This window comes from Eretmochelys imbricata, chromosome 1, assembly GCF_965152235.1.
Source record: "Eretmochelys imbricata isolate rEreImb1 chromosome 1, rEreImb1.hap1, whole genome shotgun sequence".
Taxonomy (NCBI): domain Eukaryota; kingdom Metazoa; phylum Chordata; order Testudines; family Cheloniidae; genus Eretmochelys; species Eretmochelys imbricata.
This window is the reverse complement of record NC_135572.1, coordinates 342,440,865-342,729,222: the sequence shown is the minus strand read 5'-3', so window position 1 is coordinate 342,729,222 and position 288,358 is coordinate 342,440,865. Positions and strand designations below refer to the sequence as shown.

At 42.4% G+C, this 288,358-nt stretch overlaps 1 protein-coding gene across 7 annotated transcripts; it reads left to right on the top strand.

Annotated features, from left to right (window-relative positions):
- Nucleotides 1-69,350: 69,350 nt before the first annotated feature.
- SEMA3D (semaphorin 3D) lies at nucleotides 69,351-252,542 on the top strand. Of its 7 annotated transcripts, none has more exons than XM_077836164.1 (19): nucleotides 69,351-69,866; nucleotides 86,768-86,897; nucleotides 135,860-136,048; nucleotides 157,441-157,601; nucleotides 172,210-172,272; nucleotides 175,041-175,160; nucleotides 184,241-184,334; nucleotides 188,319-188,447; nucleotides 195,947-196,089; nucleotides 210,042-210,156; nucleotides 210,552-210,621; nucleotides 212,968-213,112; nucleotides 227,092-227,314; nucleotides 230,232-230,320; nucleotides 232,179-232,220; nucleotides 233,764-233,921; nucleotides 237,814-237,878; nucleotides 240,002-240,141; nucleotides 250,811-252,542. In XM_077836164.1, the coding sequence occupies exons 3-19, from the start codon at nucleotides 135,898-135,900 to the stop codon at nucleotides 251,237-251,239; spliced, it is 2,337 nt and encodes a 778-aa protein (XP_077692290.1). In that variant the 5' UTR covers nucleotides 69,351-69,866; nucleotides 86,768-86,897; nucleotides 135,860-135,897; the 3' UTR covers nucleotides 251,240-252,542. The 7 variants fall into 7 exon arrangements, with proteins under 7 accessions (XP_077692290.1, XP_077692281.1, XP_077692265.1 ...); XM_077836155.1 differs by having other exon boundaries at nucleotides 86,763-86,897; XM_077836139.1 differs by lacking the exon at nucleotides 86,768-86,897.
- Nucleotides 252,543-288,358: the final 35,816 nt, after the last annotated feature.

Below are 288,358 nucleotides of genomic sequence, written 5' to 3'. Positions count from 1 at the left end.
GCTCTTCTGCCTCACATTTATGAATCTAGCTCTTTTTCTTTTCTAACCTCTTTTTAAATAAAAGCAATGCCCCCAAATTGAAATGAAACCTATTTCATTTGACCTGATTTGCTGAAAAAATGCAGGTTTGGTTTGACCCATCTTGAATCTTTTAAAATGTCTTGGAATTGCCAGCACACCAAAAAATCAGTTATGGGTCCGGCTCTGTTCCTCACTATTTATCTGGCAGTAGTGTCTAAGGCCCCAGCTTACATCCCCATTGTGCTAGGCACTGCACAGGTACATAACAATATGTGTTCCTGTCCCCAAGAGCTTAGAATCTAAGTATAAGATGAGAGACAACAAGCAAAATGCAAAAAACAGAAGGGGGAAGGACATTGTAGCACTACTAGTAACATCACGATAGGCAGTGGTCATAGCAAATCAGCTGCCTGACCATTGTCGATATGTTTTGTAGGCATCACCGCAGATGAGAGTTCTAAGGTGAGATTTAAAGGAGGAGAATGAGATGGCTTTCTGCAAGTTCTTCCTGTGCATAGGAGATGGCATGGGAGAAACAGCAAAGACGTTTGTTTGTAAATGTAACAAATAGGCAATCAAATCTGGCATCACAGATTTAAAACTAGAGTGAGCAAAACCACTAACAGACATACTATAGGACCATTCTGTGCTGTGTAAATGGAAAGAAGTGATGACTTAATAGGTTTTTACTATTCGCCTTTACTTGTGTTGATCCCTTGGTGACTATAAATGGACCTATAGAGGAAGAAGCTTTCCAAATGACTCTGCTCATGTACCTCACATCATGAAAGTGGAGCTGAAAATGAGCTACAAAAATCAACCCTTACAGGATATTGGCACAGGCTAGCTAGGAGTTGGCACCAGAGTGGATTGTTCTGTAGCCTATAATGCTCCGTACTAGCAGCAAGAGACCAGCTGACTTTTGTACTTGGCTCCCTGCTCCACAGCCCAAAACACTGAGTGTGCTCAATCCCAGAGAGTGTTATATGGCCGCATAATGACTCTGCTGCTTGATCAGGCAGCTGTGTTGATGAGTTCCAAATGGAGATCTGTCCAGGCCACCTGATGTGTGAGGCAGGTCCTGGTCTCTTTGGAACTAGTAGCAGGTGTGAGAGTCCTCATGGCAACAAACTGATCAGTGAGCAGTTCTCCTAACAGAACATCTGGTGCTCCCAGCACTTTTATTTGTCTGACACCTTTTTCATTCATGTTGGTATGTCTCTTCAGCTGAAGAACTGGTAACGTTATACTCACACACCCAGTGGAGTCTTTAGAGGTAACTGCTTGCCTCTTGGCCAAATTCTGCTCTCAGTTATACCAGTGCAAACCGCCCAGTGAAGCCAATGAGGTTTGCAAAGTGGTAACAGAAGAGGATTTGCCCATCAGCGTCTTATTTGACAGCTGCACTAGATGCTTATTAAGGGCAGGATTCTTTTTTTTCTTCCCCTCCAGAAAAGCTCAGCTTTCATACCACAAGGCCATACAAGCCCTGGAAAAACTGACTGAATTTGGCCAAGAGTTTGGTCTCGCTGCTCAGTTTGTTGTACCTATGTAGCCAGGCTGGTATTTGAGCAGCACAGATGTGGTGTGTTTGCTTTCTGCCTCGCACTTGGTTTTGTGGCGATCTGTTGCTTTTGTTTGATCTGAATTGGTGGAGTACATCTTTCTCTCTGCATTTTCACGGTGGTGAACCCTCTTGTTCTCTACATGCACGCTCTTAATATTCACTGTCTCACAATATAGCTATATCTCCTTTTGAGCATTTTAATCCTCCCCTCATGACCTTTAAATATACAAATTCTAGGAGAATGCAAAGAAATAGCTAGATGTGAAATTTTAGAACTCAGCAAGAGCCAGATCCTTAGCTGGTGAATAGCTCCATTGCACTCAGATTGACACCAATTTATACCAACTGAGGATCTGGCTAAGTGTCTTAGCTTCCATAAATACAATATTTATTTAGGCATTTATAATACTGCATTGTCCATTTTGGGGTGCAAGTTTCATAGGTAGGGCTGCCATTTCTGTTTGCAGCCATACATTCATGTCTCCAATTGCTGTTTTGTATTCTGCATTCTTTAGTCAATGGTTAATGACTTACCTAACCTGTCAAGGTAAAAATGGGGAGGAGGGAAAATAAAACCCTCCCAGCTGGAAAATCACTGTTCACTGTCACTGAATATATTTTAAAATGTCCCAACCAAGTCATAAAAACTTGCTTCTGTTAAGTGTTCAGCTGCTACATAGTAGCATAAGACCAGAAACAGGCAACATCCCCTATATATTTGTAATATTCTACCTTCTCTATCCTATTATTGCGGCAATACTTGAGTATTAACCTCTTTCAGTGTTTATAATAGTTATAACATTTAAAAAAAGAAGCTAAACTGAGGCCAACCGCAGAAATGGAAGCTGCCTCCTTCCACCTATTAATGATTCTACCCCATCCAAAATATTAGGTAATGGACTGTAGAGGAGAATTCTGTACTGGCAAAAAGAGGCACTAGACCAAATAGACCTCTTCCACTCCCAGTATCTGTGATTCACTGAGCATAAGTTTGGTCTTACAGGTGTTCTGAAATTTAGATGACAATGTATTTTAGTTGAGCTCTAGTAAGCTTTTTAACTGTTAAACACACAGTTTTGCCAACCTTTAATTAAAAAAAGAAATTGCGCTAGAGGAGAAGTCCACTGGTAAAGAGTCAAACCTGGAAGCGTCCATGCTCTCTTGGTACAGTGTGTACCATTTTCTATTTCTGTCTGGATTCTTTTTACATGTGACTGCTATATTTTTGCAAGTGTGGGGAAACATTTTTCGGTTTATTAAATACAGATTTTAGTGGCGTACTCTATTACCGGCATCTCCCTTTCAGGCAAATACTGCTTGTGCTTCGGGATGCAATGAGGTGTACCAGAAGCTAGCACGTATGGATGCATTCATTTAGGCACTTTAAAGTATCTTCAAAGTACCAGTGCATGCATTCAAACAGTAACTAGGAAAATGATCTTTGTGATACAAACACCAGCCAGAGCCTGACTGTAGTGGTGCAGACAGGACAACTGTGCCACTGCAATGTATCTGAGAAATTGGAGAAGTAAACAAAACAGTCAGATTTTTACAAAAGATGCTTTTAAAATTGCCTCCACTGGGCTGGATTGGAACCCTATATTCAAGCCTGATAAAGGGCAGCACAGAGCTGTGTTGTTCCAGAAGGAGGGCAGGAATTAGATTGATTCCCCCAGGCTCCAGGGGTGGCATCAATTTATTTCCCCCTCTGTGCTGGCTCCAATATATCATGGGCCACAAACCTTTGCCCACAGGCTCCCCACCCATCTGTTCAGGAGAGGGAGTGGTGACCCAGTGACAACTGCAATTCCCCCATTGAAAAGGGTGCTGCAATGCAGGTACCCCTCACAGAGGCATAAGGGACTCTCATACTGTCTCACTTCCCTGCATGAGTATGCAGAAGAGATCATGTTCTCTCTCTCTCTGTCTGTGTCTAAGGCTCTAATCCTGTAAAGACAATCACATGAATAGTCCCACTGGAGATGCTCACATGTTTGTTACTACATGAGTAAGTCTCTGGAGGAGCAGAGCCCATATTTGCATGAAAAGCTACAGCCTAGACTGAAACTCACTGTGGTTCTTGTCCCAGCTCTGCCAGTGGCCTGCTGGGTGATCTTAAGCTATCCATTTTAGCCTCTATGTGCCTCAGTTTCCTAATCTATAAAATAAGGACAATCATTCTTATTGCCTAAGTAAAATGTTTTGAGAGCTACAGATGAAAAGTACTATATAAACAATATATTATAATTATTTATTTTATTTTATTTCTTTTCTAGCCTGTCTCCAACTGTTGGAGATTCTGATTTTTCTGAAATTCTTGCCAGCATAAACTCCTGGTTAATACATCAGATCTGTCACGAATTACCAAGGGGGTTAGTTTGAATGTGGCTTGACACAACAAGACATGAGTAATATAACAAAAGCTCAAACAAATCCCAGAAACTTAGATCTACCCAGGACAGTTGTGCTGTCTGTGACTATTTATTTTAGTGGTCTACTACAATATTTGTCTAATTAAAGAACATTACATTATGTTTATAATGTGCATGTGCCAAGATTAAACCTACAGACCCACATCATAACCTATAATTACTTTCTGGAAGGGATCTGCAAAATTTTAAAATGTGATGAACTTAATTAATCCTTCCAAAGAATTCAAAGACACGGTGCCTCAGGAAATAGTTTCAGTAATATTTTCTGCTGTCTTTCTGTATCAAACCAGATTGTGTCTCAGCCCTACCAAATTATAAATGAATTAAGGCATAACTTCATCCAGCTTCCAATTGCCATTGCTGGATCCAAACCCATTTCAGACATTGAAATTTTTGCCCAGTGGCAAAAGTAATATCTTCACACACAATAAATCCTCCCCCCCCCCCCGACCAGAAACTAAAGAGCAAAGAGAAACAGTAGCCATAATTTTTATGGGACCACCCAAAAACCTATGCATAAGCAATTTTATGCTTGATTTGCATGTAGCATTGTCCTACAAAGAAACCCCTCAGAGTTGTGTTGACATCCATTCTGTCCTGAATCTGTTGTCTCTCTTTTCACAAGAGCCCAGGAGAATGCTGCTAAAATACCATTTCAGGACCCAGCCCTAAGAACCTTTACTCGCCTGAGTAGCCCCCGTGAAGCCAATGGACTACATCGGAGGGTAATCTGGAGCTTGTATTGTGTGGTCTTACAAAGTATGTCACAAGGTGCTTGTCCAATTCACATATTCGAAATGGAGATGAAGAGCAAAGAGATATTAGAAATACCATCTCCTTACTATTTACCTTAAAGAGATTAACAAATGTGTTTGGAAGTATCTTACAAAAGATCTTTCATTTAGTTTCCTACCCTTGGCATTATTAACATAGTTTTTCCTCTCCAGATTGTGAATTCGCTGAGAGTAGCCACTTGATTCTTCTTTTATCTGCCCTATTGTTCCCTTCGGAACTGCTATCGTTTCATCTGGTGTAGAGCAGGAATAACTCAATTGAAGTCAATGGAGCTTTTTATTTATTTAGATTTAAGTAATGAAGAAAACTTCTACTCCAGGCTTTAGATGCCCTAACACAAGATTATTTTAATGCTTCTGGGATTTTGTTGTTTTACAGATCATTGAAACACAAACTCAGCTACCTGCAGAAAGTCTTCTCCACCCAGTCATTATTCTGGGAATCATACAATCAGCCCTCTCTAGAAACACAACAGAACGGAGTTATTTGGTGTAACACTGATGTAAGTGTGAGGAGAATCAGACCCTCAGCTTTCTCTTTCAAGCTCTGTTAACCCTTCTTTGAGCAATGTGCTCGTCACTATTAATATTTAAAAATAAATGTGTATTGGTATTTGTATTTTTGCTCTCCATTTGGATGATGAAAATAGACTGGTCAGAATCATTGTTTCTAGCCAATACATTAATTTTGCCTTCAGTTTACATAGCCAGGGTTCCCTTCTGGTCCTATCTACTCCAGGGTGATATCTACGCTATCACAGGCAATCCTGTTATATAAGCCTTTTCATAAATTTGTCAAGCTCCATCTTAAAACTAGTTACGTTATTTGCCTCCCACTGCTCCTGTTGGAAGGCTGTTCCAGAACTTCTCTCTTCTAGCGATTACAAACATAATTTCCAGCCTAAATTTATTCATGGCAAGTTTAGACCCATTTGTTCATGTCCCCATATTGTCCATCTGCTTAAATAGCATTTCTCCCTCCCTGATGTTTACCTCCCTGATGTATTTATAGAAAGCAATGGTATCCCCTCTCAGCCTTTGTTCTGGTAGGCTCAGCAAACCAAGTTCTTTTAGTTTCCTTTTGTAAACCAGGCTCTCCATTTCCCTGGTCATCCTAGTAGCCTTGCTCTATACCTGTTCCAGTTTGGACTCCTTTTTCTTCAACCTGCATAACCAGTTTCTCATTCACAAACACAATGTTACAATACCTGGCTTGTAAGCATTGCAGGGGAATATTGGCTTTCTAAAAAAACATTTGCAGTGAAACTTCTAAACAATCGTGGAAACATTTGTTTGGCTAAGAAAAAGTTTTATTTGGCACTTGTAGGCCTCGGTGGAAGAAAACTCTTAAGCAATCCCTCTGACTTTGATGAGACCTGGGGCTTCTCTACACCAGCAATTTTCAGCACTGCAACTTTCTAGCTCAGGGGTGTGAAAAAACACACCCCCCCCCCCCGAGTGCAGCAAGTTTCAGTGCTGGGAGCTACACCCCTCGTGGAGGTGGTTTTTCTAGAGCGCTAGGAGAGCTCTTGCCACGACCACACACACCACGTTAAACCACTGCCACAGCAGCGCTACCAGTGTAGACTAGCCCTGAAATACATGCTTAAGAATTACCTGAATCGGGGCCTTAAATGTTAGGCCATATTTGACCTGGTGATTGCTCTTGAGATACCACTCTCAGAAGCCTTTTTTTCTTATTACAGCTCATGTACTGATTTCACTCTGTGCAGGAGTAAAAGAGGATGTTTAGCTTCATTGTGTTTAACTTAAATTCTGTTAACTTGGGGGCTAAAAGTGACCTCAGTTCTCCTCATGCTACTTTCTCCCATACTCTCTCTTTATCCAAACCTACAAATAGATATTTGTATGCAACTAGTTTCACTGACTTCAAAGGAACTATTCCTGTAAGTAAGCATAACTGAATGTAAGGACTGATATCTGATATTCAAGAAGGATGTTAAATTGGAGAGGGTTCAGAGAAGAGCCATAAGTATGATTGAAGGTTTAGAAAACATGCCTTATACTGATAGCCTCAAGGAGCTCCATCTATTTAGCTTAAAAAACAACATTATGGGGTGACTTTATTACAGCATCAAATATCTACATGGGAACAAATATTTGATGGGCTCTTCAATCTACCAAATAAAAGAGTAACACAATCCAGTGTCTGGAGGCTGAAGCTAGACAAATTCAGCCTGAAAATAAGGCCTACATTTTTAACCGTGAAGGTAATTAACTATTGGAACAATTTAACAGTCAAGGTGGATTCTCCATCACTGACCATTTGAAATCAAGATTGGATTTTTTTTCTAAAATATACACTCTAGGAATTATTTTGGGGAAGTTCTCTGACCTGTGTTATACAGATGGTCAGACTAGATGATCACAATGATCCCTTCTGCCTTTGCAATCTATTAATCTATAACTGCAGGATCTGTCATTAAATCATGATGCTGACATTTCAGATATCAGGCCTGATGTGGAACATGCATTTGTTTTTAATTTAAAGTCTTTGTTCCAATCTAAAAACACAATCCCTTTGTGCCTTCAGCAGCACTTTAACAATACCATTTTCTTTCAGGGAAAAACATTAATTGTATTACAATATTACAAACCACTACATCTACAGTGCATCATCAAAAGTGAAACTACGCTGAATACAGTTTCAGAGTAACAGCCATGTTAGTCTGTATTCGCAAAAAGAAAAGGAGTACTTTGTGGCACCTTAGAGACTAACCAATTTATTTGAGCATAAGCTTTCGTGAGCTTCACGAAAGCTTATGCTCAAATAAATTGGTTAGTCTCTAAGGTGCCACAAGTACTCCTTTTCTTTATGCTAAATACAAATCTACTCTTTGGTTCGGTCAGTGCGAAGATGTACAGTTACTAGGTTTTATCTAGTTTCTTGAGATCCTCCCCTGTGGAAAAGAACCTTGTTCAGATTTACTATCTGATGGGACAACATGATTTTGGCAATTAATTGATCATTAAATATTCATGGTAAATAGGCCAAGTGGCCTGTGATGAGATGTTAGATGGGGTGGGATCAGAGTTACTACAGAGAATTCTTTCCTGGGTATCTGGCTGGTGAATCTTACCCACATGCTCAGGGTTCAGCTGATCACCATATTTGGGGTCGGGAAGGAATTTTCCTCCAGGACAGATTGTAAGAAGCCCTGGGGGGTTTTCGCCTTCCTCTGTAGCATGGGATACGGGTCACTTGCTGGAGGATTCTCTGCACCTTGAAGTCTTTAAACCATGATTTGAGGACTTCGATAGCTCAGACACAGGTGAGAGGTTTAATGCAGGAGTGGGTGGGTGAGATTCGGTGGCCTGCATTGTTCAGGAGGTTGGACTAGATGATCATAATGGTCCCTTCTGACCTTAATATCTATGAGTCTTTTGGCATATTTTAAGTGCAAACACATTTGAATAATCTGTAAAATTAGTAGGATTCTTCAATTTGTTTGCATAGCAGCAGAGAATCTTAAATCTAGGGAAGAAATTGTGGTAAAGGTGTTGCAGGCAAATGTAACTGTTATTACACAAAAAGACACACCAATCTGTGTGTACTGGTACTAGAGAAATCTCTGAAGATACTGAGAGGGGGATTCAGGGCAGAATATCTCTCTTATGAGATCTTTAACTTCCACTTGAACAAGCACTAAAGGAAGAGAGATGGAAACTTGGATTAACTTCTTATCCAAGTGACACTTCTTGCAATGTTTTTGACCCTGCTTTAAAGCTGTCACTGAGTGCCTCAATTTATTGAAACACAATCCTTTTAAATACACCTCTCATCTCTGCAGACAGTTTCCTTGTTTGCTTTGTTTTCTTTAAGAGCATACATAGTATTCTTTGACAGAGGCTGTGTGGACAGCCACACTTTTTTGATTGTGTTAAGAAAGAAAAATTTTGTTCTGTTATAATGCAGGAGATGGTGCAGGCATGTTGTGGGCATTTCACCCCTAAATCAATCTCTCTTTAAGAATAAAACCCTGGACAAAATTCACTAAAATCTGAGTGCTGTGTGGTTTTGATGCCAAACTATAAATCAAGCCAGATTTGCTTCAAAGGTTAGAAGCATCCAGTTATATTATAATTGTATTCCCATAGCCCATGGGAGCCTCAGTTATGGAGCAGCCCCCTCTCCCCCCGGCTAAGAGTTGCATAAGCACAGAACAAAAAGATGGTCCCTGCCCCAAAGACCTTACAAAGTAAGAACAACATGTTTCAGGGTAGCAGCTGTGTTAGTCTGTATCTGCAAAAAGAACAGGAGGACTTGTGGCACCTTAGAGACTAACCAATTTATTTGAGCATAAGCTTTCATGGGCTACAGCCCACTTCATCAGATGCATAGAATGGAACATATAGTAAGAAATTTATACATACAGAGAACATGAAACAATGGGTGGTACCATACATGCTATAACGAGAGTGATCAGTTAAGGTGAGCTATTACTAGCAGGAGAGGAAAAAAAACCTTTTGTAGTGATAATCAAGATGGGACATTTCCAGCAGTTGACAAGAAGTGTGAGGAACAGTGTGTTGGGGGGGGGGGGAATAAACATGGGGAAATAGCTTTACTTTGTGTAATGACAGAACAACAGCGGATTCCAGACAGATTGACTGACTGAAGCAATGAGACCACTGCAATGAGCGATGAGACCATCCAGACAGGAATGTCTTGGTATATCAGCAGCCTAGCCATTGACAACTTTTTTGTAGGCATCATGACAGTTTTTAATGGAGGGATCTGAAGGCGGATAATGGGGTAGCTTTGTGGATGTTTTCAGGGAGCTCCTCCCAAGCATGAGGGGCAGCGTAGACAAAAGAACTTGGGTGCTTGTTTGACCTTGTTTGAACATTTAGATGAGCAATGGAGTCTGGAATCATGGACTGATCAGAAGCAGGAGTCAGCCTCTCCGAAAGAGAGATGATGGCTAGAGTGGGGATAGATCATCAAGAGTCTTGAAAATGAAGAGAAGTAGCTTATGTCTGATGTGACAGGAGATCCAGTGGAAGGATGAAGAAAGGATTGATGTGGTCAAAGAAACAGATCCAGGTTTGATCAGTAAACTCCTAGCCTATGTACCACCTAGTCCATTATCCTACCTGACTGTGGTTGGTGCAAGATGCTTCAGATGAAGGTATAAAACCTCTAAAATGGACAAATATATAATAATCTGAGCATGGAGAAGATTCCTAACTCCACTGTTCATTGTTTGCAAGTGCTTATTCTCAGCTCTAAGTGCTTTTACCTGGAAATCAAAATGGACACACAAACACAATCCGAATACACAGTATAAATTAGTGACATGTGTCCCAAAGCATGAAGCAATTCACACACCTTTTGAGAAATCCGGACTAAGTTTCATTTTTAAAAAGTCACTATCTGAAGTAGAAAACCACTTGAAAGTGCCATTGTCTACATCAGGAAATATCATTTATTCATTTTCTAAAAGATAAGTGTAATAAGACCTGGATCCCCTGCTGGTTCCTCCCAAATGAAAATTTACCTCAATTTTGCTAACACTGCAGGCTAAAGGCATGAGCCCCCAAGGTGCTGTGTCCTCAACTGCTACAGACCTTGTAGAATCGGGCTCAAAGGTCAAACCAGTTGTGCTCCTGTGATATTCCCTAGAGTACAATCTGGACTGTTGAAGAGCAGTGTCCCATTAACTCTCTAACCACAGGTGCCATTTACACTGCTTTACTGTCAGAACAGTCAATTCTGGCCTGCTCATGCAGGCTTCAGCATGCAAATTCACTCTCAGCTAAATACCTGAGCAAATTCCTAGTCCCAGATTTTCCCCCAGAAATGTGGGTCTTGTACTGTCCAGCACGCTACTAAACAATGCAATCTTATAGAAAGCCCATCATTTCATCAAAGGGAAATGATATATCAGCCTTGTTATGCCAAATAAAGTTTCACACACACACTACTACAAAAACACTGGTTAAAATAAAACAATAAGATACGTTTATTAACTACAGAAATATAGATTTTAAGTGATTACAAGTAATGATGCATAAAAGTCAGGATTGGTTACATAAATTCAAGAGTAATACATACGCTAATACCTAACTTAACAAGCTAGGTGAACTTAAAAGCAAAGGTTTTGTCTCACCATATGCTGTTGTAAATTTCACAAGCTGGGTCTCTTTTCAGCCTGAGACCACTCCCCCTTAGTTCAGTCCTTTGAGAGTCATTAATGTCATGAGCAGAGAGATGGGGGGAGGAGAAGAGGTAAAATCAAGTTTTTCCACCCCTCTATAATTCAGTTTCCTGTGCTAGAAACATCCTTGTTGAGTCCGGGTGACACGCAGTCTGTTGTGGACATAAGGTTTGCATTGTCCCTGTGATTAAATGTAAATTTCTTGTTTACACCTTCCCATTGCTGGGGGATGTCTACTTAAGCCAGTGATATCTCTTTTACACCTGGATGGGGAGCTAATGTATCTTTTTGTCTCTGGAAAACCGGTTTGGGCCTGCTTGTCTTAACCTTGGAGCATGTTGTAAGAATGATACATAGTAGAATCTTATAACTCCACATACATTGTTGATACACACATTTTACCTGGACAATAATACTCAGCAGATTATGACTTTTCAAATGATACCTGACAAGGTATACTTGAACAAAATGCATCATAGTCTTGTAAAATTAGTGAGCATAATAGTATAAACCATCACAGCTCTCCTACACAATCCTTCCAAGAAGGAAAAGAATGATATAATGGACATTTTTAGCTCCTTCCAGTAACTTTTGTGGTGCAGGACAAAAATGCAGTTTTATTCTCCATCACGGATGTACATGTAAAGTGTATGATGAGTGCTGAGTCTTTAGATGTAAAAGTGTAAACACAATTTTCAGATGCTACAAAGATATACTATATGCCCCGCACTGCTATTTACACTGTGGGTCTTAAGAATGTACCAGGGTTGCTGTTATAACAAGCAGCCAGCTTTACTCGATATATTATCTCCTGCTTTTTAAATGATTTAAAATATGTAGTGTTGAATTCTTTCCCCCAAAGTCAATTATCACTTTGTTCTGGGAGAAAAGTAATTATTTTCATCTTGTAACCCAAATCCTTAGACTTTGATCATGTACTTGGGCATGGAGACTCTGCAATGCTTTTAACCATCCCTTAGGGTGGGTTTAGACCACTGATTTACTAAGAGTGGATTAGCAGTAGTCACAGTATATTCCTAAAGAAAGTAACCACAGCACCATTGCGATTAGGTACTGGATTACTTCAGGCAGAGTCAGGGCTTTAACTGGATGCCTTTGTCCAAATGTCTTACTCAGGTTCTTATAGGCCACGAAGCTCACTAGGTTTTCTTCAGCCAGACCCCTGCAACAGCCTGTGAACGTTAAGAAAAATCTGCCTTATGTCAAGATTCCTTATTGTCCTGGAATCTCTTAGCTCTGCCATTGCAACCACTTTACAGTTCAGCGGCCTGATTGTGGGAAGTACTGCAGCAAAAAAACCAAACAAACCCCAAACAGACAGTATATTAACATCACACGAGTCATTGTCATTTGAGCACTTTCTGATCATCATGATGATCTAGCTCTAATCTGTATTTGTCATCTTTGGTGTGGGTAAGGTGTGCCCCTTCCTAATGGAAAGACCATATTTAAACAGATCTCTCATAGACATTTTGGCTGTCTTCATTACAGAATTCCTATGACTCTAGCTAGTATAATGATGCTCCTTAGTACTAGTGAAATATTGGCCAAATTTCTAATTAAAATAGTCTGTTGTTTGGAGAGGGGGGAAATGCCGGTGTCATATTAAAACGAGAAAGGGATTTGAGTTATAGGACTACATGAAGGTGTCACAAATGATAAACATTTTGTATATCATACTTGCAGAGTGCAGCCCTGGAGTCATCTGGATACCTCTCTGAAGCCTATTTTTTCCAGCTGTAACAGACAAGGAAACTGCACCCCATTATCAGAGAAACAGTGTGGTGGCCAGCATTCCTTTGGCACCTCTGAGTTAGCCGCCTACCGAGGACTATTTTCTCTGCTCCTGTAATCTCTTATGTTCTTCTTTCTCCTGTGTCACTCTTCATGCATGGGAGATCTATACAAATCAGCACAGCCTCTACAGTAATGCTATCCTTCTTAAAATCTCCCCTTGAATAAGCCTTCACCACAATGCTTACAAAACACTTGATAATGGCTAGCCAGCTGGCATATTGTGACCCCCCTATGTATGACCAGAACTGTAATTGTTTCACTTTTACCTCTTTGTATCCACCTGTTGTGTCTTGTCATATACCTAAATTGCAAGCTTTCTCGGGTGGGCATCACTTTTTGATATTGCGTACAGTCCTAGTGTAACCCACACTCCTTCTGGGTGTGGGGTTCTGTTCCATCTAGTGGCACTGAGACCACTTAGAGAGCGAGAGAGAGACTGAGTCTGGTTTACAGCCTTAGCTAACAGCCGGTTGGCTTTTAGCTCATGTGGTAGAGGCTCATGCACTAAGCTCCAGAGGTCCCCGGTTCAATCTACGAGCACAACAGAGATCCCTGGGTGAAGCCCTCTAGTTACTACAGCAGTGGAAATAACAGGGTTTACCAGGAAAGCAAGAAATGGGTCATACCCGGGAGAGGGCCAGTCACAGATGGACAAAAAGGGCCCCATTGACTTGGGCAGGGCATTATGGTTTATTCCCCTATTCTTAGATATGGTCTCCTATTATCACTGTCAGGACTCTCCTCTGCTATGTCTCCTCTGAAGGAGAGCATCTCCCCCAGCACAGTGCTCCCTAGCACCATTCTTGGACAGACATCCAGAACTCAGAGGGAAGATTAGCACCTACTCTATCAGAACTGCATCTTGACAACAGCGAGGGGCTCAAAGCCAAAGTACTAGCACTGCTGACTTGGGAGAGATAATGGCACCACATCCCTAAGCAATATAACTGCAGGTCAAGTCACCAAAAAGAATAATCGTCCCTGGTGGGGCCCATACACACGGCCCAGAGATCACAAAGTGCAGAGTGAAAAGAACAGGAGGACTTGTGGCATCTTAGAGACTAGCCAATTTATTTGAGCATAAGCTTTCATGAGCTACAGCTCACTTCATCGGATGCATGCAGGGGAAAATACAGTGGGGAGATTTTATATACACAGAGAACATGAAACAATGGGTGTTACCATACACACTGTAACCAGAGTGATCAGATAAGGTGAGCTATTACCAGCAGGAGAGCGGCGGGGGGTGGGAGGGAACCTTTTGTAGTGATAATCAAGGTGGGTCATTTCCAGCAGTTGACAAGAACGTGTGAGGAACAGTAGAGTGGTGGGGGAGGAAATAAACATGGGGAAATAGTTTTACTTTGTGTAATGACCCATCCACTCCCAGTCTTTATTCAAGTCTATGTTAATTGTATCCAGTTTGCAAATTAAATCCAATTCAGCAGTCTCTCCTTGGAGTCTGTTTTTGAAGTTTTTTTTTGTTGAAGAATTGCCACTTTTAGGTCCGTAATGGAGTGACCAAAGAGATTGAAGTGTTCTCCAACTGGTTTTTGAATGTTATAATTCTTGATGTCTGATTTGTGTCCATTTACTCTTTTACGTAGAGACTGTCCAGTTTGGCCAATGTAGGTGGCAGAGGGGCATTGCTGGCACATAATGGCATATATCACATTGGTAGATGTGCAGGTGAATAAGCCTCTGATAGTGTGGCTGATGTGATTAAGCCCTATGATGGTGTCCCCTGAATAGATATGTGGACACAGTTGTCAACGGGCTTTGTTGCAAGGATAGGTTCCTGGGTTAGTGTTTTTGTTGTGTGGTGTGTGGTTGCTGGTGAGTATTTGCTTCAGGTTGGGGGGCTGTCTGTAAGCAAGGACTAGCCTGTCTCCCAAGATCTGTGAGAGTGATGGGTCGTCCTTCAGGATAGATTATAGATCCTTGATGATGCGTTGGAGAGGTTTTAGTTGGAGGCTGAAGGTGATGGCTAGTGGTGTTCTGTTATTTTCTTTGTTGGCCCAAAGAAACACATCATCAAGGATCTACATGTTCTCTGTGTATATAAATCTCCCCACTGTATTTTCCACTGAATACATCCGATGAAGTGAGCTGTAGCTCACGAAAGCTTATGCTCAAATACATTTGTTAGTCTCTAAGATGCCACAAGTACTCCTTTTCTTTTTGCGGATACAGACTAACATGGCTGCTATTCTGAAAAAAGTGCAGAGTGCATTCGTCAGGCTAGTGTGTTGCAGGTTAGATCATTCTCTGAGATAAAAACCTCCAGGTCTCCAATGAGAGCTGGCAAAGTGATGTCTCTTTGAAGAGCCTTAGGTGCAAAGAACCTGAAGAAAGTTCTTGTAACACTTTTTCCAATTCCTTCTTTATGAAGAAAGAAGGCCCTAGGCATTTCAGAGCTAGCAAAGTGCTTGTGGGGCTATGGAGCTAAATTATGACTGTGAATAATTTCTGCGGTCGTGCTGTGGTTTTATTGTGTTTGGCATTGAATGGCTGAGTTGCCATGGGAATTTCTGCTCATGCCACATGCAAAGGGAAAAAAACAAATCATTGTTTAATTTTTTAGGGGACAGGGACACAAATGTGGAGAAGCCTCAGCAAAGAGAAGGACCGATTTCTGTCAAACCTGCTTTAACCCTGGGCAGTAGCAAGACCTTATTGCCGTTACACTGGATAAAATTCTGCTCTGGCTCACTGAGGCAGCTCCATTAAAATCAGTGGGTTTCTATAGTATGATTGAGGAAGAAATTGGGTGGCTGTGTTTAAACTGAGCTACATCAGCAATCAAAGTAATTAACAATCCTGTTTCACAGAAGCTGCTGGTAACTCTGATTAGGAATCACTGAAAAAAAAAAAATGATCTTTGCCAGGAACCTTCCCTGAGAAACACAAGTTGGGGAGCATGTTTGTGTAGAGGGCTTAGATACACAGGCTTGGAGAATTAGTCAAGTGGAACCAGTGTCTGTGGAGCCTGATGTGAAAAAATAAAGGATCCCACCCCTGGCTGCTGTTGATGTTGTGAGTATTTGCTTCTTTCCAGTCTCGTCTCAGAGGAGGACCTTACCCAGCATCCAGGCATTTTTCCCTAAGTTTCTAGGATACTTTTAACATTGAGTGACAGCAAATTTGCATTAATAAGAACTGAAATTACTTTGGGGTTGGTTTGGTTTAGTGTGTGTATTCTCTCTTTCAGATGCCTGTATGCCCATGGCAACTTACTCTTCAGGATGTCCACTGTGTCATGTTGTTCTTGGATGGCTGGAATGGAGAATGCTTTTATAGCTATTTGCTTCACTTGAGTGAAGATGAAATGGTTCCAGTTGTGTAAATAGCTCCGGGTGCTCTTCCAGCTTGCCTACTCCCTATCCCATGGAGATGCATTTGCTTAAGCAGGGCATATTGTGAGAAGGCATACTGTTGGATTCACAGCCCTTCCATCACATCTCAGTTCTGAACTGCCATGTTCCCTGTCATTCCAGCCCTTGACCTTTTCTTCAGAAGAGAGCTAGTGCTGGGTCATAGTCTTGTGTAATTGACAATCCGGGTCTAAGAGGAGTCACTAAAATCTCATGTGATTCAAACCAGGACTTCGTCTCCTAAGACAAATGATTAATGCACTAGCCAATCTCATATTTGCCTGTTCTTATAAGAGCCCCTTGAGGTACAGCAAATAATGGTACAGCAAGTAATAATATCCAATTAACACATGGGGTTGGATTTTGCTCTAGCCTGGAATGTCTCGACTAAAGTAGAACTTGCGTCTTGGCAGGATTTATGAGGATTACATGAAGTGCTTTTTCCCATACCCATATTGAGTATGAGTTTCACCCATAAATGCGCTTGCTTAAGCCTTGTGAAAGAAGGGTTATGCACACCCATGAAACCTTAATTCCAGTGAAAAGCACAATAGAAAGGTGTACAGAAATTAATATATAGCATGTGTGGTGTCCTTATACATAATTGCATTCCTTAGTTTTTAGAAGTTACAGGGAGGCTAAGAAATAGCCGTTATTTTGTATAAACTAATGCCCTTGTGTGTTTGATAACTGGAAACCATGGAGATTATGAACAATGCTCCGAGTCTACTACAAGTCTGAGTAATAGTACTTGACACTTATTATTTATCTCAGAGGCTTTCCCCCCCTCAAAATGCACAGAGGTAATCAGAGCCCGGATTAGTACTTGGGAGTTCCTGTTTCCCAGTCCCGTGTTCAGACGACTAGATGCTGACTCTTGAATGCTGTGGACCAGGTTCGGAGCGGCTGTGAGCTGGTGTGGTTCCACTGTCAACAGAGTGCTGCTGATTCACACCCGCTGAGGACCTGGCATGCTTCCTGATTTAGTAAGGAAAGGGGTCTATAGCTTGGTGTTTCTGTGCAGTGGATGAATCATAGTCTCAGTGACCCTTCTGGTACATGCATATGCAACACTGTGGAGTGGTGAACATGAGAACCCAGTAGATATGGGGAATGAGAGTGTTGAAGGGGGGAGAAAGAAGACACTCCGGGGTTCAGAGCAGATGGGGAATAGACATCCCCCATGGTATCCTTCCCCTAAATGTCAACATTAACTTTCCCTTGTCCCCCTCTGTACTGTGAAATCTTCCTTTCTCCTATGAGAGAAGATTACAGAGGAAGTAGAATTCACAGCAGGGAAGGGCCTGGCAGAGTGGCTTTTTCAGAAACTAAATTCTCAAGGAGTCATAGTCTCAAGAATAATCTGTAGACTCCATGCAGATGTCCCTGACCACTAGGTCCCTTGGAATCTGTGCAGATCTGAAGGGATCTTTTAGTGTTGCTGACTGAGTCACTTGCATCTTCCATGGAGGAGCAAACCATGTCACCAGATGAACTCCTGAGAAAAGAATAGGAGTACTTGTGGCACCTTAGAGACTAACCAATTTATTTGAGCATAAGCTTTCGTGAGCTACAGCTCACTTCATCGGATGAGAAAAGAATACAAAGGAAATGCAAGGAGCTTCCTGACCCCTCTGTGAGAATACTCTGTCATGGTGAAGTGGGAGGAAGATAGGCTCCAAAGACAGGGACCTAGACTGGAAAGTGACTAGTGACTTTGTGTGTGCATCTTTAGACACCTTAAACAGGACCTAATTGTGAGAGAGTGCTCAGCACCCTCCCTCTGAAAATTGGGTCCTTTTGAGGTTTCTCAAATTGGACACAAAGTTCATTAATCACCTTTGGAAAACTTAGCTTAGGGAATGGTAATTCTGTGACTGACATGCAGCTAGAAAGGGTCCTGAGGATTCACTTCAGTCCAGCATATGCTGGAATACACACTGGCAGGGATGTTTTTCTTATGTCATGGCTGGTAAACAAAGCACAATAAAACAGAGTTTATTTTGTGCTGAAAATGTTCATATTAAGTGTCCTTGTGCCTCATTCAATCCAGCTGTAAAACCGGGCTGACAGGGAGTTCATGCTGAGCTCTTCAGTCAACTTTTATTTGCTTCTGAGTCTCAGAATTTTATGTAGAAAAATGTCTTGCAAAATAAAATGGATCTTTGCAGCTGAAAGGAGACTGGGGCTTACGTAGAATCATGCCTCGTTAAAATAAATTTGCTCAATATTAAAGCATTTTCAATCCAAACACTGAAACTAATGTTTGAGAGCAATTACCCTTGTCCTCTATTCTCCCCCTACACCTGTCCTTCTTCACTTGTTTCATCATGCCTTAAATTAGACTCCAGTTCTCAAAGATTAATGCACACGCTCAAGTTTAAGTATGTGCAAAGTCACATTAAAGTTAATGGGACTATATGTGCACTCAAGGTTAAACACATGCATAGATTTATTGCAGGATTGGGATTTCAGATAGTAAGATCTTTGGGGCATGTCCTTCATTGTGTTGATAGGATATAGCACTGTAATGCAAACAATTTAAAAAAAAACTCTGAAAGTGAAATTGACTAGCCTATTTCCAATGTCTAAACTGGGAGAAATGTAAAAAAGTAAGGGGCATAGTGAAATGAGTGATGCAGACAAGAGGGCGAATAGGGCCCCTAGCCTGCAAACTCATGCAGCTAAATGAGATTCTTTACATGTATAAGGTTACTTATGTATATGTTGTGGGATCGGGGCCTAGATTTAAAAAGGCTAAGTTTCAAGAGTCTAATGCATTATTTGACAGAGATGAGGATTCAGGTTGTTTTTTTTTCCTCCTTTTTCTTTTCTCTTTTAATTTAAATCTTTCATCTTAATACTGCAAATATCTTTGAGTCATATGCCCAGCAGAGCTCCATTAAAGTTGCCAATTTATGCTAGTTGAGACTCTGATCCCATATTTAAATAAAATAAGGATTTTTGTGTGTGTGTGACTGCAGGGTGCAATCCAAACCAGTCAGGGCCTATGTCCCCCTATCCTGCAACCTTGGGTGCCTCACAATGCTTTACTGCTGTAGCTCCCACCTGGGCCACTCACAAACAGACAAACAGCATGTAGGTCACACCCTAAGTGTCTTTGTAAAGCCACAGCTCTGGTCCAGCAGCTTTGACCCCAGATGCCTATCAGCAACACACCAGACACACGCTGGTTTCCACCAGCCTGGGTTACTATTTGGAGGGTGACCCCAACACACTCCCTGTCCCAGATTTCCACCCCCAAATGAATGTTATGTACTGTCCGACTCTCTCCTGGACAGTCCAGAGATATTAGGTCACTCTAAGGGAAAAATACACAACAACTTGACACCTGAAATGGAGTTACCTGGACAATTTAACTTAGACATACTGGATTGAATTAAACAATAAAACAAGTTTATTAACAAAAGAAGAGAAAAATTTAAGTGAGTACAAGCAATGAGACATAAAAGTCAGAAATGGTTAAAAGAAAAATAAAGATAAAATGCTTCCTATTGCTTAGCTTAACTTAAACTATACTTGAATTAAGGTATAGTCCTTACCACATCCTTCCAACATAATGCAGGAGTGAAATCAGGAAGGCCAAATCACACTTGGAGTTGCAGCTAGCAAGGGATGTTAAGAGTAACAAAAAGAGTTTTTATAGGTATGTTAGCAAAAAGAAGGTCAAGGAAAGTGTGGGCCCCTTACTGTATTGGGAAGGCTACCTAGTGACGGAGGATGTGGAAAAAGCTAATGCACTCAATGCTTTTTTTGCTTCTGTCTTCATGAACAAGGTCAGCTCCAAGACTGCTGCACTGGGCAGCTCTATGGAGGAGGGGGTGGCTCAGGACTATTTAGAAAAGCTGGATGAGCACAAGTCCATGGGGCTGGATGCACTGCATCCGAGGGTGCTAACGGAGTTGGCGGATGTGATTGCAGAGCCATTGACCATTATCTTTGAAAACTCATGGCGATCGGTGCAGGTCCTGGATGATTGGAAAAAGGCTACTGTAGTGCCCATCTTTAAAAAAGGGAAGGAGGATCTGGGGAACTACAGGCCAGTCAGCCTCACCTCAGTCCCCGGAAAAATCATGGAGCAGGTCCTCAAGGAATCAATTTTGAAGCACTTCAAGGAAAGGAAAGTGATCAGGAACAGTCAGCATGGATTCACCAAGGGCAACTCATGCCTGACTAGCCTAATTGCCTTCTATGACAAGATAACTGGCTCTATGGATGAGGGGAAAGCAGTGGACGTGTTGTTCCTTGACTTTAGCAAAGCTTTTGATACGGTCTCCCACAGTATTCTTGCTAGCAAGTTAAAGAAGTATGGGCTGGATGAATGGACTATAAGGTGGATAGAAAACTGGTTAGATCATCACGCTCAATGGATAGTGATCAATGGCTCCATGTCTAGTTGGCAGCCGGTATCAAGTGGAGTGCCCCAAGGGTCGGTCCTAGGGCCGGTTTTGTTCAATATCTTCATTAATGTTCTGGAGGATGGCAGGGATTGCCCTCTCAGCAAGTTTTCAGATGACACTAAACTGGGAGGAATGGTAGATACGCTGGAGGGTAGAGATAGGATACAGAGGGACTTAGACAAATTAGAGGATTGGGCCAAAAGAAATCTGATGAGGTTCAACAAGGACAAGTGCAGAGTCCTGCACTTAGGATGGAAGAATCCCAGGCACCGCTACAGACTAGGGACCGAATGGCTCGGCAGCAGTTCTGCAGAAAAGGACCGAGGGATTACAGTATATGAGAAGCTGGATGTGAGTCAACAGTGTGCTCTTGTTGCCAAGAAGGCCAATGGCATTTTGGGATGTATAAGTAGGGGCATTGCCAGCAGATCGAGGGACGTGATCGTCCCCCTCTATTCGGTATTGGTGAGGCCTCATCTGGAGTACTGTGTCCAGTTTTGGGCCCCACACTACAAGCAGGATGTGGAAAAATTGGAAAATATCCAGCGGAGGGCAACAAAAATTATTAGGGGGGTTGGAGCACATGATTTATGAGGAGAGGCTGAGGGAACTGGGATTATTTAGTCTGGAGAAGAGAAGAATGAGGGGGGATTTGATAGCTGCTTTCAACTACCTGAAAGGGGGTTCCAAGGAAGATGGATCTAGACTGTTCTCAGTGGTTCCAGCTGATAGAACAAGGAGTAATGGTCTCAAATTGCAGTGGGGGAGGTTTAGGTTGGATATTAGGAAAAGTTTTTTCACTAGGAGGGTGGTGAAGCATTGGAATGGGTTACCTAGGGAGGAGGTAGAATCTCCTTCCTTAGAAGTTTTTAAAGTCAGGCTTGACGAAGCCCTGGCTGGGATGATTTAGTTGGCGATTGGTCCTGCTTTGAGCAGGGGGTTGGACTAGATGACCTCCTGAGGTCCCTTCCAACCCTGATATTTTATGATTCTATGATCATTATTGACCAAAATCTTCAAGTCAGGACCACCTCCTCCAAAGTCCAAGGGTGTTTCTTTTTTTGTCTTAAGTGCAAAGAGGGAAATGGACAGGGCGAGAGAACACTTGTGGTGTTTGCCCCTCACTTTTATAGTTTAGTCCTCCTCATAAAGTTCTTTTCAGTTGAGAGCAAGGAGACAATGAGTCCATGATTCATGCTGGGTTTTTTTCACCTGTGTATGCTGAGATACAGATTTTCTTTGTCTCATTTCTTTTCTCTGTGTGTGTGTCTGAGGAATCTGTTTTCAGCTTCTATGCAAATTGAGGTAATCACACATCCCTTTGTTTAAGACCTGCTTGCCCAGTTGTGCCTAATTGGGGTCACGTGCCTTTAACTTTATACATGGGAAGAAAAGGAGTACTTGTGGCACCTTAGAGACTAACCAATTTATTTGAGCATAAGCTTTTGTGAGCTACAGCTCACTTCATTGGATGCATACTGTGGAAAGTGTAGAAGATCTTTTTATACACACAAAGCATGAAAAAATACCTCCCCCCACCCCACTCTCCTGCTGGTAATAGCTTATCTAAAGTGATCGCTCTCCTTACAATGTGTATGATAATCAAGCTGGGCCATTTCCAGCTTTATACATGGGGAATTTCATAACTTTACATACAGTGTTTCTACATACATTTTACCAGGATATTATTGACCAGTGAGTTATGAGTTTTCAAATGACACTCACAAGTCATATTTATTACAAAGATTAGTACAACAGTGTGTGGCATGTGAACACAGGGTGCATTCAGTCAGTACAAATTGAATTAACAGGTCTTTTGTGCAATAAAGCTGTTTAGTTTTGCAGTGGAATCAAAATGAATTAAAATAAATAAATAAATAAATAAATAAATAAATAAATAATAATAATAATAATAATAATTATTGCCAGGAAGGAGACAGGAAGGTTTAGCAAACAATTCAGTCTTATACCATGTAAAGATACAGAAAATTAATGCTCCATCTGGAAACAGTATACTGGAGGTCGAGGCTCTGATTCCATGACTGGTTTTTAGCCTAGGTTTCTGACATGTTCTGCTCTCACCAGATAATCTTTCTTTCATTTAAAATGTAACAGACGCAAACTGCATTGCCAAATCTGGGATGCAGATAACACTAATGGGATAATGTTATTTATGTGTGTTTGTGTATGTGTGCATTTTGTATTCATCTAAAAAAAACCATAAAGGCAAGGAAGTTTATAATAAAGGGTTGACTATCTGAGCTAAATTCATACTGCTGTAAACTCTCCCCGACATACAAACAAAAAACTGCTAAGGCTGGTGTCAGCCTTGATGATTAACCCTGACTCAGAATTGACACCTTTTTTTAGATTAAAGTGTTTTTTTTTTCCCCATATTGAACTTGTTGGGTTAGATCTTACTCTGGTGACATGCAGTTGAAGTAGCAGCTAAAACTAGACAACTGAGCATGTTTTTTTGGATGTGAACCTAAGAACCTATTCAGAAAGACTCACTCAGAGTAAATACAGATAAGAGGCCAAGGCCACCTGTATGCAAAAATGGTCTTTTATGTCAATTTCCTGCAGAATAGTCCAAACCTGTCAGCATCTCCATTTGTTAGTAATTAGAATGTTTGAATTCACAGCAGTCTGGTTTTTGTACTGACATTGGCATCATGCATTGCTAATTTTTTAAGCTTGTATTTTATAGACAAATTTAATCCAATAAAGGTTGTTTTAGGGTCAATGAGTGACACTAACAGAAGAATTCTACATACAAAGTACATTAATGCCACTCCCAAGGGTTTTTAAAAATAAATCAAGAGTCAAGCTTCAGACTCACCAGATTGGCTTAAAAATCATAACCTTAAAAAAAGAAGAGTTTGGGTTTGTGTTTTTTAAATCTGTCTTTTAAGTTTTTAGGGTTCATGTTTTCAGGCTTTTTAGCCTTAAGGGATAGTAACTTTTTTTTTTTTAATGGAAGCTGAGTTTCTCATGTAATCCAAACTTTTGGAGTCAAGTGCTCTAAGGAAAATACCACATATTATTAGACTCATGATAAAAGGGGAGAGCAGGCAACACTGAGTAGGTACAGAATCCACTAGCCCACTTCTTACCTTCCTTTATGCTGTAAGGATAATGTTTATTGCACAGATGAGTGCAAAAATCAGCGAGACTGCATGAAATAATTGTTACAAGTTAAAGGGCTTTGAAGTGTGGCGTGTTGTGTGGGGATCTCACCTCTTTTGGGTGTAGTTCAGCATGGGGCTATGCACCCTCCACTCCGATTGGATGCACCAAGACCTCTTAAAACTTCCCTTGCAACTTCATGACTGCCCAAGTAGGGGAATCTTGCTCAGCAGCAGCACTACCTGTGTCAATCGGCTGCCTGAGCATCGGGGGATAGAGCGTTGCTTGAAAGCCTGCCTTTCTGACTAGCAGCCATTTTGATGGCTCCATGAGGGAGAGGAGGATGCATTCATCCCCCACCAGCTCTAAGAGCTGGCTGGTGAATAACTTGCTTCTTCCTCTCCTGCTCTATCCATGATCCTCTCAGGGCAGAAGGGTATCATTCTGTTAACTGCAGGCAGTAGCCCTAGGGAAAGAATAGGAGCTGTGGTCTTCAACAGCCATAGGTACTAGAGGCTTTGCAGTGAGGGGAAAGTGATCACTTGCTGCAGTTGCCCCTCTTCTTTCATGAGGGGCTGAGCAAACAGAATGAGCTGAGGTGATAGAGGAGGGGAAACAATATTTCCCTGTCAATCCCCCCTGAAGTGTCTTGTTTTCCCCAGATCTCCAAAAGTGTGAATCCTCCCTCTCTACGGCACTTACATGACCCTCTGAGCACCTCTCACTGGTATTTATCCTTGCAACACCACTGTCAGATGGGGAACTGAGGCGCAGACACACTAGGTGACTCCAGCCGGGCGAAATTTTTCTGCTGAAACTTTTTTGGCTGAAAAATGCACGTTGGGATCAACCAAGACATCCGGCGATTCCGGGTCTAATTTTCTGAGTTGTTTCGGCTGGGAAAAAAATGCCAAATCAAAACATTTTCTTTTGCCATTAATGAAATGTTTTAATTTTTTTTGGACTCAAGATGACTTGTTGTTTCACATGGTACTTCCATTACATTTTTTTTTTTAAAAAGTAAAGACCCCTGGAAATGAAATAAAAAGATTTATTTTTCAATTTTTATGGGTTCAGCCTCCGAAGTGAACAACTGATTATTAACACAGCTGAATAAGTGACTTGTCCAGACTCCCAGAGGGAACTGAACCTGGGTCTTCTGAGTCCCAAACTACTTATTGCTCTAACCACAGGACCATAGATGACTGGTACCTCCCTATACAGAAGGGGCACAATCTAAAGGGGAGAAGACATGAGCTCCCCATGTGTCTCCCCTGCCCAGTGACCCACCCACCCTGCACCCAGCTTGAGACCACAGTGGTCTCCCCGCCCCACGTGACCTGTGTGTGTGGTGGGGAGGAACTCTCTGTCCTTCTCTCTCTGCACCTCCCCTCTGCACCCTTGGCCACTCTCGCTGGCAGCTGGCCGGGTAGCAGGCCATTGCTGCCTCCCAGCCAGGCTCTCTCAGGCAGAAGCGGTCCCATCCCATTTCCTGCCTGGCTGTCAGGGACAGCAGTCAAAGGTGCTGGGGGGAGGAACAGGGAGAGATGGACAGAGTCCCTCTCCCTTCCCGCCTCTGACAGGTCAATCTGGGAGGGGCGCTTGACCCACCCCCACCCTACATTACCTCTGCACAGGACCACGTTTCCCCTCTCACGCTGAGGAGCTCACAATATTTTTCTGCACCCTTTAGATTCCTCCGCACCCTCGAAAGAACACGAAGGTCTCTTCATGCATTTCTTCTGCCCCTTATTTCTGTCATGAAGAGAATCTGCCTTTTCAAATTGACCTGCTGTGATTTGTAAGTTAGAGACAAACACCAAATGAATTTATTAAAACCAATTGCTCTACTACTGTAGATCTCACTTAGCTTTGTTAAAACACCCCCGTTTGACAGTTTGCTTTATATACATAAGATACAGTTTGTTTTATCCCTTAAAAACAGCTTGCTGGGAAAGAGCCTTAAATCTGACTATTTTACAGCGCTGCCTTCAACATTTTTTTGTAATAAGAGTTTTTACAACATGTATATGTTTCTTGGATTAGTCTGTCTAAGGGTTGTAAAGAGTAGAGGGCTCTGACTGCCTTTTCTAATCTGCAATGGGTTTTTTACACTAGTTTATTAGACACTGGGCTGCTCGATGCCAGATAACTAAGGCTTACGAATAATGTCACTTAATTTCAAAGTTCACAGGCAGGTTATAGAAACACTGCTGGTGTGGGCAGCATTTCTCTTCTTCCCTACTCTGGAAAACCTACTTCTTACTACCCCTTAACTTAAACTGGGGACCCGGGCCAAACGCAGGAGAGAACCTCGCCCTCATAAAAGAAAATTCCTGTATTTCCACTTCTCTATGCCTGGAATAACAGAACAGGCCTGTTCAGTAGGCCTGACACAGGTCTATGGCAGTACCTGAAAGGGATCTGTCTCCTGTGTGCAGCCTACAGTTTCCAAAGTGACTAGTGATTCTATTGCTTCCATTGTTGGCTCCCTATGCTGAGATACCTTAAAGGGGCTGATTATCAGAAGGTGGGTGCTCAACACTTTCTGAATACCAAGCCCCTTTTTGAAGTGTCTTGCCCTGGGCTCAGGCACCCCAAGTCACTAATCACTTTGGAAAACTGAAAAGTGGTGGTGTGTTTTCAGTGATCACACAGGAGAGACCTCTAGAAGCTGTCTGTGAACTCCTCAGTGAGCAGTAACGTTGGTTATGTAGAGTTCAGTAATACAGGTTAGTGGCATATAATGGTCTAAGCTAACATTTAGGCTGACTAGGGAATTGTATGGTTTGGTATAAAGGAGAATATAAGAAACAGCTGTATGTTAAAATGCTGGCTCATTAGTTTTCCCCAGACACTTGGGTTTTCTTTTACCACCTCAATTGCAACATCAAAGACTAAATTGGATGTCTCCCTGGCTTCTACTTTGGCTTCCTTGTTTAAACCAGGGGCTGGAGTTTGCATAGGCTGAGCAGACAGTGTTCTGGCTATAGTAAATTAAAATTCCTCACCTTCTTCTCTTCATGAACCAGATTATTTGGGCTGGAGAAGCCACATCCCTCCTAGTAACTAAGATTGGTAAGAAGGAACCCAAATCTTTCTGGCTGTTGGAGGGTTGGGAAGGAAGGAGGCTGGGGGAGTGAGGCGAATGCTCAGACTTTTAAAACTAAACTAGGATGCCTTTCCCATGGGCTGAGCGTGACACTGGATACAGGTGTTGAGACAGACATTGCAACCCTAGGCAGTATCTTTGGGGAACACTAGATTACATTTCAAAATGGTTTATGTATGATTGTGTTCTGCTCCATGGGGGGAGAGTTACCACAGCCCCTCCGGGAGCTAAAAAACAGTGTGAGGTGATTCAGGTGAGTCACTGAGAGTAAATAACAACAGAGAAGTTCCACCACCAGGAGTGCCTTCTATAGACTAGTTCAGGATGGGTTTTCCATGGACCAGGCAACAAAGAAAGGGCTTTTGGCATCAAAGGATGAGCCTGGACGGACTCCGCCATTCTTTCTGAGCAAAAGACAGGACGTTCTGTTCAAGGGGGACCCCCCAATCCTTGCGTAAGGGTTGGGAAATCTTTGGTTTACTAGGGCCCTGATGTGTGATCTTTGGTAAGTGTTTAGCATGTGTATAGGAACTTTTATTGCCTTCTATGTTTTCTCTGTAAATCTTTTACCTCAACAATAATTGTGCTTGCTTAGAAAAAGCTGTGTGTATCTTGTAACTGCTGGCAATATGCTGTTCATGACCTTCAGTGAGACAGCAAAGTACAGGTAGTGGGCTTTATGATGTCCCCAGCAACCAGTCTGCCTAGTGTAAAGCAAGTTGCTGTGCAGACTCAAAATCCACTGGTCGGAAAGGAGTGGGACAAGGGTCCCTGCCCAGAGGCAGGTGATGGCTGGAGACCTGAAACCTGACTGGGCACTGGGGAGGTGGGTGCAGTTACCCTGAAACTGTGACAGGTGTACTGAGGGTTCACATAGGTGCAGGAAGAAGAGTTTGCGAAGGTTGGATGGGAGTGTGAGGTTGGGGGAGGGAAGGGAAGGAGGGTGTCAGCTAATGTAGCAAGGCCATAAGAATAAAGTTGTTGTTTTTTTTGAGTGGCCAGATTATCCCAGACATATAAATGGAGAACCCACAGGAAAACAATAAGGGAGTCACAAAGAAGCTACATAGTAGCTTGTACAGCAAATCACATCTGGAAATAATTGAGAGCAGCACAAAGTTCTCTTTGCGCCCTTCTGACAATACTGAACATTATTTTGCTCCATGCAGTAGCTTCAAATAAACACACATGATGACAGGATTATCAAAATCTCACAGTACCATTGCACCTGCTCTTACCTGCTGTTCACCAGCAGAGCAGTATGAGAGGTACCCTGATCCAGAGAGAAAAAGGGGGCACAGCAACCCACAATCCAGGATTATTGTGGACTCTTGTGGAATATTGTGGACTCTTGTGTGTCATAAATAAAGACAGAGCTAAAATCACAGCAGCCATGCCAAGGGAGAAACACAGCACAAAATGGACAAAACAAGTGTTTTACTAACCTGAATAAATAAGCTTCACATTTAAATGAATTCCAAATTATAGTATTGCTTTGCCATTTTATTGGTATAGTGGGAGTCACCAGATGGCGCCGTTCCATACTCTTACAAATTATTTTTCTTTGCATGCAAGTAGTGTACAGTCTTTGAGGAAGTGCTGTATGTTAAGCTTTCTGTGATGTCCATTCTTTTGGAGAAACTGTGGCAAGCAGCAAAAGTTTGTCTGACTTAGTCTCCAGCTAGAGTCAATTCTTGGGGCTGCATAGCTTCCTGAGACGACAGCACTAGTGTACGTGTTTGAGCTGAGAGTTCTGAAGGAAGCATTTGTGTGTGTGCTAATTGTGACCCCCTGTGTTCTGGACTGGTGTTTTAGAGTGTAAACAAAACAAGTTACACTAAGAATATACCCAGACTCAGGTAAGTTTCACAGTGATACTGCAAGGCCCTCAGTTCTGCTAGTGCTGGCCAGAGGGATGATATTATAAAAGGTTGGACTAACTGATTTGTTCTGAAACAAGAACTGATACAACAAACCTACATCCAAAGCTTGACGTAAACCAAACCCTTGCTGAGACAAAGTTAACTTTTATTTTATTTATCATGTTAGTGAATCTCTTGCATTTCCTGTCTTCATCTGGAATCATTAGTACCTAGATAATGTGCTTTCAGCTTCACTAAAACAAAAAAAATTGCATAGTTTGTGAGCATGAACTTGAAAGATTTCCAGGGTTAGGAAATTGGAACTGGTTTACACAGTTGTAACTCCATGGGCTCTAGGTCAGCCAGAATAATGACGCAAATGGCGATATGGATTAAATTTGTGTTTTCATGACTGTGCAAAATGAACATAATGCTACAGGTCAAGGATTCTGAAGAAGAAGAAATCGTAGTAAGAAAAATATCTAATATGAAGCTAGGGCCTGTTTCTGATCTTGCTCAGCTTGGTTTTAACACTGGTGAGGCTCCATTGACTTAATTGGACTTACTCTTGTTGAGCTGATTAAAGATTTTCCAAAAAGGTAGGGTTTCATCAAACCAAAATCCTCATGGGAAAATGTCACTTTTGATAATTTTTCCTTGGAAAATTAAAAGTGAAACAAATGTTTTGCTTCATATTGTGACTTTTTTGCTTTCAGGGGCACGTGTAAGGAGGGCAGGGATGGGTGTAGTCCCCCGCAAAATAATCTCTGCCACCATCCACAGCTTCTGCCCCGGCCCCCGCCCTGGGATTCCCTCCCCCGAACTCCTTCTCCCCCCTTTCTGCCAGGGTGGGAGTCAGGCTGAGTGTGGCTGAAGAGACGTGCCTGGGAAAGGCACTACAGCTCATGCTCCGACCGAGCCCCATTAGATGGTGTCCAGATCAGGGAAGCTGAGCTGACAGCAGAGTTCTGCAAGAAGGGGCCCAGGAATCCTGCTGAGCCCCATCCATTCCTCCTCAAAAGCCTCTAGTAAGTGTTTGGAGCCCGGGACAATGGGGGGAGACAGCGGGGTGCTGGAGGGATGGGTGGGGAGCCCCGAGAGTCAGTGGGAGCCAACGGGGTGGGGAAGGCAGCAGGACCCGGGGGCTTTGGCTGGGGGGCTGGTGTGTAAAGTGCCCCTCCCCCAAAGTAGTCACATTTACATCCCTGCGCGTGCCCCTGTTTGCTTTGATGTTTGGGTGGGTGCTCCTCCTATTTCTCTCCCTTTTATACCCCGCCCCAGTTTTTCACATGTCAGAAGAGTGTTTGTGTGTGTGTGCGGGGGGAATAGAATGACAAGGTACAAGAAGAAATATTGTGTCTGTATGTGCACTTTCTCTCCCCTTTCTAATCCTCCTGCCTTTGTCCCCTTCCAGTAGAATAGATGTTAGCAAATATTTTTAAAAGGACAGAAGAATAAGTGGGTCTACACCCCCTGGTACAACCTGGATTGTGGGACGCTGTGCCCCCTTTTTCTCTCTGGATCAGGGTACCTCTCATACTGCTCTGCTAGTGAAAAGCCTTCCCTTCAGGCTTCTCTCACAACACAGCCATTAGCATGTGAAGGCACACCCAACGTTACATGCAGGGTCTCACTGCCTTTCATGAACTACACACAGGGAGACACCAGCAAATCCCCCCCCAGCCTTGCAGCCCAGAAATGTACCATCTTACACTACTCAAGACCCTCTTGAACAATGCAAGCTCATTAATTAGTTTGCCACTTCATCAAAAGATAGTGGACATGCACCAGCCTTTGTAATCTGAGCAGGTTCCCGAAGCACTTAGGACAAACTCACTGGTTAAGATTAAATATTAAAATAAGTTTATTAATTACAGAAAGGTAGATTTTACATGATTATAAGTGGGAGCCATAAAGATCAGAGATGATTACACAAGAAATGAAAAGTAAACACGCATTCTAAATCCTAAACTTTATCAGATTAAACAAAAGCTGATTCAAGCAGTTTTTCTCACCCTGTTAGGCATTGTAAGCAGTTCACAGTTCTTCATAGACAGGCTAAATTCCCTGCTCAGCCTGGGACCAATGTCCCCAGTTCAAATTCTTTTTCTTCCAAACGTTCTTGGGGCCTTCAGAGTACATGGGGGAGAAGAGAGCGGTGATTTCATGATGCCACTGTCCCTTATTTTATACCCGCAGATCAAGTGCCTGGAAAAATACTGGCTCAAACATGGAGGTGAGTATCACATCTCCTGATATCTTGCTGAGTCACAGAGTTAGCCCCATTGTATGGAGCTTGAGCAACCGTCCCTTATTGAATTGTATATCTCTTGTTTACAATTCCCCTGCTAATCACTGGCTGTGATGGTCACTTAAGACCTGTCTGAGTGTGAGTCACCTCTTTGTTGCCACTGGAGACCTAGCTGTGGGCATCTCCCAGACTCACAACATATTTCAATAACAACCATATAGCAAAATCTCATAACTCAACATACAATGATGATATACGTATTTTGACAGAACAGTGAGTTTCAGCCAATCATGACTTGCCATATGATACCTTACAAGGCATTCTTTGTACAAAATATATCATAATCATATAACAGAAGTGAATATGTCGGTACAGGGTATATTTTGAGGTACAGTGCATCACAGAGGGGATTCCAGAAATCCAAAACCTAAAACTCAAAAATTTTTAGTATTCAAAAAACAAAATTATAATGGGAAACAAAACACATTTATTTTTTCAATTTCCTGGTGAAAATTGAAAATATTCAACATAAATATTCAGCTTGAAAACTTGCACAGGAAAAGACGTGGATTTTGGGTTTATTTTACCAGTTCTACTCTTGATCAGAATCTGACCAACTGTTTAAGAGGAGGAACCTGTTTTCCTACATCAGCCTTGCAAAATGTCACCTGCCTGCAGAGAGTAAAATAGCAGAAGGGTTTTTTTCTTATACGAAGGATGCATGAGTAGCTTTTATACCTCTGATGGCAAATTTCTATCTGTTATGGAAGGTGTCTGCTTTTGTGATTGTACCCATCTTCAGCCTCCCTGAAAAGGTCAGAGCTAGTTACCATCCTTCTTCCATGTATGTACTGGAAATCAGAGTCAGAATTTATACCACCATTTGTGTCATTGTTGTAGTTGGCCTAAGAGGTTCATGTAGACTTCATCTGGTTGCTTAATGCAATGGGATCTCTGAACCTCTTGAAGTTCACCCATAGGTACTGGCCAGTGGTCATCCCACAAGCTTGTTTGAATGACCAGATAAGATTAATCAGACACGCCATGGTAGCAGCTCCCTCAGCTACCATCACAGAAACCCCTGCATGCCCAGTGAACTGTTTCTCCTACTGCTGGTTCTCTTGATACCTTGTGGAGAGAGAACAGTGGGTCCTGTTGTACTGGGAGCTGAGTGCTGCATGGAGTTCTGCTGGCTGGTCTGTTCAAATCCTGACTGAGTCACTTGGCTTCTGTTTTGTCAAGGTTGGTGTTTGCTTCTGGGATCTCCCTCTTCTACCAGGAGACAATTGAAGGACTTGCTGTAAAATCCTGCCCTACCCGGTGTGTCAAGTGGAGGGACTGGAGGGCACAGAGCCCTTGCTGCTACAGGAGCATATCCACAAAATTAGATGCAGATGTGAGATGATCCAGGCAGTATCCATCCATAGTAACATTCCAGGTGAGAGGCACAAAGCTGGTACAAGCAGATCTGCAAGGTAAATGCTCCAGTGAGACTATCCAGTGAAAAGAATGGTAATGAGAAAACACCTGGGGTAAACAGTTGATCAGTGTATCTGAATCAATGAGCAGTGCAGAATGTGTGGTGGCCTTCCTGGAGTTGGGATACAGTAGTAAAACCTATCAGGAGTATACATTTCATGAAAAGACATTAGGTGGTATTTTCAAAAAGTACCCAAGGGAGTGAGGCACCTAATCCTGTTCCTCCACTAAAAGGTCTTACAACCACAAAGCCAGCTCCCTACCTGGTATAAATCGGCATCGTTCATTGACTTCAATGTAGCTATGCCAATTTAAACAAGCTGATACTGTGACCCACGGAATTACTTTGGTTCTTTCTCCTCGTCTCCCCATCCTATTAGCACAACTTACTTTTCCAAGCAATTAGACCTGTGGAAACTTCCACTTGTGTGGTTTCTGTCTCAAAAATAAGAGGTTGTTTTGGGCAGAAATTTTTGGTTTTCATGTTTCTTTTTCCACTCTGACTGTACCTCTCCTTGGTCAAGCGAGCATCTCTCTCCCTTCTTGTGAATAGTTTAGACAGTCGCTGTATTGGTCTCACATGCCTGTTTTTTTCCCACCAGCAAATACCATTTCTAAATGGCTTTGAGCTGGATGCTGCCATCACTTGTTCATGTGAGTGGTTCCATTGACTTCAGTAAAATTACTCTATCTTCAAAGGAGTTTTCATGGAATCAGTCCTTTGTCACTAGTGAAAAATGCCTTCAGGGGCCAGTATAACCCCTGCCATTAGACTCAATTTTCCAGATGACTCTCCTGGAAATCCAATGTAAGCTCCAAGATTTCTACATTTAGCTTGGTAATTTTAACAACATTTCATACAACGAATTCTGGAAAACAGGCTTGTGAATTCAAATGCTCTTAGACCACCAGTGTAGATATGTTTTTTTTCACTGTCTAGTCCCTATTCAAGAAAAAAAATCTAACTCAAGATTTCTAATTTCTTTAGTAATTCCCACCCCCATATGTTTTTGGTTTTTATATCAGACTGTGCCATTAGAAATACTGTGGTGGAGGGGTGTGTGTAAAGCAATCAGAGGTGATGAAAAACTTAACTATAATGTAGCCAATGAATTTCTATGACTCTGTCAAGAATGCCCAGACGAATGCAGAATTTTAACATGAATACTGTGTGCTTAACTAAATAATTCTTTATTTTCACTATGACCTAAACCCCTTCTATGTTTACCTTAGATTTACATAGTCATCAAATACTGAGGGACCTCTTAAAATCATGTATTATGAGCTGCAATATATAATTATCAGCATTTTACATACAATCGCCTAATATATAACTGAAAACGGGGAGTGTTGGCTCCCCAGTGGTTGAGGTTAGTAAGAAACCTGTCAAATATAGCACATGGTATTAAAGCTGACAAGTAATGCTTTGTTTGAACATAAAATCTCCAGATGTGTTTTTAGAGTGGCTTGCTTTAATCATCCCTAGCACACGAGGTCTTTGAATGCTTAATGTGATTTTCATTTGTCGTAGTACAATAACAATTCTCTGTGCTGCATTGTCACTTTTGGGAACTGAAAAGTTAAATATATTACTGAGTTTATTGGATGTGCTGCAGATGCACCTGGGAGGATCTCAGCATCATGAGCTGTCATTCTGTGGGACCGAACAGCTAAGACTATTTTAAGCCTATCTTAGAGCAGGGTGACCTCTAAAAGGTTTGTAGGAGTTTGATTTGGGTTTGGAATTGGCATTGGACCCACCTAAAAGGCAAAAGCCCATAGGTAGAAACATTGCTTTAAATTTTACGTATGTCAATTTTATTCGTATTATAACGTCTCACAGTGAACATCCCAGTGACACAAACTCCACACATCTGTCATGTCCCTCATAGGCATGCATCAGTTGTCCTTGTGGGGCTCTCATTTTCCCCCCTTTCCGGTAGACCACAGGATAAGTGCAGTGCCACAGCTATATATCAGATATATTAATTTACACTGTAAAGAAGATTAAACCAGTCTCTGAATTTTTTCAGGTGCTAGGACATGCGAAAGAACCGCACCCGAATCTGCCATGGAGCATGCCACAAATGCACTGCCTTCAGTAACAGAAACCATGGAACCTCAGCCGCCTCAGACACAGAATTCGGCTTTCCCCTGGGGAGGGCAGTCGGACTTCAGCTTTCCAGAGTACATGGGCAGTTCAGGTACAAACAACATTTCAGACAAGCATGCATATCCTGTTTGTCTACTCATGTTGCTGTCTTGGTGTTTCAAGACAATGTACTCAATGCTTTTTTTGCCTCTGTCTTCACGAACAAGGTCAGCTCCCAGACTGCTGCACTGGGCAGCAGAGCATGGGGAGGAGGTGACCAGCCCTCTGTGGAGAAAGAAGTGCTTTGGGACTATTTAGAAAAGCTGGACAAGCACAAATCCATGGGGCTGGATGCGCTGCATCCAAGAGTGCTAAAGGAGTTGGCGGCTGTGATTGCAGAGCCATTGGCCATTATCTTTGAAAACTCATGGCAATCGGGGGAGGTCCCGGACGACTGGAAGAAGGCTAATGTAGTGCCCATCTTTAAAAAAGGAAAGAAGGAGGATCTGGGGAACTACAGGCCAGTCAGCCTCACCTCAGTCCCTGGAAAAATCATGGAGCAGGTCCTAAAGGAATCAATTCTGAAGCTCTTAGAAGAGAGGAAAGTGATCAGGAACAATCAGCATAGATTCACCAAGGGAAGGTCATGCCTAACTAGCCCAATTGCCTTCTATGACAAAATAACTGGCTCTGTGGATGAGGGGAAAGCAGTGGATGTGTTGTTCCTTGACTTTAGCAAAGCTTTTGACAGTCTCCCACAGTATTCTTGCCAGCAAGTTAAAGAAGTATGGGCTGGATGAATGGACTATAAGGTAGATAGAAAGCTGGCTAGATTGTCGGGCTCAACGGGTAGTGATCAATGGCTCCATGTCTAGTTGGCAGCCGGTATCAAATGGAGTGCCCCAAGGGTTGGTCCTCGGGCTGGTTTTGTTCAATATCTTCATAAATAATTTGGAGGATGGTATGGATTGCACCCTTAGCAAGTTTGCAGATGACACTAAACTGGAAGGAGAGGTAGATTCGCTGGAGGGTAGGGATAGGATACAGCGGCCCCTAGACAAATTAGAGGATTGGGCCAAAAGAAATCTGATGAGGTTCAATAAGGACAAGTGCAGAGTCCTGCACTTAGGACGGAAGAATCCCATGCACTGCTACAGACTAGGGACCGAATGGCTAGGCAGCAGTTCTGCAGAAAAGGACCCAGGGGTTACAGTGGACAAGAAGCTGGATATGAGTCAACAGTGTGCCCTTGATGCCAAGAAGGCCAATGGCATTTTGGGCTGTATAAGTAGGGGCATTGCCAGCAGATCGAGGGACGTGATTGTTCCCCTCTATTCGACATTGGTGAGGCCTCATCTGGAGTACTGTGTCCAGTTTTGGGCCCCACACTACAAGAAGGATGTGGAAAAATTGGAAGAGTCCAGCAGAGGGCAACAAAAATGATTAGGGGACTGGAACACATGACTTACGAGGAGAGGCTGAGGGAACTGGGATTGTTTAGTATGCGGAAGAGAAGACTGAGGGGGGATTTGATAGCTGCTTTCAACTACCTGAAAGGGGGTTCCAAAGGGGATGGATCAAGACTGTTCTCAGTGGTAGCAGATGACAGAACGAGGAGTAATGGTCTCAAGTTGCAGTGGGGGAGGTTTAGGTTGGATATTAGGAAAAACTTTTTCACTAGGAAGGTGGTGAAGCACTGGAATGCGTTACCTAGGGAGGTGGTAGAATCTCCTTCCTTAGAAGATTTTAAGGTCAGGCTTGACAAAGCCCTGGCTGGGATGATTTAGTTGGTGATTGGTCCTGCTTTGAGCAGAGGGTTAGACTAGATGACCTCCTGAGGTCCCTTCTAACCCTGATATTCTATGATTCTATGATACAGACCTAGTCTGAGAGTGGGCCAAATTCATCTTTGATACAATGGGAAATCAAGAGAATAAGCACCAGGAATAAAATTGGCCCAATATTTTTATCAACCTCATTTCTGTGGTAATTTTCTCACTTGTGGCTTTCCTCTATTTAGGTTTGTCTCTTCAGTGTGGACCATATTCTTCAGGCCAAGCAGCTCCTCAGAGGATACAACCCCCATGGCCCTTCCAAGGACCAAGGAGGAAAATCTTTGGCTTCAGAAGTGGCTGGCATGGTGCATCAGCATGTTCATGTGCCTTGTACCCCATTGCAGGACTTTGCAATTCTCCCTATGCATCTTCCTGAAGCAACAGACTTTTCTGATCCTGCAACAGTGGTTTCACTCATAATCTTCAGCCCTACATCCCATTAGATTATTGAGAAACTCCTTTCTTGGTCAGGCAATCCATTCCCTGTGCAGCTGCCCCAAACTCCTGCAGTTTCTGTGGTTGCTCCTTTCCAAGAGTATCCCCTGACTTCCCCATTGAAGACATCTCCTCCAATTCCTAATGTAAGGCACAAATCTTTACCTTCAGACTTGAGTGACAACACTGGGCTAAAAGGTGAAGATGGCTGGGAGTTTGGATCACTTAATGGCAGGTGAGAAGGACCCTCCAGGAATACAGCACCCAATCTCCCAAATCACTGACAGATTTGCAGCCTCTTCCTTCTCTAGAGTTACATTTGCAGAGTTCCAGAGCCCCAGTAGCAACTTTTGTACAACACCAGCCCTTCGACGGGTGGATGTGCTGGATCTTGTGGATGTGGAGAAACAGAAAGGAGGAAAGTCATAAAACCAATCAGAGGATGTTGTCCTTGATGTGCGCAATAAAAGAGAGGCAGAAGGGTGTGTAGACAGAGCAACAAGCACTTCTCGTGGTTCTCCAGAATATCCATAAAGAGTCAGCTATCATTGGTCAGTCCATCCACAAATACCTACCCCAGTTTGGTGAGTATTTCAAACATTTTCCTTTGACCAATAAGATGTCACACTGCCAGCACGTGAGGCCTTTCCTAGGAATGGGAGGGCATTTCCTGAGATACTTGGTAGCTCTGAGCAGCATGTCACAAAGGGTTTACCACCAGTTTCCCTTGCCATGTCCTTCCCAGATGGATCTTGCTCCCCTTCTCGTTCTCAGCGCAGAGGACCATAAACGAGGGGGATATCTCTAGAGTCTCAAAGTGAACATCAGAATTTGGTAATGTCTCTGCCCTTCCTTAGCTGTGCTTGTCTCATAGATTATCTGCAATGTAGCGTGTCTGCCCTCTGCTAGGATTACATCTGTGCTGTCTTCCATACAGTGTATTTTGGAATGTGCGTGAGAGAGTATCCTATTTATCGGGAAGTTGTTCAATGGATCCCTGCTAATTTGAACGCTTCCTGTTCTCTTCCCACATCCAAGCCCTTTTTTAATCCCTCAGACAAGGCATTTTGGCATTGGCATATGTTTATAGAGAAGCAGAACACCACATTGTGTAGAACTGAAAAAATGCCAATTTGGCAGGGGGAAGTGTTTACAAAATCATCTGGGTGAAGGGCTCTCTAAACCAGCCATCTGCACTACAGTATTAATCTATTAGGAATGCATCCTTTCCCCATGACACAACATTCAGTATTAATAGGCTCTATGCTGATCATCCTTGGTCCTGTTGGTGTTGGTCCTGCTTTGAGCAGGGGATTGGACTAGATGACCTCCTGAGGTCTCTTCCAACCCTAATATTCTATGATTCTATGATCCTGGTACAAACATGTTTATACTGAGCCCTTTACACAATGGGAGGTGTGGATCAGGCTCCTCATTTATGTGCCTAAGTATGAGTTAGGTGCTGTCTTTAGGAACCCGAATTTGAAGATTTTGGGCAAAGTAACTTGGTATCTGAGAGCGAAAATGAACACACCAATGAATGTATATTGGTTGTGGATTGTTGCATGTTCTCACACAAGCCAAATATTTTAATGGCCATGAAACCTTATGAGCTATAACAAGGGAAGCTGGGCTGGGTGAGGCAGAATGGGTCGGGAGAAAAAAAGCATACGGTCTTGGCTTGTGTGCAGAAAGGCAGGAAAGATAATGGACTAGGTCTGATGACATGCATTTCACCCCATCCGTTTAGTACTTTGGTTGCCATCCAAAAATAAGTGGGTACCTACCTCATGGGATGTTGTGTCTTAGTAATCCTTAAAGCATGTTGAGAGCATTGAAGAGAAAACACTATGTGGGGGAAGTGGAAAATGTTTAGCTATTTCCCTTTTGGCAAGATGTGTGCAACAATGCTGCTAACTCTTCTCTGATTACATCTCAATTTACATGCCTCAAAAGTTCATTTGGATAAAGTGTTAGTGTCCTGCTTTGAGCAGGGGGTTCTCATATTCTGTTCATAAAATGTCCAGTTTCTCCTGTGGGGGTGGTAAATATTTGTCACTACTTGCGATATTTGAAAGGTTGGACTAATACAGGGTGGTGTTTTGGGGGCGTCACAAACAGGTTTCAGGCAGTCACAGCCAACATCACTTTCTTCATGGTGAGATGGGAGTAGAGAGTCCTGAAAGTACTTTAATATAAAAGGGGTCATTATATGGAAAAGAAAGTCACTGGTCTAATATCCCTTCACTTAGGATCTCTTCTAAAGGTGGCTCAGGTATAGGAAGTATAAGGATGCTTAGGCTGAAATTGTCCATTAAGAAGCAATGCTGAGGGTGTCCATTAAAAATAGATAAATGGTCTCCCATTGCTTAACTCCTTCTAAGTCAGAATTGCCTCTGTGCTTGAGACTAAAGATGCTCTTTTGGAGACATTTGCCCCAGTACTGATGTGGAGCAATGTTAGTGTAAATCCATATTTAGAACATGGCATCTAGTGGATACAGATTCTCACATTGTGTCTAAACCTGTCTCATGCAGATGTGTTCTGAATTCCGTCACATATATCTGATGGGGGAGATGGTTCAGAAAAACAAAATAATTAATTGCTGCCTAACATGATTAATAGACTCCTGTTCTGACATGACAAAAATTGTAATTCTCTTACAGCTGAGGCTAAAGCAGAACTGAAATGGAGACTTGTTTACAGGTAAACATAGATATGAAAATGTATGGTAAGCAAAGCTTTTAGTAGGAAGCACTAGAGAAATGAAGATATTTGCTTCCCCCCGAGTACTATATATTCCACCTGAAAAGTGAAGCATGTGTTTTCTAATAAGGGTATTTAAACAATGTCCACATAAAGAATATTCACCTTTTCTCAAACTGGGTTCTAAGCTTCCAGTCCTACCCAGTTTATTTTCAGAAACACAGATATACCTTGGTAGTGAGAAAACACATAAGCCCTGGCCAAAATTCTGTAGAGCTGGCCAAAATTCAGAACTTCTGGTTTGTGGGAAATGGACATTTTTAAATTTTCTGTGAACTGGAAACATTACAGGGTGTTTTCAAACCCAAGTGTTCTCCCCAGAACCCCAGCAGCTGCTGACTGAAATGGACATGACTTTGATCAGTTTCAGGGTTGCTCACCATTGAACAGTAGCAATTAAACTGGCAAGACTACAGGTACAAGTCAGCAGCCATCAGAGCTTTCAAGATCAGTAGTTGCCCGAGGACTAGAGGAGCCCTGGGCTTCCAAACTCCATGGCCTGCTAGCTCCCCAGGCTGCTGGCATCCCACATGGGCAAAATCTAAGATAAATTATTTGTAGAGAAGTCAATCAAAGGAAAACTTTCCCACCTTACTTTTTTTTTTCTTTCAAATCCATACACTGTGATGTGTCAATTTATATCCATCTTGGTTTTTTCCTTTCTTTTTTCGAGTTACACAAAGCTGGATACATAACACACAGAGTAAGCATTCATTTGACTCATCATTGACATTGCATAGCCCATTGACTTCAGCAGAGTTTGAATTAGGCCCTGAGACGGTCCTCACTTAGGGTGATTGGGAGGGGAGCATTGCCTAGTGGTCAGAGCTTAGGCCCATCATGTACAGGGGGGTTGTTGATAGGGAAGCCAGGGACCTCCCACTCCACCAGCCTCTGACCCACCACCCTCTGAAGGTGGTCAGTAATCTGATAGCTGGGGGTGCTTAAGGCTTCTCTCCCTGGCCCGCTTCCTATCCCCACCTGCGATTGTCTCAACATCATCATCTGGGTTAAGGAGGTGTAAGGGGTGTCTGCTCACTGCAAGGCACCTTCTGGGAGCTGTGTATAATGAAGTCACCCTCTTTTTCTCTCGGGCAGCAACTGCCTCCTCCTGCAGTATGGCCCAGCCTCCTGGGCTAGCTCTGTCCCAGGGCTTTTCCGTGCTGCGGTAGTCCAAACAAAATAAAGGGGTTTCACCAAGTCTGGAGTTCGTATAAGAGAGAGAAGGGAATGCTTCCCTCTCAGGCTGTTTCCGCAGCAGACTCTCCCTTCCCTCAGGGAGGGACTGTTGGGCAGTTGTTTAGGGAGAGATTCTGCCTTCCCTCAGCTCTTCACACTTGGAGCTACAGGTCTGCCCTCTTCCCTGGTCTGCCACCAAATGAGCTGCTCCCCTGCCTTTTAACTTCTCCTCCAGTTGGTGCATTTGCTACAGGTGTGGTGGGGCAGTGCTGGCTGAGCCCAGAGAAGTTCCTTAACCTCTTGTTGCCCAGTGTGGCGTTTGTATAACCCATCACAGGCCTTAGATAACTAACACGTTCCAAAGCTAATATATCTCTAAAATAAGGCAGTAAAGAGGCTTCACGTGTTTAAAATGTGCCTCTGATTTGGGTCAACTTTGCTTTAGTTGTTGAACAATAATTTAATTGTGTCAGCTCCTTGAACAATCTCCTCCATGTGGCTGACTAGGCATGTTTTGACCTGCCTGAATTCAGCCGTAAGGGTCACGTTTAAGATCTTCTTAAGGACCCACTTCTGTTGTGCTGCCTGCAGTGAATCTAGGTGACTTGTACAAAAGCTGAATTGGTGTTTGATTCCCTTCTGCAACCTATGCTTTTCTATCCCTAGTCTGTGAGCTCTTCTAGGCGGGACTGTCTGTTCCTGAGTGTCTGGAAAATGCCTAGCATATTGTAGATGCTACCATAAACAAATAATGGAAGGTAAAGCATAGTTTCAATCCCATGTTTCACCTTTTCCACTGAAGATCCAGCATCGTCCAAGAGCAAATGTGCCAACCTTGAGATAATTCTCATCCACTTACTTATTTTAAACATTTATGAGCCAAATTTCTGTTAAGACTTCTGAGTTTAGAGATGGCCTGGGAGGTGCTAAGCCAGCTAGAGATCATCCCATTCAATTGAGACAGGAGGAATCTAATGTGGGCAGTAAAAAAAAGTCAACAGTGGTCTCCATTTATGCTTGTACTTCCAGGAGCCACAGAATGCTCTATGATAGCTTAACCTAAACTATGAGTTTAGCAAAACAAAGCCAGCCTGGACGTGGAGTGTTTGGGTAGAACAGACGTATTTGGGAACCAGTTTGAACGGATTGAATTGCTTTGCTCTGGTTCCAATGGAGGAAGTAGGCTATTTGGAGAAGTCTCTTCCAGCCCTCCTTCCCAAACTTGCTACCACTGTGTTTTGATTCCAAGAGGAGCGGGGCCATTTGAACAGTCCAATTTTGGCATTCCTACCAAACAGCCTACTCTAACCACTTAACTACAATATCTTATGTTGCTCTTTCGGCTCTGGGTTGCAACATGAACCTCCCACTCTGGTGCTTTAATCTGAATGTTGCGGCAGTCTAGTTGTCTCAAAGGACAAGTACAAAGAAAGCATGTTGGTAATGTGGAGCAAAGTAATAACCCTATGCAACATTCCTGGAGTTGAATACATTTGTTTCAAAGTGATTTTTTAAAAAAGAAATTGTATTCTTGTACAGATGGAATTCCCTTGCCTTTCAAGTTAACTGTAACTATCCCAAGCTTGACCTTAGCAGACTGCACAGTGTTTCATTCATAAAGTCTGAAGTGGAATGCTGTTTAAACAGAACAAGTGAAACTTTATTTAACCCTATGGACTGCTCTGTCCATATGGCTGAGTAGCAACCAGCCTACCTCCCCACATTCCCTGTTCCACTCTCCCATCAATAACAGTACTTCCAGGAAACATTTTCCCTCTGACTCCAGGTCCACTGATCATGATACATAGGGTAAGTTTCCTATGATCAGAGCTCATAAAATTAGTATTATAAAAAGGAAAAGCGGTGGCAAAGGTGCAATATGGAGTGCATTTTAGAAATCAATTAAAAGAAAGTGTAATGCCCTATTTTTAACCATCTATATGAAACAGCTATTAATAATACTGTTTCTCCAGTAAATCTTCACTGAAATTTTAATAGTGCATCCTTTGATTATCAGTGCTAGTCATATAATGAATTCAGTGTCCAGTCTGAAACTTTAGGTGCTGAAAATACTTGCGTGGGTGTAAATAAAAGGAGAATTTGCCCCACTGTATATTCAAGTCCACAGAAGCACTCCATGTTTTAACAAAGATGTAGATGTGCATACTTTTCTGTCAGCTGCAGGACTTTGTTACTAGAGACATCTCCCTGGAACACAGATAGTCCTAATCGGCAAAGTGAGTTTAAAAAGTGCTCATTGTCCTGTCTGGCCCCAAATCTATTAATCTTTTCAACAAATCAGAGCCAGAGCAGGACCTGAGACACCATATGCCAGTCTGCGGCTGAACTCCCACAAAGACTGGGGTGTTTGGGTTCGGGGGGAGGCACAAGAGGAGGTTAATCTCTGTATAGAACTATAAGGAAAGTTTTCTTGTGGCTCAACTATCTCAAAACTTCTGTTTTTGCTTTGATATCTCCAGTTGCCCTACCTAAGCCACATTACACCCTCTGGGCTTAATACTTGTCACCCTCACCCACTGTCTGGTCACCTCCCCTCAATTCTTCTCCTCCTCCTCGTCATTCCTCCCATCCCTTCCCCAGCCCCCCACTTTTCCCCACTTTAGGTGGGATGTTGCATATTTGTTTTTCTCATATTTATGTCATCAGGGGCATGGACAGGAATTTAAATGTCAATGCTTTTGGAGGGGCTGTCCGCTCCCACTGCGGCCCTGTGGCCTGGAAAGCCCTAAGGCCAGAGGAGCTCACTCTCCCCACTCGAACCCTGGGGCTGGAGGAGTTCTGTGCCTCCCCTGTCGATTATTGGGGAGCTGCCCCTACTTGACCCTCCCCCCTTTGTGCATGTCATCATACTATGAGTGCTTCCCTCATAGCCAGCTGCCAAATGCATGAGGGCAGACCAAAGAAGACAGCACCAACCCGATCAGCACTCCCTGTTCTAATATACTGAAACTGTCCCTTTTTCCTTCCTGATGTACTTTAGGGAGAGCAAGAAACTGGCTCGGAAGGCAATGCAAGTGTGGGAGGTCCCATCTGATCTACAGAATCAGAAGGACCAATTTGGCAGTAGAACACATATGGGCATTAGGGACTGGACCTTGAAATGGCATTCAGGATGGCTCCATTCAGTTCAAGTTCCCGGATGAGCCATCCTCATTAAGTGATACCTACTGTATTGCTATTTCTGTCATTTAACGTGCTGCTAAGACATAACTGACTCTCAGAGAACAGACAAATACCTTAACCATAAGGGTAAAGCTCATCCTTACAATGTGTACAATGTGTATGATAATCAAATGGCCCAACTTGATTATCATACACATTGTAAGGAGAGTGATCACTTTAGATAAGCTATTACCAGCAGTAGAGTGGGGTGGGGAGAGGTATTTTTTCATGCTTTGTGTGTATGAAAAGATCTTCTACACCTTCCACAGTATGCATCCGATGAAGTGAGCTGTAGCTCACGAAAGCTTATGCTCAAATAAATTGGTTAGTCTCTAAGGTGCCATAAGTACTCCTTTTCTTTTTTCATCTTCACAATGATTCACCCCACATCACTTCACAATGATTCACCTTTACTTGAATGGAATGTTCTCATCAATGTATGTTTGAGGGCAAAATCTTGACAAATCCCTCCAGAGAGGGTTGAATTATGGTTGAAATACGTGGCTTAATAGGCATACATCTAAATTCTTCAAGGCTCCTCTTTCTAGCAGGCTAATATGTGAACTACAGAATCATTTTTACTCTTTTGAGGTATGCAGTAAACTTATCTCTTATTAATAGCGAGCCAAAACATTGTCTTGTTCCCACTGTTCTGACACTTAATGATTTTTTAGAGTTTTCAATTCTAATCTTAATGGGAAAAGGCAGAAAATTAGTCAACTGAATAAGAGACTGGGTATGGGTCACTTAAAGGATAAAACAACCTTAAAATTTGTGAGGCACTGGAGAAGTCTTTAAAACTTTTGAAAAATTACATTTTAAGATAGTGAGGAAAATGAACTAATCTCTTGATATCAAGGCAAGCTCTCCCACTGGTTGAAAAATGGCGAACTCCCCCAATATAGTGCAACTTAGTTTATGAAATCTTACCTCTTACTTTATTTGGAATGAAAGGGAAAAGTTTGCTGGGCCCCTTACCAAGTCTGCCCTTTTAAAATTTATTTTTTAAAGTTACATTTTGTAACCTACAGAAGGATAAGTGTTTAGTAGTTTTGTTTTAACTTTATATAGGAACTGATGGAAGATTTTAAAAGCATGAAATGCAACTAGAATTTAGCTTGTTTTGTAGTTGACAAGCTTAGTTCCCAGCTTTACATCTATATATAACTCCAAAATAAAGTTCTAGGGCTAAAATCTACACTGTTCAACCTCATCTGGCACAAGTCAATGGAGTCATACTGATGTAACTGACAGTGTTTGAATCTACTTTTCAAAGATATTACTTTCATAATGTAACATACTCAGAGTTTTTTCCCTCTAATGTCAGATCTGCTGGAGGACCACGACCTACTACTGCTACCAGCTAATGAAGGAACTCCTCAAGTAGTAGAGGTCTGTTGAGGTCCTGCATTCAAACCCTGTTGGAGGTTTGTTCCATGAACAGGAAAAACTGAGTGATCGCCATTATAAACTAAAGGATTGTATTTAAATGTGTCTTATTTGGAATGATTTCTACCTTTTTATTTATTTGTTTCTATATGCTATGTGTTAGCTATGATGTTGATTATGTAAGAGTCAACAAACCATCCAGACGAGAAATATTTCCTCAGTGATGCACATTGAGCTTTATTCTGCCTCCTTGGAATATCTAATACTCCCATGATATATAATGGGATTTTTGAGTATGATAGACTAGTAGGTTTAGGCCCATAATGTCCTGAAATGACAACATGCAAAATTAAGAGTGAACTTTGTCCTACTGATTTGTTTCAGAAAGGGAAGCAAAATACAAACATGGTATAACCAAACTGCCATACAAGTATAAGTTGTTATGGATGTAGGCACTGAAGAAATGTCTTTACATTAAAAAGTAATAAACTCATTGCAAACACAGCTAATCAATCATTCTCTTGGCACGAATAAGGTTTGAGGAGAAGGAAGATCGTTCAAATTGCAATTCAATAATGATGCTATAAAGCCAAAGGCTAAAATAATTTAATGTAAGTTAAAACCAAGGTAAACACTCTTCTGAAGTTCATGTTACTTTTAGATCCATTGTTCTGAAAAAAAAGTTAATCCCTCGGAAGAATGTTAGTGCTTGTAAAACATTTTATTGCATTCACTTGATTGTGGTATTTTGAGCATGCATGTGGCCAGTACATATTAACCATGTTGTATTGAAATCTTCCTCTCCAAACACATGCAAGTTGCACAGAAGTGCAAAATATTCTAAATACTGGAATACTTAGGAAGCAACCTTCATCCACAATGGAAAATGACTAATTTATAGTCTTTTTGGTTAACATTTGATATTTGGAAAAAATACAGCATATCACTTGGCATAACTGGTGGCAGAATATCCTATAATACATAACAGAGATGTCTTCAATCCAATTGCCAGGTTATGCGACAGCTGAATTGAGGTCAATGGGAGCTACAGTGAATTACAGCATCTGAGGATTAGGCCCATACTGTTTTGAGTTGAGCTGTGAATTTTGTGTGTGTAATACACAGAGAAAAGTATCCTACAAAGATGGAGGACTAACTAAGGACCTCAGGATATGTTCCATAGTTAACAATTTTCTAATCTCACATTCACTGAAGTCTTAACGTTAATTGACTTCAATGAGTGCAGGATGCAGTCAGCACATTGTTCTGGACAGTTTTTGTCCATGACTCCCTGTGATGAAATAGTGATTCATGAACCTGTAGCTCAGTTGGTTTCTGTAAGGGACAACGTTACATAAATACAATATAGAAAAGGAACATTCAGCAAAGCTACCTGAAAAGTGCAGCTAAAATACTCATCTATATTATTTAGTCAGGATTTTCACTCCTGGATTTTAGCTCCTTAATGCAAGGGGATAATCCTAGATTTCTCCCGTATCTCCTTTTGCCCCCACCCCCTACTCCATCTATGGTGAGAAGACGGTATCTTTTTGTCAGCAGAAGGAGTTGTCATCAGAAATCAAAGCTGGAAATAAGGTACCAATGTTTTCTCTTTGTGTTTTCCTTAATGAACTCTAAGCACTCAGGGTAACATAACTAAATCCATCTTTTGACCATAGAAATGGCACTACCATACTAGGGAAGGGATTAATCTGTTCAGCAACCTGACTCCAACAGTGGCTAGAATTAGGTGCTTCAGAGTGCAAGAAACCTTCTAAATGGACAATTATAGAATAACCTGACACAAAGGAAGATGCTTGTGCATTCAGAACTCCCATTAAGGCCTGGGACTCTATTCCCATTGCCACATGGGGAAAGATGGTAGGATTGGACCTTAATTTACTTTATTGCATGCCTCTTCCAAAACACTTATCAAACTGCCAATGAAAAATGGTAATGCTGATGTGTTGTTTAAGTTAAGGAAAATGTGACAGATTCTTATATTACATCTTGCTTTACATATTGGTGAGGTTATGTACTCCAGAATAGTATCTTTTCTGTAATTTAGAACATATATAATCTAACTGTTGTAAATGTAATTGCATCTTTCTTCTTGAGTGTTTGTGGAAAGGATAATGTGCTTACAGGAACAGTGACAGACTGAAAATAAGGGGTCAGTGGATTTGACTGGGGGATAAATCAAAGTTGAATTTTTTATATTTAATTCTGTATATCTGTGTGACGTACCAGGGTACAATCCAGACTAATGAGCAGCTGTGTCATCCCTGCCCTGCAACCTAGGGTACCTTACAGTGCCTTGCTGAAGTACTTCCCACCTGGGCCGCTCGCAAACAGCCTTCCAGCATGCAAGCCACACCCTGAGTGTCGATGTATAGCTGCAGCCTACCAACCACACTTGAGTTACACTCTGGCTCTCTCCTACCTTAGTTATACTGCATGGTGACCCCAACACACCCCCTGTTGTAGATTTCCCCCCAGAAATGTACATCCTGGGGGGGGGGGAATACATTCAGCTCTCTCCTAGACAGTATAAATTATATTAAGTCTGTTATTCCTTTAAGAGAACAATATGCACAGAATTTGTCACCCCAAATGGAGTTTTTCAGACACTTCAGTTTAAACACACTGGATTAGCTAAAACAATAAAATAAGTTTATTAACTACAAAGAGAGAGATTTTCAGTGAGTACAAGTAATGAGGCATGAAAGTCAGAAATGGTTACAAGAAAAAATAAAGATAAGAAGTTCACTGTTACCTAATTTAACAAACTATATCAGACTCAAGCAAAGTTTCTCACCACATGCTTTCAGCAGTCTTACTGACCAAACTCTGTAGGCCAGGATCCCTACTCCCGGAGTTCAACAGATGCTTCCTTTGTTGCTTCAGTACAGTGAATACAATGGGCAGGAAGAGAAGAGGTCCTTGGAGAGTTTGTTCCTCCTTTTATAGTGTCAGTGCCTCTTTTGAAAAATATTTCTCCTGGGCATCAGGAGGCAAAGAGTCAACATGGAAGGACATTCCCTGCTGCTTCCTTTGTTTCTCTTCCTGCTCGATGGTTCTGTTTACTGCTTAAATACAAATTAAGCAAAACACACATCCCTTGGTTTAGGACAGACCTGTTTGCCAACCTCAGTTTGGGGCAGGGCTTTTGGGTTTGGAACATGTGTTAATAACACCATACAGTGGAATCTTATAACTTCACATGCAATGTTGCCACACATATTTTGTCTGGACAATACTACCCAGCAAATTATGAGTTATCAAATGATACTTACAAAGCATACTTTGTACAAAGATTATTACAACAGTGTGTCAGGTATGAATACAAGGGTATATTCTGTCTCAATGTGGTGTCTTGAATTATTATTACGGGCTAGATCCTGAAAGGTGCTAAGCATCTGCAATTCCTATTGACTTGGAGATGTGACTTATCAAGACTTCTTAGAATCTGTCCCTAAAAGTGGAAAAATTCCAACAAATTTACTTTCTACCTTGAAAACATGTTCATTATAATTAGTTGCAAATAACGTTTCATTAAATTTCAATTGACTGAGCTATATCTAATATGCCATTGTCTTAGGTGATGTCTAGACAGTTTCTATCTAGATCTTATACACTACCACCATGCTGCAGTGGTTAGATTTCAAATGCTGAATGTGAATGCTTAAGAATCATTTAAGTCTTTAAATCAAGACTGGATGTCTAATAGATATGCAATAGCTCAAACAGGAGTTATGGGCTAGATGCAGGAATTACAGGTTTTATGGCCTGTGTTATGTAGAAGGTCAGGCTAGATCAGTGGTTCTCAATCAGCGGCCGTGGGCCACTTGCAGACCAATCAGCACACAGCTGTGGCCCACGTGACATCCTCAGGGCTATACAGGTAGTAGATATGTGTAACCCCTTGGGGTTTAGAAAGCATGGCCCCTTTAAATCTTTTTCCTAAGGGGGGAGGAGGGAGCAGTGAGAGAAAGGAGGGAAACTCCAGGTGGGGCTCTGGAGCCAGGGAGAGAGAAAGAAGGGCGGCAGCCCACAGGCCCTCGCAAAGTGAAGCAGCAGAGAACCTGCCTGAAGCCTGGGAAGGACAGGGCGGCCGAGCGGGGACACCCCAGGACAGGAACCAGGAGGAGCACTGTGCCAGGGAGGAAGGAGCTGGAGCTGGACCCAGTTTCACTGCTGCCCAGAGCTGCATGGGACTGTGAGTACCAGGGCTTGAGACTCTGCATTGGGAATAAGGAGAGAGGCTGGTAGCTAGTTAAGTGGGGCGGTTGTCGCTCTGTGTGGCTTTGCAGAGAGGGGCAGAAGAGGGCACTGAAGGGCTTTGTTGGGGAAAGTTCACTGGCGCTGAAGACGACCAGGGGCACACAAGACTCAGCATTGAACTGGAACTTTGCTCAGGCCTCCTGACCTCTGTGTGCAGACACATTGCTCAGTGCCTGCCCTTGCTATCACTGGGCCCGTGGGGCCTTGGTTTGGATGTGACCCTGTTCTACTGCTCCCCCTATATTTCCCCTTGTTGTTTTTCTCCTCTCATCCCTCTGTAAATAAATATCTCCCTTTGTTATATCCATTGTACTTTTCCCGTGGGTGGGTGTGTTCACTCTGGGGGGTTTGGAACAGGTGCCCCTGGGGTGGAAGGGATTTTTCCTGCTGCATTCCTGTGCACGCCGTCTCTTGGCCAAAGCTGCCTGCAGAGCAGACTCCATATTGACCACGCGCTAAAGTTACATATATATTGTATGGATGTGGCCCACACAACACACAGAGAGCTACATATGTGGCCCACATGGTAATTAGGTTGAGAACCACTGGGCTAGATGATCATGGTGGTCTCTTTTGGCCTTAAAATCTATCAATCTCAGTCCACAGTTATTTATTTTAATTTAAAAATGTAATATTTCCAATACTAGTGTGACACTACGCCCATATTCTTCATAGAGATATTATTAGGATATGATTAGGGCATAACTATGCAAAAACTATGTATTTTATGCAAGATAGGTCATGTGAGATATCATTGAAAAGGTTATGATTTACTGAATATGATTCTCCTATTTGTATGCATGTTTCATTTTGGTATCTGAAGTTAGGAATATTACCTATGCATCTACTAATGTGTTTACACTTGGGAAACGCCCACTAGGCAGAATGCAATCAGTTTAGATGGCTGTCTGGGAAGGGCCAATAGAAAGAAAACTAGGTCTTAGAAGAAGCCAATCTCCCACCCAGGAGCCTTCCTGGGGGCACTATAAACAGCCTCTGACTCATGGCTGCTATGACACTATGGGGTCATGTGACCAAGTCACCTGGTATTGGACTCCATCTTGGAATACCAGTGTTTTTCCACTGACCAAGCGTGGGAACCAAACTGGGAGTCAAAGGGTTCCTGCCATATGTAAAAGCTATTTAAGGCAGAGGAGTCACATCATTGTGGTTCTTCACTGACTCCCCGCCCAAGAAGACTGCTGGAAACACTTGAAGAATAAGGACTGGACTAGGGGAGAAGGGCTGAATCCAGGCTAGAGGGATTTCTAGCCTGTGAAAGAAATACCTGGGGGTTTAAGCTGCAAGCAGGTGCAGCTTGCCCTCAAGAATCTCTGCAAACTGCCTAAATCAACAATAAGGGTGAGAATTTGTCAGGGTTACTTCCCCACTCTGAACTCTAGGGTACAGATGTGGGGACCTGCATGAAAGACCCCCTAAACTTGTTCTTACCAGCTTAGGTTAAAAACTCCCCCAAGGTACAAACTTCGCCTTGTCCTTGAACAGTATGTTGCCGCCACCACCAAGCATTTTAAACAAAGAGCAGGGGAAGAGACAACTTGGAGATGTCTGCCCCCCAAAATATCCCCCCAAGCCCTACACAGCCCCTTTCCTGGGAAGGCTTGAGAATAATATCCTAACCAATTGGTTACAAAATCATCAAAGACCCAAACCCCTGGATCTTGGAACAATGGAAAGATCACTCAGGTTCTTAAAAGAAGGATTTTATTAAAAAAAAAAAGAAGAAGAAAGGTAAAAATCATCTCTGTCAAATCAGGATGGAAAATACTTTACAGGGTATTCAGATTCAAAACACAGAGGATCCCCCTCTGGGCAAAACCTTAAAGTTACAGAAAACAGGAATAAACCTCCCTCTTAACACAGGGAAAATTCACATAAAACAAAAGATAAACTAATCCACCTTGCCTGGCTTACCTATACTGGTTGCAATATTGGAGACTTGGATTAGGATGGGTTGGAGAAGATGGATTTCTGTCTGGCCTCTCTCAGTCCCAAGAGAGAACAACCACGTAAACAAAGAGCACAAACAAAAGCCTCCCCTCCCAAGATTTGAAAGTATCTTGTCCCCTTATTGGTCCTTTGGGTCAGGTGCCAGCCAGGTTAACTGAGCTTCTTAACCCTTTACAGGTAACAGGGTGTTGCCTCTGGCCAGGAGGGATTTTATAGCACTGTATACAGAAAGGTGGTTACCCTTCCCTTTATATTTATGACAATTTACTACTCATATCCAATCTCTTCAGTATATTAAGCTTAGATTTTGTTTTTGATTATTTGCTAAGTAATCTGCTTTGATCTGTTTGCTATCCCTTATAATCACTTAAAATCTATCTTCTGTAGTTAATAAACCAGTGTGTGAAAGTCATAACTTGGGGCAGAAAGCTGTGTATAATCTTCTCCACATTGAGGGAACGGGTGAATTTCATGAGCTTATGCTGTACAGATCTCTGTGCAGCACAAGACGGTATACACTCCAGAGGTGGGTGCATGCCTTAGGAACTGGGAAGTGTCTTAGCTGAGCCTTCCCATGCAGAGCTGATCTCAGCATCTGTGTGTAGCTGCAGCTGGGTGAGTCCCTACCTGTCTGTGTGCTGGAGGGGGCTTGAGGGCCTGTCACAGCAGTACAGTGTAAAGGGAGCCCAGGCTGGGTCACACAGGCTCAGTGGTACCCCAGTTCCAGTTGGCACCCTGCGGGGGACCCATCACAACAAGGTTTTATGAAACCTTTCTCCCTTCCACCCTCCAAATGATCCTTCCACACCTTGCTTGAGTTCTGATTGGTGCATGGGATTTTATTCTCATTGCCACATGGGAAAGGAGTGGAATCAAACCTGCCTCCATAAATTTAGGCTGAAACTTACTGGTCATTGCCTCTTTTAAAAAAAAACCCGACACAAAACAAAACAAAGAGTAATGTGATGCATGGTTTGGGTTTGTGAATTCTTAATTGTGAAGCATCACAAAATCAGACTTAGATTTTCCAGTGTTCTCTAGGTTTGCTGGTCTGGAAAATGAAGAACAGGCCCCTGTGCACGTGTCCAGTGATATTCCATAGACAGAAACCACAAACACTAAACCCATTTCTACCATAAATGCCACAAAACCTGGAAGTAAGTTGCTTAGATCCCTCCAGAAACCACCCAGATGCCTGCCAAGTCTTCTTTCCTTTATAGTTTCATTCTAAACTCAAGAAACAAAAAAGAGAGGGTCATCAAGTGACTGGGGCTATGTAATTTACAATTTGAATATGTGACTGGATGTAGTTATATCTTTCTTTGGGTTGAAGTTAAAGAACCGCAAGTTTTGACAACTTGCACCTGCAATATAAGCTTGCTGGGGTTTGAAACTTAAAATGCTGTATTATGTGTACCCAAAAGCTAGCTGCTCTAAACTAGAGCCCCATTTTGAACCCTAGCTCAAAGTTGCCAAAAGAAACAGCTTTTGAGCTTCACAAACAGCCAGTGTTGCATAAAACCAAGCTGACGAATGACGTTGTATAGGGTCTGAATAAAAGCAGCAAGGAGCTGAAACTCCAACCAGGCTCTGTGGGCCAAGAAAACTGCATTAAAAATGGCTGTTTAAAAAATAAGGGAAATAAAATGCCAAGAACCTAAGTGCTCTCGTGCTGCCAAACTTGAAGATTTCCAAGTGATCGTGAATGAGGGTATCCCTCATTTGCAAACAGACTGGTCACAATTTAAAGTCTGTTGTTACACTGCATTGATTATTAGCAGAAAAGCGATGAATCTACAATTCTGTAAAAGCTTTGTTAGGTGGCTTTATTGTTATCTGAGAGTTGGGCCAAATTAATAGTCATAGGGTTCAATTCTGACTCTGTTGAAGTCAATGGGAGTTTTGCCATTGACTTCATTGGGGCCAGGATTTCTCCAGAGATTTTAAGGCTAGAAGGTACTAGGATTCACAACTTTTTTAGGCTCAGGCCCCATTTGTACACCTTGATGGCCTATTGTGACCCAAAGAACTATCCTATCCAGAAAAAATGCTCCTAGCCCCATGCCACCCCTACCCTCAGCAATGGTCCATTGGGGGGAGGCTCTGGGCTAAAATTCTAGACGCTGCAGACAGATGTGAACAGCTGGGGAACCCCTCCAACCAGCAACTGGGGAGAAGGGCAGCAAGAAAAGATATCTCCCCAAAACATACAGCCCCCTCCATGGCACACAGATGGCAGAGGTCAAGGGTGGAGGGATTTGGGGTTCTGGAGCTGAAGTGAGGGGGATTAACGTGCCTGGGGGTGTAATGAGGAAGGACTGGGCTGGATAAGGAATTGAGGGTCAGAGGGGTATAGGGGAGGGGCAGTAAGCTGATACCTCCCGCAAAACACACACAGGTCCCACACATGGCCCATGAGGGCAGAGAATAAAAGGGTGGGGGGGATTTGGAATCCTGAGGGTAAAGTGGTGAGGCTGAGGGAAAGAGTAGAAGGCAGAAGGGGTTGGAGGTGCAGGGGGATAGATCTGGGGCCAGGAGGGGTGGTATGTCAGAGTGGGATTCACCCAGCTATGGGGAGGAGTACATCAGGTGATTGGTACTTACCAGAGAATGTGACGTCAGCTACTTTCTCCCAGCTCCTGTGCCACAGAGTTGGCTGGGCTCAGCTCATTGGCCTGGGTGGTGCCACCATGAGGGATGCAAGTGCTGCTCAGGTTTTGCCTGGCCCCTCTGTTATGGGGGCTGGTGAGGCCAAACTTGTGTGAGTGACTTTACTCCCTGGTGCATGGGATCACAGCACGCCTCACTCAAATGTGGCTCAGCTGGATGCCCATCACCATGACATTGGCGTGGCTGGGCAAGACCTGAGTGGCACTGAAATCCACATACCCAGTCGCAAAGCCCAGAGCGGGGAGCTGAGCCCAGTCAGCCCTATCACCCTTTGACACCTTCTGGCAACCCAATTTTGGGTCACAACTCCTGAGTTGAGAAACCTTGATCTAGTCTGACCTCCTGTATAACACAGGCCATAGAATTTTACTCATTAATTCTTGTGTTGAACCCACAATTTTTGCTTGAGCTAGGACATAATAATTCAGTTAAACCCATGCAACTCCTGTGAGGACAATGGACTTATGCTGGTATAAAATTGGCACAGGAGAAAGAATCAGGGCCAGTGTTACTGAAGAAAGCTATGTACTAATCTTAAATGCATAAAGGTTCACAAAAGTCATAGCTGCAAAGTGGATCCCAACTCAATCTGTCCTCTTTAATATTTGCATTTATTGTTTCTATTGTTATAGCACCCCAAGACCCCACTGAGATTCATTTTATCATTTTACATAGAATTGCAGTTGCCAAATTATTTTTATACAAAAATCCTAGTGATCTAAATCCACAGTGTGTCCCCCTGTAGCCCTATGCCAACTGCTAAAAACTGTTCAAGTAGCCTCCTAGTGCCTGTTAGAGCTAATCACTAGCCTTGTATTTGTATAGTAGTTCTGAACCGTTACGGAGACCTACACGAACGACACACCGTGATTAGTCAGTTTTAAAATAAATAAATCAGAATTAAATTATGTCCACTGTGGTTTTAATACATTTTTGCCATTTTAAAAAATTCCATAAAGTTTTTTTTTACTCTTTTTAAGAAAGTATACAGTTTTAAGCAAACATCAGCATTACTCCCTTTGTTCCCTGTATATGTATATCAATGAAGTTGCAGCTCAAAATAGCCCTTTTTTTTTAACCAAATGCCCAGTTATCCAAAAGTTTTGGCTGTCCCCCAGGCCATTCAGCTAAACAGGTTTGTACTGTACAGGAAAAATTATAATGCAATTTGAATCTGGAATAAATGAACAAAAGTAACAAACAATCGAAAGGAGGAGGACTGTAGCAGTAATAAGATCACGTGGTTACCCAGGCTATGCCAAGCTAAACTGGGAAGAATCTGTGAGTCTCGATCTGTTGTTTGGGAGTAAGATGAGAAATTTGCCTTTACAGAGCATCTTTTACAAGAAGCAGGGTGCCAACCATCCAACTTCTAATTAAAAAATTAAAAAGAAATTAGGTTGGAAGATCAAGCGGGGAACACATTCCATCAGGTCTGAAATAGGTATGGAACAAACTGTGCACTGAATATAGCAGACAGATTGTGTAACAAATAGTGCTATTAAGAAAGATTTGCATAGAGCCTTGTATGTTCTGTACACAGTATTTTATGCAACAAGCAAAGATACAATCTGGTTCCTGAATCCTGAGGACCTCGGGCCAGATCATCAGCTGGTATAAATTAGTGCTGTTCCATTGACTTCAACAGAGCTATGCCTATTTTCACCAGCTGAGGAATCGACCCTTTATTTATTTAGCTTGCGAAGTGTTCTACAGAAGCCAAGATGTGATGACAAAGTTTAAATCCCACAGAGGTAACTGCTCTAAGGGTATGGGGCAGCAGAAAGGAAGGTGTGAACTGGAGTGTAGGGGAAGGAGGGATAACTGGGAGCATAGGTGCCGACTCTGTGGGTGCTCCAGGGCTTCAGCACCCATGGGGAAAAAAGTAGTGGGTGCTTATCACCCACCAGCAGCCAGTTCTTCCCTCCCAGCACCTCCTGTCTGCAGCGATCAGCTGTTCCGCGGCATGCGGGGGGGAGGGATAGCTCAGTGGTTTGAGCGTTGGCCTGCTAAACCCAGGGTTGTGAGTTCAATCCTTGAGGGGGCCATTTAGGGATCTGGGGCAAAAATTGGGGATTGGTCCTGCTTTGAGCAGGGGGTTGGACTAGATGACCTCCTGAGGTCCCTTCCAACCCTGAGATTCTATGATTCTATGAGAGGGAGGAGCGGGGATATGGCGCAGTTTGGGGAGGGGTGGACCTGGGTGGGAAGGGGGGGAGCAGGGGCAGGAAGAGGTGGGGCAGCAGTGGAGGTTTGGGGGAAGGGGAAGTTTTTAAGCATCTCCAGCACTGGCTTTCTTTTTGCACATATGTCTTTGTGTACTTACAAAGCTCTAACGCCTACATGCAGTGTCGAAAGAGTCAACATGTTTCTGCACAGACGATAGGGTCTTTTAATCTGAATGCTCCTTTAAAAATATTCACCATATTTGCTCTTAGGTCCAGATTCCACTTCTGTCAATTGCAGAAGTTGCACTGACTTTACTGGGAGCTGAATCAGCCCCAAAAAGAGAATATAAAGGCTAACTAACCAAAACACGTATGATATATATCACTTCATAATTGCAGTTTGATAGGATAAGATTGGACCTACCCAACCCACAATATCAAGTTCCATATCCAGAGATATTTTTTTATATAAAGCAACATTCCAGATTGTCCAGATCTGAGGTCAAGTTACTGCAGTCACATTTGATACAGCCACTGAATAATTGGCCACTTTGATGTAGATGCACATGGTTTCAATGATGCTAAATTTATGAATTTGTCATTTTTAAAAAAAAAAAACATAGGCCAAAAGACTGAAAGGCAGCCAGACATAGCCACATCAAGAAATGTTGCTGATGTAAACTGAATTAAGTTTAGTGTAAAACTTCACAAACTATTTGTATTGGAAAAAGCAATAAACAAAATTAGAAATATATTTGTTTAGTTTGAATCAAGTATGATTGTTTTAGATGTCGAAGGCAAATTTTTGCAGTCAAAAATGGGTGAAGAAAGGCTGTTGGGAAGGAGACAGCTGACACAGAGCATGCTACAAGCCAGTGCTAGTGAGAGCAAATCCCCCCACATTACAAAAAGTGAGTGCAAATTTGGCGGGGGGGGGGGAATTATTGATACCCCTCCAAGATCAGTCCACAAAATAAACCCTATCAGTCTAAGATGCAGTTCACAGTGGATTGTGCAGATACTCAAAATATGATGTGTTCTATGTAGCCTCTGCTGGCCTCCCTGGATTTCCCTTCCACTCACAGGGGCTTAGATTAGGTTCTCTAGAGAAACCTGTAGAGAAAGCCAGGCGTTGAATTAATCCAGGAGACCCCTATGCTCAGTGGTTTGAGCATTGGCCTGCTAAACCCTTGAGGGGGCCATTTAGGGATTTGGGGCAAAAATTGGGGATTGGTCCTGCTTTGAGCAGGGGGTTGGACTAGATGACCTCCTGAGGTCCCTTCCAATCCTGATATTCTATGATACTTCTACTTCCGCTGACTTTAATGCATCTGGAAGTAGATTGCAAGCCAATGCAGTTAATATTCATGATAGTCTGAGGGCATTTGATTATCTGGTACCTAACAAACAGGCAAAAACTCTGCATGAGACTCAGTTTGTCTACATTCGAAGAGATTACTTGTCCTTGTCATTCAACAGGTTTCAGAGCAGCAGCCGTGTTAGTCTGTAGCAGCAAAAAGAAAAGGAGGACTTGTGGCACCTTAGACACTAACAAATTTATTAGAGCATAAGCTTTCGTGAGCTACAGCTCACTTCATCGGATGCATGCAGTGGAAAATACAGGGGGGAGATTTTATATACACAGAGAACATGAAACAATGAGTGTTTCCATACACGCTGTAAGGAGAGTGATCAGGTAAGGTGAGCTATTACCAGCAGGAGAGAAAAAAAAAAACCTTTTGTGGGGGGGAGGGGGAGGATAAACATGGGGAAATAGTTTTACTTTGTGTAATGACACATCCACTCCCAGTCTTTATTTGGAATTAATTTGCAAACTGGACACCATTAATTTAGGTTTGAATAAAGACAGGGAGTGGATATGTCATTACAAAAATTAAAACTATTTCCCCATGTTTATTCCCTCCCCGTCCCTCAAACATTCTTGTCAACTGCTGGAAATGGCCCACCTTGATTATCACTACAAAAGTTTTTTTTTTTTTTTCGTGAGCCTGTAGCTCACGAAAGCTTATGCTCAAATAAATTTGTTAGTCTCTAAGGTGCCACAAGGACTTTTTTTCTTGTCATTCAAGGGAGTCCTTCAAATCTGATGCTCAGACTACTGCACCATCTCCTTCTGGTTGGGTTTGTTAAATGAATTTGTTTTTTCAAATGTAAGCATGCACTGTAAACTCAGTTTCAACATCTGCACTCTGTGTGTAAATCTAGCCCTTACAGAATCATAGAATCATAGAATATCAGGGTTGGAAGAGACCTCAGGAGTCATCTAGTCCAACCCCCTGCTCAAAGCAGGACCAATCCCCAATTAAATCATCCCAGCCAGGGCTTTGTCAAGCCTGACCTTAAAAACTTCTAAGGAAGGAGATTCTACCACCTCCCTAGGTAACGCATTCCAATGTTTCACCACCCTCCTAGTAAAAAAGGTTTTCCTAATATCCAACCTAAACCTCCCCCACTGCAACTTGAGACCATTACTCCTTGTCCTGTCCTCTTCTACCACTGAGAATAGTCTAGAACCATCCTCTCTGGAACCACCTCTCAGGTAGTTGAAAGCAGCTATCAAATCCCCCCTCAGTCTTCTCTTCTGCAGACTAAACAATCCCAGTTCCCTCAGCCTCTCCTCAGAAGTCATGTGTTCCAGATCCCTAATCATTTTTGTTGCCCTTCGCTGGACTCTCTCCAATTTATCACATCCTTCTTGTAGTGTGGGGCCCAAAACTGGACACAGTACTCCAGATGATGCCTCACCAATGTCGAATAGAGGGGAACGATCACGTCCCTCGATCTGCTCGTTATGCCCCTACTTATACATCCCAAAATGCCATTGGCCTTCTTGGCAACAAGGGCACACTGCTGACTTATATCCAGCTTCTCGTCCACTGTCACCCCTAGGTCCTTTTCCGCAGAAAATCCCCATTTTTTGCCCCAGAACCCTAAATGGCCCCCTCAAGGACTGAACTCACAACCCTGGGTTTAGCAGGCCAATGCTCAAACCACTGAGCTATCCCTCCCCCAGCTACAGAGTGGAGTGGATTTGAACAAAATACTAAAGAGAAGGAAATAGATGGAATAAAGGCAATTTGTAAAATTACACCACAAAAAGACTCAGGTTTTCCCCTTCCGAACCAGTGTGAGGATGACCCACAGCTTTCAAATTGCCTTTGGCCCAGTTGGTCCTGGAGAAAACGGGCTCAAGGAATTTTAAACAATATGTTCTTGTAAAGAAGCTGTAACTAATTTAACATTTGTTAGCAAAGGACAAAATCTTATAATGCACTCAAAGTTGGAATTTACCAGCGACAACATTTTAGCCAAAGCTCTAAGTCCACCCAATGCACCGTATAAATCACTCAGACGTGATTTCTTTTAACAGGTATTTTTCTTGAAAAGTGATCGCTCATAGTGAGTCTTGCTCTGAATCAGGTGGAAAACAAAAAATAAATAGGGGGCACTTTAAGCAAAAACTATATCTTGAAGCCACAAAGATCTTTTTATGTCTATAGTATCTTTGCTTGAATGTTTTTCTTCAATTAACCACACATATGTATTTTGGGTATTAAAAGTGACATTCAGGGGAACACAAAGCCTTGTTCATGCTAAAGATAAATAGAACTGTAGAGCCTGTGTTTGGAGATAAGAAACTAGGTGAAATCATTTCTAGCTATAACACTCATTTTCATGGGAAACACAAGGGGATGATTTAATGTGGGTTCAGCTCCCTTTGAATGGGAGTTGTACCCATCTAAAAATGAGCTGAATTTATCCCTATGTTACAGTCCTGGCCTTATTTAAGCACTTGATGCTGCTCCCAATGAAGTCAATGGGTCAATTTTTGACATTGACTGGCTTCAGCAAGTGCAGGCTCTGACATTAAGGCTATGTCTATACAGCAAGGGGGTAAGGCCCCAGAGCCTGGGCTCCAGCCTGAGCCTAACTATCTACCCCATAGTTTTACAGCCTGCAGACCAAGCCCCATGAGCCTGAGTCAGCTGAGTCGGGCCAAACACAGGTGTTTAATTGCTGTGGAGACATACCCTTTATCCAGGAGAGTTCTGCCACTGACTCCAGTGAAGACAGAAATCAGCTGTAGGTCACACATCTTGAAAATAAAGTTGACAGTATGGTCTGCATAATCTGGAAGACAGAATTTTAGTGAATTTTTATGCAAATGAATTTCTGATCTATGTTACCATACACATGGCACTGCATGTTTTTACCTTTTTCTAGTTAGGACCGACAGAGACATTTAACAGGCCTTTGTGTAAGTATTTACTTTATATACATTAATATTTGGGTTTGGATTCTGCCTTTGATCATTGCACAAAATTCCTGCTCCTGTGGCCATGGTTCTAAGGCGGTTTGGGGCCAGATTCCAAAATGTGCTGAGCACCGTTAGCTCTCACTGAAGGCAATGGAAATTGCAAGTACTTACCTCATAAGGGCACAACCCTGAATGGAATTGGGCCCAATTGAAGGTAGGAATGCACATAGGTACTGGTCAAACGTTCAGTGTGGCTTAACTTAATTGGGGCCCAGTCCTGTGAGATGCTGAGCACCATCAAATACCATTGATTTCTGTAGAATTTGAATGGATTCCGTTTCAGGATCAGCTCTACTATGACTAAAAATTGGTACCTTGCCATATATTAGGCAGCAAAGCATTACGCTTCCATTTTTACCTTACTGATACATGAAGCCTTCCGTTCCCATTTAGGGTAAATCCACACTGGATTGGCAGGTATAATTTCCAGCCCGAACAGACATACTCATGCTAGCTCTGATTGAGGTAGTGTGCTAAATATAGAAGTGTAGCCATGTTGGCAGGAGGGGCTGGCTGCCACGAGTATGGATCCCGTCCAAACCCCTAAATACATATTTGGGGCAGCTGGCCCCTCTTACCACTCATGCTACTGTGGCTGCACTTCTATTTTTAGTGCCCTAGCTAGATCAGCACAATTATGTCTCCGCATGCTAGAAATGATACCTTCCAGTTTCAGAGTAGATGTACCCTAAATGTCAGCCTTGACTTCTCTTTCTACATACACCTGTTGCACCTTGTTCCTTTTATAGAAAGTGAAGTCAGTGGGTCAGGGACTATGTTCTATTTGACATCCATATATTACCTAGCACTCAGTTTGGAGCTCTAAGTGCTAATATAATAAATAGTGAGTGTAAAGCATACAGCTTCATAAGTTCTAATATTCAATCAGATTTTCCCCCTAGTGTTACAACCAGCAATTTACTCCTGAATTCTTTAATAATTTGTTTCAGAGTAGCAGCCGTGTTAGTCTGTATTCGCAAAAAGAAAAGTGGCACCTTAGAGACTAACCAATTTATTTGAGCATAAGCTTTCGTGAGCTACAGCTCACTTCATCGGATGCATTGAGCTGTAGCTCACGAAAGCTTATGCTCAAATAAATTGGTTAGGCTCTAGTCTCTAAGGTGCCACTCGTACTCCTTTTCTTTTTAATAATTTGGTATGCCTAGAGGAATCTTATCTACCATCTCCCAGCTCTGCAGCTACTTGTTGATCATATTTTTTTGTACCAGGTAAAACCTGAAATACAGGATTAAGGAGCAAAGAGAGGTGAAAAAATAAAAATAAAAAACTTTCCAAAACAGAATATATTTGTAAGTTCTCTCCTCTGTGGGTCTTTCCCAAATAGGTCTGTACCCTGATGGATAGGAGAATGGATTTCAGTTGTCCATGTCACTGCACTTACCTGTTTAATCCAAATTAAAAACAAATAAATGTATTTAAAATCACCAAGAAATCCATTAATGATATCAAGCTCTTCTGACAGCCACTGCCTTAAAGCAAGCGTGGAGGTTTTGCTCAAGCTATATTATAGGGAAAACAAAGGACCAGATCATGATCAGAGGCATCATTTCAGAAAAATTCTGGAGAGGGGGCAAAGTTGTGTCAGCATATAGAACATTATGTGTGATTATATTATATCCTGCAAAGTTGGAGGGGGTGGTGGGGAGTGTTGTATATAGATCTATGAAAGTCGGGGGTGGGGACAAGTTCTAGGAGGGCAACGGCCCCCCTTGCCCCATGGCAAATGACACTCCTGATCATGATGCTGGCTGTGAACCTGTGCAGGGGAGTAAATAGCCCCTGCACTCTGTTGCATGCGTGCCTGTATCGTGATTAATAGCACTGGGGGTAAACCAGTCTCTGCACAGCTGCCAGTCCCCATCCTGCATGTGGGTGAGAGTGGGCAGAGTCTTCTTTCTGCCCCTCAACTCTCTAGCCAGCACAGCTGAGATGGAGAAATAAGCTGAGGGAGAAATAAGCTGTGCCCAGAAAAGGGCTCTGTTAGTTTCCTTCCCCACGGCTCAAAGAAACCGGGACTGAACTGTGACTCTCAGAGCAGTAAGCTGCCCTTACTCTGGGAGGGACTGAAAGATGGCAATCTAATTTAATACTAGCATTACTGCCCTTCCTTCAAATCCCTCTTTAAAACCCATGACTTTCATGAGGTCTTTTTATGCTGACTCCTTCATTAGGTATGACTCCACACCCTGTATCTTCCTCCACAGTCCAACTTAACTGGCTGTAGGCCACTCTGCTCTATGTTGTACATGACCCTAGTGGGCCAAATCCAGTACCGACTGTAGTAAATGGACTCTCATTGACTTCAATGGGTGTTGGATCAGACCCTTAGATTGCAAGATATTCAGGCCAAAGAATTTCTCTGGATCTTTTGACCCATTGCACAGTGCTGCATATGTTTACAGCAGTGTTTCCCAACCTTGGGACGCCACTTGTTCAGGGAAAGCCCCTGGCAGTCTGGGCCGGTTTGTTTACCTGCCACGTCCGCCGGTTCCCACTGGTTGTGGTTCACTGTGCCCGGCCAATGGGGGCTGCGGGAAGTGGTGGCCAGTACGTCCTTTGGCCCGCGCCACTTCCCGCAGCCCCCATTGGCTGCGGTTGGCCAAACCTGTGGACCCGGCAGGTAAACAAACCAGCCCGGCCCGCCAGGGGCTTTCCCTGAACAAGTGGCGTCCCAAGTTTGGGAAACACTGGTTTACAGTATAGAAGAAAGAGTAGTACTGTAAAGGAGCTCTGCATAACCATAAATGCTAATAGCATAGTGGCACCCAACAGTCATGCTGTAGATGAATATTTCCATTGTAACCACTGTCATTGTCATTGTCATGACCAAATAAATAATGGCTTATCTTCTACGCTATTTTTGACTTTTTTTAAAGACCTTTTTGATCACCTAACTCACTCTTCCTTCTGCTTGAACCCTTGTTTCCTGAGAGAAGAAAAAGAAAATGGTAAAAATGATCCAATGTCCGACTTTTGCTCAAACACAGCACTGTCTTGTATGAAGTTGGATGGGTTGTCCGGGTGTATCAGACTGAGGAATTCGGACAAAGGGTCTCAAAGAAACTAGTACACATTTTTCCTCGTGTGTGCAGGAACCTGTGAAGCTTATCTTTCCCCCACTAGTTTTCCTTCAGAGAACACCCTCCCCACTGCAAATTTCCAGCTATGAAATCTTTTGCAGTGCATTTGGGGAAATTTGCAGTGCGTTTGGGGAAATCTGCCATAACAGATAAGGACATTTGTAGGCCCGCAGTGAGATTTTTGTGAACATTAATGGCTTAAAATACCATGTTGACTAAGGCTGAACATTTTGTACTATCTGATCCTAAAAAAGATACACTGTGTGGACAATGAATGTATCTTTTCATTCTGCTCTTAAGGTATGACCTTATGTAACCTGACCAGTGGTTTTACAGCCATGCCTAACTTATAAAATAAAAAGGCATGTTCGCTCTATAAAGAAAAGACAGTTATTATTAGATATTCACAGCTTTTACACATTGTCAAATAGCCACAAGAGGGCATATTGGCTTCATCAGCTTCAATAAATATATGGACTAATTATTTTATCACATATTTTAGCATAATATTTTTTGGAAACATTGAACATATTGATTCTATTGGATTTCAGAAATCTTATTGTAATGAACCACAAGAGGAAAAGTGGACATTGAAAGAAAACCACTTCCAAATGGTTTTATTTTATGGTGTACAGAGAATGCAGGCTGTGTTTAGAAATGAGAAAGGAGACTCTTTCATGATACCTTATTTTTTTTTGGTCTCTTATCCAAAATAGTTCCAATATTTGAGACAGATCCTCGGAAATTCTGAGTGCCCTCCATTTCCACTGATTATAACATATGTGGAGGGTGCCCGGCATCACTCAGGGGTACTTGACCCCTTGTAGGACCAGACATTTTTAGAGCAACCTAGAGTCCAGTTCTGTAGTTCTGATGAAGGCAAATCACTCATGAAAATAAGTGGGAATTTCGCCTTTGTCAGTCCTGTAGGATCTCTATTTCTTTTTCACTGACTGTTGTCTGTTGGAAAAGGGCAGTTACTTGTAATTTACCTGGCATTTATCTAGAATCTGGTTGGGAGGACAAGAGTTAATCTGATTGGGAGGATTTGGAAGGACAACAGTTAATCTCCATAGATTAAGAATACTTCTGATTTGCATTGTATAAACCATTATCATATTCTGACTTGCAAGGTGTAAGGCCCCACAGGTCTAGAGTGCAGGTGTGTAGCAATACCAGGCAACTGACAGCTCTAGACTACCCAGTAGCAGCTGCAACCAACTTGTGCTCCATTTGCCATTACCTGCTGTGGCCACAGTTCATGGGAAGTTCCACGTCAAGGGGCTGACAGACAGCATCCCCATGGCACCTGATTGGCTCCCTGCCCTATATAAACCAAAGTGCACTCCAGGAAGTGTCCAGGCAACAGTCTGGCTCTTCTGTAGCTGCCATGGCCATTTGTGCTCCTTGCCCTTGAATTCCTGGCTTGATTTTGACTTTGCCTCCTGACTTGAACACTGAAACCTGATTCAGACTCTGGCCCCTGGTATCGACACTAGCCTGGACATAACTATGAACTCCTCTACAGCTCCCAGCTGCAGGTTTGCCCCTACTCTGACCCTAGGCCTGGACTGCTCTCGCTGGGACCCTGACACCAGGGGCTGGCAAGTGGCAAAAGCAAGGCTGATCGGCGTGAACACTGTTTTTGTGATGAGATCATCTGTATTTTCTAGACCATTTAAAGGAGGAAACAAGGTATGAAATCCATTTTTGCGGCCCTTTAAAGCAGCAAAAAAAAAAAAAAAGAAAAAGTCAACGTTGCCCCTTATTGCTTGGCATTCTTTATGCTCCCTTGTTCACTGAACAACTACCCTGCCTTCCTTCAAATCATTCCTTAAAACATGCTACTTTTGCGAAGAATTTAACACCAGCTCTATGAAGCAGGGGCTGTTTTTCTCTGTGTAAAGGCCAAGTGTCCAGCCAGTCAGCTCTCTCTAAATGCTAATATAATTTATTTATTTATATTGTGGTAGCAGCTCGGTGATCCAGCCATGGACCAGGAGGTCACTGTGCTGACTGCTGTATGCACACACAATGAAAATATTCCTCTTGTCCCAAAGAGCTTACAATAATATTACCATCATATCAGATATCATGATGAGAAACTTGGTATTAAAACCAAGATAGATAAGTATCAAGGTGCCTTTCAGCAATAAAGGCACCATTTAAACTGCAGATATAGGTCCAATTTCTGCCCTCTTTTCCACCCATACAGCCCAAATTACTGAAGTGGCACTGGTGTAACTGAGGGTAGAATTTTGTTGGGGAGGGTGGCCTGAGTGAAAATTTCCTGTATATTGCATTGAACTTCTTTAACTGGTTCCTTGTTTTTTACTGGAGGATACATTGGTTCGTTTCAGAAACCAGTTGCCAACTGGAAATATTCAATGTGAATTTCCATGAGGGTGAATAAAGCCAATTTGGGGGAAGGATCCTACTGTGTGCCGCCAGGGAAATGTTTTGATACTATCCATGAAGTCTATACAGCTGTTCTCAACCTGTGGTCTGTGAGGCTCTTCCTTGGCAGCCACAGAATGACATATTTTGAGAGCCAAGTGTTGGGAAGACAGTTTGGGGTGGGAGGGTGGTTCCATGAGGGGAGTTCTCTCTGAGGACGTGGCCTGCAGAATGAAAAGGTTGGAGAACCACTGATGTAGTACATTCCAAGGACCAAAACCAACAACAAAAACAAGAGTGTGTGGAAAAAGGGGTAAACAGTGAGGTGAAATAATTTGCAGATGATACAAAACTACACAAGATAGTTAAGTTCCAGAGAGACTGTGAAGAGCTACAAAAGGATGTCTCAAAACTCGGTGACTGGGCAACAAAATGGCAGATGAAATTCAATGTGGATAAATACAAAGTAATGCACATTGGAAAATATAATCCCAGATATACATATAAAATGATGGGATCTAAATTAGCTGTTACCACTCAAGAAAGAGATCTTGAAGTCATTGTGGATAGTTCTCTGCAAACATCCACTTTAATGTGCAGTGGCAGTCAAAAAAGCAAACAGAATATTGGAATCATTAAGAAAGGGATAGATAACACAGAAAATATCATATTGCCTCTACATAAATCCATGGTATGCCCACATATTGAATACTGCATGCAGATGTGGTTGCCCCATCTCAAAAAAAGATATATTGGAAAAGGTTCAGAAAAGGGCAACAAAAATGATTAGGAGTATGGAACAGTTTCCATATGAGGAGAGATTAATAAGACTGGGACTTTTCAGCTTGGAAAAGAGACACCAAACAGAGCATATGATTGAGATCTATAAAATCATGACTGGTGCGGAGAAAGTAAATAAGGAAGTGTTATTTACTCCTTCTCATAACACAAGAACTTGGGGTCACCAAATGAAATTAATAGGCAACAGGTTTAAAACAAACAAAAGGAAGTATTTCTTCACACAACACATAGTCAACCTGTGGAATTCTTTGCCAGAGGATGTTGTGAAGGCCAAGACTATAACAGGGTTCAGAAAAGAACTAGATAAATTCATGGAGGGTAGGTCCATCAATGTGTATTAGCCAGGATGGGCAGGGATGGTGTCCATAGGCTCTGTTTACCAGAAGCTGAGAATGGGCAACAGGGGCTGGAACACTTGATGATTAGCTGTTCTGTTCATTACCTCTGGGGCACCTGACATTGGCCACTGCCCAAAGACAGGATACTGGGCTAGATGGACCTTTGGTCTGACCCAGTATGGCTGTTCTTTTGTTTTTGTGTGGGAGGGGTGGGGCTGTCTACTACTGTTTAGCTGAAATCAGCTACCCTATCTGAGCAACTCTAGTTATAAGCAACTGCCCATCCCCTTTAACTGAATCAGACAGCATGGACATCTTGCCTTCTTATTTTGTTTCCATTCACTAGCTGCAGGGTCCACCACCAAACGAGTGCAGGCCCTGGGCCCACATCACTGGGAATGGCTCGTGTCTGGTGTGTAATGCTCCTTAGTGAACCTGTGGCTGCCTGATTCACAGTCTTGCTGGAAGGGCATAATAAAAGGGGGCCCGCAGGGATTAGTTCTGGGTCCGGTTCTGTTCAATATCTTCATCAATGATTTAGATAATGGCATACAGAGTACACTTATAAAGTTTGCAGACGATACCAAGCTGGGAGGGGTTGCAAGTCCTTTGGAGAATAGGATTAAAGTTCAAAATGATCTGGATAAACTGGAGAAATGGTCTGAAGTAAATAGGATGAAATTCAATAAGGACAAATGCAAAGTACTCCACTTAGGAAAGAACAATCAGTTGCACACATACAAAATGGGAAACGACTGCCTAGGAAGGAGTACTATGGAAAGGGATCTGGGGGTCATAGTGGATCACAAGCTAAATATGGGTCAACAGTGTAATGCTGTTGTAAAAAAAAGCAAACATCATTCTGGGATGTATAACCAGGAGTGTTGTAAGCAAGACCCGAGAAGTAATTCTTCCACTCTACTCTGCGCTGATTAGGCCTCAACTGGAGTACTGTACAGAGATTGAAAAATTGGGTTTGTTTAGTTTGGAGAAGAGAAGACTGAGAGAGGACACAATAGTGGTTTTGAAGTGCATAAAAGGTTGTTACAAGGAGGGAGGAAAATTGTTCTTCTTAACCTCTGAGGATAGGACAGAAAGCAATGGGCTTAAATTGCAGCAAGGGTGGTTTAGGTGGGACATTAGGAAAAACTTCCTAACTGTCAGAGTGGTTAAGTACTGGAATAAATTGCCTAGGGAGATGGTGGCATCTCCATCACTGGGGATTTTTAAGAGCAGGTTGGACAAACACCCATCAGGTATGGTCTAGATAATACTTAGTCCTGCCTTGAGTGCAGGGGAATGGACCAGACGACCTCTCGAGGTCCCTTCCAGTTCTATGATTCCAAGATACGCTGTGGGTCAGGGTACATCTATGGTTCAGCAGCACAGCTATGGAGCTGCAGCTGTGCCGCTGTAAGGCTGCTCCCTGCATTGCCGGAAGGGGGTTTCCCACAGATGTAGAGAATCCCTCTTTCCGAGAGAGGGTAGGGAGCTTGAGGGAAGAATCCTTCTGTTGCTCTAACCCTTCGACACCAGGGGTCAGGTCCGCCTGACTACAGTGCTGAAGTTGTTTACCGCCCTGAGCAAGGCCGCTAGGTTCCACCGAAGTTTCAGTGGCCACTGCCCCTGCCCGAGATGGTTCTGGCATTGTGTGCAATGTCTAGCTCTGAGTCCCAGGCTGGGACCTGGCCTACGGCCATGCGAGTGTAACCCACGCACCTCTTGGGTGGGGTGTTCTGTCCCCTTTAGTGGCATCCAGACTGAGAGCTGAATGAGTCCGCCGCAGCCTTCGCTCAGGGCCAGCGTTCAGCCCACGCAGTAGAGGCGCAGGCATTTAGCTCCAGCGGTCCCGGGCGGGATCCTTGCCCGCCTACCACTGGGGGCTGCGGGTATGACATGAGCACAGCGCTGTCCAGTGCAGCAGGGAGCCTGCCTGTTGGGCCGCAGCTCTCGGGTCAGGCTGCGCGGCACCTGCCAAGGGCTGCCGCGCACAGGGCGCGTTCGCGATGCCCTTTCACTTCCCGCTGCTGGCCAGCGGGGCGGACCCCCCCCCCCCGCCTCCCGGGGCCCGCCGCGGCGCCCGTGTGCGCTCGCGGGCCCGTGGGGGGAGGCGTGTGCGGGAACTCCCGCCAACGTGCCCGAGGGGGTGTGTGTGTGAGACAGAGAGACAGAGGGCGGCAGGGAGGGGATGGAAGGAGGAAACTCCCTCGCCCCGAACGGCCCGAGAAGAGCCGCGGCAGCCGCTCGCCCCAGAGCCCCCAGCCGCAGCGGGACACCGGAGTCGCGTCACGCCCAAGCGGCGCAACCTCTGCCTGGCGGGGAGCGGCCGGCAGCGCCCTCTGCTCCCTGGCTGCGGAGAGGAGCCGCCGCTCGCTCCCGGTGCGTGCAACAGTGAAGGGCCAGCGGCTCTTATCGGAGCAACAGCGTCTCCCTCCCGGGACCGGCTTCCTTCCCCTGCGGCGGCGACACCCGGCAGGTACCGTGCGGCTCCGCCCGCCCCTTTGGCAGGGCAGGTCCCCAGGGCTGGCTCCAGAGGGGGCGAGTCTCCCGGGGGTCGGACGGGCTCAGACACGGTCCCACAGACGCGCTGGGCACGAGCGGCGGGGCCGGTCAGCGGGCGTCCAGACGGGAGCCGATGCGACCCTTTCCCTAAGGTGTGCTGCGGCTTGGCCCGGCAGAGGGCTGGGTGGGACGGAAGAGGGGCTGCTTTGGAAGGGCTGGTTCAGGGAGCCGGCTGCCCGGGATGCTGCTGTCTGGGCTCCCCCCCCCTCCCAGCCCGGGGTAGCGGGGGGCAGGCTGTGATTTTGGGGGGGAGGGTGAGCAAGGGAAGTGAGTCTCCCCTGGCTGCTCACCGGGGCAGCTGGGAGACTAATCGAAGCAAAGCAGCGCGGCGGATTCACGTGTAAAATCCACCCCTAGGTTTCCCCCCTTCCAGCGGGGTTTGCGATGTTCATTCAATCGCTCATCAGCGGGCAGTTCCCCATGGGGGAAATGACCCGAGGTGCATCCAGAGTTGGGGGCTGGGGGGTTGTCTACGACAAGAAAAGTTAAATGGAGACGCTCATTGACAGCCGTTTTTCAATAGACGGATTGATCTCCAGGCAGCTCTGCGTTTCAGGCAGGAGAGCGGGTGACTAACCCGCTGGCAAGCTACACGCAGCAACCATTGCGTGAGTTGATCTGAAGTTTATCCCTGGACACAAATCATTGCATGAGCGGATCTGGCACTGGGTTGCAGCAGGAGAGTGGGGTTGGGGTCAATTCCCCACTCTTTCTCAGGCAGCCTCCCTCGGGCTGTCTCGCCCGGCCAAACCTCTCACGCTTTGCGAGGCTCTCTGCAAATCTGTGGCGAATTCCCAGCAGAGGGTGGCTGGCGTGTGGTTAAGTAGGGAGCGTTTGCAGAGGTGCGCTGGTGGGCGCCTGCTCTCTGGCTCCCCGCAGATGCTCGCTCCATGCAGCGCCGGTGCAGGTACCAGACACCTGGCCGCACCTCCTGGGGCATCATCGAGCTAGCACAGCTGGGTCTGCAGCTGCCCGACCGCCTGCAGTGTGGGACACCCCTGGGGGCTCGGTGGATACCCAAGCACTCTCCGGGCCCTGTTCAGGCCGTTGCTATCATCAGCTCAGGTGTTTTGGCTTTGCACTTAATTAATACACTGCACATAATTCATGCACAAATAGGGGAGTAATTAATATGAACCACCGAGGTGGGTAATATACATTTATAATGTTTAGAGTTGGAGATTGGGAGTCAGGCTCTGCCCCTGACTTGCTGTGTGACCTTGAGCAGGTCCCTCCAGCTCACTGTGCCTCAACATACCCTTCTGTAGAATGAGGGTAGTTATATTTACCCACCCTTTAACACTTTGAGATCACTTGGTGGAAAGTGTTATATCCCTGCTCAGTATAATTTGTGAGCTGAACTTTGCTCAGCTCTTTTCATTTGATTGGATTTCTGGAGGGCGAGACACTGTAGGGGGGTATCCTCCCAGAGCTGCAGAAAGAGAGAGTAATATGCCCAACTGTGAGTCCTCCAGGACAGTCGATAGGTTTGAACCACAGCACTACACCAGGTTATCATTACATTGCCATCCCTTCCCCAGGAGTGGGAAACGCACTGCTTTGGATCAGAATTAAACAGACACAGGAAGTGTTCCAGAGTTTAGGTATTCAGACTATGGGGAAGGAGGCCATACAGGTCGGCAGATCAGTTCCTCCATGTACCTGTATGGAATTCCTTAGTGCTTTTTGAACCAGTTATTGTTGAAATGTTTCCTTAGACAATGAAGGAGAAGGAATGACACAGGTGGGTGGCCATATGCAATCCTACTGTATGTGCATACAACTCAATCGAACTCTGGAGTTGCAACTGCTGAGAGCAATGCTGCATGTTTCTTTCTCAAGCTCAGCTACTAACTACAGTGCGGAGCTTGATCTAGCTGTTTATTTTCTTCAGATGTATCCAGCTGTGGTGTAGTATGTCAGTGCCAGTTTGTCCTGTGGTGTTCACTGGAATGATATTGCTAACGTCCTCAAATTTGCAACAAGCTGTATATTGCTTTGTTCAGGCAAATGGATAGATGGTGCCCAGGTGTAGCTGCCAAAGCTCATTGTTTCATTACAAATATTGAAAATGGCTTTTGTTGTTTCTAGAGCAGAAACATTCCACAGTGTGTGATGTGATTGGTCTTTGTTGGGTAATGAAGAATTACAAAGCAGCCACTTAGATTTCCATGAAACAGAACAAGACAAAATAAATCAAACAAAAAAATTGTCCAAGAACAATAGGGATGATTTAGGAGCAGTCAGACCAAACAGCTCATTCTTGTCTGCTCAGAAAGCAGCTCCCAAGCTGCTCATCTGCATAGCTCTGTCTTTACACAGATGCAGATTATAACATTAGTTGCAATAATATACTCAATCACCTTTTACTATTCTTTTGCATTTCTAGTAAGTAGGATGGAATACCTGGATTCCATTTTAATCTTTAGTGAATGGATTAACACACTGCAAAGTAGTTATCCAATATTCCTCTAACTTGAATGATTACATGTATGAAATATAATTCATTTTATCTTTGTCTTTTAGTAGTTTACTCAGCTGAAGATGAGAGAATGATGATGTACCTTTTTGTTTACAGTGGGTTTTCAAAGGGAGATATGCCCCTAAAGATACCATGGTGAGGATTAGTGGTTTGATCTGCATCCATTAAAGTCAATTGGAATTTTGCAATTGACTTGAGTGGGGTAAGGCTCAAGGAGAGATTTGTGTGTATGTGTGTGTGTGTGTGTGTGTTTCAAAAACCATGTTAGAAAATTAAATATAAATAATTTATTTTATAAAGTGTCCCCACCCAAAATCATTGGGATGCTATGCATTAAATATGCCATAATTATAATAACAGGTTTCAGAGTAACAGCCGTGTTAGTCTGTATTCGCAAAAAGAAAAGGAGTAAGCTGTAGCTCATGAAAGCTTATGCTCAAATAAATTGGTTAGTCTCTAAGGTGCCACAAGTACTCCTTTTCTTTTTGCAATTATAATAACAATTAATTAAAAACACAAAACTACTATATGACTGCCAAAGCATTATAAAGCAAACAAAGAATAAACTAATTACAAAAAAATCCTCAACTCCAAGTTATAAAATAGACTCCAAACAAACCACGTGCACCATCCATAGTATATCACAAGTGGGAATAAGTAACAAAATCATAAGAACTCAGGTAAATTAGAGCATCTGTAGTTTAACTGCTCAAAATGCCATAATCATTTAATGAGATGCTATATGTACAGACTTTCTCACTCTAATACTCAAAGCTATTTAGGCACCTAATTTCCATTGATTACAATGTAAGTTAGAAGCCTAAATACATCTGAGGATCTGGACCTTTGTGTTTAGTGTTCAGCATTATGGAATGAATCTACTTTCTTTTTGCATCCAAAACCCTGCTGAAGTCAGGGGGAGTTTGGGTGTGAAAGGAATATAGCCCTGAGCTCTCAAAACTTTTATCTTTGCAAAGTCTTTTTGCTCCAGTGAATTTGTCTTTTAGGCCTGGAAGTCTCCTTTCACCCAAGTGCTGTCCAACTGACAGCCAATTAGCTGGAAGCACCAGAGAGGGAGGGAGGTCAAAGGAATAACTTCCCACTGAGGACTAGATATGTAAAGGTGTAAGGGTACCTAAAAGCAAGTAAAGATACAGATAAGATTCCTATTGGAATTTTCACAAGTACTTTGGTACCCAACTCCCATTGGTTTCAGTAAAAGTTAGGCTTTATTTCAGTGGTAGTTAGGCTATATTTGCATCTTAGGTGCCTACAATACCTTTACAAATCTGGTCATAAGTGCATCGCCTGCTCTCTTCTATCTAAAAAGCTGCCATATTCTTACAAAGAAAAAAAAAGTTTACAAAAGAAATTCAGGTTTCAGAGTGGTAGCCGTGTTAGTCTGTATCAGCAAAAACAACAAATAGTCCTTGTGGCACCTTAGAGACTAACAAATTTATTTGGGCATAAGCTTTTGTGGACTAGAACCCACTTCATAAGATGCATGGAGTGGAAAATACAGTAGCAGGTATAAATTCACAGCACATGAAAGGATGGGAGTTGCCTTACCAAGTGGGAGGTCGGCCTAATGAGACAATTCAATTAACAGTAGGATACCAAGGGAGGAAAAATCACTTTTGTAGTGGTAATGAGTGGCCCATTTCAAACAGTTGACAAGAAGGTGTGAGTAACAATAGGGGAAAATTAGTATGGGGGAAATTAGGTTTAGGTTTTGTAATGACCCAACCACTCCCACTTTTTTTTCAGGCCTAATTTGATGGTGTCCAGTGTGAAAATTAATTCCAGTTCTGCAGTTTCACGTTGGAGTCTGTTTTTAAAGGTTTTTTTGTTGAAGAATTGCCACTTTTAGGTCTGTTATTGAGTGACCAGAGAGATTGAAGTGTTCTCCTACTGGTTTTTGAATGTTATCATTCCTGATGTCAGATTTGTGTCCATTTATTCTTTTGCATAGAGACTGTCTGCTTTGGCCAATGTACACCTCTACCCCGATATAACGCGACCTGATATGACACCGGTTTGCATACAACGTGGTAAAGCAGCACTCCGGCGGATCAGCGCGTCAGTTCCCAGCTGCAGCGCTCCGCTTCCTGCCGCCGGTGAGTGAGGGGAGGTTGGGGAAAGGATGCCCCCGTACTCACCTGCGGCGGGAAGCAGAGCGCCGTGGCTGGCAGCTGGCAGAGTGGAGCGGGCTGGGGCTGGGCTGCTCCGCTTCCCACTGCCAGTGAGTGCAGGACCTTTCCCCAAACCCTGCCCCCCCCTCCCCCAGCGAGATGGTTGGGGCTGAGGCCGGGGAAAAGAAAGCGGAGCGGGCTGTGGTCACGATTGGTTGGTTTCTCCAACCTCCCCGCACTCACCGGCAGCAGCAGAAGCGGAGCAGCCCGGCCCCAGCCCATTCCACTCCTCCAGCTCCCAGCCACGGCACTCCACTTCCCGCTGCAGGTGAGTACAGGGGGCATCCTTTCCCCAACCTCCCCGCACTCACCAGCGGCAGGAAGCGGGGCGCCGCGGCTGGAAGCTGGCAGAGTGGAGTGGGCTGGGGCTGGTCTGCTCCGCTTCCTGCCGCTGCCGGTGAGTGCCTGTCAGGGGGCGGGGTGTGTGGATAGTCATCGGAGCGGTGAGGGGACAAGGAGCAGGGTGGCCAAAGCAAGTTCAATGTAACGCGGTCTCACCTATAACGCGGTACAATTTTTTGGCTCCCGACAACCGCATTATATCGGGGTAGAGATGTACATGGCAGAAGGGCATTGCTGGACACCATCAAATTAGGCCTGAATAAAGACTGGGAGTGGCTGGGTGTTTACAAAACCTAAACCTAATTTCCCCCTACTGTTTCACCTTCTTATCAACTGTTTGAAATGGGCCACTCATTACCATTACAAAAGTGATTTTTTCCTCCCTTGGTATCCTACTGTTAATTGAATTGTCTCGTTAGACTGACCTCCCACTTGGTAAGGCAACTCCCATCCTTTCATGTGCTGTGAATTTATACCTGCTACTGTATTTTCCACTCCATGCATCTGATGAAGTGGGTTCTAGCCCACAAATGAAATTCACTTTAACTTTCTATAAAATATTACACCCAATGCCTCAGACTTGATGGCTGTCTATTACTGAAAATAAAATCTATTTCCTTATCTTGTTCCTATGACCATAGTATTTGTGCACCTTATCAGTATTAATGAGTTTAACCTCACCACTCTACTGTGAGATAAGGAGTTATTATTTACTCCCATTTACAGATGCGGAATTAGGGCTAAGAGAGATTAAAGCCAAAATGTTCGCATGACCAGTAATTTTGTGTGCTTACCTAGAGACAGCTTGTGTTTAAATTCTTTATCTTCCCTCATTCCAGGGCTGGCTGGGGATCAGGGTGGTCTTCAGTATATATTAGAGCAGCCTGAAAGCTCCTGTAATTTACACCCAGCTCCACATAGGCTGATTGATCAGCCAGGCATCAACTGGATTTCCCGTCTTTGTCCACATTTCCTTGGCCACAGTCTCTACACTGCACTTGATGACTGAGTCACTACGCCAGCCTGTAGTTGGCTGACGCTCAGCCTGGACTTAGCTGTAGCTTCTTTGAATTTCTTGCGTCTGGATCCCCTACAGGAGCACCCACTCCTGGACAATCTCATTGAGCCCAGTGAGAGTTCAGCTCACTCCCAGGGTCCTTTCTGAGTCCAGTTACAGTTCACTTGCCTCTAATCCCAGGCGGCTCTCCCCAGGTTCCACGATGCGAGGGAACTCCCGCTGCATTTGTGTGGCCAGTCTCATCCTTTTAAGCGCCACTTTTCCGGGTGAAACATGTTCTGCAGGTGGGCCTGAGTGCAGGAATGCTCAGTAGCCTTTCTATCAGTGGATCATCACATACCTGCCCCCCTTCCCGCCCTCAACACGAGCAGAGTTTCTTGCTCAAGCATTTCTCCAGTCCCAATCTCCCTGGGGAAAAAATATCTGCATTTGTATGCTCTTTCCCTGTGTGGTGCTGTACCCAGAAGCCATAGGGCTGGAGCGCTAGATACCAGCTCATAATCCAGAGGGTTGAGTCCTTTGTGTAGTGTAGCCTCCACAAGGGCATGTGGTCTGTGATTTGGGAAAAGGGACTACCCAGCATATAATAGCTGAGGGAGTCCACAATCCACTAGATATCCAGAGCTTCCTTCTCACTAATTGAATTAAATCTCTCCCTGAGCAACAACTTTCTCCTTAAATAGACAATTGGGTGCTCTTGTCCCTTAGACATATGATGTATTGGATCATTCTGAGCATATTTTCATCTTGCTCATCCCAACCTCCTTGCAACATATCCAAGATTCCGTGGGTCTGGCATTCACAGAGCAGTTTGAATGGTGAGAACCCTGGGTTACCTCTCATGGCAAAGAGAAACAGCAGGAGGAATTGGTCCCAGTGCCTAGGCTAGGTCCAAATTATCTGCTTCAACATGTCCTTCCGTGTCTTGTTAAATCTTTCCATGAGGCTGTCTGTCTGCGGATGGTACACTGATGTTTTCAAGGCTTTGATTTTAAAGAGGGAGCATAGCTCACACATCACCTGAATGGTGAAGTTGGAGCCCTTCAGAATCTGGGAATGGATGACATGGGATGGATCGCTTGATGAATATCTGTTCATTCCCTCTGAAGCATCTGGAATTGGCCACTGTCAGAAGACAGGGTACTGGGCTAGATGGACCAATGGTCTGACCCATTATGGCAGTTCTTATGTATGTTCTTATGATCAGTGAAACCTACACAGGCAATGAGTCTCATCAGCTTGGGAGTGATTGCTGTTGCCTTAGCTGAACTGAAGGGGATGGCTTTCAGGTAGCAAGAGGTATAGTCCACTACTACCTGTATATACTGGTTTACCACAGAGCTCTTTTCTAAAGGCCCAGCCATGTCCTCCCTATTCTTTCAAATGGGGTTTCCACTAATGGCTTTGGGACCAAGGGAGCCTTTGGAACATTTTTAGCTGCCAAATACTGACACTCAGGACAGGAAGAGCAATATTCCCTAACCTTGTGCTGTACCCCCTATCCCCCAGAAAAAGTAGGGCAGTACCATTGCAAGTTCTTACTTGCCCTAGATGCCCCACACAGAGAATATGATGAGGTAGCTGCATTATGTCTTGGCAATGCTTACATGGTACCAGTAGCTAAGTTCTCGTTAATCCTGAGTGAAGGTTCCGTGCCACTCGATTTCACCACTCTTTCTCCAGAACACTCACTGGCTGGAGGAACCTGGGTCCGTCTCAAGGCTCTTTATCGGGCATAGACCTTCATGCCCTCATTCTCCACCAATTGTAGTTGGACGACCCTCAGCCTGGACTTACTTGTAGTCTCTTACCCCAGGTCACCTCCTGGAGTACCTACTGCTGGGCAACCTCACTGTTCCCGGTGAGAGTTCAGGTCACTCCTGGAGGGCATTTCTGAGTACAATTACAGCTCACTTGCCTCTACTCCCTGGAGGCGCTCGCTCCCTTGTTGCTGGATTCGAGGAGCCCTCCAGGGCTCCTTGTCCATATCAGTCTCACAGTGTCAGTTCTGCTGCAAACAAGGGAGGGGAAGTGAAAGGACTCGCAACTGCCTCAGACTGAGCTCCCCTTGCTAGCTGAGTTTGCTAGTCGTCCCTGGCACCCTTCCTGCTCCTAGAAAACTCCCCCTCCCGCTGTTTGTGTGGCCAGTCTCTCCCTTTTAAGATTCACTTCTCCAGATGGAGCATGTTCTGCAGGTGCACCTAGTTGGCACCGAGTGCAGGAATGGGGGATGAGGGCACGTCTCATCACACAGACCTACACCATTGGGTTTTTCCTACATGGGGCAATCAGGAAGTTTTGTGTTGTCAAAGCAGCCCATTCCAGCCAGAGCTAGATTTTGGCCCATTGTCTTTTTAATCCTGGTAAAGCAATTAAGGTACACAATAGCTGTGAAATCTAAATACCTAAATAAATATAGTAAATGTGTTACATATTTGCTTTCCTTGCTTGGTGGGATTTTTTCTGCTACCAGTAAGCAACAGAAAAGCTCAGAAGAAAGGTTCCCTCAAGGCATCTGAAACATGAAGAGCAGCGACTCCTTTTAATTCATGTGCAAACTAACCTTTTATTTGATGTGTGAGCTATTTTAATCTTTTTATAGTGCTGAACCTCAGTCATGCTGCTTAAAAAAAACCCTAACAACTTTGTCTGGGTTTCATGTATAACAAACTTAGTAATGGCAATGAGTCAATGTTTAAATTAGCCCCATATACATCCTTAATGCTTTTCTTTCTCCGCGCCATCCTACTGTATTTAATCTAAAAGCACCTACCCTCTATTTTTACTTTTCACATACCCAGCGGCATACGGCATAATCACTCACATGTTATCTGACTGCGAGTGATAAAACCCCGTAAAATTCTTTTCTCGCTTGGATAGAGGGATCCAGCATAAAATGGAATGGATCCATAATGAGTCAGCTCTTTGAAAGCGAGGCACCCCTCCAAAAGTCCCTTTGGTGTTGTGGCCAGGATAATGTGGATTTTTACAGAAAATGCCAAATAATTTATGGAGGCCACCTGACCTAATGGTCAGAAGAAATAAGGGAAAGCCAAGAGGAACCTGGGTTCCCATCTGGGTTGAATCACTAACTCGATTCAACTCTTTTGGTGATGGGTGTGGTATTAAAATCTAGACAGTTATATGTGACCTTAGCGAAGTCACTGCACCACCCAGTAACCCTGCCAACACAACTGGAAAATCCGATTAAAATATAGAACCCTGCTGATACTGTTACATAGTAAAGTAAACATTCTACAGTTCTGACTGGACTTTCTTTGCCTTATGCTTATTGGCTGTTTGCTCCAACTCTCTTCCTCTCTCTCCCTCAGACTCTTCACATCAGCTTTACTCTACATCTGCCCCCCCTTCTTCCTTGCCCTGCCCTCCTGAACCTCCTTCCCTTTAGTGTTCCCTTTCCCTTCACTTTTCTTTCCATTTAGCTTATCCCCTCCTAACTACACCAACTTCAAAAAGTGTCGCGGGAACTAACATGACATTTGCCACCATCACATTTGGTCACTCTGTGATGTGTTCTCCCTCTTCCCCCACCCTGGTTCTGTCTTATCTATTTAGATTGTAAGCTCTTTGGGGGCAGTGGCTATCTAATACTATGTGTTGGTACAGGGACTAGCACAATGGGGCCCCATTCTTGGTTGGTGCTTGGGTACTACCATAATAGTAATAATAAATAATAATAATAAATTAATTAATTCATACGTTAGTGGACTTTCCTAGTCAAACCATTTCTCAGGAGTAGCATAGTACATTAGTACTAGTTAAGGTGCAAAGACTCCACAGTCTTGTCTCCCACGTGGAATCTTGCTGGCTCAGACATTAGCTGAGTGCAGCTGTGATGCACATTTAAGGTCACCCAGTGGATCTTAAATGTGCATCACAGCTTAAATGATGAGGACCCTCTGCACGGAGGGTGAATTTCACTCATAGGGTGCTGCATATATTACTCTGCTCTTCAGTAATATCTGTCCCCTGGCCCTTACACAAGACAGCACTTTTTAGCATTCTAACCTTGTTCATGTGTGTGTACACAGAGGGGAGAGCTGTGTGCATTCTCTCTCTTGATGTGGTCACTTTTAAAAAGAGAAAACCCAGAATTTAAATAGTTGACAATTGGTCAGTGAATCGGATTCCTGCAGGAAGCAGATGTTGTGCAGAAGAAAAAAAGTCTTTAAAAATGTAATGATTCAATCTAGCGGAATGGTGGGTGGGTGGGGTTTTTTTTTTGTTTTGTTTTTTTGGAGAGAGGGGGAGGAAATTACCCATCTTCCTGGAATATCCAGTTCTAAAAATGTAAATATTGCAGACTTGATCTTGATCTCAGCGTATACCAGTGAGACTGTCATAGGACATTTGCACACATTTAAAGTTAAGTCTGTGTTTAAGTGCTGCCCTTAATGAGGATGCTTTCCTGAATCAGTGCCTCAAAGTAATGTAAGATCAGGTTCTTCAAATGTTAAGCATGATTTTGATACCAGATGTGTCCAAATTCTCCAACCTGATGTTTGGCTAGGAGTTTAACATTCTGTACAACTATATCTAATGGTATGTGCATTATGCATACCTACTTTATATTATCCCCCTGGAAGTTGTCAGTGACTCACTCTGTAAAATTGTGGTTGTTCCTCATCATTTTTGTGGTGTAATGAAAAGAGAGAAAATGCAAAGAATTATTTCACTGCCCAAAAACGTTGCTTTCTCCCCTCCTGACCCCCGAAAGAATACTGTTGTGATGAGAAGTGCTGGTGACTTCATGATCACAAAGCTCTTTGAGATTGGGTGTGAACTGCATGAACACACTCTTAGTTAACATAGTCAGGATAAGTTAATGACAAGCCCCCCTGCCCACCTAAGACTAAGGGGTGCGTGAACCTGCCCAGGACTTTTGGACTGAAGGGGTGGAGAATTTTGTGTGTGTGTGTGTGTGTGTGTGTATATGAGGGAGAGTGGAACACTCAGAATCTGAGAGAGACTCAGAGGCAGGAAGAAAGCCAGGCAGAAGCCTATAAGCATAGTGTGACCCTGGAGAAACATATAGAAAGGTTCTGGTGCTAGCTAAAGAGGCTTAGTCTATAAGCAAAGAAGCTATCTCCTGTTTGGTTCCTTCTGCGTTCAGAGAAGCAGGACTCTGTCTATTCCTTGTAAATAAACAAGACTGCATCAAAGAAAATACCAAACTCCATCAATTTTTTCTCCTACCTGGAGCAACCCACTAGACCCTGATTTTTTGACTAGCTGCTTACATCAAAAGGCATGTATCTTACTCTCAAATTAAATGCCAAAGTATCTGCTAAAAATATAAAGAGGAAGAAGTATATTTTAATGTTCATGTAGATATTTATCTTTGGGATGTTACAATCTTTGTAACTTTTTATCGGTTCTGGTAACACATTATAATGTATGAAAGCTTTGTATAGAATAATATGTTTTGATCCCAAAGTCGCCACACCTAAAAAAGACAAATAATAAAGTGTGCTGGGAATGACAGGTAGTGGTGTGTTATTGCAAATATGCTTCTTCTCCAGGCATAACAGAGCATGGCCACTTGGGCTCTAAGAGTATGTCTACACTACAGTAAACACCTGCAGGTGGCCTGAGTCAGCTGATCGGACTCACAGGGCTCAGGCTGCAGGGCTGTAAAGTTGCAGTGTAGACATTTGGGCTCAGGCCCAAGCTCTGGGACCCTGTGTAGGGGAATGTTCTCAGATCCTGGGCTCCAGCCTGATCCCAAATGTCTACATTGCAATTTTATAGCCCTACATCCCAAGCTCTGCGAGTCAGAGTCAGCTGACATGGGCGAGCCGTGAGTGTTTAAATGCAGTGTAGACATACCCTAAGGGTTTTCCAATTTGAACCTCTCTTTCTTGACTACTGATACATCTGCTGTCTCTTTTGCTGCAGCATTTCAATATCTGAAATTTCCCAGTCTTTCACACAAAATTGATCCTTTAATCAGTTTCGTGACCTTTCATGTTTCTGTAACAAGTGCCTGGAAACCTTTATTAAGAACATAAATATTCCTTTAAAGCTACTCCAAGGCTTTGTATCTACAGGGTAATTTTATGCTTCTTGATTAAAGATCCCTTGATGTGTCATGGAAAATGTTGGAGAAAAGATTTAGATGCTGATCTGTTTGTATACATTTTCTATATTTCTTAAGTCACCTTCTTAGTACTAGGGATGCTTGTGCAATATATAAATTTCGTAATTTCTGTTTGTAAATTCATTTAGTTGCTAAGAAGGGGACACTTTCTAATCAAAATGATTATTGTTATTAATGTATTTGTATTGCAGTAGCATCTGGAGGCCACAGTCAGGGATCAATTGTACTAAGCACAGTGCATTAATCTAATAGAGAGTTTACAATCTTAGCATATGAGAAAAGAAAATACGTGAGGAAGGATGATCCAGTGGTTAGTGCCCTCGCCTAGGACTTGAGAGACCTGGGTGCAGTTCCCTGTTTCACTACAGACTTCTTGAGGGGCCTTGGGCAAGTCACTTAGTCTCTCTGTGCTTCAGTTCCCCATCTGCAAAATAGGGATAATAGCACTGCCTGACCTCACAGGGGTGTTGTAAGGATAAATACATTAACAATTGTGTCTTGCTTTGATACTATGACTATGGTATAAGTACCTTAGATGGTCTGAACAGGTTGGGAAGACCAAGAAACAGGTGTGGTAGAAGACAGGGTAATAATGAAAAGACTGGTTAGTATGACAAACAATCATCTTGGCACACCGACTGTCTATCTCTTGTGTTGTGTTGGCAGAGGTGAGTCTTAAGGAGGGATTTGAAGCAGGATAACACATGGGTTTTTACAGGGACCTCCTTCTAAGAGGCAACATGGTAGAAAGCATGAAGATGTTTGGGGAAATAATTGGAGTATTGATGAAGGCTAGCCTCACTGGCAGAGAGGAGGTGGGCACTGATGTCTTGGTAGTAGTGGAGTGGAACACAAAAGTGGATCATTCCATAATTGCCTTGCTCTGTATACTCCTCCGGAAGCTCAGGTATGAGCCATTGTCAGAGACAGGATACTGGGCAAAATGGACCATGGCAGCTCTTACGTTCTCATGTAATAGGTAGGTAAGGTAGAGTTAACCCATGAAAGACCTTAAAGGCAAAAAACAGTTTGTATTTGATATGGTAGTGAAGGGATACAAAAAATAGGAGTGATGTAGCCTTTAGAGTAATGAGCCTGGAAGATGTTCAGCAGATGTTTTGAATGACTTGGAGCATGGCTAGAGTGACCATATAGTCCATTTTGGCCGGGACAGTCCCCTTTTTAAGCTCTGTTCATCACAACTTTTTTGGAAAAACTGGGCATTTGTCCCATTCACTCTTGCCAACTGATCATCAGCTGGGTGTCCTGGTTTCAGTTTAGGAAAATATGGTCACCCTAGGCATGGTGGGAGAGCAAGGTTGCATTTGTCTGTGTCAAAGACAGAGGAGGATATTGCAGTAGTTAAGATGCATGTTGAACACTTAGCAACTAGAATTAAAAACAAAGTCAAATGAGAGCTAATATCTAAAATAAATGATACTAAATTAGTCTGCTTGTGCCTGGAGCCTCTGAGGGCTACCAGATGAACTTTGTGGGCTATGCAGCTTCAGACGCTACATCTTATCATGAGGAGGTTTATTGCAGGGAGACTGGGAACTGATATAGAGACACAGGGTCTCTATGTGGATGATCCTGGGATCCACAGAGAAACACATGAATCTTAGGTCGTATTTTGATTTGGAGGATTTAACCCCTGCCACTTCCACTGGGGCCAAACCCTAAAGAAAAGCTATCAAATTCCATGAACACAAACTTGTGGTGTTTCCTGTGTAGGGAAAAACGTGTGTTTCCATTCCTCAGTTCTTCATCTAAAAATGGGCGTAAGAATATTTACTATATCTGTCTCCAAGGGCGTACGAGGATGAGTTCATTAATATTGCTAAAGATTTGAGTTATCTTCAGTTGGAAGGAGCTATTTCGGCACAAAGCATCATTCGGGAAGAAAAAAGCAGAAGATGATCAATAGGTCAGGAACAAACCTTCAAATGCAAAAATCTTCAGTGATAAAACAAAATCACTGAAGAATTCCCCCCTAGCTCCTCACCCACACACACCTCTGAAAATAATGTATAATAGGAATTAATTGTAAAATGAGTATTTCTCAAAGTTTCCCAATAGGTGTCAGCAGCTCTTGAAATTCTGCAGTTTATCTCAGTTATATCTTAACAAAAGAAACCTGTGTGGCACTCCATTAAAGTGGTGAGAGGTATTTTGATAATGATCAAGGTAATAACTAGAAAACAAATCCCAACAACACACACTTGTGTGGGAAGTCCAGTTTTGTAAGAGCTGAGGTGTATAAATGTGATTCATGTTAGGAAAACAAAATCCCCTTTTGAGGACATGCCAGAGCTTGTAGATAGGGAATATGATTGTGACAATCTTACCTAGAGTAATCTCATGGCCATGTTCACAAAGAATTCAGGACTTCACAAGCTGGATCCTCAGTTGGTATAAATCAGAGTAGTGTCATTGAAGTAAGTGGAGTTCCATTGATTTATACCAGTGTCTGGCCCTATATCTGGAGAAGTGTCCAGAACACCAATTACTTTAATTAAAGGGTTCCTGAGGAATTTCAGATTTTCAGTTTCAGTGTGTAGTGTGAAGACACTTTGGGTAAAAGATTTTGAAATAGGCTTGGTGCCATTGAAAGAATCAGCATGGGCTATTTTGTCCATGGTCTTAGATTATACATGGGTATAAGATATGAAGGATGTTCAATCCTGATAAAATTATAGCTGTTTTAAACTTTAGGTATTATTATTTTTTTCCAATACAAACACAAAGTATTAAAGGGTCTCCAGGGCAGAACTGATTGTGGGAAGCGTTTGGAATTTCAGTCCCAAACCACTGGGGGGAAGGGGGAATTACAGCACCTGTTCTTTTAAATCAGACACTATCATTGTCTGGGTTTAAGGGACTTTTGATTCTTCTTTTCTAGATGCCTTGTCATTGTAAAAAGACCTGTAATTATGACCGCTCAGTTTTGTCTGCCTCTTGAGTGTCCTGTATACTGTTTATGCTACACTGATTTATGCTGGAGTTATGGCCATGGTTACTGTCCTGTAGTTACACCTACAAAAAAGGAGATGTATACCTCATAAAGCTGTCCCGGTGAGAAAAAAAATAAAATCCACATTAAAGAAAATTAGGACCCAATATAATAGCCAGAACATGATTTCTCACTCAAGTTCTACATTGTGGAAGGATTGCATCACTAGGCCAGAGCCCATAATAGGCAATTCATAGTTAGGAGACTGCTTAAACCTGCAAAATTAAGGATATGCAGGAAAAAGATGAACCTCCATTCTAAAATCATCCCACTTTGAAGTCTCCCAATGTTTTCTTGTACGCATGTGTCTAAAGATAGATAGGAATACAACACCACAACGGTTTACATTTGAAAGGCTGAGTCTGCAGACCCACTGCTCTGTGTCTTTGCTACAGCTCGTAGCATTCCTAAGCAGCAGCAGAACAGCAGAATTAAATTGACAGGACACTGGTCAATTTTCTCGGTGCTATTCAGAATTCTGTGGGCATCAGGGAAACTGGCAAGGATGATGGGAGTGTCATTTGGCTGATGCTTGGGAAAGTTCTGAGCAGTATCCTACGCATTAGAACCTTGACCCTGGAATATGCTGGTGGCCTTTCCCTATCTTTCATGACCCTGTGGCTGGTAGGCTTAGTTTCCTGGATAGTAGGTGTCTGGAAAATGTCTCAAGCCCTACTCTGTTCAGTAGCTCCACTATAACGATCACTTGTAATAAATGCTTTGTTGAGTGAGGAAATAAAGCTTGTTCACTATTATTACAAAATGTACCATAAATGGTATTCACGCAACTGACTGAAAAATGGTACTAATCAAAATTGTCTTAATTTGCTTGGACACCACTGGTAAACTTGCATTTGGCATACAATCTCTTCTGTCCTCCACTCCCTGATTCATTGTCTCGGGCTATTCCACACATACTAGCTACTGTGGCACAAGGACTTTTTCTTCTGCTTTGCCTGGAACAGCCCACCCACACCTCTTTGCTGCACCAGTTCCCCAGCTTGTTTCAAGCCACAGTGTAAAACAGATCTTTCCCCCTTGCAACCCCTTCTCAGTTTCCCTCTCCCACTGTTTTTACGATTTAGCTCTCCTTTGTGGTTATAAGTAAATCAGCAGCCACAGTTTTGCTGTACCCAGCTAACTCCAAATAATGGTCCAGATGAAAACTGAAAACACCAGCTGCATCCCTAAGGGTGCGTCCAAATTAGTCCCCATATTTCAACACTCTTGCAACATGAGTGCTAAGCTGCTAGCATTGAGAGCGCTCAGGCGCAGACAAGTCTCAGCTCTAGGCAGACTTTCGAGACGGGGTAAAAGCCCCTGAGTCCTGTCTGTCTGCATTAGCACTTACACCGTAGCTGTCACTGCTGCAGATGCACTCACTGCTGCTGATCACTGATGAAATATTGGGAGTAATTCTTCTAGCGCAGACATGTCCTAGGAGGCTAAATTGTTGTCTTTATCCAAGTGTATCATACTCTCTTTTTTACTGTTAAGAAGAAAAGCTGCAGTACATGTAATGAAAACAGATTTTTTTTAAAGTAAAAGCATTAAGATAAATCCTACTAAAGAGATTTTAAAAGAGCATTTTGGACCCGTTTTGGAAATGAAGCTCAGTTCATTGTAATTGTTTGTCTCCTAGTCTAGAATTCACACGATACAAAGGAGACAAGATAAATGCCTCAATCTCCATGTAAAGGAGTGTATTCCTCTTCATTGAATGGCACAGAGAACCAGCATGTGAAGCCAGCATAACTGGGGCACAGTGACACTAAGTGTGAGTAGGACTGTCATCCTCACTATAAATGCCTGCAGGGAGTACTATGGCCTTTTGTAATATCTAGTGAGGGATTCCACAAGGTCTTGTAGTGGGCACTGTATTATACCCATTGTCTATTATGTTAATTGGCACATCTGAAGCATGGAAAAAAATCCTTTTGACCTATGCTATCTCTCTCTTTATATTCATCCTTCATGCTGTGTATGTGTGTCTAAATGAGAGACGGCTTGTTCATGAGGAGGCAGAGGGGACTGGAAAAGAGCATTAATGGATAGAGGATTTAATGTATGTCAGCTGCAGGGACAGTTTATATATAGACATTTGGGCCATGATCCTGCAGTGAGCCCTAGGTCCACATTAATACCTTATTCTGATACTGAATCAGATGGACCATTGGTCTGATCTACTAGGTCAGCTCCTGTGTTCTTTGCATTGCTTTGGACAAGTGCTGTTTTCTGGCTGTGAACACTGCTTATTCAGCAAAACTCATTTTTTGCTATAGGTTTTTTCCCCTCATTCAAAAAAAATGGTGGAAGGCAATGCAAGCCAGTGGATAGGTCACTGGACGGGGACTTGGGAAACATTAATCCACTGCATGTCCCTGGACAAGTCACTTTTTCCAAGGAAGATGGTGGATTCTCCATCTCTTGATGTTTTGAAACCAAGGGTGGGTGCCTTTCTGGAAAATATGCTTTACCCAGCACAAGTTATTTGGCTCTATACAGGGATAACTGGGTAAAATTGAAATTCTATGGTCTATTTTACACAGGAGGTCAGACCAGATGATCTGTTGGGCCCTTGAAACTATGAATTTAAAATGTGCAAAACCTTTTACAGTCATTTAAAAAACACCTTGCTTACAAATGCATAAAAAACCAACCTTCCACACAAACTTCCTCGTGGCTGGATTTTACTAAAACTAGACAAGCCATTTACAACGCACACTTTGCTTCTCCACAAAAGAAAAAGGACACTAAACTTTCTAAACTACTACATGCTACAAGGGGCCACAGCAATGGTTCCCTCAACCCACCTAGCAATATTGTTAACCTATCCAACTATACTCTCAGCCCAGCAGAAGCAGCTGTTCTATCTCGGGGCCTCTCCTTCTGCCACTCCACCCCCACGAACATGATACAGTTCTGTGGTGACCTAGAATCCTATTTTCGACGTCTCCGACTCAAGGAATATTTCCAAAATTCCTCTGAACAACATACTAATCCACAGAGGTCTCCCTACCAACACTACAGAAAGAAGGATTCTAGGTGGACTCCTCCTGAAGGTCGAAACAGCACTGGACTTCTACATAGAGTGCTTCCGCCGACGTGCACGGGCTGAAATTGTGGAAAAGCAGTATCACTTGCCCCATAACCTCAGCCATGCGGAACGCAATGCCATCCACAGCCTCAGAAACAACTCTGACATCATAATCAAAAAGGCTGACAAAGGAGGTGCTGTTGTCATCATGAATAGGTCGGAATATGAACAAGAGGCTGCTCGGCAGCTCTCCAACACCACTTTCTACAAGGCATTACCCTCTTATCCCACTGAGAGTTACCAAAAGCAACTACAGCATTTGCTCAAGAAACTTCCTGAAAAAGCACAAGATCAAATCCGCACAGACACACCCCTGGAACCCCGACCTGGGATATTCTATCTACTACCCAAGATCCATAAACCTGGAAATCCTGGGTGCCCCATCATTTCAGGCATTGGCACCCTGACAGCAGGATTGTCTGGCTATGTAGACTCCCTCCTCAGGCCCTATGCTACCAGCACTCCCAGCTACCTTCAAGACACCACTGACTTCCTGAGGAAACTTCAATCCGTCGGTGATCTTCCTGATAACACCATCCTGGCCACTATGGATGTAGAAGCCCTCTACACCAACATTCCACACAAAGATGGACTACAAGCCGTCAGGAACACTATCCCCAATAATGTCACGGCTAACCTGGTGGCTGAACTTTGTGACTTTGTCCTTACCCATAACTATTTCACATTTGGGGACAATGTATACCTTCAGATCAGCGGCACTGCTATGGGTACCCGCATGGCCCCACAGTATGCCAACATTTTTATGGCTGATTTAGAACAACGCTTCCTCAGCTCTCGTCCCCTAAAGCCCCTACTCTACTTGCGCTATATTGATGACATCTTCATCATCTGGACCCATGGAAAAGAAGCCCTTGAGGAATTCCACCATGATTTCAACAATTTCCATCCCACCACCAACCTCAGCCTGGTCCAGTCCACACAAGAGATCCACTTCCTGGACACTACAGTGCTAATAAACAATGGTCACAAACACCACCCTATACCGGAAACCTACCGACCGCTATTCCTACCTGCATGCCTCCAGCTTTCACCCTGACCACACCACACGATCCATCGTCTACAGCCAAGCTCTGCGATACAACCGCATTTGCTCCAACCCCTCAGACAGAGACAAACACCTACAAGATCTCTGTCAAGCTTTCTTACAACTACAATACCCACCTGCAGAAGTAAAGAAACAGATTGATAGAGCCAGAAGAGTTCCCAGAAGTTACCTACTACAGGACAGGCCTAACAAAGAAAATAACAGAACGCGACTAGCCGTCACCTTCAGCCCCCAACTAAAACCCCTCCAACGCATTATTAAGGATCTACAACCTATCCTAAAGGATGACCCAACACTCTCACAAATCTTGGGAGACAGGCCAGTCCTTGCCTACAGACAGCCCCGCAACCTGAAGCAAATACTCACCAACAACCACATACCACACAACAGAACCACTAACCCAGGAACTTATCCTTGCAACAAAGCCCGTTGCCAATTGTGCCCACATATCTATTCAGGGGACACCATCACGGGGCCTAATAACATCAGCCACACTATCAGAGGCTCGTTCACCTGCACATCCACCAATGTGATATATGCCATCATGTGCCAGCAATGCCCCTCTGCCATGTACATTGGTCAAACTGGACAGTCTCTACGTAAAAGAATAAATGGACACAAATCAGATGTCAAGAATTATAACATTCATAAACCAGTCGGAGAACACTTCAATCTCTCTGGTCACGCAATCACAGACATGAAGGTCGCTATCTTAAACCAAAAAAACTTCAAATCCAGACTCCAGCGAGAAACTGCTGAATTGGAATTCATTTGCAAATTGGATACTATTAATTTAGGCTTAAATAGAGACTGGGAGTGGCTAAGTCATTATGCAAGGTAGCCTATTTCCTCTTGTTTTTTCCTCCCCCCCCCCCCAGATGTTCTGTTTTAACTTGGATTTAAACTTGGAGAGTGGTCAGTTTGGATGAGCTGTTACCAGCAGGAGAGTGAGTTTGTGTGTGTATGGGGGTGGGTTTTTGGAGGGGGGGTGAGGGAGTGAGAGAACCTGGATTTGTGCAGGAAATGGCCCAACTTGATTATCATGCACATTGTGTAAAGAGTTGTCACTTTGGATGGGCTATCAACAGCATGAGAGTGAATTTGTGTGGGGGGGTGGAGGGTGAGAAAACCTGGATTTGTGCTGGAAATGGCCTAACCTGATGATCACTTTAGATAAGCTATTACCAGCAGGACAGTGGGGTGGGAGGAGGTATTGTTTCATATTCTCTGTGTATATATAAAGTCTGCTGCGGTTTCCACGGTATGCATCCGATGAAGTGAGCTGTAGCTCACGAAAGCTCATGCTCAAATAAATTGGTTAGTCTCTAAGGTGCCACAAGTACTCCTTTTCTTTTTGCGAATACAGACTAACACGGCTGTTACTCTGAAACCTTTAATCCAACTGAATATTAAAAAAAAAATGGAACAGTGCATGTAGTTTTTGAAAAAAAATATAGATTGGCTTTGGTGATCTTCTAGGAAGGGATGGAATTGTTTTTGGTTAAGATCAAGGTTTCTGGCTCAGTAAAGGAAAATAGCAAATGTGTAGTGCAAAAGATACAATGTTGCTTCATATTTCTCACAGAGCTTGATAGTGCAGGCCTGTCATTGTTTCACACGGGTGATAATTTTGTCTCAAGGACAGCTCAGTTCTTTGCTTTTCCTGCTGCACCGTATGTAAAGTGTGCAGGCTGCAGCCCAGTAACAGGATTTGAACTGGGACTAATGCAGCCTAATTTATAAAATGTTTCCAGCTTATCTGTCATTACTTGCATCGAATTCTGCCCTTGGATGCTCATGTATGGCTCCTACTGAAGTCACTGGGAGCCTTGGGGGCACACATCCGAGGGCACTCCACGATTACTCTAAGAAGTAGGAAAACTGCTGATATGGAAGCCTGCTGTGAACCAATAGGTCTATGGCTTTATATATAATGTGTTTGTATGATATATATATATACAGTCCACTCATACATTGTGGTATAAAATGTTTAAGAAAGTTACGTTATGGGTCTGATACAGCGCTCACTGAAGTAAAGAGAATATTTCTATTGACTTTAATGGGTATTGGATCAGTCCCTATTTTTAATTTGTATTACAAAAGTATCTAAAAGCTCCCACTGAGACCAGGGTTTCATTGTATTAGGACGATATTTTGGGGCATCTTAGTCCCAGAAGATAAAACCTGCCCTTCTCGTGGAGCGAGTTGCCTAAATCTGGGCTGTGCAATCCACAACCGGGAATCCCTCTTCTGGAGTCAGGTGCCTCAGCCGTTTTTGCGAGATTGGCTTAGGCATCTGTCAAGCTCCAAGTACAGAACAGCAGGGGAGAAGGACAAGAACACTCCCTTGTGACCTTTTGTCCCCCTCTGCCTGATGGGAAAGGATTTGAACAGTTGTTACCCACCCACCTTTCAGAGGAGTGCACTCACCACTGTACTATAGATCCATCGTTACGTTCGCTGGCCCAATTATTTAATACAAAATGGAACAGCTTCAATGTAAGATATTGAGAGTGACCTATATCAGAAGAGTCCAAAGGTCAGGACACTCAGCTGCAAGGGGGATCAGGGCTGGGGCAGGGGGTTGGGGCGTGGGAGGAGGTCAGGCTCCAGGTTACAGTTACCTCAAGCAGCTCCTGGAAGCAGTGGCATGTCCCCCCCTCCCAGGCTCCTACACAGAGGCGTGGCCAGGCAGCTCCCATTGGCCGCAATTCCCAGCCAATGGGAGCTGCAGAGGTGGTGCTTTGGGTGGGGCCAACATGCGGAGCCCACTGGCTGCCCCTACATGTAGGATCCGGCAGGGGGACATGCTGCTGCTTCCGGGAGCCGCAAGGAGCCACAGCATGGAACGGGGTAAGCCCTGGACCCTGCTACCCAGCAAAGCTTGAGGGCCAGATTAAAACGTCTGAAGGGCAGAATGCAGCCCCCGGGCCATAGCTTGCCCACCCCTGCTATAGGCAGACACTTAGGAGCCTAAGGAATTTTTGCAGTGAAACCTTAGGTGCCTAAGCTCACTTGGCACCTATCGGATTAGGTGGCAGCTGAGCAGGGTTTTTGTGGATCGCAGTAGCACCTGAATCCCATTGGGTATCCTGCCTTTGCCTCTCTGTGCCTCAGTTTCCCATCTGTAAAATGGACATAATTGCACTTAACTTACCATACATGGGTATTGTGAGGATAAATACTATGGAAGATTGTGAGGTTCCCAAATACTATGGTAATGGGAGTGTAGTAGTGTGAGACTCACCCCTGCGTCACCTCCTGCTGGTCATCCAGGGAATTAGCACTTCCAGCCTCCAGAGCTCCCTCTGCAGGCCAGTGTCCCGCTTGCCACTGGGCGCTGAGTCCCTCCTGGACCCCAGTACCCCCTTTTACACTGGGGTGCTGCCACCTGCAGTACCCCACACAGATCTGGGTCTCTCCTCCCCAGGGAACCCCCAACCCTCTACCCCAACCTCAGTCTATGGCCATTGGCAGTCATCACCTGGTCCCTGTTCCCTGGGGCCAACTGCAGTGTAAGCTCCACTCATCATAGGCAAGGGGGGGTTGGACCTGCTGCCTCTGCCTGCCCCTTGTATCCCCAGTACCCTTTTTGGCCTTCCCCCAGCCCTGCTTCACCTTACATACACTCCCCAGCAGCCAGGTCCCTCTCATGTGTGTGTCCAGCTCCTGGCATCACTGGCTTTTATAGGGCCAACTGGGTCTGTTTGGGGTGTGGTCACAGCTGAGGCTGCCTCCCAATCAGCCCAGCTTTTCCCCTGCCCCAGCCCTCTCCCAGGGCTGTTTTAAGCCCTTTCAGGCAGGAGCGGGTGACCCCACCACTATAGAGAGACATATAATTATCTTAAACAGATAAAAGGCAGAGTAACTAAGAATAGTGGGATGAAATTAAGAAAGGGATGATTTAGACTGAATATATGACAAAATCTGCCTGACAGATTTGTTCTCCTGTGGAATAGTCTCCCACGGGAAGTGGTGGAAACGTCATCACCTGGTGTTTTTGAAACTAAACTGGCCAAGAACAGCAGTTATTTTATTAGGGAACATCTTGAACTGGCAGGAAAGTTTAATTAGATGATAGGTCATTTCCATTGCTAGCTTCTCTAATACAGTCATTATATACCTATATACTGTAAGAATTTTTTTGTGTGGGAAGAAAGTAGAAGAAACAACTATTGTAGCCATTAAGGTCCAGATCCTCATAGGTATTTAGGCACCTTAGTCCCTCTGATTTTAGTGAAAGTTAGGAGCCTAAATACCTTTGAGGATTGGGGCCTACGTGTTTAAATGGGAACTGAGGTCTTCTGAATATTTGGCCCTAATGGCTTTGATAAGATTGGTAATTGCTCTATAAAATTATCTGATGGTCAAATTGGAAACCAATACTTGCCCATAGGTGGCAGCTCCCTACATGGCAATTGGTAGGCCTCAACTGAAACATTCTACTCAGTTATGGGCAACATGCATTAAAAAAAAAGACAAGGGAAAAAACTGAACTGTTCAGAGGAGAGCTTTGAAAATGCTTGGAGCTCCCAACGTGGCTGCTGGGAGGTCCATGTGCAGAGCAGCGGTAGGATGGGGCCCTTTGAAGCAAGGTTTAGCAATTACGATACAGGAGACAGAGTGGAATAACCCACCAGAGGCCCTTCTACTCCACATGAGTGCAGGATTCTACATTTCAAAGGCAGATGGGTTTTATTGGCCCATCCAGCTAAAGACATAGGTGTGACTCAGTCACTAATTTCTCACTTGTTATACTCTACACTGATGGACAACACCCTCTCTTCCTCTCCCATTTACTGTTCTGGTCTGTAGCCTTTGAAGTAATGGCCTGCTTTAATGTTTTGTCTCTAGTATCATGGTAGCTACCACCCTTACCTCTATGGAGCTTATCCCCACACAGCTGGCTCTGCATCCCTCCCAGCTCTTTGAGCTCACTCACTTCACTGGCTCTGCACACGTAGAGGGAATCCCTTCACTGCTCAGTCCCCCGTCCCCCTTTTCCTTCAACTGGCTGTGCTCCTAGCCAAGAGGCAGGGGAGAACCAGGACTCCATCGATATAGAGACACAGGGATTTAATTTCTGAGTTCAGAGAAATGGTGGAAACACCTTTTTGAAAAATGTTTAGGTTTGTTTTTTTTTTAAGGAGAGATCACATTCCTCATCTCTCTATACAAAGTGCCATGGCACTAAGTCACCATCATGCAACCCTTATTCATCTTATCCATACAGCACAGCAGACCAGCGACAGCAATCATAGATGTGGGGTAACTCTCAGCATTACTGTCAAGGGGAAGAGGGATCCACACTTATACACACAGTAGTATAGGGAGGCTATCCTTGAGTTGAGATGTCCTGTTGGTACCATCCATTTAGACAATTCCTAAATGGGGCTTGATATCAGTGAGCTAAATGGATGACACACATTTGGTGTTTTACAAAATATTTCTGTGGACTATGATTTTTCCGTGGTTTGGTTGCCACTGCTGCAGGAAGACATTTTTTAGTCCCTCCTCTTGACTGTAAGGCAAGTGATAGCTCATGAAAATGAGAGAGTTTTTTCCCATCCATTAGCATTCTTCTCCTCCCACTGCCTTATCTCACCAGTTTTGCTCCCTTCCTTCTAGGGGATGTCCAAGCTGGTGTACAAGTTTCAGGCAGGGTTAACCATGCCCAGCTAACGCATTTTTAAACCCTTTATTGTCTTTGTCCACCCCAGGTGCTAAGTGATGTTTAAAAACCTGTTAATTAAAATCTGTCAGTGCACTCAGTTTGAAGGTTATCTTCACAACCATGAAGGCTGGGAACATAATTTTTTTTTTTTTATTAAAGCTGAAGCACCAGTCCCAGAAATTGCTCCACTCTGGATTATCCCTGCAACTCTCACGGAGCCCCATTGATCTCAGTGGCGCCCTGTGCTGGCTTAGTGGCACTGCTTGCATGGCACAGGTTGCAGAATCAGTGTCTTCGTTTCTGCAAAAATGACTGATGCCAGCCACATAAATATGTCAAGTGGGCTGGATCTGGAGTGGGGTGTCTGATATCGCAGTTGTAAAGCAACTTTAGTATGTCCTAGTGCATTGCAGAAAACATCAAAAACCACAGTGTACACCCCAACATTCTGTGAATATTTGTACAATGTGTTTTTAATGCTGTATAATTCCAAAGTATTGTGCTGTTGTTATTAACTGTTACTGAGAGATATTAAACATGTGCCATCAGATTAGTTTTAAGCTGTGAAGTGTCAGAATACAAAGATGCTGTACTGCATTGAATTCAGATGTGGAAAATATGTTTTTAAGAGACCTGGTTAGGAAGAGAGTCATAAATAACATACCCCAAGTGGTCTCGTAAAAGTAATTTGGATACTGCTTTATTATTTGTAGTGTCCTGAAGCCCAAACTAGGATCAGGCCCCCATTGTGCTTGGAGCTGTATAAACATAGAAGGCAGTCCTACCTCTGAGAGTTTACAACCCAAGGGCCAGTTATGCAAACACAGTGAGGTCCAGGTTTCCTAGGCACTACGGTAACACAAATAATGAATAATAAGTCAATGCAAAGCTACTCATGTATCTGTGTTTTCAGGATCAGGCTCTGTCCAGGGACAGAACATGACAGGTGGAGAGGGCAAAGGGAAGACAAGGATTATAGTAATAGGAACACAAAATTGAATATACTGTATATAGCTAGACAGCTGGTGTGCTGTGTCTGCAGCTTATTACACTATTCATAACACCATTCATAACCATCTCACCTTTGCTCCACCGACTGTTTTTATCCACCTGGAGTCTTTTCTCATATTTTTAAATTGTAATCTCTTAGGGGCACCGACTGTCTTGTTACACCTGTGTACAGGGCCTAGCACAATGGGGCCCTGATCCTTGTTTGGGGCCTCAAGGCACTGCCCCAATACAAATCATATATGACCAGTGTAACATCCATATAGTTCTTGAGGCCCACGCTCTGTTTTAACAGTAAACTATACTGTTGTCAGATGTCTGGTTCATGCAATTGCCAGCTCTTAGAGATAGAAACCTAAGACAACGTAAGAATTCTGTGTGTGTGAGCAATCTGTATTTACTGCACAGGTGAGTGACAAGTGTGGGCAGAATGTGTCTTACGTGATGATGACCAGGCTTTGTCGGGTTTGTTTTGGAGGTTTTTCCAAGAGCAAAAAGTTCATAAATATATAAAATGAAGTAATACCTCTGAACAACTGAAAAGCATTTGTCATGTCTGTGCAACTATTACACTGGAGTTTGCAGCAGCTTCCTTTCTATCTACACAGCATTGATTGTTCATGCAGCTCCAGTATGCTCAGATTAAATAATACAATTTATCTCTGTGACACGCACACACATTCTGAGGCGTGGAGGGGCAGTGCACAACAGAAAAGATGATGCTGATGATGATCATTTGTGTTACAATAGTGCCTAGAGACCCCATCCAACATCAAGGCCCCGTTGCACAGACACAGAGTATACAGAGTGAGAGACAGAATCTTCTCTGAAAAGTTTTCATTCTAAATAGACAACAAGCCTAGGTGGGAGAAGGAAGCATTATTATCCGCATGTTACAGATAGGGAACCAAGGCACAGAGATTAGGTGACTTGCCCACTTATAGGTCTTTCCTTTTTGTAGATAATTGCTTATATTTTAGCAGATGCACATGATTTGATGAAATGCCGACAGTATTTTGCATTAGCACTGAGTGAAGTACTCTTGGCAAATTCACAGTTTTGTGGACATTCTTAGTTTAGCAGCAACATTCTTGTACCTCTTTAAACTTAGAGCTTTTGCAGAGCTGGAGCCTCATGTGTCACTTGTGTGTCTTTAATTCTTTTCGCCTCTATTTCTCCAAGGTGCGAGCTATTGGGACTCTTCCAGTTGAATTCCAGAAGGTGAATGGAAAGCAGTGGCTTGGACATCCTCCCACATACAGACTAAGTCCAATACCTTTGACTGGTCTCTCACAGCTGCCACTGTTACAAGTCAGTGAATTTAGGAGAATCTCTTAACTGGCAGTGCATTAACTTCCATGCTTGCCAAGAAGACCATTCAGTCAAACAGCTTTACCATGGTTATAGGTTATCTGCAGCATATTTCTCTTTCTCTCCATAATCTATATAGAAACATTGCACACATTGCCAGTTATAGATCAGGTAAAAGCACAGTTTGCTCCTAAAGAGGAGACCTAAGCTTGGGAGTGACTTTTGTACTGTAGATTGTACACACAAACTGTTGGGTTGTGGAGATGATATTCCCAGCTATTCTACAGGGAGTGCTACTGAACAGTGATTTTATAGTGCTCTAATTTAAGAACGGCAAGTTGTTGTCTCTAGTAGAGTTTTTATCTACAGCACACAATGTAGATTTCAGCTTGCACTAGTCATGGCCAAGGCTATCTAGACTCCAGGGAGCTGCTGCTGAAATGAAATGTAATAGCCTCCGGGGTGCTTTTTATTTCACATCACAAATTACATTCATAAAAAAGAGTTCTTGAACATAAGCAGAGTCTTTCCGTTGACTTCAGCGGGAGCTGGATCATGTCTGTTAGGTTAGAATGAGGTCTTCAAACACAAAGCATGCATCCAAGAAACAAAAATCTCATATTGCGGCTGCATACTGCTGCACCTGTGTGATCCTGTGGAGTCCAACACCAGCTGGGCCCATAGCAGCTGTTTCAGGAAGTGTCTAAATTGGGGGTGAGTGATCTCTTTTCATATGGGCTGGGATGGAGAGAGGAAAGCTTTTCTGAGCTCGTGTAACTCTCCTCCTGCCTTGGCTCTGGCTTGTACATGGCCATGGCCTGGATAGTTTTTTTTCAAAAAAACAAACCTAAGGTTTAATATGTAAGAAGAAGATACTAGTCTCCTCCCTGGATGTCAGTTGTGCTCCATTGTCTTAACTCTGTTGTTGTCCTAGGGGTTGATTTTCAGAGATACTGAACCCCAGGAGCGCCAATTGACTTCAGCTGGAGTTGTAGCTGCTTAGGCCTGCTAAATTCATGCCCCATGTTTTGCCTTGGATTCCCTGGTTTCAAAATCCCGCGTAAGCAGGAAGCTGGACAAATGGCCTCAGTTATGCAATAGGCCAAAGAGCTTGTGTGGTAGGGTCCTCGGTGGGCTGGGTGTCCTAGTGGTTAGTGTTCACTCAGCTGGTGGAGGGTAGTAGGGGAGCCTCAGCTCACCCACTCTATCGGGCTCCAACCCAGGACCCTAGGAGGGTCAGCAGCACAGAAGCCTGAGGAGGGTTGTGGACCCTCTGTGTTACTGTCCCTGGGTTGCTTCTTAACTCTGCTCTCTCCGCTTCCAGTCCAGGTAAGGAGAAAGAAAATAGAAAAGGGAAACCAAACTGTCAGTCCCAACCGGGCTCAGCACACAGTCCTTTGAGTCTCTGGGAGGCGTTTCTGACTCCTTTTGCAGCCTCCTGCAAAAGGTAGGTCTGCACTCCTCCCCAGTCTCCCTGTTCTGAGCTGGGTCGCTCCCTTTTCAACTCTGTCTCCATTTGGACCATGCCCTGCAGAGTTGGAGGGGCAGGGCTAGCTGGGCCCAGTATAGTCTTTTAACCCCTTCCATCCCAGTGTGGGGTTTGTATATCCTATCACAGCTTGTAGCTGGACCTAAGAAAACAGAGACCTCGGTTTCCCCAGAGACAAAAAACGTCCTTTATAGTAAGGGAAAGAAAAAGATGTTCCTTTCTTTGTTCTGAGGAAGAACTGGAAGAATAGAATAATCCAGCAAGGGCAGAATGAAGTAGGCAATAGTGATTATCCTCCATTCATATCATAGAGTCATAGAATCAGAGAATATTAGGGTTGGAAGGGACCTCAGGAGGTCATCTAGTCCAACCCCCTGCCCAAAGCAGGACCAATCCCCAACTAGTCATCCCAGCCAGGGCTTTGTCAAGCCTAACCTTAAAAACCTCTAAGGAAGGGTCACTCTCACACACACCAGGAAAAAGGTTTCCCAAAGCAGGAGTGAAACCATGAAATTAAACAGAAACATCCGCAGGGGCTTTGGAGTAGGGGAGAAAAATGAAGCTACAGAAGCTCCACTCTCATGGTTAGTTAAAACAAAACAAACATACAGATGGCAAAAAGCCTGTTCTCTGACATAAAAAATTCCATGAGACCCTTGTCTTCACGAGCCATGGCAAATTACAAAAAATAAAAAATAAAATACTGCTATCCCAGGGTTAGCTTAATAAAAGAATTAGACCACCCTGTCTCAGGCATCATGTGTCACTTTGGACCTGAAACAGGAGGACTGAGGGTAGCTTTGCCATTAAATAAGTGGGAGCAGGATTGGGTCATAAGCTTGAGGATGTGGCTGGAGCGGCCATGGAGCGATACAGCCTATAAGAATGTTGTCTCCTCTAGTCTGACACATGGAGCTTTTTAGAAACGGGGCCCACGTCAAATAGTGGAATGAGGACTCAGAACGAGTATACAGAAGTAGGTAGAACTCTGGTTTAGAAACACATTGTTTGATTAAGGGTCTGCAGAACGGTATTTGTTTTCATTGTGGCACCTGACAGCTTTGCTTTGTTTAAAGATTTGTCAACAGATCCTTGAAAATAAATGAATTATATGGCAGTAAGAATCAGATGGGGTTTTAGCCTAAGAATCACTTTTTCTAAAACCAGTTTGAGGAAGGACTTGTCTACATGAACAATTAGTTTGCAGCAAGCTGGGGTGTGAATCTAGCCCACACTTGCATGCCCTGTCTTTCTTTTCCAGTTTTCACTTTCACTTTCCTGTGGGCCTGACTCCTCCAACCGTCTGCGTGCTGAAGAGTAACTTCTTCATCAGCAGTTCCACTGTTTACATTGCAGCTACTCTGTGAGAGGCAGTGTGTTTCATTAGATACGGCACTAGACTGGGCCTCAAGAGACTTCATTTCTGTTCCTGAGTCTACCAGTGGCCCGTGCACATCACTTTGTGTTTCTGTTGTCTCTCCCACCCTTTGTTTAGGCTGTAAGCTTTTGGGGGCAGGGACTGACTCTTATTATCTGTTTGTACAATACCTGGCACAGTAGGGCCTTAATCCTAGTAACACTGAGTGTGAATAAAGGTGTCTAAATCTGGTCCTTATTATTTGTGAGGAACTTGGTGTGTGCTCTTATTGTAATTCTACCACTGGGAAGAAACTAAGGGCATTTTTTTAAACAACACAGAATAATAATTTTGAAACAACCTTAAGAACTTAACTTCAGGACTAGTTATCTTTTTATTTTGTAGCCTTATGTCAGACCCTTAAGATTACAAATATTTCATTTCTTCTTTGGATTGAATATTAAAGGGAACTGGAGAACGTGATTTATGAGGAGAGGCTGAGGGAACTGGGATTATTGAGTCTGGAGAAGAGAAGAGTGAGAGGGGATTTGATAGCTGCTTTCAACTACCTGAAACGGGGTTCCAAAGAGGATGGATCTAGACTGTTCTCAGTGGTTTTCAGTGGTGGCAGATGACAGAACAAGGAGTAATGGTCTCAAGTTGCAGTGGGGGAGGTTTAGGTTGGATATTAGGAAAAACTTTTTTACTAGGATGGTGGTGAAGCACTTGAATGGGTTAACTAGGGAGGTGGTGGAATCTCCTTCCTTAGAGGTTTTTAAAGTCAGGCTTGACAAAGCCCTGGCTGGGATGATTTAGTTGGTCCTTGGGGATTGGTCCTGCTTTGAGCGGAGATTTGGATTAGATGACCTCCTGAGGTCCTTTCCAACCCCGATATTCTCTGATATTCTAACATTTAAGAGACAAAAATTCCACATAAATTAGCCTAGTCTGATCCAGAATTGCCCGTTTTTCTTGATTTTAAACACTTTGCTAGTTGGAGCAGAATATGCCTGCCCGTGTCACTTTCCATTCCTTTTTGGACTATGCCCATAAGGAGGTCTCAGAAATAGTGATTTGCACCTATGCTGTGGGGGTACTTGCTGAAACTTTTTAGTTTAGCAAGTGCATGTTTGTTTTTGTGTGCATTTCCTCCACCTCCAGTAAAGTCTGAACAATCGCTGGGTAAATAACTGTGGCTGGTAACAAATAGAGCTCTATGATGAGAATGAGAAGCGGTGAATCATAACTTCTTCGGGTCTTACCTGGTGAGACTTGAACTCTGCTAAATGGGCCTTATCTGGCAAGGTCAGGATTGTGACAAAGTGTTTATCTGAAAGGGGAATCTGTGACTGAGTCTGATGCTATAATCCACTGAGTGACAATCTGTTGACAGAATTGCGCACTGCTGTTCAGAGTGCTTTCTCTTGTGGCAGAAGTATGCCTCTGATCCTCTTGTGTGATAGCTTCAGTCAGCCTCTTTTGAAAGCTTAGTCTTACTTGACACTGAGCCTCAAATAAGAGGATCCTTGTTGGATAAACTTAACAGTACCGTGAATTTTGGGCCAAAGTTAAAGCAGTTAAATTGATGTGTGTTATAAGGATTCTATATAGTTTTCCCCAAAAGTCATTCATAAATAATAATCACAAACAGATGTAAGCCCAATTCATTATTATGATTATTTTATTTATTTTGTTTACTTTAACATTTTTCTAATGCCTTTCTGTTAGATCATTGTGTATATCTTAAGTTTAGAGAACTAGTTCATGGAGGATGAAAGCATGAAGTTCTGATTTGAAAAGAATGATAAAACAATAACAATGATATCAAGTTCAGTGTTTCACTAGCGTTTAACAATTTGGGAACATTATTCAATGTGCTCATGGAGACTCTCTCGCAATGTCTATTCTGATTTGTTTCCTTTCTGTGGGCTTAGTTAGTGGAAGCTACATGCAGAGCTCCATAGGGAGCGAATGCTCTGAATAATGAGAGTAAGGTATGGAACATTCGGCTGGATATCAGGAAAAATATAACTGCTCCCTATAGATGTTTACTGATCCGAGGTCTTCTCAAAAACCAGTGGCTAAGGTTCGTTTTTATCTGGAACCCAAAGGGCTGTGAGGGGACTTTGAATAACTGCGACCTTAGGAAAAATTAGTAATAGGCTTTCAGCTCTAAAGTGGGGTTTTGCTTTGGTTACCTTTTCAAGGGTATCTTTGCAAAGGAAATGGTTAGAAACTTATTTTTTAGAAAGAAAAGAAAGAAAGAAAGAAAGAAAGAAAGTGGAGAGTCTCCCTTACATTTCTAGTCCTAGCTATTGAGCCTAGTCCCCTTGAAGAAAGCCTTCAGAGATGTATGCTGCTTGCCAGCTCTGACTTCTTGATTTCAGCCCACTTTTCTCTCTAGAATAAAAATCCCTGTACAGTATTTACAGATGATCCTCCTGGATCTGGTCTGCACAGTTCTAGCCATCTAATCCTATGTCCTGTCACTGGCAGTGGCTTCAGAAGAAGAGGCACGAAACATCACAGTAGGCAGTTGTGTTGTAACATTTGAGAAGACATGGTTCTATTTAGATCCTTCTGTAACACCTAGCACACAAAAAGAGAATGTGCTTAGCTAAGAGGAAGAATTAAGTACAGTTGGGCATTTGACTGGTTTCCAATAGGCTTAGCCTTAGATACTTATGCCTAATTACAAAAAAGACAAGTTACTTAACTGAGTTATTTTAATTAGCAATGGTAGGTTGGCATTCAAATATGAATGTCATTTAATACTGAACAGTTACAAAAGAAAAGAAAAACAGTAACATTTTTACATGCACTTATGTTACGTAGGCAGCAGGCTAACTCTTCAATCTGTTCAATGGTTGTGCATCTTTTCTCTTTGTGTTGTGGGAGGAGGTTTAATGACTACAAGCCCCCCTTTCCTGTCCCCACTCCCTTCTGAATTAATTTCTGTATGTTTGCCTTGTAAGCTCTTCAGGGCAAGGACCATGCCTTTTAACTTGTTAATGTGCCTTGTAAACTGCCATGCACACTGATGGTCTGGAAAACAAATACATATATACCACATACATACATTGTTCTAGAATATTCCAGCCAATCAAGATGCTCAGTTTTAGAAAAGTTCTTCTTTTCCCCAACAGGTGGCATTGGCATATATTAAAGTGAGTGATCAAGACATTTAAATAGACCTGGTAACAGGTGGAATCAAAATGGTACACCACAGCCTACATCAGGGCATTCATAGTGGAATATTTGACCATGCTCAAATAATTGGTCAGCAGGTGACCTCTGAGGAGGGGAGTTACATACGCAATGGTTATATTTTTGTTTCTTCAGGTCCAGATTGTGGCAATTTGATCTGTTTTTGTATCTGGCTGTCCTTGGAAGTGTTTGCCTGGGGAGAGAGTGTAGTCAGATCAGATAACACGTTAGCAAATAGAAGCCTTCAGATTCATTTATTACTGTAAAAAGGAATTCTGCTTCCATTCAACTGGATTGGATCAACATGGCCATGAATTATTATTTCTGTCCAAAATGAGGTAGCCAGCCATATTAAGATAACTCAGAATTACAGGCAAGGAAAGTAATTCTGCATTTGTGATATTTGTGTTCTTAAATACACTAATTCTCTAGGACCAGACCCTCTCCTGGCTTCAGTTGGTATAACTCCATTGAAATCAATGGATCTAACATGATTTATACCAGTTGAGGTTCTGGTCCACATAGTTTATTCAGTTACAACAGGGGTTCTCAAACTGTGGGCATGGACCCCCAAATGGGTGACAATCCCACTATCTGGGGTAGAAGCTGAAACCCAAGGGCTTCAGACCTGGGTGGGGAGGCTCAGGTTACAGGCCACCTACCTGGGGCTGAAGCTCTTGGTTTTTGGCCCTTCCCCTCCCGCCCGGGGTGGCGGGGCTCAAGCTTTGGTTTTGGCCCTTCCACCCTTGGTGACAGGGCTTGGGCGGGCTCAGGCCTCAGTCCCCCGTCCTGGGGTTGTGTAGTTATTTTTGTTGTCAGAAGAATTTTTGTTGTGCGATGACATTTGAGAACCCCTGAGTTAGAACAACAACAACAACAAAAAAGACTTTCTGAACCATAGTGGTAACAGTCTTGCAATACACTGATATTGGTCCATGTTGAAGACAGTCATAAATCTCTGTTATTTTGGGTAGAAAGGTGGGGAAAAATCACTATGATACAGAGAAACTATCCACTGGAGAAAGAATGAAGGGAGAAAATCAGAATTAATATAGAAAGGAATGTATTACAGTGGGGTGGAAAGAGTGACTAATCTATCTGACTGTACGCATTTCTAAAGCATAGATCAGCCCGTTTCAGACAAAGTAATTGAACTCCCATGGTAGCATACCCAGAAAATTCATGCTATAAGATGGTTGTGGGGAATTCAGCAATGTATTATCACCATTCACATGTAATGCCATTCTGATGGTTTGTGAATTATAACTAAGTATGGGGTCATCCTGAAAAAGGATGTAACAGTCAGTTTTACAGTATTGGCGTATCGGTTTAATTCCAGGTCAGAGCCATTGGAGCACATTTTAGGTCGGCAAGCCCCACTGCACCCCATGAGAAATGAGTTAAGAACCTCTGTATTGTGAACAACTAATGTGCCTCTGAAGCGGCCTGATTGACTTCAATGGGAGCAAAATCGGGCCCTAGGTATGCAGCAGTTTAAAACACATTCCACGTCTCACCCATGCTGTGGGTAAGACACAAGATTATGCATGGGCTTAGTGGCTCACAGATCAACATAGAAGTATTGTATTACACAGGCCTCTTACTTGTATTCATACAGATGGGGCTGCGCCCTGCTGACATTGTCAGCGGCAAACCTGTCATTGACTTCACTGATGCATGATTGGTCTCCAAGGTACAGTGTTGTTAAGCAGTCTCACTCTAGCATGTGGTGGCTGATACTTCTTTTAGCCTTTTTTTTTTTTTTATTAAACAAGCACATTTTCCTGTCAGGTATTTGTTTTGTGCAACAGCTTTGGTGTTTATTCATATGGTGAATAGGCTAATTAATGCACCATCTGAGACAGAATGGCGTTTTCAGGAGAACGTTTTATATAGTTATTTTTAACCCTATTATTATTGCTTGTATTATCATTGTGCCCATCATGGCCCAGTACCCCAGAACAAAAAGATAGTTCCTGCCACAAGGACTTATAGCCAAAGACAAGAGACAACAGATGGATACAGAAAGGCTGACAGGGGAACACAAGGAAACAATGAGACAATATTGGCCAGAATGATAGGCAAGGGTCTCAGCATACCAGCTCCCCTACCTGCCAAGTTTTTTGTAGGCATAAAGGCAAAGGAGAGTTTTAAGGAGGAATTTGAAAGAGGATATTGTGTTAGTTTTGTGAATATTTAAGGCACGCTCCTCCGAAGCATGAAGGACTGCATGGGAGAAAGCATGAAGGTACTTATTTTAAATTTCAGTTATTGGATAAAAGGATGTTTTCTTTTAACCTGCCAAGATCACTGCTACAAAAATTGGGTATATGTCCTCTCTTGTAAGGGGAATTGAGTTAATTGAAATCTCCACTGCAGAAGAGATTATAATACCATTATGTACTCTAGCACTTACATAACGCTTGTATGTCATGGTGTTGTACAGTACATACTAAAGGTTCAGCCTTGCAAACACACACAACTGAGATCGTAGAGACTACTCGTGGGTAAAGTTACTCCTGTGTGTGTGTTTGCAGGATTGGGACCTATGATTATATTATACATATTATTTAGGACAAAATTCTCTGTCTGTGTAACTGATCACAGTTCCACTGCCTTCAGCTGAGTTGTGCTCATTTACACCAGGAAAGAATTTACCCTATATAACAAAAACATACATTATGATTTTATTGGCTTAGTATGTTGCATACATACCACATGTAAATACCCCAGACTATGACTGTCTTGTTTTACAATAAGAAAAGGAGTACTTGTGGCACCTTAGAGACTAACCAATTTATTTGAGCATGAGCTTTCGTGAGCTACAGCTCACTTCATCGGATGCATACTGTGGAAACTGCAGAAGACATTATATACACAGAGACCATGAAACAATACCTCCTCCCACCCCACTCTCCTGCTGGTAATAGCTTATCTAAAGTGATCATCAAGTTGGGCCATTTCCAGCACAAATCCAGGTTTGTGCTGGAAATGGCCCAACTTGATGATCACTTTAGATAAGCTATTACCTGCAGGAGAGTGGGGTGGGGGGAGGTATTTTTTCATGCTTTGTGTGTATAAAAAGATCTTCTACACTTTCCACAGTATGCATCCGATGAAGTGAGCTGTAGCTCACGAAAGCTCATGCTCAAATAAATTGGTTAGTCTCTAAGGTGCCACAAGTACTCCTTTTCTTTTTGCGAATACAGACTAACACGGCTGTTACTCTGAAACTTGTTTTACAATGATCGTTTTCATTATACTGCTTTAATCTTTGGAGATTCCCTGTTCTGGCTTTCCAAGCAAAAAAAGGCAATGTGATAGATGTGTTTCACCTCAGATGAATGTAATCAATTAGCAGATTTCCTCAAATTACTGCCATCATAGAATCTTTAAAAAAAAAATAAAAAGTTACATGTTTATTTGAAGGAATTCTGCCAGTTTTTGGAAACAGTGCAGATGCAACTGTAATTTGTATTAATAATTTCCAAGGTATTACTATTTTATTTATTGCCTTATTGTTTGTGTTATGCTGAGTTGTTGTCCTGAGGTTACTATATTTGACACAACAGATAAATATGTGGCTGCCATCCCCTAAAGCCCTCTTGAAAACATGTTACATGGTTGCCAGAGTTTGTACCTCCAAATTGGCTCTGTTGTAGCTTATGTATCAATTTAGCATGCCTTTTGGTTTTGAGGACAGTATTCTGTAGTAAGTGCACACAGTGTGATGGATTTGTGTTTAGACACCTCTTCCATCTCTAACTAATCTAAACCATCTTTGAAGTAATCATCCCCATTTCTGCCACGTTCTTAAGCTTTTTTTCACTGAGTTGCTCCACAAAGCCCCCTGACATCTTACGAAATCCAAACCAGCTGTACTGTTCTGAGTTGTCAGCAGACTGATAAATCAAGACTCTCTTAGCTTGGTTAACTGAGTGGAATGTTTCTCTTCATGAGGCACTGTCAACTTAACTAGCAGATACATTCGGTGAGATCTGGGCCAGTCTGATGACTTCGGTAGGAAGTGTGTTCAAGCGGAAGGGAAGGAATGTGTCATCTCTTCTGGTTGGTTTTCGTCTACTTTCAGTTCCAGTGGTTTTGGATGTTCTTAGGGAGTTGTAACCAACCACCTGTGTCCTTCATGGCTGGTTAAAGTAAGCATAGATATTTTGGGATCATTGTGACTGAGTTGCCCCTTCACTTGAATAGGGCAAGCTGCCAGCAACACGTAAGCAAGCTCTACTTAAACTCAAACTATTTGGATGGCAATATCTCATCATTTGCTTTATGGCCTTGAATCTCCCTTTTTGAAGAAAAGTTATTGAGAAGGTGGAATTGCAGCAGTGCCACCTACACTGAGATTCCATTGATTTCCTTGGTCCTTCTCAGTCTGGTTTGAACTGTTAGTGACAAAATTTGACTAAGAAGGATATGATGGTTATTAGGTACGGGAAGCACTTAGAGGCATGGGTGGAGGAGATACCTACACTGTATACTGAGGATATATGCCCTGCAAAATAATTCTCAGTCTTCTAATCCACTGTGATCCATTGCTGTTCTTCAATTTTGCAGTAATAAGGGTGTCAATAAAAAAGCCAGAATTTGCCAGCATCTCCTTGCAATGATATCTGAAATATCTGCTTTTTCACATACTTAAGATGGGAAATTGACTATTTGTAATGGTGAGGTCTACAGCAGCCATGGTCTTCAGGGCCTTTCACCAGGAGGCTGTGGTCCTTTTTCCCTAATGTGAACCTCACACCAATCAGGCCTTTGTCACCAGCCTCCAGTACTCGAATGTGCTTTACTCACAGGTATCCTTGAAGTCTAAGTTTAAGCTTTAGCTAGTGCAGACCATAGTCATCAACCTGCTGAACAAGGCATGCTGCTGTGAGTCCATACACTTATAGAATAGTAGAAATTTAGGGCTGGAAGGGACATTGAGAGGTCTTCGAGTCCAACCCCCCTAGGCTGAGGCAAGAGCAAGTATACCTAGACCATCCCTGATAAGTGTTTGTCCAACCTGTTCTTAAAAATGACAGGAATTCCACAACCTCCCTTGGAACCCTATTCCAGTGCTTAACTATCCTTATAATATGAAAGTTTTCATAATATCTAACATAAATCTTCCTGGCTGCAAATTAAGACAATTATTTCTTGTCCTATCTTTAGTGGACATAGAGAACAATTTATCACCATCCTTTTTATAATAGCCCTTCACATATATGAAGACTTATCATGTCGTCCCTCAGTCTTTTTTCCTCAAAACTAAACATGGCCAGCTTTTTTAACATTTCTTCATACCTTAAGTTTTCTAAACCTTTTATAATTTTTGTTGCTCTCCTCTGGACTCTCTCCAGTTTGTTCACATCTTTCTTAAAGCACAGAACTGAACACAGTACTCCAGCTGAGGCCTGACCAGTGCTGTGTAGAGCAGGACAATAACCCTGTGTCTTACATATGATATTCCTGTTAATACACAGAATGATATTGGACTTTTTGCAACTACATCACATTGTTGGCTCATATTCAGTTTGTGATTCACGGTAATCCCAGATTGTTAACAACAGTGCTACTGCCCATTTTATAGTTGTGCATTTGAATTTTCCTTCCTAAACATAGTGCTTTGTACTTGTCTTTATTTAATTTCATATTGTTGATTTCAGACTAGTTATCCTATTTATCAAGGTTGTTTTGAATTCTAATTCTGTCCTCCAAGGGCTAAAAACCCCTCTGAGTGTGGTGTCATCCACAAATTTTATAAGCATTCTCTTCACTTTATTATCTGAGTTTTTAATTAAAATATTGAATAATACTGGACCCAGGACTGACACCTTCAGGATTTCAGTAGGTACACCCTCACAGTATGACAGTGAACCACTGATAACTATTTTTGAGTACAGATTTTCAACCAGTTGTGCACCCATCTTATAGTAATTTCTTCTAAACCATATTTCCTAGTTTGCTTATGAGAATGTCATATGGGACTGTGTCAAAAGTCTTTTAAAAGCCAAGATATATCAGATATACAGGTTCTCCATTATCCTCTAGGCCACTAATCCTGTCAAAGCAGGAAATTAGATTGGTTTGGCATGATTTGTTCTTGACAAATCCATGCCAGCTATTCCCTATAAATCTATTATCCTTCAGATTCTTACCAACTGATTGTTTAATAATTTGTTCCAGTATCTTTCCAGGTATCGAAATTAGGCTGATTGGTCTATAATTCCCTGCATCCTCTTTGTTTTGCTTTGTAAAAATGGGTACTATGTTTGCCCTTTTCCAATCTTCTAGAACCTCACCATTCCTCCATGAGTTCTCAAAAGATAATTGCTAATGGTTCTGAGTTTGCTTCAACTATTTCCTTAAGCATGCTATGGTGAATTTCATAAGAACATAAGAATGGCCATACTGGGTCAGACCATTGATCCAACTAGCCCAATATCTTGTCTCCTGATAGTGTCCATTGCCAGGTGTTTCAGAGGGAATGAACAGAACAGGGCAATTATTAAGTGATCCATCCCCTGTTGTCCAGTCTGAGCTTCTGAAAATCAGAGACCTAAAGACATCCAGAGCACGGGGTTGTGTTTCTGACTATCTTGGCAAATAGCCATTGATGGACCTATCCTCATTGAACTTAGCTAATTCTTTTTTAAACCCGGTTATACTTTGGTTTTCCTATGGCAACAAGTCCCACAGGTTGATTATGCATTGTGTGAAGAACTACTTTCTTATGTTTGTTTTAAACTTGCCACCTATTAATTTCATTGGGTGACCTTGGTTCTTGATTTTATACACTTTTGTCATATCCCTCTTTCTGAAGCTCAGCACTCCCAGTCTGTTTAATCTCTTCTCATATGGAAGCTGTTTCATCCCCTAATCATTTTTGTTGCTCCTCTCTGTACTTTTTCCAATTCTAATATATCTTTTTTTGAGATGGGATGACCAAAACTGTGTGCAGTATTCAAGGTTTGGGTGTACCATGGATGTATATAGTATGTATCCCTTTTTTAACTGTTCCAAAAAATTCTGTTAGCTTTTTTGATTGCTGATGGACATTGAGCAGATGTTTTCAAGAAACTATCCACACTAATGCCAAGAACTTTCTTGAGTGGCAATAGCTCACTCTGTTTGTATAGTTGGGATTGTGTTTTCCAGTGTGCTCTACTTTGCATTTCATCTGCCATTTTGTTACGCAGTCACTCTGTTTTGTGAGATCCCTTTGTAACTCTCTGCAGTCCGCTTTGGACTTAACTATCATGAGTAATTTAACGTTGTCTGCAAGCTTTGCCACCTCACTGTTTACCCCTTTTTCCAGATCATTTATGAATATATGGAACAGATCTGATTGCAGTGCAGACCCTTGGGGGACCCTGCTATTTACCTCTCTCCACTGTGAAAACTGACCATTTATTCCTACCCTTTGCTTCCTATTTTTTAACCAGTTACTGATCCAAGAAACGACCTTCCCTCTTATCCTGCTTACTTTGCTTAGTAGATTTTGGTGAGGGACCTTGTCAAAGGCTTTCTGAAAAACCAAGTACACTCTGTCCACTGCATCACCTTTTCCATATGTTTGACTCCCACAAAGAATTCTAATAGATTGGTGAGACATGATTTTCTTTTACAAAAGCCATGTTGACTCTGCCCCAACACATTGTTTTCATTTATGTGTCTGGTAATTCTGTTCTTTACTATAGTTTCAACCAGTTGTCCTGGTACTGAAGTTAGGCTTTCAGACCTGTAATTGCCAGGATCACCTCTGGAGCCTTTTTTGAAAATTGCATTATATTAACTATTAGCCAGTCATCTGGTACAGAGTCTATTTTAAGTGATAGGTTACATGCCACAGTTAGTAGTTCTGCAATTTCATATTTGAGTTCCTTCAGAAATCTTGGGTGAATATCATCTGCTCCTGGTGACTTATTACTATTTAATTTATCAAGAGTTCCAAAACCTCCTCTGTCAACCCCTGAATCTGGGACAGTTCCTCAGATTTGCCACCTGAAAAGAATGGCTTACTTTTACCAGCTTAGGTTAAAACTTCCCCAAGGTACAAACTATTTTACCTTTTGCCCTTGGACTTTTGCTGCCACCACCAAACGTCTAACTGGTATATTACTAGGAAAGAGTCCGTTTGGAAACGTCTTTCCCCCCAAAATCCTCCCAAACATTACACCCCCTTTCCTGGGAAAGGTTTGATAAAAATCCTCACCAATTTGCATAGGTGACCACAGACCCAAACCCTTGGATCTTAAGAACAATGAAAAAGCATTCAATTTCATAAGGAAGAATTTTAATAGAAGAAAAAGTAAAAAGAATCACCTCTGTAAAATCAGGATGGTAAATACCTTATAGGGTAATTAGATTAAAAACATAGAGAATCACTCTAGGCAAAACCTAAAGTTACAAAAAGGCACAAAAACAGGAATATCCATTCCATTCAGCACAGCTTATTTTCTCAGCCATTTAAAGGAATCAGAATCTAACGCATATCTAGCTAGATTACTTACTAAGTTCTAAGACTCCATTCCTGTTCTGTCCCCGGCAAAAGCATCACACAGACAGACAGAGAGTCTTTGTTTCGCCCTCCCCCCAGCTTTTGAAAGTATCTTGTCTCCTCATTGGTCATTTTGGTCAGGTGCCAGCGAGGTTATCCTAGCTTCGTAACCCTTTACAGGTGAAAGGGTTTTTCCTCTGGCCAGGAGGGATTTTGAAGGTGTTTACCCTTCCCTTTATATTTATGACAGCCTTTCTCATTATGCTCAAGTCAGACATTGGCTTCCTGTTTGCTTCCTTGTGCCATTTAAGGGTCTGTGATTAAATGAAAGTGTTGAATGGTCAGGGTTTCTGAGACCTCTCACTGTATTTCCCACTGCGACAGTTAAGATTGCTGTCATCCCTTGGGTTGAACTCTCTGTGACAGTGTCATGGATTTCTCAATCAAGACATCCTTTGGAGATATGGCAGCGCCCAAGACTAATGACAGGGTGCAATTCAAAACACATGTTTATGTGCTCAATTTTTGTTGTTGTTGTTGTTGCAATATAATTTTTTACATTTATTTTTTATTCCAAACAAGATAATTGTGATTAATATTTCTGTAAGGAAGAACGATGCTTCTTTAGTGCTGTCATTATGGGTAGCTTTGTAAGTGATGTTTTCAGATTTGTCACTATCCATTTAAGTTCCAATAGTAATAGACATTCTTTAGATCATTATTATTATCATGATAATCATGAAGTTTAAGAGATTAAATTAAACAAATAGGGCCACTGGGTTTCCAAAACAATACAGCATTATAGTTCTGAGCCATCTCATTTTGAATTTTTTTTTAGCCACACAAATAAGAAGGTTTCAGAGTAGCAGCGTGTTAGTCTGTATTCGCAAAAAGAAAAGGAGTCCTTGTGGCACCTTAGAGACTAACAAAATTATTTGAGCATAAGCTTTCGTGAGCTACAGCTTATGCTCAAATAAATTTGTTAGTCTCTAAGGTGCCACAAGTACTCCTTTTCTTTTTACAAATAAGAAGGTGTCTTGTTGAAATAGTTGTAGTTCTGAAATGTAATATCAATACTTTTTGATTGTTCATTTGTTATAATGCTAATGGATTTTAAAATTAAACCTCTTAAAATAAAATTTCTCAGTATGAATATTTAACAATTAAAGTGCAAGAACACCTGTTAAGGGGCATACAAGACATTCATGACCCCTGCTGGAGCACTGTGATCCTACCACACCCCACCCCAGGAAATGAGCAGCGAAGGTGGGTCCTCCAGGCCTGCCTAGAGAGGCTGCATGGAAGCAGCCAATCAGAGTCCAGCAGGCTCTGATAAAAGGAGCTACAGCAGGCTCTGATAAAAGGGCCTTAGCAGCTCAGTTACTGGCTGAGAGTAGAGTGTCATGGAAGGGGATCCTGTCTGGCTAAACACGCTTGAGGGATAACCAGAGTTTGGTTCTGACTGCATTTCCCTTAAAGTGGGAGAGATAGGACTGGAGAAATTTAACCCTGAGGTAAGGGGTGAAGATAAAGGGGCCAGGTGGGAATAGGCCTGGGGAAGTAGCAGCAATGAATTGAAGGGAGCTGTATGTGTCTGGTGTTTGTAAGTCCATGGGTTGGAACATGCAGTGGGTGAGCCTGGGTTCTCTCACCAGCCACTAGTGAAGTGGTGTAAACCCTGAGAAGAGAGCAAGGTTTGTTTGGAAGCTCAAGCAAATGGCTGAATTTAAAGGGCTCAGAGCTGGGGCTGAAGACCTTGGTGAGGGCAGATAGTGTTTTTGAACTCTCTGCTACCCAGTGTGAAGTAGGTGAAGGACTGATCTGAAGAAGACCTGCCAAGCAAGGCTGATACTTAGTTGGATAGTCGGGCAGGACTGCAGGAACAAGGTTCCTGTGCTTTTGACCTCACACACACTGCATGTATGAGATTATGTTGGTTGCCATTTTATACAGAAACATGCTGGGGGGGATCCTGCCTGTGGGTTGGGGTCACACTGGGGTGGGTGATAGGGGCAGAATACCTGCACTTGCAAAAGCAGGGCTACATGTCTGTTGATAACCTACAGGGGGTGCTAGGAGCAGGGAAAGGCTTACTGTATTGCTTGCAGCAGCAGGAGGTGCCCAAGAGATGTGTCCCCCATTACACCACCACATATATTATCATGTCTACAGCTGACAATTTCATATTTTCTTCGATCCCAAAGAGAACAGCCAGTTTCAATAATCTTTTCTTGATGTTTTTCTTAATATTCCAGTGCCTAGAAGTAAATTGCCTGTATTCAAGCTATTCAGTGGCCAGAACTAGCATGGCAATACAGTACTTGATTCTGAATTCATCGGCTCTCTCAGTTGGTTTTATTTTGGTCTGTTTTCAAATTAACAATCTAAGAGGCAATAACATTCACAAAGAGTACAAAACACATAATTCAGTAGGTATAACACTTGCAAATTATCACTTAGCATTAAAAGAATTAATTTGTGTGTTTCCCATTGGACTGTCTTTTTTTTCTTGCCTCACAGAGGTTTATCTTCCTGTGGGAATGTAAGTGATACCAAAGGCAGCAGGTTTTGAAAGCAGCTGCAGATAATAGTGGTGGAGAAGTATTTGAAGGAATTTTGATATTTCAGCTCTGCTTTGACACCAAAAATGTCTCGAGAAATCTGGTATTCTGCCAATGAAAATACAGGTGACCATTGATTGGTGATTGTTACTTGAAAGCACTGTCTATGTGTCCATGTTCTAATAGTTTATAGTAAGTTGTATGAACATAATTAGCTGGAACGCAGCTGTTGTAAATCACCATAGCTCAATCTAGCCCAAGTAGACTATTGTGGATCAAAATCCATACGTGACCTCTTTAACAGTTGTAAAACACCATATCTAGTGTCAGCCACATTGTTATGGGGAAGGGAATGAGACGGACAGAAAAGGAGATTGCTCTGAGATTCAAGGATACACTCATCTCATACAATACCATGTAATTAGCAGCACAATTTATTATTTCCACACTTTAAAGCTACTGTAAAAGGATTGCAATTCTGCTCCTACTGGAGTCAATGGCAAAACTCCCTTTCTCATCAGTGGATATGAGAAGTATACAAGCTTTTCTATGTGTATGTTAAAAAACATGTACTAGAATAAAAATGTATTAAAGTGCAGTAGTTGTAGAGCCTCAGAGCTCGGACACCTCATTGTGAGACTGACTCAGCAAGGTGCTGAGCAACTATTTTAATGCACCAACTGCCTTCTGCTTTCACAGATTTCATTAGGAGTTGATGGCAGACAGCAGCACATTGATAGGGCCGTTAAGTGTCTACAGCAGCAATAACAATGTGCTATATAAAAAATGAAATACAAGCGTGGGTGTTCCCTGAAAAGTGACTGACGATGGCCTTCTGAGTTTTCATTTTCATTGTAACTCATTGATTTCCATACGGAATTTATTTGGTTTAGAAATCTAATAGGTGCTTGCTCTAACACCCAATCCCATAGGCGCACCCTGGATTCTTGCAGTGAAGGTGGGTTCTTTTCACACAATGAAAATTCTGCAGGTCCGATTACTTTTTTTTTTTTTTGCAACCTCACTGTGTTCAGATTATGACCTGAGTGATACCTTTGCAAACTCCTAGTGTAGGGGTTACATGAGCTAGATTTCAGTCTCAAGTTACTACAAAACGTCATTGTACCAATCTCATCTTGATACATGAGGCAGGGGAATGGGAAAAGCTTCGGCTGCTTTGGATTGTTTGATGTTGTGTATCTCCTATGTAATTGTGATTGTAAGTAGCATGATGTGCCCTTTGGAGGAATTTCTTTAGGACCAAAACCAAGTGTTTACATTTTTAAATTTTTCCTCTGGGATTTGAGAATATTTGCTAAAATATTAGTTTACCTAAGTAAGACTTAAAACTGTCATTATGCCAATGTTTGATACTTTTAACAAACACACAGGTGGTTGTAGTAATTCTGTTTATTAAAGCATTAGACACCCAGGAAACAATACAACTGAAATGGTTGTTGCAAAGCCTGGTCAGTTTTGCAAATGCAGTGGATGGCACAGATTCAGATCCCATTTTGTAAGAAACTTCTAAGTTTGAGAAGCTTTTGATAAATGGTTCCAGTTTTGACCGGTACTTGTTATCAAATGGAAGGTGTTCCAAATCCCAGTATGTCTGCCTAATTTAATAGGGATATTTAGAAATCAAAGTTACATTATTGGCATGTAAAAAGCATATGCACGCTGAATAAAATATGAAGATGATCCCTTATGTTAAGTATTAACTTTGCTTGTGGGAAGTCTCTGCAAGTCCTTAATTTGCTGTCTACTTTAATGCAAAACGTATATGTATAAAAATCTGAGACATGAAGATCATAGCTGAAGTATTTGAAGTGGTGTAGGGTTATGTAACTACATTTGCAATATCTTTAGTATGAAAAATGATTTAAAAGCAGTTGAAAAGCTGCTTTGTGGAATCCTTTGGGAAATGGGAATCAAATCAAATGCCAAATGTGGCTCATGGCAATTTTTATCTTGGGCAATGATCATAATAAATGGCTCTCAAACAAAGATACTTGCAATTGGCAGAGGGCAACAATCAGTGGTGCCCTCTATCTCAACTCCCTTTCATCATCCCTGAATTCCAAGCCAATATGAGTTAAGCCAGTAAAAACAAGCAAACTGTGGTGGATGGTGCATAATTGATCATGTGGCAGAGTATGCTGATAACTATGGCGATTTGCAGACCTAAACCATACATCACCATATCCAGAGCCCCATGGGATATACTTTTCAGATCTTAGAATGGTGTCATTGGTGCTTGAGTTGCACACTCTCACTTTACATATCATCACTTTATATTATTGGATAGATGCCTTCCAATTGAGATATGGATGCGTGTCTCAGAACAAGCCATGGGTGGGGCTGGAGAAAACACCCCTTCAGGAAAGGAACATAAATTATTAGTAATTAATTTGGAATTGAGACCGCACCCATGGCTAACATCTGCCTGGAGTAAGGTAAGGGAAAAGACACTTTCCTCCCCTCCTCCCACCCCCCATAATGAGGGCAGTGAGCTACAACAATAGGAATATGCTCAATCCTTTAAACTAATTTTAAAAGAAGCCCTTTAAGGAGGGTATTCAAACCCCACCCTGGGCAATAGGAGATTAATGAGCTAATGTGTGCTGAAGTGGCCCCATGCCATCACACCAGTGGGAAATGTCAGAATTAGAGGGGAAAAAGGGAGAAACCCAGCTCAGTTGATGACAGACCAGGGAGGAGAGCAGACCTTAAATCCTCAGCTCCAGGAGAGAGGGCTGGCTGAAGGCAGGATCTCCTTGGATGATTGCTATCTGATGGCCCCTCCCTGAAGGAAAGGAGGGCCTGATGCTGACTCACCTGAAGAAGGGACTATGCCTTTGTTTACTTGTGAACTCTTTTTCAGGGCCACATCCTGACCAGTGCCCTCTGAAGGAGGATTTTTAATGCAGCTGTGGAACCACTCCTTTGTGTTAATTCCCATTTGTTTCTGTTTACTGACCCTCGGGAAGGGGCTCGGCCAAAGGGCTGCGCCTCTTGAGACAGGAGTGCATGCTGAGATACCCAGACGCTGCCAAGCATGGACCCGGGTGAGAGCTGGGGCCTGGCCGAGGGGTCACCCTGGCATAGAATCCAGGTGACAAGCCCACCTTTTCTTACTGTTCCAACTACTTGAACGTAGGTTGTCAGTGTTTTCCCTTTCACTTTATATTAATGTTGTTGGGCTGACTTTTGCGATTTTTTCCTAACAATTCCTTCTAGCATCACTCTGAAAGAGCAATGACTGATCCAGATGGAAATCTGCTTTTGAGAGGCACCTTGTAAAGTTGTATCCGGTGTTAAGGAAATGGTGTGGATTATGCTGCAGCATTTATAGGCTACTGACCAGCAGAAGCAAATCACCTACAACTATTATTTTGACCAAACATATACAATTTACATTGTTTTGAGATGGGCAATCAGTAACAGAAGTCAAAGGGACACAGATCAATTTATAGTTTGTGAGTCAGTTGGATGACTCACAATGTAATTTTTAATATAATTTTTTTAGGAGGCACATAAGGTTTTTATTATTTTAAACTTGTTTTTTTCTGTTTTTTCTTTTATCCTTTGGCTATTCCTTACATTGTGGATTTTTATATTTAATTTCATACATGTAAATATTTATATAAGCACTTCTAAAACAAGGCAGATATTTGGGTGCCTACATATAGATATAGGTGCCTAAATTTAAATATGCTCATTTAAGTGACTTGCCCTAGGTCTGACAACTCCCAGGGCTGTGCTGTAACCCCCAGAGCTTCTTTTTTCATATGTGGCTAAACATTACTAGAGGGCGTCCACCCTCCTATAATCCCTAAAGATCACATTAGACTCTCTGGATCAACCTGGATCCTACTGAAAACTGTTCACACTGTAGGTGTCACTATTATTATTTATACTCACTTCCAGAATCTCTTGGTTGAAATGGGATGGTACAAAAATCTGTTACTGTGTTCATCTTTGTGTACGTTAATATCTTGGCAGTCAATTTTGGACTCAAATTTCTTTATCAGCAATATGGCAGCCCTTGAGCTTTCAAATATGGCAATTCTGTTATGAGTCATCTTATCAGTTGTCATTGCTGAGAGGAAGTATGTCCAAGGGTTAGGGTGTTTGTTTGGGACCGGAAGTTCAATTACCTGCACTGCACAGACTTTCTGCATGACCTTGGGCAAGTCCATCTCTATGGGTCTTGGTGCTCCAACTGTAAAATACTGCCTAGTGTAGTGGGATATTGTGAGGCTCAATACATTAAAGGACTGCAAGGTGCTCAAATACTATTGTGTATGTGTGTGGGTGGTGCAGGGGGACAACTGGGCCAGATGAAGTGATGGTGATTCATTTCTGTTACGCTTCTCAGGGCACCCAGGTCTCCAATCGCCTTTTTGCCACCTACCCAGGGAGTCTAGTCTATGCCAGCTGGGTGTTACTCCCTAACCCGACTGGCTGTTGGCCATTCAAGCACTCTTCTCTGGCCTATACCGCCTCTGCTAGTTGACAATAGCTGCACCCCCGCGCAAGTCCCTTCAAAGTGTCCTGCTATCCAGCCTGTGATCACCAGATACCACCAGGAGTCCCACATCTGTTCCCAAAGGAACAGCATAGCCCAGTTTTACCTTAGCCCACTGCTCCTGTGTCACACACACCACTTAAATTTCCTTTAAAAAAATGATGATCAAATTCATTGAAGAAAGAAGAGCGATTCAAATAGAAACAAGAGAGTGAGGGAAACAAATGGTAACATACAAAACCAAACCAGGGCCTACACTAATAATCGCCTTTCCTATCCAACAAAGTAGATTCTCACCCCAAAGTTCAGTCTTTTGCAGCGCTTCCTAACTGGAAGGAGCCAGGGCCCATTCTTTCACCTACTGCTCCTCTGTGAATGGATGCAGGGTGTCTTTCTCCACCATGTGATGTGCAGAATCAGACTTTTGCCTTTATTTGCAGACAGGGCCATCCCCTTATGGTCTTATAGTTCTTTATCCCTTCCGAGTGGCTTCAGTGATCATAGTTTTGTCTTTGAGGGTTTTCCATGGGCTTTTCTGGTTTGTTGCAATGGTAGACAATTGAGCAATACATTACATAATTAGGCAGGGAAGAGTGACAACTCTCTGCCACTTGATTGGGCCATCACTGAGACACATTCCTTGGTGATTCACTTTCACTACAAGATCATAAGGGCATAAATTTCAGTATAGTTACATTAATCCTTAACTAGTACCCATACACACAACTCACAATGATTTTTGTCAAGTTGCAAGCTTTCATTAGAGACCTCACATGCTACCCTTTATGGATAAATACCATGAAAGTGGTGTATTAGATGTATTGAGCATGTCAGGTCTGAGACAGGAGTTGCTTGTAATAAACAGTGTTGAACCCTTGGCCAGTTGGCACCGGTGGGCCTCTGTACAATGCCAGCTGCAGATCTAACTCGTTGTAGCATGTTGGTGACAGTTCTTGGCCTATGTTGTTAAATTCATCTTAACTTTCTCTGGATGACATTTGTCTTTCTGTGATGAACTGTATATCTGAACCTGTAGGGAGGTCTTCAGTTAAAACACAATTTTGAAGTGCCCATCTCAGTGTCACTTTCATGGCCCTGTTTTATATTGTCCTTGAAATGGTATTGTGTGGCCCAACTTGTGCTATGTAAGGGCAACTTATGACTTCAGTCTTCTTTAGCCATCATTCTTTTGGCTTCAGCAGGTTTTTCTTGTGTTAGTAGTTTGTTTGATGTTAAAGATGAAGGAATTTGGGCTTGGGCTCAGGAAGCCAAGCAGGATGGCAAGTGTCTCTTTCAAGGTGCTCAGTGAGTGCCTTCGCCATACATTGGGTGCTCTCCTTGGGTTGGGCTTTTGGGCACCTGGGGCAGCTTAGGTGGGGGGTTGGAAGAAAGCAAATTTGGCACGGTAGCAAGTGCTTCCTGAAAGGTGCCAAGTGTCCTCAAGTCTCTCAAAAATCTATATATTTTGGTTACATATGGCTGCCAAGATGCTGCGGTACTCTGGGCTTCTGGCATGTAGGGATATCCTGGCCACGGCCTTTTTCCTGGAAAGGGGGCCAAGAAGGGGAGGCTGTATGTTACATTGACTCTATGCCACCCCAGAATTCCAAACACAAGGAGTATTCTCAAGTGGCCCTTCTAGTCAGCGGGAATGGTACTACGCAGCCGTAGCAGGGTCCGATGAAGTGAGCTGTAGCTCACAAAAGCTTATGCTCAAATTTGCTAGTCTCTAAGGTGCCACAAGTCCTCCTTTTCCTTTTGTCGTAGCAGGGTCGAAGATCTAGACCAGTAAGAATTGAGGCTAGTCAGCACCTCAGAGGAAATGTTCACTAGTTTGGATAATTGGGTCCTTAGGATGCCTTTTCCCTTAGGCCAGGTCTATATTACATAAACCTGAGCGATGCCGTTATACTGCCCTAGCCCCTTCTCCCGCTGACATAGTCCACCTCTGCGAGAGACGGTAGCTAACTGCCGACAGGAGACTCTCTCTCCCGTCAGCGGAGTAGTGTCTTCACTGAACCGCTACAGCTGCATCGTTGCAGCATTCTGAGTGTAGACCTGCCCTCAGACAATCACTGGTCCCATTAAAATCAATGGCCTAACTCCCACTGACCTCAGGAGGGCCAGGGTTTGGCCCTTAGAGCAAACATCTTACTCCCATTCATTGACATTAGTACAAATTCTGCACTCCAGGTGCAGGGATAACAGAGCCACTGGAAAGGTAGACTGTAGAGATTTAAAATATTCATTTCTAGTTTGCTCTTGATAACGCATAGCATCCAGGCTTGATAAATTGGGAAAGCTGCTCTAAAGATTTCTTGCCTTTGCAACTAGGTTTCTATTTGCTTGAATGTCTTGGACTCTGTTTAGTTGCAATTTTTTTTTTCAGCGGATACCTAATACCTTTTCCATTCTGATGCATAACTTCTTTCATCAGGGAGACTTTTCTTCGTGGCTGGAACATGGCATTTGTAATCACAAATTCTGAGATCTATTTCCATCTCTGCTCCTTATCAAGCCTCTTAACCACGCTATGCCTCAGCATTCCCAAATGTAAAATCAAGATAATTACCTTTAGTGCCCTGAGGGATGGCTCAAGGATGCATACATTATTTATTCTAAATGCTGAGTTGATGAAAGGCACTATATAAGTACAAAATATTGTTATTATTGATCTGATTTGTTCATTGTGTATGTATATATATTTGTTCCTTCTGGTTCCTTGTACAAAATTGTCCTTCTCAAGGTCAGTCCCTGTAAGGCTGTTGTATAATAAATATATATTTAGTTGGTGGTTGTATTTATAAGATCCAGCTGTATCTGTCACCCTTTTTAAATGCCTCACTGAAGGATTTTTTTTTTTTAAATTCTGTCTGGCTTTATTTTTGGATGTCTCTCAATTCCTCTCAAAGTTGAGCTGCAGCTGTGAAGAGAGAACTCTTTAATCCAGAGGGTTGGGAGTTAAAAGCACTAAAGCAGTGTAGAATCTCATATAGGCTAGTTAATCACGAAGATCCCAAAGTGTCTTGTAGTCAGAGGGTCCTCATGGCTGAGAGGATGTCAGAAGTCTTGTGAGGAGGTTTACCTGTGTTGTACAGCCTCGATTGCCCAAAGGTGCTGGGGACACAAACAGCTCTTACTATAATCAGAGGTACCAGTTGTGCAAAATACTAAACCTACGGGCTGGATGCTGCAAGCTTTTACTCACACGAGTAGTCCTTATTCTCACGAACATTCCCAATCAAGGTGGCACAACTACTTGTGTAAGAAGAGTTACTCATATGAGTAAAGGCTTGCAAGATTAGCAGTTCAGCCACTTTTATGCTTTGCTTTTTTAAAAAAAAAAAAAACCATCTACTCTCAAGTCCTGGTACTCTTCCAAAGACCACACAGCTCTATAAGAGTCTTTCCATTGGCCTTGGACTGGTGACTTGTTGCTTTTTGATATATCGTATTGTTCTGGCACCTCCATCTCTAACTTTGTTTCTTAGACTAAAAGAATGGGCCTACACCAGGTTCATGGCACTTAAAGTTCTGGCTCCTGGAGTCCCGTGACTAAATGAGAATCTCAACCTCTTCTTTTTAAAGTAAGCTGCAGCCCATGTATCTGTAGATAAAAATGTGAAAAATAAACTTAGCAATCTAAACCCAGAAGGCAAATCATAAGATTCCAAATATATTTATTAAATCTCATTATTTTTAAGCCAATCCCATAACTTTTTTTGTTCCCATCTCATGATTTTTGAATGTGTAGGGTTGAAAATACTACCTTTTTAGTTAATCCTTTATACAAAGGAATCGTGTAGTTTGTATGTCATGTCCTTAACCTGTTTATTTGCCCCCTTTATGCCTAATAGTACAGTGCAGATTCACCCTCTTGCAGGCTTCCAGCTTCTGATATACTTACAAAGGTTTTAAGAAGTGTGTGCATGTGTATTTTCCTTGCTCTCCAAGTTACACAGTCAGATGAGTCAGTATTTGGCTTAATATGATTGAGTTTTGTTCTCCGCTACATCATCAATTGAAATTGGCAGTCATTTCAGTAGGCTGTACATGGGAGAAGCAGGTATCTGTTTAGGTACCGATTTTTGGATTCCCCGGATACCTGACTCCAATGAAGGGAGGTTCTGATACGTATTTCATCATGCCCAAATTCTTGGATGAGAGGTCCTTGAAGGGCAACCCCCACTCAAGATGGAAACTACTGTGCATGTAATTTCTTATTTTTAAAAGATCCATAATTCTGGAAGATGTAGGCTCATTCAGTGTGATGGCTGTACAACAAAGCTGAAAACAAGGCACTCATCTACCCAGTAACTAAGAGGTTAAAAGTCTGAAAAGCCCTGTTATGTCCTGTGCAGAACTGATTCATCTTTGCACTTATGTTGCTCTCACTTTGTACTCAAAAAAAACAAAAACCCAAGCCTCTATTGTGGTTTAAACCAAACCGGAAAATAATTCTATGTTTAATGGCGGTGTTGATCCCTCCCCCCGCAGAATAGTTCTGCTAGACCCAGAGGACATTGACACTGCATCCTTCTCAAAACAGCTTTTGCTTTTTATGTGTGTTGTGCTAAAGATAAGCTGAGTCCTGGCGTAACACAGGCAGAAAGCTCTGTTAGGTCAGAGCAGCAGCAATTCCAAACCCCTTGGAAATGGTACAGTTAGTGAATATTAACATATTAAATAATAATCTGATATCCTTACTCACCCCAAGCAGTCTGTTACTCCACAAGGAGTCTCAGTGATTCCATTTTAAATATTTATGAAGAATAAAACAGTGATCACTTAATACTCTGAAGTTTGCCCACAGGCAAAGAATAAAGCATTAGGAAAAGTTCCATCTTTTATTTAGTTTAAATTCAGTGAAATGTGAGTCCTCAGTCTCCAGCCACAAGACTTACTGCAAACAATGCATGGTATAAGGAATGAGTAGGATGAAGAGAGGAGGGATGGTTTTGTGACCCCAGGAAGTGAATGGGCATTCAAGGGATGTGAGTTCTGATTCAGGCTCTGCTACAGACTTCTTGTGTGACCTTGCACAAGTCCTTTCTTCTTTCCATGCCTCCATTTTCTAGTAACAACACTAGAATAACAATGCTTACCTGGCTCATAATGGAGTTGTGAAGATAAATGCATTAACGTCTGTGAATTGCTCAATACTATGGTGACAAGCACTCTAGAAGAGCCTATAAAAGGTCTATAATGTTTGGCTAAGATTTAAAAGGATTTAATTACTCTGTAAGATTGTAAACTTACACATTATAATGCTTCTGCTTGTTCTCTCAATCTCTCCTTAAAATCTGATCCAACCATTAAAAAAATAAATTAAAACATCCATCCCAGCAGGGCCATAACTTGGTTGATTACTCCATTGCAATATATCCTTTCTTAAACCTCCTTGAATATCATTTTACACATGGATTGCACAAAATGTTGATCCAAAATTTAGTTGGACAAGTGACATAAAGAACTCCTCCAAAAGTAATCAAATATATGATTAAAAGAAACCAAAATCTGTTGGAATTGTAAACTAAAAAAATCCTTCCCCCCACATCTCTCAATTCTGTACCTTACATGCTAAAGCCAAGCAAGCTATACTTCATAGAGTTCATGGGCTGTGCATCAAATAATGAGGCCGTACACTGGTGATAGGAATCAAAAGTAATAAGTTAGTATAGAACAAACATTTGATCAGTCTTCTTCTAGTATGAAACCTACATTTCTGTAGCCGACAGACACCAAATCACAATAGCTTGAAGTTAAATCTGGTCTATGCTAAAAAATTAGATTGACCTAGCCTACGTCACTCAGGGCTGTGAAAAATTTTGCACCTGTGTGACTTAATCAGGTTGAACTAACCTCCACTGTAAGTACAGCATGGTCAATGGAATAATTCTTCCATCGACCTCGCTACCACCTCTTGGAGAGGTGTATTAACTGCATAGATGGGGGGGAAAAACCCCTTCCATCAGTGGAGAAAGTGTCTATACTGGAGTGCTACAACAGCACGGCTGAAGTGTTGTAGCTTAGATGTCATAGTGTAGACATGACTTTAGAGACGATAAACAAGCTGAACTTATTAACAAACCTTTCAAAACAGGAAACACGGGCTGATAATGAATTGCTGGTAATTGGTGGTTGGCGGAATTTTGTATCCGTAGTACAGTGGTGGTACTTAAAAAAAATAATTAATTGCCTTAGGTTTCTCATTTAAAGTCTGCAGTTAGCTAACCTCAATATTTGCAGAACTCACGGTATTTCTCATAGGGAGACACAAGAGGAACCAGATATAGAAGTAACCTTTTCTGTTTAACTTAAATAAAACTGGCACATCTATTAGCACCACAATTGTACCAAACAGTTACATACATTTCCCACCATAGCAAGAAACTTGCTAGTGCAATATTACAGAAAAGCAAATCTGATTAAACATCTGTTATCAGATCAATAAACTGGAAAAGTGCTTGCTATGAGTTGCAGTAAATGAAATCCCCTGCTCAATTGTTTGTATCCTCCACCTTTTAATGTCCTGTGTTCTAGATGGAAAGTTCTGTGGGGCAGGGACTGTCACTTACTACATGACTCTGTAGTCCCTACCAGAAGGGGCCCTGTCCAAGATGAGACCTTATATGCTACCCCAATGTAAATGTTTAGTAATATTAAAATTTGAACATGTTGTACTCATTATGTTCAAGCAGCAGTCTCCCAAATGCTGGATACCAGTTGGTGGAAGATGGAGAAATGGGTGACAACAGATGGCATGTAAGAGAACAATTGGGAAAGATGTTGCTGTCATGGAAACAGACTGCAACAGAGCAAGAAACATGTCATTAGACAGACTGAGGTGGAAACACTATGTTGCCATATGTGTCATGAGGCATGGGAGCATCTAATAATAAACAAATTCCCCAGTGCAAGCTTCTTAATGCAACTTGCAAGTATTGATAACAACAATATTATGGATTGCCAGCTGGTGACAAACTTCCGTCACAGATTGTTGCCACGATGAACCAGTTCCTACACATTCAGAAACATAAGCCTCCTCCATTTGAGGTACTCCTCTAGCTCCTGGTAGGAGTTGTAGAGTCTTATCCTGTTTGAGCCCATTGGTGAAGGGGTTCATAACACACTTAGCCGTGTGTTATGAACCCCTCCCAGTCAAGGGAGTTTTATCCCAAGCATGTGAGGTGCATGGAAGGACAAGTCCCAGTTTGTAAAAACCCATCACTACTGGTCATCAGCAGGGATAGGCCCTGAATCCCGAAAGCTCAAACCTCCATTATTGGAGGTCTCTGGTTCCATTCATGCTGATGATCTGGTGTGGGGTTGCAAAAAGTAAACTAAGTAGAGAGGTACTCACAGCTTCCTCAGCAAACTGTCAGCACAGACCTGGGGGTGGGGTGTGTGTGTGTGTGCAGGGGGGGAAGACTCTAGTTCTTCAAACAGGCTACAGCAGGTGTGTGTCTCCGTGTGTAGGGCAATAGTAGCTGCAGGGTCAGTTGATTAACAGTTTGTGATTTCTGCCTGGAGTTATTCAGACATTAGCCTTTGCCAATAAAACCAGGGAACATTTAATTGGTTAGGCAGGTAGCGCCAAGATACGGCTCCTGAAGTTTCTCTTGCTGTCATCGTGACACTTTTTTTCGTTTTTGATGGTGGGGAGGGTTCTTATTTTCTCAATAGCAGGCAAAGGGGCTTCCTTAGGCAGGCTTCCTGCCTATTCTCTGTGCCCACTTATTTAATAGCTGTGTGAAACCATCCAACTTTCTGCAGGGAAGCTCTGCATCTTCTGGGAAATGTTATGCTGCCAGCGGCAGCTCTCAGAATCTGTTTATTGGGTGTCAACTTCACACTTCCTTGTAGTGCCTCTAGAGATTTTCTATCTACTGCCTTCTTGCCTTAGATGCCAAGGTAATGATACCTAGAACATATTTAATATAGACACATAATTCGTTCAGTTCGCTCTGATCAGGGCATATGCTGTAATGAAAATAATATTATGGTGAGGTTTGTCCTATGAGTTCTGTTTGAGTATTTTTTAAACTATTAAACTGTTTCACTCTCTCATCTCATTTTCCTTTTCAAATGAGTAAAGTTACAGTCGGGTTTTTTAGGTGATTTAAATGCGCTGTTCCTGAGGACATGTTCCTAGTATTAAAGCAGGGGTGCCTGAATGGTTTCAGAGCTCACAAAAATGGGTAGCTAAGGCATAATTTTTTTCAAAAATGTGTACAATTTTAATATCCTTTGTACATGCATTCAACACAATAGTGTACACTTACTGAGATCTGTGGGTACAAATCACCATCTGGACAGCTGGCTGCTGGGATGCTGTCAAATATGTGATATCACCGAATGACACAAGCTCCTCTCAGCCTTCAGCCAGAAAATGCAGACTGGAGTTGGAAAAACAGAAACAGACAATACAATCTAAAAGTACATTCCCGCATTTGCTTTTCTACATGCACATGAGTGTGATCTGCAGCACGCCACAGATCAGGTCTGGAGAGAAGGCTTCACGTTATCCTCAACCTTTGAGTCGCGGACTGTGAAGTCAGAATGCACCATTACGCTCATGTAGTACCTTTCAATATTGCAGCTTTGCATAGTACACTCCCCTCTCCTACATGTATGATCCACGTTCGCTGGATGAAATCCTGGCATCGTTGAAATCAGTGGGGGCCCTGACTTCAGTAGGGCCAGAGTTTCACCCTCCCTCCCTGGATATATGACCTTGCATTGGCTGCATCAAAGCACATTTTAATGAGCCTAGCCTGCCATGTGATCCAGACCACCCTGTGGATCTGGTCCATCCTTATCCTGTTTGCCCTTCCACCAATTACTGTGTCATAGTCATGCTTTACCACATGTTAAATCCTAATAGTTTGTAGAAAGGGGGGAAAAAAAACCCTAGCTTGTTTTTTTTTCTTTCATTTCCCTAGTCTTCACTTATTTCTTCTGTATTTTAGGCTGTCCTTTTTCAGATTTTTTTTTCTCCCAACTTCCCCTTTTTTTGGTGTCATTCTTTTTACTGTTTTAATTTACTATAATCTCTAAACCTCTTTCTTTTCTCCATTTAAAATAACTTTTCTACTGGTGTGAATCCTTCCCCTCACTTATCTCTCCCTCTCCTCCATTTTCCAGTCCCTTCTTTTCTTTGTTCCACTTGTTCCTTTTGGACTGAAATCCAGAGAAGAGGTCTATCTCATATTCCAAACAGAGAGGATGCAGGTGTTTGGAGGCTGAATGGATGACAGAGCATAGAATGGGTGGATTCCTGTGCTGTCAAACTCATTTTAGGACAGGGACCTGAATGTGTAGAGAATACGCCATTGGATGTTTAGCGTATTGAAATTCAAGAAAAGATCAAGTAAATGCATTGCATGTTCACTTTAATGTTAGTATTGTACCAATGTACTTCCTTTTGTTAATGTTAGTTTTGCTAGGTTATTTTGTTTGTTTTTGGACGGGGGTGGGGTGGAGTGATATTGATTTGTGGGGCTTTTGTGGAAAAGAGTAACGGGTCTGAGTCTATGCAGAAGACAAAATTTGCTGCATTGTAAACATCACTAAAGCTGCTTTATAAAGTAAATGTTGGAGAATGGCTATGAAGTATATTGTTAGCTCTCAGATGGAGTTAGATTTATAATGAGATTTCCCATCGAGAAGAAAAGCTTTCTCTGCCAAACTGTCTATCAGCAGAGTATCCTGTCTGTGAGGGGAAAGAACATAGTTTCACTGTGCTCTGGATCAATGTCATCTTATTTAAAGAGAGAGCCTGGATGCTAAGTGAACCCGGATACTATATTTCACTCTGTTTTATTTGCTGAATTATTCATCTGACTGTCATATATGTTTCCAGTTTCTCTTCTGGTTAAGGCTAGATTTCCAATACCCAGTTTGTGATTATAGTGCAGTTTTGAAGTATAAACTAGCCAACTATAGAAATATCTTTCTTGGAAATATGTCTTGCTGTTTTAGTGTAATTAGTCATCTGAAAGATAGTTGTTTAGCAATAAATTTTAGAACTTATGTGGATGTTTTTGTCTGTATATAATATTTAGAAACTTTCTATATATTTCTCTACATATTTGAAATTTAACTGTAGGTGGGATACATTTCCAGTCTTTTTTTTTTTCCAACTACAGTTAGTATTTAACCATTGCATACAGTGTGCTCGTGTATGGGTCTAAACATAGGTCTGATCAACAGAATGTCTGTCATGTGTATCAACCCAGATCAGACAGTCAAAATGGGCTTCTTTACTGGACAACAGTCTTCTCCACTAAAAAACGCTGGTTAATATTATGCATGCTGAAAAAAAGGGGCCAAGTAACTTACCCAACATATTTATGAGTAGACATCGTGTCCTAATTTTTCCTACCCTTTTCTTAATTATTATAATCACTATGGGCCAAACTCTCCAGGTTTACTCTGGATTTATTGTCATTGTTTCATTTTTACATCCTTATTAGTGAGATTTGGATACTTTATTTGCTGCAAGCAGTTTTCATTGTGCTCTCTAGCACAATACAAAACTCATCATTTTAAAACTGTCTCACAACATGAACAGTGGTAACTGTTATACTCCAATTAAGTAAAAACCATTGTTTAAATATTCAAATGTGTGTTATGTCAGCCATGGTCGAAAAATCTAAATTTATCAGTGAGTTGCTGTCCTTTGTTTCTGGACTTCAAGATGCCAGGGAAAATTGGGAGTCCACACAACATCCCTGGGTGCTAGATTTTTTGCATTTAGATATCAGATTTAACTGAACAATGTGTTTAAAAACTGATGTAGTTTTGCAGCTAATAGGGGACTGTCTATCTGAGCTCTGTTTGTTCCAACAAAGGGCCTGGAATAAATTATGCTAAATAAATTGGCTCCAGGTTTGCCTGTTTCAGACAGTAGTTTCAGAGTAATCTACCCTGCAGGTTTTACTAAGTCTGACCACTTGCACTGAGATGTCACTTCTTTTCAGGGATATAATGTCACAAATGCACCAGTCATGTGCATCTGGATAGCCCTGGTTGTCCCAAGATGGCAGAATACCAGCACATCAGCGGTTTGACTGCTGGCAGCTCTGCTAGCCCATAACCCATTTCAAATTAGAGTTCCACAGGGAAGATCTAACCACAGAGCCAACCATATTGGCCCTGATTCAACAAGGTGCTTTTGCCCCCACCCAGTTTTAAGCATGTGAATAGTCCCCATTACTTCATTGGAGCTGCTATGTACGTAAAAAGAGGTTTGTGCTTAAGGCCCTTTTCAGCAAAGTACTAAGGGAGGTATGACAGGTGTTGGTCGGTCCTCCGAGCTTCTAGGGGCGATGGAGAGCTATGATCTCCGTGGCAGGCCTCAGCCACACCTTCCGGGCGTTGGGGAATTAGCGGGGAAGGTGTGCCGGCAAGAGTCAGTAGCGTGCGCCCCTCAGGCAGGGGAGTGCCGGGGTAGGGGAATGCAGGCACACCCAACTCCACTGCGTTCCAGCCCAGGGCCCTGACAGTGGCGGGAGGCGAAAGTCCCGCCGCTGGGTCAGTGGGGCTGTCCGCACCCGCTGACCAAACACACCCACCCCACGGTGTAGTTCGGCCCCTGGGCTACTTCCTACCCGGTCTCTCAGGTGGGCAGCTCCGGTCCCTCCATCTCGTCCGAGTATTCCGCTGCGGGCCACTCCCGCTCCCCCTCGGTATCAGACTCACGCTGGCCCGGGCTGCCGTCAGGCCTCTCCAGGTCCTCTGGGTATTCAGCGGCTGGCAGCTCCGTCGATGCACTGAATCTGTACTTCCCCGACGGTCCGCTTGGTGTCAGAGAAGAGCGCCTGGCGGACAAGGGTCTGCCCACAGCCTGAATCAACTAGACCCACCACAGGGACCCCGGCGACTTCCATGGGAGCTGTCAGTTTGGCCAAGGAGGGCAGACGGGCCCGTCGCTCCCCGGCACACACCAGGCCAAAGTTGCAGTCCATCTCAGGACAGCCCCGTTGCAGATGCCCATACTCGCCACATCGGAAACAAGGTCCTACCTCTGGGCGCGCCGGCCGCGTGGGGGCACCAGTGGTGCCGCAGAGTGGGCCGGGGCCTGGTGGTCGGGTTAAGCATCCAGGGCCAGAGAGTGGTGTTGACTCGGGCCATTGGGAAGACTCGGTCCTGCCGCCTTCTGGTCGTCTGGTACGGTAGGGTGCGTTGGTTTGGGAGGTGGGCCCCCTCTGTTCAAGTTTCTGTGCATTGGGCCCAGGGTTTGGGGGGCAGGCGGCCGGTCGTATCGGGGCCTCAGCCTCGAGAAAGTCCTCCATAAGCGTGACGGCTGAGCTCAGACTTTGTGGCCGGTGCCGTAACACCCAAGCCCTTCCCTGGGGTGGGAGGATGTGCACGAATTGTTCGAGGATGACCTGTTCCGTCACGTCAGCTGCGGTTCGACGCTCGGGTTGGAGCCATTGGGTACCCCCGTCCTTCAGTTCCTGGGCCACCGCCTGGGGTCTGGCGCCCGGTGGGTAGACCTCTTCCCGAAACCATTGCCGAAAGGTTTCCGGGGTAATGTTGAAGGCATCCAAGATAGCCACTTTCACTCGAGCAGAAATGTGGGCCTCATCATCTGGGAGCCCATGGTAAGCATTCTGGGGTAGCCCTGTCAGCTATGGGGCGAGGAGTGTCGCCCATTGGTCAGGTGCCCAACCAGCCACTGAGGCAACCTGCTCGAAGGTCACTAGATAGGCTTCCAGGTCATCCTCCAGCCCCATCTTGGCCAGACGGATCGGTGGGGCGGGAAGGGTCGGGGTGGCTGCCCACTTTGGTTGAGCACCACCAAGGCCTGACCACAGGGTTGCAAGCTGCTGGAAGCACTGGGTTTGCTGTTCCTGGTGCTGGGCCCCCAGGGTTTGAAGCAACTGCTTCTGGTGGGTGCCCAGCTGCTGCTCGAGTTGGTGCTGCTGCTGTTGCTGGCTCTCAGCCAGGAACTTGATAAGCCTTTCCATCCCCATCTTTCCAGTAGGGGCGCTTCAGAGGCACTCTCGCACTAACCCCTTTCGGCAGGGGTTGGGATCGCCTGTCCGCATTCTCCACCACTTGTGACAGGTGTTGGTCGGTCCTCCGAGCCCCTAGGGGCGATGGAGAGCTATGGTCTCCATGGCAGGCCTCAGCCACACCTTCCGGGCGTTGGGGAATTAGCGGGGAAGGTGTGCCGGCCGGAGTCAGTAGCGTGCCCCTCAGGCAGGGGAGCGCCGAGGTAGGGGAACGCAGGCCCACCCAACGCCACTGCGTTCCAGCCCAGGGCCCTGACAGTGGCAGGAGGCGAAGGTCCTGCCGCTGGGTCAGCGGGGCCGTCCGCACCCGCTGACCAAACACACCCACCCCACGGTGTAGTTCGGCCCCTGGGCTACTTCCTACCCGGTCTCTCAGGCGGGCAGCTCCGGTCCCTCCATCTCCTCCGGGTATTCCACTGCGGGCAGCTCCCGCTCCCCCTCGGTGTTGGACTCACGCTGGCCCGGGCTGCCGTCAGGCCCCTCCAGGTCCTCTGGGTATTCAGCGGCTGGCAGCCCTGGTTGCCACAGGCCTTCCTCCCGGTCAGGCTCCTCCTTGCCCAGGGCTTCGTCTGGGTCAGCAGCAGGCTCGCGAGGGAGCAGCCCGTGTCTGTCTCCCTCCCTGGTGCTCTCTTCACTGGGCAGAGGGCCCCGCCCTTTGTACTTCTTGTCCCACCCTTCCCCTTCCGGGGATTGGCGGAAGCTTGGCCTGGCTCCGCCCACTCAGGCTAAAAGGGTGGCTCTTTACCCTCTGGTTCAGAGGGGAGCCACCCTGGCTCCCTACAGGAGGATAATAAAAAAACGTAAAAGAACCAAATGCAGATACATTACAGCTTCATGATAAAGCACTTGAAGTTAAACATCATTCTCTTGAAATGTTTTGTCCTCCATTTTGGTTCAGTACATCTCACAGGACTATTGCAGCATAGGTAGATGCTTATCAGAAACATCAAAGAACTAAAGTAAGAAGAATTGCTATTCATTCTTATAAAATTCCTCTTTTAAAAACAAAACAGTGCTTATGGATTTGGTCAAATGGAGCATAGGACACTGATCTACATTAGAGATGTCCCAAGAGTAGGGTGACCAAATAGCAAATGTGAAAAATCAGGACAGGATGTGGGGGGTAATAGGTGTCTACATAAGCGATAACACACCAAATATCGGGACTGTCCCTATAAAATCAGGACATCTGGTCACCCTACCCAGGAGCTATTGGGCATTTTCTGGGGATTAATGATGAGTCAATTGGTCTGAGGTACATTAACCTGAGCTAGTCATTAATCTCCTGGAAGATTAATCTCCTGTATTGAAGCTGGAGGTGTATTAGAGGATGAACGTATGAAAAAGCATAACTTAAAAAATCTGACTAGCCTGCAGTGAGTCCTTAATGGGACTTGTTTGGCTCAAATTCACTGAACAGCTGCCTCAAGTGTAAAGTAAGCCCCTTGTGTCTGGCCTCTTTCCACAGCCAGAGTTCAGACAACACAAAAGAAGAAGGATTTGTGTAGCAAGAAATTTCTACGTGGAAAAGTCAGACTCCTTGCAGCCAAAAGGCTAAATTTAGTGCTGTAAGACACGTCCCATTCATGCCTCGCTATACCATTGGTGAATTTGGACCTACAATTTAAGTATGCTTTTGCCTCCAGAAAATGACCCTCACACCCTCTGGCGGAATCCTTATACGTTTAGCAGAATCCCAGTCCCTCAAGCCATGATTCCTATGCAATCTTTGCAATGAGACTTGATGTTATTTTCTTGCTTTGGAGTATAGTTTTCACTCTCCTCCACCAAAATGGACAGGGCCGGTGCATCTTTTTTCACCTCAGTCTTTTTATATAGATTGTTAATGTCACCATCAGTTACTTCCTGTGTCGTCTTATTTGTTGGGCGCCAATAATGAACTCAGTAATACACATTTATGGAGTAAACAAGATCTCTCTCTCCCTCTCTCAGGGGTTTGCATTCTAACAGGGCAAAGAATAAAAAACAAATCAAATAATCAGATGCTTACTTTGGGGTTTTATTTAATGAATGGGCGATTGTGCATAGCCTACAGGAGTCGATTCAGATTGAAAGGCGGCAGGGTCCCGCTGCGTTTGGAGGAGAGATTTGAAGGAGGAAAGGGAGGAAACTGAATGTGTTGGCATAGGAAGGATGTTCCAGGTGAGATCCTCACCCCCTCTCCGGCTTCTTTACACCAGGTAGAAGTACCAGAGTAGTGTAAAGGGCTCAGAACCACCTTGTTTAGGCGGAGGAAGGATTACTCTGGCAAGACACAGCTATCCTCTGCAATCTTCCAAGGACCCCATTGCAAGCCATGGTGTAGGGGATGTGCTTGGGGAGAGGCTGGGGCCAGGAGGGATGTGCCGGGGGTAGGGCTAGAGCATGCAATACCATGGAGATCTTGGGCAGTGCTGCAGCTTCTCTGAGAGCTAAACTAATGCTAAGTTAACACCGAGAGCCATGGGGCAGCCCAAACGTCAGAGGGGCTCTGCATTCTGTTTCATCTAAAAGGGTCAGCACAGAACATTGCCTGCGGTACTTACACCAAATCAGTTGATCAGAGCACTGGAGTTAATTTTTTTTTTTAAGTCAACTGACTCCGCTCTCCCTCCCCCACCCCCCCGAAAAAAAAATTAATAGAAAAATTGTCATTGTTTTCCCAGCAGCCCTACTTGTTAATCACTGGTGTTGTATCTTCTCTGGTCATTTTCATAGATTCTAAGGCCAGAAGGGACCACTGTGGTCATCCAGCCTGACCGCCTGCATAACAAAGGCCATAGAACTTCCCCCAAACCAATGCTCTTGTTCAAACATGAATATCTTTTAGGAAAAAAAATCCAATCTTGCTGGCCCCAATTCTACACAGGGAGACTGTGTGATCTTCCCAAAGTCACTTCAACTTACTTGTGTCTCCGTTTTTCCATGGATAGTGATAATTGCCTTCCTTTGTAGGGTACTCTGTGATATCTATGGATGAAAAGAGCTAGGTATTCTATTATGATTATTAAGTGAAAGGTGATGCAAAGCTTGCTTTTCTTACATGTTGTGCTGAGATGGGCCTTTGCATGGACCTCCCCCGTTTAACATTCCTAGGACGTTTTGGTTTGTGGATTGTGCTTGTTAAGTAAGTCTTAGTTCACTGAGAACAACATCTGGGAAGGTATGTTTACATTGTATCAGCAGTCATTGTTTTTCTCCTGAAAGTGAGTAAAAGCTTCTAATATCCCTTTTTTTTTATTTTATAAATAAGTTTGTGATGAATGTCAATTACATGTTAATTTTAATGGTATCTCCAGTTGCTACACCGTGGTATCTGAGATATCACAGTGTAGCCTATTCACAGTGTAAGTATATAAAATCGCTGTGGTATCTGTGTCAGTGGTTCTCAAAGTTTTGTACCGGTGGCCCCTTTCACATAGAAAGCCTCTGAATGCAACTCCTCCTTATAAATTAAAAACACTTTTTTATATATTTATTTAACACTATTATAAATGCTGGAGGCAAGGTGGGGTTTGTGGTGGAGGCTGACAGCTTGTCAACCCCCCCCATGTAAGAACCCTATGACTCCCTGAGGAGTCCTAACCCCCAGTTTGAGAACACCTGATCTATATAGAGATAGCCAAGGCATTAATGTGACTATTTTTAACGGGTATTATATTTAATTTAATTTGTACTTAAATGTTAGCTATGCTAGACGGTGTCCAAAAGCTTACGCATTGTTCCGGCCTCAGTCTACCAAATTAGTTTTATAGAAAAGAGATTAGAGTTTTGGTGTATACTGGAGAAAAGTCTCTATAACAAAGTGACTTCTGCTTAAGATACTCTCTAACTGAAGGTTTGGCCTGCCTTCATAAGCTTTGTGTGTGACAATGCAAAGGAGACACAGATGTTTTCTTCTTGCTTTCAGATTACATTTGGATTTTCTGAAAACAGACCTTTTTCACCATGAATGCAAGAACAGACTGTCGAGAGAACAGCAGAATGAGATCTTTCAAAGCACCACATGTCTGCACAGCGTTATCCTTGGTAATGCTGTTCCTTCCAGTCACTGGAACTTCAAAGCAAAATATCCCAAGACTTAAACTTTCCTATAAAGGTAAACCCATCAGAAGCTTTTCTATTTCTGGGTTGTTGAAGTGTTTGGTGGTGGTGCCACCATTTAGTTTCTGTTAGTAAACAGGAAAATAAACAGTTGTCACAACAGTTCCTAGAAATAGACAACAATAGCATGAAAGACTTGTATAGTGTTCTATGGGACAAAAGTATTCAATTATCTTTTTGGGGGCGACGGATAGTAATGGAAACCATAAAGTTTCTCAAATACATTTTAAAGGGATATAATTTTTAACACTCTGTAAAAACTCCAAAGTGTTTGCTAAACTTAGACTTTTTTCTTGAAGCTAAAAATCACTTATGTGACAAACAGTACGCAAATCACCAAGAATTGTATAAATTAATCCCATATGACTGGTAAGAAACTAATCCTTATTCTTTTGGGTTCTTTTGTATGGTCACCATTGAACGTGCATGACTCTGGTAGCCACTTGATAGTATTTCTTATTGTTTTGGGGCCCAATTCCCTGATTTAGGGCCCAATACATTGCTCACGTTGAGGTTAGAAGTAAAACTGCAAGTACAACTGTCTGAAAACTGGCTATGTAAAAAGGTCATTGTGGAGTTCTATGAGTATTGTTTTACAATGTGCTACCATAACAAGCTTGCTCAGTTTACAAAATACATTGTTTTTGTTTTTTTTCACCCCTAACTGCTGCCGTACCTAACTCAACCTGGGATCTAAAAATCTAGAGGTTTTTTCCCCTTACTTGTGCATCTTTAGCACTTTAGAAAGATTCTTCAGACTACGCACTGAAGTGTTGGCAGTTACACCTGTGCAATCCTTTTGTCTTAAATTCTGCCCTCAGTAAGAATGATAAAGGCTGAATTTAAATAAAGATATATATTTTAATTGTTAAATGATGATGATCATAGCCCAGTTTGTGGGTTTTCTTGCTGCTGTCTCTGCACTGCATCCTACCAGAGTTGGTGAGATTCCATTCAGATATATTGATGCACTTGATCGTGTCTTGCTTAGCTAAAGAAAAGTTTCCCTAGTTAGTTTTAAACCATCTCGGTGCCCGCAATTAAGGGCACTGATTCTGCTCTCACTTAGAGGCATAGTTATTCTTCAGTGTGTAAATTAGTAGAGTGAGGCTAGGGTGACCAGACAGCAAGTGTGAAAAATCAGGACGGGGTGGGGGGTAATAGGAGCCTATATAAGAAAAAGTCCCAAATACCAGTACTGTCCCTATAAAATTGGGACATCTGGTCACCCTAATTGAGGCCCAAGATGCTCTGTAATGACAAGAGGTTGAACAGCCATCGTAAATGAGCAGAGTGTGCCTATTGTAAGGTATGACACATACAAAAATTTATTTAATCAGTGAGTACTGTATCCTGTGAAATGCTACTTACTTACAAGTTTGTGCATCTCTGGATTTGTATGCAAGTATGTGGGTGTGTTTGTGTGCATGTGAGATCTTGACAGCTTTTCCATAGTTTCAGGAAATAGTTACAGTTATGTAAGCCAATGAATTCAGAAGCTGAAAGATCTGACATTGAGTTATGGATATTAGTAGGAAAAACCTGCAGCTTGTATTTAAACTTCTAGTTTTGGCTTCTAAACATTTCCCCAGAGTTACTTATTCCACATGGTGATGACACTTATTGTGGGACTTATGACCAAAATTTCTGTATTCTTCTTTACTTCAGATAGCTAGCCACCTGCAAAATCTTGATAGACTCAGTTGGCAGGTAGAAGAGGAGGGAGACAGAAAAAACTTTGAGGTCAATGTAGGAAAAAATGTGTGTGTTGAAATATTTTAAAATAATGAAAGACCTGCTGGGAGTGGTGTTGGAAAATGCTTTGTCATTAATAATGACAGTGAGTATATGACTGATATTGAGACTCTGACCCAAACTTTTTTAGGACCTTCATAAAGCTCTGGATTTGGCTGGAGGGGTGGGTTATTATATCTAAACTCAGTGACCTAGCCCTGCAGGGAAAAAATCAGAGTGGAATACAAATAAACACACACACTCCAATTCAGAGAGCTGTGCTGCCAATGATGAGGCCAGTAGACAAATAAGGAAGTATGAGGAATATTGAATTACTGTTGTGCTTGCTCTTTGGTTTTTTTCCTCCAAAACTGGAAGAAGAAAAAAGTAAAAGAAAATGTAATATTTTCAAGCTTTTTAATGGCATTAAAACAATGGCAAGGAGGAAAAAAGTATAAACAAAAAAAACTTGCTAGAATCTCTAAGCTCTCTGAGCACTGTGGATGAAAAGGTTTATTAAAGAGAAATAAAAAGTAGAGGAAAAATGCACATCCTGAACACACACTAATGCAAACCTGGACTCTGCTTACCACCAAAAAGAATTAAATGGTTTGAACCAATTTCTTAAGGCTTTGTGTCTTTAGAGCAGCTTTAGAATCTATGAGAAGGTGTGTTGAAATGTGGTGTCATCTGTTCATGTGCAAGAACAACCAGGCTGGTCCTAAAGTTCAGAAAGTAACTAGCTGTCAACCTGTGTCAAAGGCTTGCAGAGGTGCATCCAAATGTTTCTGTTTTATGCTGACTTTTCACTGAGTGATGATTTCCATTATAGTCAGTGCAGATAGTGATGCCTAAAGTTAAAGTTGCCAAGTACTTCCCATGATTACACGCTGTTTTCAGTTACTTAAAACTTAGCCAAATTTTAGCCCTGCTCGACTTCTCTGTAGCATTCAACACTGTTGACCACAAACTACTGCTCTCTCAGGTGAGGGAAGGGCCAGGGGCCAGGGTAATGCTCTAAATGGTTTAAGCTCTTCCTTGAGGGACACAACCAATGAATAATGATGGGGAAACTGCACCTTCACCACTAGATCCCTCACTTGTGGAGTTCCACAAGGATTAGTTCTTTCTCCAGTCCTTTTCAACATCCACATGCAACCGTGAAATGGTCAAATAACATGAACTCATGTGCCAGCAATATGTGGATGACACATCTGTACCTGTCTTTCACCACATATGACCTCACCACTACCACCAGGCTTGTATAAGATCAGCTTATGGATTAAGCACAGCTGGCTGAAGCTGAACCCAAGAAAGACAGAGGTGATGGTGGGCAGAGGACAACATTTTGATGGTTCATATCCACAATAGGTCAATTCAGAACGTAGTCTAGGAGTGCTCTTGGATTTCTTCTTGCTACTGAGCTCTCACATCGCAACAGCCATGAGTAATACTTTCTATCATCTCTGGTTGGCTAGGAGACTCCATCACATCCTGGAAGATGATGGCCTGATCTCAAGTTATAAATGCCTTCTTCACCTCTTGGTTGGACTACAGCAATGAGATATACCAGAAATTAAGTCTTCAGCACTTAAGACTCCCACTAGTACAGAACACAGAAGCACATCTCTTCAGCAACACTGGATACCATAAGCACATCAAACTTCTTCTGCACTGGATTCCCAAGGAATATCAAATCAAGTTCAAGGGTTCGTCCCTTATCTTCAAGGTGTTTCATGGCATGAGCCCAGGATACCTAAAAGACAATATAAAGCTCCAGGATGAAGAACTTCACTCTCTGGCACAATGGAACTCACAACAATAAGAATTAAGCTCATTTGTGCAGGAGACAGAACTTTCTCAGTCTGGCAATTTGGCCAGGACACGTTGCTGGTGCTAGGGATGTGTCTTGTTTTCTGCAACAGGGTTGCTGGCCCATTAAATGAACATCCAGTCCACATGCTCCCAGTTGGGCCAATTAAGAGGGTGGAGAAACATCTGGGTGGGTTATAGAAGATGAGTCAGGAGACAGACAGGAGAAGGACAGGAGAGCTGCCAAACAGAGAAGATGGTTCCTGGGAGAAGGCTGAAGGCAAAGAGCAACACATGGTGTTTTCTGGCTGGCATCCCCAAGCCAGAGAGCCAGGGCTGAAGGCAGAAGAGGAAGATGCCTGCTAGCTCTAAGCTGGAGAGCCAGAGCTAAGGGCTAGAGAGAGCTGTAGGAAGGGGGAGAAGAGGAAGGGCTTATTTTCTGGCATCCCCTTGCTGGAGAGTGGGGACCACAGGGAATAGTGAGAGGGCCAGGGGAGTGAGGGATGCTTCCCTGACAAGAATGCACCCAGCAGACAGGCTGTGGGAGTTCTCACTGGGAAGAGCAGGGTTGCACCCCAGACGGAAAGTTGTGGGCGACTGCCCTGGCAGAGGGATGGAGAAGACATTTATGGTGAGAACGAAGCTGGGTTTTAAAGACTGCATGCCCTTGCTGGGGAGTGTGTGGATTAAGTTTGGGGACTTTTGGTTACGGAGTGTTTGCACTATGTTGAATACAAAACTAGTAATCTCCTCTTGGGCTTCTGTGGTGCTCTCACCATAGTGTCACAAACACTAATGAATTTTATCTTCTCAGCACTCCTGTGATCTTAGGAGGCATTATTATTCCCAGAACACAAAAGGTGGAACAGAGTCACAGAGACATTAACGACAAAATTGTTTGCTAATTTTAAGTGCCCAACTTGGTATACTTAGGATTCAATTTTACTGAGTCTAGCTCTTTAATATGTTAAAAGCACCATTTCAATCAATTTCAGGTGCTTGGCTATACTTCTGTAAGAGATCTTCTGTTGGGTATCCAGCATCATGTAAGAATTCTGTGGCAGAAGCAGGAATTGAACCTAGTTCTCTAAGGTTGCATTCAAATATCTTAACTATGAGACCATCCCTTCTCCTTCTGTAAGTCCCTGCTGTCTTCACTGCACACTTTCCAACTTCCGCAACAAATGAGGCAGAGGTCATGGAGACGACAACCTCATTCACTACACCAATCCTGATTCCGAGAGCAATGTCCATGCTGTACACTAAATTAGGCAGGGGTCCTGTGGGGGGGGGCGGGAAATAGCATGTTATCCTATTCCATAATGCATATTCACAAGGGGGCCACATTAATGTTGCGCAAGCAACCTTTAATTCTGGTATTTCCTAACTTTTGAGTGCTTGACTTTCTAACCTTAACATTCTTTATTTAATGTATAACTTATTTACCGTGTCCAGTGGATGCTTCTTGACTAGAAGCAACTACTGAGTGACTCTTTGAAGGGATACTTTCAGCCCTAGCATTTTCATAAACAATTTTCATCTTGTATTAGTTGCCCTTTCGAGTTTGGAAGTCCATATTCGGGCTGCATTGACTCAACCCTCATAAGGACTGTTGTGGTGGTAACTTAATGGCTAGTAAAAAAGAACACAGGTCTCACCTGCCTTCTTCCTACTCACACCGCATGAAGATCCTGCTGCATTAATTAAGAAATTTTTTGTGCAATTGAAGCCCACTGACACTGAAGCCAGTGGGAGTTTTGCCACTGACATCAACTGGAGCAGGATCAAGTCCCCAGTTGTTCACATCATTAGTCAACATGACCTGAAGGAACTGTTACTGTAAGGTCCTGTTCCCTATGTTGTAGGATGCTAAGGTAAATCGGGTGAACAGGAACAAACCTTGCTTTATAAGCTTTTAGCTTTGTACAGAGGAGAGTGAATTTCCTCCTTTTACAAGATGAGTGATCCATTCATATGTACACAGCCAACAGGGTAAAATGTTGGCACTTCTGACTCTTTTTTACCCAGAATCGATAACTTTTTAACAATAATCACTGAAAATAAATTTTTCTTTAAAAATGGCATTGCAAAGTTCCATGCTTACTGTCTCTCCAATGAGTTCTGTATTCAGCTTATTCTGTTTGCAAATCATAGAATATCAGGGTTGGAAGGGACCTCAGGAGGTCATCTAGTCCACCCCCCTGCTCAAAGCAGGGCCAATCCCCAACTAAATCATCCCAGCCAGGGCTTTGTCAAGCCTGACCTTAAAAATATCTAAGGAAGGAGATTCCACCACCTCCCTAGGTAACCCATTCCAGTGTTTCACCACTCTCCTAGTGAAAGTTTTCCCTAATATCTAACCTAAACCTTCCCCACTGCAACTTGAGACCATTATTCCTCGTTCTGTCATCTGCTACCACTGAAAACAGTCTAGATACATCCTCTTTGGAACCCCCTTTCAGGTAGTTGAAAGCAGCTATCAACTCTCCCCCCTCCATTCTTCTCTTCTGCAGACTAAATCCAGTTCCCTCAGCCTCTCCTCATAAATCAATGAAAAGACAATAAACTGTTACCCCTCTGTACTCAGCCTGTGCTGTATGAGTCAAGCTGGCATCTTTCCATCATTCACTTACACCTGCAAAACTGAGTTACAATGGCGTAGCTCCATGGTCCTCATTTAAGCCAACAGAGACTGCACTGCAAGGGTTTGCACAGGTGTAACGGATTGGAACGTAGTAAACTGTTCTTCTGATGATGCCCAAGAAGGAATAGAATTAAGCTCACATGCTCATAGCTGTGCTGGCTGTGCAGGAATAAGGGGAGGAAAAAGCAGTAAAAACGTACTACTGTGACCAAAGTCGGCAGATATAATTCTAAATATACGTTAGGAGAAAGCAGATCTGTTGAGTGAGTGAGTGCCATTTTACATCGTTGCAGACAAGAGCCGTGCTTTAATCACCTTTGCACTCACATAACACTTCTCATCTATGGATCTCAAAGTGCTTTGCAAAGTGTTATCACTTGTCATTTCATCTGATGTGGGATCATCACAAATCGATGCAGCTGCTTGAAAAACAAGCAGAACATCAGTAGCTGCATGCTCTGTTACAAGGTCCTGGCTGAGGGTGTTGGTTAGCTAGCATATTATTATTTTTTTTCCTTTCCATGGTCTTCAAAAGATGCTTTCTGACATACAAACTTAAATCAATTCTAAATGAATTTGGGTGGGCAGCACTATCGTGCTTGGAAAAAAATCAGGGATATAACGTGCATAGAATCAATCTGTTTTTCATTCAGGTTCTTTTGCAGAGCTACAACCGGAAAACTAACAGGTTTCTCCCTCATCCTTGAACTAGAGAACTTGGAGTCATATCTGACGAGATGCTGTATTCTCTGGCTTATAATTATCACATATATTATGTCCTGCAGGGCAACTTCCACTCAGTGACATCAGTAGTTTACATAGCAGTTGAACTAAGAATAACCTTGAAGAGCTGACCCACATCAGCCTCATAACAATGTAAACAGCTTGTAGCTCACAACGCTCTTCTCTTTGCATAATTGCAAAAGGGCCTCACTTGGAAGAGGAAAAATGTTGAGTTCACAAGACACTGCCCCATAATTCTTAGAGTTCACAAAGATGAGAGAGAGAGGAAGTGGACTGGATTGTGGAGAAAGTGTTGAATCAGTTAAAAAGCAGGAAGAGAAAATACTAATGGGTTGCTACTCTAAAAGAACAGGGGTTGAGTATGGCAGCATTTTCAGGTGGGGTTTTCGAAAGTGCTTGCCTAACTCTCTGCTCCCAGTGAAGTCAATAGTAAAATTCCTGTTGACTTCAATGGAAACAGAGTGAGGCCAATGCCAAGTGCTTTTGAAAACTCTACCCTTAGTCTTTCACTATGAACTAATTTTAGGACCTGTCCTGATCCTGTTGTCAGTGGGAATAGGACTGGGCCTTAAATCATGTTTTACCTCCTATACCTTCCTCTGAGTCTCTGGTAATCTATATATGGAATAGTTCTTTATACACAGGGCCAGAGGGAAAGAGAGGGGAAAATTATGAAACACATTGAAGGAATTTTTGCCAAAATTTGTGCTGCTGCTAACATACTTGCTCAGAGTAACTTACCTAGATCAATTTTCAGAGTAGCAGCCGTGTTAGTCTGTATTCGCAAAAAGAAAAGGAGGACTTGTGGCATCTTAGACTAACATTTATATGAGCATAAGCTTTCGTGAGCTACAGCTCCCTTCATCGGATGCGTGTCTCTGTGCTATTTACATGTCTTTAAAATGGCACAAGGAGATGCTAGGGTATCCTATTAGCACCTAAGGGTATTTTTGTAGCTTCCTCTAGTGTCCAAGTAGGAAACCCAGGCTTAAAAAGGGACTTGTGTTACACTGTCCAATTTGCAACTGGATTTTGCAAAGATTATCCAGGAGCAAGGGGATAAGTATATGCAGAGGGTGATAGAGAGGATTTTTAGGGTTGAGGAATGTGCATTAGACAAGGCAGGAGTTCTGTGCGTTGGCATGGGTCCCAGCTGTCCTGAAGAAGTATGCACTGCTGCTGCACGTGCTGCCCTGTGACTAGATAAAAGATTTCAATCTCCAGGGTGATCAGATCAGATCATTACAGGGGGAGGCATCGTGGCCTAGTGGGTAGAGTACTAGCCTGGGACTCAGGAGCACCTGAGTTCTGCCACTGGATTTTTGGGTGAGTCTCCACGCCTCCCTCTACTGTAGGGACAGGATTTTATAATTGTACTATAAAAATTGATGTAAGCTTTGAATTAATTCTGCCAGCCACCCTCTTTGAATAACAGCAGGAATGATTGCCTGAGACTGGGATCTTGTTCCCTATATGCATTATAAACTTCCCTCTAGTCATTTCTTTGGTTTAAGGTTTAGTGAGTAAAAGACTGGATCTTGTATTGTCTGTTAATTAGATTAAAGGAATGTTAAAGGCCTGAGCCACAATGTAAACTGTTTTGACCACAATATTTTGTGAAGTTTAATTTACAATGTATTCGGCTGAATATAAAATACTGCTGTCTTCTCTGTGAGATTGTTTGTATGAATGAGGAATGCATGCATCAGGAAAAGATAAGGTGTGAAAGCCATCACAAATGTCCAGATGGTCAGGAAAAATTGAGAGACTGGGAAACACCAGGAGAAAATCAGAAAATGTCCGTTGTATCAGATGCTAAACATGTTAGCAGCATTGATGGCCTCAGAGGTGAGGCAACCACCCCCAAAGGCAAGACAACAAATAGGAGATAACGATGGGAAGCCTGACAATAATCATCAAATGATAACAACGGAAAACCCCAAGATTACCACCACTTAAGGACTAATGATTACAGGATGACATTGCAAAATGCATGGACTCAAATGGGAATTTACAAATATAAATTTCATGGTGTTTTGCCATGAAACTCTGGGTTCAGTCCTGCCAAAACCTCTGAGCATCGGATTGCGACCGACAGAGTCCAGCTCCTCACTCGTGCTCAAACTAACTGGCCATTAGATTGACTGGAGCTACAACAGACTGGTAACTATAAAAACATCAACTGGCAGGACTGTGTGCATGATGTGTGACTGAAAAGCATATGCTAACTGTTGTATTTTCAATAAATATGGCGTATTTGCCTTCTCTCTCATAAAAGATCCCGTGTGCTTTGTATAGCATAACACTACCCCATATGTAGGGTGGGGATAATCATGCTGACTTCCTTTGTAGAATGCGTTGAGATGTTCTGGTGAAAAATGTGTTTCTACATGAGTATTATGCTGACAGCAAAGGTTATACATAAAACATGCAGATGCTGCTTCAGTCCCCCCACCCGCATTATTTGAGCTGTAATATTAGCCTGTAGTTTATATTTAGTTTATCTCTTTATTTATATATTATAACTAAAAAAACTCCCAAACCGATCTGATGTAATCTGGCAGTGCACACAACTGGCCTGTGTAAACGCATGTCCTTATTGTTTCCTTCATCTTCCCTGCCCCATTCCTTCTGATTAGTTGTGTTTTGTGTTGAAGTAGATTGTGAGCTCTTTGAGGCAAGGGCTGTGTCTGGCCACGTGTTCATCATGTAGCACACTGGGGCTCCAACCCTGGTTGGGGGTGCTATCTGTTACTCTACTAGAAATAAATAATGTTTTAAAGAAAAAAATCTACATATACAGTGACATTTGGTTCCAGATATCTTATCAGAATTTCAACTCCATCAATATCAAAATGTAATTGAGAATATAATTTAGTTTTCCATGTCAGAATTTTTATTATGCTAATCTGAGCTATTACCATGCAGATTTTTTTTCATTGCTGAAAATGGTTCTGCTTTTAGGGTGCATTAATTAGCAGCACCATTGAGAAAAACAACTTAACTCTTAACAAGAATAGCCCATTAGAATTAAATGAGTGTCTAACAAGTACATGCAAGTGCTGCAGGAGTAAATAGTTTAAACTCTGTTTTACGCAGTTTATATAGCATAAATGGGAGTTAGTTATGAAAAAATTCACCCACACAAAATATTTTGTAATCTTCTTTCCACAATGAAATACTGTAATGGGATTCACTTTTATTGATGAGATGAAATGTTTGGTAAAATTCTGCCCACATGAGACAAAACAAATCAGTCCCTATTTCTAATCCCCATTAAGAATTTAGTCTGTTTCTAAACTAATTGCCTGCATTGTAAAAAAGTGTCTTAAAATATACAGGATTCTAAATCACTTTACTTATGAGGTTATTATTCTACACACTCTTGAAAGACTCTTATGGCTGAAATGCAGCTATTTTTTATGTCTATCTTAGGTATTTCTATGACCCTCATTACATGAATATCTCACAATTTTTAATGTCATAGCACTGCCCTACCTCTCAGTGGTGCTATTATCCCCATTTTACAGATGGGGAACCGAGGCATAGGGAGGCCAAGTGACTTGCCCAGGCAACATAAGGGAGTGCTTGTGACAGAGCAGGGACTTGAACCTAGGTCTACCCAAGGACTTGAACCTAGGTCTAGCCAAGATCTAGGCCAGATACTTAACCACTGAATGATATTTTTTTCACTGAATGGAATGAAGTGTAGAAGCTGTTTAACAACTTGCAGCAAGACCACAAAATGGTTTAGGACAGGAAACAAAGATGATCATACATAGGATATTCAATATATTTTTCCTGTTTTATTTTATTTTTAGACAAGTAATGGCTCCGTTTTGGAGTAAATATTGTTTAGCAGTGTTTTGAACAGGTTTCTCTGAACTATATGTAAAATAAATATTGCCCCCCATCTGTGCTTTATAATAACCTGTTCTCAGATTTTTATGTGGTTTTGTTGGTTTTAACCTCAAACTAGAAACCGTGACCTAACTACATTCTGTTGGAACTGCCTAGGCAGAATATAATTACCTAAACGCTAATGTGGTCAGGACACCTTATTCACGTAGTTACTATCAGTAGCCAGGACTCACATTTGTATCTCGTGTGACAGCATGAGGGGGCTTTCTCTCAGTACTGATTCTAAGGGAAGAATGTCGGCTATAGAACTGCCAGCACAACTTTCGGCAGCAAACTGGGGCCTGGATGGATACCTGCTGTGACTTGTCATGGCCTTATTGAAGTCAAGCTGAGGATCTGACCCTTGATTTTTAATTTTCCATTGCTGTCACATTCAAGTCTTGACCAGGCCCAACCCAATTTAGGGGGTGAGACCTGATGAGCTCATAGCATGGGTGTAAAATTAACACCTTTTATACTTTATACTGACTCAGAGACCATTAGAAAATTAAACAGTACTACATCTGAGAAAACCCCACTAGTTCTTACTTTCCTCTTATGCTAATAAGAAAATTACCATTTTTTTTTCACAGTCATAGGAATAATAAGGCACCTATTTGGTTTCTTTTGTCAATGAAACATTCTTACAAAGAAGGTACTGAAAGTAGTTTAAAGACAACTAAGCCAATAAATGTGTTTGTGTTAACTCTCCTAACTCTGTCAATTCACCTATTTCAGAAAAAGTTTGTGCTGTTCTACTACTCTCCCAAGCCCGTTAAAATTGATTTTAATGTGCTTTATGGTCCATAGTCATTTAACACTTTTATCATAGCAGAGTTGTTCACGCCACACTAGGTTAGGGTCTCCCATTGTTTCACTTATAAACCCCTGTCTACTTGGTTATCAAAAATTGCTCTCATCAGAGACTTGGCAAATAAGTTTCAAACTGGGGAGAAACTTTTAAGGGTGGAGATACTATTTTTTAAAAAACACTTTATAAACTGGAACCTCTGTATTCAACAGATCTGTTCCCTGTGGGCCAAATTCTGGCACCAAACACATGGTCCAAGAAGTGGGTCAGACAAGCATGAATCACACTAAGAACCACATGTATCAGCACCTACCAGTAGTATCACGCATTCTACTGGAGCCAGATTGTGAATACCTTACCCAGTTCTTCATCAGTCTTTATTTAAGCAAATTCCTATTCAAGACAAGGGTTGAATCCCAAGCCTCATTACAATCAATGGTAAAACTCCCAGTGGGGAGTGGAGGTAAGGAGCAAAAACTGGGTAAGGTTTCGGAATTTGCCCTCTGGTGAACAGGCTATGGAAGGAATAGAAGACGTTCTCTCCTATAGCCTCTTCACCATATGGAAATTTAGGTCATTGGATCTGGTCCGTGCATAGAACTATTGGCCATTCCCTCAGCCTGTCATCAACTCTGTGTCTGCAGAGAGAACCACCATGAGCTTGGGTCCACATGGTATGAGCAGTCTCTTGATTGACATCTCCACTCACCTTCCTCCCTGCGCATCACTTTTGCTCCTTTCTCAAATGCTCTCTGAGAAGGAGCAGGGCAGCTTTTTCACCTGTATGTTAGAGCCATGCATGTGCTTTCCAGGCAAAACCAGTTGTTTACTCACGTTAGGTCCTCAAAGCCAGTACAGCTCAGGAAAAATGAGCTGGGTTCTAGTCTGCCTTGTGTACCTTCAGCTATGTCCAGATTGCAGGATCTTTTTTTTTTATGGTGATGATGTAAGTGGCAGGATGAACCTAGCTTGAACCTGAAGAGCTCGCAGTGAGAAAAATCATCATTCAACTTGTAAATGGAGCAAACTGTGCTATAAAAGTCATTGCAGAAGAATAGTGAAGGTCAAAGTAGCCATTTTTAGTCATGTTTCTGACTTAAAACTCACTGCAAACAAGCAAAATCTGACCAGTTTTGAAGGTAGATAGGATTGTTTTCCAAAAGTAAAGTCCTTTCTGAGTAACTCAAAAGCAAAATACATTTTAAAGTAAAAAGCTGGTGCTATTTTGGAGACAAGTGTAATGACAGTTATTTTGTTTTAAAATGAGGCATAGTACCACAGATAATTGTATGTATGACTCTCTGGGAAAGTAAAGCTCTATTTGCTGTACGTGGTAAGTATGACTGTTACATTTTTAACACCTGGATTTGCCTGAAATGTGCAACATGAACATCTGAACTGTAAAGAGCTACTTGCCTGCTGAGCCACTGACTATGACTGTGACCAAATGCTGAATCTGCTGCACGGTGGGCTGTATTAATGGAAGTTAATATGTCTCCCAGAATGGCTGTGCTCATGTTGATGCAATAAGCTTTCTGCTGAACCCATTCTGTTGCCAATTTAAAATTTTGTATGCGCTGGCTAGTCCTAGTCTCTTTAGGCCAGTCCTTACCTTTTACTCAGTGTGGTAGCTATGTGCTTTGTAGCATAGCCTGCCTTCTGGTAGCTGAGCATCCCTCAGAGAATGTAGTCTGGTTTGAACTTGAGATCTTTGGATCATGCACTCAAATAAATATGGTAAAGAAATTCATGGAAGAGGGATGGCAGGCCAGAGTGCTGGGGACAGATGTGGAAGTGGGGAAGAGAGGTTCAGAGTAAACCCATTTAACACAGACCATTCAAATAAGACAGCCAAAGAGAACTTTGCCAGTCTTTCCACCCACAAAATGCCTCCTTTGTGTTCATTGTACTTCTGATTAGTGCGTATTTGCATGCACTATTTACCTTGTGCTCATGATACTTTTAAAATCCTCCACACCAGACATGAGAAATTTGGAGGTAAGGGAACAGGATCTTAAGATGAAAGTTCATTCATAGAATCCTAGAATATCAGGGTTGGAAGGGACCTCAGGAGGTCATCTAGTCCAACCCCCTGCTCAAAGCAGGACCGATCCCCGACTAAATGATCCCAGCCAGAGCTTTCTTGACTCTCGCTTTAATATTGTGGGTCCAATTCTATAATTTCATTGGTCCAGACAAAATGAACTACTGCTACTGACCTACAGAGCCTCTGAGCGCTCCAGGCTAGGAGGACATTTCTAATTCAGCTCATGTCAAAGTCCATTTTTAGGACCTGAACAACTGTAGACCTAGGAGTCCCCTAGTTCATGTCCCTTTTGTCTCCAATTTGTAGGACAATCCCTAGCTGAACTGTGTGGCATGTTGCTTCCATTTTTATTGGTTGGTAGATATGTGGGGAACAGATCGGGGAGGGGATTTGTGGCCGAATAGATTAAGGATTTGCCTCCTTCACAATTTTAAGATTGATGGGAGATTCCTGAAGTTTAAATCCTGATAATGAGTGTGGAAGATAGCACAAGTCCTTCTACAGCTGCCCTTTCAGTGAATAGTCCTGCCAATCCCACAGGTGAAAACTGTAATCCAGATTTTAGGAACAATTTGAGGATTCAGTGAGGAGCATATTAAGTGTCCCAACATCCCAATATAGAGGATGTGTTCTTCTTTAGATGCCTGAACCTCAGTCACTGAGGGAAAACTTTTAAAAGATAGGGCAGAAGGCTACATTTATTGGCTTCTCCCAGGCTGGCAACTCCTTTTTGTGAGGATTCAGGAGAGGGAGAGGAAGAGGAGAGTCCATTAGGCTAAAGATTCAGCACCTTTCCTCCACACCGCTAGACAAGATATTAGAGAGTAGGGCTTTTCAGCTACTCCCCTATGACTAGGTTCACTTAAAATGGCAATTGAGAGGAGGAGAAATGGACTCCAGTGAAACAGTACAGACTGTCTACCTGAGGCTTGCAGGAAAGTTACAGCAGGAAGCTGTGGGAGGTGGATGGAGGAGAGGCAGGATGTGCAGTTCTGAGAACTGGGAATTGTGGAACAAATGTGATGGGAAGCTAATTTGCATGAGCTCTCCCAAAGAGAGCTTTGTTTCAAGGATGGGGTTTCTTTTCTTCCATTCCACACTGACCTGCCATGTGAATAGAGTGGTGGGATGTGGCTTGTACCCACTGGTGGTATTCCAGGGCTGGCATGGCTGTAAATAATTTGTGCTGGATTAAACTTTCCGTGTGTAACCTTTAATGGCCATAGTTCCATTTAAAAAAAATCTGTGAATTGAACTGCCTTGGTAACAAAGATGACTTTGCTTTATTTGGCAGTAACGCAAGAAAGATAAGCTGCTCTCGGAAAAAGGGAACCTGTGTAAATCCACAGCCTGAGGTCTTCTTCATAATAACAAATATTTCGGATACGTTTTCATTTGTGCTGTCTAAAGCTAACTATTTAGTTTGGCTACGTGGAGTTTGTGAACCAGGCCTTATGCATTTTTCACCAATAACATGAAGTCACAAAGCAGCATTTAATCATCTCTGGAATAATAATACTTTAACTGTTATTTGTGCAGCTGTTTCTCTAGTCAAATTTGTTTGGAAATGAAATGCTCTGTACACCGCACCTATCTCATTCATTCTGCAGCTCTTGCTACTCTTGGACATTTAAAATAGCAGCTTAGTCAAGACTCCAGGAGCTAACACCACAGTTACTGAGAAAAATGCCACCGGATATTAAAAAAAAAAAGTATATTCAAATGTGTACACATACACACATGTGCTTTTAAGGCAGGCTCGTCAGTTGCTGTAAATGGGCCCAGCTCTTTAGAAATGAGTGGAGCTGTGCCCATTCATGCCAGCTGATGACCTGGCCCATAATTTAGAAAAATGGCTCCATTAGGTCATCGAAATGAGAGTGGCTCCAGCTAGCAGCGTCTTGAACGCTGTGATGGAGCACTGGTCCAAGAATAAGGGCCCAGTCGTGCACAGCTGAAGTCAATAGGACTATCTGCACAACTGCAGTCGGGGGTGGGGTTACACATTAAAGTCCCTGGTAAACAGTGCAAACGGTGGCATGTTCATTCATAATACAATATATTTTTATTACAGCACTGCTGTACTGTAGAGTAACAGTCGTACTGGCATAGCCAGTCAGATCTACTGAGATGCTTTTCTTCATTAATAAAAATGATGGCATGACTGTAATTTCCACCACTTAATGGGCAAACATTAATGTAGATGAGGAACTAGCTGCATGCCGATTTAATGACCCAACCGGAGTCTCTGAGGAAGTGATAAAAACTTTAATCTTTAATAAAACAGAAAGCATACCTCTTAAAGTGAATATTCACCGTACATTAATAAATGACCATATGTATAATTAACTCTGTTCCTGCGCAATATGAGAACACAGTTTAACTGTTGGAATCAGTCAGCCACTAACTGATCAAGGTGCAGTGCTGCAAATCTACACATTTCTCCGAGAAGCAATAAATTCTCCTGGATGGCAGTGGACAGGGCTGTTTTTCATGATAACTTTGATCATTTTAATATCCTTGATCACCTTTAATAGATTTACCCAAAAGGGGTAGGGGGAAACCCATAAGTTTGGCTTCTTTTTAATGTGAGTGGTTGTAATGATTAATTTGGAAGTAATTTAATGAGTTCTCTGCTAATGTTGCTTTGCAAGATTTTAATGGGTCACATCTCAGTTTTAATCCTATCAGTGGCAATAGGCAGAATCTAATTTCCAAGCTTTTTTTCAGAAATACATTAGTTAAAAGTAAAAACACTGCCAGCTGGATCCTTCACTGCTTTGCACCTTGTGTTGGCATTGACCCCTGCATAAAGTCAGTGTGAAATGCGGCTGTTCCATTTGATAGCATTTTTCACCCTCTGCGCAGGATAAATTACTGCGCAAGACAATGGAAAATCCGTCCAAATTCTCCAGGCTCCCAGTCAAGTGTTCCAGTCATGAGACAACCCTTTCACTTCCCCTTAATAGCTGCCTGAGATGATTACTTAAGTTTTCTTGACAGTATTTGCTCATGAAGAAGGAATGACGTATTATCCTTTTGGGATGCTCATTGCAGAGAGATTTCCTTCCAATTAAGCAAATGAAAAAGGAAACCAGTGCCTCATTCTTCCCCTCTCAGATATGTTGGATTCCATTGCTATATATCTTAGCATGTTGACTGATTTTATGAGCTATGGCAATCAGAGCCAGGTGGGAGAGGACAGTAGCTGTCTATCGCTGGATACCCAGATTCAAATCCTGGTTTACTAGGATGCAGATAAAAATGAGGTCAGTGGTCTCATTTAGACACATCACACAATCTATCATTTTGAGTTTGTGCTCATGAGACTTGGGACTAAAAAAAAGAGGGGGCAACTGTTAAAATGTACCAGCCTACAGTCGTTCATTAAAATCTCCTGTTTCTTTAAAATTAATTCCAGCAAATTATCCATGGCTGATCTATGTAGCTGTGTGTTCCCATTGCTGTTACTCTCATCTCTCCTCCTTGAGCCCATCCATTGTCTGCTACACCCAACTCTTATGCATTGTTTTAATCCAGATTGCAAAGTCATTAGGGCAGGGATTTACATGTAGTATGGGCCAGACACCCTGGTCTCTGCTTTTATCCCAGAATGGTGTAGAGCTGATGGGGCGGGGAGGGGGAGGGCAGGAGGGAGGAGTGACTGGAGCATGATGCTCTCCAGCAATGCTCAGCTGCTGAACAGGGCCTTAGGGACCGCTGCTAGTTCAAGTTAGAGTAGCCTGAGGGAGTATTAAGTGGCTGTAACCCATTACTCTGTTGTGCACAGCTGCAGGTAATCTTATCCTATGTATTTTCACAGCATCCCATTCTTGACTGGGACCTCTGGGCACTACAGTAATACAAATAATATTAACAACAACTTTGGAAAGAATCTTGAACAACTTTTAATTCCCAGTGGACAGATGTCCACATCACACACAAATAAAAAAAAAAGAAAAAACGCACCATAAGTGGCACTGATTGGCTGCCTCCACAGAGAGGCCAACAAATGAATGGATCATGGAGAATAAATCATCCCCTCAACCTCCATTGGCAGATTAGTATGGGTAAGCTAACTATGTGTGCTGTACCTGCTCAGTGGATAAATGGAGATATTCAGGCTACGCTGCCTTGTCTCCACTGGAAAATTTGGTACCCAGTTTCCAACAACTGCATTTTAGCCTGAGGAGCAGTCTGGACAGGGCTCAGGTGTTCATAGCATCATGCCATGAAAACCTGTGCAGCCCTAGCTCCCTTCTTGTGCTCTTGGTCTGACTAAGAGACAGCCCTTGTAAAATACTATTTATTTGCTAAACACCGGCAACATCCTTGGCTCTAAAAGATGCATGCAAAGACAGCTCTTTCCCGAAACAGCTTAGGCAGAACAATTGAATTAATATCCTATTTAAATTAAGACTTTTCCAAATAGCACCAGATAAATCTCACCTAAGGGAACAGAAGCTTCAGTACAGGGCAATTTGTCTGCAGCTTGTGCTGTAACAACATTCAATAATGAGCCAGACAATAATACCTGGACTTCATACATAACGATGACAAAGAGCCAGCTTATAACTATTGAAACAATATCCTCATTAGCAGATGAATAATGATTAAATTTTTTTTTCTTCCCCAATACTGTTTTCCCAAGAAACTGGCTTAATCCTTGAGCAGTCTATAGTGTCTGCCATATCTCTGTTTGCGTGCAAGAGTCCTCTGGGGTATTCCGTTTATTTTGTTGAATGGGGAGTTCCTGTTCATGAAAGCCCAATAACATTTTTCTTCATGTGCTGGGCATATAAATCATGCTGGTTAGATAAAGGAGTGGGAGTAAGTCCACCTACCTTGAGAAGGAAGGAACCTTGATATTGTTCTGTTGATCCCTGGATTCATCTGTCTCTCCCAAAAGATGTGTGTGGTTCGGTTTAGGGAACCAGGCCATGCATGATTTCTGCATGTTTAAGTGTGTTCTCCCCAAATTAGTGCTCTCTTCCACAGCGTGAAGGGAAAACTGATCTAGCACTGCCGCATGCTGGACATGTAGTAAAAAGAAATCAAACTGGAAGAGGTGGGGCTATCTTAATGATCTGTGTTAGAATTAGAGGATGTGCTAAGAACAGAGGTGTTTATGGGGACTGTCAGGCAGAAGAATATCAGTAGATGGATTGGTTGGTCAACTTTAGCCCTGGTTTATGCTTGCTTTCCCGGTAAGAACCCTGAAAGAGGGCCCCTAGGCAGAAAGTCCTCCAGAGCTTTGTTGGGCTGGTTTCAGTCATAGTCTTTGCGCTCTTCTGTGTGCAAGTGTAATTCACTGATTGGCATATGTTACATGTCCCCTTCTGTCACGGATCCACAGAGTCAGATAAAGCCCGTGCTACTGAAGGGGTCTCTGGAATTCAAGCAGTGGAGACTCATGCTTTTAGCTTTGGAGGTTCCCCTGTTCAGTCTCCAGTGTTGGCCAAAGTGGATGTCTCACAAAAGCAACAGCTCAATTCAAGTATGTGCACTTGTTGCTCAGGTTAGACAACGCGAATAGAGGGGCCTAGCAATGGCCCACTTCCTCTGCTGATAGATCAGCAATGTGGGGCAAGCACACGCTGCCTCCTTTTCATGCGGGTACACTGGCTGTGCTCCTCCAAGGCTCCTGGAGGTAGGTAGCTAAATACCTTGAGGACCTGGGCCATTGTGCCTGGCTCAGGCACCATGCAAGCTTCCTTTAGCATTGGCTGGGCTGGTTTGTCTCCATACTGCCCCCTACTGCAAGACTGCGCCATAGTGCCATACCTGAGTCTCATATGTGTTGCTTAGATTATTTCAAATGTTAATACTATGCTCCTGTACATCCCCAACCACCCGTATGGGTAGACAAGTGGCGAACTGAGACTTTTTATGCTGTGCAGTGTTGTTGTAGCCATGTCAGTCCCAGGATATTAGAGACCAGATGGGTGAGGTAATAGCTTTTATTGGACCACCTTCTGTTAGTGAGAGAGACAGCTGTCAAGCTACACAGAGCTCTTCCTCAAGCCTGGGAAAGGTACTTAGTCTCTGTCTACACTTACAACGCAGCTGCAGCGCATTTGGTGAAGGCGCTCTATGCTGACAGGAGAGAGCTCTCTCGTCAGCGTAATAAAGCCACCTCCGCGAGCAGCAGAAGCTATGTTGGCGGGACAAACTCTCCTGCTGACATAGCGCCGTGCATACGAGCGCTTATGTTGGTGTAACTTGTGTCACTCGGGGTGGAATATTCACACCCTTGAGCGAGATAAGTTTTCCCAACATAGGCAGTAGTGTAGACATAGCCTAAGAGTCACAGCTAAATACAAGACGGAACAGATAGTTTAGCATAAGTAGTTAGCAGATATTCAAAGGTACCATTCAAGGTGAAGTGGCCCATTAGCCCCCCTGTAGTCATAGGACAAAAAGGGGGCTTAGTGAGGCTATGTCTACACAACAGCCTATATCGGCAAAACATACTCACTCAGGCGTGTGAATATTCCACCCCCCTGAGCGACATAAGTTACTCTGACAGAAGCGCTCGTATACACAGCGCTGTGTCTTCCGCGGTTCGTGGAGATTGTGCCGATGGGAGAGCTCTGCAGACGCTATATCAGTACAGCTGCGCTGCTGCTGTGCTGCACACACAGACGTGGCCTGAGTTACAGATTGTTGTAATAAGCCACAAATCCAGGGTCTTTATTAAGACCATGATTTTTAGTGTCTAGCTTACGGATTTAAGCTCCCAGGCTCAAAGGACAGCTGCACAACATCTTCAAAGGACAAGCCTGGGAGATTAAATTCATAACTTTACGAGACACTAAAAATCATGGTTTTAATAAAGATACTGGATTCATGGCTTATTACAACAATCTGTAACCCACTAGCCCCCCTTTTTGTCCTATGACTACAGGGGTGTTAATTGGCCCACTTCACCTTGAATGGTCCCTTACGAGATGTGCTAACTACTTATGCTAACCTATCTGTTTGAGCTTTTATCTAGCTGTGATCCTCTCCTTTCCCAGACCTCAGGAAGGGCTCTGTGTAACTCGAAAGTTTGTCTCTCTCACCAACAGAAGTTGGTCAATAAAAGATATTCCCTCACCCACGTTGTCTCACTTTTTATGCTAACCTCTATCAATTTTATTATTACCTCAATCTCTCAGATCCTTCCTTTCCTAACTTATCTCTTTGGTTCACCTGTTACATTGTGTCTGATATTTCTCTGGGTCAGTGACTGTCTTTATTGTTACATTGTTTGTGTAGAGCTGAGCACATTGGGGTCCTCATCCTTGAGTGGTGTGAATAATCATAATGGTAATTAAAATACAGAATAATGTTAATAATATGGCCAGATTTTATAGCAGCAAGAAGAAGATGTAGCAAATTTCTTCCAAAGTTTTGCCTTTTCCCTGTTTCCAATTTCTTCCAAAAGTCTGATTCCTCAGAGACTTTTTAAAATATTTATTAACAAATTTTTACACATTAAAAATCAGTTGTGAAAGTAAATATAACCCAACTGAAAGCCAAAAAAATCATGTTTGAGAATAACAAAAACTGTATTTTGACTCCAGAAAGATATGCTGTCCGCTGCAGTTATCTCACCGGCAACCTCCATGGTGGTTGCATATATTTATAACAGACACCAATGAGTCATATGTAAACATTTTGATTATAAAGATTTTCTTCATTTTCCCACAGACTTGCTGCTTTCAAACAGCTGTATCCCATTCCTGGGCTCAGCGGAGGGGTTTGATTTTCGGACCCTGCTGCTAGATGAGGAGAGAGGCTGGCTGCTAATCGGAGCTAAAGACCACATCTTTCTGCTCAGCTTGGTTGATTTAAACAAAAATGTAAAAAAGGTCAGTTTGTTTTCTACACAGTTCATCTGATAAGTTTGTTTTCAGCCCCTTTCCCGGTCCTGTGTTTTTGTTTTTTTCTGTCTTGCTGGCTAAATGGCAAATGCGCTACGTGATGCGTCCTCGTAACCGGACTTAATAATCTCACCTCCCATTGTTACATGGTTTGCTTTTAATCAACGGTGGTTGTCAGTGTGTGTGACCCCTTGTAGCAATAAAGAAATGTATTAGGTCGGATACCTATAGAGGCTGTGCACTTCATGAAACCAAAATATCAACAAATGGCAAGGACACCTCTCAAAGTATTTGTTTCTTCTTTAGCCTAATGGAGACATTTGCATGACAAAAATTTAAAAAACAAACAAACAGTGAGGTCATTTCTGTCCTTGCTTACTGATTTCATTGGGGTTACGGGTCTAACTAAGCATACAATATGTCCCATTAGTATGTTAGTCTGCTGTGTTTTAAATGGCACTCAACATTTTGAAGAAAATTTAAATATTCTTAACTGTACTAATAGTGAGAATTATTTGGGTTACAAGGGACCTCTGTTGGGTGCTACCATACATAGCCCATGCCTCTACCCTGGGTAAAATTAATTTTGTTACTTCTAGACCAGTGATTCCCAAACTTGTTCTGCCGCTTGTGCAAGGAAAGCCCCTGGTGGGCCGGGGCAGTTTGTTTACCTGCCGTGTCCGCAGGTTCGGCTGATCGCGGCTCCCAGTGGCTGCGGTTTGCTGCTCCAGGCCAATGGGAGCTGCGGGAAGCGGTGCGGGCCGAGGGACGTACTGGCCGCCTCTTCCAGCAGCTCCCATTAGCCTGGAGCAGCGAACCGTGGCCACTGGGAGCTGCGATCAACCGAACCTGCAGACGCAGCAGGTAAACAAATCGGCCCGACCCGGCCCAGTAGGTGCTTTCCTTGCATAAGCGGTGGAACAGTTTGGGAACCACTGTTCTAGACCATATCTAAGAGAAGGGTGTCAGTTTAACCTTCAATATTTCCAGTGGGGATGATGATTTGATGCTTTTTGCACATACCTTTGGCTCCTAGTGTATAAAAACCAAGTACTAGCACAAAAACTCTAACTAAAACTGCTTTTTGATGATCACATATATGTTTCTGATTGAAGAAAGTTAGATCCTCAGCTGTGTTTTATATTTTCTTTATATACAACAGGAGGCTTTAAAAGGTAAATTCTGCTGTGGGCTATACCAGTATAACTCAGGTTGGGCCCATCTGTCTGAAGGGAAGACATGAGAGCACCGTAGAAAAGAGTTTCTAATATCAAACTTCACAATCTGAATAGCTATTACTTATTCTTTTATTCCTATTTCTTTGTATGCTTTTCCGAATGATCATTTTCAATCATAGAGCTCAATAGTATAGTCAGAATTGTGACAATGTACAAATGGCACCCACCCATCTCTTAGGCATAGTTATGGATAACAGAATTATTCCTGCTGCAGTTATTCCTACCATACACTTTCTTATCCCAGTTTTTGGCAACTGGGCAGTGGAAGAAGGGGAAATCACGTGTAAGGGAGGCAGATTTCTGTTTCTACAAGTCTTTACTTTAGCTAAACTCCCAATGATTTCAGTGGGAGTTTTGCTACTATAAGCACCTCAGCATTCAGGCTGAAGTTACTGAGACAATTACTATGGAACCATATACTGCTATTTCTGTAGAAGTGCTTTCCAGAGTGTAAACTCACTTTATAATAGAACTAAAATTTACTTGTGATAAATCAAAATCAAATAAGTGAAAAACTGATTGATACTGTGATAATTTGAAATATGTAACTAATTAAAATTTGTAGATTTTAGTAGATCCTAACTTCACAGGAGGCTATGTGTGTAGATGTACCCCAGGATCAAACCCAGTTTTCACTGACAATTTTGCTATGGAGTTTCATTTAACTGTCTTGAGTTTTATCACAAGACAGCCACACAAGGTATATTTTGGCTGCTAAATGAGTGACCAAAGGTGCTGAGAACCTACTTATCCCATTAATTTCAATGGGAGGGGGAAGAACTTTTGTGTAGTGGACCATTTATTTAAATGCCTAAGTATGGATTTCAATGCCTAATTTTAGGTACTCAAGTTTTACAATATTGGCATCTATGTATCAGTCTGTCTGTCTTATCTGTTTAGTGCTGGCATCCATAACCATAATATACTTACACAATGATAGGGGGAGAGAGAGATTTCACGTACGTTGTAGCCTAAGGTTACTCTCCAGTATCAAATGCCAAAGGGTGCTCTCCAGTAGCAAATAAGTGTCAGAATGTAGTGTTTGTCTGTGCTGTGTTTAGACTGACTGTGGTTTTGATTGGCTCTGTGCCACTCGGCTCAGCTGCAGCCTTTCCTTGTGTGAGGAAACCACACATGTTGGGACTACCAGGGTCTGAAGTGTCTCCTTTGTACTCTTTGAACTAAGAGTCTTCTGAAAAAAGGGTATTGTGCTATAGGTGTCCATTAGGGATAGAAGCAACATATCAGGATATTAAATTTCTTCCTGCAAATGGTACAATTACAAATGACTCTACAGAAGGATGATACAAGAATCCTGCTTAGAGGTTTGAGACGGGCACAAGAGGTTTGCAGTCAGACTGAAAGTTTGTATAACTAATGCCCAGGTTTTCATTCATCGGAGGGAAAAAGAGCACGAACAGTGTTTGAATTTTATAAACCTAGTGAATCTAGAGATGTGCATACAGGCTGTTACTCAGTTTTGGGGGATTCAGAAGAACAGTTTTCAGAGTAGCAGCCATGTTAGTCTGTGTCCGCAAAAAGAAAAGGAGGACTTGTGGCACCTTAGGTTTGTTGGTCTCTAAGGTGCCCCAAGTCCTCCTTTTCTTTTTTTAGAAGAACAGTTATAACCCTGAATATCTAACTCTGAATATCCCCCTATTTTCTCTTAGAATGCCACTTTCTATACATTCACTTGACAAATTTACATTGTAGAGTCTGTTCAGATAAGTTACAGTATTTCTGGAATAGTATTTAAAGAAGCCTCAAAAGCAGGGGACCCTTCCCCCTTTTTTTAAAAAAATACCTTTTTACAACTTTCTGTTACAGCATAGTTAGTCACATATGTTGGAAAGAGACAGAGCAGCTACCCACTATGAAATTCTTGATGAGGAGTATTATTTTAATACTTTTTTTAAAAAAAATAGCTTCTGTATTCTGTCATATCACAGTTTCATCACCAATTAACAGATTTTTTTTCTTCAAGTACATGGTTTCTTTAATTGTTGTAGCTTTTAATCAGCTTATTCTAGGTAATTGTGGAGGTGATTGATAACTCCCGTCTATTAATGTGTCAACTGTGTTATGGTTGAAAAACTATCCCCTTTTCAGCACAGTCACGATCGCCCTGTAGAATGTAAAAGGAATGAAAATACCATTCAAATTATAGATCAATTAATTTAGGAATTTTTTAGATATTACTGTATAAGTCTATAGCACTTAATAGAATAGGATCACCTTTCTATAGCAGGGATAGAATTGTCTATGAAATTACATAGGACCTACAAACCTCAAGAGGGTTTTCTGTTAAATTCCATAGGGCTTTTCCATAAGAGAGCTCATAGGCATATGCCCTAATGTCTTCGTCCAAAGAGCTTAAGACACTTGACAAATATTGCAAACTGCTTATAAAGAAGAGACCCTGTGACTCTTTTCAAACAAATAATAACCGCAAAATCAGCATAGAAGTAGACAGAAAAGAGCACCAGTGGATGTTTGTTGCAGCATGTCACTCCTAGGTGGTATACTTGAAGAACAGTAGTTTGTAACCATTAGAGGGTGTAGTTTAAAAGGAAGGCAGTAGAAAGGATTTTGAAGAGAGCATGCTCCTCACAATGATGAAGAGGTGAAAAGGAGTTCTGATAGGCATCTGGCTGGCTGAGTTCTTGCTGAAATGACTACTTCTATACCGATGGGATTCATTGCATTTATTGTATTGTTAGGGCACCTAGAGCCTTGGCTTATTATTTTAAATTTAAATGAATAAATAAAGAAAATAACTTCAGTCAACTGTACAAATGTTGGTGAAAATGCTGCACAGGAATTCCCATATTCCTCTGCATCTTATGTACTTACTGCCCTCAGCAGTGTAAGCAGGGTTACATGTTAGCGTGGTTATCACTGTGCGATCTACAGTGGGACCCACCCTTCTTTGCAGCAATAGGAATGCTATCAAGAGCTGACAAACTCCTGAAAAGCTGCCAACCTACAGGAGCTGTCAGTGCTAGAAAACACATCCACATATGGGCCAAACAGATAAACATGTCACATCCCCACTCTCTTCTTTGGAGTGAGTTATTTTGACCTGCCACAGTGTGCACTGACATAAGGTCACAAATTGTTGTAGTTGAGGGCATCCTTAGCTTGCAGCTTGTTTTGTAGCAACACCATGTGAATGTTTGAGGGGTAGCATGTGGATTAACAGTCCTGTGATTTATCTCTTTTCACTGTTGGACAGACCCCATCCTCATATAGTAAAACAAACACTTGATAAGGGCCCTATTTTGACACCCATTCTCAAGCAAAACTTCTATTTAAATCAGTGGGAGTTTTCCCTAAATCTGGACTGAATTAACAGGAATTTTAGCATAGCAGTAATGTGGGAGTGGGCCTGTATTAGGACACTGAACCGTGGGGCTCATGCACACATGGAAGTGTGCCTGTTAAGGCCCTCAGACCAATTAGACTGGGAAATGTAGTTGCAGGTAAGGTGTCTTACAGGAAATTGGATACAGGGCTTCCTACCTCTTATGCAGAGGAGCAGACAATGGGGACCCAAGGTGAGGGAAGGGGCTCTCTGCACCAGTCAGGATGTAAGACCTGAAAAGAGCCACCTGCAAAGATCAGGAGCTACCTGGAGAGAAGCCTCAGCTGGGGTGGCCTGTGAAGTTCTAGAAGAAGCTGGAAGGGCTATGAAGCTAAGAGAAGCCCGGGGGGGCAGTGGGACTGTTCTCGCCTGTGTTTGGTTTTGGTCTGCATGTCTGCTAGTAAAGAAAGCCCTGAGAAGAGAACTGGAGTCAAGCTGTTGTTTGGAGCTTGCTTTCATCTTCCCCCTGCTGCTGGATCAGCCCACCAGTTTACATGGCCCCAGATGAACAATGACAGTCGCCTCCTTGGTGGGTTTCTTCTCATGGAACTTGCTTCCCCGCATGTTGGAACACTTTCCTTAGTCCAAAATCACATGGAAACATACAGCCCAATGAACTGAGTGAAGAAATCGCTTCACCTTTCGTTCAGACTCAGCCACATCTGTGGTGAAAGCCCCAGCAGCCTTTCAACAGGGCAGAGCAACACAACAGACCAGGACATCATGTAAAGAATACCTTATCTGACTGGAACAGCACAAGAATTTTAGTTAGAAGAGAATGTATCTTTCTTTTCCTTTTGTAATGCTGCCATAAAATACAGTGCAATCATCCACTGCCATATTCATGTGTCACTGCTTGGCTTTTGGTGTAATGAATAGGTGGTATGCTTCCATCTGAAAGATCCTGGTCATCTTGGGCTTTGCTCAAATATGTGAGGGCGGGATTTGCATTCAAATGAAGAGGAGAGACTAATGTGAAAAGGGGTGGCATTTTCCCTAGCTATCATGTTGAGCGTAGTTTTCCCCTCATGACAAACGAACTGTGGGGTAATTTCTTCTCTCATTTACAGTGGGAGGGAAAAACAGAGTAACTCCATTGAAGTTAATGAAGTCTTTCCAGTTTTGCACTGGTGTCACTGAAATCAGCATCTGGTGCTTTTTATATTTTCTTTCTAATTTTCATATATGCTTGTAATGTATCTTTAACCATTCATTTTACAAAAATAAATACTATTAAAAGATTATTTTCTTTTAATATAATTGATAGTTTAAATACAATCAAATCCTAAAGTGAAAATAGTTATATATTAAGACCTCACTATAGTGTTCAGATAGAAAAAAGATTTGAGGGTCCTGGTGGATAATCAGCTGAACAGGAGCTCCGAGTGCGACACTGTGGCCAGAAGTGCTAAGGACCTTAGATGCCTAGACAGGGAAATCCTGAGTAGGTTATCTTATCTCTGTATTTGGCAGTGGTGTGACGACTGCTGGAATATTGTGTCCAATTCTGATGTCCACAATTCAAAAAAGATGTCGATAAATTGGAGAGGGTTCAGAGAAGAGCCATGAAAATGATTTAAAGGATTAGAAAACATGCCTTATAGTGATAGACTTAAGGAGCTTGATCTATTTAGTTTAACAAAGAGAAGGTTAAGGGGTGACTGGATTAGTCTATAAGTACCTATATGAGGAATATATGTTTGATAATGGGCTCTTCAATGTAGCAGAGAAAGGTATAACACAAACCAGTGGGTGGAAGTTGAAGCTAGGCAAATTCAGACTGGAAATAAGGTGCAAATTTTTAACAGTGAGGGTAATTAACCATTGGAACAATTTACTAAGGAACATGGTAGATTCTCCATCACTGGCAATTTTTAAACCAAGTCTTAATGTTTTTGTGGAAAATATGCTCTTGAATTTATTTGGGGAAAGTTCTTTGGCCTGTGTTACACAGGAGGTTAGACTAGATTCCTTCTTGAATTTCTCTCCAGCTTCCAGGCATATTTACATGGTTTGATTACATTGTGAATGTATGCAGTAATTGGGTAGCAATAAAATGCACTGGTTTGACAGCAGTGTAACTCCACTGACTTTGAGTTACTGCTGAATTATGCTGGGCAAGAGGAGAATCAGGTCCCCTTTTTGAGTAGCTTGCTTGCATATAGCGAACCATTTTTTCCTGTACCTGTTTTTCAGTCAGTAATAAAATACATGACTTTGAAAAGCCCTGTGAGACATAAGTCTGGGAATGTACATTTCAGGTGTAGGAGTCAGACCGTCAGGTATGTATGTGTCTGTTGAAAGTGTGGAGATGTGTGGCAGATGTACACTAAAGGAAAATTCAGAATATATGCCTAACATTTTAAGGAGCTGCAGCTATTCTTGTGGTTCATTTAAATCTTCATGCTTCAGTAAAATTCTTAAAAAGGAAAGAGTAATTATTTTAAAAAATTAATTATGGGACAAGATTTAGATAAGGAGTTTACTTTTTACCCTTCTTTGTTTAGTAATGGTCTAAAAAAATCTTAGCTTTGAGAGTGCAGCCAATACAATGGGATCCTGTTGTAAGAACTGATTTGGACAATCCTCCCTTAATATCGGTGTGTCTGAATGATCACTGTGTCCAAATCACTGAACAGTGAATATCTCAAAGTGGACACATGCATATAACAGATTTCATGTACCTATAGAGCAACTGTCATACAAACATGACATTAAAACTGGCCTTACCTAGCATTCCCAAATACTGTAAATGTCTTTTCTTTCTGCTAAGCAATATGTAAAAAAGTGTGAAATTCTTTTGAACCTTTGAAAAAAATAGAAGAAATTACTTGGAATTTCTTTTTACCAACTGCCCCACTGATCAGTGAAAACAAATGACAAGCACCCCAGCACCAATACGACCTGATTTCTGGAAATTTAATGTGTAATCCATAGAGCTGAATGACCACTACAAACAGAGTCATATGCCATAATGTTACAATTTTACATTTGGGGGCATTTTATTTTAGAGCAACATAAAACCTTCTATTGATGCTGCATGTTCTTTCTATCTTTCTTAGTGATGGGGAAACTGAGGCACAGAGCAGTCGCTTGCATAAGGTCAAACAGTAATAATAGGGTACATTCTAGATCAGAGCTACATAAGACAAAATCATGAAACTATAAAGTCAGCTTTGACCTTTGGATCTTCATTATATATACTTTTCAAGAAAAATAAATGATTAAAAGAAAAAAAACCTTTTGAGTGGATGGATCACATCTTTAATACAGTTACATTCTTCACTGAAGTTAGGTAACCTACAATTTTCACAGATATTTAAGATACAGATGCTCTCCATGCAATTTATAAGCTCTAATTGGTGGTATTTATGGAATGAAAACTAATTATTCTAAATCCAGAAATAATTATCTAGATTTGAAAAAAAATAATTCTGTAATACTTGTAGTGCAACCTCATAACAGATTTTAGCAGGGCATGCATGTAGCATTTGTCCATGTTCATTATCGTGAAAATGGTTTTGTTAATGAGCTTCCTTTTGCGGAATTCCAGGATAAAACGGTTTGGTCAGTAAGAGATTACAACACTTACATTTTGCATTGAATGCATAAGCTTAAATGCATCTTGCAGAATAAAGTAAGTTTTGCTTTGACCTTGTCAGTCCAAGCCATCCACAGATCGATAGATTTGTACATTTTAAGGTCAGAAGGGACCACTAGATTGGTCTGATTTTCTCGATAACATAGTGTGACCGGTTCTCCCAGGGTGCCGCCTGGAACTGGGGTACCATTGAGCCCCCCTGACCCAACACCCTGGGCTCCCTCTTACACTGTACTGCTGTGACAAGCTGCAAAGCCCTCTCCAGCCTGCACTTTCACCAGCATACATACAGGTAGGGACGCACCCAGCTGCAGTTACATGCAGGCTCTTGGACCAGCCCCTGCATGGGAAGGCTACAGCGAGGGCAACTACCAGCTCCTCAGGCACGCACCCCCTCTGGAGTATAAACCCACAATTATCCCATCTTGCATTGCACGGGAATTGTACAGCGAAAGCTCATAACATTTGCCCCCTCCCTCAATGTGGAGAGGAATACGCAACAGCTTTTTGCCCCGAGTTATGATTCCCACACACTGGTTTAGATAAAGCAAAAATAAGTTTATTAACCATAAAAGATAGATTTAAGTGATTATAAGTGAAAGAAAACAGATCAAAACAGATTACCTAGCAAATTAACTAAAAATGCAAACTAAACTTAATATACTAACTAGATTGGATTTAAATAGCAGATTCTCACCCTAAGAGCTGATACAATCAAGCTGGAAATTCTTAACGGGCAAGCTGCACTTGCTTACAGCTTGGAATCCCCAGGTGTTCCATTCACAGGCTAAAAATCCCTTTAGTCTGGGACCATCACTTCCCTCAGTTCATCTTTGTTCCTCAGGTGTTTTCAGGTGTGTTGTCATGATGTCATTTCCACCTTTTTATATTTTCTTCCCACTTGCTGGAAAGCTCTTTTTGCTGTGACTTGGGTCAAACATTTCCCATTGTGTAGTTCTATCTCTGAGAGGTTTCTATTGTACACAGTTCCTGGGGTAATCCTTGTGCTTGTGTGCATTTCCTCAATAAAACATTAACATTGTTTGGCTTTTTTATTGTTGTATCTGAAAGGCTGCTTGTGGGTGTTCTCAACCTCACAACTTGTTTCAGTAACACAAACATAGCCCACTTCATAACGTCACATATTTGAGTCACATAATTGAGTCCTCAAGGAATCAATTCTGAAGCACTTAGAGGAGAGGAAAGTGATCAGGAACAGTCAGCATGGATTCACCAAGGGCAAGTCGTGCCTGACTAATCTAATTGCCTTCTATGACAAGATAACTGGCTCTGTGGATGAGGGGAAAGCGGTGGACACATTGTTCCTTGACTTTAGCAAAGCTTTTGACACTTCTTGCCAGCAAGTTAAAGAAGTATTGGCTGGATAAATGGACTATAAGGTGGATAGAAAGTTGGCTAGATTGTTGGGCTCAACGGGTAGTGATCCATGGCTCCATGTCTAGTTGGCAGCCGCCGGTATCAAGTGGAGTGCCCCAAGGGTCGATCCTTGGGCCGGTTTTGTTCAATATCTTCATAAATGATCTGGAGGGTGGTGTGGATTGCACCCTCAGCAAGTTTGCAGATGACACTAAACTGGGAGGAGAGGTAGATACGCTGGAGGGTAGGGATAGGATACAGAGGACCCTAGACAAATTAGAGGATTGGGCCAAAAGAAATCTGATGAGGTTCAACAAGGACAAGTGCAGAGTCCTGCACTTAGGACGGAAGAATCCCATGTACCGCTACAGACTAGGGACCGAATGGCTTGGCAGCAGTTCTGCAGAAAAGGACCTAGGGGTTACAGTGGACGAGAAGCTGGATATGAGTTCACAGTGTGCCCTGGTTGCCAAGAAGGCCAATGGCATTTTGTGATGTATATGTAGGGGCATTGCCAGCAGATCGAGGGACGTGATTGTTCCCCTCTATTCGACATTGGTGAGGCCTCATCTGGAGAACTGTGTCCAGTTTTGGGCCCCACACTACAAGAAGGATGTGGAAAAATTGGAAAGAGTCCAGCGGAGGGCAACAAAAATGATTAGGGGACTGGAACACATGACTTATAAGGAGAGGCTGAGGGAACTGGGATTGTTTAGTCTGCGGAAGAGAAGAATGAGGGGGGATTTGATAGCTGCTTTCAACTACCTGAAAGGGGGTTCCAAAGAGAATGGCTCTAGACTGTTCTCAGTGGTAGCAGATGACAGAACAAGGAGTAATGGTCTCAAGTTGCAGTGGGGGAGATTTAGGTTGGATATTAGCAAAACCTTTTTCACTAGGAGGGTGGTGAAACACTGGAATGCGTTACCTAGGGAGGTGGTGGAATCTCCTTCCTTTGAGGTTTTTAAGGTCAGGCTTGACAAAGCTCTGGCTGGGATGATTTAGTTGGGGATTGGTCCTGCTTTGAGCAGGGTGTTGGACTAGATGACCTTCTGAGGTCCCTTCCAACCCTGATATTCTATGATATGACGATAGCACATACAATACAATGAGATATTAATATCTAGCAGATCAAGACTTTTAGAATAATACGTCGCGAGGCATACTTCGTACAAAACATACCCTAATTACATGACAGTGGTGATTATTGGGGTGCCAGGGTGTCACACATAGGTCATAACATTTTGTCCATTTACTTCTATATTAAGCCCAATAAGTTTTGTTGACTAAAGCATATCTTCCAGAAAGGCATCCAGTCTTAAGTCTATAGCTAGGATCTTGGAAACGCTTATGCAGGTAACGGAGTAACAGCCGTGTTAGTCTGTATTCGCAAAAAGAAAAGGAGTACTTGTGGCACCTTAGAGACTAACCGATTTATTTGAGCATGAGCTTTCGTGAGCTACAGCTCACTTCTGTAGCTCACAAAAGCTCATGCTCAAATAAATTGATTAGTCTCTAAGGTGCCACAAGTACTCCTTTTCTTTATGCAGGTAAATAGCTTGATGCACATGAGAAGTCAATGGGACTATTGACATAACTAAAGTTACTTATGAGGGCCAGTGTTAGCAGTAACAAGCCCTGGGGAATTATTGTGTACAGTTTGATCACTTTTAGAACTAAAAGTGCTTCAGCTCTGTGATCATACTTGATAATTTATTATGTAATCTTGATGTGTTACATTTTAGAAATGGAATTTTCAGGGAACCTCTCATTTCTCACATGAATAGTAAACGATTAAATCCTTTGTGCAGAATTGTAAACAGATTGTTAAGTTGCAGCACTTAAGCTACCCTTCAGTGACTGATTTATGTCTTTAGAATGCTAAACTCTGAGGCTGTCAAGTAGCTAGGATGTAAACCAAGTGACTCTTCTGTAGTCAGGATTGACTCTGTCCGTTTCCTCAGTCAGCATGGCAAAAAGCGTTCATGTCCCAGCCTGATCTGTCCATTTTGTACCACACGTGCTATCATGCCTTAAGCTTCAGTTCTTCAAAAGACTCTGCCCAGGAATTAGGGTCCATCCACCTGAATCTCTTACCTTACTTATGCTGTACCCCACTGAAACCAATGCCATCTTCCACTCAGTCACCCCAACATCTCACCCTGATGACCCTGCTTCTTTCCCAGTACTTTCTCCCAAACATCCATGCCCCTGGCACCGGCTGTACTGGCATGTCTGATTCAGACCAAGGTGCTTTCATTATGTCACCTGAGCTATGCTCTGGAAGAGCAAATTCGAGCTCCACTTCCTGAGATGACATTATAAGGCCTTATCTTTTCTTGAAATAAATATTGCTGTAAAGGGTTAAAGTTTATGTAACTTAAATTTCCTTTACTAATAGTTTCATAGAATCATAGAATATCAGGGTTGGAAGGGACCTCAGGAGGTCATCTAGTCCAACCCCCTGCTCAAAGCAGGACCGATCCCCAATTAAATCATCCCAGCCAGGGCTTTGTCAAGCCTGACCTTAAAAACTTCTAAGGAAGGAGATTCCACCACCTCCCTAGGTAACGCATTCCAGTGTTTCACCACCCTCCTAGTGAAAAAGTTTTTCCTAATATCCAACCTAAATCTCCCCCACTGCAACTTGAGACCATTACTCCTTGTTCTGTCATCTGCTACCACTGAGAACAGTCTAGAGCCATCCTCTTTGGAACCCCCTTTCAGGTAGTTGAAAGCAGCTATCCAATCCCCCCTCATTCTTCTCTTCCGCAGACTAAACAATCCCAGTTCCCTCAGCCTCTCCTCATAAGTCATGTGTTCCAGTCCCCTAATCATTTTTGTTGCCCTCCACTGGACTCTTTCCAATTTTTCCACATCCTTCTTGTAGTGTGGGGCCCAAAACTGGACACAGTACTCCAGATGAGGCCTCACCAGTGTTGAATAGAGGGGAACAATCACGTCCTCGATCTGCTGGCAATGTCCCTACTTATACATCCCAAAATGCCACTGGCCTTCTTGGCAACAAGGGCACACTGTTGACCACAAAGTTTCTTACCACAAAGGTAATTGTAAATGAATGATTGCATTTTGACAGTAAGGGAAATACATATGGCCTGATTGCACATCCCTTATTCATGTGGGAGTGAATGAATTTCCTTGCAGAAGACCAGCACATCCCATTTCTGGCTGGGAGGAGAACAAGAACGGCTAGAATGCAAATAAAGGAGGTTGTTCTCGACCCAGTTTTGTAGACATGGGAGGTTGGGATGGGTCAGAGAAGCATTGCACATAAACATCTGGAGCAAAATCTTGGCCTGTGTGGGCACTTTCAAGCTGCCTTAATTGTGTGGAATTGAGCTCGTGTAGGGGTCATGGCTAGAATGTGTTTCACTCCAGCGATCTCCATCTTTACTAATGGTCCCTATGGGGGCTCTTATAAGATGACATGATTAGAGTAGCCCTGAGGATTGGAGGAGTAAAAATGGTGCCAGAGAGCTACTTAAGTCCCCAAGCTTTTCAATCTTGCTCTGAGCACAGCTCATCTACACCCCAACATCCAGAACCCTACAATTTTGGAAGCTTATCTGAACTGAACTCCAATTTTGAACCTTTTGAAGCTCACCATTATTGGTATAAATCATATTGCCCTTTCTTCCATCTGAAATTGTCCAGAGGGATATGTTTTGATTTAATTGCCATGAATTCAACTCCTTAAATCCCCTTTTGGAAATTATATATATATTTGTGAAAGCATGTCTGTATTGGAAAACAAGCCTTATGGAACGTCTGCTCTTTAATATAACAAATCTAGACTCTTAGGACTGTGGTGTTTAAGATTTGAATGAAGTGCTATCCAAGATGAACATTATGCTGTAAGAACCCAGGCTACTGGTAAATCACTTTTGGGCTCCTGAAGCATGAGGCATTAGATATTTCCTAACTTGCATTCGGTCAAGACCTTACCATATTAAATTCTTTCTGTCTCTTTGCTGTCAATCAGAAAAAAAATTCCTCACACTCAGGCTGTCTTAAAATAATAAAAAACAGGAATAAAGATCCCTGGTCAACTCAGGGCAAATAAATCATGTTGCTTTTGGAAGAATACTTTTCCCTCTCTCTCTCTCTCCCCTTCTTTGTATTTATCGAAAGTTTGTATTTCTTAAGCTGATGGATTCATACATATATTTGACAGTACCCTATTTTGATTACTTAATTGAAATAAATGGCCCAGCTTCTCAGCTGGTATAAATCAATGTAACTCCATTGCCATAAATGGAATTATGCCAATTTATGCCAACTAATGATCTGAGCCAATATTTCCAAAAAATACTAACTTCCATATGTCAGGATTCTAAGTGTATATGAAAGAAAAGAGACCTATTAAGTATGGCATGTAATTCTGCTCTATGCATGTATGTCATATTCTACATGTATATACTTTACTATAAGTCAGTTTCTGCTGATGGGTCAGATTATTAAATCGTGTGCTATGCATTTCTGACAAATGTCCTTTTTGTTCTAAAGATTTCCCTAAAGCTATGCTTTAGTTTTTCAAACAAAACCCCTTTTCATTTTAAAATTGGCAGACGCAGCTAATATTTGGCAGACACAGCTTTGCCAAATCTGTAGCCACTGGGCTAACTTCACTTTTAGTGTAATTCCATAGAGTGTATTAATTTTACTCTCAGGCTGAGTTTGGTCTGTCCTTCAGAACCAGACACAGCTCATCACATTAAAAATGCATATGAATTATGAAAACAGGTAAAGGGTCTTAAAGGTTACCTTAAAATGGGTAAATAAAATGAACAAATGAACAAATGGCAGGCCGCATTGTATTTAAAGTTTGTATAGTCATTATGATAGTCTTAAAGAAATACATATTCATATCTCAGTTCTTTAAATATACATAAGGTTATTTGAGCTGCTCTTTGCAATGAAATATTTCAAGCAAAATCAGAAGAAAGAGTAAAATGCTGCAAAATCTCTGGTCCTAACACACCTTTAAATGTATTACAGATTTACTGGCCTGCAGCAAAAGACAAGGTGGAAGTATGCAAACTAGCTGGGAAAGATGCCCAGGTAAGTACAGAAATTGTTTTTCTTTATTGGTGCTGGTAACACTGTATAGCTATATATTTATTTCTAAATGTGTTAGATTTGATTATTAAGCAGCTGTTGAAGAAAGGCTGGTAAATACACACACTACTGTATTCTAATTTAATGCACAAAAGACATACCATTGATAGTTTAGCCTCTTTCTTTAAAAAAGTGCATGCAACTGATATTGAAATCACTAACTTCAAAGAGTAGTTTCATCTCTATTTCAAATGCTGATGCTTCAAGCAAAACGTGGAACAGTACTGAGTAGAAGAGGTGCTTAGCCATTGGTATACATGCAAAAATCAGTATACGTTCAAAATTCAGCCACAGTTCATATTGAGAAGTGAATCAATTCCATTATGAAATGTATCCTGTGATACTCATTATGGGCCTGATCCAAAGCCACTAAAAGCTCCTGTGACCATCAGAAAGTCCCTTCCCCTTGGGAATATACTGAACACAGCTTTATGCAATTCATTAACAAAACCTCAGACCTGTACATTTACAAATTAACTCAATTCATAGACAGCTGCAATTATCACCAGTCTAAAACATCAGTCTCATGGATTCATAAGCTCTTCTCCAGTGCCAGAGTCCCCTTTCATATAAGAACATGCATCATTCTGCATAATAAAAAGACTTCCCCCATCTATCTTCTGCACAGTGAAGAGAAACCAGATTCCCTCATGAAAGACAAGAAGAGCCATAAAGAACGTGAAGCCTTCCCCGCTCATACATGAGAAGTTTCTTCCCCTGTCTTCCCACTAACCCAGAGGCTTTCACTGGGCATTTTTGTTTAAAGGATGGGCCCAAGCTAAAACCCTGGATTGAAATACACTTTATGAGGAGATTCCATTTGGGATCCTAACATAATGGCTGTCCCTTATCTCTATTATACAGCAGGGCTGAACAACACCTCATCTGAGCTCTGGGAATTCTCTGATCCTGATCGGTACACAAACTTTGTAGTTGGACCCATGTCTGTGCTTTTGTAAAAGAGAGGCAGCTGGAGGGATGAATATTGTGTTTTGTGATGCCTCGTAGGTGTCATCTACTACATTCCCTCTTCAGCTTTCTTTCCACCTTACAGGTTAGACAGCAGATATATTAACCTGAAAATAAGTGGCCAAACAGCTTTGCTGTATGCTTCTTTTTCCCAGTTAGGGCAAGGCTGTTGCTTGCCCTTTACCCCCGCCCCATGCCATAACCTTGCAATGGACAGCCACACTCTAGGTAATAAGAAAAGGAGTACTTGTGGCACCTTAGAGACTAACATATTTATTTGAGCATAAGCTTTCATGAGCTACAGCTCATTTCATCGGATGCATATTGTGGAAAATACAGTGGGGAGATTTATATACATAGAGAACATGAGATTTATATACATAGAGAGCAGGGAGGGGGGGAGGAAACTGTTTGTAGTGATAATCAAGAGTACCCAGAAGTCACCTACTGAAAATGGCCCACCTTGATTATCACTACAAAAAGCTCCCCCCGCTCTCCTGCTGGTAATAGCTCACCTTAAGTGATCGCTCTCGTTACAGTGTGTATGGTAACACCCATTGTTTCCTGTTCTCTGTGTATATAGATCTCCCCACTGTATTTTCCACTGCATGCATCCGATGAAGTGAGCTGTAGCTCACGAAAGCTTATGCTCAGATAAATTTGTTATTTTCTAAGGTGCCACAAGTCCTCCTTTCCTTTTTGCGAATATAGACTAACACGGCTGCTACTCTGAAACTCTAAGTAATTGCACTGCTGAACAGCAAGGGCCAGGACTGTCCAGGGACTACCCTGGTGCTACGTACCCCAAAGTGTCATGGACCTTGTGATGACGTGTGTGTGTGTGTGTGTGTTGTGTGTGTTCGTTCCCCTCCTACTTACTGCTTCCTTCTCTCTTTTCCTGTTCCTCTTTGTTATAGTTACTGGTCCTGTGTGTATGTGCACAACCATTGGATGTGTGCAGTTACTCAGGCACAACTGCTATATACCAGCCATTTGGACTGTTGTGATGTTTTCTTCAGATTGTTGCTGACTTAACTGGTTCATGATTGTTAAAAGTTTTGATTGACAACCTACCTGCGTGTTTTGCTTAAATTTCCTTGTGTTTTGGGCTAGCTGTTTAGGGTGCATCAGAGCATAACAGTCTTGCCCCAGTCCTTGCTGGCCTATAAGGTAGGGCCAATGCAAGGGGAGTATATACATAATGCACCCTTTGACAGTTTATTGCAGCCCTGAGGACTGCCACACTGATGGAGGGCCCCTGCCTCTATTCCCCCAATTAACCTTTGGCTGTTAATGCTTGCACTGAGTCTTTAATTGGAAGAAATGACAGGGGAACCAACAGGCCAGCCAAACGTGGGGCCCACCACATTTTGGAAACGGTTGCCAACTTTCCCGTTTCCAGACAATTGTTAAGACTGGAGCTTTATTACAACAAAGACTGGTACATAGAGAACTCCTCAAAACTAGACTTTCACCATGTACTTTGTCATTCTTCATGGCTTTATACCAGTATAACAAGAATGTAATCAGTATAACATGTAAGTCATTGCCTGATGGATGAACTGTGCAGTAGTTGGCCAGTGCTAATGCTTTAGCCGTTACAACTTTTTCAAAATAACATGAGCACAGCTATTGCTTAATGAAATGTAGATGGGAGAGCAAAAATAAATAAGCCACCAAATATGAGTACTGTTGTGTGAATAGTTGTAAAGTATTAACTTTTCCTCCATTTTTCCCAATAGACAGAATGTGCAAATTTTATCCGGGTTCTTCAACCCTACAACCGGACCCATGTTTATGTCTGCGGCACAGGAGCCTTCCACCCTATCTGTGGATACATTGAGCTTGGAGTACACAAAGAGGTAATTTAATTCCCCCACCAATGGTGCATGACAAGAAATGGCTCTAACCTTGCTTAGCATCCATCATTTATTTTAAAATACAGAGTGAGTTATATAAAAAATGAACTGACAGCAGTTTGTATAAATATCAGGGTTATGGTGCATTTTACAGGTCATGTAAGAACTCATGTTCTCACATTTGATGTGTGCATATTGCACTTGAACAAAACTCTTTGCCCAGTAAGAATTAATATACAAAGGTCTTTAGAATGACACTTTCAAATGATTAATTATGTGAAGAGCAGATTTAACCCAGATGTCTTGTTTTCTAGCAAATCCTTTTCCTGCTTATTTATTCCTGTTTCTCTTTCTCTGCTTTCTGGTCAGCATTGCAACACTCTGCTTCTTCCAGGGAAAGTAGCAACCTCTAAATTCACTGTGACTATCACTCCATGGGCCAGCTACCTGTGGGAATGGAAGTGCTCTGGTGCTTTGGGACTGTCTAAACCACTATGGATTGCTTAGTCCATTCACCATTTAGGGGGAAAGCTTTCAGTCCCCAGGCCTGGCTTTACACCCACCCATTCCCAGTGGAAATAACACATTTTCCATTGCACAGAGGGGCTGTGAATTGAACAGGAAGCAGAAGGGGGAACTGTGTGGTGGCTCTTTGCTCATGAGGGTAGGAAAGTTATGGGGATGAAGATGACAGGACTGATTGCCACTTGGGATCAAAATGACAGTTGGGGAGAGCAACAGGGTACATCTCAGATTCTTCCTTCAAATCTGTTAGCAGTCAGTGCTGAGAGCAGCTGCACAGCCTTGCCCTGCCCATCCTTAGAACACACAGCAGAGTCCTTTCACATGTGTATTACTCCTGGCTGTGATTTTACCCTGAAGGACTTGTCAACTGAAGCCATGCTTCTCAAAAGCTAACATAATGTTGGCTTGCTCTGTAAAATATAATGTAAGCCATAGTGCGCCAAAGTATGCGGTAACACCAGATACCTGCAGTTCTTTTGAGGCACAGCACCAAGGCCAGATATTTCCTGCCAGGTAAGAGGTGCAGAGTCCTATAAAACTTTTAAAAACAAGGTAGCTGAAAAGAGGGTTTAGGGACCTGAGGCAAACTCACAGCCCAAGGGGAGGGAATCTAAGCCACTTTTGCAAGCCCCTGATCCTGGCATGATCTGGAGCCTGGAGAGGCCAGTCCTGGGGACCTGTCTCCAGGCAGTCTCTTAGTTCTGTCCAACCCTGCCCCTGACATGCCCCTTCTGCTGGCATGCATCCTATGCCAGGGCTTGCGCGGAGGTTCTCAGAAGGCTGTCTTCATCAGTACCTGCACTGAGGGAATCCACCCACAGCTGAAATGGGACTGATAGGGCCTCTTTATGTCATTCCAGCCCTTTACTTGGTGTAAAGGCACCAGAGCAGTATCTGCTTGGGATGGAGCAGGAGGATTCAAGGAGATTTTCCCTCCTCCCCTTACACAGAGCGCAGACAAAGTATTGGTCCCTGTGGACAAGCTCGGTTCAGACTGATTCCAGCACTTTTGCCTTCACAAGCTCTACCCCCAGCTCCACCAGCCTGCAAAATTGTCCCCTCCCATGTGTCTGTACGTGCTGCACCTTGTAAATTGGTATAACAGGCCCACGCTCTTCCTAGTGACAACAGTGGCAATGTGCCAAACTCACTCTACAGGGTATAATCCAGCCACTAACTGACAGGTCTGGAAGAAATTTCCCCTATGGACAGATGCTTCCATAATTGTTCATTAGAGGGATTTATTTTCTCCTTCCCCTAAAGCAGCTGGTGCTGGGCAAGGTTGGAAATAGGCCGTTTGACTGGACCGACTACTAGCCTGATCCATTAGGACAAGTCCAATGTCCCTTTGTGTTTGTGGGTGGAAGAGGCCTGTGTTTTTCATGGGTTGAAAGAATTCACTTTTTTCAAAGGCCTCTTACCTAAGATTCAAAAGAGAAATTAGCACATTCTAGTGCTTCTGAAATAAAAGAAAAGCAGCACTGTAATAAACTGTGCTTCTCTTGTCACAGCCGGTGGAACAGAATTCTTGGACTGGCTATATGCAACTTTTCTCCCTCGTTTTCCCTTTCTCCTCCCACCCCCCTGCTTGCCCTCTGCATCCCTAAGGAGTGCTCCTTTCTCCCATTACCACCCAAAGCCTCACATGATAGTATCTCTTCTCTGCAGCCTGGTTTAATCAAGTGCAATGTAGCGGTGAACGGCATGAGGCACTCCTTCCCTTTCCACCTGTGGCTCTTATCTAACGGGCGAACTCCACTGCCTCCTCAGTGTCTCACTTACTCCTGAGAAGTGAGAGGTCAGGAGCCAGGTGCTGCTAGCCCTTACTCTCCCTGCAAACCTATTGATTTGACTGTGGTTGCATGGATCGTGTACTTTGGGAATTTTGTCCCCTGACACTCTGAACTAAATTCAGGTTTCTCGCGTGGTAACACAGCATTGCCACTGATCCAGATTCTTTCTTGATTTTTAAAAGTCTAGATTATAATTGCGTGTGTTTTGTAATGACCAAACTCAGTCTGACTCTGTTGGATTCTAGGCACTAATCTGCTGTTGGGAAAGCAAAGGCTCAAGATAGTCTTTCTTTCTGTAATGAGCCTTTGAAATCTGCCAATGTACTGACAACCTTTGAAACCTGCCCATGTGTCTGCCAACCTTCTGATGGCAGTGCCCTGAAAACAGATGAGTCAGAACAGGTCAGGTGACTTTAAGCCACAGCACATACTGTTTTGGAAACATGATAAAATCTGCCAAGGCGTCACACAGTTGAATTTAAGGAGATTAAAATCCCAATCTTGTTATGATTGAAGTCAAAGCCAAAACTTCTCCTAAGGGCAAGGTGAACAGGACTGGGCTCAATTTGTGTGTTTTGCCACAGCCTTCAAAACAGTGTTAAAAGCTTTGCCCAGGTTGTGTGTTAATTACCTGTACTCTGTACTGGTTACCTGTTGATTTCTGGGTGAAGTTTGAGCTATTTGATTTTGATGTGTAAGACTCTAAGTGACTTGGGTCCTAGTTAATTTAGAGAGCACCCTCTCCATATTTGATACTGCTGTCATTGTGATCTTGGGAGGGGCTCATACTAACAGCCACCTTGTTGAAATGGGAGTGGGATGGGAGCAGGCCAGTGATCTTTAGCCTTAGAACTCATTTTCCCCATCAGTATGCCTCAACTCACATTGGTGACCTTCTGAGAACACTGCAAAGTTTACCTGTGTCCCAGGTGGCATTATGTGAGGGAATGAGGTGAATGGATGGGGTGGAATATGTCCCACTACTGGGACTTTGCTTCTTTGTAGAGAGCTTAGTTATTAAATATTCCGCAGATAAGTTTTTTGGTGCTGTGTTTTTATATCTTGTCGTGAGCCTAGAGAATTTATGGATGGACATAACAGGAAAAATAAAAATGCTGGCCCTCTGGTTACCTAAATGAAAACTTAGATCATGTCTACACTACAAAATTATGCTGACCTCAGTTACATTGGCATATAGTCTCCACAGTTATTACATCGCTTGTGCATGTGTATGCTTTGCTTCTTGTGTTGGCGGAGCATGTCCTCACCAGGAGTGCTTGTATCAGTGCACAGAGCAATGCACCATGGGTAGGTATACCACTGTGCAACTTGCCACCATCCAGCACAGGGTGTTTTGGGAAGTTTTTGCAATGTCTGCTGGGGCCGAAACGAGTCACCCAATGGTGACTAGGAGCCTGGGGGTCAACTTCCCATAATGCAATGTTATCCATCCCCTAATTTCATCTGCATCCCATAATATTTCACATCTTTTCAAAATCCACAAAACCCCATACATCCCTCCTTGCTACCTGCTGTTTGTGACAGAAGCATGGAGTTTGCACAGTTCTGCACTATTGTCATGAGCGTTGCAAGCATAGAGGGCATGTTCCTGCAGTGTTTGCAGAGCTGCCAGAGGAGCTGTGGAGAACATGACAATTCTTTGGAGGCTAGATTGCTGTGGGGCATAGAAAGAACCAATTCAAGGTTGTTGGTAGTGTTCGTGGAGCAGCCGGAGATGGTGGAGCACAGGTTCTGGGCCTGAGAAACAAGCATTGACTGGTGGGATTGCATTGTCATGCAGGTTTGGCATGATGAGTAGTGGCTGCAGAGCTTTCGGATGCTCAAAGCCACATTTCTTGGATCTGTGCACTGAACTTGCCCCAGCCCTCCAGTGCAGGGACACCAAAATAAGAGCAGCACTGACAGTTGAGAAGTGAGTGATGATTCACAGTGTGGAAACTTGCAATGACAGATTGCTACCTGTCAGTCAGGAATCAATTTGGAGTTGGGAAATCCACCACAGGGGCTATTGGCATGCAAGTGTGCAGGGCTATTAATCACCTCCTGCTATGCAGGACTGTGACTGGGCAATGTGGAGGACATAGTGGCTGGTTTTGCTGCAGCAGGGTTCCTGAACTATGGTGTGGCAAGAGATGGGGCATGTGTATCGCTATTTTAGCATCAGATCACTTTGCCACAGAGTACATCCACAGAAAGGGCTACTTTTCTATGGTAATGCAAAATCTGGTAAATCACTGGTGATGCTTTATTGACATCCGTGTGGGTTGGTTAGAGAACGTACATGATGCTCGCATCTTTAAGAAGATGAACTGTTCAAAAAACTGCAAGCAGGGATTTTCTTTCCCAACTGGTAGATTACCCCTGTTGCTCCCATGGGTAATGAAGCTATACACCGGCCACATTGACAGCATCAAGGAGCACTTCAACTACAGGCTCAGCAGGTGCAGAATGGAAGCTGAGTGTGCCTTTGGTCGTTTGAAGGATCACTAGCGTTGTTTACTTACAAGATTGGACCTCAGTGAGAAAAATATCCCAATGGTTATAGCGGCCTGCTGTGTCCTGCATAATATCTGTGAAGCAAAAGGAGAAAGGTTTCCACTGGGGTGGAGGTGGAACAGCTGTCTTCTGAATTTGAACATTCAGATACAATACAGAGCTACACGCTCAGGGAGGCTTTGAAAGACCATTATAATAGTGAGCCAGAGTAGTAAGTGTTGCTATAGTGTATTCTACCTGGCCTTGCTCTTTTGCAGGCGATATGAATCTTGTAGTGATTAGAACATTGTCAATACACCTATTAATATTGTCTGTGAATGGTGTTACAGGTTCTGCAACAGTGAATAACAGGAAAGTGGTGGGTGTCAGATCTGCTCAGCACCAGCCAGCATATGTTGTGAATTACTAAAGATGAATTTTATTCCAAAAATAGAATTTTATTCTGTTACATGAACCAGGCACTTAAAAGAAAACATCTAAAACTTAATACATTAAGGGAACAGAATTTATGAAGGGGAAAGAACGCTCCATTTCAGGTACACTTACACCAACACTGTTGTAGCCTTTCTCCGGTATCCCCCAAGTAATCTGCTTCTAGATGGTCACATTTCTATGGCTAGATCGGAGCTGTCCCTACACAACCTCTTCTCCCCATAGGAGATTGAATACTGCCCATTTACTCCAGGCAGGAACGCGTCTGCAGCATGTAGCCAGCCTGGTCAGCTAGGCAGCTGCACACAACAATGGAGAACTGCTAGGTGTGCTCACCAAGCCAGGCAACCAGGAAAAGGAATTTCAAAAATTCACAGGGCTTTAAAGAAGAGGGGCAGTTTTCTCTCTCCCTGACCTCCTGGGCAGTGGAGTTCACAACAGTAACCAGAGTGGTCAGTATGGAACAGTGTGGGACAGCTCCTGGAGACCAGTAATAGTTGATTTAAACAACACGATGTCTCCACTGACACAGTGGGTATGTCTGCACAGCAACTAGATACCTGTGGCTGGATCAACGTGGGCTCCCAGGGGTTTGGGCTGCGGGGCTGTTTCACTACAGCATAGACTTTCAAGCTCAGGCTGCATCCCAAGCTCTAGGACTTTCCCACCTTGCAGGGTCCTAGAGCTTGGACTCCAAGCTGAGCCCAGAAGTCTACACAGCAGTGAAACATCCCCTTAGCCCAAGCCTCGCAAACCCGAGTCACCTAGCACAGGGTAGCTGTGGGTTTTTCTTTGCTGTGTAGACATACTTTGTGTTGATCTAACTACATCAACTGTGACTCTACCCTGCTCTGGGAGGTGGTGGTTGTTATTAAGTCAGCATAGTGGGGCACTTACATCAGCGGGAGTCAAATTAAGTGAAGACATCCACAGCTAGGTTAACGTAAGCTGCCTTGTATTGACTTAACCAGGTAGTGTAGATTATTGGTGGATTTAACTTGTTAAGGAGTCCTGTTGTACATGGCCCTCTGTGGGTGTGTAAGTAGCCTGCCCTCTATACCCCAAGACAGGGTGGAATAATTTAACACAAAGTGATTTAAACAATTCATTGAAGGCACTTGATTTTTATTTTAATAATTGATTTAAATCAGGTTGACTTTGTAAAACTAATTAGAAAATTTGTGCTATTACAGTTTTAAATTAAAACTTATGATGAACTAAACTGTAAATGCAGGAGGGGTTTTTAAATGCCACTACTAATAGAGTATCTCATTGCAATTATACAAAACTGCTCCAGGCAAAAAACAAAATATGGAAAATTAAGGCCCTGGTCCAACAAATACTTTAACAGTTGCATAATTTTACTTGCACAAATAGTAAAATTGACTTCAATGGGAGTACTCACATGCATAAAGTTAAGCATGCATGTGTGTGTTTGCAGCATCACTGACTAAAATTGGTATTTTTATTGAAACTTTTCCCTTATTGGCATAACATCTTTGTCACTTTAACACTGAAGGGATTTTGTTTTAACAATGAAAACTATATAGACCTTCACTACATTAACAAAGGGTTTGTTTTTTTCCCATACATACTGTCCAAAAATAGGAGCCTAAAGTTAGGCTTTAAGCCCTGTGACAAAGCGGGACTCAACTCCGCAGCGCCTCCTGCTGGCCATTCTCAGAATTAGCCCTCGGCCCTTCCAGTCCACATTCAGCTAGCGGTGTCACGCCTGCCGTCACTCCTGTCTTCACTCTTAAGACACTCACTCCTCGGACCACAGTGTCCTCTTCTGGGCACAGGCCTCCGGCTGTGCCCCCACTCCAGTATCTTCCCCATTCCAGGGGAATCGGCTGTCTGTATTCCTGCCACTTGCCTTACCAGCCAACTGCAGTCCAATATCCAGCCCTCGTCTGAGGGGCCAACTGTAGTCTGGATATCGGCCACTCTCCTCATTGGCAAATGTGGGGGACCCAAGCCCTCTGGGTCCCAACCCATGGACCCTATAGCCAGCAGCCACCTACTGCCCTCCTCCAACCTGCTGCCTATTTTCTCTGGGCCACTTCCCCCATAGCCCTAGCACCCTGTCAGCCCACGAAGCAAGGCCCTAGCCTGGCAGTGGTCCGCCAGCAGCTCACCCTTGCACTCTGCTGCCCCTGCCCAGCACTGCTCTATCTCTGTCACTTCTTCAGGCACTTCTTCAATCTCTCCCTTGCCTTCCAGGGAGAGATTGCCTTCCGCGCTGCTGAGCATCCCTTTATATATGGCCCTCGCTGCCCCTGATTGGCTGTTCCAGCAAGCCTTCCCCCTATTGGTGGGCTCAATAAGCCCTTTCCTGATTAGTGGGTTCTGTGCAGCCTCCGTGGTGCTACTTTTAACCCCTTCTTCTCCCTGGGAAGGGCAGCCACCCCACCACAAGCCGATATTTAGACAAATAAGGATCGGATTTTCAAAAGCAGCTAAGTGATTAAAAAGCACAGGGTCCCACTGACTTCAGATCGCAAGCCATGTTGGAAGAGTGTAATATGGTTGAACCATTTCAGCTTTCTTGACGTCCGTCAGTTCAATGTAATGGAATATAGTGGTGGTTGCAAATACAGCCCAGACTATTTGCTGATCAATTTTGTATTTCAGTTTGTGCTTTTCTCACAATAAGGATATTCGGATGTGTCCCCACAGGAAAGTTATACCAGTGGAAACTAAAGTGTTAATTTAAACCACACTAATTATAGGGATATAAGTCCCTATGTGGATACTCTTATTTTGGTATGAGTGCCTTTTTTGTTTTTTTCCGTTTAGCATATGTTGCTTTGGAGGGGGTTTAAACTAACCCAGAAAAGCCACTCTTACTCCAGAATAAGAATGTCCACCCTGCGAGTTATATTAGCATAACAATAGCAGTTAAATGATACAGGCATAATTATACTGATATAATTGGTAAAACATTCCAAGGCTAGACAAACCCATAGGGAGGTCCTGGACTTACGTGGCTTTTTTTTCTCTCCCAGCACAGACAAACATTTTAAGTGTGAAATTTCTTAGTGGAAGGAAAATCTCTGTAAAACTTGAAATTTTACTAAAAACAAGGAAGGAAACCAGTACCAAATAGCCACTTATGCAGTTAAAGACTATAAAATGGGCTAAAAGTAAAGGACGAGCAACATGGAAATACATAAAATAAGATTTAAATAAGAACCATTATTTGATATTTTTTTAATTTATTATTTTTTTTACATCATGATTTTTCTCCATCCTGCTTTATGCCTTATGCCATTACCCAGCTCCTAGCCACTATGCAGGTGGCGATTGGAGCCAATGAGCCATGCAAGCAGCCCCAGCCTCAACAGCTTCCTTAAAGATGACGAGGGGAGAGCATATGCTGCACTCATTTAAAGAGTGGCTGAGCTGTGTCTGCTATGAGCACTGTTCAGGAGCCCCAAGAGAAAACCAGGTGGAAATAGCTAGAATCCCTCCCATTTGTCCACAGTCTCTCGGCACACTCTCCCCAACAAAGGCTTATGCCTTTAAGGCACATCCAGCCTTTAATCTGGAAGGATGGCATTGAACAATGCATCCATTTTCAGATCAGTTTATTTTTGCTAAATTCATTGCTATTAAATGACTGTGATGCATTAAAATGATGAATGTAAAATCCAGATACAAAGCAGATCTATAAAACTACAGACATAAAGGCCAGATGCGTGAGAGATACACATTGTAATACGCCATTACTTCATATCTGAGAGGAGCAATATGTCTAAGACTTAGTCGCTCTTTGCATTGACACCAGGTTAATGAATTTGCATTTATTCTCAGGAAATAGTATTCAGACTGGACACTCAGAACCTGGAGTCTGGCAGGTTGAAATGTCCTTTTGATCCTCATCAGCCGTTTGCTTCCGTAATGACAGGTAAGATGTCAACATCACGGATGTTTCCTCCTTGCGTGTTCATCACAATCTTATTTAACTAACAACAACAGGGCCAGATGCTCAGCGAGTGCAAATCCACCGAGCTCCATTGACTTTGATGATGCTATGCCAACTTCTACTAGCTGAGGACCTGGCCCAACAGCATCCGTCACTTTCCGTATGCTAAAAAAAAAATGAATGCGATAAAGCTAAAGGGGAACTATGAGAGCCAATAAATGGAAAAGCTGCCAGTTTAGAAACAAGGTAGTGTCATCTTTACCCAGTCGTTTCTGCTTCAAAAAAATCTGTATACAGTATTTCATATGATTCGGGGGTTCTGTGGCAATTATCAATATTGTCAGCCCTTTGAAGTCAGCAGACATACATGAAGTCATCTGCAAAAATCCATTTTGAGGTTTCTAATTATTTGAGTAGCCACTTCAGAGGCACTGATTCTAAGAGCAATTTTCCTCTTGCCTGTACTTCCATGCTGTGTGGTCTGACATTTGGTGTCATGGAATGTCAGCCTGACCTCCGTATTCCAAACCACTGTAAAAAAGCTACTTTTGTCATGGTTTGGTTCAGAGCTTTGGATAATTTTCATTTAACTTGTCCATCAAGTGTATGAATACGAGACAAGAGTGAAGCACCATGACCTTTTCACTTACAGCAGAAGAGGAGTGGCGATCGTGCTTTGAAGTATCGGACTCTTGGGGCTATAAAAAGAATATGACTAATGTTCAGCCTTTATTCTACAATAATAAGATCAATGATTTGTGATCTTGACCCAGCTGAAGGGCCAGTACTTCTTTTATTAAAAACAATAGACTGAAGCCAGAGGGTTACCATTCTCAGGAACCCCTAGCCCTTTTTAATGGCCATGAAGTCTGTTTCTAAAAAGGGATTCTAAAAACTTCTACTGTTCTCTTTTTCCTAATGTGACAGAACACTCTGATTTATTACAGAACTGTTTGTTAATTTCAGTAGCATTAAAATACTTTTGAGTTCTCTGTTAAGTCTTGTGCAGTGAAGAAGAGGCTATGTTTCAATTTATTAAAACATAGCATTTAGAACATAAGAACTCCCATGCTGGACCAAAATAGTGACCCCTTTAGTTCAGTATCCCATCCCTGACAGGGACCAGTGCCAAATGCTTCAGGAGAAGGTACAAGAAACACTGCAATAGGCAGCTGTGAAATCACCTGCCCTTGGGGGAAATTTCTTCGTAATGCATCAGTTAGTTCATGCCCTGAAACAAAAGGGAGGCAGTTTTGCCTAGTGGCTTGGGCACTGGACCAAGATTGGGCATTGGAGTGGGACACACTGCTTCCAGGTTCCTTGTGGCTGGAAGTTGCAGCTATGCAAATTGACTGGAAATGAGGTGTACATTTTTTAATAGTGGTGGGTAATTAACCATTGGCACACTTTACCAAGTATTGTGGTGGCTTCTTCATCACTGGCAATTTTTAAATCAAGAATAGATATTTTTCTAAAAGAGAAGCCCTAGTTCAAACCAGAATTATTTGGGGGAAGTTCTATGGCCTATGTTATGCAGGAGTTCAGATGAAACATGGTTTTAGCGTCTATGAAAAGAGACCTCCATTCAATTCCTGGCTCTGCCCAGGCATGCTGGGTGACCATGGACAAGTCACGACCCTACTCTGTGCCTCATTTCCCCCATATTTAAATTGGGATAATGATAATGACCTCCTTTGTTAAGTGCTTTGAGATCTAAAGATGTGAAACACTTAACAAGAGCTAGGAATTGTATCCTTTATAAATAGTTTTATATTTTAATGTAATTGGGAATGCTCTCATTCTCCTTATAAATGTCTACTTTTTCTGAATATTGCAAGATATTTGGCATCAATATCTTGTGGCAGTAAGTTCTGCAGGTTAGCTATGCATTATGTTAAAAACCTAGTCCCTTTGGCTAAAACATACAGGGGAAGATTGAGTGCATTTGTTGGTGTCTATTTTCGTACATAATCTTAAAAAGCTATGTGTCTGATTTTACAAATACTTCCTTGCATGAGTAGTTGCAAGTGTATTACAAAAAGCTTTGAATATTTGCCTACCCTACGTAGGCATTTTTATACTATTATGTAGTTGCTCAATGCTTTTTAATACATTTATTTTTAATAACATTGTTTAGCATCCATCCCTTTTTAAAAATTCTTGTCTACCAAAGCCTTTATAGGAAACAACAGGAACTTGGAATGCAGGATACCAAAGAATAAGTTAAGTGCTGAAAGCTTCTTGTCAACAGAGGTTAAGTGAGGATGGGCATTTTGTTTGAGTCTTTCAAATGTATCAATCATTGAAGGCCTGTCAGCTAGCAAACACTAATTATATCATCCATTCCTCATTTTGACATTTACCTTTCAGAATCCTTTGTCACTGCACAAAGGAGACATGCTGTCTGAAAGATGAATTTTAAAATATTTTTAGGGAGGATTACTTAGATAATAGTAATACTGATAAACTAGGTTTGTGTGGTTCATATTTATTCCTGGGGGGGGTTAGGTCTTATTTTTTAATATGTGTTTTTCTCTTTACAGAAGAAAATTCACATCAGTATTGTACAATATTAAAAATGCAGTTACTTTCAGCTTTGGATTTATCTGCTCAGAGATCACATAAAATGTTTTCACCCATGTCAGAATTTGAGTAAAGGGGCCTTTTATATGTGGTTTATGATTGCTGTTCAATTTGAAGTTCTGCCATTCATGTATGGATTACATGCATCATCATAGTTCTGTTGTTTCTTCTTACAGACACCAGAAATATGTCGTCATATGCAAATTTGTTATAAAAATCATTGTTGTTAAATCTAGCTCCTTATTTTGCAAGAATTAAAGAGCTATTGTGGAACGCACTGTGCACTGCAAAACTTCTACAGCAAGGTCTTTTTTGGCTTCTTTTCACAAAAGAGCTATGCTCTGAACACAAAGAGCAAACATTGTTCTGGTCTTCTGTGCTCCTTTAATTTTGTGCAGTGCTGAGATGCCATGAAGGTAGCCACATATGCTCTAGGAATTATTTTGGGGAAATTCTATGGCCTGTGTAATACAGGAGGTTGGACTATTCAGGGGTAGGCAGCTGATGGCACGCGTGCCGAAGGCAGCATGCGAGCTGATTTTCAGTGTCATTCACACTGCCTGGGTCCTAGCCACCGGTCCAGGGGGCGCTGCATTTTAATTTAATTGTAAATGAAGCTTCTTAAACATTTTAAAAACCTTATTTACTTTACATACAACAATAGTTTAGTTATATATTAAAGACTTCTAGAAAGAGACCGTCTAAAAACGTTAAAATGTATTACTGGCACGCGAAACCTTAAATTAGAGTGAATAAATGAAGACTTGGCACACCACTTCTGAAAGCTTGCCGACCCCTAGACTATATGATCACAGTGGTCCCTTTGGGGCTTGGATTCTAAGAACCATACAGAAACCTAAGCAGGGGAATAAGCTGTAACTGCAATTGCAACTGGCACAGTGCAATACATGGAAATGATCTGGGACTTCCATTATGCTTAACTCCAGTTTTGCTGTGAGGCAAATCATCATCACCTAACCCAGGCAAAGATGCTCATTTACTTTAACGTGATCAGGATTGCGTCCTGTATCAGAATTCATCATTACCAGTTTGCAGCATATGAAACACTAATCTGTATTAAATTATTTAGTTAGCATTTAGGAGCCTTTGAAAATTCTTCTTAAGTTTCATTGAAAGTCAATGGGATTCAGGCTCCTCAGTGCCTAAGTCACTTTTGATAATGGGACCTGGGCTCCAAAGTCACTGAGGCATATTTGAAAATGTTATCCTTTATGTTACATTACAGAGTCAAAGACTTGGATTTAAAAGAAAAGAATGGTGTAACATATGTATACTTTATTCATTTAACAACACAGGAATAAAATAAACCATATATACACCATGGTCTTGAAGAAAGCCTCACTATTTCTTTCTCATTTACAGATGCATACCTCTATGCTGGAACAGCTTCTGATTTCCTTGGCAAAGATACAGCTTTAACACGTTCTCTAGGCCCTTCTGATGACCACCATTACATCAGAACTGACATTTCCGAACATTACTGGCTTAACGGTAGGACACTTAACATACGTTGCTGTTGACTGCATTGTCTCTGCTTTTTTGAAAGTTCAGAGGCCCATTTTATTTAAACACATGTGTGTGTGTGTGTATATATATAACCAGCATAAATAAAGTTGCATAGTTGGTTATTTCCATCTACAGTCTTTTAAAAGTAGAACAGAGAAAGTGCTGGAGAAATGTACCAGAGGGGAAAATACTGTAATGGAAGGGATTTGAAGTAGAAGACCTAAGAGTTCTTTCCATCTCTAATCTATGAGTCTATATATAGCACAGTAGTTGGAAATAATTTCATGGCATAAGTGCTTCTAGTTTTTCAGTGTTGTTGGAATAATATTTTTTTTCACCAAACAGTTGCAATCATTTATTAAAAGCTGCTTCCTACAGCGCTCTGAAATGTCAGACTAGAAATTCCATCTATTAGGTAGAAGGTTTTCCCTCTTCCCTCCCCCACCCCCCTGGGGGAAAAATACCCCTGTGCTACTTCAAGGAGCAGTTTAAACTCACTATGAATGCTTTAAAACTGCTTCTTAAGTAACAGACTGCTTTTTCTTGCCCATTTAAAAACATTTTTAAAGTAATAAACCCTGTAAAAAAAATGGCCATATTTATACCCAGCCATCCTCAAACCACACACCAAGTGGCACAGAAAACTTCACCCACAATCCTAATGCCTTTCAATTAGGAGATGTGAAAGTGTCCTCTTTCGGCCATCAATTATCTTTAAAAATGTGACAACACTGGCCCCTGATGCAGCATGACCATGTGGCTATTATGGGTGAATTGTAAAGCCAGAGCCTCCTGACCGCAGGGGTAAATTGACTTTTCCACAGTTATCCTCTGAAAGGGATCATTGTGCCTGTTAACCCTTTAACAAGAGTATACTCTATTTTCTTTCACTCCTCTCTCTCCTCCCATGCAGATGCCTCACCTTTCTGTCCACTTCTGCCCATTCCCCTGTCCCAGTGTCTTTCCTGTGTAAAAAAGCCATATATATAACCACTAAAATATCCTTAGCGCTCCCCAGGCTGTAAAAGTGGGATCCTTCCAAACAAGTGGAGAATCTCATCTCCCTTAGGCCTTGCTGAGCTCCCTCTCTGCTGTCTCCTGCTTTCCTCCCTTGGCTGCCTCTCTACCAGTTCTGTCCCACCTCTCTTGCTGCATGCCACTCCGCCAGCTGCTACACTTCCTGAGGGAGAAGGCAGGCCTGGCAGTGAAGGCAGGCAGGGCATATTCAGTTTGCAGTCCAGAGCAGGAGAGGGTTCCTAGAAAGTGAGGCAGGCCAGCTCAGGCCAGGACTGGCTCCTTTCAGGAATTTTGATGCAGCCTGCCCCCTCACCAGCCAGCTTAGAACCCTGGACAATGACCAGTACTTATGGCATAAAAATCCTTAGGATTAGCCAGTTTCCTAAGAGGTAAAGTATTATCATAGAAAAGATTTAATGTTGTTGTGGGCTGATGAATTTAGTTGTTACCGTTCTAGCACAACCATTAGTGTGCGTGGCACAGGCATATTAGAAGGTTCCATTTCTTGCCCAAAAGAACTGAGACCCAGATCCCTAAAGGTGTTTAAGCACCAATTAATGGGAACTAGACGCCTCAATACCTTTGGTGTTCTGTGCCTTACAAGCTAACAGTCCAATCCTGCAAACACTTACCTACACCATTAATTTTCACTTGGGCTGTTCAATGGCATCAATAAGTTACCTCAGCGTGTGTGGTTAGGATTGGGCCCTAAACAGGCAAGGGAACAGTAACAGGGTGCAACATAAAGTGAAGAAATTGCGAGTTTTGTATGTGTTTTAGTTCTGAGGTTTTTTGTTTGGCTTTTTAGACCAGTTTTTTTTATTATTATTATTAATTTATTTTGTTTTCAGTAAGAGGTAACGTATTTGTGAGAACGTTGTAAGGACAGTGTGCATTATATGAATATGGCTGAGTTTTAAAAACAACTTAGTTTCCTCGCCACAGCCTAACATACTATCTCATACCATATAAATAATGAAGCCCCCACCATCTTTGTCAGGTTTTTGCTCTCTTTCCAGCCGTATTTAAGGACTACGATTACAGTATGTCTGAAACTTGACACAGACAATTCATGCATTGTTCTACATTGAAATAAATAGAAACTAGCAGTTTTTAATGTTTTAAAAAGATTCTTTTAAGGCTGAGGAAATTCTAAATATTGTGATCAATTTTTGCACTAAGTACTGTAACATAATACTCAGTGCATCACTAGTATATTAAGTAATACTAACAATCACATACCTTTTGTGCTTTCAGCAGATTTCGGTGCTAAGAAAATATTTACTTGATTCTAGGTGTAAAATCACTCCAGAACCTAAATTCACTATCCATTTACCAGGCATATGCTAGACCTCCAGGAATGGTTGTACATATTTAAGTAATTGTATAATTAGCAATAAATTACTTGCAGTGGTGACTCATATTTTACTTAGGATAAGTGGAAAATGTATGGCTTGGGGGGTTTTTTGAGTGCAGAGGGGGTTGTGCTATAATGCATGTTAGCATTTTAAGTTTTAATTTTTTAGTAAAAGGTTTCTGGAAGCAGTATTTTTCCTACCTGTGGAGGGAAAAAAACAATGCAGAAGGCAAAGATTTGGCCCTATGCAGTCCTATGCAGTTCACTGCCTTCGCATCCTACTCTTGACTGCATTAATAGCAGCCTTTCAGAAGAGGTGAGATGAATAAACCTTCAAACAGATTCACACCCACTGGAACTCTTACTCCTGCACAGAGTCCTGCACAGAAGTCTGGAACAGATTTACCATGAAACAAACCGTGCAGTGACACTGGGCCCCCAACGACATGGGGCCCCCAAAATGCAGGACAAATCTAATCTGACAACTGCCCCTGAGTCCCAGCCGGCGGCACAGCAGGGCTTAGGCAGGCACGGTGGCCCCACGTCGCTCCTGGAAGCGGCCGGCTGCTGGCACGTCTCTGCATGCCCCTGGCGGGGGGAGATGGCTCCGCACACTGCTTCTGCCCCGGGCTGCACACGGAGACCCGCTGTCCCCTTACCCCCAAGGGGTGCGCAGAGATGTGCCAGCCCCAGGGCTAAGGCAGCTTCCTGCCCTCTCTGCCTCCTTCCCTCTGTGCCGCGTTGCTCCCAGAAGCAGCCAGCGTGTCCCTGTGGCCCCTGGGGGAGGGGGTATCTCCACGTGCTGCCCCCACCATGAGAGCCGACTCCACAGCTCCTGTTGGCTGGGAACTGCAGCCAATGGGAGCTGTGGGGGCAGCGCCTGAGGCAGCAGTGTGTGAGACCCTCTGCCCCTCTTCCCCCCCGCCTAGGGGCCGCTGCCACAGGGGTGGGAGTGCCGGTCGCTTTGGGAGCTGCGCCACCTGAGGTAAGCGCCGCCCCCCTTGCCTGCCTCCCACACCCCTGCCCCAGCCCAGAGCCTGCACTCTGCACCCAAACTTCCTCCTAGAGCCTAAACCCTCACCCCTCCCACACCCAACCTCCCGCCCCAGCCCAGATCCCGCACCCAGCACCCACACTCCCTCCCAGAGCCCAACCCCTCACTCCCCCACACACGCCAACCTCCTGCCCCAGCCCAGAGCCCGCTCCCACACCGAAACTTCCTCCCAGAGCCCGACCCCTCACCTCCTCCCACATCCCAACCCCCTGCCCCAGTCCAGAGACCGCACCCAGCACCCACGCTCCCTCCCAGAGCCTGACCCCCTCACTCCCTCCTGCACTCAACCTCCTGCCCCAATCAAGGTATCTCATTTTATTTTCATTTACTTCTCATTACTTATAATATAGGAAGAGGACGAAGAAAAAAAAGAATGAAAAACAGGGTGGGGGAAATAAGAGAAAATGTTCTTTTTCTTGGCTAACTAACGTTAACTAACTTCACTAACGTCAGTGAGCATGTAGGTCTATTCTCAGGATTGGGCCTTAGATTGAAGCTCTGTGGATCTGTCCTGCCCGAGCCAAGCAGATTCTTGACTAGATTGGCAGTGAAAAGGATTGTATGAGAATTGAAGGGTCCTATGGCAGTGTGCCTGAGCCATGCTGTCTTTGATCTGTCGACACACACATATACACCAAGCAACGGCACATTCCTCCCACTTGTCCAGGAAGTTAATGCCATTGTCAGAGTTAATGTCTCCCTGGATATTATTAACCTCTGGGGGTTTGTGCCACAATGTAGGACGCATGGGAAGCATGCATCACAGAGTGGCTACCTCTATTCTATACCCATGCCCTCTAGAGGCCCAAAGTCATAGCGATGGTGCAGCATGTCTTCCACTAGCTCATGCTGGTTCAGATCTGTACCCTTCACTTCCCTGCTTGCTGGGCCTTTCCCACTCCTTTGATTCCCTCTGCATCCGGGCTTCATGAGTCTTAATATGACTTACTCAGTTGAATAAACTTGATTGAGCCTCTTGACCAATCGTATAATACTGGATTGGAGCATTTTTAAAGTAGGTAATCAGATACAACACCAGGGATATAGACTGCATTAGTGAACTTTCTGTAATTTTATTGCTGCTCCCAGAAGGCCATTGGAGCAAATTACAAAAAGTTTATGCAATACCAGGATATACTGTATCATCTTTTACCAGGCCTTGCTCTCCATTTATCATCTCAGTGCCTTATTATTTGCTTATACACACCCCAACAAATGAAATCTTTACAATCTTTCTATTGAAATTAGTCAGATTTTTGAATGAAGATAGACAACATGATTGATAATATAAACAATGATTTAAATTGCACAATTATGCCATTTGTTTCCTTTACAAAACATACAAAAACCCATGTCACAGCTGATTATAATTAGTTTTTCTATATAATGTGAACAGGATAGTAAAGATGAGAGGAAGATCTCACTTGTGGAAAAAATAACTGTTTTTTTGTGTGTGTCATTGTCATAAATATAAAGGGAAGGGTAACCACCTTTCTGTATACAGTGCTATAATATCCCTCCTGGCCAGAGGCAAAGTCCTTTTACCTGTAAAGGGTTAAGAAGCTCAGATAACCTGGCTAGCACCTAACCCAAAATGACCAATGAGGGGACAAGATACTTTCAAATCTGGAGGGGGGGGAAAGGCTTTTGTCTGTCTGTGTGCTATCTTTTCCGGGAACAAATCAAGAATGCAAGCCCTCCAACTCCTGTAAAGTTAGTAAGTAATCTAGCTAGAAATGCGTTAGGTTTTCTTTGTTTTGACTTGTGAAATTCGCTGTGCTGTAGGAATGTGTATTCCTGTTTTTGTGTCTTTTTGTAATTTAAGGTTTTGCTTAGAGGGATTCTCTGTGTTTTGAATCTGACTGCCTGTAAGATTATCTTCCATTCTGATCTTAGAGATGTTCTCTTATCTTTTTTTTTTGTTGTTTTTTGTTCTTCTAATAAAGCTCTGATTTTTAAGAATCTGTTTGGGTTTTTTGGGTCTTAAAAATCCAAGGCTGGTTTGTGCTCATCTTGTTTATTCTCAAGCCTCCCCAGGAAAGGGGGTGTAAGGTTTTGGGGGGATATTTTGGGGAAATAGGAACTCCAAGTGGTCCTTTCCCTGTTCTTTGTCTAAATCAATTGGTGGTGGCAGCATACTTTCAAGGACAAGGCAAAGTTTGTGCCTTGGGAAAGTTTTTAACCTAAGCTGGTAAAAATAAGCTTAGGGGGTCTTTCATGTGGGTCCCCACATCTGTACCCTACAGTTCAGAGTGGGGAGGGAACTCTGACAGTCATGGTCTGTTTATTCCGTTGATTTATGTGTCTTTGTCTGTGTATGCTTACCTTTTCCAGTTTATTTGTTTGGATGCAACTTTCAACTTTAATGCTTTCAATTGTGAATTTAAGTCCTTAAGTATTGTATTACTTAAGTATTCCTGTTCCTTTATTTACTTTGTTTGAGATTGTTTTAAATCTGTCCCAAAAACTGATATGTGTGCATTTGTTTTGGGGTTCCATTTGGCAAGTAAACCAGTAAAATTGTAATAAAAAAAAATTAGAATTCAGAGTTTAGCTCTGCAGATGTGGAATTTTTTAAAAAAAATCTGACGGTAATAAGGATGTTGTCAAGGTATTTTTCAGAATTTGCTATTTGTTTATTTGTAACTAGCTTTATATGCTGAAAGCCACCTTGGAGCTTATTAATGCATTTATTAATGGCTAGGCCTGGGATTTTCAGAAGAGCCTGAAAGGGGCTGAGTGGGAGTTGGGTGCCTAACTTCCTTAGGCTGATTTGAAAATTCTAGTCTAAATGATCTACAGCATCATTCCAATTTTACACTGACATGTAACTCCATGGAGTCACACCAGTGTGAATCTGGAGTAATACAATGGTTATTCTGGCCCATACATTTTGCTCTCTGGCATCAATTTGCATACTAAGAATTTAAACAAACATATTTAAATACAGATCAATTAACTTCTTATGGAGGCAGAAGAAAATATCATTCCCTACAAACCACCAGTTCACTCCTCACTCACCCAACATCTTCTAGTCCTCGTTTTGCCCCTCTTTATGATGTTCCTTGACGACATCCTGTGAGGGCCAGAGATACTATGCTCTGTCTGACCAGCCTGGGAAATGAATTCCAGAGTCAAGGGTCTACTCCCACTGACTTAGTCTGGTCACTGGCCCACCTCTTGTTCAGTGCAAAGGAAAGTTATCTTGAGTGCTCCCAGAGGATCTCAGTCATGGTGGCAGATCACAAGAACATCTTAAAGAAATTTCCCTAAATATTTCCCCCTCTATCTGTGTATTTGAATTTTGTTGTTTGTTGTTGCTATACTAGCTAAGGTGTCTGGCATTTCGTTAATTTCTGATTTGAGTGCACAAGCAAAGTGAAAATGCCAAGTTATTAAACCTTTGAAAATGAGACTGTAGAGCAGAACAGGGACATATGAACCAATTGTCTTGGCAAGACAATCTCAACACTGTTGACTTAGTAAGGCCATCCTAGCACATGTGCATAGGAAACTATTGTCTTAGTACAGCTGTTATTAATATCTGAGCTTGAGTCATGCAAACAAATTGAGGTTATATTGCTCCCTTGCATACTGCCTCTTGTAACATTTGTGGTTTCCTATATCCCTGGACTACTACTAAGTGCTGCCATTTTTAAATTAAATAACTGTGTAACATAGTGTGTGATTTTGGAAAACCTGCTTAGCAGGAAACAGGGTAACACAAGCAGCAAATCAGCTGTATCATAGGTATGGGTTTTGTATCTAAAAACCTTGGCATTAACCCTGTAAACTCACAATGGCAGCCAATTATGCCAATGCAGTGTTCTGCAGCAGAATACATCCTGAAGAATAAAAGCTACCCTATTAGATATAAATACTTTGGGGGTCAATACAGTCTTATTATGACTAGACTTCCCTCAGATGTGCTTATGATGACTCGTTGATTTCACCGTGATCTGCTTCATGGACACAAACGCAGAATCTTGGTCTCAAGTAGGAGGGATTTTTTAAAATACTTTAATAATTTGGTTTTGTTTTGGGGGTTTCTTTTAGGAGCAAAATTTATTGGAACCTACCCCATCCCGGACACATACAATCCAGATGACGACAAAATCTATTTCTTTTTCCGAGAAATATCGCAAGATAGCAGTACGTCTGACAAAGCGATCCTTTCCCGAGTTGGAAGAATTTGTAAGGTGAGAAATGTACATTCTTTTTTTTCTGTCTTTTTTTTAAAAAAGTAAACTTTAATTTGTTTCTTTAAGAAATCTCAGTTTTGTCCAGGAAGGAAATAACCTCACGCATATAACCGTCTGAGTAATGTGCAATAACATGGATTACTAATGATGTCTAAAATTCACTTTCCTTAACTGCAAAATAGGCTTGATACTTAGTAAGTCATCATATTTTTGGAAACATAATATTTTCATAATCGATAATGATGCATCTAAATAGCAATTGATTAATCTTAAGCTACTTTGTGGTGAGAACCTTTGTTTTGCTGTCTCGATTAAGGCTAAATCCTAAGCATCTGTGCAAAGTCAGAGTACATGGGCCTTTTGTATGGGGTGTGCACTGGCTTAAGGGGAAAATAGAATCTCCGCTGAGGTGGGGAGCATCAGTGTATCGCCCCCACAAGTATTACTAACAGTGTCTTTTTTGTTCTGTGTTTGCACCATGCCTGGCTTATGATTAGGGCCCCTAGATGCTACAATAATAGAAATAATAAATAATAGTAATAACGACCTGTACGCTACTTTAGCTGATGTGTTCTCTGTAGCCTTTCCTTTTCTCAGCCGTTACTGTAATCCATAACCCTGTAGCGATAGATGTTGTTACTGCTGATGCTCTGTGTTCCAAACGCAGTATTTTTGTGATCAGGTCCATGGATTTATGAAACTTTGGTAATGATTAGAAAAGCTGGGCTTTTTGAAAAAAGTATGGACCAGGTCATTAGAAATTGTGGTTTTGATTACGTTTCCATGCAGTGGCCAAAGTCATGTTGGAAACATGAGGAACTCCAATGTCACACCGGAACGGTTTAGTTTCTTTATCATGGTTTAGAATAGTCTCGATGTCCGTATGTTATTACACTTTAAAAACATTATGCTTTGATTATGAAATGGCCCAAGTCTCAGCAAAAACCCTGTATGTAGTAATCTCAGAGGTAAATGTACTGCATTTCTATGGTACAATTGTACAGCTTTCTTCATTTGCTGGTATTCTGTAGCGTGTTGCCTGATGCATTAGTTAGCACTACTGACAGTGGGCATTAGGTTCCTAAGAAGGACCCTTGAGGAAAAAAAAAATTAACTGCAAGACTTCTTGATTCAGAAAGAGAAATGGATAGGAAAAAATGAACTAGAAAGACATGCAGGCACAAGAGAACAAAGAACTGGACACACGTGTGCGGATGCCTACCCAGAATTGTTCTTCTATCCACGAAGAGTCACAACTGAGACTTCAGTGACCACTGAGTCTACAAATTTTCAGTCCTGGGTCGACAAATGTTTGCAACAAACTGAGCAACCAGTTCACTGTAGCAGTTCGTGTTTAGCCAAACAAGAGAACGGGCAAGCTTCGGTTGGGTTTTTCACAGCAGTATGATTAATGAAACACTGACAAGGCAAACAAATATAATTTACTACTAGATGTGGCTTTTGCTGATTATGAAAGTACTTAATGCATTAGGGGGAAAATGGTTAGGTGGAATCTGGAAAGCCAAGGCACAGAGAGATTATATTAAACTAAGATGCATTAATAGTAGACCTCCAGCTTCTACTGAGAAAAAGGACAGATAAGATATCTTAATAAAAGCAAATGTATTGTAAAGAGACCCTAATGACCAGTCCTAATTGAGTCTCAAATGAGACCAAGTTTCTAGGGTAGTGGTGTTGTAGGAAATGTCTTGAGCTTTGTTTTCATTTTGCCAATCAAATGAACATTATAGGAGAACTTCGAAATAGAACTTGCATTTTATTATATACATATGTAACTCCCAACACTGGGAGCGATGAACACGTGTAGTAATGTGTACATACACCAAAATACAGATGGTTGCTAGACTTACGGGACCAGATATTCCAAAATGCTCAGCAGCCACAGTTGGTATCCAGTTCTCAAAACAGCTCAGCCTCCAGCAGCTCCTGTTAAACACACTGAGTGGGAGCTAACAGGTGAGGAGCATTTTGAAAAATCTGGCTGCTTCATTTAAGGACCTAAATAGGAAGTGCTGGGTGCAGAACTCTCTTGAAAAATCTGATTTGCACTGTTTGTGCATGTGTCTTGATTATGCTTATTGTAGTATAAATGTAGTACAAATGGGTAAAGCATAAATTCCTGACATCTGGTTCAGTTGTGTTTTCTCTGACCTGCAGTGCCAAATCTGGTCAGCTTAATTCTCTATGCCTGCAGGCATAGGTGTCCATATCTATAGTTAAAACCAGCCATGAGTAATTTAGTGTGGTTGAAAGTTCTACTTGTCCTGCAGCATTACTTGTTAATAAGCTTCAACTAATCTAGAAAATTTTCCTTAAATTTGAGCTTGTGTCTTCCTTCCACCATGTCCACAGCAACACAACATACTGCTATATGTCAGGAGACCAGGAACTATTTAAATGATCTGCTTGGTACGTGTAATTCCAATTCCTTTGACTGGAGCTTCACCACTCTGCCTCACTGTTCTCTAAGGCTCTTCCTACACTTTGGTGTTAGAGGTACATGCTGAAATTAGAATAGGCAGTAAAAACACAAAAAGACTTGTGTGTTTAATATAACAGGTTAGTCAGTGGAGCCTACTCTTTAACTAGTATTCATTGGTTGAACAATATAGTCTCACACTGATCCTCTCCCTTAGGGAAGTCTTCTCTGGAGAGCATTCCCCTTTCCCAGCTATTTCTAGACCTAAAAGATTACAGTATCTCACTTAAAGTTCTTTGCCCAGAGTCAAACAGTTGTCGCTTGCCCTGTTCAGAAGACTGTTCTTCTATTTACTATCTTAAAGCATGCTTTGCAATAACACAGCCACCAAAACATTAAAAAGTGCTCATTTAGGTTTACGTCACTTGCCTTCTGTATATCACCAGGGGATATAATTATAAACTGGGAGGAAGTGCTTTCAACAGTCACTTGCAGACTAAAATGTATAATTTATCACGACAAATGGCATTTCCTATTTTTGGTTTTAAGGAAAAAAACGGTATCGTCAGCTTATCTGAAGTACCTGGAATTTCTTGTTCTGATTAGGGAAAACAGAATGTTCCCACTAATATCAAGTGTAACGTGGTTAATTGTTTGCTTTCGTTCAAGGTAGGATTATTTTCAAAAAGCAAAAATCAGGCTTAAAGATTAATCCTATCTGGATTTTTATGTATTTTTTTAAAATATAGAAAATGTATTACACTTTGTAGGAACTTTTTCCCATTGATGTCACAAGACCATATCCTCAGCCAGTGTAAATTATTATAGTTTCATTGACCTCAAATCAATTTGCACCATTTACACCAGCTGACGGTATGGCCCATATATTAGACATTCAGGATCAGATTTTGAAAACTAGTGCTGTTTCTGAAAACTGTCACCTTTGCACCCAAATGATAAACCTTAGTTACACAAGCACACAAAGTCTTTGCATGTATATCCATTGCAAATTGACGGCAAACAGATTTCGTTCATGGAAATGTCGTCATTTGTATGCAAAGCTGCACATACAGAAACACATTGAACCATATAGAAATTTGCCAAAATCACCTTAGGAAAATAAGTCCAAACTTACAACAGTCCACTAGGAAGGTAACAATTTCTTTTGAGATATTTTTTTATTCGTTTCAGTACATTTTCACAAAGTTACATGCCAGCTTCAGTATACTGTAATGTACTGGACGTTGTCCAAGATCATTAAGGCTCAGTGTTAAAGTAAAAAAGTCATGATGTCATTCCTTGAAATCTATCATATGGTACATAAGGAACTAGCTGAAGCAATCTCAGAAATGGTTAGCAATTATCTTTGAGAACTCCTGGAGGATGGGTGAGGTCCCAGAAGAGTGGGGAAGGACAAGCATAGTACCTATCTTTAAAAAGGGGAACAAAGAGGACCCAGGGAATTAGAGACTGGTCAGCCTAACTTCAGTACCTGGAAAGATACTGGAACAAATTATTACATAATCAATTTTTAAGCACCGAAGGATAATAGGATCATAAGGAATAGACAGCATGGATTTCTCAAGAAAAAAAATCATGCCAAACCAATCTAATTTCCTTCTTTGATAGAGTCACTGGCCTAGTGGATGGGGGGAAAGCAGTAGATGTGATATATCTTGATTTTAGTAAGACTTCTGACACTGTCCCACATGACATTCTCATAAGTAAACTAGGGAAATGTGGTCTAAATTAAATTATTATAAGATGAATGTGACCAAAAGCACCCCTGTATTCATACCATACACAGCATTGTAGTAATCTTTGTACAAATTATGCCTTTTAAGGTATCATTTGAACATGAATAACTTGCTGGTCAATTGTATCGTGGTGAAATGTATGTAGCAGCATTATATGTAAATATGTGAATTCCCCCGTATGATTTTATTAGCACAGGTTCAAAACCAGACAGTCCTGCCTCAGCAAAAGTTGTTAAACAGGCCTATCCTAAACAAAGGAATGTGTGTTTACGTCAATTTACATATACATAATAAACAGGGTCCTCAAAACAGCAGTGGGAGGAGATGATAGGAAACAGAACCATTTGCATGTTAACAAACACAGGTGGGGGAAGAAAGGGCATGGAGCCTCCTTCACCACCGGACACCATGTTGCCTTCTTCACTGTTTGGATAGACTTTGCTTTGAAGGGCAATCTTCAGAAGAATCCACTTCAAAGGTTCACTGGACTACAAAAGAAAACTCTAATTTATCTCTTTTCACCTAAGAAGACGATGGCACCAGCACCTCAGGGAGAGCTTCTGACCAAGAAAAGGGTCAGTCTCCATTTTAAACAAAGCCTTGTACCAAAATACGCTCGATTTAAGTTTTAGACTTCTAGATGTGTGTTTTCACTTTTATTTGCTAAGTAACCATTTCTAATTGTTATGTCTTATCTTTGAATTCATTTAACATCCGATCTTCTTTTGTTAATAAACTTGCTTTATTTTTAATCTAAACCAATCCAGTGCTGAACGGTTTAGTAATTCCAGTTGATTCATGATTACTTTCCTCCCAAAGCCTATACACCTGTTGTAATCTCTGTCATTTCACCTGAGCCTATTGATCTTTCTTTTCTGGTATGAATGGCAACCATCCAGCAGATTCCTTACTGTACAGTTAGATTTTCCAGTTTGGGACACATCCAAAAATATTTCAGAAGAAACTATGGGTGTGATGTGAAAATATTTTCTAAAATGAGAGTCGAGTTTTCCATGGCGAACCTAATAGTTCTGCACATTTGTTGTGAGTAAATTACAGCTCTAAAAGAAGTAACAGCCAATCTGTGAGAGGTACAGGAACTCAAAGCTAAAATAGTGTTGTCTCCCACACATAGTTCCGTCAGAGGCCATTTCCATAGGTGATGTGACCTGCTCAAACTGAGTTCCTTTCACTTTCCCTCCTGTAGTTTTCTCTCTGGATAAAAACATCCTTACCTGTTGTCTTAATACCTAGAAATGAATTGGTATGCAGAATTCCATCTTTATCCATCAAGTCTAATTTAACAATAACCCTTAAACAATAAGTTCATAAAACTCGCCCCAATCCTGCAATGATTCTACAAGGGTGGACCCCCGTTTTTGTGCTCATTGAGTGATTGAGGCTGTACTATATAATTTTAGACAGTAAAACCTACTACTTAACCTCCCCTGTGCCTTTTATAAGAAACAGCATCACTCAGGGCCAGATAGTGGAGCCAGTGTGATTCCTTGGATTGGGCTTTGGACTGGCAGGTAGGAGGCCTAAGTTCATTTCTGGCTCTGTTGTTAACCTTCTATGTGACTTTGGACAGATCACTTCACCTCTGTGCTTGCATTTCCCCTCCCGCCGTTGTCTGTGTTGTCTGGTTACCTTGTAAATTCTTCAGAGCAGAGCCTCTGTCTCCCTGTGTGTTTGTACAGCACCTAGTACAATGGGGCCACTCAAACAATAATTAGCAGAGGGGGAGGAGAGTTCAAGGAGTCCCCTCCCTCCACTTTAGACATTGGCACAGCTGCCTGGAAAGCCATCCTTGCACCCCCAGGTCAGTGATCAGACACCCCAGTGGGGGAGGGTAGGGTGTGCTGGAAGGAGTGTGACAAAGTGGAATTTTTTGTAATATTTTTAATGGATCCGCAGCTTCCCTTATACTTTGCATGGCTACCTAGTGGTGGTGGTTGGGGTGGGGGGGAGGAATTAAGTTTGCTCTCAGGGCAGGCTAAGAGACATGGGTGTGTGTCACCTTCCTGTCCAGGTAGAATTAATAGAGTCATTACGGGACTGGCTGAAACTGATCCAGATCAACAAGGGGTCCAGAGAGACCATGCAAGCTCCAGTGACTCATGGATCAGCACTCTCAGCTGGGAAGCAGAGCGGCGGGAGAACAAAGGGCTGGAAGGTTTGAGGTGGGGGATAAGTGTTGGCTTCTGGAGGAAGCTGGAAGTTCTCTCACCTGGGAACTGACTAAGGAGGTGAGACTCAGAGAGAGAGAAACACAGAGCCTGAAAGTGGAGTTCACTGCGGCTTGGCTGGGGCTCTGGGCTGACCAGAATGTTCTATGTGTTAGCCTTCATTTCTCTGTGCTAACCTAAGGGCTTCCTATGCTGTGTTCCAGTTGACTAATAAACCCAATTGTTTTGAAAACATTGCTGAAGTGTCACTGTAAATGCTTGGTGAGGTGCATTAATCCCTGAAGAATGGACAAGACCCTACCAGGGGTCTGTCTCTGCTGGACTCACTGAACAAAGCTCATGGTGTGAAGCAGGAAGTGCTGAAGCCCCACAGGTGCAGTCCCAGGAGGCCGTGGCCTAACTTGAAGAAAGAGTGAGACCCCTTAGGGTCTGACATATCGAGGGGGTTCCTCCAAGAGACTGTTCCGAAGCTGGGAGAGTAGCACCAATCCTGTGGGTCGATGGCAGGGAGTATAGTGAATTCTTTGCCCCATAATATTGAATACAAGTGCTCTTTAATCGTAGTAGTATGATAATGTTTTGCAGTCCCAGCCAACAGTGAGGCCCATTGTGCTAACCCCTGTGAAAATACATAATGAGAAACAAACACTGCTCCAAGACAAAATTATCCCCAGGGGAGACTGAGGCAGAGAGAGAGAGAGAGAGAGATTTGCCCAAAGTCACACAGGAAGCCATGAACTGGCCCAGGACTTGCAAGGCCTAACCCAGTGTCTAAACCACATGACCATCCTTCCTGTTATTTATACTTGTGTATATTTTTATTCTCTCTCTCTCTCTTTCTCTCTCTCTCTCTCTCCCTCTCCCACCCTTCCTGTGTTGCTTATCTTCTTAGGGCCTGATGGATGTAGAGCCAACTGAAATCATGGGAGTCTTCCCATGGACTTCAATGTGCTTTGACACAGACCCTAAAGATAAAAAAGCTCTTGGAGGAAGGGACTGTGTCTTCCTGTGTGTGGCCAGTACCTAACATAGCTGGACACTGCCGGAATAAAAATATTAGACAGTAATACTTAAAGAGTCACAAAGGAATTGTGTATTTGGAGGCGTAAATTCATTGACATTAGAATGTTGGCAGTTTCTCAATAGAATTTCATTGGTCTGCTGGAAACTTTTCCACAGTGCTGCTCTCTGTTGCTTAGGATTTTATTTGTTTTTGGTGGATCTATCACATAGCTAGAGCTTCAGGTTCCAGCTCTTTCGCGGTTCCAGCTCTTTTCATTTTGTTTGCTGGTATTTCCTTTTGTTCCTGCTAGGAATTCACTTTGGATGGTCCTTTTGCATCTTGCTGCAGGCACTAATTAATAGCCGCCTCCTTTGAATTCCACTCATTGTCTGATTTGATTTATGCAGTTGTTCAGGATAATTACTGTCTTTAAAGTTTTATGTATTACATTTTCTGATGTCTTCAGTGTTTACTGGTTTTAAAAAAATTACTTTTTCTGTTCTTACATTCAGTGTTACTTACAACCCAAATGAGAGATTAAGAATGAGTTAGGTTCAGGTGTTCTTTTGCTGTACTGCCATCTGTTTTCCTGTCTAGTGCATTCCAAGGCACACAGTTGTGAATTTTGATTCAGCTACATTAATGTCATCTACATATTTCCTAAAGTGACTGAAGAAAATGTATCATTTAATTTTATTTTCAATCCATACACTCCGAGATTAATAGTGGTGTGATAGATTTTACTTGCAAAAAGGTTAATGCTCAAATAACTTTTACCTATAACCACATGGTTTAGGAAACATATATTTTGTTCTGGTAAAATTGCAGATCAGAAAGACTCCTCTTTCTTTTTAATGAGAAAGAGACATATTAATTTTGTAGATAGAAAGCAAGGGCTTGAAATGCATCTACATTTACATTTTCATGTTGACATGAATGAGGAAGATTAGTTGCAGTTTCTAATATGAACCAGGTGCCAAAAGTTCTTAATTGTGTAAATTATTATTAAAATTTTTGAGCCTGAGCCATCTCCCTTTTAAAGTCAGTGAGAGTCTTTCTATTCACTTTAATAAGAGCTGAATGAGACCTTCAGTTTGTTGAGAGATAATTTGCACAGCAGTAGAGCTATTCACATAAAATCTGCAGGATTCAGCCTTAATCTCTCATACAGATTTTATATTCTGGCTTTTGAAGAGAATGCCTTCTTGATTTGACAAGGGCATTATATTTCCTAGTACAACTGTATTAATTTCAGTGTTGCCTCAAATATTTGCATAGTGACTAGAGATGGGTAGAAATTGGAATTTCCATTCCACAGAAAATTCTAATGTTTCAAAATTTGGTTTTGTTCTAAATCATAACAAAAATTTGAAATTTCCCATGGAAGAAACATTTTAAAAAAAAATCAATTTACCATTGAAACATTTAATTTAGATAATGTTGAAACATTTATTATGGATAGGGTAAAAGCATCACTTTGATAATATCAAAACTGTATAATTATAATGCATATTAAAATTTATATTTTAAAAGTCAAAATGAAATTAATCGAAACAAGAGTCAAAATGAAGCATTTCAACATTATCCAAACAAAAAGTGAAGGTTGAAAGAGTTAGCTTTGACTTTGTTTTGTTGAAAATTTTGTTGAAATTCAAACATTCCAGCAAAACTTCTTGATTTCAATGTGACTACATTTTAATGGCAGAAAATCATTCCCTCGTTTTTTTTTACCATCTCTAATATTTACAGTATCTCTTTAATGTACTGTACCAAGTCAAAGCAAGTCAAATTGAGACTGGAAATAAGGCATATATTTTTAATACTGAAGGTAATTAACCATTCGAGCAACTTGCCAAAGGTTGTGGAGGATTCTCCATCACTGGCAATTTTTAAATTCAGATTGGATGGTTTTTTTCTAAAGGATATGCTCTATTTGGGGGAAGTTCTCTGGCCTAGTTTGGAACGCAGGAAGTCAGCTTGGATGATCACACTGGTCCTTTCTGGCCTTAGAATATATTAATTTAACTTTTTAGATTCTTAATGAATAAGCTTCCCTGGTCACTAGTTAATTTGTGTGCGCTGTCTTTTTTTAAGTCTTACTATATCAGACTGACAACTCCAGGTAAATTATCTGCTTTCCAGCTGGCGGCGTATCTACAGCTGCCTCTCACTCCCAAATACACATGAGTAGCAGAGTTTACAGGCACTTCTTTATACTATAGAAGAAGGCATTTGAGGCGGAAGCATTGGTATCTGTTACAACTTGTGAGATTACAAAACAGTAAGTGCTAATTAAATCTTTATTTATATAGAGAAAAAATATGCGGTTTTAAGTGCCTTCTTCTGTAATGAAACAAAGTTTATTGTAAACACAACTAAGCCAGTGTGCTCAGGAGCTATAGACAGTGATACGTAGAGATAAGATTTCAGATACCTTTGGGCTGTTCATGTGGTGTGACTAGTCTGGCCATAATTCTATATTGAAAAACTAGAGTATTCTTCCTGCCCGTCCTCCTCTCAACACATACACTTAAATTCATCCTGCGCCATCCTCTCTTGCCATTGTCTCATCTCGTTGCAGTATCTGTTCTTCTGCACCACACTCGACTGATTTCTCTTGGTGAAAGCCCCTTTATTTCGCCCCCCCAAACAGAGGCGAGGTATGGGGAGGTTGTCACGCAGGCTCACGTGCCACTTCCCACCCCCCATTTGTGTGAACACAGAGCAGGGTTTGCTCAGCCTTCTCAGGAGGGGGGCTCTGTCCTTCCCACACTGCGCCTCCCCCCACACGCATTTCAGCTCGCGGGGAGTGGGACGGAGCAGCCTTTCCCCTGCACTCTGGGTTGTTGCCTCAGCAGCTGGATGTCACCTCCTGGATTCTAGTGCCCACCTGTACCCTCTACAGCAGTGAGTGCCCATGGAGGGCATGGCAAGGGGGTGGGTGGGGTGGGGCTGGGGGAGAGGGGTACGGCGTGGGGGGTGGGAAGAGACAGTGGCATTGGGCAAGGGGAAGAGAAGGGGTTGGAGGATGGGGCGGGGACAGTGGGGAGAGAAAGGGGATGGGATGGGGCAGGGGACAGTGGGGAGACGAAGGGGGATGGGATGGGGTGGAGACAGTGGGGAAAGGAAGGTGAAGGGTAGGGGGAAGAGAAGGGAATAAAGGAATGGGCAGGGGGAAGCAAGAACCCAGCATATGGCATCCCCTCAGCAGCAGCAGCAGTAGCCCCAGCTGGGAGGCGGTTTCAGCAGCACCAAAGCAGCGACATCACAAAAGATGCCGGTGCCAGAGTGGCCGCCAACAGCAGCTGGGACTCCCCCATTAAGCCAGCCCAACCCCCAAGTACCGGCTGCCCTGGTACCACTCCAGGCAGGGGAAGAGAGCCAGTGAGACGGGGAACCGGCTTCACTGTGCATGTATGTGTGCGTACATGTGCACATTCACACGCTTTGTCCCCCCACCCCCAAAAATAGCAGTCAAACTACACCTATGGTGGAACTGTGCTGGTTTACAGCAGCTGAGGATCTGGCTGAGGATCTCTCCATTTCAAGTTATTTCTTGTTATTCTCCTACCTGCATAGTCTCCTCCTCTCCTAGGCTTCACCACCCCACCTCCACCCCCGTACTTTGAATTTCCCTTTCTTAATTTTCTCTCTCTTTTCCCGTCCCTTCTCTTTCACCCTCTTTCCAATCTACTGCTCACCTCGCCTCTGAAGGTTTCATTATATTAATTTAGTGGGATCTGCTACCCATTGAGGTTGCATCTGAGCACCTGACAGTGATTAAGTGCAGTGAGATATTAAATCAAACCATCCACGAAAGACAAACAAAATAAAATAGCTCCCCTTCCATGTGTCACTGAAGCGTCAAGCAGATGTTTGGCCAAGATGTGCTATAGACAGGACTCTATAGGCCTGTAAAGACGCTATGATGGACTGGGGATCATATACCAAAAGCTCCATACCTTCGGCCCTCACTCAGGAGGATCTAGGGACTGTCAGCAAACGTGCCTCAGATGTTGTAGGGATTGAATAGGAAGAGAGGTATGTTCTAACATAACACATTCCTAGATTAGGCCCAGGTCAGAACCAATACAGTGAATTGAAATGGGACGTTTATGTGGTTCACAGGGCACTATTGTGCTGATGTCAGTGCACTCCCATCAGCAGATAGATAAGCATGTTCTGTTGTAGCTGAAATTTCTAAGCAAATTGCGAGGGCTGAGGTAGTTAGAAGTGGTGTGGCAAAGTCTGCATCCAGGAGGAAAGGTCGTGCTTACACAGCTAAGCGCAGATATCGAAAGCAGTAGTAGCTACTGTGTTACCTGAGAATCCAAGAGCTGGGAGGTGTCCAAAACTAGAAAAGCAAAGAACCTGCATCATTCAGATATGAGAGAAAAGAGATGTAGAGCTGAGTGTTCGCTAGATACCGATGTTTTCAAAAACAACCATTCCCCTGTGTCTCTCCTGTGCCTTGCCCTTTTTGTGTCTCACTGCCTCTTCCACCCAGGCGTGCCTGGAAGGGTAGGAGCTGCTGCTGGAGGGCAGAGGATGTTATGGGTGGAACTGCTTTGCCATATGTAATTTCTGTACCCGACATGTTCACCCTGTGGTTACTTTGTAGAGCACTTGATGATAGTCCAGGTGGAGCCGGCAGGTCACAAGATGCTGACCTTCCTCCTTGTGTCAGTCGGTGAAATAAAATATTACTGGCAATGAGTAGCACAGGTTCAGCTGCTTGCTGAGTCACTGATCAAAGTACTTAAGCATGTGCTTCACCGTAGGAAATGAATTGGGCTACTACTGTGTTTACCATTGCTTGATCGGACTTAAGGATTGGGAGCCACGTTTCCGGTCTGTAGTTGCAACGGAATGTCTCTAGATTCTTCTCTCTGGCATTCCCCTGCTTCCCCAACATCACTCCAAATACCAGACAGACATTTAGAAACTCCTTGTAGTCTTTTGAAAACGTGCAGCATCAACTAGTGAGCTAATAAGGGGACTCTGGTGGAAAAGATAGATGTAATTTAGCTGAACAGAATTGCCAGATGCATGAAAAGCTCAGAGCTATTTACTGTTTACGTATGTTTCATTGCTTGTGCCAGAATGCTCAGCTGTTGCACCTCCAAACACAACACACATGTACAGAGCATACTTTACTAGTCACGTAAGGCTGCTAATTTTGACACCTGTATAATAAATCTGTTGGCTAGATGCAAACCTGCAGGCTGTGAAGGATTTTAGAAAAATAAGCAGAAAGGTGACAGTTCTTGTAAGAACTTTGATTCAAAAGGTAATAATTACAAAAAAAAAAAAATTAGAAACTGAGCTAAAAATATTTAAAAGGAACAAATACTGGGGAAAAAAGAGAAGTCAACAGTTAGTCAGCTGAGAGTGCATTACCAGAGAAAAGCAACACCTTGCAAAGTGAACTTTGACATTTAAGACCACGCTCCTGGATGTCTGTAATAGTTATCATTCAGTCACTAAGTGCTTACAGTCGACTCCTTAAAAATTTAAAACTTCATTCCAGACTCAACTCCTTTTTTTCATTTTTTGACAGCTGATGAGTATATTTTGTTAAGCATATTAATATTTCAGAAACAGGTTTTTTTTCCATGGTATCCCATTTGTTTTATACTTGATACTTTAGAAAATCCCCAAACCTTTGAGCATTGATTGTTAGGGCTATAAGGGTAGCTCAGAGGAAATGGTCTAGAATGGAATTTAGCAGAATACTTCACCAAGAACGTAGGTTATAGTAATTTGACCAAATTTTGCCCTCCCACAAACCTCCCTGTGAACTGTGTACACATAACTAATAGCATATGTATATCTGTAGAACAGTTGGTAGGTACAGTAATTTGTCTTTGGGACCTCCGCCCCAGATGATCTGCACCATTATTCTGTATGTAAAAAAATTCCTAGAGAACCATTAATTCCAGAATGACTCTCTCTTAACAAGAAGAGACCACATGCTGGGAGAGGTGTGGCTTTGGGCATTTCAGCTGTGGAGTTGTTCAAAGAAACTTTGCAAACAGATTTTTGTATAATGGGGAAAAATGTATTTTTTTGAAAAATGACTAGTTTGACCAAATAATCTGTAAAAAAAAAAAAAAAAAGAAAAAAGAAAAAGGGGAGGGGGGTTCTGAAGGGTTTTGTTTTGTTTTGTTTTAGCTTATTTGTTCAAACTAGGCTTTTTTCTGCACAAGGAGTAAAAGAATACAATCACAATTGGGATAATAATAAACCATTTAAGTTTCAGCGCCAAAGTTCAAAGTCCCAAGGCTATGAGCAACTAAAAATGAGGTTACAAAGAAAACCACTCTGCAGCCTTAAATACAGCAAGTCTTCCTGCACCTGCAATCTTAAGCATTTCTTGTGAGATATCTGTTTGTGTTAAACATTTCCCATTAATCCATCTTCTACTTTAAATATAGAAAGGGCAGACTAGAAATACACCCTGTAAAACACTGCTCAGAATGGGATCAGCAGATATTTTAGATACTTATGTAAAATTGCCTTATTTAGTCATTAAGCAAAACTTTTTTTAAAAAAATTAGAATGATATGGGAGGTCAACGGAGCCTAATAAACAAGTGGACAACTTTCCTGAAAGCAAGACTGGTGTGCTCGATACCTGGCCCTGAGGGAGCAGACACATACTTTGATGAGCTACGTAAGTTGAACTGATCTTTACTATTTTGTTCTGTAATCTGCTCTGTGTTTTGGATTTACAGAAACTCAGGGCAGTGTTCTGATCTCACTCACACCAGTTTTATACTGTGAGCAACTCCACTGACTTTACTCCTGGTATACAGCTGGTGTAGGTGTGCAGAATTATGCCCTGTTACTTTTACTTGGCTTTTCCCATTTAGGGAGAAGTTCAGCTGATTCCAGGTGGAATACAGCAGATGGCAGAACTCAAAACTTCAGCAAAATTCACAGGACAAAAAATTCAAAATCAAACAAACATAAGAATTAATTGTATGTTTACAAAGCTCCAAATGATAGGGTGGTAAATATGAAAATGTTTATAGGCTGTTTAATAAAAAGAAACTTTTCCCATTACAGAAGATATTTTCTTACTTTCCACAAGAGATGAGAGAAACCCTCTAGTGTATGGAGTCTTCACTACTACAAGGTATGTGTAGGGTCACATTTGCCCCTGGAATCCAATCCTGAAGGCCTCACTCAGGCAAAAACCTCTTAAAGGCAAAGGGAGTTTGCCAGAATAAGACCTGCAGGAATGACCTCTATTCCCCTAGGCCAATATTTTCCAAAATGTGTGCCTTAAGTTATGCTTCATAGTCCTTATGTAGGCATCTAAATAAGTGCCCTGATTTTAAAAAAAGAGTCAGTTGAGAAACAGGTGAATTTTTCACAAAAATCTTCAAGATGTTGAACTTCAAAATTAAAAAAAAAGTTGATTAGCTTTACAGAGTACCCAACCGTGCTCCTTTTGAAATAAATTCATTCTCCTCTGCTGCCAGACCCTGATTATCTTGTGAGATCAAACAATATCACATGTCAAGGTGATACAGCTGTTGGTCACTTTTCACAATAAAGCACTTTAGAGCAGTGGTTCTCAAAGCCGGTCCGCCGCTTGTTCAGGGAAAGTCTCTGGCGGGCCGGACCGGTTTGTTTACCTGCCGCGTCTGCAGGTTCGGCTGATCGCGGCTCCCACTGGCCGTGGTTCGCTGCTCCAGGCCAACGGGGGCTGCGGGAAGCGGCGCGGGCCAAGGGACGTGCTGGCTGCCCTTCCCGCAGCCCCCATTGGCTTGGAGCGGCGAACCGCGGCCAATGGGAGCCGCGATCGGCCAAACCTGCGGACACGGCAGGTAAACAAACCGGTCCAGCACGCCAGGGGCTTTCCCTGAACAAGCGGTGGACCGGCTTTGAGAACCAATGCTTTAGAGTGACACATCAGAATAATAGGTGGGGATGGTAATAAGATAATACCTTCTCACCTCACAGGAGGGGAGTGGGGTTGGAAGATTAATTAATGTTTGTGTAGTACTCAGATATTATAGCGAAGAACGTCATAGAAAATCCAATGAGGAAATTAATAATTCTATTTTCAGAGCATGGTTTGAATAGTGTGCAGTAAATGGGGCCACACATTGAACAATAAGGTTACAACAAGATATTGAATAACTGCTGATTAAGTGAGCACCCTCCATCCTGTGAACGGAATGAGGCAGAAGTCCTGTGGGTAAAATAGTGTGTGATCCTGTAATTAGAGACGGTATCAGAATGTATACACACAAGGGGGTGAGTTAAGTTTGCACTGGCAATCTTACCTCTGGCATCCTAACTTTTGAGTATTTGACTCCACATCGTAATAATGTTTAATGTAGGTTTTGTGTGTCATGTAATCTACCTGTTGCAGATGGAATGGAATTCAATCATTCTTGATATAATTTCTATATCAGTTTGTAGTAGTCTTGATTATTGATTTGCATTACAGTAGCACATAAAGGCCCTAACCAATATTAGGGTGCCTTTGGGCTAGATTCAGAGCATTCACATAGTAAACGAGTCCTCATCCTGAAGAGTTTATAATCTAAATAGACCAACCAAAGGGGGAGGTGTCAAAGCAGGAGAGTGACATAGAGAAATAACTTGACTTGTCCAGGTCACACAGTTGATTAGTGGCAGAGCCAGGAGTAGAGCTTAGGTCCCTGGGTCTCAGTCCAGTGTGCAAAGTATGAAAGACACTATAAATGTCAACTATAAGAACAGTATGAATATAATATCAATAGGATGTGTGCCGTATGCAACAAAGCCTCTTGGAACCTTCATACAATTCAGCCAATAAACTGACAAAAATTGAACCCAGTTATAGGATCTTCCCTTAGAAGATTACATAGCCACTGAAGCTATACAGAAGTGAATGAATGTCCATTTCGTCACACAAAGTGTAAGATTAACACGTTTGCCTATGGCTTGGTTTTGGTTAGATAATTCAACTATCTTTGTTAGAAAAGACACATAACATTTTATTTATTTATTTTTGGTTTACAATGCTCCTACACTTGCCTCTCTAATACTCTGATTGCCTGAACAAGAATTAAAACACAGAATGTCAAATACAAACTGAATGTAATGGGCTGTCCTTCAATCTCTAAAATACACACCCCAAAGTCCTAATCATAATAAGGAATAAGAGGTCTCTGGATCCCTTCACCCACCAAGATAAAAGATGTTTTTTTCAGTATGGCCAAAAGGTTAACAAACCTAGTCTCCAGCGAACCAAAGTTTTAAACTGTAATTCACAGTTATATTATGTATGAGAGTTTTCAAGCCAAAGATATAATCTATACTGTACATAATTAGCACCACCCTCAGTTATAATAATTCTCAGGTATGGGACCTGATCCAAAGTCCAACAAAATCAGAGGACTTTTAACTGTCTTCAGTGAGCTTTGGATCAGGCCTATACTGAAGATTTTAAAATGTGATTATAAACATGCTTCATTTCTTTCAGCTCTGTATTCAAGGGCTCCGCGGTTTGTGTGTACAGCATGGCTGATATCCGAGCTGTTTTCAATGGCCCTTACGCTCACAAAGAAAGTGTGGATCATAGATGGGTACAATACGAAGGACGTATCCCATACCCCCGGCCTGGTACAGTAAGTGTCTCTTTAATTATATACTTCTATTTTTACTCAATGACCATATATTATGTTTCTGAATGGGTAACTTGTATTTTCCTTTCAGGATGTTTTAAATTATCCTCTTAACCCTCCTTCATGTTGACAGCTCAGACTTCTACCTACCCCTTTTTATATATAACTCTTCCGTTTCTCTGAGATAACATTGTGCCCAGACTGTCTATTTCCTGATGGTCTCTCCCACTCTGGGCTCCTCCTGGCTATATTTCCATGTGTAGGTGGAGATCCTCTCTGAGACACCAACACTTCATAAATAGCAGAGTACTTTTCTCTGATGACTATTAAATGATGATGATACATGTTGTTTAAATCTTGTGTTTCTCTGTTTTGCTATATCTTACAGACTTTGGTTTTGATAAAATTCTGTTCCCTTAGATGTGACCATTGATTTTGACTCTGTCATTAATATAAGTTATTTTAAAGTAACATAAGTAATTAGTTGTCATAAATTTTAAGCTATTCTGGTGAAAAACTGATTGATGGGAGGAAAAAGTAAAGCTTAAATCAGGAAATACTTCTCAGTAGTAATCCGCTAGGCCAGGGATGGCCAACCTGAGGCTGAGAAAGAGCCAGAATTTATCAATGTACATTGCCAAAGAGCCACAGTAATATGTCAGCAGCCCCCTATCAGTCTGTCCCCAAGCCCGCTCCCAGTGCCTCCCACCCACCAGCAGCCTCACCGATCAGCACCTCCCTCTCCCTCCCCGCAACTCCCGATCAGCTGTTTTGTGGCATGCAGAAGGCTCGGGGGGGGGGGGGGAGGAGCGAGGGCACAGGGGCTCAGGGAAGGGGGTGGGAAGGGGCAGGGCCTGTGGCAGAGCCAGGGGTTGAGCAGTGAGCACCCCCCGGCACATTGGAAAATTGGCACCTGTAGCTCCAGCCCTGGAGTCGGTGCCTATACAAGGAGCCGCATATTAACTTCCGAAGAGCCGCATGTGGCTCCGGAGCCACAGGTTGGCCACCCCTGCCCTAGGCCCTGAGGGAAAAAAGGTTGGAAAATTGAAAAAAAAACAAACACTTCTTTATTTCAAAATTTATAATTTAATTAATATTTCAAATACTGACAAAATGGTTGACCTACTCTGTAGTTGGTCAAAAAAAGGATCATTTTTAATGACAAATTTCCCACATTTAAAAATAAAATTAAATATGGAATTGGAAAAATTTGGACCAGCCTAACCATGTGTAGAGAAGAGTGCCAGCTCCACGTTGGAGAGGAGAGGAGAGAGGCAGGAGCCCTGTGTAGCTCGAGACATATAAAGATAGACTGGACGGAGCACGAGAACAAAAGTTCTCAAGCTTCTTTGTGCAGTAATCCACATCTTAATAGAGATTGTCTTATGGGCCTTTTCCCTTCCTATCCATGATCCTACACAATCACACATTGCTGTGAGAAACTGATTACGTGACAGAGTAAAGCAAGTACATATTTTATGGCCTGATGATGCCTCTGTCTCAGGCAATAATTCACTATCTAATTTTTGCTCTTCCTTTCAGTCCATCTCTCACTCCTATGTGTTCTGGTCATCCCCCATTTCTCCTTTATTCCCACCCCACCCCATTTTTTTCTCAGCTGTCTGCAGGAACCAATAGTTATTAGACATCTGTGATAAATACGAGCACATTATAAGCTGCTTGTCTGCCCAACCCAGGAAGGACTAATGTCATGCCCAAAGTCTCTTTCAGGCCCATGCCGCAGGGCACAGTTTATCAGTTCGAACACAAAACTCACAGAAACACAAAACGCTATTCCTCTGACCAACACAGGCTGCATTACCCCTGAGGCCTTTTCCTTTGCTCTTCTATCTCCTATTCCTGGCCCAGCCACAGAAACCTACTTCCTTTCAATAGCTCCCCTTTCAGTGGAGCTCTCTCAGCCCTTTGTAGGGAACACCCAACCCCTGGCTCATAAGGGGGCAGCCCACCCTTTTATGTACATGCAAACAGGTAGACATTTTGATCCAGATTTTCAATCGAGACCTTTAATTTGGAATGACGCCGCAGTTTATGGTTGCCCAACCAGAAATACCCAGGGCCTGAGCATGGGAGGTGAGATTCAGAAATCAGGCACTAAGTGTCTCTAACTGCCATCCAGAATTTGAGGTACCCAAAAGTAGAAGCCACATTTGGCAATTTGGACCAGAGAACGAACCAACGCTTGCATTCACAGCTCATTACTAAAAAATGCAGGTGCAGTTACTCATAGGCATAAAATAGTGCCCACAAAACCAGAAACTGTCACAGGCCCATGCTGTCTATATCATTGGAATTACTCGTCTGAAACTCCTGCTATGCCCAAGAAAGATGAATATACTAAAACTTCTGTCCTGCCTAGAGGGATCTTTTTTTGTGTGTATTAGCCATCACATGCATGAACTGAGATTCACAAGGAAGGAAGTGTGTGTGTCAGTGATCCTGTCAGCACTGATCTGTTTCACTGGTTTGGATATCCACATCTGAAAGAATTTTAAAGGTTGCAGGATTTAAAGATAAACTGATACTTTCCATAACCCTTCCCGTAAGTCTGCAGCTACTTCCTTTAAGCACCTGATAACAGCTATGAGAGAATGGTTCCATAAAAAGTTAGGGTCAAATACTAAGGGCCTCCTGACTCAATCTTTTGTCAGTAGACGTCAGTAAGAGTTTTCCTGAACAAGGGTTGAGTAGGGGATATGGCTGTTAGAGAAGAAAGTGCTCTCAAAGTGGTTACAATAATTTACTTTAATAATACAGTAGTATATGTTTACATTATATCTATTTATATTTAGTATTTTTAATACTGGAATCTTTTGTCTTTACTAAGATGGAATTATCCCAGATCTGAACATCTCTGAAATTTGGGGATTTAGTATTTAGTACCCCAGTTAGGATAAATTGCTCATGAATTATCTGCCACAGCTGCAGTTCTGTTTGGGCACTGGGTGAAAGTACAATAGCCACTCTGCTCAAGCAACCCCTGAGGGCAGCATGAGAACAAAAACGTACAGTCCTCAACTCTTTTTTTTCGGTGGTTCTGGGCAGCATGCTTCAGATAAGGCACAGATATCAACCTTCAGACTTTTCAACAGCTTGACGAGGAGAGTGGCTTAGCTGTTTCGGACAAAGTTTGAACATCCCAGGCCCAATTTTACATATGCTGCCAACACTCCGGATACAGGAATGGCCCTTTCACAAGTTTTCATTGGGCATTTTTTCCTCAGTGGCAGAGAAAGTCTTGGCCATTTCAGCTCCATATTAAGTGGTAGGACACAGTCAGCAATGAGGATATTTGTAGCCAAACCCAGCAATGGATGTCCATCAGCACTAGTTCAATTTCGCCAGCTTTCCTGGTATGGATATAATAGGAGGAAGACCAACAAATTACAAAACCTGTTTACCAAGGAATGCAGCTGCTCAGATCAAGATCACATGGTCACCAAAAGATTTGGTGATGCAGTGAGATGGCCAGTGATGGACATAGACTGAACATCCAGCCAGATTGTTCTAAGGACCTAGCTAGAGATTGATCCCAGTGGTGCTTGATCTGCAAGGAGACTACATCCCTTTGGGAGGTGCCTTGATGATAATGATCTGAATCAGGATCCAAATTCAAATTAAGTGGCAGGGCCCGCATCTTGTAATAGGCTAAACCAAAACCCTGGATATGAATAGTCTTAAACTTTGGGGAAGAGGAAACTCCCTTTGTGTTATACTCCCACATAAGGTTCTGGGCAGATTTGCAGCCCCTCTGATCAAGGGAGCACAGAGTTAATACCAAGACCCTCCACCATGTAATACAGAACCCAAAAGAGGGGACGAGATGTAGTTGGAAACATGCTTCCTCCCTGCCTATATGCCAGTCAGTAAAGTTTGCTACGCACATCGGGGGATAGGAGGTGAGGTATGCTGCATGTCTTAAGTGTGTTGCGTTTTGAGTGTTCTCTGGATGCTGGAGTCACTACCCCTCAAGGTCAAATGTCACCTGTGGTCCCTCTAGCATGGGGTAGCTTAGTACTGCTCAGGGCTATGCAAAATAGATACAATTTAGCCCTTAATAAATTAGTATTTGGAAAATAGAAAGATCTGTATAAGGGCTAAGACACAATTAGGGTGTACAGAGCTCTTCCTGGATTCATTATATTTCTTATGTTATATGCTATGGGTTGCTTGAAAAATGAATACACTGTGAAATGTATTCCCTTTGATGTTGGGCTTCCAGAGATGTGTTGGCTTCCTTTAAGCATTTATACAGAAGCTGGAGACTGTTACCCTAATTTAACATTCTACTCAACTAATGTTATCTCCGAATTAAATAAAGCTGCTCTCTATATATGCTGTGACCACGCTGATATTGAAATTTTGACAAAATGCTTCCTGTGGCAATTTGTGTTAGCGATGAACTCCCAGCATGACCATGACATCATGACTCCATAATGCTAAACTGTATAGAAGCAGCAGGATCCCTTGTTTGCTTCAGTTTCTTTCTTGCATTGTTTGCCTGCCCTCTGGTGTTAATTCAGGGACCATTGATACACCACACTCCTAGGCTTGGTCAGTGTGTGATGTATGCCTCTTTTGGCCAGGCCTGTCCCACTGGTGTTAATTGGAAGCTCCAGGAAATAATGGAAATTAAACAAGGGTGAAATAACTGAAATACAGTATGCTGGAATTTGGGAGCTGAAGAAAGGGACAAATCAAAAATAACATTAGGCAGATCTGAAATGAAGGTCCATTTGAAAAGCAAGCCTACTTCATTCTGATTTTCTTTCACCTCTTAAAAATCGAGATTGCATAACTGCTGTTGCCACTAGAAAACACTACCTAAGGATTCAGACAGGAAGCTACCATTAACATTAGAAGAAGATCAGGACTAAATCTCCAAAACTGTTTAAAATGTATTCTGAAGATTTTCACACTTATAATCAGTGCTTGATAAAGTTCTTATGTCAGGTAGAAGGCAGAAGAGCAGGATTTTGATTAAATTAGGGGGAAAGTCTTTTAATCTGTCTACTATTATGGCTATAATCCCTGGTATCTAAGCACCTCACAAAATCCTGGGTTTCTGGGTTCTTTGTTTTTCAGAGCATTACATTTTTTTTAAAACTGTAAAATGATTAAAACTAAAATGAGATTCTCAGATGTGATCTCTTCCTTACTCTGGGTCTCTCACTTTTCTGTAGAGCTCCTCACCATAACATCTAACACTGATCATATTTCACATCTCTTGTCCCCTCTGCAGTTTTGATGTAGATAGTGGGGGTGCTGTACATCTCATTCTAACAAGACTGAACCCCAAGGGAAGCATCCTTCAAAGCCAACACTCTCTGCCAAAAACTCCCACCAGCCCGCTCGCTGGTTGGCTTTCCTGCTGTAATAAGCATGTGTATAAAACATTGAGGTTACACAGGTGTCATTTATTATTTGTAGACTAATCTCCCTGTTGCTCCTGATCTTTATAGGTTGGAATGCATTCCTCACTTCTCCAATTCAGCTCTCCTTTGATCTCCACACTGTAACTGGGCTGCCTTATCAAGTGAAACATTTTACTTTATGTTGTTTTCCTGAAGAAACCTCCTCCACCTCCTTACTAATACGCTTTCCCTGATATGAATCACCTTTGAGTTAACAGCAGATTTTCTGAACTCAGCGAATCTTAGTTGCCTTTTGCACTTGCAAAGCTTTACAGAGAGCTCTACAGTGTCACCTGCAAAGTCAAGGGCACTTAATGGATCCTTCTTATTCCTGTCCACCTAAAAGCAATTATCTCAATTTATTCCTTAATATCGACAATGCCAGTGCGTTAACAGGAAACGTGATACAGCACGTTTGGGGCAGGCAGTGGAACCTTGAACAGAGGAGCGGCTGATTCCAAACACCACCTGAACTAACATTTTTCCTCTTGTGGGTCACTCTAGGATCAGGCATCAGCCACAGGAATCTGAGCCTTTTTAAAAATATTTCCCTTTCTTTAAAAAAAAAAAAAAAGAGGTTGGTCCTTGACCACCTTGCAGTTTTGCTGCTCCCTGTGTGTGCCTAGCCAGTGGGCTTGCATGACATGTCAGTAATGTTAGTGCAAAATGCTGCTTTCTAAACCTCCCTGTGGATCCCGCCTGCATATTTTTTGCTGTCTCTATACACAGAGATACACTGATAGTGTTTTGTTTTGTTATTCTGGTTTTTGTTTTCTTTAATTGATCAAAGTGATACATTGGCATCCATCTGTCTGACGCCATAGAATATCAGGGTTGGAAGGGTCCATCTAGTCCAACCACCTGCTCAAAGCAGGACCAATCCCCAACTAAATCATCCCAGCCAGGGCTTTGTCAAGCCTGACTTTAAAAACTTCTAAGGAAGGAGATTCCACTACCTCCCTAGGTAACCCATTCCAGTGTTTCACCACCCTCCTAGTGGAAAGGTTTTTCCTAATATCCAACCTAAACCTCCCCCACTGCAACTTGAGACCATTACTCCTTGTTCTGTCATCTGCTACCACTGAGAACAGTCTAGATCCATCCTCTTTGGAACCCCCTTTCAGGTAGTTGAAAGCAGCTATCAAATCCCCCCTCATTCTTCTCTTCTGCAGACTAAACAATCCCAGTTCCCTCAGCCTCTCCTCATAAGTTATGTGTTCCAGTCCTCTAACCATTCTTGTTGCCCTCCGCTGGACATCTTCCAATTTTTCCACATCCTTCTTGTAGTGTGGGGCCCAAAACTGGACACAGTACTCCAGATGATGCCTCGCCAATGTCGAATAGAGGGGAACGATCACATCCCTCGATCTGCTGGCAATGCCCATACTTATACAGCCCAAAATGCCATTGGCTTTCTTGGCAACAAGGGCACACTGTTGACTCATATCCAGCTTCTCGTCCACTGTAACCCCGAGGTCCTTTTCTGCAGAACTGCTGCCTAGCCATTCGGTCCCTAGTCTGTAGCATAGTCTATATGAGAAAATTTTAAAAAACGTCTTTGCAGATCATCTGTTGTGGTGTCTTTTCCCCATCATATTTGTGGAGCTTCTGAGGTTTCATCTCCTCCCATACTAGAGTGGACAATTTGATCTAGAATTGCGCAAAATAATAATACATCTAAGTGATCTACAAACAAGGTAAATATCATTGTCCCCATTTTACAGATGCAGAAACTGAGATGCAAAGAGACTTGCCTGAAGTCACCCAGCAGGCCAGTGGTAGAGCTGGGAGTAGAACCCTGAGATCCTGAGTTCAAGTACAGTGCGCTACACTACCTCCCTAACCAATGGGCAACTCCTAACTCTCAGCTGTACCTGTGTAAATTAGGAGTAACTCCCAACAATTTTGGTGACGCTGCTACGGCATTTATGTTAGTGTAACCAGGATAATAATTGGACCCAAAGCAAATAGGGTCTAATCAAACTCCCATTGAAGTCCATCAAAAGACTCCCATTGACTTTAATGGGTGTTGAATCAATCCCTTAATGTTTTGTGAATCAGATTTTACACAGTAGCTGAACATGTGTGCACAGTATGTGTGTTTTTTGTAAAACATTTAACTTGTGTGTTTGTGAAGTTACCTTTCATAAAAGCAAAGAACTAACAAATCTTGCAAGAGTGACTTACACTCTGGATATGTTCTTTGTAGGCTTCCACCCACTGCTAAACTAATCCTCCCCTGACAGATGCTAGTCACATCACTTAATACGCTACTGGAAGGCTCTCAGATACTAAAGTGATGAGAGTATTATAAGAACCTATATAAAGCAGAATTCCAGTCTTCACATGCAACATCCCTGATGTTCCAGTCCTGTGCCCTCTGATGTGAATTTAGAACTGCCACTGACTTTAGTGGAAGATGAGTGTCCATGTCTGACACACCCTCTGGTCCTTCTGGATGTACACTAATGTCCTCTATGGAATGGGTGGAGATCACCCCTCTCATTTTCACTTGTGACATATGCCAGGATGTGACCTCAGCTTTCAAGAGGTGAAAAGCTACTACACTCACCCACTGTGCTGCCTAGCCCATAACATCATGTGTCATGCTGATTAGTATGAAAGGAAGCCCAAGCCTATATAGATTGTTCTGTAATGATGGGTGGAGCTGTTTGGTGACTTGCCAAATTCCTGTTGGTGGCTGAGAATCATTTTTCATTCCCTTCTGCAGTACCCCGTGCCACTGACAGAGATGTCTCTGGGCACAGCTAGCTTTGCCAAGAACAACAGGGTTGCACCTGGTCAGCTGTTCTTAATGGTCAGGCTGTTCTAGGACATGATCCAAAGCCCACTCAAGTCACAGTAGACCCCACTCCAGCCAACTACTGTGTGCAAGCATCCATGGTGGCCCATTGAAATAAATGGGTGGGGATCTGCTGACACTACACACTGCAGGATCCAGGCCTTTGGGAGTAATATAATTATTTCAGTTCCAGATTGGTAGACATTTTGCTCTCTATCCCACAGATGATAGCAGGTGATGTCACCTCTCCTACGTCTTGTGTTCTTCCACATAGACATTTCTAGCAAGATGTTTAAATGTCTCACATTCTAGCTCTCAGAACATCTATCACATCTTCTAGTCTTTCCTGCTAACTTAGATTTTCAACATGGTATTCAGAAAAAAACAGAGTGGCTGGGATTCATTTGTGAATGGAGGAGCCACACAAAAATCTGTAGAAGATGTGGACTGTGCCATATAAAGTATAACATATTTAGCTAGTGATAATGCAGATGACAGAAAAATATACAAAGGAGGGAAAAATAAATTCCATCAATGGGGAGCTATTGAACATCTGGAACCCGGGGAATCTGGCCTGATTCTACTTTCACTTATGCTGATCCAAACTCCAGTGAAGAAAATAACAAGGAGTCCGGTGGCACCTTAAAGACTAACAGATTTATTTGGGCATAAGCTTTTGTGGGTAGAAAACCCGCTTCTTCAGAGGCATGGACCTGAAGAAGTGGGTTTTTTAACCATGAAATCTTATGCCCCAATAAATCTGTTAGTCTTTAAGGTGCCACCGGACTCGTTGTTTTTATGGATACAGACTGACACGGCTACCCCTTTGATACTTGGTACCAGTGAAGAAAATGAAAATCTTTTCATTCGGTTCAATGGGCTTTGCCTCAACCCCTAAATGTATAACTACACCATTGTAATCAGTTACTGAGTTCCCAAAACAGTATAAATTGGAGGAGGATTAAATTTGGATTGTTCAGAAGGATGGGGATAAAGAGAAATTTCCCTGACGGCTGCCCTGAAAATGTACTGTTTAGCTATGGCTTGGTTTGTTTACAGCTATTGTTCTATCTGAATTTTTTCTGCTGACACTATAGATCCTTTTGAATTTCTCTGGAAATCAAAAGGGTTTTGACTAGCCTGTGAATGGATTTTTAGGTTCGTGACACACACTCTGTATTTCTCTTTGCTACATAATATCAAAACAAATTATTCCGTCAGAATTAAAATTACATCATTTTCTTCACAAATGAATCTCACTATAGCCAACCTTCAGGGAATAACCTTGTAATGGCTTTTGTTTGTGAAAGCACATCAGACAATGGAACATGGGAGATCCTGCTCAGAAAACCAGAGGATAAAGACCATATGCAAATGCTGGCAAAATGCCACTAAGAATAACTCACAGCAAATGAAAATATATTTCCAAAGGAGACTTTTACAGTATCCAATTGACATATCTCCTTGTCTTTCTTTGCTTGTGCCAAACTCTCCAGAGATGCCCAGTGAATAACTATCACACGGTAGTAATGCAAGAGCCACTGTATTTTCCAGTTGAGTCTTTAACTTTTAGCCACAGTGGCACATCAAATTGTAGGTTGACGCTAAATGATGGGATACTGGGTAAATGATGATGTAGAGTGCAGTTCTGCCTTTCACTGATGTAACACCTCAAGAATCTAGTGTAAAACTTTCAAAACCTCCTATGTAATTTAGGCATAGTCAAAAGTGACACAAGGACAGTGCGAGTTAGGTGACTAAATATCTTAAAATCTGGGCCGTAGTAGGCACTAAACTGCAATGACTTTCAATAAGACTTAGGCTCCTAACTGCCTAAAAGCCAGATTTTAAAAGTATTTAGACACCAAAAATTGCAGCTATGCCTAATTCCCATTGAGTTCCTAATATTTGTTTCTTTAGGCATCTAAATACATTTAAAAGTCTGGCCCTAAATCACTTTGGAAAAATGGGATTTAGGCTGCTAGGTCATTTAGGTGCTTTTGAAAATATTATCCTTAGTCAAAAGTTACTTTTTTCCTAACTAGTTTCTCTCTTAGGAGACTTGTGCAGTTTTATATGCAGATAAAACTCCCTTTATTTGCAGAGAATAGTTACTAGCTGTGTTTACCACAAGCCAAACTTCAAGCTAATTTGTCTTTTTGGCTGGACTAGACTGTACAGATTGAATTTAGGTATGAATGTAGGATCCACTTAAAGGACAAATGTCTCCGACCTGGTTTACACAGCTGGTCTCTGCTCCGATCAGACCCGCCAACAGCAATTCCAGGCCCCGGGGCAGAACGGTCAGTAGTCCCCCCCGCACGCACAAGCTGCGCCCGTGCGGACACAGTCCGCCTGATGTTTGGGCAGTGCTGGGCCTGCGCTGGCTGGTGCCCAGTGAACTGCAGCTGTGCTGGTGGGCTCGCTCTTCCGGCACAGCCAGGGCTTCCATATGCTCTCCCAGTTGGGTTGCCAATTATCTAATTGTGCAAATCCAAAGACCCTTGCTCTGCCCCGCCCCGTCCCTTCCTTGAGGCCATGCCCCTATCCCGCCACTTCTCCAAGGCCCCACCCCCTGCTCACTCCATTCCCCCCTCCCTCTGTCGCTCGCTCTCCCCCACCCTCACTCACTTTCACCAGGCTGGGGCGGGGAGTTTGGTTGCGGGAGGGGGTGTGGAGTACGGGCTTTGGGAGGGAGTTTGGGTGCAGGTTCTAGGCTGAGGCAGGGGTTTGGGGTGTAGGAGGGAGGCAGGAGGTCAGCACTTACCCCGGGTGGCTCCCGAAAGCGATTGGCACACCCCTCTGGCAGCGGCTCCTAGGCGGGGAGCTCAGGGAGTCTTCGCGTGCTGCTCCCCGCAGGCACCACCTCTGCATCTCCCATTGGCCGCAGTTCCCAGCCAATGGGAGCTGCGGAGTCAACGTTGTGTGGGGGTAGCACGCAGAGAACCCCTGCCCCACCCCGCACCCACCAGAGGGCCATTCCAGCCACTTCAGGGAGTGACACAGAGTGAGGGAGGGCAGGAAGCCTGCCTTAGCTCCACTTTGCTGCCGGCAGCAGTGGCCGGGGGCCTCCAGGTCCTTTTAAATTGCCTGTGCTCCATAGCAATTGCCCCTTTCCCCCTCCTCCCCTGCGTCGGCAGGCCTGGCTCTGATCTTGTGGTTTCCCTGCTGTGCATATATAGAACTATCCCTGATATCAATGGAAGTTCAATGCATGTATATAGAGCACTGTCAGAGTGCAGATCTGGTATTGATCTGCTAGTAGAACTTTGTTCCGTGTAGCTGTCTAGTTATCAAAAGAGAGACCTCAGTAATCATTTGCCAGAAAGTCTCTACTTTATCTGCAAAATAAGTCTGATTGTTACCTGAATGCTAGTAATGCACACAAACCATGAAGGGAAGAGAAGGCTCAATCCTTGGCATAGTATTTATCGTACATAGTATGACTGTTTTAAATGTAATATAGTAAGCAGCAATATTCACTTTAAAGGCCTTCATCAGTCAGAATGCTGTGCCCAGTTCTGGTGTCTAGGCTATAAAAAATGGGTGCTGAAAAGCTGGAGAAGGTTCAGAGAAAAGCTACAGAAATGATTTGGGGTCTGGAAAACCTGATTTACGATGAGACACACAAGGATCTCAACCTGATTATGTTATACAAGAGAAAGATAAAAGGTGGCTTGATCACCATCTGCAACTCCCTACTCAGGAGAAAAATAGTCAAAGAGAGCTGTATAACAGACAAAGGCATAACAAGGGGAGAATGATAAAACAGTTCTTCTTCAGTAATGCAGACGGTGGTGTTTTAGCAGCTGTAACTTTTGAGTAGATTCCCATTAGGAAATGTGCCAGGGTACAGGCCACTAAAGAGTGACTGCTCCCCTGTTCAGCCCCACTGCACCAGCGCTACAGAACCCAACCTTGGCGAGAGAAATCTGCTGTTTGGTCTCTGTGGTCTCTTGAGACAATCTTCTGGAATACTTCTGTTTACACTTCTCCCCTTAAGTTTGGGATCTTTTCTGCATCATTTTACCCTGCTCTGTGATGTGTAGATCAGGGTATCCTATGGCCCTAAACAATTAAGCAACAGCACAGACAGTGATGAAAGGAAGCATGTCTTGTATTTGTATCCAGGCAATTCAGATTTAAGAAGCTGGGGACTTTCCACTGAAAACCACCAGAGGGCACAGTAGGCTAACTGTTGAAAAACACACAGCAATTGAAATAAAATGGGTAGACAACGTAACAGGTCTTTCCTTTATCCCTCTATTCCATACACAGTTCACTTGACTGACTCCTTGTTAAACAATCTGACTCACTTGTCTGACTCCTTGTTAAACAATGGGCCTCTAGCTCTTCCAGAATTGAACGTATCTCTCTTTCAACACTTTTAACATTGGAAATAGTTACAAAAATCTTGAACACCAGAAATTTCTGGGTGTTTTTTCTTATGTTACTTTATTGTTTTTGTCTGAAAACTGTTCACTCTTCATTATCCAAATGTCTGTTGAAAAGCCCTTTAAAATGTGCCACATACAACTCTGAGCACACTGCTGGCATGGACCAGATCAATAATAGTAATAATTAATAAATTCAGTAACCCTTGACACCATGATTGGTGATAGTAGTATAAACATAATGATAGCTGTAATTGCCACACAGTCTATTAGAAGAAGGCACAGACAAGCTCTTCGATTGTGGTCTTCACACCTATTTACTGATATATCTTAAGTCCCAAAGGTAACTTTTTTTAATAAGTTTCATTAACAGACCTTTTACTTGAATGGAGGAAAATAGAGTCTGAGTGCTTGAATTCCTATAGCCCCCATTAGAGCTTCATATAGTGCCTCCTAGACAAAGCCTTCCTACTAACACGGCCTGCCAATCCTTTCTATCCCAAACTGGCAACTGACCTGCACTCCCACTGACTTCAATGGAAGGTCTGCCTGAGAAAGGTTTGCTGGATTGTCCAGGTGAATAAGTGACACCAGAAACTGCATCGCGTTTGTGAAAGAGAGTGTTAGTGCAAGGGTCTGAAATTTATATTACTGAGAAGTGGCAATGGAATAGTGGAAACAAATGATAAAGTTTCAGAGAGTTTTAGAAGCTAAAGGAAAATCAGTGGGAGTGGAGAAAAACAGAAATGAGGATAAAAGGGACAGGCTTGTAAAGACATGAAAAATGAAAAGACGAGGAGAGGGAAGTGGAAAAACAAGGGGGAAAGTGGCAAGCTGAAGACCCCAATGCAGAGAGTTCTTGGATGGTCTTTTTGAACAGCCCAGTGTGCTTCCAAGCACTGGTGACTAGAAAACTTGAAACACCACTGAGCTATTCCAATTCTAGGCCAAATTACGTTCCCTCTGGATGAAATCTCGGGTTTATCGCTGTCATTCATGCTTTATAGACAGTTACAATATACACACAAAAGCCAAGGTTTAAAAACAATGGTTGTCTAAAGTTACACTCCTAATTCCGTATTTAGGCATCTAAACAAGTGGTTCATTTTTCAATAGGGCTTAGCACCCAGCAGCTCCCACTGACTTCAGTGGGCTCTGTGTAGCACCCAATATGTTAAACTCTGTTTCCAAGTGAGTGAGACATTTTTTTCAGTTATACTAAACATTCATTTATCTCCCTGCACTGTTTGTGAATAAGTTTTCCTAGCACAGAAATGAACGCTTCAAAGTAATCCATATTTTTTCTTAATGTTCTCTTTTTTATCTTCTTTTCCCCTTTCTTGTGTTCAGTGCCCAAGCAAAACTTACGACCCGTTGATTAAATCTACCAGAGATTTTCCAGATGATGTTGTTAGCTTTATAAAACGCCATCCATTGATGTACAAGTCTGTTTACCCAGTGACTGGAGGACCTGTATTTACTAGAATCAATGTGGACTACAGGCTGACACAGATTGTGGTGGATCATGTCATGGCAGAAGATGGGCAGTATGATGTTATATTCCTAGGCACAGGTAAATTAAAGAGCTCTCATAGTTCTTTAACCTATTTAGCTTTCCTATGATATTGCTCTTGAAGAAGATCATTTGGGGTCCTCATCTATCAAGAATCTTTCCATTTACCAAAGAGGTAACATTATTCCCATTTTACAGATGGGGAAACTGAGGCACAGAGTGGTGAAGTGACTTGCCCAAAATCACCAACAGGCCAGTGGCAGATCCAAGAATAGAACCCAGGTCTCCTGAGTCACACTCCAGTAGGCCACACTGCCTCCCCTTTACCACACAGATGAATTTTGCAGCGTGCCCTGCAGTTCAACAAATTTGACTATTTGGGACACAACTGGGGACGGGAGTGAATTTCAAAGCCAACAACGTCTCAGGTGCAGGACTTAAGTCTCCAGGGCTTTTGACTCAGCCTTTCTCGCAAGTACTAATTTCACTAGCAAACAAGGTGTCATGAGGTGTCTTCCAGCATCCATACACTTCAGGCCAACAAGTGAAGAGTGAGATGGACTGGGATTTTAGCATGAGGAAGAACTTCAGGCTGGTTGCTCTCACAGCACGGTTGGCTGTCCAGGAGCAAGCACTGCCCCGATCATGGAGAACCTTTATTGCTTTGCCTTTCTGATGCAATCAAAGGAAGAAAGTAATCATGCACTTTCAAATACCATGAAACCCCTACAATTCAAATATAAAAGTTACATCTGAAGCATACACACGACATGCACACCCACGATCATTCATATGTTACACATGCTGAACAGTTATGAAAAAATTATACATCCGTTCGAAAAAGGTAGATTTGCTGCCTAACACATGGAATATTGTTTTGGCATGTTCTAGAATTTGCATTGTTTTGTGCTATCCTCTACTGCCATAGGTTTTCATACAAAATTAACTTAAATTAGATCAATAACCTTCTGTCGGGTTAGCTATTCATAGATAGCACTGACATCTAATTCTTCAATGTAATTCTTCTTTAGGGTAGAGATTTGGAGATGGCTAGGTACCATGTAGTCACTAGTAATTTGAATAGAGAGAAAATTATCAGCTCCAGCACCTTTTAGTTAAAAAGTGAGCTATTTTTTTTCTCCAGAAGTACATGGTTTTATTTCATGTTATATTTTAAATCTATCCTGTGGAAAATCAGGCTGAAAGATAATATTTCAAAGATTATACAATGAGTCCATAAAAATGCACCAAATAACTCGGGAAGTTTTGGCCACCAGAAGATCAGGAGCTTAAAATATGTTCGAATATGTTTAACCAACACTGCTGGAGAATTTAGAAAGGCTGCCTGTTATGTATAGATATTTCAGCTGCAGCCCTTTTTATCTGTGCAAGCCTAGATAAGAGTGTGGACATTACTGACACAGAAGGCAGGTAGTGACATTTTCTAGCTTCCACTTGAAGTGCTAGGGATGTCATCAGCTGTAGTCTCCTACTTTGCTTTAAAATGTATTTTTGTTGTTTTAATACTACTTGTTTTATTTGTTGTTTTAATACTACACATAATATTTAGTACTGAATGGGCTTGATTCAATCCTGCCTTGCATCTTCCAGACATCCAGGCCGTGCCCCTTCACCAGCCTGTGAGTTTTGGTGGCAGGATTGGCTAGCCCCCTTGCAATGCTGGGATTCCACCAACTGGAATTCACACCACTGGGGATTCCCAGGAGATGACTAAACCTGGTGTTTTTAAAGGGATTTGCAAATGTCAATGAATTTCATCTCCCCTTTGAGATAGGGAGGTGTTTTAATTCATGCTGAGTTTGGGAAACTGAGGCCCAGAGTTTCTGAAACCCACCCAGCGAGTCAATGACAGAGGTGGGGTTAGAACTCCAGCATGCCTAACTCAATCCAATACGCGGTTCCCTAGACTTCCAACCTGCCTCTCTGTGTGCTATCCTGTATTCTGTCAGGAAAACGTGCAACCCACGCACAAGGCTTTATGCAGCACATGAGTCCCCTGTTAGGGCCAAGTGGGATGTGACTGTTGCAAAGGGCCGTGTTCGGGCACAACTCTCACCTAGGCTTCATTTTCAAGGGCATCACTCATTGCAAGCCCAAATACGTAAATGCCACACAGCTTTGGTGTCCCTTCACTATTATGGTTGGATTTATTCAGAGAAGAAATGCAGACTCTTGGAGCTGAGGTGATCCAAAGAGTTGTTTACATTAAAATAAGGGATTCCATTGCAATTTAAATCGCTGCATTAGTAACATTTCTGTATCCCTGACTTTGGGTCACTGGCACATAACACATCCCACATTTGGGCCTCAGCAGGTGTGAGGTTCCACCCTTAACGCTGTGGGATCTTAAACAACTGTTTAGTTTGATTTTAAAAGCACTTCAATTCAGTTTTAAGTATGATCACACCATGCTGCCTAGGTAGTCACTCAGGCTCCCTATTCAGCAAAGGACTTTAGGCCCTTTATCGTCCTTAAAACCGTTTAAATAGATAAATTCTTACTGAAAAAGAAGGATGATACAGTAGCTAAGGCACTAGAGTGGGGCTCAATAGACCCTGGTTCAATTCCTTGCTTCCCCCACATGTTTCTCATGTGAGATTGGGCAAGTCTTGCTGTGCTTCAGTCCCACATCTGTAAAATGGGGATAATAGCTCTGTCTCACAGAGCATTCTAAGGTTAAATACATTAAAAATTGTGAGTTGCGCAGACACTATAGTGATGGGGGCCATACAAGTACCTGGGATGGACAGACATATCTAGAAAGCAAATTCCTGGCTACATTAAACAGGATCTCTGATGTCTAGTTTCCTTTATTATCTTCTTTATAACTGCAGTTTAGAGCATCACTTAGAAAAAGAATGGGAAGGGGAGTCAATATGAAGTCAGTTAGCAACAGAACTGTACGTAAACGCTGAAACACAACTACTGCTTTGTATACTACATCCCTTTGTTTCAGACACGGGAACGGTACTGAAAGTTGTGAGTATTACAAAGGAGAAGTGGACTATAGAGGAGGTAGTACTGGAAGAGCTGCAGATTTTCAAGGTAAGCTTTACCAGCCACTGAATGTTTAAACAGCATTAGAGAATAGTTTAGGGGAGTTTTAAGCCTTGAGGAGTTTAACCTCTGAAGCAATTCATTTCTCGGAACTAGTGCAAGTTCCCAGACTTATTTTATTTTTAGCATTGAGATCCTTTGCTTTTCCAAAGGTGATTGAATCAAAAAGAACATGAATTTTCAAGCTCCTAGGAAACTCCTGCCAACTGTTGCAGTTTTATCACCCATCTCACCAACACTGCTTGATTTTTAGTGTTTTTCCTAAAGCCTCAGCTTCTGACGTCCTGCGATCCCCATTATCACTTTAAAAATATTTTCAACCCTCATGGGCACACAGAAAACCTTGAAACACAAATGATGGTTAAAAACAAAACAAACAAAAAACACAAGGCAAATAAAATGAAGGAAATATCTGCTGTTTTTTAAAGTCTAATGATTTTTAAATCAATCTCTCGATTTGTTTTGTTTTGGGGTGGGTTTATTCTGAAGCCTGATTCAAGGTTTTTGTGTGCTTGGGGTTCGCAATGATGGTAGAATGTCAGAGAGAGTCAGGCCAGCTCCAGTGAGTTGCCTGTAAATGGTATATACCCTGGGCCAAATTCTGCTCTCTATTACACTGACATAAATCCTGATTAACTCTGTTGATGGCAGTGGAGTTGATTTGGATTTACACCAGAGTAATGGAAAATAGAATGTGCCTGCTGATTTATTTTTTCATTCCAGTGTTTCTCTCTCCTCCTTTTTGGCAGCCTCTCGCTGTTCCCTTTTCATTGTATCCAGCTCTACTTCATTTTTCACCTTACTGTTTCGTTAGTGTTTTCCTTTCTCCGTACCATCTGCCCTGTTTTTCCATAGACTCTCTCCTAAGTGCAGTGCAAGCCCAAGAACAGTGGGGTCGTAGTCGATCTTTCTAACTCACAATGATCAAGTGGGTTTGAAATCAGACACAATGAGTTCACCCAGCACTATTACGGACTCTGTAAAACTGATATTACTGAGTTAATCTCTTTATGTGCCTTTTGATACATCATCTATAGGAGGAGAATCCTCTTGATTTAAAGGCTCTCAATATCCTCTTTTCACTGCCATGAACACGAATTATAAATATTACTTTGAAAATACCAAGATTGCTTGACAGTCTGCCAAATAATCAGGAGTTTCAATATGTACACCAATTTGCTGCATTCTTATAACATAATGTCAAGGGCAAACATGCCATATCATATTTAACAGTAAAAAGGGTTGGGGTTTGCTCAACAGACATTTCTCCACTTTATAAATGTTACCTCTACATTTTTTTTAATGTGGAAAATTGAAGAGGAGAGAGCAGCTGCAAACCATTCCTTATTCCTAAAATCAAATCAACATTAAACAATAGGCTTAGATGTTGGATTATGTGATAGAGCATAAATAATATACCAGGACCATCTTGTTAATACTACGGTCACTGGCACAACATCCATTGACTTCACTGGAGATAAAATTCACCCTTGGTGCAGAGAAGCAACCTATGCATACCTTAAGTTCCATTTAAGCTTTCACAATAGTGCTTAAATGGAGTTTTTAGACTTGGTGGTGGTTCTCTGTGCACAGTGAATTACAATCTTCCTGGATAAAAGTCATCTACTGGCAAGTAGCAGAGAATATTTGCTGGTATGTGTTTCTGGAAGCAGGTATTTTGTTATTTCTGATTTTTTTCCCACATCTGCATAAACCAATTAAGTTGCTCTGTAGTTTTCTTTATTTTTGTTGTTAGGCAGGTGATAAGATATGTCGTCTTTTCTATTAAAGACAGAAGCAAATGTCAATGAATAGTTACTCATTAATTCACTCATTAATTTTTCAGCGTCCATCATTTATCTCAACTATGGAGATGTCCCTGAAGCAGGTAATTCACACACTTGTTTAATTCACATAAATAGTTTGGTATTTTGATCATTTAGCTTGTTGCTTTGCTGGTGACATCTGCTGCTTATTAGCCAAACTTTCAAAGGCTGCCACTTAAGCTGTATCTGGAAACCATAGTGTGAACTAGTTTGCCTGGAAAATTGACATTTGCTCACAAATAGTAGTTTGAATGCACAAACTGGTAATTACTCATAGATACAAATCCTTAGTCACGCGGATGTGGGATTTGTGAATAAAGTTAGTTCACACATATTTTCCAGATACAACAAAAATTGGACTCTGTGTAATCTATCAATTCAACAAGACGTTATTATTATTTTATTATTGGTTATAGTAGCGGTATTACAAACAGCACTGCTAGGGATCCCAAATAGGGATCAGGGCCCCACGGTGCCAGACATTGTATGTACACATAGTACGAGGCAGTCCCCAACCTATCAGCTTACAGTCTAATCACACAAGTCACAAAAGGTGGGAAAAAGGAAGTATTATTATTCCCTTTTTTAAATAAGGAACTGAGGCACAGAGTGGTAAAGTTATTTGCCCAGGTCATCCAAATATCCTGAATTCCAAGTCAGTGCCATAGCTTAAAGCCAGAAGGGACCATCAAACCATCTAGTCTGACTTCCTGTATGTTACAGGCCACCAACACCACCCAGTACCCACACACTAAATCCAACAACTGAAATTAGAACACAGTATTACGGCCCACAGGAAACTGAACTGTTATGTGCTACAGGCAGAGAACAGGTGAAAGACCGAGGTGCACAGTACCTGAGGTCCCTGCAATGGCAGGGAAATGATTGGATGAGATATACCCAGGTAATCCTAGCAAGTGACCTTCACCCACATGCTGCAGAGAAAGACAAAAAACCCCAAGGTCACTGCCAATCTGACCTGGGGAAAAATGCCTTTGCAACCTTGTGTTTGACAATCAGTTAGACCCTTTGAGCAAGAATCAGCCAGCCAAGCACCTGAGAGAGAGAATGCTCAATGTCACCTCATAGCCCTGGCTCACCTTATCCCATCTCCAGCAAGGGCTATCCCTGATGCTTCAGAGGAAGGAGATAAAAAATACATTGGAGGGGGAAAAAATACCTTCCTGACCTGTGCTGGTGACCATCTGAAACCCTGAAGCATGAGCTTTTAGGAACATAAGACATAAACCAGAACTGAGCCCCATGACTGTCTTCCTCTATCAAATTATTAGTAAAGTTACTTTTGTTGTGGATTACTGCAGATTATTGATACTGTAAATTTATGCCGACATGCTACCAGTGTTTTAGATCCTTGTCCTTCCAGTTCCATAGCCCCTTTCCACCATCATATCATCTGCAATGGATGGAGACTGGCCAGCGCACACAGTGCCCTGAGAAACATTTTACAATGAATGTGAAATTCTCTCCCATTCAATACAGTCTGGGCTAAAGTTGGACGATTGCGAGGGTGGTATTGAGAAAGAGAACATTTAAAATAATTGCTTGAAGAATGCTTCTAATTCATTCACCTTCCCTGATTTGCAGCAACAGTTGTACATTGGTTCCAGAGATGGATTGGTTCAGCTCTCTCTGCACAGATGTCACACGTATGGGAAGGCTTGTGCAGACTGCTGCCTTGCCAGAGACCCATACTGCGCTTGGGATGGAAACTCATGTTCCAGATATGCACCAACTTCTAAAAGGTAAGAATACGTATAGAGTTCCTATGGAAAATCCATCCACTCATGTTCTCTACATTAAGGGCTTCAGAGGTTCCCATTTTGTTTCTAGGCCTGCGAAAACAAGTTGCACTTTTTCAGCATGTTGTTTAGGTAAATTGTAGACATAACTTTGTCCATGTTTTGTTGGGAGTGCTATGAAAACAGTGCAGCACTTTAATATGAACAGTGATAACTGCACTAGGGCATCTAACGTAACAAGATCACCGTACTTATTGTTATGCTACGTCCTTTAAGATACCAAGTTATGAGGCTAAGGACTAGATTGTGGCCACCTCTGCATGAGTGTACAAAGGAGGGAAGTGATTCATGGAGCCTCCCATACTTGTGCCTCTGCCAGGCACAATCACAATGGGGAGTGTGAATCTCACATGATATCCTTGGGTGGGTCATCGACAGCAGGAACTGAAAGGATGAGCTGCTGCTGTCTAAGCTAAAAGACACAGGTCTCATGGCTCAAGTGTTTTAGAGTTTACAAACCTCTATCCATGGACTAGCGAAGAACAAAGAGCCATAGTTTACTGGTATAGGTTACACAAGTGCTTTGCTGGGCTAATACCAGCTACAGTACCAGCCTCCCAAAAGAGAAGACCATGGGAGCCATATCTGAACTCTCCCTGAACACACACACACGCGCACACACACACAAAGATTTTTTTGGCTGAAACTGAGTGTTTTGGCATATAAACTAATCATCTGAAAAATGTTGCCCAGCTTACAATAAGGGCCCAGGGTTGCTGATCTGTGATGAGAGTTTTGCTTCCTTAAGGACTGCCGTACTGGGCTTAAACGATGAAATGAACTATTGTAGTTAATGAGTTGCGGGTTATTCTGTCATTCATTGTGCAACCATGTACATTTTCCCCTAAGCCATAGCAAACTAGAATAAATTCAGAGAAATGTAAATGAGAAGAGAAATATAAAAGCTAAGATTCAATGAACAAGTTATGCACCCATGGGGGTTGCTGAAGGCTGCAGTGCTTTCTTTCCACTGCATGAGGAGACAGAGAACGAGAGTTCATTTATTTATAGAGCTCCCTGGCTTGGTGGATAAGTCAAAGCTTTGTGGGTGTGAGGCTCCAGAAGAAGGGTTTGATGTTTTGCTTTGTGCATCTTCCGTAGGTCAGTTACTTGGGTATTTTCCTTTAGCTCAATCTAGCTATCTAGCACACTGTGCTCCCAGCATATTTAAGTCTCTTCCCCAAATGGTTACATCAGCACCAGGAGCCAGCTCTTCCACTTAGACAGTGCTGTGCATTGCACTTGTAAAGTCCTATTGCCATCTCTGACACTGGCTTGCAGTGTGTCCTTGAGGAAGTCACTTTGCCTCTCCTAGCCTCAGTTTCCCCATCTGAAGAATGAAAATAATTAGATTTATCCTCTTGAGATCTACAGATGAAAGTTCTTAAAAGTGAAGTATTATCAATATTATTTTAATGAAACCTAAAAACAGTCACAGAGAGGTTAAGAGGAGAATAACATGAGGGGAAAAGGAGTCCAGGAGAGCTGGCTGTATTTTAAAGAATCCTTACTGAGGTTACAGGAACAAACCATCCCAACGTGTAGAAAGAATAGTAAATATGGCAGGCGACCAGGGTGGCTTAACAGTGAAATCCTGGCTGATCTTAAACACAAAAAAGAAGCTTACAAGATGTGGAAGATTGGACAAATGACCGAGGAGCAGTATAAAAATATTGCTCAAGCATGCAGGAGTGAAATCAGGAAGGCCAAATAACACTTGGAGTTGCAGCTAGCAAGAGATGTTAAGAGTAACAAGAAGGGTTTCTTCAGGTATGTTAGCAACAAGAAGAAAGTCATGGAAAGTGTGGGCCCCCTACTGAATGAGGGAGGCAACCTAGTGACAGAGGATGTGGAAAAAGCTAATGTACTCAATGCTTTTTTTGCCTCTGTCTTCACAAACAAGGTCAGCTCCCAGACTACTGCACTGGGCAGCACAGCATGGGGAGGAGGTGACCAGCCCTCTGTGGAGAAAGAAGTGGTTCGGGACTGTTTAGAAAAGCTGGACGAGCACAAGTCCATGGGGCCAGATGCGCTGCATCCGAGAGTGCTAAAGGAGTTGGCGGATGTGATTGCCGAGCCATTGGCCATTATCTTTGAAAACTCATGGCAATCGGGGGAGGTCCCGGATGACTGGAAAAAGGCTAATGTAGTGCCCATCTTTAAAAAAGGGAAGAAGGAGGATCCTGGGAACTACAGGCCCGTCAGCCTCACCTCAGTCCCTGGAAAAATCATGGAGCAGGTCCTCAAGGAATCAATTCTGAAGCACTTAGAGGAGAGGAAAGTGATCAGGAACAGTCAGCATGGATTCACCAAGGGCAAGTCATGCCTGACTAATCTAATTGCCTTCTATGACAAGACAACTGGCTCTGTGGATGAGGGGAAAGCAGTGGACGTGTTATTCCTTGACTTTAGCAAAGCTTTTGACACGGTCTCCCACAGTATTCTTGCCAGCAAGTTAAAGAAGTATGGGCTGGATAAATGGACTATAAGGTGGATAGAAAGTTGGCTAGATTGTCGGGCTCAATGGGTAGTGATCCATGGCTCCATGTCTAGTTGGCAGCCAGTATCAAGCAGAGTGCCCCAAGGGTCGGTCCTCAGGCCGGTTTTGTTCAATATCTTCATTAATGTTCTGGAGGATGGCATGGATTGTACCCTCAGCAAGTTTGCAGATGACACTAAACTGGGAGGAGAAGTAGATATGCTGGAGGGTAGGGATAGGATACAGAGGGACCTAGACAAATTACAGGATTGGGTCAAAAGACATGATGAGGTTCAACAAGGACAAGTGCAGAGTCCCGCACTTAGGACGGAAGAATCCCATGCACCGCTACAGACTAGGGACCGAATGGCTAGGCAGCAGTTCTGCAGAAATGGACCTAGAGGTTACAGTGGACGAGAAGCTGGATATGAGTCAACAGTGTGTTCTTGTTGCCAAGAAGGCCAATGGCATTTTGGGCTGTATAAGTAGGGGCCTGCCAGCAGATCATGGGACGTGATCGTTCCCCTCTATTCGACATTGGGGAAGCCTCATCTGGAGTACTGTGTCCAGTTTTGGGCCCCACACTACAAGAAGGATGTGAAAAAATTGGAAAGCTTGCAGTGGAGGGCAACAAAAATGATTAGGGGATTGGAACACATGACTTATGAGGAGAGGCTGAGGAAACTGGGATTGTTTAGTCTGCAGAAGAGAAGAATAAGGGGGGATTTGATAGCTGCTTTCAACTACCTGAAAGGGGGTTCCAAAGGGGATGGATCTGGACTGTTCTCAGTGGTAGCAGATGACAAAACAAGGAATAATGGTCTCAAGTTGCAGTGGGGAAGGTTTAGGTTGGATATTAGGAAAAACGTTTTCACTAGGAGGGTGGTGAAGCACTGGAATGGGTTATCTAGGGAGGTGGTGGAATCCCCTTCCTTTGAGGTTTTTAAGGTCAGGCTTGACAAAGTCCTGGCTGGAATGATTTATTTGGGGATTGGTCCTGCTTTGAGCAGGGGGTTGGACTAGATGACCTCCTGAGGTCCCTTCCAACTCTGATATTCTGTGATTCTATGATTTGGAAGCCGTCTCTGCCACTAGGTTGCACTCACCCTCTTCTAGGCAGATTTCTCTCCTCACAGTGATTTTCTTAAATCATTGGCCTGTCTCTTTGTGCCATTTGTACAAATCTCTCTGTGCCACAAGCCACTTGAGAGTGAGGCTGGATTTACTTAGGGCTGGAATTGCCAACAATAGGGCAGGAGTGCTGCAGACCCACATCGGCCAAGCTCCTCTGCATTTTGTTACTGAATTCCAGCAATTATGCCTCAAATGTTACAAATTTTAATGCTCTTGTTATAGGCGAGCCAGGAGACAAGATGTCAAATACGGAGACCCAGTCGCTCAGTGCTGGGATGTGGAAGAAAGTAAGTATTTGCGCCTCTTCCTCTAACAAAAAGTGTACAGTCAGTGTGTCTGTCTGTTTACTATGCTCTTTGGAACTAGGCCTCTGGAGATATCCGGGCAGCTAATGCCCAGGCAGTTAGAATCCCCAAATACTCTCCATTCAGCCCTCAGTCAGCCGTTAGACTCACTGCGTGATGGGAACTTAAAAGAAGTAAGTGGTGAAAACAACTCTCCCCTACCCCACTCCATGGGGGAGAGACACCAGCAGAAACCTGCGTGAAGGGAGAAATAAGGCAATTGACGTGAATACCCCATACCCGACCATGAGTGAGATGCCAGGACCTCCACTCCCTTGCAGAGTATCTGGAGAGAGATCCAAGTAAGAAAACCTCTGAGGAAGCAGGAAATGCTCCTTCTTCCTCCCCTAATACATACGCACACTTGACAAAAGTCCCAACCCCTGTTCCAGCTGCCAAACCCTCCAGTTCCCCCTCCCTGCAGCAACTTAAGCACCCCCCTTATTACAAGAGCCTTCCCCTTCCCTCAACAAGAAATCCCCCTCTCCCAGCTGCCAAAAGTCTGGCTCACTCCCTTGACAACTGCTGCAGTTCACTTACAGTGTGTACTGTCAATGCTAAATCCTGCGGTTATGCTACAATTTCTGTGGCAGCGTAAAATAAATGAAAAACTTTCAAAACCAAAGTTTGAGTTAGTCTGGGGTTTTTACATTGAATTATTAAAATGAACAGCCCAGTCACAACACTATTGATAGTATTGCTGAGTTTAATTTTTGAGCTAGTAGAAGCCATTCCTTTGATCAATCTCTGATTATTTTCACGTCACTGTGGTGCTGGAAGCCTACTGCAGAACTCAGCGAATGTCATGGCAAAAATTAGGGCTGTCTGCCATGAAATCAAAGACCAGTCTGGTGCCTGGTATACTGGGCTCTCACTGTGCATATATACCGCAGGGATCATTAAAAAGTCAGGGTGAAATCCTGGTTCCATTGAAGTTAATGGCCAGACTCCCATTGATTTCAATGGGGCTGGGATTGCACTCTCACGATTCACCCACAATGACTACATAGTGGTATCTGAGATATGCCACAGAGCTTAGGGTTACTGTAGGGTTGCCAGCCCGACTGCTGCTGTCAGGTATCTCTTTGTAGAGAAATGGTTATTAAAGTAATTGTCTTTGATGAACAAATACAAAATTACTAAAATGTTGCACTAATATGAACTCAATACTGAGCCCCAATATGGTGGCAAAAATAGAATGTATGGCTAGCTTTAGCAGCTAGTTGGGTATTTCCCCTGGTGCTGTAAAACAGGTTCAGATGGCCTTGTGCCACCCCACTTCCAGCCCCTGGCAGATTAATACTAATGACTATTAATAATAGATAATAATTATGTAATGATAGCGCCTCCCAGCTCCAATTGTGTCTGGGGCTCTGTTGTGCTAGACACTGCACCAACAGAGTACAAAAGGCAATCCCTGCTCTGAAGATCTTGCAATCTAAATACACAAGACAGACAAAGGCTGGGAGGGGAAACAAACGCACAGAGATGGAGTGACTTTTCCAAGGTCATTGGCAGAGTCAAGACAAGAAGCCAAATCTCCTTACTTCTAGTTCAGTGCCCTATCTGGAACACACTGAGCTCCAGCAGTAACTGCCCAGTAGATGGCCACTAAAAGGGAGTGATTTAAAGTAGCCTTGAGGCTGCTCTAAAGTATGCAGGTTGGTAAAGCAGTCCCTAGTGGCTCTCAGAATTGGTGAAACTACAACCAGCACTTATGGCTACCCCACTTCTACTCTGCTCAGTCTTCACTGGGTGCACAGAGGATGGAGCAGAGGAAAAATATAGGTAAAATATGTAATTCACTAGCAGTGACTGTCTCTCTTTAAATTCAAGTAAGTCAGTGGTACAGATTTTATTAACCTCTCTAAAAAACAGTTGCACTGGAGGAAAGTTAGCAGCTGCCTCTAAATCCTAGCAGTTACATTTTAAGCTAAAAGTTAAGTTTCCTTTTGCTTATTTTATAATTCACTTGTTCCTATAGCATCTGTTCTGAATCAGTCTATTTTCCCATTGCTTTAAAAATCAGGTCAGGGTTAATCTTCTGTACCATGTTTGCTTTCCAGGCATTAGTCATGAAACTGCTGATGAAAAGGTGATTTTTGGCATTGAATTTAATTCAACTTTTCTGGAATGCATTCCTAAGTCCCAGCAAGCCTCGATTAGGTGGTATATTCAACGCTCTGGAGAAGAACATCGAGAAGAGGTAAGTTATAGGCAACAAGGCAAGCTCCTTCAGTGGAGAATTCAGCCGAGTATTCAAAAGCAGGAGTTACTGGGATTAGTAGATGTTTTCTTTTTCCTTGCTTCACTTTAGGTATCATGTAGCGTTCTGGTATCACCATTTGGGGCATAGAGAGGGTGGGAGAGAGGCCATTTGCACTGTACTACAGGCAGATTTATTTTATTTATTCTACTCATTAAAAAAATCCAAACCCTAACCTTTGCTCTAAGCACTCTTGGGTGCATTTTAAAAAGACAGACTACTCCAGTAACACCCTTTCCCCCAATAATTAACACATGGAATAACTCAGCAGCCGAAACCACATTCAGAATCTTCTGCTCTCTATAAGTTTTCATATCACCCTAGTATCTTAGAACCTTTCAATTAATGTGGTGATGAACATCTCTCATGTGAAGTTGATTCTTTCTCTCCTCCTGTCCCTAGGAGGAGAATTGTATGTACAGTGGAGTGTTTTTTATTATGATTGTGTTGGGTTTCGGATTTTTTAAAAATATTTATGCTCCTCTGTGTTTAAATTGGAGAAGGCAGGTGGAAGAAGTGTCCCTTGCACTTCAAATTGAAAGTGGGGTGGTTTCCAATGGTCCTTAGTTCCTGGGGGAGTTAATTCTATCGTCTGGGACCAGCACCCGAGATATCTCCTGCCTTACAATCTTAATAATTTCCCACGGAGTCCTCTCACAGCTAGTGAAAAACCAATGGGCATTAGAGCATCTCATGAAGGTCAACAGATTGGAACTGGTTTGGACTGACTTTCAAACCTAAGGACCCCTCACAGGGAATGCCTTTTGTCCTCAGACAAGCCATTTTCCATCTCAGGCCACTCCCTACCACCTGTGTAGTTATCACAACTGTAGTGGTAGAGAAAAGGGGGAGGTAAGTTGATTGAAGGTTTTAGATGTGCTTTATTGTTCAATGTTCATCCCAGTCTTCAGTTAGTTATGCCTTTGGATCTGAACCAGATTGAATTGTTTTTTCTTTCAAGCTCAAGCAGAGTTCAAATATCAGAGTCCTACAGGAACTATTAAACATGCACCATCGTTTATGGCTCAGCCTTCCATTGATTGTGGGCGCTAGCAACTCTCCCCATTGACTGTGATCGCAAGATTTCTCTCTTTCTTCCTGAGGGCCAAGAAAGTCTAGCCATGGCTGTTTCTTGTGAGATGATAGCCTTGTATGGGGCTATGGTGTCTATTGCAGAGGACCTTGAGCACCATCTGGGCTCTTTGGGGAAAGTCGCCATGTGGGAGACCACATGAGGGCTATGACACCAGCAGTGGGCCATGGAGAGTAGTGATGGGTGCTAACCTTGGGAGTCAGATAATCTACTTTATATGCAAGTAGCTCAGGCTGCAGCTGCTTTTCCACCACATGAACTGGAGGAACAGGACTGTCTGCAGGCCCTGGCTTTGGGGTACTTTTGTTGTACCAATCCCTACATACTCAAGCTTGGCAAAGTGAACTTCACTACTGAGCATGAGCGCATAACAAATGTATTTATATATCTAGTACATCTCATGCCCCAGGCTTAATGCCTTAGGTAAAGTTATAGTGGTTTAAAACAGTATCTTTGACTTCCACAGGTGGCTAAACTGAAAACTGTACTACGCATGGCTTGGAAGACCTATATTAATCTCTCCAGAAATATTGTAATTCTTGCCCTAATTGTTTTATTTTTGACTCTCTTGTGCAAGAAGCTGTATTCCTTACCTCACTAGTGGTCCACTTTAGAAAAGCACTTACATATATGATTACATCCAATCCAATTTATGAAAACAATTGAGCAGTTATTTAAGTCCTATTGTTTTAAAAGGGATTTAAGCACATGCTTAAACTTAGGCACATGCTCTAGAGTGTTCCAGAACAGGAAACTTTGATTGGTGCTTCGATGAGCCACAGTCATTATGAAAACAACCTTTCACCTCTGTAATACCTAACCAAGTTTCTCAAAAGGATTTACAAATGTTAATTAACCAAATATTACATCTGAAGATGGTATATTTAATAATGATAATGTTTAACACCTCTTAGATCTGAAAGTGCTTTGCAAAGTTGGTTGAGCATTTTCATCTTCATTTTTCATGTTGGGAAATTGAGATACAACAGGGTTGGTGGATTCCTATAGAAAATGCAAAGATAGAGAGATATAAAGTTGAGGGTTTTTTTAATGCACTTTAGTTTGACCAAAATACCATATGTAACAGAAATAGGGTAGCTGTATATAACATATAGCCTGATCTTTGCTAAGTCAATACCTTACCATAACTTTTTCTATTACAGTTCTATATTCTGCTCTGTCTTCCTGCATTATATTTCTCTAATAACACTGTATGTTATTTTAGTGCATGTCTTAAAGGTATAACTTATTGTGATGACGATACCATGCTTTGTGAATGACTCAGCGCACCTGGAACTTAAGTTACAGACTTTTAGTTAGAGTGGTGTAGCTGGAATGTTTCAGCAGATCTTTAAACCTCACTTTACAAATAGATGGTTACACTTTGTCCGTGACATGCAATACAGCTTCCTGAGGGGAGAGAAAGGGCAAAATCCAGACTAGATTGGGAGCCTTTGGCCCAGCAGGATGTCTCCTGCATTTCACCTTTGAGGTCATGGTTCAGAATCCTACTTTCAGTCAGAATGGCCTATGGGAGGGGACAGGATCTCCTGTGGTACAGGAGCTGTCACCAGGTCATTCTGCTGCCAGGGGGAGTGCGTTTCCCTGCGGTTTGGTGGGTCATGAGTCAATTATCTGGTGCTTTTGTATTTAGTGTTGCTCACGCAATTGATCATGTTTATTCCCATATTTGGAAGATTAGTCACTGACTTGTGGGAGAACAGTTTTGTGACTTGGATTAATAAAAAATCCTGTATATCATTTGTTCGTAAAGCTTAAACGTGCTGAATTTCCTGCAGCTTAAGCTCGGCTGTTTGTTTATTCCTTTTTAAATTCCTATGTGTTGTGTTATGTACATAATAGGTGTCAGGGCCAGAAAAAGCAAACCCAGGGTTCCCTGCAAAGCTACTAACGCTGGCCTCCTATAGTTTTAGACAATATTCAGCTGGCCCCAACCCAGAGTCTCCTGTGGCCACAGGTTTGCCAGGCTGTCATGTACCCTTCCATGGGACAGAGCAAGCCATATGGTTTGAAACAACGGCCTATGCTCTGATATGGTTTAACTCCTTGCATGATGTGGGGGATGGAAGATAAACCACTGGGGAGCCTCAGCATATTTCAGCTTCTTCACCAGCAGCTCACTCTTTCGCACTGTCCCACCCCACGTTGGCTGGCTGATGTTGGCCATGGATTAGGCTATCCAGCCTGGTTGGTAATTCTCTTTGAAAGCTATGTGTTTGGTAGAGAATTTAACTCTATTGCTGTGGTCACCACATTGGGGACAGGAAAGCATTTTTTCCCATGGTGCATTTTACCCTGGATTAAGGGATTAGGCTTTAGTCGCATCTGGCAGTTATCTCTGTTTTGTGGTATTGATATTTTTGGTGGTGAATTGGTGTGTGAGGCATTGGTAGTTAGTGGCTGATGATTTTTGTGTGATTACATCCTATTTTCTTTGGCCACAACTCCATGGGCATGAGTTTCTGGTGGTGATTGTAGATAGATTCGGTGACTATTCAACCCAAAACCCAAGAGTCAGATGAAAGCAGTATGTAGAAAAGGGCTAAGTTTGGCGGAGAATAGCAGTTATGGGCATAGACTTTATTATCGAGTAAAGATGTAAGAATACACTGTCATGTATCAGGCCTGGTTCTTTGAGAAGGGAATTTTGTCTTGGAGGCCCATTGAATGGTGACTAGTGGGAACCCTGGACTGAAATACACATTGCCCAGCAGGGATGGAATGTAATGTTAGGTAGTTATTGATTAATTTGTTGTGGAATTTTATTGAAGATGCAGCTGATCTGCTTTTTATCATAAGTTGGTGGTGTGATGTGCTTTCTTAGGGAAATCCCCTGGTGTCGACAGCAGTGTCAACTTACTCTTTAAAGGTTTTAACTGTTTCAGTTTGTTGATCAATGATTCTTTCACTCTTTTACTTTACTTTAACCAACTGGGTGGTGATGGTGGGTTGTTTGTTTGTTTTTTAATTCTATGAGGTCCTTAAATCAGACCATTATTTTTTTTCCACAATTACAAAAAAAATAAATTCTATCCTGAGCTGAGATATATCCCTGTGGATTTTCAGGGAGATTGATTTGCTTTGGGTAAGTGTTGGGTGAGAGTTTAAAAATTATCCTTCTAATGGGAAGTTAGCTTCAACCTTAACTATGGTGTGACTGATGTCTCTCCATACATAATGACATTATGACCCCAAAACCTGAAGAAGAGCTCTGTGTAAGCTCAAAATCTTGTCTCTCTCACTATCAGAAGTTGGTCCAATAAAAGATAAAATTTCACCCACCTTGTCTCTCTGTTATGTCCCCAACACATTTGTGATTTTTCCATTAGATTTTTTATTAAGTACAAATTAAAAAAAAAATTGTAAAAAAAATAATTCTCTCTACAGCGGTGTTTGAATTCAATTATTATTTTCTCCAGTGTAACAGTAACATCATGGCACATAATAAAAAAGATCCACTTTCTCAGTGGAATGATGATACAGGCCACTGATAATGAAGATCAAGGAGAATTCTCAGTAAACGCTCCTTATTTTTGTTTCTTCCACCCTTTCTTTGTTCAGCGGTTGCATCTAATAGTACTGGGGCAATTCTATGCCACACAATTAAAAACGCTGTGCACAATATTTTAAAATTCTGCAAATTCTATTTGTCAAAATAACACTATATAATCATGCCACTTTCAATTATTTAATCATTTATTTCAAAATACCTGGCAGCAAGTATGTCTGTGACAATACAGACACACACAAAAATTCCCCCAGGAATAGAAAGTTAAAGAAACCCCTACTACAGATGAGTTCCTGCTTCTCTGCCCCCTCCCCCCGCAGAGTCCAGCCAGGGGGTCAGACACTCACACCCCCTCCTTCCCCAGAGCCCAGCCGTGGGGCCTTTCATGGCCCAGACACTCACGCCCCTTCCCCCAGAGCCCAGCTGCAGGGCCCCCCTCTGACCCAGACACTCACACCCCCTCCGCCACAGAGCCCAGCCATGGCCACCCCCAGCCTAGACACTCACACCCCCTTGGCATGGAATTTCCTGCACACTATCTCCTTCCTTCAGGGCACGCTGGGAACTGCACCAGCTCCTCTTCCCCCCTGCAGTATCTTCTAGTTGTGAGCTGGGCTCTGCCACATCCAGTGGCCCCTAATGGTGGCCAGCAGTTCTGCAGCCCATTTCTGTTGTGGGGGAAAGGAAATTCTGCATGCAAAACATTAATTTCTGCAAAATTCTACATTGTGCAGTGGTGCAGAATTCACCCAGGAGTAATCTAACCCATGGTTAGCTCAGCTTTACCGCTAGTGCTTTTTCACATGTTGATTAATGAGGGAAGGCAGATTTTGAAGCCACTATCTTCTCATAGACAGGTGCAATGTTTCATCTGTGAAAAAGTTGACATGGAATTAGTTGTAATGAGGGAGCCATCTAAACACACCATTAACAAAGGACAAAAAACGTTGACCTAACCTGATGCCATGCCGCTTTTGAATCCTTAGCTCTTTACTATCTTACCGTTTCAAGATTTGCCATCCTTATGGCAATCTGTGTTTCCCCCCATTGCCAAATTCATGCTGTAAAGATCAAGCAAATAATGTAAATGAGCCTCTTATTCCTTTGCCGGGCATTTTCTGAATCTGTGCTCTGCACATTTTATTTAATATTTTATATCAATGATAAAAAAACTATTTAAAAGTTGCTGAAAGAATATACAGAATGCTGTTAAACTCTGCTTCCTTGTCATTGAGAAGATATAGCATGCACACTGCAACCTATTTGCAAGCTGAATCAAGCATGACACCAGAAGACCTAAGTGGACGAATGTTGATAATCAACTGCTTAATTTCTGTGGCTCACAATTTTGGCCCTGATTCAACAAAACACTTAATCATATGTTCATCTTAAAATACCTGCTTAAAGTTAATCACATTATTGAACTGGGATCTTTGGTCTTCTGAATTGCTAAAAAACTCATTATAGCTCCAGCAGAATTATTGTTTGATACGCTTTAAAATAATGAAACCATATATGACAGAAATAAAATGATATCTCGTACGTAACCAGGCTTGTCACTATACTCAAAATTTAATAAAACATGTTTTACATCTGCAGGTCAGAAACTAAAGAACAAATTAAGTATTCAAGTGAAAGGTTAAAGATCTACTACCAAGTAATGAAATGCCAGGTGTTTATGAAACTCCAGAGTCCTGTGGGGGAAAAAGTAGAGAGGAAAGACAGGAAGAGTTCTGAAGCTATGGGTAAAACAACATAAACAGGATACAAAAAAAAAAGAAGTGGAAGGGAAAGCAATTATGAAATGTGGCTCAATATGTGTGAAATCAGAGCCATAATTTCATCCTGTCGGAGAATAAGAAAGGAATTAACAATAAAGCCACAGAAAAGGAGGGGGTGACAATTTCCATAAATCAATAACCAAGATGTAAATGGGATCTTGAATAAAAATCTTATTCATTAAAAATGAAAGTAGAGATGGATTAGGATTAAGAGACACAACCACTTTAGCGTTCGTTAGCCCGTGGTGTGGGCTCCCAAGGAGCGTGATGGGAACCTCAACATTTAGCACATTTATAACTATACTGTACTGTGAACAGAACTCAAAGCAGGACCAACACCAACTAAATCATCCCAGCCAGGGCTTTGTCAAGCCAGGCCTTAAAAACCTCTAAGGATGAAGATTCCACCACCTCCCTGGGTAATGCATGCCAGTGCTTCACCACCCTCCTAGTGAAATAGTGTTTCCTGATATCCAGCGTAGACCTCCCCCACTGCAACCTGAGACCACTGCTCCTTGTTCTGTCATCTGCCACCACCGAGAACAGCCTAGCTCCATCTGAGAAGCTCCATCCTAGTGTCAAACTGCACATGAAGGCTACTGTATTACAAATTATGCATGGTAATAATTCGTACGGAAATGGACTAAGTGACCCAACAGCTCTTTTCTAATTCTAGATTCTTCAAGATCCTCTATAGCTCTGTCCTTCGTTTTACCTGACAATAGGCTGAGCCCCACTGTGGTGTCTTTGAACCAGTGTACAGCCAGCTTAAACAGCCGGCTGCAGATTCCCTTACTGTAGGAGGTCTGACGTGTAGCCGATATAGAGTGACCATATAGCAAGTGTGAAAAATCAAGACACTTTTTTGCAGGGAGGTATAGTTGCATATATAAGACAAAGCCCCTAATATCAGGGTGGTCCCGATAATATCAGGATGTCTGGTCACCCTAAACCAATGTAGCAGGCCCTCTGCCTCCAGAATCAGAGATGTGGCCAGACCAAGCTGTGCTCTGGCAGTTCCCAGCTGCAAACAGCTCTTTGGAGGACAGTGCAGCTGGGACATAGTGTAGAACAGCCCTTAATCTGCTCTAAACTATGGTGTCAGGGAGCCACAGGATGCCTCTTTGAAACTCCCTTACTTGGGCTCAGCAGTGGTTTGAGCCTCTTGTCTCTCATTTCTGCTCCACCAGCAACACCAGCCTTTTCGCCCTGCTCATCAACTTTACCCACAGCCCTCTTTGCACTTTCTTGCACACCAGTCTGTACTCCTGGCATGACCTGCTTGAGCTGCTACGAAAAGTCACCACCCTCAACTCATTCAAGCCCCTTTTTAAGATCCACCTTTTTCATAATGCCTACACAAAATTAACTAGATTAGGACATGTTTTCCCAGAATAATTTATAAAAACCTTTCCTCATACTGCCATGCCCATGCTGATTAAATGCATAATCTTGGCTTCTAAGCATCTTGGAGAAGGCTCTCTGTTTTGGAAGACACCTAATAATATATCTTTAGGTAACCTTAGAAATAATAATAGCAAAAGTGAGGGAACCCTTATCTTCAAAATAGGCCTTTTCAAAAACTTAAAATATCTCTTTTGTATTCTACTTTTGCAGGATACCAAATGTTGTGGTATCACTTGACAAAATACAATGCCATGTCTAGGTGAAATTTTCAAGAAAGCTCACTCGGTCTAACTCTGCTCCTGTTGAAATCCATACAGGTTCTAATGGCAACAGAGTAAAGGCCAATGCTGAACAGTTTTGAAAATCCCACCCTATATTTCTCTGTCTTCTTCAGACATCCAGAAGTTGTCCATGTCAATGTTTCTTAATTGGTGGGTCTCAATCCTTATGGGGGAAGAAAGGGTAGATCATGAAAGGCAATTGGGGAGATGGGGGATGTTTGCGAGGCACTGAAAATGTTATTATAATCTAAATCAAAGAAAATCTCTCTCCACCACTGCCTACCCAGCCTTACTCTTCAGGGTCAAGTATTGTCTCTCAACAGCGCAACACACACACACAAATAAATTATATAGGCGTATCGTTGTTATCATTGATACATTGTTATTGTTACTTTACAATAAATGCAAGGGGGTTGCAAAAATTTTTTACTTCAAATAAGGGGTTGCCATCCTGAAAAGTTTGGGAAACACTGCCCTATGTGATAGAATCTGGTGAAAGAAAAGACTTATTACGTTACCTAGTCCATCTCCCCGCTATTGCAGGACTGTTAGCTGCTGTAAATGTGCTTGTATTTTGACCATGACCAATTTAATTTTAATTCAGACAAACTTTGAGGTTGTATTGTGCCTGGTATCAAAAGATCACAAAGCACTTGCCAGACACTTATTAAATAAGCCCGACTTCCCCCTTGTGACGCAGTAAGTATTATTGTCGCCAATTTCTGAATGAGGAAACTGAAGCCCAGAGCTGCCTTGCCTCAGGCCATGTTGTGTGGCCATGACAGAACCAAACAGAACCCACCAGTAAGCCCCAGCTGAGCCGAGCTCTGTTCAGTAGACCACCCCGCCTTTCTAGTAGCTGACGTGTGCTCTCTGAGCGGGTCATCAAGTGGCACACAGACAGCTGCACATCTCTGGCCTGAAGACTGGCTCAGCTAGCATGGTAGCAAGCCAGGCTAGCAGAAGCAGGACTTATATATTATTTAGGGATGAAGAATTGCATACAGATTGTTCACATAAAAACAGTGTGTAGTCTACCCACTGTGAATACAGTTAATTTACTCATCTTTATGCTTCCCTGATCTTCTTCCTCTGAAATATGCTGGAAGGGCAGATGTGTAGTCTGGGACATTTTCCAGATTTCTTTCTTCTTTTTCTTTTTTTCCAGTGAGGCACTCAGCACAATAGTGAATTAAACAGGGTCCTTGCGTATTATGACAATGCCACTAGTGGCGCTGAAGATGCGTTCAATGTGCATGCTGCATTGTGGGCTAATCAAGCTGAACTACAATCCCTTCACTGTTGTGCTCCCCTGCAGCCTCTGTGCGGCAGCAGAACACTGCACACCCTGTGAAGTACCAGCTGCCTTTCCCAACATCCGTGCTTCAGAGGGAATGTACTCTGGGGTATGGAATTAGAACAAGGGACTGGGAGTCAGGGCTCTACTCACAATTCTGCCACTGAGTCTTTGTGTGGCCTTGGGCAAATCACTTAGCATCCATGTTTCTCCATCTGCAAGGGTCCTAACATATCAGTGCCTCAGAGAGGGGTTGTGAGGCTTAATTAATTTTGTAAATCACTTGTAGGTTACCAGATTTGCAAAGTAGATCGCAGCATGGATGGCTATGTTTGCCTCAGGTACCAACTGCATTGAGCCAGCACACCAGTGGCTAACATGTCATATTGTGCTAGATATAGCAAGTATTTCCACAGCCTTCACAATCTCAAGTACAGTTTCACAAATGTTGCAGTGAATAGGGTACATAATGCACAGAAATTCAGCCTTAGCTTTAAATCTTTGTTTTTTCCAGGTTTTCTCATTCACGGATTGTAAACCCTACATGATAAAAGAATTGCACTGGGTTTTAGCTCCCTGAGGTTTAGCATTGACGTTTTTCTGATCTCACTGACAATGGTGTAAATGAAGAGTAACTACACTGAAGTTAAGAGAGTTTACACTGTTGTAAACCCAGTGTCAGATCAGAAGCAGATTCATTGTCTTAATAGTTATTACTATTGATTTATTATATGTATTGCGGTCATGGCTAGGCACCCCAGTCATGGACCAGGACCCCATTGTGCTATGTGTTGTACAAACAGAATAAAATGATAAGCCCTGCCCCAAACAGCTTGCAATCTAATGGGATTTGTCCAGCTAACTATCCAACTCTTGCTTCGTGAAAGTCAGCTACCTTGCCGTTGTTTTGGTCTGTTTAATTGTATTATTTCTTGGTGACTCTATCCTCTCAGACTGTATGTACATTTAACTAATGCATGCTGATGAGATTACAGTTATCAATTGAAGAGCAGAACTCTGAAATTCAAATGGTTCCATACGTATCTCTTTATCTAAGGTACTTATGTGCCAGTGACCTAGAGGTAAAAGGCTGCATTTCTCATGGTCAGTCCCTGAGCCAATCATCCCCTCTGTCTCCTCTACTCCCCACCTAACACGTACTCAAATTTTATTTTTCCTGTGCTTTTAATGCATTGTTTTCTGCTTTGTCCAACCTCACAGCTGAAGGCTGATGAGAGGATCATCAAAACGGAATACGGACTGCTGATCCGCAGCCTGCAGAGAAAGGACACAGGGGCGTATTACTGCAAAGCACAGGAGCACACGTTCGTTCACACCATCGTGAAGTTAAATTTGAACGTCATAGAGAATGGGCACATGGAAAGCACTCAGAAAACGGAGGATGAAGAGGGACGAGGGAGAGATTTGCTTACTGAGTCGCGGCTGAGGTACAAGGATTACATTCAACTTGTCAGCAGCCCCAGCTTCAGCCTGGAGGAGTGGTGTGAACAGATGTGGCACCGGGAGAAGCGGCGGCAGCGGAACAAAGGTGGGGCAAAATGGAAGCACATGCAGGAGATGAAGAAAAAGCGAAATCGAAGGCACCATGAACCTGTCAGCAGCCCAGATGCCAGGCCAACATCTACATAGCTTTTATACTCTATTTAAAGAAAGGACATTTAACATGCAAAAATACTGTGTTCTGTTTTGTGCATCCTTCCTATTAATTAATGTTGCTTCTCACTGAGATTAGATAATGCACAGTCATTATTGGTCTGTACAGGACTGCACTGGAATACTGGAATAGGATAGCAAATGACAAATTCCTTATTTGAGCACCGCACTCAAGGCAATAATTCCAAATCTGTTTTTTCCCCCAAAAATTCAGATTTTATAGCTAACACTTAGTGAGAAGCTGATTCGTGACATATGTCATGGGGGTGTTCCATGGCTTCCCTGGCATAATTTTTGTATGAGATTTAAAGTCTATGTTACAGTATATTATTAATGGACTGCTACATTCCACCCGAGAGTTGGCTGCAGTTCAGGGGCAGGTGGATGTATTTGTAAAAGTGCTTGGGGGTCTTGTAAGGATGGGAGGTGCCATATAGATACAGGCCATTTCATGACAGGTCTGCAAAACTATACTAAATTACCCATTGGGCATATATTTAGGTACATGGGTGGCATTTGCTAACGCAGAGAAGCAAAGCAAAAAATCAAATTAAATATCAGCTTAGAAGTAACACTCGTTTTCCCCTTTAAAAATGTAATCACATCTTAAGAGGAGGAAATGTAGAACTTTATTCATTAGGGCATAAGCAGCCTCTAGTTTGCAGTCCATCTGCTGAAATGAACTGTTGACTCAAATTGAAACTGCCAGCAAGATACTCGAGAGTAAATTTTGTAAGAAGCATGTGGGAGGTACGTGCACAAACCCTATTAACAAATAATGGGATTTCTGCCTTCACCTCTATTGTCTTGCTGAAGATTTTACCCTGAATGTCTCCACTCACCTCTACAACTCTAACCCCCGACTGGCTTCATTTTCTGGAGTATGGTTAGTTTGTTGTGGAAAAAAGAGGAGAGGTGAACACACGCACAAAAACCCTCCCGAACTTGATGACAAAAGACAATGAGGGAAACATATTTGGTGACAGACAGAAACTGACAGTGCTCTTACACCAGGTATAACAATGGGGAAAGAGCAGACATTCCTCAGACTTGTGTATTTGTTTTATAAAAGGTCTTGTGTATTTCAAACAAGGTATTGTGTTGTTGGAATTAATACTTTTTTATTATAATTAAATAAAAACAAAAAAAGCCCATGTGTAAATTAACTGAAGTACAAGTTAGAGAGGAGCAGCTTTGTGATTTACAATAGCATCATTTGTAAATTGTTCCTAGTTTTACTTTCTGCTCTTTAATAAGATAAATCTTCTTGTATGAGCAAGAGACACTGTGCTTCCTTCAGATCTGATTTACACCAGTGTAACTCCATTGGCTTCATTGGACTTTCTTCCAATTTATGCTAGTGTAAGCAAGATCAAAATCAGGCCTATTGCCTCTTCTCATGCTTTGCAGCCCCTCTCCCCCACTCTACCAAACCTCCCCCTTTTTGCCTTTCACGCCTCTTTGAGTGTGAAATGACAAATTAGCGACGTCCTCACATGGAAGGAAGCTTTGATGGATACTAAACCAACAGACTTTACTTGTTTCTCATGCATTCTACATGTCTGGAGAGCAAAGTCTGTGGAAAACCCATGTAACTGATGTGCAATTCATTAAGGAACCAAGAACTTTGGCTCTGAATGCTGGAGATTATCCCTGTCTGCTACCCAGTGTGTGTGTGCTTTCAGTCCCAGATCAATAATTGTGTCCATACAATCCGTGTCATTGTACGTTTTCTTTCTGATAAATGATACAAATATGGTGGTGTGTTTTTCAGATCGGAGAAAGGAACCTCAGCTGACTCAAGTTTATTGTAAAAAAACTAAAACTGAATGTGCATGTATTATATAAAGACGGGGTTTATATTCTTTGTTTTTTCATTAAGAGATACATTAGTTAATTAGAAGGTATTAGGTAGTTTGTGCTCAGTACTTTGATAGTGTACTCTGCAAGTGTTAAATATTATAAAAGATGAGAGGGGAGTTTCATTGTACAGGACCTTTAATCAAAGAGACTGATGTCCTGGGCTCTTATTAGTAAGGTTAATCCTTATTACTCTGAGTAGCCTATTAATGTCTGTAGAACTTTTCACAGTAGTAAGCATTATGCTCAGAAATCAGCTTGTACAGCAATAGGACCTTAGGTCAAGATTTTCAAAAGTGACTAGTGATTTTGACTGCCCTGATGTTTCTTGCCCAATTTGAGACTCCATAAGGGGTGTTATCCTGTAAATATGAGGCCCCTTTAAGGAATCTTAAGTTGGAAACCCAAAAATGAGACACACAAAATCTTGAATCACTTTAAAAAAAATTTGCCTAAGAATGACTGCAGTCACCATACAGAACCCACCGATGTATTCCGTGTTGTATTTTATCAGTCCAGAAAGTACCATCTCTCAGAGTTGGTCCTTCTGGGAATGAGTGGTGCCACGCCATGATTAAGCTAAGGTGCTACCATCAAATAATCCATCTTGGGCCTGTGCTTACATATACTGACAAGGGGCCTGCTCCTGCTCCCACTGAAGTCAATGGGAGCAGGACTGGACTGAGTAGTGTAATTATTAATTACAGCACAAACCCTACTTACCTTATTCATAAAAGTAGAACCATGGACTCACTTCAGTGGCCCTACTCAATGAGATAAGGTGAGCAGGATTTGGCCCTAAATGAGCTGTTTGTTGTTTGGTTGGTACTTTTTTCCATCTTCCTTAAGAGCTGAACACAATTGATTTCCTTTAGGTTTAAATAGCATTGCAGAGCCTAGCGCTACAATCCTCGCACAAAACTCCCCATCGACTTCAACAGGAGTCTTGAGGGTCTAAGGGCTGCACCACTGGGACTGCGAGCATAAAAGATTGAATTAAAATGTTACTACTCTTAAATTCAAGGGGTTTTGTTTTATTTTAAGTATTCTTGCAAGAGGATTCCTCTCAGAGGACTGACCTTAACTCTCCTGTGTGAAGTAGCAGAGTGAAGCCCCAAGTGAGGAATGAGGCCATTTCTATCCTGGGGAAATAAATTCAGTATCCTCCAAGTCGTTGTGCCATATTGGATTCATACCACCCCGGATAGGGATATTTAATAATATTGTGCAGATAAAAATCTGTGGTTCAATACATTTTATAAGTGATGTACTCTGAGCTAGCACACTGCTTCTCATAGTAGATGATATGCTGGTCATGATTCCAAGGGGCCCTGGAGACCAGTAAATTAGATAGATAGTCCAGGGAACACTGAGGAAGGATAAGAAGGGATTTCTTTAGACAGTTGTTTGATATTCAGTCAATAACCAAGGTCAGGAGTAAGAGTAGTGGATCCTTCTGTAATGTACAATCCCCAAAACAGTCTCAAGGAGAACAGAATGAGCTAACCCAGGGAATTGTAGCAACAAGAGCCAGACAAGAAAGGATTCCCTTCCTAAATATATAATTTAAAAGCACAAACCTGGGTCTACTTAAATTTCAAAATGGGGACTTGAGGGTCCATTGTGCTGCTGAGCTGTATAATGAGCCACAACAGGCTCGTAGTTAAAATGAAACTGAACCCACCCTCCTTAAAGTGCTCAATAAAAGTACAGACACTCCCCGACTTACACAATCATTCCGTTCCGGAAAACTTTGCATAACTTGACTTTTGCATAAGTCGGAAACGTTTACCCAAATGTTATGCAAAAAAAACCCCTCCTATTTCTAGCTCATGGAATTTCTTCCGTAAGTATGAATTTGTGTAAATCGGGTCTTGTGTAACCCGGGGAGTGTCTGTAATGATACCCAAAGTTTAGGTTAAGCATGGAAAAAGTTACCTCCATATTAATAACTGAAGGTTCTAAACAGATCCCCCCAGTGCAGACTTTAAAAAAAAATTACTTTGGTTCAATCAGTAATAAATGCTCTTCCCCTACCTCAACAAAATAAAATAAAATAATTCCTTCTCCCCCCACTTCAGAAGATAACTGGTGTTTGTCTGAGTTGCATCCATTTCAAACAGGCTGTCAGAACATCCAGTGCAGCTTATACTGTAGTTGTTAGAATTCTAAAAACTGATGCCAGCTTTAAGATCCAACAGGTCCCTAAATACAGTAGTAGTCCAGAAGTCAGTTAAAACAAAACTGGCAGTGGGATTAGCGGACAAAGGAATAAAGCGTTTAACTCTTCTTCTGATAAATTGTTTCCTTTGCTGGTAAACATTCTAGGGACGTGTGAAAATGTATTCATATCACAGACACAGTTTTCTGTGCAAGCAGTTACATTTACACATATACTGAGGAGCCAAGATCCTTGATTTTGCCAGTCCTCAACTAGACATTGGACCCTGATTCCTATTTCAATCATACTGATGTACAGAATTAAACTTAATGGAATTACTCTTGGTTTACATTCATCTGAGATCAGAATTGGGCCGTAGTCTAAAATGCTCTGAAATTTTAATCAAATCTATGTAAGTCTTGATATGCACCTACCATTCACAAATCCCTTATCAAAAATTAATACATGGTTATTGGAACATGATTTTCCTACTAAACTGCTGTCATGTGTATGACTGTTTTGTAGGGACCTACATAAGTAATTGGATGCATTTTATTTTATGTGTAACACAAGGTTGTTGCAACTGATTAGTATGAGTTAAAAATACTTACAGAGCCAGCTCAGCCATTGATGTCAGTGACCAAAGTCCCATTGGCTTCAGTAGAATATAGATCTGAACCTAACCAAAATAATTATAGCAAGTTATTCCAAGACACAGCCTAGAGTGTAGATAACTATGTAGAGATTCATTATACAGAGGAGAATCAGGAGTTAACTGCATGGAAGGCAGTGGAATTACACCTGCATGACAGGAAAATCAAGTCCACATGTCTCTCCAATATATTCTGTTACAATTTATGAAAATTTAAGTGGTCCCTTATTATATTTTACCTTAGTGTCACAAATATTACTCAGAATTAGGCTTCTGTGATTAGCTGATTTGTGAAATCCTTTGTAATTGTAATCTTTTCAGGTTTATAAAATAAATTCATTATAGACAGGAAAAGGAAGGATAAAAGAACAGCTCATGAAAGAATTTTAAGGCTGTGAAAAATCTTGGTTTTTTTACTTCCATTTAGTATTTTAATGATGATAAACCTAAAAGTGTCCAAGTCAGGCATACATTTTGACAGTGCTGAATATTTAAATAAATTATAATACTGGGACAACAGTATTGCTACAAACTTCAACAGACGCAGGATTGGGCTCTTAATTGATCAGGTTTGTTTTTATAACCCACAATCCAAGTCTGTTGTCTCAAGTTATCGGGCCAAATCCTTCCTTGGTTTTCACTCAGTCCTCACTCAGGCAAACTCTTTCTGACATTAAGAAAAAACTAGGAAAATCAGTGAAGATTTCAGGATTTGGCTCATTGCTTGGTGTATAAAGTTAAACATACTAGAAGGCCCCTTAACATATTCTCATCTCAGACAATGTTTTCTCTTAAGCACTTGTGTTTGTATAGATTAGTGTCTACCACAAACTTTCCTAATGTTTTGACACAAAACTATTCAGTGGCTGACAGATGTAAACCAGATCTGGAAAGACAAATCACAGATCGGAAGGTGAAATTTGCCTCAATAATGAGATTTTGAAACTCTTGTTTAAAGTTGGTCTTTTCCCTCTTTATTGTATTGTTATTGTGTACAATTCCCCAGTTTAAAATCAATGTCTATTGTGCTTTAAAACAAAAACCTTTCTGGGTGATGTAAGAACCAGAAAAACGTTTCCAGGTGACTTTTATTACTGCTATAGACCGCTAGTTAATGGTTTCATATAGTCTGTGCCAAGAAAGTCATCTGTCCACTCATAGGCAGTCATGATATTTTTAATGGATGCAGACATGTCTCGATTTTGGTGGTGTTTTATATTCTGCTCCATTACTCTTGTTATATATAAGTGCCTTTGGCTGCTTTTTGTGTTCTTTCATTTTGTTCTTGCTATTCCTGCTGTTAAATGGAACCATGTCCAAGACCAGCCATTTTCTGAAGATTCAACATATGTGGTAATAGTGACTGGAACAGAAGGCTTAGGCAGATAACTTGTCTGCTAAGGTGTGTCATGGCTGCTCCGGGCAGAGCCTTGTGGGCTTCACAACTTTAATGAGTTTTGAAAGCACTTAGCATTTCATAGGACAGTACCATATATCTGCCTATAGGCTGAAAGCCAGGATCAGGTTACAAAACTTGCATTTACTATACATCAAAGCACCACCTAAAGTTATATAATTTGTTATCGAAAGTTCCAAAACTCTGATAGCTAGAAATGGTCAAATTTTAAAAGGAAAAAAATACTTTATCAAAATGTGACCATTTTCCAAAAATGGAATATTTTTGGAAAAAGTTTTCATATTTTTGAAGTTTTCCATTTTGTCAAAAAAAAAATCAACAGAAATTTGTAAAGAAAAAAATTGCCTGCTTGTTGCTTTTCAAAATGTATATTTGTGCAGGGAGGTAAGATTGCATGGTCATTTTCGGGCTTATTTACATGAGGAAAAAAGCCCAGAGTAGCTGGTGTGGAGCAACTCGTACACACTAGATACTTCACATTAACTCTCTGTGTGGACATGCTTACTCTGCACTAAGAGCACCTTTGTGTGCTTTAAAGCGTAATGGTATCCACACGGGTAGCTAGTGCATTTTAAATTCACACCCTAGCTTATTACTCCACACAAACTTCCCCACGCAGACAAGCCCTTAGTCACAAGGCATTTTTTAAAAAACATTTTTTGAAAATTTTAGTTTGAAAATGAATTATTATTATACAAGAAAATTCAGGAAAAATGAAAATACCGGGAACAATGGCATCATGAAAATTGCTTTTAAATTTTCCAAAACTCACCCAACTTTAAAAAAAAAAATCAACCTGCTCTAAAGGATTCCTTAAGTTCTGTTACTTATGATTTCTTCATGACTTAAATTGAAGAGATTTCTATGTAAAGTAAATGTAAAAATGTCATTTTAAGTTTGCTAGTCAACATGTTGACATTGTAAAAACTACAGTACATTACTACTGGATAAGAAGTACAGAAATCTATGAAACATACAAATCAAGAGAGACTGATCTATAATCTTTTCCATCACTTGTATGAAGTGCATTTTCCCCCACAATTAATGACAGAAAATTTCAAATATCTCAGCATAAGTCTGGCTGGGAAGAAAGGAAACTGCTCAAAACCTCTCCAAGTGCTCTCAAGAGAAAAGTCATGGCCAAGCAGACTGACCAAAAGGAATTTGGTTAATGCCTCACATTCTGTCAGTAAGGCTAATATTTTCACATAGGACAAAACTCACACTATTTCAGAAGTCCAGCACAAGAACTATGCACCATTTAAAACCATGTTATAGAGCTTAAGTGGTTCTTAGACTGACTCTGTGAAGGAGTCCATTTCACATTTATAGTATCATTATTTATAGAGTAATATGGAAAAAAAACCATTTTTGGTGGAAAGGGCCCATTTGTAAATTACCATGGCTAAATATAGAGAGACAGTGGGTGAAGCAATATATTTTACTGGACCAACTTCTGTTGGTGACAGAGACAAGCTTTTGAGCTTATACAGAGCTCTTCATTCTGGTAAACCTGAAAGCTTTTCTCTTTCCCCCACAAAAGTTGGTTCTGTAAAAGATACTACCTCACTCACCTTCTCTCTTTAATATCCTGGGACTGACATGGCTACAACACTACTACAACCAATATAGCTAATTATGTAACATCATAAGTAAAGCGTTGTACATGGTCACTAACTAGCTTTGAGCTTGGCAATCCTGTTGTTTTAACAGGAATTCCAATCTTGTAATCCAAAGGTATCTGAAACTGTTAAATGTATATTTTGGTTTTATTATAATAAATAGCAAATTCTGACAGAACTTTTGCTGTCTATTTTTTCCCCCTAATCATACCAAATAGTACAATATGGGCTTCCAAAGAAAAAAAGATTGCAAAGTGAGATGGAAGTGGGAAGAAATAGGCCATGTTTGCAGTAGGAGTGCTTTACTGGTGTAGGAATACATTTATACTATTAACAGCAAATCAATCCTAGTGTAACAGCAGCTACTCCAACAAGTCTGTATTTTTGTACTGGTGTAGTGAAAATGCCTATTCAACAAAACAAGGTATAGCAGTAAAAGGACAGCTTTGCCAGCTGCATCTACACTAGGGTCTTCTGCCAGCACAGCTCTGTCGATCAGGTATCACATCTCTTTTCACCGCTGACCAATGTAGTTATGCTGGCAGACATCTGTAGTGTGGACCTGGCCTAAGGAACTAATAATACAAGCAAGGAGCTCTTTGAAGCTCACAGGACAGCATTTGTGAAATTGATTAGCTTTCTAAACTTTCTGCATGCTGTTGCTCACAGCAAGTAGTACATTACTCCACGTCTAGTCTCTGTGAAATCAGTGGGGCTGCTGACTAAATACGTCACTACTCAAAGAGAGAAAAGGAGGGAGGAGGTGAAATCTGGCCGTTTGGAAGAACTTGTGGGCCTATTCACACACAATGAGATTTATAATGTTAATGACAAGAAATTCAAAGTTTACTTGACACTGGTAGTAATTTAGGTTTCTATGAAGTAATATATTTGATCCAATTTTAGAGTGAGCGAAAGAACAGCTAGTTGCTGTTAGGGGGCTTATTCCTTCTCCCACTTACTTCCCTGGTCCTTCTCGCGTAAACAGAGAACAACAATACCCGAAGTCCAAAGGTGCAAACAATTCGATGTTTATTGGGGTGAACTTCCAGTAAGCATGATTCCAGTTTCCTTCCTTAGTGTCCCCCTTCCCAGCTCTGACACCACAGAGCCTTACCTGTGTACCTGTTCCCATTCCCCCTCCCTCAGCAAAACATGATTCCAATTCCCCATCCCCATTCCCCCCTCCCACCCACTCACTTCCTGATTGACTGCAGACTATATAGTAAAACTTGAGTTCTGCTTAGCTATACCTTAACCAATCATTCTACTGAAATTTAACTAACCAATCCTAACATATTGTAACATGATTATGTAACCAATTATATCCCACCACCTTAATTAGTTTACATCCAGCAAAATTAATTATAAGGCAGACAGAAACAATCACAGAACCAGAGAGAGACCATGCCAATAAACAATAGCAAAGTGGGAACTATAATGACAAAACAATACAGAAGTAAGGATTTCACACCCCAGCTATTGATAAGTGAGTTCTCGCCAGACAGGAAGAAACTCAAACTAAGTTTCCTTTTACATCTTCTAGGCATTTCCCTTTCTCTGGAGGCGATAGACATTATCAGGACAGGAGTGTATTCCTAACAGCCCAATAGCACCTTCTTTCAATGTGACTAGTTTGGAATGTGCGGAGGTGACCAGTCGCTTCCCAGGTTATGGCTGCCTCTGCTGCTTAGCCAAAGGCCTTAGCCTAAGAACAGGGCCTCAGACTGTCACAGTAAGAGAAGGCCCTTACACCGGCAAACAGTGATTTTGATTCTTTCTTTTATACCTCTATAACTAGCCAAGTGATAAGAATACACCTAAATTCTTAGAGTACAGGCCTTTACAGACATGCCTGAATATCTGTATCCTAACAGTTGCCCACAGGGGCTCCCCATCGCCACATTTTCTCTGTATTGTTATTGCTTGCAGCTAATGCACTGTCTGGAAATGACGGCAGAAAGTGGAGTTCCTAACCCAGGACAAACAACGAGGAGTCCAAAACCTGTAACCCAGTACAGTTGTTGCCCACTGGTGACTGTGTGCGTTTCAAGACTTTCTCTGTGCTGATCCACAGAGGGTAAGATGTTACATCACCTTAGTTACCACATAAAGGATTGAATGGGGGACCACCAGAGCTAATAGTATGGGCTCCGACAGCTTGAGCTAAAACACCAAGTGTCTACAACTACAAGCTGTAACAATTCCTATCCTCTGTGGATGGGCACAGAGGGGAGACCCGTAAACACGTTCACCAGAGTGTGATACAGTGACACCATAGCAATGCCTTTCAAAACCGGCTCAGGGTGTTCAACAAGTTCAATTATATTTAGCATTATTCTAGTTTAAGCTCCCTCCTTTGCTTTCCTACACTGACGAATCAAATCCACATTTCTGACTCCGAGTTCATTCTTAAAATTGTGGGGGGAAAAATAATTACAACTAAGCATGTTTTGGAACAGGTTGACATGCATCTTTAAAAGAGTGTTACAGTCGAATGGAGTTAAACACTTTAAAGTCAGGCAGGGCCAACATTAAGATTCCCTCTACAACCTTAACGCTCCTTACAATAAAAGCTTTAATTACATGTGTAAGCAGTGTCAGGATGAGCTCCACCCTGACATCTGGTGGTGAGGTGTGGCAAGTTGTGGAAAAGAACTTCAGGGGCCGATGTCATTTGCATAGGCACACCCACCACGCCTAGAATGAGACCATAGCTGCTCAAATGGTCACTTTGGCTGCTGTGGGATCCCCAGCGTCTCTGTTATTGGGGCAGGAAGAATAAATTGTTATTACCCTGATTATGGGAACTGTGCTTGGAACTGTACGTGGCCTTTTGTTATGATGGAGGGATTCACCATCAACTAAGTAGCACTCGCTAGGCAAGGGTCATGGGTTCCAAAACTGTGTGAATAGAGAGAGGCTGGGGACAAGTATTAATACTTGGTGGCATGGGCCCCTTGGTGAGGGCCTTATATGCTAATTGCACTTCCTCTTCTCTCCACTGTGGAATATCAGAGCTAATTTTGATTTCATTAGAAGTCTAGTTATAGGCTGCTGAGCTCACTTTGGGCTGGCAGTGCACCAGCACTGGGGCTCCCCTACTACAAGCTGAATTCACCTAAGAGCTGAAATCACTGAGTGTTGTGTTAAGTAGTGGGGGAGCCTGAAGATATATTGTGGAGCAGTTTGCGGGACGGCTGGTGAAGCAGTTTGACGCGGAGCAGTGTGTGGATGGCAGGAGCTGCTTGTGGGTCGTGGAGCTGAGCGAAGGAGTTCGTGGGGCGGCTGGCAGAGTGGAGCGCAGCTGAGCGAAGGAGTTCATGGGGCGGCTGGCGGAGCAGAGCGAAGGAGTTTGTGGGGTGGCTGGCGGAGCGCAGCGGAGCGAAGGAGTTTGTGGGGCGGCTGGCGGAGCGGAGCGCCGCTATGGAGCTATGGGGCGCTCAGCTTCAGATCATGTAAGGTGCCTCTTACCCCCGTCCCATCTCCACCCAGTTCGGAGGTAAAGCTCCGCAGATAAACTTTCGAACTCTGGGGCTGCCCTGACCAGGGACAGAGACTTTTGGGGCATTGGACTTTTGGGACTTTGGGTGATTTGGGGTTGCTGGACTCAAGAACCAAAGGGAAAAGGGCATGCCCCAATTTGCCTGGGGTGGGTTTTTTTTTTGCTCATGGGTTGTGTTATGAATCCTGTTGGTGGTGTTTCCCCAACATAATGCCACATTGTTTCTCTCTGTTATTAAAAGGCTTTTGCTACACTCAGACTATGTGCTTGCGAGAGGGGAAGTATTGCCTCTTGGAGGCGCCCAGCGGGGGTGGTATATATTTGTCCCAGGTCACTGGGTGGGGGCTCGAGCCGGTTTGCATTGTGCTATTGGAATGGATCCCCTAGATATTGAACCCGGCCCTTGTTGCTGCCAACTCTGACGGGCAGAAGGGTTACACATGGTTACATACTGTTATATCTGCAGAGCCGTGCCTAATTCAGCACGCAGAAGGGACAGTGCATAGTCAATGAGTCAGTTGTTCCCTATTTGTTTTTCCCCCTTACTATTCAATCTGTGGTCTCCTCCATTATTCTCTGCACACCAGCCAGCCTCTGCATTGTGGGGGCCAATTTTACCACCATCTACCTGGGTTTTGTGAGAAAAACAACCACAAATACCTCAGCTGTCAGGGAATATAGTTGCCAGTGCAGCTTCAAAGGTTTTCCTTCCCCACCCCTTCCTGTAACCCCTTTCTTCCTCGCTCACGCATTCCCAGATTAATTGTGTGCTGAGATTTTACTAAAGGTAACAATCGTTGGCTCCAATCTTGCAAACACCTATGCATTCAACTTTACTGCCATGAATAAGCCATTTACTTCAGTTAAGCGTGAGTAGGGATACGATTTTGTCACAGTGGCCACCATTGTCATGGAACGTGTGAATTTTGGCATTTCCTGCCACTCAACCATGAAACCAGTGACCCGTCTTGTGGAAGCAGGAAGTAAACTCAACTTTTTGGCAGTGTCAGCAGCAGTAAAATGCTAAAGAGGCAACAACAAAAAAATGAGTAAAGCGGCTAAAATAAGTGCAAAGCAACGAGCACAACAATACCCTACAAACATTTCATGAAAGCGGAGGAAAGTCATTTTTTACTAGGTGGAACATGCATGCTGATTTTACCGGACAGGCTAGCTGTGACAAGCATCTGGAAAGTGCAACACATATGCTCAAATGAGAGGCAGTACAAATGGAGAAAAACAGAAATGTGAAACTTCAAAAAATGGTTACACCTGGTTGGGGACACTGGGGCATGGCCACTAGGTAACTCGAGGGGATGGAAGACCATGAGTGTCGATGAAGCCCCCTCGTACTAGGCCCAAGTGTCCTTCCCCCCTACCCCACCCCCCCGTCCCCCTGCCTGGAGGCACTCACAGCAGTTATGCTGGGGATCTGCAACAATATGTTGCAGAGTCAGACTGCCTGAAACTAAACAAGGCCAAACAGGGCAGATATGGAAGAACAATGCTGAATAAAGCAGCTTTATGTATGGTTTAATAGATGGTACAGAGAACAAGGGAACTAGCTGGTAACTGGATTGGCTGGCTATATGGATACTTAGGGCAGCTTGCTATTGGATAAGTGTGCTGAAGAAAGGATGTATAAAAGCCTGTGTAACTTCCTGCTCTGGGTGCAGGATTTGAGATTCTATTCTCCCTGTACCTTCTTTGAAGTTTCAAATAAACACTTCTGCTTCTCCACCCTGTTGTGATTATTGGGTGATGCACACCAGGCAGCAAACCCCCTGCTGTTGCTCGCCTCTGGCATTGGGTGCCAGCAACACACCGATGTTTAATACTAATAGAGCAGCTTCACAGAAATTTTCAAATGAGCAGAGGCGTTCTAGGCCTTGACAATCTAAAACTCAGAGGGTTTTTAGAATGCAATCTGGAACATTGTTTTTGCATGGGACATCAACAAGTGGGGAATGGAGAAGGAGGTTGAAGAATCAGTCAGTCTCATGGGAATCATCATGAATAACATTTAGTACAAGAGGATAGACAGGACTATGATCTGGAACCAAATAAGCACCACCTTGATTAGCATCAATGCACAAAGAGGCACATCATCAACCACAAAAACGTACCTTTAACCCCGTGTAACTCCATGTAAACCCCATGAACTCAGCATCAGAGTGAAAGCCTTGCTGTATGTCTCAGAGCTAGGGCGACCAGATGTCCCCATAAAATCGGGACTGTCCCGATATTTTACCCTTTGTCCCACATCCCGATCAATGTATGATCTGGATGCCATTTGTCCTGATATTCAGGTAAGGAGGCGAGTGGGAGAGAGGCGCTGACCCTGTGGGTGCTCCGGGGCTGGAGCACCCACGGGGAAAAATTGCAGCCAAGCTCCTCCTCCTCACCTTCTTCTCCCCCCAGTGCTTCCTGCCACCTAACAGCTGTTTGGTGGCGCTTAGCGCTTTCCAGGAGGGAGGGGGGAGGAGCGGGTATGCGGTGCGCTCAGGGAAGGAGGCGGAGAAGAGGCAGGGCAGGGGCGGGGACTTGGGGGAAGGGGGTGGAATGGGGGCAGGGCGAGGGCAGTGCAGAGGCGGGGGGTGGGCGAGCAGCCACCCGGCAGAGGGGAAGTTGGCACTGGTAGGGGTGAGTGGCAGGCGAGCGGTGGCTGGAGGACTGAGGAGGGACGCAGCAAGCCAATGGCTGGTAGAGGGATGAGGAAGGGTGCGGTGTGGGGGGGAGCGAGCAGGGAGGGGGGCGGGACCTGGGGCAGAGTGGGGGCGGAGCCTGGGAGTTGCGGGGGTGGACTGTGGGCAGGGCTGATGGCACCCCAATGTGTCCCGGGAGCGTAGTGTGGTGATCTGGTCACCCTACTCAAAGCACAACACAAGGACAGAGCTTTGGGTGGTTGGGATTTGAAGGTGGGTGATCAGAGCTGAGGGGGACGCTTAGGGAACACACTGATTTTAAGGGAGGAAAAATGGCCATGTGTTCAAGGCCTTATTTCTTTAAAGTACTTAAATAGCTCCCATTATCAAAGTATTGGAGCAAGTCAGAATATGTAATATGTTTATCCTCACAACATGCCTGTGAGGGAATAAACCACATTAGTCCCATTTTACTGATGGTACAAAGAAAGACTAAGGCTATGTCTACACTCCAGTGTTTTGTTGCCAAAAGTTCTGCCACTTTAATTAAAGCATTTTAATTAACCCGCTGTTGCATGCCCACACTATGCTCCTTGTGTTGTCAGAGTGCATCCACACTACCGCTCTTGCATCAACACAGAGAGCAGTGCACTGTGGGTAGCTATCCCACTGTGCAACTGGCTGCAGGGTGCTTTGGGAAGGGTTTGCATTGCCTCATGGGCAGGTACAGCGTCACACGATGCAGGTTCCTCAATCCCATCGTTCCATGGGCAGCCTACTAGATTATCAGTCGCTTTTCAACTGAAGTGGGAGGGGAGGGGGCAGAGTGTGTGAGAGGGAGCGTATGTGTGTGGAGGGAGGGGAGAAACAGAGTGTGTTGGGGGAGTGTGTGAGAGAGTGGGGGGTGTATGTAAGAGACACCGTGTGGGTTGGGGGAGAGTGAGTGTGTCGGCATGTTGTCTCTACGTTCAGACAGCCACTGGCAGCAACGAGTCCTGAGGCAGGAGGGGGGACACCCCCGATATCAGCCCAGCCTCCCTCCCTGGTTCTGCACAGCACAGCAGTCTCTCTCTCTCTCACACACACACACACACACAAATGTCCCTGCTTGCCTGTCTGCCTCTGTGTTCATAGTGAAGGAAACAGCAGCATCCCACCTTAATGATTTGTTCTTTGTTCAGCAGGCTCAGCTGTGAGAACTTCAGGAAGCTTTGAAAGAGGAGGGCAGCCAAGTTCAAAATGGTGAGCAGAGTGGTCATGGCGGGCATCGTGGGATACTGGGGGAGGCCAGTTCTGGTAATATATCGAACGGCAGCATCTACGCTGGTGCTTTGTCATTTTAACTTTGCTGCAAAAAAGCTCTATGTCTCTCGTCAAGGTGGTTTTATTTTGTTGCCAAAACTGAAAAGTTTGGTTGCCAGAAGTGGCATTGTAGTGTGTACACGTCCACTGTTTTGCTGCCAAAAGCTGCCTTTTACTGACAAAACTCTGCCATGTAGATGAGGCTTTAGCAACTTCCCCTTGTTCACAGAGGAAGTTTGTAGCGGAGGAAGGAAATGAAGCCAGGTCTCTGTGTGTAAAGCTAACATCCCAGTCACAAGACCATCCTTTCTCTCCCTTCAGCTTTACTCCTTTATGAGGACAAATTCATCAATAATTGTCTGATGCCTTCAATTCCATGTGGACATCTAGATAAATAAAAGGGACCTGACTCTCACTCAGCTCAGGATAGTAGTAGTTTATATCCACTTTGCATGGGATTAAATGACACCACAAGCTTCAGGGTAATGGAGAATCAGGCCCATAGATATAACATGGAAGATGTTAGGCTTGTTGTCAGGTTTCACAATATTCAAATTTTATGTCTCAGGGAACTCATGGAGCAGGGCCACAATATAACGCCATAGGTTTATTGCAATAATATGAGTATGTGTTCATTCTGCGTAAAGGCAGTTTCTTGAGAACCATAGGACCTGAATTGCCACTGCCAGGCATCTTGGCTAGTAATTTTCACTCACTTTGCAGAACTGTAAATGAGTAGACAAGATGCAAGATGGTGGAGAAAGTGGGTGTAAAACACTATCAGGTCAAAATGTTATTCCTGCTTTGTACTCTAATGTAGTGCGATTTAAGGACAGTACACAAAATCCAAAACCAACACACCCTTCCCTCCAAAACACCTTCCTTTGTGACTGCACAGTCTCTACTGTAGAATCTCTACCCTCTTGGAACTTTTTCCCAGCGTACCTATCTGGAAACTGGCCTTTTAAATATGGCAGAAACAAACAGCTGCAGGCCTAAAGTAGCCATTCTGCAACTGCCTGCTGTTTGTTGTGCCTTCCTTCCAGCAGTAAGTACTTTTATTTCCTGTTAGATTGTCCCTTTCTTATTTCTGTGGGGGATGGCACGTTCTCACAGGTAGCATGTTGCAGCTTATATTCCTTGGCTATCAAAATATAAACCATATTTTGTCACTTACTACAACAGAGGTCTCCCTTTTTAAGATACCTTTGTTAGCGTAAAGTTTAATGGTAGACATAAATTCCCCAATATAATTTAAATGTACCCCCCTCCTCATTGACCTTTTGTGGGCCACTAATTGTGGCAGTGTATCTTAGTCCTCTGCAATAAATGAGAAATAGAAAAGCCACATCATTATCCGCGTTGATGCAACTACCATTCTGTTCCTGTTAAGATACCTTTTGTTCTTCTTAAATGCCTCTGTCTCCACGCATGAATTTAAATAAAATAAAGTGAACTAATTAAATTTAAATTAAAGAGACATTTAAAGAGACACCAGATCGTCTGGGTCTTATTTTACAGACTATATGCACCTTTTATGCTGTCATTGTGTTAGTTTAAACTGCACCAACTGTTTTTTGTTCAACTCAGGATTTAGGATTAAGTATAATAGATAATAGTTATTGGAGGAAAATACTAGTAAGAACTGTCAGAGTTTCAGACAAGGGATGGAAAACTTGTTTTTTTCAAAATGTAGAACCCACTTGGCTTGTGGGTTTAGAAAAAAAACCTCAAAACAGGGGAAGTTTGAATTCTGTTTGTCTCTAGGAAACTGTGCGTTCAGGATCATTGTGTGGTTTATATTTCACTTTCTGGCAGTCCTAGGTTCAAGGAAATATCTGTTTTCAAAGAAAAATCTTTGTTGTTGTCATACTTTAGGCTTCTGTTTAATTAGAAATACATATTATGATTTTAATTGAGCTTCTCCTGTAAGGGGATTGTTTAAATTAGATTAAAGCAGGGATTGTCTTTCTACTCTGTGTTTCTACAATGCATAGCACAATGATCCTGATTGGGGCATACAGGTCATAATGTGTATTATAGTAAGAGTGAGGATTATATTATAATTTAATTAAGGGAGGGAAATGCTTTAAGAAACCTGAAAAGATTTCAGGAAACTTGAAACTTAAAAATAAGACTCCAGTCCTTCAGCTCATTCCATACGATCTCTGGGGCTTGTTATGATGGTGCTCTACAAATGGGATGTGGGTATCTATGTAGACAGATCGTTAACAGATAATGTACCATATATAGGGGAATATGCAGCATTGCTCCAAGGTTTTCTAGGACCTATAAAAACTGTTCTGCATAAAGGAAGCCTTTTGCACCTCTTTATATTAACTCTTAACAGGACTCAGCACAGAAGTCAATGAGCACCAGTCTGGAATGAGCTGAGAGATCAGGGCTAATAATACTACTCTTTCTATAGCATTTTCTTCTGTAGATCTCAGTCTTTAACATATTTATTCTTACAACATCCTTGTGAGGTGGGGAAGAGCTAGTATCTCCATTTTACAGATGAGGAACAGAGAGGTTGGGTGACTTGACCACAGTTACACAGGAGATCTGCTCTGCCACAAGCTTCCTAAGTCCCAGGCTGAAGCCCTAGCCACTAGCCCATCCTGCTTATGTTACAAAGCTTTCCCAGTACACCACTGGGGCTTCCCATTCCTGTTTCAGACCTGGTAGAATGGATATCATGGTGGACAGAAAACAATATGAGGGCTGCCCCAATCTGAGATCAAGAGCTGTATGGAAGTGTTCATATTTTTTTCCAGTTTGTATTATTTTGGGAAAGATCTGCCTGTGGGTAGGCCACAGGTCCTGAAGAAAAGGTATGGGTAAGCTTGAAAGCTTGTCTCTCTCACCAACAGAAGTTGGTCCAATAAAAGATACTACTTCACCCACCCTTAACTCAATGGCAGTTAATCAAGTTTAGCACGGGCTGAATTTAATTGATAGTAATTAAAGATTTGATGGCACTTTAATTCCATGATGAAATTCCAACACTTGCAATTACATTCCGACTACCTAAATATTCTTGCAGCTTCAGATGGATGCAGTTGTGGTGTTCTTCTTTATTTACCTTCCTAAATGGCCATTTGGCACTTTGTTAAGTTTTCAGTTGCATGGTGTGGAGTTTAAAGAGTTGTGGTGACTATCCTTTTAAAGTCTGAAGCACGTTGGGTGTTGAATTCAAACCACTCGTCAACCACAGCAGGAGTTGGCTGGCGACTGAACCGCAGGATGAATCCTCTTACTGTGCTAGCTTGGAACCTAGTTTCCCCTCCCTTGCCTGTGCTGAGTAGGACTTTGCTGCCCCAGTAGTACTGTTGAACTCAATGGGACTAAAGGCAATAAAGAACTATGCAGTGTAACTAAGAATCCAGCCACAAGGGATGATGAAACAGGCCATATGTTATCAGCCTGACTCTCTGGTTGGTTGACTCCATATTCAGGCACCATATTAGGATAATTTAAGTTTGGGTTGAAAGTCTGAGCAGGAACTATATAATTGTAAAAGATCATCATCTTCTATATTTGTACAATACCTACCAGAATGGGGCACCAGTCCTGATTAAAGAGATATTACATAAAAATATTATGAGCTGCATAGTTCTCATGAGCTCTCATAGATTTTATTGCTAAATAGTGTGAGCTCTGCTTAGTCACATCTAACTTTGCAAGATCTTTTGTAGCAGGCAGTGCAATTATGGGGCCATCCCCATGATTTCAGCTTCCATAATATCACTGGTCAAAATATTGAGTGGCTATTGGGCTTTGTACAATTAACCGATGAAAAGCAAATTTTACTCTGAAATATTTGAAGGCAGTGGTTTACAATGATCAAGGTACATTTTTATTTTGATTTTCATCTGTTTAAACATTGTGGTCTAGCAATTAGAAACTTATGGAAGTTATTTCTTTGATTTACCCTGAGTTATTGCTATAGACTTCATCCGTGTTTCTAAGGATTCCAAACGCTACAGAGAGGGTTTTCTGATCATTGATAATAGATTACTCGTTCGATCAGGAGGAATTGACTGAAAGATTTGTTGTTGCTTTCTAATTTCCAACTAGGAAAACATTGGTAACTATAGTTCAGATGTTTTGTAGATACAGGTTTTTGTTAGCATAAGACGATTTTGAACTGAAAATTCTATATCATGGACTCGTTGTTCTATATCACTGTTGGTTCTTTTTTGACAACTGTCCTGTATTACAGTAATTTGTGCGCATGTCTTCAACAGAGCCTTCTTGCAAAAACACATCCTAGACCTTTAAGGTCTTGTGTGCTTCTGTGCTGAATGAAATCAAATATAAATCACCAGAGATGCTTGGTATTTTCTTTGTTCATTTTGCCACCCTGTTCATATCATCTTTAAAAATCTAGTTAAATCTACACATACTGGTTTCATTTGTGCATTCAACCTCCACAAAGGTAAGACTCATAAAGATCATATCCAATTGTCACTGTGTAAGATCAAAATCTCAAGCTGAACATACGGTATATTAAGACCTAAGTGTATAACCCTGGAGCCTGGATCTGTGGCATAGAGTTTCCATCCTAACTTGGCAAAAAGTTGTGACTGTCAACAATACAGTTTTCTTAGGTTATGTAGCTAGAAGTCTGGGATGACTATAACTATCAGCAGGTGTTAAGGGGGAAAAGGCCAGGCCTGAACTATCCAATCTGCCCAAATACCAATAATTAAGTAACTATGGCTGTCTTTATCCAACTTGTAGCTATTCTGTTGCCTCCTACCATTTCTGAGGGGTGGCGGGAAGCTGATCAACGACTGGAGCCAGGACGAAATTTCCTTTTGTGGTATAGTATTGTACTGTAAGGTGTATTTTCAAGGGCTTCTGTTTATTTCTTCTGAAGAACCTGGCACAAATTACTGTCAGAGAAGATACTAGTCTAGGGTGGACCATTAGTCTTCTCTGGTTTCGAAATTCCTGTGGACCTTTCTGGAGTTAGACTTATAACTGTTTAAAAATTGAGAAAGTTTTTGTCTAAATTCAATTATTTTTGACCAGCGGTACTTAATACCAGCTTTGTGGACCATTGCTACAGAATGAAGAGAAAAAAATATGGGAACACAAAAAAGAGAAAATAGAGATTTTTTTTTAAAAAAGCTTCTTAATTGTGGGAATTCCCAGGTGGCCAGATCCCCCGGATGTATGGCCCCTTGAATTCACAGAGTGCTGCAAGGGGGCTGTACTAGTGTCATAAATATAAAGGGAAGGGTAAACCCCTTTGAAATCCCTCCTGGCCAGGGGAAAGCTCCTCTCACCTGTAAAGGGTTAAGAAGCTAAAGGTAACCTCACTGGCACCTGACCAAAATGACCAATGAGGAGACAAGATACTTTCAAAAGCTGGGAGGAGGGAGAGAAACAAATGGTCTGTGTCTGTCTGTATGCTGGTCTTTGCCAGGGATAGACCAGGAATGGAGTCTTAGAACTTTTAGTAAGTAATCTAGCTAGGTATGTGTTAGATTATGATTTCCTTAAATGGCTGAGAAAAGAATTGTGCTGAATAGAATAACTATTTCTGTCTGTGTATCTTTTTTGTAACTTAAGGTTTTGCCTAGAGGGGTTCTCTATGTTTTTGAATCTAATTACCCTGTAAGATATCTACCATCCTGATTTTACAGGGTGGATTTCTTTATTTCTATTTACTTCTATTTTTATTAAAAGTCTTCTTGTAAAAAACTGAATGCTTTTTCATTGTTCTCAGATCCAAGGGTTTGGGTCTGTGGTCACCTATGCAAATTGGTGAGGCTTTTTATCCAACATTTCCCAGGAAAGGGGGGGTGCAAGTGTTGGGAGGATTGTTCATTGTTCTTAAGATCCAAGGGTCTGGGTCTGTAGTCACCTAGGCAAATTGGTGAGGCTTTTTACCAAACCTTGTCCAGGAAGTGGGGTGCAGGGTTTTGGGAAGTATTTTGGGGGGAAGGATGCGTCCAAACAGCTCTTCCCCAGTAACCAGTATTAGTTTGGTGGTGGTAGCGGCCAGTCCAAGGACAACGGGGGAAATATTTTGTACCTTGGGGAAGTTTTTGACCTAAGCTGGTAAAGATAAGCTTAGGAGGTTTTTCATGCAGGTCCCCACATCTGTACCCTAGAGTTCAGAGTGGGGGAGGAACCTTGACAACTAGACTAAGACTTGGGGATGTTAGTTTGTACTCAAGAAAACAGTATGTCCGGGGAAGAATAAAATGAAATTCTTTTTTTCCTGAAAAGAGGTAAGTAAAAGTTGCTTATAATTTAATAGATACTGTCTTTCGGAAAGGCCAAATCACCCTCTTTTTAACATTATATTGTGGATTTTTTTTTATTGAGATTTTTATAATCAAGTAAAAATCACCTTAGTTTGAAGTAACTAATCCCACTCAAGAAGACAATTTAAAGACTTTGAATTATCACTGTTTTCTCCAGATTATTGGTATTGATTCTAGGTTTCTCCACCTTGAATTTATCCTAAATTAGTAACTATTTAGATAACCGCCAAAGACAATAACTTCCTATAGACATTGGCTGGTGGTCATATGATTTATCAAAATAATGTGCTTTAAAGAAAAGCAAAAATAAAGCAAGTTTCAAAAGCCAGAGTAGGTCTGCAGTCCCACACTGCTTGAGAGTCCTATGGCATTTCCAATACGTCTAGTAACTTTGTTTAATACTAAAAGGGTAATTGCAAAGCTGATTATTTATAGAACCTGAGTGTGTTATTTGTGGGATCCATTAGGAGCATAAATAGTGGGCATGGATAAAGGTTATAACTGAAGTAATGAAAGGAAACATGTAAAAGTCTTATACAAATACTTCTCCTAAACTTGCCCAGATTTTAAAACAGAGAATGCTAATGCAAATAATGGTTTCCTGTTCTTGAACCAACATATTTTATGGCAAACCAAATAGGCTTCAATATAGGCTAAATTCATGCCCAGTGTAACTCCATCGTCATGCTTGCCAATCAATCATGATTTTATCATGAGTCTCACAAAATCTGGTGTTTTCTTAAGTTCTCAACTCCCCTAGCCAAGCAGTTAAGTGTGAATTTCAGCTTTCATTATTTTTAAATAAAAAGTTTGTTTTCTAGCCCTTGTGGCTGTGGAGTAAAGGCTGAAAATGTGAATTGAGTGCAGCTGAAAGGCTCGGAAACAAGAGGGCAAATAAAAACAACCCTTATTTTTTAAAATCGTATTATTTTTAAGCCACTCCCATGATTGTCTGGGGCCTGACTCATGGTTTTTGAATGCTTAAGGTTGTGAATATTGCTTGTGTATGTACTCTAACCCAATGAACCACCTTTAGGGTCTAAGTAGGACTTAAGTGGTACCATAGACCTTTATGGAGGCAATCTGCACAGCTTCAATCTAGGACTGTGTTTGTGTCCTACCTCATGGGGCACTGTGAAGATAAATGCATTAAAGACTGTGAGTTCAGATACAACAGTAATGGGGGTTGGGGCATATAAATATAACAGAAATATAGAGAGATGGATGCTGGAAAGCCTCATAAATGGTAATTTTTTGTTATTTATTGTTTGTATTGTGCATTGTATAGCATGTAAAGGCCCTAACCAGGGACCAAGGCCTTTTAGGAGAGACCGAGTGGTCCAATGGACAGAGTGCTAAATTGGGAGATAGGGGACCTCATTTCTATTCTCTGATCTGCCATTGCCCTGATGGGTGACCTCGGCCAAGTTACTTCACGTCTGTGTCTCTGTTTCCCCTTCCCCTCTTTGCAAGTCTTGTCTAATTAGGTTGTAAGCTCTTTGGGGCAAGAACTGCTTATGATGTGTTTGTACCATAGCACAATGGAGTTTTGATCTTGGTTGAGCTTCTCGGCAGTGGTGTAATACAAATAAATAATAATTCTACTAGGCACCGTACACACATTTATGAAAAACATGGATCCCACCCCAAAGAGCTTACAGTTGTATCATATGACAAAAGTGATGCAGTGGATTCAAGGACAAGGGAAAGATGGTGGGGAAGGAGAAAGAAACAACTATGTTTAGCAGCAGACAGATCACACCAACTGTCTTGCCATTGTCAAGTGTTTCGTACAAGGGAAAAATAGGTGTGAGTACTCTTTCAAGCTCCACCCACCAAATAAACTCCACCCATGTGAGTCAACAAAATGAGATTCCCCTCACAATAGATTGTGGAGAGGTTTTAAATATGATAGTATGTGTTGTTTAGCTCCGCTGAGTGTCTTGAACCTGTCTCCCTCTCAGTAGGGCTTGAGTACTCCCAGGAGTCTGCTAGTCTCCTTGGGGTTGGCTCTTTCTCAGATAAACAAATAAGTGATGGCATCACCCCAAAACCCCACACTTGCAGCACCAGAATGAGAGGTCACCAGAATAAATTGTACAGATCTGTGATCCTGCTCTCCTTTCTGAGGAATGAGATAGTTAACAGTGACAAGACATAATCACTGGGCATCTGAGTTAACCCCAGACACCATCTGAGATGAATGGGGCAGGTCACATCTCTCAGAACTCTTGTGCCAGATTCAGTCACACCTTTCAGCATCAGTTACATCTGTTTCACATTTCTCAGGCAAAAGCCAAAGACTTAACAGATAGAATTTAGAGCTTCTGAAGAACATGATAGCATCTTGGTCTCAGAAATTTATATTATGGTTAAAACCACCTTTTTTAAACAAAATAATTTGATCAGTTCTGTCAATAAGGTGTAGTTGATGGGTAGGGTATGGTGGTCCTTAATGGGCAAGATAAGTAGCTTATGTTTAATGTGGTAGATAAGGGAAACCAAAACAGTGCACCGCACATGCAATTCCTTCCCATGGGGAGAATATCCACGAGAGAACAAACTACACTTGATAGTGATATGGGTCAAATTGTTTAACACACTGCTGTTCAGATATTATGGTGAGGAGGGCAACGTAATAACCTTTATAGAATATAATAGTGGAACCAAACAAAGAGTGGAGAAGATGTAGCCTCAGAGCAATGAGCCAAGAAGATGATGTAAAACATTCAGCTGGTTAAAATGCAAATAGTTTGAAAGGAGCAGAATGAGGTGCAATGCCATCTTTGCAAGTGTAAGTTTAAGGGCTGACTTTGCACTCAAAACAGCTCAACTGTCTTTCCATGGAAGTGCATGGCAAACCTTCAGCTGACTGAGTGGGAGCAGAACCAGGCCATAAGCTACTGTGTATGTAGAATTTACAAAGTGCTAAGCTGGTAAACTGGAAACAAAGTTCCCAGTTTGCATCTAAGAGCATGCAGTGGAAACTCACAAAAAACTAAACCCTGTGATGAAAGCCGAAGACCTATGTGGGAAGAGGCATTGACTTGTGGCAATGAAAGAGAACAAGGTAGTGAAAATTAAGTCATAATCTGCTGATGAGGGAAACAGAACTAAAGCTTTGTAAATATACAGGTGATGCATGAAAGGCTCAAACAGCCGATGGTGGAAGTAAACTGCATAAGCAATATTTCAGGAGGCAGTTTCAAAATACTTGCCGGCAGTAACAAAAGGAACAGTTTGCTTTTAGTTGTGGCACTGAGGTGGGTCATTGGGTTACGGCATCAAAGCTCATAAACTTCCATTGAATTGCTGGGAACTTTTCCCAGGGATTGCTGGACTGGTCCATAATGTCTCACAAATGCCATTGCTGGAGACAGCCCCCTCTAAAAAGGCGGATCAAGGAGAAAACACTAATTCTGGAGACAAACTCAGTTTGGAAGGTAAAAACCAATACAGAAATGACTCACCAGCCTGGGAAAGAAGACAAAACACACAGGGCAGGTTCTCAGCTGCTGTAAATTGGAGCAGCTACATTGAGTGCAGCTGAGGATCTGGCCTGCCGTTTGTAGAAAGCAGAACAGCTAGCGACACGTGCAAGTCACCAGACCAGGTAACAAGTGAAACTTTCACATGCTTATGATCAAAAAGGTGAAGCTGAATTAGAATGTTACATCTGATGACCTCTCTCCACACCTATTAATGTAAATGCGTTAGGAGATTGTCCTAATGGATCAGCTTTAAAATACAGCACTGCAAATAGAAATCACTTTGGCCCTGGTCATTGTTGGTACCATGGTAAACATTAGATTTCTGACTTTGTATGTATGAGATGCACAGCCAGTTAGCTTCATTCAATAAACAGCTGCTCCAAAGCCTTCTCGGTTGCAACTTTCCATTGTGATCCCATGTCTCCTCTTTAATTTGGGTCTATATCCTTGCTGCTGGGTTGACCCACAGTCTTACGTATATAGAAAGTGCATTCAGCATTGTTCTGTATTAGCGAAGTTACTAGTAATGGCAGAGAAAAGGTTCAGGTGGCCTTTTCAACTTTCGCTGTAATGTGGGACTAGCAACGCTCGACTCATGGCGTATGGTATTTGTTCTACAGAAGGTGGCATGTATATTTTGCACCTAGAGCATTCAGCCTGGTCTGTGGGCATGTGCTTGTTTGCAGTGGACTAAAATGCCTGGTGTGTTGTTCATTCATTTATCTGTGAGAAAAAATATAGGTAGTTGCTTTGGGGGCGGGGGAACGTGGGGAGCCAATATCAGTTCATAGTGTCATGTCCTTCTCCATAGCTGTTGGAATAGTACATCAGTCTGAACAAATCTGAAGTACAGAAACATGAGAAGCGTGAACAACAAGGGCAGAACAAGGCTGGAGGATTAATGAATTGCTCCCTGGTGTCAATCTAAGAACTGACAGAAATAACCACTTTGGCTTTGGCCAGGAAAAGTCAAAGGTCAGGATTAGTGCCATCACAGTCAGATTCTTCAAATAAGCCAAGCAGGTGCTCAATAAAGCATGAGTATTTGTTGTGTTTGGGGATTCAGAGCAAAGCATGATGTGAAGAAATCCGTGGAAATGTGACCAAAGCTCTGAGGTCTCCATGGGAAAACAGAGGGAGGGCTTTCAATTAAGTTAATCAGCAATTATTTCTTAGGGGTTTTTTTTGTTTGTTTGTTTTTTGCAAAGGAAAATATATAGAGCACCCATTTCCTGGGTAAAGTTCTGCTCTTTGTTTATATTTTCTTACCCTCCCCCACTCGGCTACACGATGCAACTGAAAATCTGTGAAGGCAGCACTCTTTCCTCTCTGAGGGAAAACTCCTGCCCTAGCTCACTGAAGCAATATGCTTGGATACAGCTGCTGTAAAGGTCCCAGGAGAACCTCACCAGAGAAGAAGAGGGCTGGGGCAATGACTTCTGCACTGCCCCTTATTGCTCCTTCATAAAAATGTGATTCCTCTAGTGCCTACTGGTGACCAAGATGCTAGTGTGTTAGCTTGACTCCAGCCCTAACACATGTGAGAGTATTAAATGTCTTAGCCCTGGTCTACACTAGGACTTTAGGTCGAATTTAGCAGCATTGAATCGATGTAAACCTGCACCCGTCCACATGATGAAGCCCTTTTTTTCTACTTAAAATGCTCTTAAAATCAATATCCTTACTCCACCCCTGACAAGTGGATTAGCGCTTAAATCGGCCTTGCTGGGTCGAATTTGGGGTACTGTGGACACAGTTCGACGGTATTGGCCTCCGGGAGCTATCCCAGAGTGCTCCATTGTGACCACTCTGGACAGCACTCTCAACTCAGATGCACTGGCCAGGTAGACAGGAAAAGAACCGCAAACTTTTGAATCTAATTTCCGGAGATTGCGGGAACTGTGGGATAGCTACCCACAGTGCAACACTCTGGAAGTTGACGCTTGCCTCGGTACTGTGGAAGCACTCCTCCGAGTTAATGCACTTAAAGCACTTAGAGCATTTTCTGTGGGGACACACACACTCGAATATATAAAAACGATTTCTAAAAAAACAACTTCTATAAATTCGACCTAATTTCGTAGTGTAGACGTACCCTTAGTTGTGCAGGCCTCCTTCACATTGGTGAGCACTTATTCCTGGGAACCATTGACCCATTGACTCCAGGGCTAATTTCAGGTAGAGGATGTATAGGCCCATGCCTAAAATACCAGCTCATGGGGTTACAGGATGAGATCAAAATACCAGTTCTCATTAAAAAGCTTGAGAACCTGACCCATGTGTACCCAATTTCTGTGAGTCTGCACAAAGCCTGAGACAATAGCACCGAGAGGTATGATCTGCTCCATTCATCTTAACTCTGAAACCTGCTATTACCCCATGCAGGGGGGTGCGGGGGGTTTCATGGCACAGAACAGAGCCACAGAATAGAAGCTGGGGCTATGGGCACAGTGTGTAGCTTAATTCAGCCCTGGCTAGGGAAAGGTCAAAAACATGTACCATATTCAATTAGTGATGGTGAGAAAGTGGACTCAAAAATTAAAAAGGTCAACAAATTAAAGATCAATAATATGTGATACTGTTGTGGTGTCTCTTTGACTTACAGTGAAATCCTACTCTGTGCACACTGCATAGCAAGGGTAAAACCTGTCCCGTATTACACAGGTTGGTGGGGTGAGACCAAAAGAAATAGCGAGCCTCTTTACTCCCAAACTATTTGTGTAGTAGTAGGGCAGTATACTGTGTCAGGGCCTGATTATGGATGCTTTCCTCCCATTGGTGAGCACTAACCAGAAATTCCTTCAGTGCTATAGTAATGTTGATAGTATAACACATTCATTTGAGGTAGGGGAGAGGGCTGTGTTTGTGTGATTAACTGATGCTTCTAGCAGTCAAATACATTAAGAACTCCTGGAGAAGGTCTTCACTTCAATGTCAACTCACAGGTGGCTAAATTCTAATCCAACTGAAGTCAATATGGCAAAACTCCCATTGATTTAAATGGGAGCAAGCTTAAACCCAGAATAACTAGTAGGAATTTATTTCAGAAGAGAACGACAGTACATTGATATGAATTGAATGTAAAAGATGGCTTCATGGAGGCTGACACTGTCTTCTGTGGCCATGCCCCCAATTTAACCTCCACATCTTGAATGCTGTTAATCCTTATTTCGTTGCATGGTCCTGTGCTGAAGGCACAGGGCTAGGAGCTGGGGCACCAGCGTTCTGTTCCTGGGGCAGCAACTGACTTGCTAAATAACAGGTCAGTTCCAGCAATGTTCAATCTGCATATTATGGGTGCACCAAACACCTCTGAAAATCAGGCCACTTCCTTGGGTGCCTCAGTATGGATTTGTGTGTCTTACTTTCAGTGTCTGAGCTCCAAATTTTCATAATAGTGCTTAAACCTACATAAAAGGCATACTAACCAGGGAAAAATACCCCCCTAGAAATCAGGAGCACCTCTACAGATGCATAGCAGATGGAGGACTGAAGAATATATGTTGGATAAGTAGCCATGAAAGTGCCTTGCTAATGGCTAGGGACTAGGACTGGAATTTTCAAGTGGACCTAAGGAATAAGGTGTCCAAATCCCACAGAAATTCAATGAGAATTGGGGACCTAATTCTCATAGGTTCCTTTCAAAATCCCACTCCGGGTACCGTTGATATGTGTAGTTTGCATGTCAGGCCATGTTTTAATTCTTGATCTGTTGTTTAATAATTTATAAGTGAGTCCTGTAAATTGTCTGCTTTCTTATAGCACAAATAGCTTTTCTCTTTTTGTTTCTTAAAGCAAAGTTTTAGTCATCATTAGTACATAATATCGGCTAACGGTCTAATTCCTAGAAGTGCTGAGCACCTGTTGCTCATATTAACTTCAGCTGGAGTTCTGGATGTTGAGAACTTCTGAAAATCAAGCCCCTAAAGTCTTCTGATATTTTAAAAACATTTTTTCCATTTTCAAAATAAGTTAAACAGGAAAGTCTGTTTATTCTTTTTCCTGACTTTTTTAGCACGCCATGCAGTGCATTTGAGGCACCCATGTAGGAGCTGTCAGAATCCATCGATGCATTGCATTAAAAGAGCTATTATTTATAATCTCAGGATATATACTGGAACAGACCAATGCTCCATCTTATCCACTATCCTGTCTCAATTCTGGATGTTTCAGAGGAAGGTATTAAATCTCCATAGTGCTCCTTACTATACCTCAGGGGAATATGTCTTCCTGACTCCAGCTGGTGATCGCTGAAGCTTGAGGATTGAGTGTAATTACACCCTACTAACTTACTTTCCTGACCCAACAAATATTATAAATGTAAACTCTCCTACATCTGACTACCTAAGATGGGTAATGCAGTTTTCAACATTACTTTTTTCTTCAATTTTTTAATTTGTAAAAGAATGCTACTACTAAAACAGAAAATGGAAAATAAAACACAGGCATACACAGACAAAACATAAGAAATTCCAATTCAAAAATCTATAAGCCAAATCTTTTTCAGTTTTTATTCCTTATTTATCCAAAATTCCTATTGATCCTGAGAGGAATTTGGAATGAATAACAATATCAGGATTCAGCCCACAGGACTTAGACCTAAAACTCTGAGCTGTCCTTGTCACTTTAAATAATACAATGTAATGGGACTTCTGTGTGTTTGCAAAACAATGACATAAATGAAACCTGGAATGTCATTCCAGATATCCATCTATAACTCTGAATTGTATGGCTCTTTTGGGTTGCAACAGACCACGTAATGTTATGAAAATCTGCCCCATAATTCAGGCGTCAAAAAATCTGTAATCAGTTATACATAAGGACATATCCGCCGTACACTGAAATATCTTCATTCATTCATTCTTTCATTATGGCTGGAATTTCAAAGGAGCCTAAGGGATTTAGCCTCCCAACTCCCATTGAATTTCATAATATCATTTGGAAATCCCAACCTAGGTCTTCATTTATTTATTTTATATGGGAAAAGTGTTCCTCAAACCTTCCCCAAGGCTTCATTGGTACAGGGTATGTCTACACAGCAATTAAACCCTGTAGCAGGCCCCTGGTCTTTTCAGGGCTGTTCTTATTTCTCACACAGACTGCTGGGTACTCAATCAGAGCCTACTTGACTTATATAAAGGAGCAGACACTCTCAGTAAGGTGAGCAGGATTTGGATATTAGAGTTAAAATGTAACAATGCTGCTGAAATCCAGTGTGATTATGAAATCTGACAATATTTTGGAACTTTTCCTTATTCAATTTGTAGAAATGTTAGTTCAAATTTCACTATGAAAAAATCTTCAACAGCTCCTAGGTTTTGCCCCAGGCCCATTGCTATTAGAAAGGCACATAAAAGTTTACTTATGTTTGAGCATTCTGTGCTTCAGGCAGGGGTGAAAATATCTCTTACGGGTATGGGGTGGGCTGGCTTTTTACCTGAAGGGGCGGGGCCTCGGGCGGAAGGGGCGGGACTGGGGGAGGGTCAGCGTCACCCAGCCAGCCCATCTGCGCTGCCTGGCCCGCGCCGCCCAAGGCTCCAGCGTCGATTTAAAGGGCCTGGGGCTCCGGCCACTGCTGCGACAGTGCTTTAAGCAGGGTGCTTTGCTGTGACAGTGCTTTAATGTCGCAAGGGACCCGGCAGAGCTGCCTACGTGGGGGGGGAGGGTGCAAAAGGAGCAGCGATGTTAAAGCGCTGCTGAGGTTTAAGCAGGGTTCTTTAAAGTGCTGGCAGCCCTTTACCAGCCCGCCGTACCAGCCCGTACCGCCTTACTTTCATCCCTGCCTTTAGGGAGTAAGTCTTTTCTTGTTTCCCCCCATTCAACCTGCGTTGACATCAATGAGTATTAGACAGGTGCAAAGGAGAGCAGAATTTTGCTTTGACCTTCAATTTAAGCTCCACATTAAGAGTTTAAATGGGATTTAAGTGGTGCAGAGGTTGCAGAGTCAGGATAAAATGTCACAAGATTTGGAAGGCGTGTGTTTGCTTTCTGACTAACATACTCTTTTACATTTCATTACACATATTCTCGAATTCCACAACACTGCAGAAGCATGCATTTTGGAGAACTCATTTTCCACATACCGTGCCACCGGCATGCTCCAAAGGAAGCCCTGGGAAGCATTCAGGTTTTCAGGATTGGCCCTGTGTACTTGAACAATGAAAAAAATCATGTCAAAGCCAACAAATCCCGGACGACTTCAAACAGTGTCATCTCTGATCTAGCTGTCTGTCAGTTTCTGTAATTGGATATTAAATGTAACATACCATGTACTTGATACCCCAAGCATGTCAGATCTATTAAATTAAATATAATCCAGAGAGGAAAAAAATGCCCAGATATTGTGGTAAGCTTTGAAATTAGATAGTGTAGCTAAAAATCTTCATTTTTGTACCATGAAATATTTTTTTACAGGAAAGATAAAAGCCAAATATCTCTCAGATTCCTGGGGATTGCTGAGCCAGTTGGAAAGTTACTGAGTTATGTTCTTTGGGTTGGTGAATTAATGGATGTAGATGAATGGGTCTGTAAAATATGCAAAGGCTGACTTCCAGCTGAGGCAAGTTTAGTACAGTCTCTACTGACTCAGCTAGAAGGAAGGTCCTAGTTCAAGTCTTTGAGGCTATGTGTACACAGCAATTAAACCTGGTGGCAGGCCCTCCGCGGATACAAATTTATATCCGTGGATGCAGATATCTGCGGATATAAATCGTTATCTGCGGCACTGGAGGGCTCTCCCGGGAACCACAGCGGTGAAAGGAGCAGAACGTGGGGCTGCTGCTCCCAGGAGCCAATGCCCTGTGCCGGCAGCTCCTCCGGCACAGCTGTACCGCTCCCAGCCCTGCCCCTGTCCCTTCCACACGACTGTCCGCGACTCCTGTCTGGGGGCGTGTGCGCCGCTTGAACACTAAAGCATGACCAAGGGCAGCTGCCAGTGAGCCTGGTGCCCGGCCGCGTGGGTGGGGCTGGGGTCACAGTACAGCCACGCCAGAGGAGCTGCTAGCGCAGGGTGCTGGCTCCTGGCAGTGGTGGCCCCACATTCTGCTCCTTTCACCGCTGTGATTCCTGGGAGAGCCCTTTGGTCCTGCAGATACCGATTTAGATCCATGGATATCCGCATCCACGGGTATAACTTTGTATCTGGGCAAGGCTCTACCCATGAGAGGGCTCGGGCTGCGGGGCTGTAAAATTGTGGTGTAGACATTTGGGCTCAGGTCCCAGATCCCAGGCTCCAGCCCAAGCCTGAATCTCTACACCACAATTTTACAGCCCCACGGCCTGAGCTCCACAAGCCAAGTCAGCTGAAATGGGCCCACCACAAGTGTTTAATTGCTGTGTAGACATACCCTGAGTTAAATCTTTCAATAGCCACCTTAAATAAAGTACAGTTAGGTAACCTGGCATCATATTGTTCTAAACCCTCATGGTGGAAGCTCTGTATTAAGAAGCTATCAGGAAATCAGATTTGCCCTGAGTGGTTCTTGTTTTAATCCCAATCCTTTGAGCACTTGTGTTTTCAGGTGGACATCCCGATACATGTTTAAGATCGTATGTGGTCTGACAGGGTGAACTGTTTAAATAGCTGACCCCTTTCTAATATGGCTGCTTTTATTATATCTTGGATCTGTAGTTTCCTCTTCTACGTTGGCTTGTAAAAAAAAAACACATGAGCTGTTCTGGGTGAGATATTAACACACGGCATAGGACTCTCCCTCTCATTTTATAATAGAAAGTTTGCACTTCTACAGCCCTTTTCAATAGGGGAACTTAAAGCACTTTATAGATGTTAATACACTGAGCCTCACAATACCTGTCTGGAGCATCTGTGTGTCATTATACCCAATGTACAGATGAAGAAAGAGAGACAGAGAGATTAAGATAAAACTTCAGTAAAGGTTTTAATGTGAATGAAGGGCAAAGGTAGGAATAATAGAAGGCTGGAGGGAGCCCTGACTCTCAGGGCCAGATTCTCTCAGTATGGAATCATAGCAGTTTACACGAGCTGAGACTCTGGCGCTTAATCTCTTTCCTTCCATTGGTCCCTCACCACAGTGTGATATTTTCCCCTTCTAATTTACAGTTTTTAATTTATTAACACTTTATTAACCTCTGGTTAATCATCTGGGTAGGAGGCCTGAACCCATGGCTTATTGTAATGCACGGGTACTACTAACACATTTGCTTTCATGGTTTGAGTCCAATCTACAACATGGGATTTTTGCCTGCATGAGGACTGAGAAAACACTGCAGGATTTGGCCCTTTGATCTAATCATAGCCTACCTACCAAAAAAAAAAAAGAGAGAGAGAGAGAGAGAGCACTAAAAATATTCTAGCTGTTTTCCAGGCTTATTGCTCTAATTCTCAAATGCAAACAGGTAAACTGAACAGCTTGACACCTTAAAACAGAGTAGGCTTCCACAATATTTTTGTAACTGCATGACGGGAGAGGAAGGAGACAATGGAGAGGTGCGAGAGAGACAAAAACACCTTCTAACTTCTAATAAGCCTCACAAACCATGTAATACACCTTGGACTCCCGCTGTGCATGCCTCACCATTGATATTGTGAGAATGACACCTCTTATCCCTTTATTAACCTCTCCCAGTTTATGATCTGTTAGTCATAGGTGCACATCTGCTTCACAGGCCATAACAATTCCACCTGCCTAAACATCTCAGAAACAAAGGCGTTTGAGTACATAAACAGGACACACGCTACCCTGTAATAGGGAGTGGTTTCAGAGTAGCAGCCCTGTTAGTCTGTATCCGCAAAAAGAAAAGGAGGACTTGTGGCACCTTAGAGACTAACCAATTTATCTGAGCATAAGCTTTCGTGAGCTACAGCTCACTTCATCGGATGCATGCAGTGGAAAATACAGTAGGGGCAGTAGCGTAGCTATGGGAGAGCGGGGCAGTGGCTGCTCCCCCTCCCAGCAGGAGTGTCGCCTTTTTAATTCTTTGCCCCCTTTTAAATTTTTACTCACCCGGCGGCGCTCCGGGTCTTCAGCAGCACTTCGGTGAGCGAGTGAAGGACCCGACGCCGAAGTGCTGCTGAAGACCCGGAGCGCCGCCGGGTGAGTACCAGGGGGTGGTGCCTTTTTTTAATCTCCACTCTCCCTGTTTTTTCCACCTGGCTACACCACTGAGTAAGGGGATTTTATAAACACAGAGAACATGAAACAATGGGTGTTACCATATACACTGTAATGAGAACGGTCAGGTTAGGTGAGCTATTACCAGCAGGAGAGAAAAAAATCCTTTTGTAGTGATAATCAAGGTGGGCCATTTCCAGCAGTTGACAAGAACATGCGAGGAACAGTCGGGTGGCGGGGAGGGGAAATAAACATGGGGAAATAGTTTTACTTTGTGTAATGACACATCCACTCCCAATCTTTATTCAAGCCTAATTTAATGGTGTACATTCTGGTCACACAACCATCATTACAATAACATTTTCAGCTGCTCATATGGCACACACTTGTGGCCATCTGGCATGGAACTTGATGTGAATAGTGAGAAACTCTCAGGTTCAAACAGTTGCAAATTATTTAGCAAGAATAGGGGTGTGAATTTGTTATGTGATCCAGTAAGGAAAGACCTTCTCAGGATAACTATGTGGAAGCAGTAGAGGTTAAGGGCAAGGTTGCTTTTGACCTTTAAGCCTGAATTTCTGGCCTTTTGCCCAACATTGCAATACTGTTAGAGCTTTTTTAAAATATGCACTAGTAAATATAAACTTAGCTAAAGCCCAAAATAGTTCCTTTATTTAAAACTCAATGAAATTAAGTTTGGGGTCCAGAACACTCACAAAGGACAGATGTTTCGATGTCTACCAGTGCTTTAAAGGAATGTTTAAGTTGTTCTTGCCAAGAAAAGGCCCATTCTCCTGACTTGCAAATTCATTTATAAAATAGGGCTGTCAAGATTAAAAACTAATCTCAATCACGCGATTAAAAACATTAATTGTGATTAATTATGCGATTAATCATGCTCTTAATAATAGAATACCATTTATTTTAGTATTTTTGATGTTTCCTAAATTTTCAAATATATTGATTTCAATTACAACAAAGAATGCAAAGTGTACAGTGCTCACTTTATATTTATTTTTGATTAAAAATATTTGCACTGTAAAAAATAAAAGAAATAATATTTTTCAATTCACCTTATACAAGTACTGTAGTGCAGTCTCTTTATCATGAAAGTTTAACGTACAAATTACAATTGTGTAAAAAAATAACTGCATTTAAAAGTAAAACAGTTTAAAACTTTGGAGCCTACATGTCCACTCAGTCCAACTTCTTGTTCAGCCAACCACTCAGACAAACAAGCCCTCCGTGAGCTTCACAGAGCACCTGTGGGCTGTGAAGATGACACCTATCCTTGAAGATGGAGCAGAAGATGCCCTCCTAACCAGACAGGTCGGCTCTTTGGGGTGGTGTGCAGGGAGAAGGTGGGAAGATGATGATGGTCTCTCCTTCTTTCTATTGTCTTTGTGTAGGAAAGATAGGAAGTCTGGCAAGAGACCGCCCTGGCTTAACCAGCAGATCTTCTATGATCTGAAACTCAAAAAAGAGTCATAGGAAAAGTAGAAACTAGTTCATATTACAAAAGATGAATATAAACAAACAATACAAGCATGTAGGGACAAAATTAGAAAGGCCAAGTCATGAAATGAGATTAAATTAGCTAGAGACATAAAGTGTAACAGGAAAATATTCTAAAAGTTCCTTAGAAGCAAGAGGAAGACCAAGGACAGGGTAGGCCTGTTACTAATTTTTGGGGGCGAGGGGGCAATAACAGAAAATATGGAAATGGCAGAAGAGCTAACTGACATTTTTGTTTTAGTTTTCACCAAAAAGGCTAGTAGAAATTGGCCATCTAGCATAGTGAATGCCAGTGAAAATGAGGTAGGATCTGAAGCTGAAATATGGAAAGAACAAGTTAAAAATTACTTAGACAAGTGAGATGTCTTCAAGTCGCCAGGGCCTGATGAAATACATTCTAGAATACTCAAGGAGCTGACTGAGGACATATATGAACCATTAGTGATTATCTTCAAAAACTCATGGAAGACAGGAGCAATTCCAGAGGACTGAAAGAGGGCAAATATAGTGCCAATCTATAAAAAAGAGAATAAGGAAAACCTGTGGAATTGCAGACCAGTCAAATTATGTTCAGTAGCAAGAAAGACAATGGAACAAATAGTCAAACAATCAATTTGCAAACACCTAAAACAAGGGCTCTCAGCCTTTCCAGGCTGCTGTACCCCTTTCAGGAATCTGATTTGTCTTGTGTACCCTCAAGTTTCACCTCTCTTAAAAACTACTTGCTTACAAAATCAGATATAAATAGAAATGTGTCACAGCACACTATTTCTGAAAAAATGCTTACTTTCTCATTTTTACCATATAATTATAAAATAAATAAATTGAAATATAAATATCGTGCTTACATTTCAGTGTATAGTATACAGCACAGCATAAGTCATTGTCTGTATGGCATTTTAGTTTGTACTGACTTCACTAGTGCTTTTCATGTAGCCAGTTGTAAAACTAGGCAAATATCTAGATGAGTTGATGTACCCCCGGAAGACCTCTGTGTACCCCAAGGGAAACAGGTATCCCTGGTTAAGAGCCACTAACCTAGAAGACAATAAGGTGATAAGTAACAGTCAACATGGATTTGTCAAGAACAAATCATGTCAAACCAACTTAATAGCTTTTTTGGAAAGGTTAACAAGCTTTGTGAATGGGGGGAAGAGGTAGATGTGGTATATCTTGACTTTAATAAGGCTTTCGATACTGTATCACATGACTTTCTCATAAACAAACTACGGAAATACAACCTAGATGGAGCTACTATAAGGTCGGTGCAAAACTGGTTGGAAAACCATTCCCAGAAAGTATATCTCAGTAGTTCATCATCAAGCTGGAAGTGCATCTTGAGTGGGGGGTCCTATAGAGATTGATCCTGGGTTCAATACATGTTCAATACCGTCATCAATGATTTAGATAAGATCAGAAAGAGTACACTTATAAAGTTTGCGGGTGATACCGAGCTGGGAGGGTTGCAAGTACTTTGGAGGATAGAATTAGAATTCAAAATAGTCTAGACAAACTGGAGAAATGGTAAATAAGATTGAATTCAATACGG

Excerpts from the sequence above, each read along its gene's own strand:
- SEMA3D (XM_077836139.1), top strand. The coding sequence starts at position 135,898 with ATGAATGCAAGAACAGACTGTCGAGAGAACAGCAGAATGAGATCTTTC. Across the intron at positions 210,622-212,967 it reads GGAGTCTTCACTACTACAAG|CTCTGTATTCAAGGGCTCCG; the intron begins GTATGTGTAGGG and ends CATTTCTTTCAG. Across the intron at positions 213,113-227,091 it reads CATACCCCCGGCCTGGTACA|TGCCCAAGCAAAACTTACGA; the intron begins GTAAGTGTCTCT and ends TCTTGTGTTCAG.